Source organism: Dermacentor albipictus, unplaced genomic scaffold (genome assembly GCF_038994185.2).
Source record: "Dermacentor albipictus isolate Rhodes 1998 colony unplaced genomic scaffold, USDA_Dalb.pri_finalv2 scaffold_13, whole genome shotgun sequence".
Lineage (NCBI taxonomy): Eukaryota > Metazoa > Arthropoda > Arachnida > Ixodida > Ixodidae > Dermacentor > Dermacentor albipictus.
Window position 1 is genome coordinate 9,136,763 of NW_027225567.1, and position 288,358 is coordinate 9,425,120.

The 288,358-nt window shown below is 47.9% G+C and overlaps 1 protein-coding gene across 3 annotated transcripts; it reads right to left on the reverse strand.

The window, feature by feature from the left end:
• Positions 1-8,389: 8,389 nt before the first annotated feature.
• On the reverse strand, positions 8,390-231,785 carry LOC135915900 (peroxiredoxin-6-like). 3 transcript variants are annotated; one of them, XM_070528664.1, is made up of 8 exons: positions 231,672-231,785; positions 231,375-231,429; positions 100,184-100,340; positions 29,513-29,656; positions 23,112-23,240; positions 14,965-15,038; positions 12,596-12,668; positions 8,390-8,792 (listed from the first exon to the last, which is right to left on the reverse strand). In XM_070528664.1, exons 3-8 carry the CDS (start codon positions 100,274-100,276, stop codon positions 8,658-8,660), a joined length of 648 nt encoding a protein of 215 aa, XP_070384765.1. In that variant the 5' UTR covers positions 100,277-100,340; positions 231,375-231,429; positions 231,672-231,785; the 3' UTR covers positions 8,390-8,657. The 3 variants fall into 3 exon arrangements, with proteins under 3 accessions (XP_070384765.1, XP_065305165.1, XP_070384766.1); XM_065449093.1 differs by lacking the exon at positions 23,112-23,240; XM_070528665.1 differs by lacking the exons at positions 100,184-100,340; positions 231,375-231,429; positions 231,672-231,785 and adding an exon at positions 82,626-82,683.
• Positions 231,786-288,358: the final 56,573 nt, after the last annotated feature.

Below are 288,358 nucleotides of genomic sequence, written 5' to 3' on the forward strand. Positions count from 1 at the left end.
CACGGCAGTACTGCTACAGCGCACAGCAGGTTCACAGCCTTCTCGCATCCAGCAGCTTCTGTCCGCTGAAGAACTCGGCGACCGACGCCCTAGTCAACTTCTTCGCCGAATGAGCCAGCTTCTCGGAAACAACGCGAGATCCATCGACGACACGCTGTTGCGCGATCTTTTCTAAGATCCATCTCGTTCGCGCCTACCATCAACTACCGGTCGCTGAATAAGACATTCCCAAGACCGCCATCACCACACCCTTCGGTCTTTTCGAATTTCTCCGCATGCCTTTCGGTTTACGGAACACGGGCCAATCCTTTCAGCGTTTCATCGATTCCGTCACTCGAGGTTTTCCTTTCACTTTTGCATACATTGACGGCCTTCTCGTCGCAAGCTCTTCGGCAGAAGAACATCTTCACCACTTGCGGTTGTTGTTTTCACGCCTTGCCAGTGAAGGAATTGTCATCAACGCCGCCAAGAGTGAATTCGGGCAACTCGAACTCGAGTTCCTCGGTCATTTCGTCGACGCTAACTGCATTCGACCTCTGCCGCCCAAGATTCGCGTCATCGAAAACCTTCCCCGACCAACCACACTCACCAAGCTTCGCCAATTTCTCGGATTCGTCCATTTCTACCACCGATTCATTCCCGAGTGTGCACGACTTATAGCTCCGCTAGACGGTCTGCTGGTAAACAAACGCAAACAAGTGCTTCAGTGGACTGAAGAGGCCACCGACGCTTTCACAAGACTCAAGTCTGCCCTCGCCCACGCCACACTGCTTGAACACCCAAAGCCAGACGCGCCCACTGCCATCATGACCGACGCTTCAAACACCACCGTTGTTGCCGTTCTGCAGGAATTGATCAACAATGCATGGCATCCACTTGCTTTTTTTTCTCCAAGAAACTGAAGCCTGCGCAGTCCCACTACAGCGTGTTTGGCCGTGAATTACTCGCTGTTTACCTGGCTATCAAGCATTTTCGCAATTTCCTCGAAGGCCGTGCATTTACTGTCTTGACTGACCACAAGCCCCTTGTGCACGCATCGAATTGCTCGGCCTCCTGTTACTCGCCCCACGAGATTCGACACCTTTCCTACATTCTACTTAAATTTGAAGACGACGCAACGAGCTATGGAAAGAAGAATGATGGGTCTAACGTGAAGGGACAAGCAAAGAGCAGATTGGGTGAGGGAACAAACGCGAATTAATGACATCTTAGTTAAAATCAAGAAAAAGAAATGGGCATATAGGACATGTAATGAGGTGGGAAGATAACCGATGGTCATTAAGGGTTACGGAGTGGATTCGAAGGGAAGGGAAGCGTAGCAGGGGGCGGCAGAAAGTGGGCGGATGAGATTAAGATGTATGCAGGGACAACATGGCCAGAATTAGCACATGACCGGGGCTGTTGGAGAAGTATGGGAGAGGCCTTTGCCCTGCAGTGGGTGTAGCCAGGCTGCTGCTGCTGCTGCTGCTGCAGCTGCCCCGCCGCCGCCGCGCCGCCTGACCAGACGAAGCGGTCTGTGATAAAGCTCTGTGCCGCCCTGAAGCCTGTATGGCTTAGCCCGCGCAGTGAAACGATTATTGGCCTCCAAAACTGAAGGGGCAGGAATGGCCGAGGAGCTTGCTGCGATGTGCCGCACGTGACCAATGTTGTGTACAGAAGCGGCACTTCCACGAGCTGGAGCGACGAGCCTTTCTCCCTCAATTGGTGCAGCTTGGTGTCGTTTCGCTGGCGGAGGCTAGAGCTTGGAAATCCACAGGGCCAGCAGGCGCAGCGTCGATCCACGACAGTGTGTCAGCTGCCTGATTTTCTGTCCCTGAGATATGACGGATGTGCGTAGAAAATGCGGACACAATGGAAATTTGCTAAATTCACGTTCTGAGTACGAGGAACTGTTGTTCTGGAAAACGAAGGTTAATGGCTTGTAGTCGGTCAAAATGTAAAAGCTACAGCTTTCAAGAAAAAAAAAACGAATATGCTTGACAGCGCAATAGATGGCCTACGTCTTCCTACCGAAGGTGTTGTAGCGAGCTTCTGCAGATTTGAGGTGCTCTTAGGAGCCTAGTGGCCTCCAGTCTGTGCCATCCTGCTGCTGTAGTACTGCAGATACTGCCGTGGTCGACGCGTCTACCATAAGGCGTGTTGGCGCGTCGGGCAACATATAAATCAGCAACACTGCAATCGCCAACCGCATTTTGGCTTCCCGGAAAGAGTGTTCGTGCTTCGATGACCAGTACAAGATAGGCGTCTTTCTTTCGGGGATTGGGGGGGGGGGGTCGACGCAACAGGTCGGTAAGCAGCTGAATAACTTGCGCATAGGATGGTATGAAGCGTCTGTGAAAAATTATGAGTCCAAGAAACTCTCACAATTTTCTTAAGGAGGTTTGAAAGAGGAAGTCCTCAATAGACTTCACCCGTGATTCCAGTTGCTTGATGCCTTGGGGTGAAATGCGATGGCTGAGAAAATCCAGGGCTTCAAGTGAGAAAATGCATTTCTGGAGCCTTTAAGACAGCCGTGTTCATCCAGACGCTCAAATAGAAGGCGAAGGAGCTCTTTGTGCTCTTCGTCTGTGCGACTTGCAAAGAGAATGTCGTCAAGGTAGACGAAAATGAACTGGAGTCCGCGCGTAACCTCGTCCATGAACATTTGATTAGTTTGCGCCGCAGTCTTGAAACCGTAAGGCATACGGGCAACCTAAAATAGGCCAGGAGTAGTGATTGCTGTCTTCGGAGTGTCGCTGGGTTGGACAGAAATTTGGTGGTGCATGCTCATCAAATTGATCTTGCTGTATGTTTTGGTTCCTGCGAGACGAGCGCCGAAGTCATGTATGTGGAGAAAGTGATATTGATCAGGAGTAGTGACGCCATTGAAAGCTCGGTAATCATCAGAAGGCCGCCAGTCACCACTTTCCTGCTTTGGAAGTAGATGGAGAGGTGAAGACCAATTGTTGGAAGAAGGATGAATAATCCCGAGCTGAAGCACGTCTTCGAACTCACGGCGGACAACTCCCAACCTCCATCCAGCGAGCCTCCGAGGCCGAGGGGCGACAGGTGGGCTGTTGGTGGTGATATGATGCGTCACCCTGTGCTTCGCGGGCAGCGCATCATTTCGTGGCTTCGTGAGTTGTCGGTACTCAGCAAGTATCTTGCCGTGCGCTGAGAGCGGCCAAACGTACGGATGCCCAGTGAGGTGATGTCGGACTGCCCGCCAAGTACATCGAGGGATGTGACGTTATTCTTTAGGCGCCGATCGTGAACACTCACATGTAGATTGAAATGGCTGAGGAAATCCGCTCCCAGTATGGCAAAGCTGACGGTGGCAATCACAAACACTCATCTGTGCAAGCGCGGGAGTCCAATGGCTAGCGTTACCGAAGCCCATGCAACATGAAGGCAGTATTGGTCACTGCTTTGAGCATGGGTGTGGACTTTGCCGCGTTGGCAATCTGTGGCCGTGGCATTCCGTGGCGGGAATGACAGACAGCTCGCCTCCGATGTCGACGAGTAGGCGGGTGCCGATGATGCGGCCGACTACGAAGAATAGGCTGCTTGCGCGAGGGCCGATATCGCATGCCGCCGTTAGCGACTGGCCGGTGGGTTTCCTGTCCACGAACAGGGCTGTGTGCAGCGACTTGCTTGTTCGCGAAAACGACGGTGGTAGCAGCACAACTGCCGCGGCAAGTTTGCACGTGCCTTGCGAGACTGTGAAGGCGAGTGGTTGCGCCGAAGTTGGTCACCAGTGTTGCCACCTGTCGTCAGCGTCGACAGCTGGCAATGTCGAGGGTAGCGCGGTAATGACGTGCAGGCACTTCGCGGTCTGTGAAGGGATGCGCCGGAGTGGAAAACGGGCCTCTGCTTGTAAAAACCAAGCTCGGGTATTCTTGGGCCAAAACCTGGGAAGCTGAAGCTCTGCGGCGATGACAGGAGTCATAATCGTGAGCTGTCTCTGTCAGCAGGAGTAGGATAACGTGGTCCACGGCTAGTGTTCGAAAAAAAAAAGAAACGTAAATGTCCTGGGTCACCCTTTGTTGTGAGCTCTGTTAGGCTGAGGCAAGGAATACACGTTGTGACAGCTTGAGAAGCAGAATCGACTGCCTTTATTCAGAAGTAAAAGCAGGTTTGTCGACTAGCAAGGTGATGCCCCAGTCGGGAAGCCGCTTTCCTTCCAAGACAGAGCGGGGGGCGTTGGCCCCAATGGCGAGGCAGACGGGATTTGCGGAGAAAGGGGCAATGACCCCCACGGTGAGGACAACGAAGTGACTGAGCGTCGCTACGGAACCAATGCTGCCGTGATGTTTTCGAGCATGGTATCAGAAAGCGGAATAAGGTCTATCAGTTCTTCTTTCTTTTTTTGTACAAAAGGCCAGATGCCAGTAAAGGTCCACTTGACGTGAGAGGCGCTAAGACACGGATAGATTGATTGATATTGATTTACTTATTTTGTAAAGAAGAAGAAATACAAGCAGCACTCGGACACTGATATATATATATATATATATATATATCTGTTGCACACCAGAAAAGTCTGTCGCTCCATCAGGAATCTGTATTTTCAACTGGGTATATATATATATATATATATATATATATATATATATATATATATATATATATATATATATATATATACCCAGTTGAAGATGACAACAGAGGTTGCCTTCAGTACTACAGAAATTTATGTTGTACATCAGGACTTGTTCTGATGTACAACAGACATTTCTTATTGTGCCTACAGAAGTACACTCTGTCGTATATCTGTTGTTACAACAGAAAGTTGGAGCTCTACAACAGATTTTTGTAGCACTACAGACAAATTTGTCATCACACAGGCACCATTTTGCCCCAACAGAAATGTTCCTGAAGTAACCCGACAAACATCTGTAGTGCTACAGAGAGCTGCTGAAATACTACAGAAACCTGTTGTGGCAAGAGGCCCCCAATTGTCACAACAGAAGTGTTCCTGAAGTAATGCGACAAACTCCTGTTGTACTACACAGAACTGTTGTTGTACGACAGAAACCTATCCTCGCAACATGTACCCAATGATGACAACAGAAGTGCACTGAAATTATGCGATGCGACAAGCTTCTGTAGTGCCCAGTTGAAAAAGACAGCAGGAATTCCTGTCGCAACTACAGAAATTTCTGTTGTATGACAGAAGTTCCTAACGTTTCTGTAGATGCGACAGAAATTCTCATGTCGCAACAGAAGCATTCTGTCGCGAAGACCAAGAGTTCTGATGTCGCAATAGAAACTTTCTGTCGCGACAACAAGGGTTCTTAAGTCGGAACAACAGCTTTCTATCGTGACAGCGACTCTGACGTTACGACAGCAATTCTGACGTCGCAACAGAAACATTGGGTCGCTACAGCTAAAAGTTCTGAAGTCGCAACAGAAGCGCTTTCCATCGCGGCCCTTTAAAATGGTATGTCAGTTTCGCATCGGTGGTGTACACTGTACTTTTCTCTTGCGCGGTATTCAGTCGTGCTTCTCTGAAGCCAACAATGCTGATAGCACCAACACCGGTATTAAAGTCGACGTGGCCAATTGTTATAATTGTGCCGTGACGACGCGGCACCAGCAATGCCCTACCGGCCTCCTCAAAATCGGCCGCTGATCAAAATCATACCATCTGCGGGAATGGCTGCGTATCCATTTTGTTTTATTTGGTAAGATGTGGCACACAGGCCTGTGGACTTACACGTGGGGTTACACTGACACATTAGTTATTTTCCCAGAAATATTGTACAAGCTTATGCGAAGCGGAAAAGAAGTTTTGAGTTCTTTCACAAAGTTGCGTCAAAAGCTGTCTCGCTCGGGTCTCATTAATCTGGTACAGCGCTACCGTTAGAAACCAGTATGCTGTCAGAATGAAGACTCATCCACGAGAGTTTATGTAGTTATTTTGCATTGAACACACGAATTATATGCGAGCTTAAAAGAGTAAAGAGCGAGAGACAACTGTCGAAATTAGCAGTGACAACCCTAACAGTGTCCCCGGTCACCGTTGTCTATTTCTGAATTTCTTATTCAATATGGATCGCGTTACAGCAAAATCGGTGTTCTAGCACTCCACGATGTACCTGTCGTTGGTAACAACACTTTTGCTCTTCTAGAGATGAGGCAGTTGATGCGGTGGAGTGAAAGCGCATCTTGGCTGTTAAAATGTAAATGTAAACAGCAACACAGACAGCGATTTTTACTGTTGACAAAGCCAAAATGTGCTCTGACAGACATATTCGGTGTGGTGCACTGGGAAAATAGAGTCCACCAGTTCCGCAGAAATTGCTTTTCGACTCGCAGTGAACACGTACTCTAGGCTGAATCTAACCTTCAAGAAAAGAAATGTGTCAACAATCTCCTTGAGAAAGCCCCAAGGAGCCTGTGGGACATCTTTGGCATTTGATGACACTACTATATTAGGAACATGATGAACTAAACGAAGTTCTAACATTTCACGCAAAAACGGATGGTCACTGTCTCGAAAGAAAAACAGGCGAGAAACAATTTGCCTGAAGAAGAGGTGGACTAATCCTAGACCACCACGTTCGAGGGGGAGGAATAGATTGTCGCGCCGCATCGATTCACAACTCGAACTACAAATAAATGTTGCAAATGCGCGATGCAGTGCCTGAAGGCGAAGTCGGGAGCAGTGCAGTACTTGCAGCAGATACATGAGACGGGATGCTAGGAACATGTTGCACACTTCAGCACGAATGAACAGGGACAAATTCCGTCCTCGCCGTGAATTCACTTTACATTGAATTTTGCCAACTTCTCCCGACCAATGAGCGTTGCTATTTCTATACTGTGAGAGAGGCACACCTAAATAACGCAGATCTTCGTTCCATTGAATTCCTGCATAATGCGATGGCATTGTGGCCCATAATCCAAACCAAAAATCTGAACTTTTTTCAAGGTTAACGCTTGCACCAGAAGCTGCACAAAATTCTTCTGTAATTGCAAGAGCAGTTTTTACACTCTTTTTATCGGCCTCGTCGTCTGCATACGCAAGAACCCGAACCTCATTAGTGAGTAATTTAAACCCTTCGAAATATTGTTCATTAAGAATGCTCCTACAAAGTGGCTCTAAATACAAGCAGAACAAAAGCGGTGACAAAGGGCATCCTTGTCGTACTGATGACACAAGCCTAATGGGATCGGAGAGCGAACCATTCCCAGATCTTTTGTATCGTGTACCTCATTTAAGCCGACCTTATGAGGATGTATACTTAGGCGCGTCCGAAAAATATGTGCACCTCCTGGAGTAAAAACATTTTTCTTTAAGTTACATTCGGAAACACTACCTGTTAAAGCTTGGTTGAATTCGAGAGGTTGCTTTGTGCCGTGGTCAACAAACTGTCGACTCGGTACACGCACCGAAACCATAGATCACTGTTTCATAGACTGTAGGGACACTGTATTTTTTTTTGGGGGGGGGGGGGACATTCTCCAACGGACGCTTAAAAAAAACATTGACATTACACCATATTCAATGAGGTTTCTACCGTTTAAGGTCATGGGTGGCCCTCCCTATGACATGTTCACATTACTTGGTTTATATAGCCTATGGAGAAGTAGACTGTGTGATCGCCATGCCGAAAGCCCCCGATCTACAAAATCCTTCTTTCGCGAAAGTGCTGCTTAAAGAAGTGTGTACGCTGCGCAGGAACCTCCGCCAGACTGGATGCACTTGTTGGATGCATGTGTGTGTTTGCCTGAGCTTTAAGTGTATAGGTGTGTCCACTTTGTAATACACCTTCAGTTTTATTTTCCATGTAATAAATGAAGAAAAAGTTCGGCGTGGTGCATTGGTCAGATGCTGGGCTCGGGATCCTCAGGTCCCAAGTTCGAATCCCGGGAGGAGGTATTTCTTTTAATTTTTCTTTACTTTTGTACTAATAAATTTACATATCCTGAAAGAGTTCTCTGTCAAGTTTTAATTAAATATTGATCAGGAACTACAGAACTTTCTACTACAGGACGTCACACTACAGACAACAGAACGACAGAAACAACGTCCCAAAATATGAGACTGAAAATTTCCTGTTGTTGTTCAAGTGTAAAGATATATATATATATATATATATGTATGTATATGTGTGTGTGTGTGTGTGTGTGTGTGTGTGTGTGTGTGTGTGTGTGTGCAGAGTGTGCGCACCTCACTTCGTATCAATAAATCCCCTTTACTTGCGGTTGGTTCTCAGCGTAGCGAGGAAATCGAAGGGCCGCTAAGCTAGAGCATTTCGTTATGCAGTAGCTTTCCAGTGAAGTTCAAGAGATATCTGTCGTTTGTGATTTATTGGGAAAACTTAATTTCGCAAAACAAGCTGGTACAATGCGTCCTTAATTCTCGGCTGCTCGTTTACCTGGCAGACACTAAGTACCCGCGAACCATTTCTTTTATGTTTCGTGCTATATGCCATGTGACATTGTCTCTCGCGAGACGCGGGGACGTAATTTTCTTCCTACTTGCGTATAAGTGACGCGATACTTTTCAAGCAACCACGTGCATGTAGCTTACACGCGACGTGCAAAAACAGATAGCACCTGGTGTGCGTGAAGTTTTCTACGCATGCGTGAGTGCACTGAAATCTCGCAAGTAATGCAGGAACACGGAGTCTGCGGTGCAGCCGAAGTGCAGCCGGTCCACAGCCGCGTCAAGGGTCAGGCTGGGGTGTGACGCGGATGTACTTTCTGCCCGATGGCACATTGTAGGACGTGACGCCCTTGGGGAACAGCAGCGGGATCTCTTCGTCCTTGACGCTTGGAATCACCATGCACGCCTCACCCGGCTGTGGAGTTCGTCACCGAAAAAAAAAAGAGTGCGCTTATGATGGCAAAATAGCTCCATTTTGCCATAGTTTTACAGAATTCAGATTGTTTCGTGCAATAATACACTGACACTTTGCAAATTGCGGAATCATTTCTCTCTCTCTCTCTCTCTCGTTACTACAATGAACAAGAATTCGTTAAATATTCCAGCTTGTATAAAATGGTGGGGAGTCGGGACTGCAACGGGAAATAAGGTTGCCACTATGTCGAATAGCTTACACTTATTGAATCAAGCAAGAATAACTGCACAGACGAAGATATTTAGGCGCGAAGACTAGCAATGTTCTAAATAAACCTGCCACCTGCTCCACATGAACGAGTAACTTAATACTCGTGAACCCTCCTTATAAGTGCCCCTCGTTTATTGGGTGCCTTACGAAAATTCTTCATGGCAGGATGTTACCTTTTAAAACGGTCGGTGTGTTAAAGGGGTGCGGTAGTTTCACTGAAGGCCTATAATATAAAGTTAGAGGAACAGACATGACTGGAAATTTTATCACATATGGAGCGAACAGCGTGCGCGAAAAAGCTGGCAAACTGGACGCTGAAACTTAGCTGTCTGGCTGAGATACAGCTAGAACGGAAATTTTACAGTACAATACTCCTTCATGGTCTGCACATGCGACCTACAATTGACATATTCGCTGTAGTGCGTTTACAGGACGTATTCTGCACGTGAAATACATTTTTTTTGCTCAAACGTTTCGTGTTATTGCTCCTGCTAGCATAGATCGAAAGTTAGGAACATGACGGGGGAGGGTGATACAACCCGCCGTGGTTGCTCAGTGGCTATGGTGTTGGGCTGCTGAGCACGAGGTCGCGGGATCGAATCCAGGCCACGGCGGCTGCATTTCGATGGGGGCGAAATGCGAAAACACCCGTGTACTTAGGTGCACGTTAAGGAACCCCAGGTGGTCGAAATTTCCGGAGTCCTCCACTACGGCGTGCCTCATAATCAGAACGTGGTTTTGGCACGTAAAACCCCATAATTTATTTTTTTAGGGTCATACTAGGCTTATGCTCCTCGGACCGAACATAAGCCTAATCACACAACGCCTCTTAAAGTAAGTTATGGTTTTCAACCTCTCTGTTACAATTCTGAAAAAAAAGTACTTGCTTGATGAGATTGCACAGGGACATGGTAGCAGCAACACTTCCATGTATGTGGTGTCAGAGCAAATTTCTCTTGTTCTTTCTCACAAATGGTCTATTGTTTTCGTAAATACATAGATACAGGTTTAGCATCACAAGGCGGTTCATCGCCTTCACTTTTAATCCTGGAACGCCACGTCATCTGGTGGCATTTAAAATGTGCAACGCACTAATTTTTGGCGCCTGTAACGATGCATCAGTACGCCTCAAACAATGCATCAATGGTCTCTAAAAAAGTGCAAGAATTATTATAGTATTGACATCTCGTGACGCATGCATCTAGATTTATGTTACGCCTTATTATTTTAGCTTACTATTCTTATTTTCAATTTGGAAATGATGAAAGCTGTTGTCGACGGCGTTGGACACACGGTTCAAAAAGTTATGGTAAGGACCAATGTCGAGGCTCTCCTCTATCACAAACCTGGTCTCACCCTCCTACACCGTATTCCTAACTTCTTACTGTGGAAAAAGTGTGGAGAAGTTTTTTGGTCCCTAGTCGTGCCTAGACAAAGAAAGACGCACTTTCAGAACTCTTCGTGTCTGTCTGATAGATAGGCACTTTGCGCAGTTTTTTGATAGACCTTTCTATGTGATCTCAATATCTGACCTCATGCACGTTTATGTGAACTGGCCCTAGCATTTTTATGTATGTTTTTTATTGTTTGGGGTGCGTTATTTTTCATGTTGTGACTGTACCGATATGTGCTGTTCTGGTAGCGCATGTTGCTACGAGACATTCGCCATGTCACTGATACCGCGCGCTGAATTTACATTCCGTATAGAATGTTACGACTGAGTTAAGTGATGCTGTATTCCTCCGCTATTCTTCCTTATTGCTTTTCTTTTACGTGTACATTGATGGAGCTTACAATTGACGATTGGGATAGCCGGCCCTTCGGTGGCCTATCTTCTCCGGGTCTCATCATTTAATAAAGAACAACAAGACAAAATTTTCGAATTTGGTTCGCATATATCCTCTAGTTTGTCGCATGTACGTAGCTTAGCATTACAGGAGATCTGTCGCCTTTGAAAGTGTGTTTAAAAAAATGATAATAGGTGGTATGTACCAAAGTTGAAACGCGAGAGAGTGTTTTCGGCTTCACCTGGAATGCTCGCCATTATTACATAACGCCGAAACAAGTACAATGACACAGAAACACGTTGTGGTCTGTGGTTGTCCTCGTATTTCCGCACTGTATGTCAATGATGTATTGACACCAAGACAAATGAATTCATTGTTACCCTAAGAGGAAAATAAAGACTTAGGAACAAATGTAGGAAACGATAGGTCGAGCGCTAAACTTTAACTGTGTTTATGCTTACAGCAGAGTGGGGAGAACCAACCAATGTGCATGCGTGCATCAGTGTCGTCTAGAGCGATTACAGAGATGTTTTGAACAGCTGAATCCCTTTGTCAAACAGAAAAACAGACGTATCACTAACGCAACTCATGCGTTTCTCTTTTATGTGATATGCTTTCAAAAGTTATCTTGCTAACGTATCACCGCTCCTGCCAATTATCTTTATCTCACGCAGGATAGTGCCTGCCAAGCAAACCATGCAACGCGTAGAGTGCGCATTACCTTTGTTCATTATAGACAATTCATGCTCCCGTGCTCGGTCATTGACACATCTCCCAGTTTGGCCCAAGTAGGGCTTCCCACATTTCAGCAGTATCTCGTACGTAACGCCTGTCGCCCATTTTACGTATGGTCTGGTGCGGTTTTTCTGGCATCCTGACTTTTAGAGCGAAAGCTGTGTATGACTAACGTTCCGTAGTTTTTTCGGCGTCCGACAAAAGAACCGGAATTGGCGATTTCTAACAAACCTATACGGGTGCAGTGCGGCGGCGCGGATGTCAAAATGCGGAACCGATTAGAACGCTCGCCGTGAACAATAGCGTGACGTCAATGTGATCGCAGTTAATAAGCAGGAGAGGTATCGGCGCTAAAAACAGCTGCGTTATCGATGGGGCGGACATGTATAGTTCGTACACCTGAAGAACAACATGCGTACGAGGAGTGCTGGTGGAGGGAACAGCAATGAGAATGTAAACGGTGCCTGCGCGAAACGACCACCGGCAATGCTGAATGAGAACGACAATCGCGAGCCCGTGCACCATCGAACGATCAACGAGGCCAGCATCGCAACGCAAAAAATGACAACCATTGCACTCTGTGAAGATGCAATGGCAGCGAAAGCACTTTGCTTTTCGTTTGAGAGTTTGACTGTCACCAGCTTTCGCTGTCATTCCATCTTCACAGAGCGGAACGATTCTCATTTTTTTGTCAACGTGCCTTATGCGTGGACACAGTGCAGCCAACTTGCGTGGCATCGAGAAAACAGGCACGCCAAACCTATTTGCGACTTTCTTCAATTTGTTCATGTTCAGTTGTTCAATTGGCCATAGTGAGCTTACGATATCCTACTACCCAGAGACAAGGAATGATTAATTGCCTTTTTTAGCAGCATATTACTGTAATGAAGTACTTTTGAACATCGCGCAATAAAATTTGCATTAGCGTGATATTAAACATATTACACTTCGCCAACGATTTTGAAACATCCGGCAAGAAACACGCTCTTCATATTTCTGAATCTTCCTCACCATCCAATTGGCCGGAGTGGCCACCTTCTTCTCTTCGGTGAGCTTGAGGGATGCCACAGCTCGAAAGAGTTCTCTGTGAAAGAAATGGCATTCCTAATCATGCATTTTTACTGGCGCTATTCTTCCTTGTGTTGTGTACCCCAATCAGCCCGTGTCAGGGTGACTTGTCTAGAAAGCACTCGAACACACACTTAGCCATTCATCGGCGTGTAAAGCTGTGAAGGCGCCAAAACCCTTTATTTTTGTCCATGGTCAAGGCCCGCGTGACCACTTTTCACCACATGACAGTTTCATTGTGCGCGCATGCGTTCAGGAAATATCCCTCATTTCCACGTCCCATTTTTCTATGTGGAGTAGTCAACCACATGTTATTCCTGCTAACGGTCCTACCTTCCTGTTTTCTTAGTCCCTTTCTATGCTGAATCAAGGAAGTTACCCCATTTCCTTAAGAAAAAACGCAAAACTTATGAAAGCGAAATTTTGAAAAACGCCGACTGAAAGACAAACAAACAAAAAGCATGCAACTGTGCAAGAGAGTTTGACTTTTGTGCACGCCACTGCGTCCATTTTGAAATACGAACAGAAATATATGTTTCTGTTATAGACAGAAGTGCTAAGGTATTGTGAGAAAAATTACAACGCGTGTTCACAGTAAAGGTAGGACAAAGTGAGGCAAGAACTTGCACATGGCTGCCACATTTTTTTCTGCCTACTGGGGAATAACTCTTTATGGGGACCATTCTTTGCATTTCAATTTTGTCAACACTCAAAGGGTCAGAACTTTACTTTGTTAAACTACAAGATAGAAGTTTCTATTTTAAAGAGTACAGTGTTCAGTTTTCAAATAAGACCCGGGATAAAATGATAGAGCTAGGAGGGAGAACGAGATTTTGCGCCTAAAAATAAGCTTTTCATTATTTGCAGGTATGACACCCACATACTTCCTCCTTTTGCTCCCAGGCAGCCTGCGCGGTCCGCACGTGCCTTCCCTTGAGAAGTGAATTCTTACCTAGCTTTGCGTTGTCTACATAAAAAAAAAATCATGTCCATGGCTTAAGGACATTAACAATCATCGCCCATATAGAGACTGTGAGCTACAAACAAGCACAGTTTCTACGGGAGAAATATTTTTATATAGTTTTCGGAAATAACTAAACGCACATTGCATCATTCGTAAATGGCTCGATGAAATTGATCCTCCGCGATACCTTGCACATAGCCCATGGGCAGTACAGTATGAACCTCTTCTTTTCTTCTTGGACGAAAAAGTCTTTCAAAGTACTTTCGGTTTGAATACGAACGGTACTATATAGATTCAATTTTCCCGGTTGTGGATCGTTTACTGCATTTATGCGTTTTTCTTTCTGCGTATTTTTGTTTTTAAAAGTCGTTTTTAGCTTTTAAGTGCCCTTACAGTTTGCTTGTACTATTTTTGTTTATTTTATTGCAACTATATTTTAGTAGGCCTACACCAAAACTGTCAATGCTGACTTTGGTCTTTCACGAAAAGCGAAGTGAACATGATAGCCTTGCGCAAACAAAAGCACATTCCAGAAGATTACTCTTAAGGGTACTTAAAAAATATGAAATGATAAATTCCTGTTTCAGCCGAGTCACAAAATGGAAAGCGAGCGGATTTAAAAGATATAAACAAAAAAATTTTTGCTTATTTTAAAATGATTTTTTCATGGATCTATATTCAACTATTATTCAAATTTCATGTAGCAAAGCACCGTCACGATGTGTGTCTCTTGCTATTCAAGAGCCGCGTTCTATATGTTTCGTTGTGCACCGATGTATAATCCAGCAGATCGCATAAACGTCTTTCATTCAGAAAAGCTCTTCGGACACTTAAAGTGAAGCAATGAAAGTGGTTAGCTGAGTTGCTGCCTGCTGTCATAATTTGTCATAGCATAATTGTCATAATCACTGTTGTCATAATTTGCGTTCAGTGGAAAATTTAAGAAAAGCGGTGCTCATTGTTTCAAGTCAATTCGACGGTGTTCATGTTTTCTGGTGCTTTTCGCAATCTGCTAAATTCAAGTCGTAAGCAAAGGCATTGATAAGATAGAGTGAGAGAGAGAAGAACGTACGGGTTTTGAACGCTAAAAGTTCTGAAGAAGTGACGTAAAATATAGAAACAAAATGAAGCGCATCCCATTTGACTTTTTATCTCTATATCTGGGACTATAAAGCAGCTACATTTATTTATAATAAATTTCCAAATAAGTGTTTCCGCGAGCTTGAACGATCTCGGAGCCTGATGCATATGTTTCTTGAGTTGAACGAATGTGACTGTAATAAGCCACTACGAGCTTCTGTGCAGAAATAGAGAACTTTTGGTGCGGAACAGGAACGTATATACTCACGGAAAATTTCTCCCACTGGTGGCTGGATACAGCATAGAGAGTTTCAACTTTTTGTCGGGTCCAATAATGAATACCTTTCGGGCCAAAGGTGAAAAAAACAAACAAACACAATACGTTATAAATGGTGCAAAGAGAAAGCACGGGTTATTTGTAACATATATATTTCACCATCATCATCATCTTCTTCTATGTCCACTGCAGGATGAAGGTGTCGCCCTGCGATCGCCAATCAGCCCTGTCCTGCGCCAACCTATTCCAACTAGCGCCCGCGAATTTCTTAGTTCAATCGCTCCACCTAGTCTTCTGCCGTCCTCGACTGCGGTTCCCTTCTCTTCGTACCCATTCTGTAACACTAATTGCCCAACGGTTATCTAACCGGTGCATTACATGACCTGCTCAGATCCCATTTTTCACTTGATGTCAATTAGAATATTGTCTATACCCGTTTGCTTTCTTATCCAAACTGCTCTCTTTCTGTCTCTTAACGTTATGCCTAGCAATCTTCGTTCCATCGCTCTTTGCGCGGTCCTTAACTTGTTCTCAAGCTTCTTTGTCAGTCTCCAAGTCTGGGCCCCATATGTCAGCACTGGTAATATGCACTGATTGCACACCTTCCTTTTCAATGATAACGGTAAGCTTCCAGTCAGGAGCTGGCAATGTCTGCCGCATGCGATTCAACCCATTTTTGTTCTATAAATTTCCTTCTCATGATCAGGGCTCCCTGTGATTAATTAACCTAGGTTAACGTGCTCCTTCACAGACTCTAGAGGCTGACTGGCGATCCTAAACTCTTGTTCCCTTGCCCGGCTATTCATGTCATCGGCAAACCGAAGGTTGCTGAGGTATTCGGCGTCGATTCTTACTTCTAAGTCTTCCCAGTTTAATAGCTTGAATACTTTTCCCAAGCATGCAGTGAATAGTATTGGAGATTTTGTGTCTCCATGTCTGACCCCTTTCTTTATAGGTATCTTCCTGCTTTTCATCTATTGAATTAAGGAAGCTATAGAACCTCTGTAGATATTTTCAAAGTATTTACGTAAGCGTTCTGTACTCCCTGATTACGTTATGCCTCTATGACTGCTGGTATCTCTACTGAATCAAATGCTTTTTCGTAATCTATGAAAGCCATATAGAGAGGCTTATTGTTCTCTGCGTATTTCTCGATAACATGATTAATGACATGGATGTGATTTATTGTAAAATGTCCCTTCCTGAAGCCAGCCTGTTCCCTTGGTTGACTAAATTACAGTGTTGCCCTTATTCTTTTGGAGATTATTTTGGCAAATCTTTTGTATAATACTGGGAGTAAGCTAATGGGCCTATAATTTTTCAATTCTTTAGCGTCTCCCTTTTTGTGGATTAGTATAATGTTTGCATTCTTCCAGTTTTCTGGGACCCGTTCAGTCGATAGACACTTCGACGCCAGTTTTCCAAGCATTATGTCTCCTCCATCTTTGATTAAATAGACAGTTATTCCATCTTCTCCTGCCGCTCTTCCTCGTTGCATGCCCTGCAAGACCCTTCTGACCTCATCGCTAGTTATAGGAGGAGTTTCTGTATCCTGTTCATTACTGTTTCTAATGGAGGTATCCTGACTATTCTGGGTAGTGTACAAGTGAGTATAGAATTTTTCCGCTGCTTTTACTATATTTTCGAGATTGCTAATGATATTACCCTGGTTATCTTTCAGTGCATACATCTTGGTTTGTCTTATGCCAAGTTTCTTTCTCACTGATTTCAGGCTGCGTCCACGTTTTACGGCTTCTTCAGTCTTTATCACGTTGTAGTTTTGAATATCACTTAGTTTCGCCTTGTTGATCAGTTTCGACAGTTCCGCGAATTCTATCTTATATCTTGAGTTTCCCACTTTCATTCTTTGTCGTTTCTTTATTAGGTCCTTAGTTACTCGGGAAAGCTTGCCTACTAGTTGCCTTGGTGCCTTGCCTCCCACTGCAGTTGCTGCCTCTGAAGCCAGCGTAGTTATGGCTTCATTCATTAGCTCTATGTCATCTTCATCTCTTTGTTCTAAGGCTGCATATTTGTTTGCAAGCATCAGCGTGAATTTATCTGCGTTTACCGTTACTGTCTCTAGGTTGACCTGTTTTTCTTGAGCAATTTTACTTTCTCTATTCAAATTGAGGTTAATATTAGCCCTCACTAACCATTCATCACGGTACTTCACCCTACTTATCACTTCTACATCTTGCACTATACTGGGATCAGCAGAAAGCATGAAATCAATTTCATTTCTTGTTTCACCATTAGGGCTATTCCAGGTCCACTTTCTCTTGCTACTCTTCTCGAAAAGGTGTTCATTATTCGAAGCTTATTCCTTTCTGCGAATTCTACCTGCATCTCTCCTCTATTGTTCCTAGAATCGTCGCCGTAGTTGCCAATTGCTTGTTCCCCAGCCTGCTTTTCCCCCACTTTTGCATAGAAGTCGCCCATTACTACAGCATACTGAGTTTGCACTTTTCTCATCACTAATTCAACATCTTCATAAAATTGATCTACTTCGTCATCATCGTGAGTGGATGTTGGAGCGAAGGCTTGTACTACTTTTAATCTATACCTCTTATTAATTTTGATTACGACGGCAGCTACCCTCAAATTTATGATGTAGAATTCTTCAACGTTGCCCGCTTTGACCTTAAGGATTAGAAATCCTACCCCGTATTGCTTCTTACCTGGGAGACCTCTATAGCAGAGGACATGACTGTTATTCAGCAATCTATAAATCTCACCAGTTCTAATCTCACTAAGGCCGTTTATATCCCAAACCATGTCTGATAGTTCTTCACTCTAGAGAGTTCGATAGCCTCACTCGACAGAGTTCGGGAATTAAAGGTTGACAGGGTCAGTTTCCATTGGCGGCCTGTCCGGGCCCTGAGATTCTCAGCACCCTCTGCTGAGTTACAGATCTGACCACCATCTTGGTCAGCTGCTCCGCAGCTGCTGGGGACTGAGAGCCATTGGTTAATTGTAGATATCATCAGGGAGGTTGTGGCCGAATACTGTATCAGGGAGGCTAATTCCTGTTGTGGTGAGGGAGTGTCTTTGTTGAAGCTTAGTGGGCCTTCCTAATTTGGTTGTACCTGGATTAGTATAGCTGCACTCACTCTTGGCATCTTTTGCCGGTGTCAGGTATCACTCCAAGCCTGCAGGCGTAGTGTACTGAAGGGAGTGAATTTCAAGCTCACCCTCGTCAAATTAAAAAAAAAACTTATAGAAGGATTCGAACTACGGCAACCAAGCATTCGACATAGCTGAGTCAGATAATCCCGTAGGCGGCGATGGTACCTTATCGCCGTCTAGTACAGCCCAGAGGGAGCTACATGCCTAAAAAAACTTCTTTGATTTATCCGCGATAGATATCCGCGATAGGTTTATCGATGATATTATCGGCGAATTATAAAAGCACTGAAAAGTAGCGAGAAAAAAAAAGAAAATCAGGAAATGAAAAAAACTTTAAGCGCTTACCGCAAATTCACTATAGTCGGATACAACTTTAGAAAAAAGGGGGCGTTTGCTCCTCCGAGGCGGAGGCACACGAGCACCCACCAATGGGCGTGCACTCTGGACTAACGTCATCAGCCGGACGGCCGGTGAGCCTGCCGACAGAGAAGATGGCCGCCCGCGCTTCGAACTGGGCGAGGTCGCGTCAGCTGTGTGCTTCAGCCCATCGTCCGAGTGAATTCCAGAACTGTTTGCGATGGTCTATCATGCCGGAAATATTACTAAGAGCTTACGGTGCGGCATTTTTGCCGCGTGCGTTTATTCTGAGCCGTGATCCGGTGAAGGAACATTGCAGTGAGCATCGCTGGCGCTGCGCTACGCTTTGCCTGAAAACAGGATCCCGCGGCGACCGCTACGAACACACATCCTGCGTGTTTGTACCATGTTGTTTCATTTCGCTCCCGAGTGAAGTTACGACGAGAAAAATTTTCCAAAGACTGGTGCCTACTGTTAGCGGCGGGTGTGTTCGTGTACTGTGTCGCTGCGTTTTCCGTCGGACGGGGTGAAGTGATGGAGCAAAACCATTCTCAGGAGAAATAAGAAAAGTGTGCGCGCATCAAACAAACTTACGAGTGTCTCAACAGAAAATATTTGCAGAAGAAGCCTTCAACGCAAAGATTTGTCGCCGTCAACTTAGCGTGAACGATCGTTGTCAGCAGTGAGATAGGCGAGCGTCTAGCGACGGTGTTCGAGCGTTCTATAGCACCGTCGATTGATTGCTGTCCACCAGTGCTCACTGCACGCGCAAGCTGTAGAATGCATGCTGTGAAATTGTGAAAACACAAACCAAAAAATATAAATTTTATGCTATTTAAAACCAAGAGTATTTATTTACCACGATGAATGAAGCATTTTGTACCTTCCTGCCTCGACCCTATTCTCGCCTCAGGTTTGTAATGGTTGCGATAAATGTATTGTTTTATATAAGTACTTTTTCAATAGCAACTGATTCATTTTTAGCTTGGAAAACGAGTAGTAGATACGCCGTGTACAAGTGAACAAGCACAAAAGCCATGCAGAGCTGCTCCTACTTTTGTCACTTGCAATGAAGCTAAAGAGCAGACGACGGGCAGCGTTGTAGAAGGCACGGGGTTATTTTTCTGTCGTTATCCGGCATGTGCTGTAGCAGATGAGAGCTCTGCTAAACCAGTCATCGAAATACAAAAGTCTTTATTTATGTCGAGAATTACGCATTCCAGGAGCACGATTTTTCTAGCGGGACTATTTTAGTCGTGGAGGCAATCGGCTGTCACGCTTCGGTCATCTGGGCGGGCCTCCCCTTTTTTCTAAAGTTGTATCCGACTATAGTCGCGTATGGAGGAAGGTACACCAAATAGTTCACGGTCTCGGCTGCCTGTTTTATACGCTGGAGAAGTCCTTACGAAGGTGACGGAACTGGTACTGATACGCCGCGCAAGGCTGAGACGTCGGATGTAAGGACAGTGCATTGACTGACACTTTCGCCCAAAGGAAAATCCTCTGTGGCGAGACGGGCCGCCAAACAATAGTTCTGAGCCGCGCGTAAACGTATGCGACCTTGGCAGCGGCCTTGCTCTATGGTTGGAAAGCGTTTATACGACGCCTCCTTTAACCTACAGCGTAAGCGTCTGCGATCAGTTAGACGATAGAGTGTTTTAGTTGAGCGTGTTTACGCTCCGCTAAGCAGCTAAGCGGAGCGGAAGCGCGCATGCGCATGCGCCGTCCGCTTAGCCGTACGCAGGCTAGCGGAGAGAGGAACACGGTCCGCTTAGAAGCTGCCTGAGTGGAGCGGGCCGCGCAGCACTTTGGCTAGCATTGTCGTCAGAAAGGATTGGATTGGACGCAAAAAGCAAGCGCGCTGGCTATGACGTGGCGTTCCCCAAGACGGCGCTTTATTATATATATATATATATATATATATATATATATATATATATATATATATATATATATATATATATATATATATATATATATATATATATATATATATATATATATATGCGTTTTACTGTATAAGGGCGGGAGGTACTGTATATACGCGGAACTTCGAACGAATCGGACGGCTGCGCCACCAGTTTCTCTGCGACGCACAGCCCGTACCACTACTCGCGTTTAAAATTATAATAACGTGCACGCTGCGATCGCTTTGATCACAAAAGAAAGGGGAGGGGGGTGCATCTTAATAGGCACATATTGCAGCGCGTTTCCGAAATTTCTGTATTCCATTTCGTAAATCTTACGTGCCTAAAAACTTCTTCGACTTATGTACGATAGATGTGTTTTCTTGATCGCGATAGGTAACTCAATATAGAACGATTTCTAAACGGTTATGGCCTTGTGATTCCGGAATCTCACGTGCACAGGCGGGCGTGAACTCGGCTTGGCAAACCTTAGCCATACAGACGACCTTTCACAGTTGCAAATATATGCTCGTGATCCAGGAGTACAAACGGAAACCCGCGAAAACAAATATAAGTGTATATCCTCCTGAGACCCGGGATGCATTTGGGTGCACAGATTTTTCCCATACTTTCAGAATAAGCCACTAGGGTTATGAAGGTGAGAAGTGTTAAATATTTTTCCAATAGCCCTGATAGTTACAGCTCAGCGCGATGTCCAATATATTGGACACTGGGATTCTGCCCGGTCTTTTCTCAGCCAGCGCACACGTAATGACGTACCGCAGATATTGCGCTCAAACTCGTGTGCAAAAATATTTTAATAACTCGAAAGGCAAAGTAGTGAATAAAGTACATAAAAAGATCATTCATCTGTTAAAAAAAAATTTGCTCTTGTGTTCACTTCCTGTGGGAAACTTCAAAACACCTCTTTGTTCTTGGTGATGCAGAAGAAGAGCCGAAGAGCTGCGCGTACGCTGTTGTATTAACTTTATTATAAAATCAAAGATATGCCCTGAAAGCAGGTAGAAATACAAGAAACAGTGCTTACTTCTCCGGCAGCTGCCGTAAAACGCCGCACCACTGAATTCCGCCATTGTGGAACTGTTTCGGTGGGAATTTTAACGATGTATTTTCATCAAAGCTGCATAGATGGCGCGATTTAGTGCTAAAGAACTTTGTTTTCATGTCGCAGCCTTTGCAGCCTGCAACGGGCAGCGTTTGCACTGTCTGCCGTATTGAGCAGTGGGTAGTGCTCTTTTCTTGGGGTTCCCGAAGAGACAGTCAAGCCTGCTTTGATGGCGAGTGCCACTCGGTTTCGTTCTCACTCTCAGTTTCATCCTGCTGCTTCCCTTGAGCCACGAGAGTCTCAGCAACAGATTGGTGGAACTGCATATATTCCAGTATTTCTTTCCGCTGTTTCTTTAGGGAGCGTATGTCCCGCGTGTACTGCACCTTGGAATTGCTGAGGGCAATGTCGAAGAGGTGAAAGATGGCTCTGGTTGTCCACTTGTTGACATGTGCTTTTATCCTGTAGTAACTTATCATTCGGTCTGCGTTGTCAACACCGGCCATGTTGACGTACATGCGCACAATATCTGGTAGAGGGATATCGATGTCTTTTTCCCTTACGAGACCGCCTGCGATAGGTGTCTTGCGGGTCCTAGCCATGGATTGAAAAAAGATAAGTTATCGGCTTAATTCATCAGACACGCGTGGCCAGTCCCCTAAAGAAAAAAAAAGACGTGATTTCGTCCACAAGTCGCTAAATGCCAACAGTAGTCGCCTGCTGTTCATAACAAGGCCATCACAAAAGCGCGGTCAAAATAACCGGGTTGAGTCCTAGCGTCCAACGTAATGGACAGGCGAAATAAAAGTTAGCGTAAAAAAAGTGAGGGCGCGAACAGTTTAAATTCCGTATTCTGCGCGTACGCTGTTGCATTAACTCTAATATAAAATCAAAGATATGCCCTGAAAGCAGGTAGAAATACGAGAAACAGTGTTTACTTCTCCGGCAGCTGCCGTAGAACGCCGCACCGCTGAATGCCACCATTGTGAAACTGTTTCGCCGGGAATTTGAACGATGTATTTTCATCAAAGCTGCATAGATGGCGCAAGCAGGTGTCCAATAAGTAGGACAGCGCGGTTTTATGAGGATGAAAGCCTTGCCGCAGGAGTACTGGCTCATTCATGAATGTCCAATATATTGGACAAATCTCCATAGCCGGGTCTCAGGAGGATATATAAAGCAATAAATGGGCGCAAACAACGACCTTTAATTTTTTTAATTGTTTTTTTACTTGATGAAAATCGGTATGCTAACTTTGCAACTGTTGTCGTTACGTTATTTTTTCTTATTGTTTGCGCTATACTGCGAACCTTCTCATCAGTTTTTCTCTTGCTTTAGCGCTACACCTTTCCTTATGCGCGCAAGGGGTGGGGGGGTGGGGGGGGGGGCTTTCACTGGAAAGTCAGTGCGAGGCATGTCGGTAGAGCCAGTTTAAGTCCATTTAGTGTATCTCAAATGCCTTAAACCAAGTTTGAATTGTTCGCGGTATACGGGTTTTGATGATCACCGCAAGTGGCACGGCATAGTGTTTCTCAATGGTTCTAACACCGTGGTTTCGGAGTCTCACGTACGGAAACGGCCATGAACGCTGCTTGATACACGATATATCTTCGGCGAATTTGAACTGCAAAATAATGTGAAAAAAAAACAAAATAAGAAAATGAAAATCTTTCAGCGCTTACCGCGAATATGGTGGCTAGAGGGAGAGGTGTCGGCATCGGAGCGCTGGAGAGGCAGCATTTTTTCAGGACGATGCGGCGGCGCTGGTGTCGGCTCCGAGATGGCTCCCCTACGACGCTGGCTAAGGTATGCTGCGGTTATTTGGTTCCGCTGTGAAGTGCTTTTTCTTGGGGCGCAATACGCGCATCGAAAATCATTTTAAAGGCTAGACGGCTTTATCACTGCAGCTGGCCTAACGTACTATGTACTAAATTTTGGTCATTTTATCGCCGCGCTTTAGCTTCGCGCTCAGTGCAACACTTGTGAAACTCGTAATTGCACCAAACAGAAGGCTTTCGCAGTAGGCGGTTGTTTGCAGTTTGCCAATGCCGCTTCAACATTTTAAGGGACTATTATGGGGTGCCGTATGCAGTTCTGTCTGGCGTGACTTTATTAGTGCCTTGAGCTAGCGCTTGTCCTAATCGTCTACTGGTTGGTGCGCGCCTCATTGAAGTGCGCGCCTCAGTTAAAACGGGCCGCCGCTCGAGTGAACCATGATTATTCCAAGTTTATTCAATTTTGCAATGAAAGGTAGAACTGTAGGCACCAATGGTCAAAACTCAGCATAATGAGAGCGTTAAGGGAAATTTCGTTTCCAATATTAGAAACCTGCAAAGAACTAAGTTCGCGTATTTAGTACCGCTCAAATAATGCCAAAAATGCCTTTAAAAAAGAATATTTATTGTTAATAAACTAATACACACGGCTCTCTATATACATGGTTGTTAGCTCTCGAACAAACAATATGACATGAAATCGAGCGCAAATCCAATATATAATGGAGGTATATACCCAGAAACGGTGAACAAGGCGCAGTGCAAACAATAATTTGTCGGATGGGAAATTCTGTTCAGATATGCAGATATTTCTGGGCATACATGCGATTTGAACAATTCCTGTTTTACATCTACAAACGCTTTATGTTGGTCTTGCTGATATAAACTTTGCAGTTATGCAGTTATGTTGTGCGCCTCAACTTGAGGTACTTAATTTTTTCTCGCTTCCCTTGCTTCGATGCGTTCTCTCCTGCGACAAGGACGTGCAACCTCGTGATGACAAAAAACCGTATCACTTGGTTGGTGATTTCTACGCTATGCTGCGTACAGCCAACCATATCCAGCTTATTTATTGACAGGCAGGAAATAAGGCCCATGATGCTGTCAGCCTTCAACTTGTTAAAGCTGAAACAATGCGTGAAGGCATCTTCCATCGCAGCAACCAAGTCTGTTAGTGCCTGAGATGGGTAAAGTAGGCCACCTCTATCCATGTGGTTGGTAAGGCACGACTCTTCCGGAAGCAAGCGCGAATTTTTTGCTTGAAGCAACAGCTAGGAAACACCCTTCGTACTTTGTTCTCATTAGCATTTTCCTGGTAACATACCCGCTAACGTAGTAGGGTATGCGAGAGTCGCTATTTGATCCCACCATTTCATGATGATCTGGCATCGCATCACAATGCTTTACCATCTCGTGAACTTCATTTAGGTGGCCCACATCCAGGAGATCATCCAGCTTACTCTGCATACCGACCAAATTTTTCCACTGGCGTGGGTCAAGAAGGCTACTCAGAACTCCTTATGACAAGCAAACAAAAGCGGGGCAGGCGAAGCTAACTTCAGCACAGACTTCACGACGCATGCTTGGAGCCGGAGAGGTTGCTCAAACGCATCACGCTAGGCATCTCGGAGACGACGAGCGCGCCACCTGTCGCTGTCATGAAAAAATGCCGCACCGCCATACGCGGCGCAGCCCAGCCGATGCTGACACCTCCCCCTCTAGCCACCATACCGCGAATTCACTAGTCGCGTCCGGAGGGAGGTACACCAAACAGTTCACGGTCTCGGCTGCCTGTCTGATGCATCGGAGAAGTGTTTCCCAACGAGGTGGAACTGATATCGAATCGCCGCCCAAGGCTGAGACGTCGGATGTGAGGAGGGTGCATTGACTGAAGCTTTCGCTCAAAGCCAAATCCTCAGTGGCGAGACGGGCCACCGAAGAATAGTTCTGAGCCGCGCGTAAAATAATAATTTGTTAGCCTATTACTCTCGCCTCACTGATTCCGCAGGTAGCCTGGTCTCATGCATTGATTTGCAAGGAGTGGGCAAAAGTAGAAAAGCAGCAACCTGCATCGACGGCATCCAAATGGCCAAACGTCCTTAAAATACAGTGGATTCATATTTTCGGTCACTGAAGTATCTATGTTTGTCGAAAAAGTGTATGCTACTGCGTTTGCGAACATTTTGCATTTCTATAACAACAATGTGACGCAGCGCGACGGCTCAGTGCGTGGTTATCGTGTTCCGCTGCTGAGTTGAATCAGCCGTGTACGAAGGGCTGGGCTATACGATGCATGGGACAGACGCTCGGTGTGATGTATAGCTATCTGGTCTGCTTGCGGTGTCAAAAAAAAAATCCGATTACCGGGTTTTACGTGCCAAAACCACGGCCTGATTATGAGACACACCGCAGCGGGAATTATTTCCTAACGTGCACCTAAATATAGGTACACGGATGTACTTTTTTTTTTTTTCGCCCGCATCGATATGCAGCCGCGGTGGCCGGAATTTCATCCAGCGACTTCATGCTTAGCAGCGCAACACCAAAGCCACGAAGCAACCGCGGCGGATAGCTCGCAGCTTACAGCCTTTCCAATGGGGAAAATGACGGCATTAGTTGAAGCCAAACCTAGTGCCGGTGCCGGGGCCTACAGCTTTTGTTCTGACAACTTTTTCTGCTGGCCTCCTGCATCGTGTACGACTCAGCCTGAAGAAAACAATAATATATTTTTATTGTTATAATATATTACATTCTATTATTATTATTATTATTATTATTATTATTATTATTATTATTATTATTATTATTATTATTATTGGTGGCAGTGCTGAAGATGCTACTTAAGTTAAACCACCGGTTGAATTCAGCAAATATCTATGCGCAGTTGATATTTGTACTAAAATAGGCAAAAAGTCTGAACTGCCTGTTCAGGTGTTATTTCAATTAGGCCAGACACACCCATTTGAAAGATTTGGAGGTTATCCTAAAGTATTTGCCGACAGATCTGTACACAACGACGGTCAAGGCGCCTCTCCAGCTGTCTTTTGGCCTTTGACTGGCATCCGACGGGTGTTTAGCATACCGCGTCCAGCATCATCAACTGGGGAGCTGGCAGTGATTCATGCTTGCCTGAAATATGCGTAAGAGGAGTTGAGCACATCGAAGGTCAGCATTCCTGTTGACTCCCGCACTGCCTTTAGAAGACTGCAGAGATTTCATGTTGGTCGCACGTTGTTGGTCATGTTGGTCACGTAGCGTCACTGAGTGCGCCACCAGAATTACGTCTCATGGGGTTGGCCAGTGGATACGGTCGCGCGTGGGTATCGCCGGAAATGAAGATATTCATCGACTGGCTTTCAATTATTCTCTCAACAAAAGGGACCACCAGAAATTCTGTGTAGGCTTGACGACTCTCCTTTGTTGATTCGTTGATACCTCCTCAAGCGTTACATAAACCGGTCGGTTGCCTTGCGAAGCTGGAGCTCTATCACTCAAGGGTTGGCTCTGTCCTGGTGTAAGAACGTTTATACGGTAAGGACCTGTGGACGATTCATCGTGGGCTTCTTGTGATTCCTTGAGCACATTATATAAGGGCGTCCTGCTTTCCTTGCACAGCGCACGTCACTACTAAGGGGCTATAGTGTAGTTGCCCTGCAGTTTACGAACCTAGAGTACTGCCTGTATCCGAATGATTGTGCTTCCCGACGCGACCAGGTTGGCTCAATATGAATCCACGAATACACTCCCCCTCCCTCTACACCTCTTCCATCGTTACTGGTTGACTTTCCTACAAGAAACTAGCTTGGCTTCCCGTTTGAGAGGCACTTTGCGAAGGACGAACCTTTTTGAAATTTTCTTTAAATTTTTCACATCATTTTATTTTTAGTACTACTTTCCTGAACCTTCATGCACAAGCATGTTCTGTTCCGACTTGCGCACACTATTATTTGTCGTTGCTTTACTGTAGCCTTTGTGGCCTGTCAACTTGCTGATTATCTCTTCTTTGTTTCCCTTGCTACCTGTCTTTCACTTCTCGTTCTATTTCTCAGTCTCTATTCTATTCTTCTGTAATGTTTCTTTTTCTATTTCACTATTTCGATTTCATTTCACAGTTACCGTTTCATTTCACAGTTACCGTTTCGAATAATAATAATAATGAGCCCAACGTCGCTGATTCGATTCCCTGCCGAAGGTGGCGGAGTGCAAAAACGCTTGTGTACCATGCTTTGAGTGCGCGTTGAAGGAACCCCAGGTGGACAAAATTAAGCCGGGGTCATTCACTACGGCGTGCCTCATAGCGCACTGTGCAGTTTCTGGATGTTAAGCCCTATAATTTATATATTCTTTAAGAACATTGCACGAAACCTCAGGGACAATGCTGTACAGTGAAACAGCTCAGCGTGCTTTAAGAAGAGATGCAATGTCTGTACCCAATGGACTCAACACACTGTCACGCTCTTGTATAAATTTTGGAATATATTCAGGAAACGTAACGGGCAGTTCAGACAGCACAATAAAACTGATTTCGAACGAAAATGACATCAAGAAGCATTTTCTTTTTCAACATTTCACTAAAAGCGGCGGATGTATGTGTCTGCATGATATTTATCAATTGGTGGTACAGTGGCTCAGTGTTAGCATTTATCTGCTTAATTATTAATTATTTTATTCTTATTTGGGGGGGGGGTGGCTGAGGGGGTATGTTTAGCTATTAAACTGGAGACGAACAGGATGCTATAAATCAGATTTCAGCGAAATCATGTGCCTAGCACCAGCGCCGAGGACTGCGCCCTAAAAATGCGCGGGGGAACTTATTGTATTTCTCAGTTATCTTTTCTTCTTTAACCACCTTTTCTGTTTATTTAAAATTTGTTGTTTAATATTTTAACTGCTTCCATGATGTATTTCGTCTCACATTTAAGACATTGCTTAAAAGCGCTCCTAATCATAAGCCATTTAACGAAGACAACAGATCCTCTAATGATTTTGATCACGTTATTTAGTGAATTTTCATTATTTCATATATTTGTAACAATGCCATATATCTTGTTGTCCGTCGCTATGAATGATTTGTCCTCAAAGAATCGTACCTTCATGACAGCTGTGCTGTTTGCAAGGAACGCTTAAAGTCTTCCCTGAAATATCCGGCATAAGCAATCGGTAAATGAATCAGGCACTCCTAAAACCACTAATTTTCATCAACGCTGTTTCGAAGAAACAGGCGGAATGCTGTTGTAAATAGACGTCCGGCACTAACACTTGAGCCGGGACTGAACATACTGGTAGTGGAAAACAACATTTTATAAGAAACAGAACTGAAATATTTGTAACGCAAAAGAAAAAAAAACAATAAAAAATACGGGACACAAGCAGACGTGGGCTCGAATCATGGTCAGCTCGCTACTCAACATAGAGAGACAGAGAAACAAGCATTAATGGGATGCTAGAGATGTTAACGTGTAATATATATATATATATATATATATATATATATATATATATATATATATATATATATATATATATATATATATATATATATATATATATATATATATATATATATATATATATATATATATATATATATATATATATATATATATATATATATATATATATATAGATGCGCTATAGCGGCAATCACAAAGGTTCGTTAGAACTTGTGAATGCTCGTGGCCTGCATGAGCGTCAGCAGCGCTTTAGTGGCGCGTAAAATACGGGTCGTGCTTTGCCAGGGGCCGCGAATGTTCCCTCAGTTCCAGGCTCGAGACCCGTTGAAGGTGCACAGGCGCCTTCAAAGACTCTCTCCCTGACGCATAGTGGCAGCAGTGGCGGAAAATCTGTTGCCGGTCATAAGGGGCATATAGTATTGCAGAGTTTAATTGGATATATTATAGTAAAGCAGTCGGCAAGGAGGGGGGGGGGGGACACCTTTTCTAAGTGTATCCCTCTGTCGGTGTTCTGCCTGCTAGAACATATTGTTAGATAAGAAGGTCGGATACGTAGTGATATTTCCGGCGCCGAGACGTGACAAACGAGTAGACCAAACAAGAAAGAGTAGTGCCTCGATTGGTCTTTCAAGTCTATAGATTTGTCGCGTCATTGGCCTACAGAAGTAGCACTATGCGACGGGGAACCTCATATTTTCGTTTGCGTATTCGGCCGAAAAACACGCAGCAACTAAAGTATTCGTCTTCCGACTGCATGCGTTTCGACGCGGGCATAAATGCGAGCGTATTTCAGGTGCAGTGAGGCCATTTTTAAGTGTGCGCCCACTCGTTTAAGGCAGGCATGTGTATACGCACCGCCCGGCAGGTGAGCGGTATGCCCTCGTTGTCCTTGTCAATGGGGTCCAGCATTCCCAGCTGCACGGCCAGCTCCCGCTTTTCGTCGGATATGATTGGAAACGGCAGGTCGTTCATGCGCAGGTCGTTGAACGCGATGATGTCCTGCGCAGTAAATACCGTGCACCAAACAGAGAGCTTGCTGTATGTGAAGCACAAACGTAGGAGTAGATGGCTGATTACTTGGTTGTTGATTATGGTGTCCGAGTTCAAAATGCAACAACGCTCGTGTACTTAGATTTAGGTGCCCGCTATAGAATCCCACGTGGTCAAAATGAACCCAGTGTTTCCTCGCTACGTCATGCCTCGTAATCATATTGTGGGTTTGGCACGTAAAGCCGCAGAATTAAATATTAATAACTAATTCTCACATTTTCCTCCAAGCACCCTCTGTCAAAGCACCATGTTGATTTTGTCTGCTTCTTTTTCTTCTTTTTTTCCTTTCCTTTTTTCAGGCTGCGCTGTTGTCGAAATTCCGTCGGGTAGCCCAATGCCACCGTCTGGCTACTGCGTTGCGGTAAAGTACGCAGAGTCTCGCAGAAAAGGCAGTCACTACAGTATCCATACCAGTTCGACTTTGCATTCGTCGCGAGCCTCAATCGCTTTCATATTCTGATCAAACTGACTCTTTGATTGGGCATATCGAAAATACTTTCGCAAGAACGCTAATTACGAAACACTGTTCGCATTAACTTGCGGATCATTCAAAAAATTATGAAATTGCATTATTTATTTTGTTTTATCAATTACACGTACCGGACAGCAGAGGCAGGCATATATGAAGTATCGATCGTCCTCGAGGGTCAATCAATAGTAATTTTCAAGCGCTAACTCCCTCGTTCACAATAGCAACTCAGTTGCCACTGAAAGTTGGGGCACTCATTTTTCAGAACTACTTTGTGCGGGACGAAATTATCTAGTGACGCTTACGGAAATTTCAGTTATACGTTTTTAAAATTGTTGCTGTTCTCTGCAGTATTTGTCATGAGCGTGGTTATGAGGCCTCTCACCATGCCCCGCCGGAAAGTTTGGTTATACACTCTAAATTGTAAAGTGTCGTCCAATGCGCGTTTTACCACAAGAATTATTTGAAATTGGTTCCTTATTGGAGCAGATAGGAAGAATTGAAATGTGGTGTAGCCATGCTGCGAGGAGGCCAATTTCACTGCCCAACGTTGAGACTCTCTGCCTTTGTCTCAACTAGCTTCCGAAGGCGATGTTCATTCCCTGTCTTCTCCCATACCAGACCTGAGGGACTTCGTCATGGTAGGCTGTGCGCCCCGCGATTTCATAGTAAAAATGCGGTAGCGTCACGTCATCAGCGTATTCCTTTCTTCGCAGTCGGTATGAATGCGCGCACCGGCACTCTGGTGTTTGAGTCACATTTATATAAGGAAGAAGCTGCTTGCAGGCTTCCTTTTTAATGTTCTATCGTCTTTCTTTATCTATTCTTCCTTTTTTTGTCTCTTTCGCTTTCTCTGCTTGCAGAGTATTGTATATCGTGACAGCCTGCACCGACAATGGACGACGACACAAATTAGTTACGGAACGCAGCACTTGCCGTGTGTTCGATACTGTGTGTGGGTGGATGCGTACACAGTGACTGCATGCCAGTCATTTATCGAAGGCCTAGCTACTTATGTAGTCTGCCGGAACGCCCTGGCGATATACTTCCACGCCGCGGATTGAAACTCGAATACTGGAAAACAAACTAGAAGGCGAATTTGCCTTCTCGCATTCGCCAGTGTGGGAAACAGTGGTGTGACTCGCCCGCAATCGCTTAACTTTCGGTTTCGACCACCTACAACCTCCCTTTTACGCCACTATTGTCGTTTATTGTCGCTTATTGACGTTCGCGCCTAGTTCCGCCACGACAATATACGTCGACGGCGTTGTTGTAATTGTAATCGTGTAGTAATAGTAGTAGCAGTAGTTGTTGGTAGTCACTGTCGACATTGTTGTTGTTGTTTTTGTTTGTTATTGTTTGCGTCACTCCTATTGAAGACCAGAAGGCCAGGCACATTATTCTCACGCTAGCGCGCAGACAGACGGTTATGCATTACGACAGACGAGTGTCTGGAACGAAGCCTTGCCGAACGCTGATGCGCACCGGCGCCAGGGAACTGAATTACCGAGGATCGACGCAGTATTCCCTTACCTCACGCAGGCTCTCATCACGCTGCGGTTAATGGCGTTGTGCTTGCGCCTCTCCTGCCATCGAGACAAACAAACACGACCGTGTTTTCAGCACAATGCGCACATGACACCGCGTGGGAAATGTCTCTTGCCCCTGCCACCTTCATTGCGCTGGTCTGCAGGCGGAATGCCAGTCATCGGAGCCCGCTCACAGAGGTCCCCCATGGCCGTCATAGGCTGCTTTCCGTGCCGCATATTGCCGGTGGAAAGGTACGAGGATTACATATGCGCGGCGGCTCCCACGCCGGAGTCGTATCCTTCTAGGCGCGAAGATTGCCAGAGAAAGGTTCTGTGGGAACTCGCGTCCCGACAGCCTCCCAAGCGCAGTTGACTGCCAATACTACACGTGTACGGGGTGGCTTTGTTCTCTGAGAAATTTTTTGTTTGTCTCCACAGCCCGTCTCCTAATTTCGCTTTCCTTCCCGTGCCTCCTCAGAAATTGCTCCCATTATGCTAGATTGGGCAGCAGTGCATCACTGATTACGCTTCGAAGGAAACTTATTGCTGCGATATCCGGACAATCACAACTTACACTTATATTTACACATGCTGCAACCTCTTTTTCTTGTAGTTTTTCAACGAAATATGCAGGACATTTTGTGAAAGCCGGCCAATGAATACGCTCCATATAGGTAACATTGCGTCATTTACAGCTGGTTTAGGTACAAACAGGGCGGGGGGACACCTAAGCACGAACGTTCGAAAATCATTAATAATTAACTAGTTGGGTTATACGATATCCTATGATATATGTGGCGGAATGGAAAGGCTGGGCCAATGTTTCGGACTGCGTGGGGCAAACTGAAGGGGAGCAATGACTGGAGTCTAGCTTCGGACGCTCTCGCGTTGCCTTAAACACTTTTCCCTCCAAACGCTCGTTTCATGGTAATGATTCTGTTCTGAGGCTTAGTCTAAATCCATAGTCTATCAAGTATAGCACGTATCAATGGCCATCTCTCTCGAGCTCTGATTTAAACACTTACTTGGGCTCAGCTTTCACCATCGGTCATGGCAGTCGCCGAGTCTGACTCGGCTTTCCAAGCGCTCTTCTGTATGGCGAAGCGGTGACATGTGAAACTCTTACTGACGCTCTAAACTGACAGCTGTAAGTCTACGTGCTAGTTGGCACATTGTCAAAGCGTTATAGGGTTGATGGTAGGTAGAGAGCCAGCGATATCCCAAAAATCTCTACAGCCGCCACTAGGAAACCTCCATTCCCTCGTCTACCGCAAAGTGCAGCTTTTGCTGCAAACGAGTTTTGTTGAACACATGGTAGCTGTTCAGTGCTACGCATCCTATACATTGTCTCAGAAGCGAAAACTTGATTTGGGAGAATTGTTTCATCTTCAGTAAAACTTGAAGCAGCGCGAAAAAGAAGGCAAGAACTGAAGACACACAACAGGACGAGCGCTGTACTGCCAACCGGAAAGTTTATTGAAAGGTCACATAGCTTTTATAAGATGCTAAATAAGACCAATAACCAAAAGGTTGAAACGCATGCGTACTGCCTACAAGTATAGGCGCTTATATAAAAAAATTATCCCACATTTTTTCAGGTTGAGCGACGCTGTGCTAACGCATTTATCTCCTGCTTTGGTAATGTAGTAAGCTTCTTCAATTTCTTTTTCTTTTTTACTCTTTGCGTGCTTCAGAAACCTAGTGTCATCAACCCACGCGACAACCATTTACACAGCCATCTGCTACGAAGTGACTTCTCTAAAAACAACGCCAAATTCAATTCGAAGCAGGCGGCCGGAACCGCCGCCCTGTTTTACGTAAACTATATAAACCTTGCAAAGACGGTAACGTTGAATGTGAGAAATATCGTGCGCAGGCTAAACAGTATATGGGTCGTTTAGTGTTCTTAGAATGCACATTTCGGTCCCGCTATTCCGCTAAGCCTGCTATTATGCTAAACACGCTAAACTAAAGTTGTCTACTGACATGAAATAGATACTTTAGTTGCTTGTTGCCGTGTGTTCGTGTGCTTTTAAGACGAATAGCTTTCTTTGTCTCTTTCGCCTGTTTTCGAGGTTAGCGACAGTCGGTGGTTGATGGTAGGTGGTTGGACTTGCGATAAAAAGACGCTGGCGGACAGAGCACATCCTCCGCTCAATCGAGTTGTGGTGAGGGACGAGAATGAAGAAAGGCAGTGGGAGGACTACTGCTGCCCGCAAGCTTTCGTTTGTTCGTTAGGGCTATTCGCGCGCATTCCCAATCATTTTCGATGGCTTCTGCACCATGTTTTATTGCGTATGTTATGCGCGTGTGTGCGATGTATGAGTGGGTCCCTTCGGGCACCGCCCTTGTCAACTGGAGTAGCCTACTAGGATTACGGGAAGGCGAACATCTCTAGCACCCATTAATGAATGTTGCTACTTCTCGCCATTCCGTCGCGTTAGTTCCCACGATCGTCACAGGCATGCTAGTTTCAAGGATCTTACCGTCACCTCGCGAAAGCATAACGAAACTTTTATCTCTCTTTAGGATGGTTGGAAGATGCCACCAGGACCCAAGGGCTCGAGGCCGTCGTCTAGGTAGAGAGGCCTAGGTCTCAAACCTGCTGTCCACAAATAAAGCTTACTCCTTCTGCTCTTGACGATGCGACACAACTCATAGACAGGGAGTTCGTAAAATAATAATTAAAATAATCTGAGCAAGTGAATCCCGAAAAAATAGTCTTCGCAGTGCTTAGTTTGCCCATAAAGAAAGCAAAAAAAAAAACTCCTCATTGTAACACTATGAAGCCATTGACACATAGTTCCGTTAATTACATTCTATTGTTCTTGGCAATCTACATCGTAATCTGCCTCGCTTCGGGCATACCACCAAACAACTCCAGTGGATTCACCAACGTAATGTGTCATTGTTCAGTCGCCCTATACAGAGTGTACGCCTGTAGTACGATAGGAGTACAACGCTTCTACAGTTTGTTTCCGCTAAAGTTAATGGTGAATAGTGGGGTCTTGAGTGTTCGTGGTACCGGGTCCCGCTTGTTGCGCATCACCAGCAATTATGAACGTCAACAAGCAGTACTCCTAGCAACCGCGAGCTGGAAAAGTCGTGGTTTATAAGGGAAGAAGGGATTTGTCGAGAATAACTTAGCACAGGGGCTATTCTCTGCTTATCTGAACATACATATATACATGCTCTCCACGGCCTATAGACTCGCATACAACATGAGCGGTACTTTTTTTAAGGAAAACGCGCCCCAAATTGACTGCAAAGCTTCAAGCATGGGAGATCGTGGAAGCCGCTGAAATTTGGAGGAACTTCTGCGTAGTGAAAGGCAACTGGCGCTTAAACTAGTCATAAATTAATAAATTTATAGGGTTTAATTGAATCCTCAGGCTTACCTTACAGAAAGATCGTGGTTTTGGCACATAAAATCTCAGAATATATATACTCTATGCCTTATACCCGTTCTTGTGGCTCATTAGCGATGACGTTTATATTAAGTATGAGCACGAAGTCGTGTGTTTAAGCTCCGGCGGCGGGAGCGGCATTGTTGGGGTCAAAATGTGAAGACCCCATTAACGTTGACTGCGTGCTTGTGAGAGAATCCCAGGGGCTCAAAATTATTCCAGAAGTGCCAACTGCGACGTTTGTTTTAGCCCTTGTATCGCGTCGGGAGGTTATAGACCCAATGAATGAATGAATGAATCACTCAATCAATCGTATGCGCAGTACTACGCCTGCCTATAATACACATTTCCTTAGGGGACAATGGCGGTCAATAAGTATTCATACTTCAGAAGGAATTCCGCTGCTTTTGTTATATAGGAACCGACGATGCTGGCTTCGAATACTGTAAGAAATATTACACCCTTTGGGGCTTAGCTTGTCCAACATAAGAAGTTCGGCCATGTTACACCCCTGTGAAGGCGAAAGCCTTCTGCACACTTGGAAATGCGCCGTCTCGCATCGTTCCCTCCTTGCTTTCGCAGTTTGGCTTCTTAGGCTCGTTTTCGACGCTTAGCTGCGGCTTCGCGCGCTCGTATAGCGGAGTCAGACTCGCGCAAACGACCTTTCTCTTCGACTTTACGTTGCGTTCTATCTGCAGGGGATTGAAACATAGACTGTTTGCGTGTTGCATGGGTGATTGCAATGAATGCATGCACTGTTCGCTGCACATTGCTGAGCCTTTGTAGCCTCAGCCTTACAGTGGTATGAGGCATTGCATTTTTCCTTGCTTACGGGGGTATAAGCCAATGGTTACAGGGGTATGAGCCATTAAGAAGGTCACGTGGATTTAAGTGAGTGAAGAAACTTTATTGCAGGTCCGGCGAGGACGCGAACTCGTCGCGCATCTGGCTAGTCGCATGTCGCGGTGAGCAGGTCTAGCCCACTGGACCGGTCATGGGCGTGCCGGACAGCCAGGATTTGCTTGTCTAGAGCGGGGCTACGCAGAAGCGAGTCCCACTCCCCCTTGATGAACTTGGGGTTTGTCGCCCCGCACTCCCAGAGCATGTGTGACAGACGCGCTGTTTCAGCTTTTAGTTCCGCCGTGGAGCGTTACCAGAAAACTCAGCCCACCTGTGTGCCGCCAGCGTTTCCTAGCAACCACCTGCGAGAGCATCGAACCACGTAGCCTCCTCGCATCCCACGTGTGTAGGGCGGAGTCGTGACTTCATAGGCGAGTAAAAGCTCGGAACAGTCGGCGCGGCGACACACCTATCGCCTCCTCTGTTCCGTGTGTAGGTGCTGCGGCCATGGGAAGACCGAAGAAAGTCCGGACGTCCGAAGAAGAAGCGGCTTACCAGGAAGAGTGTGGTACTGCCAAGCGAGAAGGAATGCGTCGCAGTGGAGCTGATCCGGAACACTGCGCCGAAGCTGCGGCTGAGAAGAGGCGACGCCGAATCGAGGATCCCGAGTTTCAGTCCAGGGAACGCTAGAGTAGGCACCAGAATGCTCGACGTCACCGAGAAAGTGATTTTGGCCTGCGACTGCTCGAAAACTTTCAGCGTCAAGCCCACCGAAACAACTTAGCCAAACCTAGCATAACCTGGCAAAACCTGGAAACTATTGAGCGAAGCTTACCATAACCTCGAAAAACCTAGAAACGACTTAGCCAAGCCTGCCAACAACTTAGCAAAACCTAGCATAACCTTACAAAACTTACAAACAACTTAGGAAAGTTACGTACAAGTTAGGGGATCACAAGCTCCGCTGTTGACTCCAGCCTTGCACAGCTACTGCAGTGTGCGCACAATTTTTTTTTTATTACTCCACTAGACGCCGTGTTTCTGTAAATCGTGTGCGTGGTTCCAATAAATGTATGCACTCTACGTTTGACTTTGCTGGGTGCTTGTAGCCTTTGCAATATGCGATGGATCTTTTGCATCCTTGGGAGTATGAGCCATTGCTAAATGAAGCAATTTTTTGTACTACTGGACAGGACGACACGTTTTACATGGGAGCTGTATATCGCTAGCCGATTCATCCGTCCGCCTGTCACCTGTATGCCGAAAACTCCTCCGACGCAATCCCGCGCGCATGAGCGAAAAAAAGCGCTAGGGAGGCGCGCAATTAGCTGCGGCAGTAGTGACGTCGTTGCTCTTTATCGCAGCCGAGCGCGCGCGCAGCAGTTTCTCTCCGGCTCCGAAATGGGTAGGCGATGCGTCAGACGCACTCCTGAGTAGCAGGATGCTTTCGATCAGCAGCGCCGCGAGGAGAGCCGGGAAGAATCTCGTCTATGTCATGCCAATGCTGCAGCCCAGGCAAAAAAACACGTTTGTGCAGCCGAGCACAAGCAGCAACTGCGTACGGTAGATTCGGCAGCCTACCACGCCGTCGTTTAATGAACGATCGGGATTAACCCAGCGATAAACAGCGGGGAAGATGTGGACGTGCTCAGCAAGGCGCGCTGCAGTGACCATAGGATGGTAAAAACTCGAATTAGCCTAGACCTGAGGAGAGAACGGAAGAAACTGGTACATAAGAACCCAATCAATCAGTTAGCGGTAAGAGGGAAAATAGATGAACTCCAGATCAAGCTACAGAACAGGTATTCGGCTTTAACTCAGGAAGAGGACCTTAGTGTTGAAGCAATGAACGACAATCTTGTGGGTATCATTAAGGAGCGTGCAATAGAAGTCGGTGGTAACTCCGTTAGACAGGATTCCAGTAAGCTATCGCAGGATACGAAAGATCTGATCGAGAAACGCCAATGTATGAAAGCCTCTAACCCTACAGCTAGAATAGAACTGGCAGAACTTTCGAAGTTAATCAACAAGCGTAAGACAGCTGACATAAGGAAGTATAATATGGATAGAATTGAACATGCTCTCAGGAATGGAGGAAGCCGAAAAGCAGTGAAGGAAAAGCTAGGAATTGGCAAGAATCAGATGTATGCGTTAAGAGACAAAGTCGGAAATATCATTACTAACATGGATGAGAAAGTTCAAGTGGCTGAGGAGTTCTATAGAAATTTATATAGTATCAGTGGCACCCACGACTATAATGGAAGAGAGAATAGTCTACAGGAATTCGAAATGCCACAGGTAACGCCGGAAGAAGTAAAGAAAGCCTTGGGAGCTATGCAAAGGGGGAAGGCAGCTGGGGAGGATCAGGTAACAGCAGATTTGTTGAAGAATGGTGGGCAGATTGTTTTAGAGAAACTGGCCACCCTGTATACGCAACGCCTCATGACCTCGAGCGTACCGGAATCTTGGAAGAACGCTAACATAATCCTAATCCATAAGAAAGGGGACGCCAAAGACTTGAAAAATTATAGACCGATCAGCTTACTGTCAGTTGCCTACAAAGTATTTACTAGGTTAATCGCAAATAGAATCAGGAACACCTTAGACTTCTGTCAACCAAAGGACCAGGCAGAATTCCGTAAAGGCTACTCAACAATAGACCGCATTTACACTATCAACCAGGTGATAGAGAAATGTGCGGAATATAACCAATCCTTATATATAGCTTTCATTGATTACGAGAAAGCGTTTGATTCTGTCGAAACCTCAGCAGTCATGGAGACATTACAGAATCAAGGTGTAGACGAGCCATATGTAAAAATACTGAAAGATATCTATAGCGGCTCCACAGCCACCGCAGTCCTCCATAAAGAAAGCAACAAAATCCCAATAAAGAAAGGCGTCAGGCAGTGAGATACGATCGCTCCAATGCTCTTCACAGCGTGTTTACAGGACGTATTCAGAAACCTGGATTGGGAAGAAATGGGAATAAATGTTAATGGAGAATACCTTAGTAACTTGCGATTCGCTGATGATAGTGCCTTGCTTAGTAACTCAAGGGACCAATTGCAATGCATGCTCACTGACCTGCAGAGGCAAAGCAGAAGAGTCGGTCTAAAAATTAATCTGCAGAAAACTAAAGTAATGCTTAACAGTCTCGGAAGAGAACAGCAATTTACAATAGGTAGCGAGGCACTGGAAGTGGTAAGGGAATACTTCTACTTAGGGCAGGTAGCGACGGCGGATCCGGATCATGAGACGGAAATAATCAGAAGAATAAGAATGGTCTGGGGTGCGTTTGGCAGGCATTCTCAGATCATGAACAGCAGGTTGCGATTATCCCTCAAGAGAAAAGTGTATAGTAGCTGTGTCTTACCAGTACTCACCTACGGGGCAGAAACCTGGAGGCTTACGAAAAGGGTTCTACTCAGATTGAGGTCGACGCAATGAGCTATGGAAAGAAGAATGTTGGGTGTAACATTAAGGGATAAGAAAAGAGCAGATTGAGTGAGGGAACAAACGGGAGCTAATGACATCTTAGTTGAAATCAAGAAAAAATGGCTGTGGCTTAGGTAAGGTTAAGCCCAGGATGCGAAGCATACTAGCCTTTATTTTAGTTGTTGAACCACTGTTTAGCTTGGTGAACTGCTGTTGCTTGGCTATATTTGGTTCGGCTAGACGAAGAAACAACTCATGCGTTACTCTGCTTCGCCTTGGACGCCCCGCATTGGACGCGGTGAGCGTCGAGCAACGCAGCGTTCGTGGCGGCAACGAAATGTGCGCCTGAGCAAGCGACGCACGCCTGAGCCATAGAAACAGCTCGTTTCTAAGGCAACACCGCATTCACTAGAGGCGCTTTTGTACCGCTTTGAAGCATCGTACTCGTGGCTCAGTGGTAGCTTCTCCGTCTCACACTCCGGAGACCCTGGTTCGATTCCCACCCAGCCCATCTTGCAAGAGTTGAGCCAAAGCCACTTCTCCTCTGTCGTGACGTCACGGTGTCACGTGGTATTCAAGGCGACACCGCCGCGCCTGAGGAGCTGGGTTGAGCCCTCGTAATATGCTTCGCATAAAAGAAATGGGCATGGGCTTGTTGGACATGATCGGGGTTGTTGGAGAAGTATGGGAGAGACGTTTGCCCTGCAGAAAACCTCTCCTGGGACAATCATGTCAATAAGCTTAGCAATGATCTTAGCAAAGTAGTAGGCTGTATGCATAAAATAGGCGATCTAATACCTTTATGGCTAAGGAAAGCAATACACTACGCTCTTTTTTACACGAAGCTAACTTATTGTGTCTCGATTTGGGGAACAACTACAGCAAAAAACTATGATAAGTTATTAAGCTTGCAAAAACGACTAGCCCGAAGTTTTGAAAACTGTCATGGTAGGCCGCATGACTTAACCACACACAATCTCTTCGGCAAACATTTCCTGATCCGAGCAAATCAAGTATTTTCTTATAGATTACTCTTACATATAAAGTCTCCATGTTGTCAGCATACCCACTTCTCTTCGATTCCCATTACGTTATCAAATCAAGAAAATACCATTCACGCGTACTAACTACGGACGTCAGGATATAAACTATCAAATACCAAGGCTACTAAACATTGTTCAGCAAAAAATTAATTTCTGTGCGCCTAACTTTAAGGATTGTGTAAAAAACCATCTCATACACAATCAAATTATTTACACATAAATTGCTCTCACACTAATTTTTTTATGCACTATATATGTATTCCTTATTCTGCGCTGTAATGTGATTGCAGAAACAAAACTTGAAGCATAAATGTCTTTTTCACATAGTCATTGTATAATGTACACATTCTCTTGTTTATTTGTATTTTCTACATGGTACTTGCTTGTTTCTTGTTATATTTTGCTTTTTTCGTACATTGGATCATCATCATGTCAGCCGAACGCACTTAGGAGCAAGAGCCCCTGTCAGGCCAAATGGCCTTTAGCTCTTGTTTGCTCTTTCTGTAATGAAGAGAGGAAATAAACTTCAAACTTCATACTTCAAACATGTAATGAGGAGGGAAAATAACGGATGGTCATTAAGGGTTACGGAGTGGATTCGAAGGGAAGGGAAGCGTAGCAGGGGGCGGCAGAAACTTAGGTGGGCGGATGATATTAAGAAGTTTGCAGGGACGACATAGCCACAATTAGTACATGACCGGGGTTGTTGGAGAAGTATGGGAGAGGCCTTTGCCCTGCAGTGGGCGTAACCAGGCTGATGATGATGATGAAACAGCGGTGCCGCACAGTTCAGTTTCGCTGGTACGGAGTACTTGGGCGGTGACTTTTTTCTAAGCCATCGGGGATATGAGCCACTTAAGGCTTTCGACTTAATAATATCAATCTATCATTAGTTTCCTTTATTTACAACAGTGCACTGGCGATGTCCCTGTGAGGAACGCTATCACGCCGGGACGCACGTACCGCTCGCAATATCAGTAGCAACAGTATATCAAGTACTAACAGCGTAGATAGATGCTGATTATTGCTGGTGGACAAGATCAGTGGCGTACCAACTGTTTCTCGAGGGGGGGGGGAGGTCAAACCGCAAGCGATTTTACGCTCTCTCTCTCTCGACACGCACACACAAACACACGTCAATATATATATATATATATATATATATATATATATATATATATATATATATATATATATATATATATATATATATATATATATATTGTTACGAAAGGATGAAAGCAAAGAGAGGAAGCAGAAGATCGATGACGCTGGCTGCTGCGTGTTCTCGGTTGTCAGCCATCTTAACTACTCTGACGCATGCTGTGTATATCTTCTAAATATAGTTTTTCCATGCTCGCAACATCCCGTAACATATTGGTGAGAGGTGCGGGGCACCACGGCTGGAAACGGAGCTCCGCAGTGGACGTCGCATCACCGTTCGCACCATGAATGAAGGTGAGCACGCCGGATCAACGTCGTTGCTGCCTCCAACGTTGCTGTCACCTTCCGTTGTCGTTGCGCAAGCCAGGGATCTTGGCACTTTCTCCGGGACCGATGGCGCGGACGTTAAGGAGTGGGTGGCCATGTACGAACGCGTGAGTGGAATCAACAGATGGAACACTATGCTTATGCTAGATAACCTGTTTTTCTACCTAAGAGGCACGGCAAAGGTGTGGTACGAAAACGACGAATAGGAGCTACCCAGCTGGGGCCAATGCAAAGAGAAATTGACAGAGTTGTTTGGCAAACCAGCCGGCCGTAAAATTGCTTCAAAGCAGGAAATATCCTCCGTGCCCAATCCCCCATGGAGTCCTATGTCTCGTACATCCAGGGCGTGCTGGCACTTTGTCGTACAGCCGATCACGACATGACAGAAACTGAGGAGGTCAGTCGCGTGCTTAAGGGCATTGCTGACGACGCGTTTAATCTGCTCATGTGCAAGAGCTCCTGTACAATTGTCCCAACCATTAAAGAATGCCGACAATTCGAGCAGGCCAAAAGCCGGAGTGTCTTGCCAGTATACGCCAGACTTCCCAATACTGCCCCAACGCCGACGTATGAAGATGAACCCGCACAGCAGCATGCGTCACCATCAGAGGATGTGGTGCGAATCGTTAGACGTGAACAGGATGCAATGGCGCCCGCAGCTTTCTGTTCGCGTAACACTGATGCTACCGCATTTTCAGTTCCCCTCGTACAAGCCATCGTTCGCCAGGAAGTTGAAAACATTGGTTTACAGTCTATGTGTGCTGTCACCAATCCCAGAGCTAACAAACGCCCTTCTACTATTTTCGCTCCACCCCGACGCTTCTCTCCACGTTATCGGAAGCCGACTGAGTGGAGAACTGCGGACGACCGGCCCATATGTTTCACCTGTCGCCGCATTGGTCATATTGTTGGTCATATTGTCATTGGTCATATCATTGGTCATATTGTCATATTGCACTATCGCCCGATACTGTCGCAACTTGTGGCCCTCAACACTTCGCACGCCAACCAACCTCAGCCGTTTCGATGGAAATATCCGCAATGTTTCACCCACCGCCGAGTCTAACAGCGCGGACAACTCTGCTGGGAACACGTGGTACAGCCGCTCACCATCGCCGCGCTGACACCAGTCTCGTTCACCGCAAACACGTCGCCCATCTTTCCGTTCGCCGCAGCCACATCGCCTTTTGGCCGCACCCTTTCGGAAAACTAAGAAACTCAGCCCTCGAAGGTGGTGCTGCATTGCCGACTACTGCAGCAGAGCCTCTGTCTGTGACCACAAGGAGAAGTGTAATTGACGTTAAAAGAGACGACGTACCTGTCCAAGCACTGGTCGACACTGGCGCCCATGTTTCTTTGATGAATGCTAGCCTACGTAGATGTTTAAAGAAGGTCCCCACCCCAGCAGCTGCCCGAGTGCTACGTGTAGCCGACGGCGGCGTGCTGGGGCACTATAACGTAAAACTATTCCAAACTTTTCTATTCCAATTCTGCTATCAGCCCTCCACGATTGGTCAGAAACCTTTTTCGACCACCCCGCCTCACCTGTCTGTCACGCGATATCACGAAAACCACGATACCTCCCCATCTGATATGATGGCTACACACTGATTATGCATGATTTGACAGAAAAAAGGAAAACCCTTATTTCTGATTCGACCCCTTTTCGCCATTAGCCCTCGGCTATTGGTAAAAAGTTTTCGGGCTGCACCCACTTCACCTGCCTGTCACGTAACGTCACAAAACCGCAAGAACTCAACGCGTCAAAGTGACGTGTACGCGATAAAGATGTATTAATATGCCGAACAAAACTGAATTTTCTTCGGAATAGCCGCAGGCTGCCCCGTTCCGAAAGAAATAAAAGATGGCTGCCGCCGATCGCTCAGACGCTGGCTACTCGCACCTGCCGGAGAGCATGGATGTATTTGCGTAATAATAAAACTCCTTGCGTTGCCGTGTAACGTTTTCGAGCACTTTCGGCACGTTTACCCCCTCATTCTGCCAACTCTTCTTTGCTGAGAGTCCGTTTTAGCGTCATTCTTGAGCTTCCGTTGCATGCCGCCGCAATTTTCGACCAGCCACCGCAAGCTAAGTAACGGAAAGCCGACCAATCGTAGACGCCGGCACCACCCTCTTCATCCGGTTATCGACTTTCAGTGCAGTGGCTCGGCCCTATCGAATCTCTCTCCACTTGAGCGTTCTCCTCGCCTCTTGTCAGCCAATTAGATACGACAAGCCGCTCAGTGTAGGCAATGTTATTCGTTTTTCAAGCAACCCAAAGTAACCGCCTATGAACCAGGAGAGCGCTTGATTGGTCTGTTCAGACAACCCTGTGGGTGACCGCCCGGTGCTTGCGTTGGTGGTTACGCAAATTTGACGTCAGGAGATTGGAATAGAAACATATTGGAGTAGTTTTACGTTATAGGGCCCATGGTTGTTGTTGGAATCTGTACTGCGCGTTTAATTATAGCCGGCCGCCCTACTTTGGCTCTCTCCTCTGTGATCGACAACTGCCCTCACGACGTTATCCTTGGATTATACTTTTTATCCACTCATTCTGCTCTCATCGACTGCACGACCGGCGTTCTTCAGTCAGAACTGACTGAACTCGCCGATGCTCCGAGAACCGCCCCACCGCCCTTGTGCTCACTTCAAGATGTGCGTCTGTAACCTGATCCAGTTGCTTACGTCACTTTGACCACCTTGCCACAAGTTCCTGACGGTGATTATGCGCTTCATCGCTTCATCGACGTACTTTTGAACCGGAACGTTGCTTTCCGCATACGTTGGTCACGGTTACAAATAACGACATCGTTCTACCGCTTCTAAATTTCAGCCTGTGCCCTTAAGTGCTTCCGGCCGGCATGTTCTTGGCCAGCTTTTATAGTGGTTGCGAATTTGACATTGAGAGTCTGAATGCCGAGAGTGGCATATTAGCGCCAATTGCAGCTGACAGCTCTGGTTTCTTAACCGATGACTTCGCCAAAATGATTGCACCTGACCTCACCTCTGCACAGGCCACAGACATACGACTCCTGCGTGAACCGTACAGCGACGTCCTTGATTTCGGCGACAGGCCTTTAGGCCAAACATCTGTTGTTCACCACCGTATAAACACTGGAGATGTGTGTGTGTGTGTAGTGACTTTTGAAGGAGAGGAAGAGAGAAGTGCAGTGCCATAACTGTCTCTCAGAGGAGGACACTTCAACAGCACTGCACAGGGAAAGGGGAGTGGGGAGAAAAAGATCAGGGAGAGAAGGAAAAGAAGGCGGAAAAAAATAACAAGAAGATTGAAGAAGCAATGCGGGGCTTACAGCCGCGCTCTCAGCTGCGTGTCACAACAAAAGTCAAGTAGGACAGGAAGCACTTTCTTGACAATGGAAGGGTGGGCTGCCGGAAAGAGAAGTGCTCCCTGCGAGTCACAGTGCAGTCCCACACGACGGTATGATGCAAAGAGCGCAGTGCGCTCAACATCGAAGGCCGGGCAGCGGAGCAGAAGGTGCTCAAGCGTCTCCTTCTCGCCGCAATCCAAGCTCGCGGGGCTGTTTCTTCCGTGCAGTCTGCGCATTCTGGCCGCCGTGTTGTAGCAGCTGACGCGCAGCCGAAGGAGAAACTGGAGATACGAATCCTATTCGTCGGCGTCCCTATCGTGTATCGCATGCTGAACATCGTGTCCTCCAATCAGAAGTGGACAAAATGCTCCGCAATGGTGTCATCGAGCCATCAGGCAGCCATTGGGCTTCACCTGCCGTCCTTGTGAAAAAGATGGTACCGGGCGTTCTTGCGTCTATTTTCTCCACTTAAACAAAATCACGCGAAAAGACGTCTACCCACTACCATGCATCGATGACGCCCTGGAGTGCTTGCACGCAACTAAATACTTCTCGTCCATCGATCTCCGATCCGGCTACTGAGAGATCTCAATTGATGAAATGGACCGCGAGAAGACGGCTTTCATCATGCCGGATTGCTTATATCAGTTCAAGGTCACGCCCTTTGACCTATGCAATGCTCCTGCGGCATTTAAACTTACGATGGACCCTCTTCTGCGGGGCTACAAATGGACTACCTGTCTTTGTTATCTTGACGACGTTATTGGTTTTCTGCCACGTTCAGGACCTTACCCCACTCGCTGCAATTCTTGCGGTCTTCCGAAAAGCTGGCCTTCAACTGAACTCCACGAAGTGTCAATTGAGGCGCCGTCAGATCACCTTGTTGGGACACGTCGTTGACGCATCCGGTGTCCAACCAGATCCGGAAAAAGTCCTGGCTGGCCAGCAGCAGCAGCAGCAAAAGCAGAAGACACCCGCACGGAAGACCGGAGTCAAGGTGAGCTGGGGAGCAGGAAATCCTTGGTTTGCTCCGCTCTCGGGAGGGTAACTTAAACAGGACACAAACACAAATAACAACAACGCTCCTAAACAGCAGCAGGGTGCGAACAAAGTTATCACAGCCCTAAGACGCGAACTAGAACTGGCCCGCGTCAGACAGAGCGAGCTAGAACGCCAGGTAGCCGAGCTTACGAAGGCAGTTAGGGACCAGAGACCGAGCAGCCCTCCGCAGCCGCAACCCGACCTAACCCAACCGCCGCACTCGTTGCAGGCAAGACACGAGAACTTTAACAAATTTAAAGCCGAAATGCAGCAGATGATGCAACAGATGCAACAGATGATTCAACAAACAACACAACAAACGCATGCGCAAATAACGGAATTACGCAGCTCGATCCGCAAACAAAAATTCACCGAAAAGATCAGAGAGAAGGCATACCACCATCCCGCACTGACAGCCCTCGCCAACGCGACCACGACTAACACAGAAGCTTAACATGGCCAGAAAAACCTTAAGCAAACAAGAAAATGTAGCCATATGGCAATGGAACTGCAGAGGCTACCGAAGGAAGCAGGGCCTACTTCAACAATATATTCATACACAACAAACGCCACCCGACATTATTGCCCTTCAGGAAACGGGCATCACACCAACCCTAGGAGGATACACGTGCTATGAAACCCAGGAAAAAGGAAGGACGGCAATCTTAGTCAACAAAGCGATCATAGCCATAAACCACAATAGTATAGCCGAAACAGACATAGAGCACGTGATCGTAGAAATTATCCAAAAGAAAAAGAAGAAAGGGGGCGGCATCTTCATCGGAAATACCTACAGCCCGCCGAAACAAAAGAAAGCCAAATTCCAAGAGCTCTTCCAAGGCGCCAGCAAATTGGCAAAGGGCAACACGCTAGTCGTCTTAGGCGATTTTAATGCCAGGGACAAGAGCTGGGGATACAAGAATTTGATGTTAAAGGAAAGACACTAGCAGAAGCGGCAGAGAATGCAGGCTACATTCTCCTCACAGACCCGGAAACTCCGACCAGAATGGGCAACAGCGTCAGTGCCGACACTTGTCCGGACCTCACCTTCATCAAAGGACCATGGCAGGCGCAATGGGAGAACCTGATGGAAAATCTGGGGAGCGACCACTACGTACTCAACACTCAAGTGACTTCAGACAGACTTAAACGGCAGCTAGGAACAGTCAAAATCACTGATTGGAACGCATTTAGAGAAGCAAGTGACGAACACATCAGCGAGGGAGGGGTCCAATCGATTGAAGAATGGGGAAACATACTCAAGCAGAGTGAAGGCGAGCACACCAAAGAGGTCAAAAGAACAACGCAGACACCCGAGGTGGATGCCAGGCTTCTCAGGCTATGGGAAGCCAGACGCGGCTTAACCAAAAGGTGGAAAAGGCAGAAACACAACAGGAAGCTCAGACTTAAAATAGCAGAAATTACAACGAAAGCAGAGGAGTACGCAGCACAATTGGCGAGAACGAACTGGCAACACTTCAGCGACTCCCTGAACGGAACCCTGAGCACAGCTAAGACGTGGCATATCCTGAAAGCGCTCATCGATCCGACTAAAACCAAGGCAGAGAATAACAAATCAATATACCGGCTAATCCACCAATTCGAGGGAACCGACGAGGAACTCTTGGACAAAGTGCGTGTAAATTGCTTCGGGGACACGAACCCGGTGGCATATAGCGGCGATTACCGGGGAAGAGAAAATCCTAGCTTAGACAGACCCATCACTCGTGAAGAGGTCTATGCTGCAATCAGAAGCACAACTAGAAACACGACAACGGGTGCGGACAAAATTAAAAACGCACTCATCCGCAATCTCAGTGACGAGCTAGTCGCAGAACTAACAGACTTCCTTAATAAGCACTGTGCAGCGGAGACCGTCCCCGAGGATTGGAAACATGCAGAGGTAGTTATGATACCAAAACCGGGCAAAAAGCTACAAATCGAAAACCTAAGACCCATCTCCCTCACATCATGCCTTGGCAAGTTGTACGAGAGAGTGGTCACGATAAGGCTACAACAATACATAGAGGATCACTAATTATACCCCCACAGTATGTTCGGATTCAGGGCGAAGCTGTCGACCCAAGACGTACTATTACAGATCAAGGAAGAAGTCTTAAGCAACGTTCCCAGGAACGGAGAGAACGTGATAATGGCATTGGACATTAAAGGAACAGTTGACAACGTGAGCCACGAAGCCATCCTAGCGGGCGTGGACGATCTAAACTGCGGCAGGAGGGTTTTCGGCTACGTCAAAGCTTTCCTCTCCAACAGAACAGCTACGATAGGGCTAGGAGAACTCCGCTCGGAGACGTTCCATACCCCCAACAAAGGAACCCCCCCCCCAGGGATCGGTCATTTCACCAACGCTATTTAACATAGCAATGATCGGCCTTGCGAAACAACTCAAAGAGATCGAGGGCATACACCATGCCATGTATGCCGACGACATAACCATTTGGACCAACACGGGGTCACTTAAAGAAAAAGAAGAAAGACTACAAGAGGCTGCGACCTGCGTAGAGAACTACGTGAGGGCAAAAGGGCTAGCCTGCTCCACCGAGAAATCTGAGCTGCTCAGAGTCTGGAGAGGGAAACAGAATCGCACGGTCCCGACTAGCGACGAGCTCAAGCTTGGCGTCTACCTCGAGGGAAAACTAATACCGGAGAAAACGCTCATAAGAATTTTGGGCATGTGGATACAGTCGAATCAACGCTGCTCACACATTCTCGCTCTACTCAAGACATCAACTCTACAAGTCGCTCGCATGATAACGCGCATCTCCCACAGACGCTCAGGCATGCGAGAGGAAGACACGCTAAAGCTGGTTAGGAGTCTGGTGATCAGCCGGGTTACCTACAGTCTCCCGTACTAAAACCCAATCAAGAGCGAGGTTCAGCAGATAGACGCGATCATACGCAAGGCATACAAAACCGCGCTCCACCTACCACAATGCACATCCACGGTGAAGCTCTTGGCACTAGGACTTCATAACACTTTCGAAGAACTCAGAGAGGCACAACATGTTGCTCAGCTGCGCAAACTACAACAGACTCCGCCTGGCAGGGAGCTTCTGCAGAAGTTGGGATGCAGCGAACAGATGCAAGAAACCCAAAGAACCGCGACTATCCCGGACAAAATACGAAACACAATGAAGGTGGCTCCCATTCCCAAGAACATGGACCCCAACCTACACGAAGAACGCAGGAAGGCGAGAGCCGAATTCATCCAAAAGTCACTAGCTTCCCAGGCAACAACGGTATACGTGGACGCAGCCACATACACGAGAAGGGCGAGACAGACCAACCCCAACGCAGTAGCGGTGGTGATAAACTCGGATATGCGAGAAATCGTCAGCGCATCTCTACGGGACTGCACGGTAGTCGAGGCTGAAGAAGCGGCCGTCGCTCTAGCGGCAGCGGAGGGCTATCGGACTAGGCGGTCCTTAACAATCCTAACCGACTCCCAAACAGCATGCCGAAACTACATGTTCGGTAGAATAGGTCACAGAGCGCTCCGCATACTCCGCTCTGAAGATCCCCACACACAAAACCCAGAAAAAGAACAACCAATTAGACACACGATAATGTGGACGCCGGGTCACACGGACGTGGAAGGCAACCGTGAGGTCGACAGGGTAGCTCGAGGATACACTGCATACCGAGCACCCTCCGCCAATGACCTCGAGGAAACCGAGCCAGTCCCCAGAGAATACTCGGCTATCCTAAACCACTATAAGGGCAGCAGGAAGCGGTACCCCTCGCCGCATAGCTCTTTCACTAGAGAGGACTCCGTAGCTTGGAGGCTGCTACAGACGGGTGCATATCCGAACTTAAACACCCTCAGCAAAATACAACCCACACAGTACACTGACAAATGCCCATGGTGCCAGGAAACACTCACGCTTACCATATAACGTGGGCCTGCCAGAAAACAAATGCGGTGCCAATGATACCAAACCCGAATGCGGAGCAATGGGAAGGAATGCTCTCCAGCCACCGTCAGGACATCCAACTAGGGCTGATCCGACGGGCACAGCTGGCAGCGGCATCCAGCGGAACCCTGGACTAGGGGCAGACGGCCATTGCCAAGAAGATGGAAGGCACCATCTGACTCCGGGAAATTCATAAAACTTTCTATAGCTCAATAAACGTTTTCCCTCCCTCCCTCCCTCGCACCGTACGCAGTTTCCCTGTGTCACCTTCTGCTTCTAACGTGCGCTGCTTCGTCGGTCTGTGTTCTTGCTTATGCCGTTTCGTCAAAAACTTCGCCGACGTTGCTCGGCCTTTCACAGGTCTTCTAAAGAAGAACACGCCATTCTGACGGGGCCCGGAGCTGGCTCACGCGTTCGCCGCTTTTATGAGGTTTCTGACTACCCCTACCATACTTGCCCACTTCGATCCGTCCGCACCGACCGAAGTCCACACTGACGCAAGCGCGCATGGCATCGGCTCTGTTCTCGCCCAACACCAGAACGGTACCGAGTGCGTGATAGCTTACGCCAGCCGTCTCTTGTCACCTGCCGAGGCTAGCTGCGTGATGGCTTTGACTGACATGACCAACATGCGCGCTGAACAACAACGCGACGCATATTTACAGTCTATAACCGCTGGAGTGCAATCTGGCAGCACCGACGGCACGTGCGACATGTTCGTGCTGCATGATGGCATTCTCTACCGCCGCAATATCAACCCTGACGGCCCTGAGTTGCTCTTTGTCCTTCCTCGTCATCTGCGACCCGTCGTTCTCAAACAATTTCACGATGCACCGACGGCGGGACACCTTGGATTTTGCGCACATACGACCGCGTACGACGCCGGTTCTTCTGGCCGGGTCTCTACCGCTCTGTGCGTCGTTATGTCGAAACTTGCGAATTGTTTCAGCACCGGAAGAAATATCCCCTGGCATCTGTCCGACGACTCCATCCCATTGAAGTGCCCTCTAAACCGTTCTTTCGCTTAGGCCTTGACCTGCTTGGCCCTTTTCCAACAACGACTAAAGGGAACAAGTGCATCGCCTTCGCTACTGATTACGCGACACGCTACCCGATAACAAAGCGTTGCAGACTGGTTGCGCAACTGACGTCGCCGATTTTCTTCTCCACGACGTCATTCTCCACCACGGTGCACCTCGAACAGTCACTTACAGACTGCGGCCGCTCGTTCTTATCTCGAGTTGTCGACAACCTCCTCCGCTCTTGTGCCATTGAGCACAAGCTGTCCACCGCCTACCACCCACAAACGAACGGTCTTTTGAACATCTCAACCGAACACTCTGCTGTCGATGCTGTCGATGGAGATGCTGTCGATGTACGCTTCCAGCGATCACCGCGACTGGGACGCCACGCTCGCCTACGTGACATTCGCGCATAACTCGTCCCGACATGACACCGCAGGATATTCACCCTTTTATCTTTTGTAGGGTCAGGGCCCCACATTCCCGTTTGACACCATCCTCTCTTCTGTGCCACGTGTTGCAACTGAGTACGCTCGTGAAGCCATCGATCGCACTCACATGGCATGTCAAGTCGCCCGATCTCGGTTATTAGCCTCCCAGCATATACAAAAAGAGCGTTACGACCGCTGCCATCGCGATGTTAAGTTCGCGCCAGGTGCTTGGGTGCTGCTCTAGTCACCATGTCGTCGGGTTGGCTTCTCCCAAAAGCTTCCCACTCGCTACACCGGGTTTTATGCAGTTCTACGCCAAGATAACGACGTAAATTGCGAGATTTTGCCGCTACACTACGATGCATCCTGAAGTCAGATGCCTGTTAACGTCGTGCATGTTTCGCGGCTGAAGCCATACCTCGCTCGAAATTATTCGCCTGCCATGCGCCGGAACGGCGGTTTGTCACCCGGGGGTCCTGTTACGGAAGGATGAAAGAAGAGAGAGGAAGGAAATACCGCAGACATTGGCTGCTGCGTGTTGTTGGTGGTCAGCCATCTTAACTACTCTGACTCTTCCTGTACATATATACATATTGGAAATATAGTTTTTCTATTTTTCTATACTGTCAAGATCCCCGTAACAATATATATATATATATATATATATATATATATATATATATATATATATATATATATATATATATATATATATTGCTATGAGGCGCGGCGCGGCAGTAGCGAACGATGAACACTGACGAAGACGACGATCGCTAATAGTCGCGCGCACGGGCTCCAGCTTGTATACCTGCCTTCTGCGCGTTGTATATATCTTGTAAATATATCGTCAAGCGTCTTTTCTCTCTGTAACATTTTGGTGGAGAGTGCGGGCTTTTCACGTTTGTAGATGTATCTACGCAGCGGACGCTCCTTGGCGGTATCTACAATGCCAGCTTACGGCGGGGACGAGAATGCTTCCAGAAGGTCATCAACCATGCATCAACCATCCGCCGCCATCCGCCCCGTCATCTTCACACAACCGCGTGAACCAGGCACCTTTTCCGGCTCTGACAACATTGACATCGAAGATTGGCTTCAACTGTACGAACGGGTGAGCACTAGCAACAACTGGGACCCGACTCTGATGCTAGCGAACATCATATTTTACCTGGTGGGCACGGCACAACTGTGGTTTCTGAACCACGAACAGGCACTAACGAGCTCGGAGGTATGTAAGCAAAAGCTCAACCATCTGTTCAACAAGCCCATCGGACGCCGTCGTGATGCGCAGAAAGAACTTGCATGCCGAGCTCAGACTTATGCCGAGTCCTATGTGATGTACATCCAAGACGTCCTCGTGCTTTGTCGCAAAGTCGATGACACGATGCCGAAACGGAAAAGGTTGAGCATATCTTCAAAGGTATCGTGGACGACACGTTTATACTTCTGGTTTTTAAAAACTCCTCCACATTGCAAGACGTTATCATGAATGCCGACACTATGAAGAAGCAAAAAGTCACCGCGTTGCTCCGAACTTCACACGTCTTCCGAACACGGCTGCGGCTTCTACCTGCGAGGACCTCCGTCTCCCACCCATTCCACCTGTTCCTGGTGCATCCGAGAATATTGTGCGCATCATGCGCCGCGAGATTGAAGCGGCGCCTCCCCAGTTCCTCTTCAGGTGCGTAACCCCGACGAGTCCCATGCAAACGTTTCCCTCATCCAAACCATTGCGCGTCAAGAATTAGCAAACGCAGGATTACAGACGCTTTGCCCAGGCAACGGACCTGACTACCGGCAGCCGCCGCACCTGAGTTATAAAGACGTCCAATCGTTCGTCCTCGTTATCAGAATTCCGCAGAATGGCGCACTTCCGATGACAAGCCCATTTCCTTCTGTTCTGGACGCGTTGGACATATTTCCCGCCATTGTCGCAATGCTTGGAACTAGCAACCTTGGCCGAGCTATCGAAACATCTGACGTCCAGGTGGTAGTTCCCGATTGTCGGTACGCAATGATGACGACAGCGCTCCGCCATCACCGTCAGCACAATGAAAGCGCTCCCTTTCGCCATCCTGACACCTGCCCCGCTCACCTCTGTGTCGTCGCTCTCCTTCTCCCTCATACTCCTGCCGCGCATCGAAAAACTCACGCGCGCAGCTCCGAGAGGTGAGCCTACCACGACGACCCGACCCGAAATTCTTCTGCTCATGCTACCTGGACATCACAACCTCATCAACGTAGACGTGGATGGTGTACCTGTCATGGCACTCATTGACACCGGCGCCCACATATCGGTCATGAACTCAAGCCTCCGTTTTCGTCTGAAGAAAGTTCTTACCTCTGCTCCGATCGCTGTATTTCGCGTAGCCGATAGTGCGACTCCGGCGGTTGTTAGGTTGTGTACCGCCCATGTCACTGTTGCCGGACGCCAGATTTCTATTTTATTTTACGCCTTGGATCACTGCCCACATGCAGTCATCTTAGGACTTGACTTTCTCTCGGCACATTCAGCTCTTATTCACTGCTCTGTAGGGGTTATCCAGCTTGCCTTACCTCATGCCGTTGAGCCTTCTGATCATGCGCCGCTTCGGCTGTGTCCCGCCCATTACATTCGTCTACCACATCTAGCCGTGACGTACATCGACGTCTCTCTTGATACCCCTGTGGACGACGGCGATTACATCGTGTCGTCCAAGGCTAGCGTCCTCTGTTCGCAGAATGTCATGTTTCCACACTCGGTCATCAGTATAAAGTGCAATGCCGCATGTCTCCCTATTGTGAATTTTGGACTATGCCCTCAAGTGATACCCCAGGGTATTTCCCTTACAACCCTAGCTCCAGCACCAGCCTCTGACTATCATGTTTCCGTCTTAACTGATCCTGCTGCATCGCCTCCTCTTACTATTGATTCGAACCCCATAATGTTAGGCAACATAACGAAGATGATTGCCACTGGCCTTCCCGCCGAAAACGTACATGCGCTTTGAGGCCTGCTCATATCATACCAGGACATTTTTGATATCACTGACCGGCCACTGGTCCAAACAACAGTTAAGCACTGCATTCACACCGACGATGCCAAACCCATACAATGACGTCCCTATCGTGTCTCGTCTGCTGAGCGCCAAGTTATACAAAAGGAAGTTGGCTAAAGGTTTGCCCGTGACATAATCGAACATTATTCAAGCCCATTCTTCAAGCTTCTCCTGTCGGGCTCGTTAGAAGGAAGTACAACAGCTGGCGTTTCTGTATCGACTACCGGAGTCTTAACCAAGTAACAAAAAAAGACGTGTAACCCTTACCTCAGATAGATGACGCCCTTGACTGTCTAAGTGGTTCCAACTATTTTTCGTCGATAGACCTTCGTTCCGGGTATTGGTAGGTTGCAGTTGACGACATCGATCGTAAAAAGACGGCGTTTATTGCACCTGATGGTCTCTATCAGATTACAGATTAAGGTGATGCCATTCGGGCTAGGCAATGCTCCCACCACATTCGAATGAATGATGGACGCCCTCCTCCATGGCTTAAAGTGGCCAATCTGCGTTTGCTACCTCGATGTTGTCATCGTCTTTTCGCCGTCTTTTGACACACACCTCGAGCGTCTGTCAACTGTTCTTTCAGTGTTGCGCAAGATGAGACTTCAGCTCAATTCGACGAAATGTCACTTCGGTCGCAGGCGACTTATTGTGCTCGGACACCTCGTCGAATATTCCGGTGTTCATCCTGATCCGGAGAAAGTTTGCGCGGTCAAGTATTTGCCTGTGCGCACGTGCGCAACCGACGTTCGAAGCTTTGTAGGCCTCTGCTCATACTTCCGCAGATTCGCGCGAAATTTTGCTGACATCGCACTTCCTCTGACGGAACTTTTAAAGAAAGACGCGACTTTTGACTGGTGTCCCGACCAAGCTAGTGCCTTCGCTGAGCTGACGAGGCGACTCACTTCGCCACTAATTTGCGGCCATTTCGACGTGTCCGTCCAAACGGAGGTTCGCACCAACGCCAGCGTCCACGGTATCGGCGCTGTTTTGGCGCAAGCACAGCACGGTTGTGACCGGGTCATTGCGTACGCTAGCTGTCTTCTGTCATCAGCCCAACGCAATTACTCGATCACCGAAAGTGAATGCCTCGCCCTCGTTTGGCCATAGGTAAATTTCACCCGTACCTCTACCGACGGCCTTTCACCGTTATCACCGATCACCGCGCCCGATGCTGGCTTTCGTCTTTAAAAGATCCAGCAGGGCGTCTCGGTCGGTGGGCTCTACGGCTTCAAGAGTGCTCTTACAGAGTGGTGTATAAGACAGGCGGACTCTGTGAGGATGCCGATTGCTTGTCACGTCATCCAGTAGATCCACCAGACCAGCCTGAGACCGGTGTGTCACCTTGCGTCCTCGCGCTTACCGCGTTTGGTGACATCGCCGATGAGCAACGATGCGACCCTTACCTGAGAGACATCATTCTCAGCCTGACGGATCTGCCAACTTCACCTTCTTCGGGTATGTTTGTGCTGCAAGATGGCATATTATATCGTTAGAGCATGCACACTAATGGCCCTGAACTGCTATTGGTCGTTCCCAAGCATACGCGTGAGATAGTGCTCGCACAGTTGCGTGACGTCCCAACCGCTGGTCATCTGGGAGTCTCAAAGACATATGACCGTCTTCGGCGTCATTCCTTCTGGCCCAGTATTTACCGTTCTGTTTGCCGTTACGTCACCTCCTGTACATCTTGTCAGCAGCGCAAAAAAAGCAGCAGCCTTACCAGCTGGCCATCTTCAGCCCACTGAAATACCATCTTCGCCATTCTTTCGAGTTGGTCATCTCCTTGGCCCTTTTCCTCTATCGCTTAGTGGGAACAAGTAGATAACTGTTGCTATGGACTACACCACCCGGTACGTGACCCCGCGGGCTCTCCTGACCAGTTGTGCAACCCACGTCGCTGAGTTCCTTCTCGACGAAGTGATACTTTACCACGGCACTCCCCGACAACTCTTTACCGACCGGAGCTACTGCTTTCTCTCAAAGGTTTTCCAGGACATCTTGCACACCTGCGCTACAAAGCACAAGTTTAGGACTGCGTATCACCTTCAGACCAAAGGCCTCACGGACCGGATCCATAGAACCATCACAAAAATGCTCGTTATGCACGTCTCCACCAACCACCCTGACTGGCATGCCGCTCTGCCGTTCGTCACAGTCGCCTACGAAACGTCCCGCCATGATTCTGCTGCCTTCTCTCCATTTTTTCTCTTGTATGGACGAAACCTTATACTACCGTTTGACACGACCCTCCTTGCCATTATCGATATAACGTCAGAATATGCCTGAGAAGCCATATCTAGAGCGGCCGAGGCACGTGAGATGGCACGCCTGCGTCTGACCACTTCCAAGAAAATCAACGACGCATATACGACTCTCGTCACCACGCTGCCCACTTTAACCTTGGTGACATCTGATTCTTTGGAAACCAGCACGGCGAGTTAGTCTTTGTGAGAAGCTGATTTTACCCTCCTCAGGCCTATACCATTTCTTGCGTCATGTGATAGACGTGACTTATGAGTTACAACCTCCAGATACCTCCACACCGCGATCCTCCTCTGATGTCATTCACGTCGCTCGACTAAAGCGATATCACACAAACCTACCAAGCGCCCGGACAGCGCCTTCGCCGGCGGGTGAGTCATGCTACGAGGCGTTGCAGGAGCGAACGATGATGAGTGGGCTCAGGAAGACGACGATCGCCGATTGGCCTGTGCTCGGGCTCCATCATGTATGCCTACCTTCTGGCCGTTGTATATATCTTGCAAATGTATTCTAAAGCGTCTTTTCTCCCCGTAATACACACACACACACACACACACACACACACACACACACACACACACACACACACATATATATATATATATATATATATATATATTTATATATATATATATGTATGTATGTATGTATATATGTATGTATGCACGAAATTCAAGGAAAAGTTTTGTAGGTCCGGTTCATAGGTAGTTGAAGAAATGACGGTGCACACTTACGAAAATTGCACATTCTTAATGTTTTGAGACATTAAGAATGCAATTTTCGTAAGTATGCTCCTCCTGTTCGTCATCTATATATATAAATATATAGGTAGTGGCTACAGTGACGGGCCCCGGTACTTTAACATATACACTACAGTGACGGGGCTCGGCGCTTTAACCTCTGCCCTGCAGTTCTTTCAAACATTCTATGCAAACAACTTCGAGCACTTCACGGCAGGCAGTGAACTTTATTAAGGTCCTGAGGAGCGACTCCGAAACCCCTTTATGAGGGAGGGGGCCGCCGCGAGCCGTTCCGACGTTGGGACGGGGAGGCCGTGCCTCACCGCCTCCTCCCACTCTTCTTCCGTTGTGAGATGACCGTGGTCCCGTAACGAGGGACACCGCCAGAGCATGTGTTCTAAGTGCAGAATGGATCTCCGCAATCCGGACACCTGCCCCGCGCGGACGCGGCGTTAGGTTGCCCCTGTGATCCACCACGGCCGCCGCGCACCGGTCGAACGAACCGTATTGGGCGACGTCGACGAGCGCGACCGATCGTGGATCGTCGGCGACGGATCCAAGAAGTGCGGCAGCTCGGGCCCGGCGTGTGCCTACATTGCGTTGCGGGTGCACGTTGCGCGGGAACGGCGGGACCGTGACGGCCTCCCGCGACCACGCGTCGAGCACGCACCGCCTTTCCCTGTAGGGTTAAAGTCCAGCACCTCCAGGATCCGCCACCCCGCAGGCGAGGAAGCGAGCCTGATAACCTGGACTAACTTCTGTGACCCAACCTCATCGAAGGTGTTGTGGACCCCCAGCTGCATGAGCTTCTCTGTGCTGGCGCTTATGGGGATGCCGAGCACTTCACGGACCGCGGTATTTTATTCCAGTACTGTCCACAACACCACGTGAATTTCACGATGCAAGCAACTTCCGTGCAGTAACGGAATACATCGATTGCACACATACGGATCGAACGACCGCAATGGGTACTTGTCCACGAATGTACAATCTTTTGCGTATGCACTGTAACACCTATGATGATTATAATAAAGAAAGAAAGTTCACTCTAATGGAAGGGAAATGGTAAAAACACATTAAAAAAGGCACGGCACATGTTCCTGCTTGTGAAGCACCAGACAGTGAATATTCTACTGAATTAAGAAAAAGAAGCAGCGGGTAATTGCTCGCTTAGAAGATTGATAAACATGCAGTTCGATAAAATTTGAGAAATAATAATATTGAAGCTTCCAAGACTTTAGAGGAAAGAAAAAAAATTAAGACTGAATCATCGCGACGGAACATCACAAGTCGCTGTAGGCGTCGAAGACCATAGCTATAACAAAATTATTTTTTAACAGCTCCGATAGTGTCCATGCAACAATGGTTGCTTACGTACTGTAAAATGGTCATATGCTGCGGCATAAAGCTCACGGCACGGTGCGAAAACGTGATCGGAGCGAAAGCGAAACATTGCGCGAGGACATGCATGCAGACGCGAAGTCGGTCACCGCGAACCCGTGCGATCGCTGCATTGCAGCTTCATTCTGTTATGCTACATTTAGTTACACAGACAGCCATCCCACTATAAGAACATATTTCACATAGTTTTCTCAGCGATTGCTTACGTTTCACGCAAACCGGTTCGGTGGAATCGATCGCGGCGACCGCTCGCAGTGTCCCAGCTTACTGTACGTAGCAGGCAAAAAGATAGCGTTTGTAAACCATTCTGTGCTTTCTGTTTATCCAACATGATTATTTTAAAGGTAAAATACTGCCATTTCGAGAGTACTTGCAAAATTGTTCAGGAGGGCTGCCGCGTAGTATGTTTAACGCCGACGCATGTGAGGCGCTTCCGACAGATGCCGACTCCGTAAGTCGTCCTCGCCCCCAATACCAACATCGTTATAGTGACGGCCCCGTCGGTGTAGTGTTGTTGTTAAAGCGACGGGCCCCGTCACCGTAGTGTGGATGTTAAAGTACCGGGCTCCGTCAATGTAGTGCAGATGTTAAAGTGCCGGGCCCCGTCACTGTAGTCACTACCAAATATATATATATATATATATATATATATATATATATATATATATATATATATATATATATATATATATATAGAGAGAGAGAGAGAGAGAGAGAGAGAGAGAGAGAGAGAGAGAGACTGAGCTATAATGGATCTGACAGGTACAAAAAAAATTAAAAGAAAGACCTATTTATCAATCACACAAGGTGAACCATGGGGGGCGCGAAAATTATTTGTATTTCCATTTATTTATTTCATATATATAAAATCTCATGGTGAAGCAGGGACAAAAGGCACTGCGTGCTTGACAGACGTCCCTGATGCCACTCAGTAGGCGCCGTATAGCGCACATAAGATGGGCACATTTGCTAGTGCAACTTTTATAATAAAACAAAGAATTGCATTTGGTGCTTACGTCTACAGCACAAATGTATCACTAACTGAGGTAATAGAATTGCTACACGCGTGTGGTATTTTATTGTTTGAACCAGGCGCGTGGGCGCCACAACTCGAGGAAAGAGGAGGAAGAACGGTCTCTGGCTCTCGAGCTGTCGGCTGAACTGGCCAGCGCTGCATTATTTCTTGTAAATATATTTTGTAAATAGTCTCGAGTTTTAATCCTTCGTTCATGTAACATTTTGGTGGAGGGTGCCGTTCCCCGTCCTCGCCACGGAGCTCCGCAGCGGCTGCACCATCCTGATTTGCGCCATGGCTCCCGGTGACGGCACCTCGTCTCTTTCCACTCCTGCGATCCCAGCAACAGCGTACGTTACGGTTACCAATCCCCGAGGTCGTGGCATATTCTTCGGCCAAGATAATGTCGACGTTAAGGACTGGCTCAGCCTGTATGAGCGTGTTAGCCGAACCAACCGCTGGGACCCTGCCATTATGCTAGCGAATGTTCCATTCTATTTGGGTGGAACTCCTCGTGTCTGGTTCCGGAGAGACGAGGACGAGATTTTTTAGTGGGGATGCTTTCAAAGAGAAGCTCAGTGACCTCTTTGGAAAACCCACCGCTCGACAGCTGGCTACTAGGAAAGAGCTTGCTACCCGAGTTCAATGCTATACTGAATCGTATGTCTGTGCATACAAGACGCGCTCGGTCTTTGCCGGAAAGTTGACGAGAAAATGACCGAGGTTCACAAAGTCGGCCATGTACTCAAAGGCATCGCGGACGACGCGTTCAACTTGTTGGTCTTCAACAATGTGTCCGCCATCGATGTCATTGTCAAGAAATGCCGCCGCTTTGAGCTCTCGAAAAGCCGCCGCGTCATTCTACAGTTCTCCCGGCTCCCTAACACGGCTGCGACGTCGTCTTGCGTCGACCTTACCGCTTCACCACTATTAAACGAGCACGACACACGTATTTTTTGCCGCGAGCTCGAGGCCACAAGTCCTGTGCCATTCCATCAACGCCTCCTTGACCCCACCATTGACTAACCAGCCCCAGTGACTTCTCTAATTCAGGCAGTTGCGCGGCAACAATTTGCAAATCTAGGCTTCCCTGCTGCCTGGTCCATCTCCCGACCAGATGCGCGACCGGTGCCGACTGCTACGCCTCACCGGCAATCTGTATTCTCCTCCCAAATACCGTAACCCTCTGTTCAAGCCCATCTGCTTCCGCTGACAACGCATTCGCCACGCCGCTCGCCACTGCTGCACCTCCTGGACGTCGCCGTATTAAAGCTCCTTTTCCCCGTCTCCTCGCCCCTATGCCGAATGGCGCCGTTACTCGCCTCACCGTATGCCTCCTACCTCTGATGTATCCGTCGATTTCTGTCGTCCTCCTCGCTCACCGTCACCTCAGCGCCGTCGGTCCCCGTCGCCCCAGCCACGCCGCTATTCACCGCCGACCCATTATGGACCCTCCCGGAAGGAAAACTAGGCCATGCAGCTCTTGGGAGTAGTGCTGCATCAGGTTCATCCTGCCCAAATCCTCCGTTGACGCTCCTCACCAACACGAACCTAATTGAAGTAGACGTAGATGGTGTTCCGTTGACGGCAATTATAGATACTGGAGTCCAAGTATCCACAATGAGCGCTAACAAATGTCGTCGCCTCAAAAAAGTTCTTGCGCCTGCCATCACTCGAGCCGTACGCGTAGCCAATGGCGCCACTGTTGCCGTCAGGGGTATGTGCACTGCTCACATAGGAATTGCTTGACGCCAAGTTCCAGTCCTGTTCACCGTGCTGACCAGTTGCCCTCATGACCTAATCTTCGGGCTCGACTCTCTGATGACGCATTCTGCCCTTATCGACTGCTCCACCGGTACGCTGTGCCACGAGCTGCCTCTGCTTTCAGACGTTCGCCCCGAACAACTGAAGACCCTCTGCACTACAGCGTTTGTTCGCTTACCTCTACAAGCCCTAACCTTCGTTGAATTCGCCTCAACGGCAACTGTGCCTAATGACGACTATGTCGTCGCCTATTCAGGATGTCCTCCTGGCGCGCGACATCTCTTTGCCACACTCCCTCGTAACCCTTACCGCTAATCGGACGTGTTTCCCCTTTATCAATTTTGGCTTGACGAAGCAAGTGTTACCTTAAGGCATAGCGGTGGCCATGCTCCGGTCAGTGACAAACGACCAGTTCACTGCTTTTGCAGCCGACGCGTCTCCATATCCTCCTGATTACCCGACGCCTTGTACCCCGACGGCCCATTACGTCCCACGGTCACTCTGGACCTCGTACCTGACTAAGCAGTCACCCTATATTGCCTTTTGATTTCCTACGGCGACATATTTGAGACAGACTATCGACCTTGGTCAGACGTCACTAGTTAAGCATCGGATAAACACTGGTGATGCTGTTCCCATCCACCGCAGACCGTATCGCGTGTCCACGGCAGAGCGGCAAGTTATTCAGCAGGAAGTAAACAAGATGCCCATCAGAGGCATTGTTGAGCCCTCGTCAAATCCTTGGGCGTCGCCGGTCGTGCTCGTCAAAAAGAAAGATCGCACGTGGCATTTCTGCGCTGATTACTGCCACCTAAACCGAATTACTAAAAAGGGCGTTTGCCCTTTACCACGAATCGACGACGCTCTTGATAGTCTTCACGGTGCCAAATACTTTTCGTCCATCGACCTTCAATCTGGTTATTGGCAGATTTCCGTCGATGAGCAAGACCAAGAAAAGAGCGCTTTCAACACTCTAGATCACCTCTACCAATTCAAGGTTATGGCGTTCGGTTTATGCAAGCCCCCGCCACGTTCGAAAGGATGATTGACTCTCTGCTTCAACGTTTCAAATGGTCCACTTGCCTTTGTTAGCTCGACGACGTCCTTGTGTTCCCTCCTACATTTGAGGCGCACCTTGAGTGCGTCGCAGCTATCCTTGACGTCTTCTGCAAGGCTGGGCTCCAAATAAATTAATCGAAGTGCTACTTCGGGCGCTGTTACGAACGGCCTGCGAGGGTACCGACTTACAAAATATTTCCAGCCAGCTGCAGCGGTAGGGGTGGCGATATTCGGAGAACCAGACCTTGAAACGCGCCCGGCCCGCTGCGATGACTCGTTCTGGGAAAACAACAATACGCCGTGTCCCGAAGTGAGCGCCGCCGCTATGACTAAACGCGGTCGGCGGACCAAGTTTTGTTCGTGGATTCGCCGTGGCCACCACGGGTTGTTAGAAGCGGTGGAAATCCGGGGAGCTACTAGAAGATATTTTGCGCGGCCACCTCACGTAGCTTAGAAGTCATGGACAGACGCAGCGGCCATTGTCTGCAGAGTCAACACTGGGATTGAGAGGCGCCTGTTCGGGGAAAAGCACCATGTGTGCGAGAACCCACTCACCTCGGCGTGGTCAGTGAAACCTGTGCGGAAGTGTGTGTAACCCTTCCCCTAAAAGGAGGGTCGGCTACGATGACTTTGAACGCTCCGAGTTTGTAGCAGGCTGAACGGCCGTTTTTCTCTCACCTAGGGATCTATGGAGGACAGAGTGTTTATAAGCAGCTGTTGTGCGGCTGCGGAGGGTGCATTCCTCTTGCAGTCACGTTACACAGATGAATTGTAACGTTCCCATGTAAATACTATAAATAAACCCATATTCCTCCTCCTCGATAAGAACAAGTCTCTCCTTTCAACAACGTCCTCAGCGTGGATAAGTTGGACGACGGCATGGGCAAGCTACCATCTATTTCATGCCCGACTCCAACCATTACAGCGCCGACAGATTACTCTGCTAGGCGCCAATCAGGCGCCTAGCACTGTAAGGCGTCTCGTCAATGCTTCCGGAGTACAACCCGACCCGGAGAAGGTTCGAGCACTAACGGGTTTTCCTGTACCTCAGTCTGTCAAAGACGTCCGAAGTTCCGTGGGGCTATGTTCTTATTTCCGACGGTTCGTAAAAGATTTCGCAGCAAGCGCTCGACCCCTCACTCAACTTCTGAAGAGGGACGTACCTTTTACGTGGGGTTCCCCTCAGGCTACCGCGTTTTCACGCCTTATCACGATTGTCACCAATCCACCGGTCTTGACCCACTTTGACCCGTTCGCACATACAGGGGTCCGAACCCGTGCCAGTGGTTATGGGATCGGCGCCGTCTTATCGCAACGCCAACACGTAAACGAACGCGTTATAGCCTACGCTAGCCGGCTCCTGACAACTGCAGAGCGCAACTATTCGAATACCGAGCGCGAATGTCTTGCTCTCGCCGGGGCTGTTTCAAAGCTCCGCCCATATTTATATTGCAAGCCCTTCTCAGTAATCACAGAACATCATGTGCTTTAATTGCTTTGGTCGCTCAAGGATCCTACTGGCCGGCTCGGTCGTTGTGCCTTCCCACTACAAGCATGCCCTTAAACATTGACATACAAGTCGGGATGTCAACACCAGGACACAGATTGCCTCTCTCGCTGGCCTGTCGAAGACGCGACCTCTACGTCTGATGCTGACACCGACGCCTGTGTTCTCTCTGTTTTTCCACTGCTTCATGTCGCCGACGACCACTGCTGTGACTCGTCCTTGCGTATCATCATAGAGCGCCTGGAATCGTCAGTTGGCGACAGTTCCCTTCGCTTATTCACACTTCAAGATGGCGTACTCTACCGCCACAACAGTCACCCCGACGGCCCTAGATTACACCTTGTAATTCATAAACACCTCCGTTCGGCTGTTCTCCACGAACTTCACGACCTCCCCACTGACGATCACCTGGGTGTGTCACGTACCTACGACCGGATCCACCGACACTTCTTTTGGCCAGGCTTGCTCGATCCGTTCGAAGATACGTAGCTGCCTGCGAGAAATGACAGCGACGCAAGACACCATCGACGTTCCCTGCTGGGTACCTTCAACCACTCGACATTCCCCGCGGATCCATTCTTTTGGGTTCGTTTGGATTTACTTGACCCTTTTCCTCTTTCTGCCTCTGGGAACAAGTGGATTGCTGTGGCCACGGATTACGCCACGCGCTACGCCATCACCCGAGTGCTTCCTACAAGCTGCGCCACAGATTTCGCCGATTTTCTTCCATGCGACGTGATTTTATTACATGGAGCTCCGAGACTTCTCACTGACCGTGGCAGGACATTCCTGTCAAAAGTTATCGCGGACATCCTGCAGTCCTGTGCAACGAGGCACAAGCTATCCACCTCATACCATCCACAAACAAATGGCCTCACGGGGCGTCTCAATCGCACTCTCACAGACATGCTCTCGAAATATGTCTCTTCAGACCACACTGACTGGGACCTCGCTCATCCGTTTGTAACATCATCATCATTATCATCATCAGCCTGGTTACGCCCACTGCAGGGCAAAGGCCTCTCCCATACTTCTCCAACAACCCTGGTCATGTACTAATTGTGGCCATGTCGTCCCTGCAAACTTCTTAATCTCTTCCGCCCACCTAACTTTCTGCTGCCCCCTGCTGCGCTTCCCTTCCCTTGGAATCCAGTCCGTAACCCTTAATGGCCGTCGGTTATCTTCCCTCCTCATTACATGTCCTGCCCAAGCCCGATTTTTTTCTTGATTTCAACTAAGATGTCATTAACTCGCGTTTGTTCCCTCTCCCAATCTGCTCTTTTCTTATCCCTTACCGTTACCCCCATCATTCTTCTTTCCATAGCTCGTTGCGCCGTCCTCAATTTAACTTGAACCCTTTTCGTAAGCGTCCAGGTTTCTGCCCCGTAGGTGAGTACTGGTAAGACACAGCTATTATACACTTTTCTCTTCAGGGATAATGGCAACCTGCTGTTCATGATCTGAGAATGCCTGCCCAACGCACCCCAGCCCATTCTTACTCTTCTTATTATTTCAGTCTCATGGTCCGGACCCGCAGTCAATACCTGTCCTAAGCAGATGTATTCCCTTACAACTTCCGGTGCCTCACTACCTATCGTAAACTGCTGTTCTCTTCCGAGACTGTTAAACTTTACTTTAGTTTTCTGCAGATTAATTTTTAGACCCACCCTTCGTCTTTGCCTCTCCAGGTCAGTGAGCATGCATTGCAGTTGGTTCCCTGAGTTACTAAGCAAGGCAATATCATCAGCGAATCGCAAGTTACTAAGGTATTCTCCATTAAGTCTTATACCGAATTAAACCCAATCCAGGCCTCTGAATACCTCCTGTAAACACGCTGTGAATAGCATTGGAGAGATCGTATCTCCCTGCCTGACGCCTTTCTTTATTGGGATTTTGTTGCTTCCTTTATGGAGGACTACGGTGGCTGTGGAGCCGCTATAGATACCTTTCAGTATTTTTACATACGGCTCGTCTATACCATGATTCCGCAATGCCTCCATGACTGCTGATGTTTCGACTGAATCAAACGCTTTCTCGTAATCAATGAAACCTATATATAAGGGTTGGTTATATTCCGCACATTTCTATATCACCTGGTTGATAGTGTAAATGTGGTCTATTGTTGAGTAGCCTTTACGGAATCCTGCCTGGTCCTTTGGTTGACGGAAGTCTAAGGGGTTCCTGATTCTATTTGCAATTACCTTAGTAAATACTTTGTAGGCAACGGACAGTAAGCTGATCGGTCTACAAATTTTCAGGTCTTTGGCGGACTATGTTAGCGTTTTTCCAAGATTCCGGTACGCTCGAAGTCATGAGGCGTTGCGTATACAGGGTGGCCAGTTTCTCTAGAACAATCTGCCCACCACCCTTCAACAATTCTGCTGTTACCTGATCCTCCTCCAGCTGCCTTCCCCCTTTTCATAGCTCCCAAGGCTTTCTTTACTTCTTCCGGCGTTACTTGTGGGATTTCAATTTCCTCTAGACTATTCTCTCTTCCATTATCGTCGCGGGTGCCACTGGTACTTTATAAATCTGAAAAGAACTCCTCAGCCACTTGAACTATCTCATCCATATTAGTAATGATATTGCCGGCTTTGTCTCTTAACGCATGCATCTGATTCTTGCCATATCGTAGTTTCTTCTTCAGTGCTTTTATACTTCCTCCGTTCCTGATAGCATGTTCAATTCTATCCATACTATACTTCCTTATGTCAGCTGTCTTACGCTTGTTGATTAACTTCGATAGTTCTGCCAGTTCTATTCTAGCTGTAGGGTTAGAGGCTTTCATAGATTGGCGTTTCTTGATCAGATCTTTCGTATCCTGCAATAGCTTACTGGTATCCTGTCTAGCGGAGTTACCACCGACTTCTGTTGCACACTCCTTAATGATGCCCACAAGATTGTCGTTCATTGCTTCAACACTAAAGTCTTGTTCCTGAGTAAAAGCGGAAAACCTGTTCTGTAGCTTGATCTGGAATTCCTATATTTTCCATTTTACCGCTAACTCATTGATCGGCTTCTTATGTACCAGTTTCTTCCGTTCCCTCCTCAGGTCTAGGCTCAGGTCCAGGTTTGATTGTTGCGTTCATATAGGAGGTTGTGGCCAAGTACTGCACCAGGGTGTCCAATCCTGCTCTGGTGAGGGAGTGCGTTACCGGTTCTGGTCACCGGGATCAGGCCACATTCCAGGCCTGTTTATGCAATTTATGAGCACGCGCATTTTTCGTTCCCGTTTCTTTTGTTTTTATTCCCGTGGAAAATTGCGCGGCACCGGGATTCGAACTACGGACCTCTTGCTCGCGAGGCGGGTGTTCTACCTCTACGCCCCCGCTGAACTCCTGCACCGTTTGTAACATTTGCGTATAATTCCTCGCGCCACGACACAGCCGGTTATTCCCCATTTTTCCTTCGGTTCGGCCGAGAACCAGCACTGCCCCTCGACACAACCCTCCCTGTTCACGTGGCACCGACCAGTGAATATGCACTGGACGCCATCGCCCGCTGGTTCCACGCAAGGGAAATTGCCCGTGACCGCCTTCTGAAATCTCAAGAGATTCAATGGCGTATGTACGGCCGGCGACACCGGGACGTGCACTTCCCGCCCGGTTCTTTGGCGCTTCCCTGGTCTCCGTGGCGTCAGCTCGGCCTGTCAAAAAAATTGCTGTCTCATTACACAGGCCCATACCGAGTGCTTCGTGCCGTGACTCCCGTCACCTAACAGGTCGCCCCTGACGCCCCATCTGCTTCCCAGTCCAGTGATATCGTGCACGTTACACGACTAAATCAGTATAACCCTCCCAGTGATGACATTTAGACGCTCCGGGATGTCACTTCTGCCGGGGGGGGGGGGATTATGCTACACGCGTGTGGTACTTGATTGTTTGAACGAGGCGCGTGGGCGCCATCACTTGAGAAAAGCGGAAAAACGATCTCTGGCTCTTGAATTTTGGGCTTAAGTGGCCAGCGCTGCATTATCCCTTGGAAATATATTTTGTACATACTCTCTAGTTTTAATCATTCGTTCGCGTAACAGTATTGTCGCGGTTAAAATCAACGCAGTACAGTCAATATAAAGGACTTGCAATATTCACAAAAAAAAAGAGAGCAGATGTGTGCGACCTTGGAGAATTGTAACCCAATTACCAGCGAAGCTGTTTTTGTCGAAGATTTTGCAATAAATGTTTTAGTTTCCCGTAATTATATGGGATAATATCAAAAAGTTGCCTCTACATGGCTGTTCCGTTTGAAACATTGCTCTCATGTAATGCTTTAGAGCATTTGTTGTTCGGAATTTTTAAAGAGCCGGTAATTCGTCAACACATGTTACTTATTTCGCCATTACGTTTACGATGGTGTCCTCCCTTCAACTCCTCCCCTCAATTTCTACTATATATTATATTGGTTGAGTTCACAGTTCTCCATGGGGCACTGGGAATAATTGTGCTTTGTTCGTAAAACACATTTATAATGATCCGGATCGACTGAATGCGTAATTTACTACAAATATCATAATTAGTCCCCTGTCATTGAAGTTTACCCACATATTGCCTATGACGCGCCTTTTTTGCCCCCCAAATAAAGAAAGTATCTTGTTTAGTTCAACGAGGATATCGCTGAAACCAACTAGGAACGTCTCATGACGCATGAAAATAGGAGGGGGGGGGGGTAGTGGCGACGACTGCTGAGCAATTGATTGCAACGTTACTAAGTGCATCAGAAATGCAAACATTTTGTCACACAGTGCACCATGACCCCCCTCCCCTTTCTACGAAATATAAACCTGCTGTAATCTAGATCTACGTCTGGACATTGGGAACCATAGCTCATAACAACCATGTCACCCGCTCTAATACTTGAATAAGATATCTTTTGCAAAGGCTGTGTTTGATCCAGCCATATTTAACCTTCCAGAGAGAGTTTCCACAATGTGCAACCAATTTTCGCTAAATTTAGTGTTGGTGACAATTACAATTCTACCAGGGCAACGGGAGAATTTCGGTCCCGCTTGTTAGACACGCTCATAACAATCTAGAGGGCTTGCATACGTAATGTAGTGTGAAAGTGCCATTAACCCATCTATTTTGAACTTACCTCCACATCACCCATTACCTGATCGTTAGAGTTTGCAAACATGAAGAAGCTGCCTCCTTTAGTTCACTGAGGACACCAGGCGAACCTAATATATCACGCATGAATCAATTGAGAAATTATAAAATGAGGGTTCGATATATATATATATATTCGTAACGCTTCTAAATAAGTCAGACACGCTAAAACCTCATGACACATTGCATCTGAAATGCTGCGTATTCTTTTAAAGTATAAAATATTCGAAAAGGCGTGTTCTTTTGGTATATTGGAAAACCTAGCTAATAACAGCAGCGTGATACCTTCGAATCAGTGGTCCCCATTCAATGCCTTTTACCTTTGTATCCGAGACTTTGTCGCCTGAAATAAAGAACTGAACTGGACTGAATACTTGCTAACATTTTTTTTCGAACTGTATTTGATCAATACGCATTTACCACCGCACATAAACTTTTTGTATTGTTCCCGCTATTTTCACGTATTTTGAGCTCATTTGTATTCTCATGATGCAAGCGTAGCCGTCTAAGTTCTGCACCGCTCGTAAAACAGACGAGTAGCGCTATGGACCACTTGCATACATATTCTTCTGGAAAAGTCGCATTGAACCCACCCATTTGGAAAAGTGCCTACACATTACCCATAGCATGCTCCTAATTTACCCCAGATATGCGTATTAACAATATGCTTTGTTTAGCTCACCGATGATGCCAGATAAAGAAACTATGAATCTGGTAAGATGCACGAAAATGCGCGGTACGTGTAAAAACTATGGATCTTCTTTCATGCCCTTGTGTCTTCCTGCCAGGCGTCTGATCATCCTGCACGCGTTATCCGTTTCAAGGGTGATTTTCTTGACCTCGGTATGGTTTCCACCGTTTGCATCAATGAAAAAGCCTAGTACCCTGATCACGTTGACTCTGGGTATATTGGCACCATTTTCTGTATGTAGGTGTATATTGCTTTCCGATAGAGGTTTCCAGCCCTTAGGCCTGCCCCCTTTTTCACGTCTATAAAGTAGCAACTCCGATTTATGTGGGGAGCACCTGAGTCCAGTGGGTCTCAGAAATTCTTCCAACGTCTTGATCGCTTCAGTCAGTGCGTCCTGTATCTGTCCTTCACTGCCACCAGCACACCATACAGTGAGATCATCAGAATAAATGGTATGGTCAATGCCCTTAATGTTGCCCAGCTTTCTGGAGAGACCAATCATGCACAGGTTGAAAAGGACGGGAGAGATCACCGATCCTTGGGGGGTTCCTCGATCTCCGAGCTGAAACACTTCAGAGTTTGTGTCTCCGACCTTTATCTTCGCCGTGCGTGCTTCGAGAAAGTATTTGATGTATTTAAACATCCTCAACCCGAGTCCAATGTCTTGTATCGTTTTGAGAATGTACTCATGCTTGATGCTGTCGAACGCTTTTTCCAAGTCTAATCCCAGTATGGCCTTAATATTTCTAGAATATCCGTCGAGTATGCGGTGTTTAATTTGCTTCATGGCATCCTGCGTGGAAAGTGCGGACCTAAAACCCAGCATGTTGTGAGTGTATATATTATTGTACTCTAAGTGATCCTTTAGTCTGTTAAGGATTGCGTGTTCAGCGACCTTCCCCACGCATGACGTGATATTGGCCTTAAGTTGTCCAATCTTGGAGGTTTACCCGGTTTCGGTATTAGTATAATTTGTGAAGCTTTCCATTCTTCTGGGACTTCGCCTTAGAGCCATGCTTCATTGAGGAAGTCTGTCAGCGATTCAATTGACGGCTCATCGAGCTTGCTAAGTGATCTGTTTGTTACTCCATCAGGACCGGGGGATGACTTTCAATTTAGTTCACTTAACACCTTCCGGATTTCGGATGTGGTGAAGGGTTGGTCGAGTTTAGGTTGAGCGGCTCCCCTGTATTTTGATAGAAGTGGCTGGTCCTGCTCATTTCTAACTGGTAGGTATTTGTCAATTAGTTGTTTGGTAACTGTTTCGATGGGCTGATCCTTAAGGGCTATGTGTATAGCTCGGGCAAGGCTGTGTCTCTGGTTGGATTTAGTGCCTTTTTCATCCAGCAGATGCTTGATCAATTTCCACGCCTTGCCGTTCCTTATTTACCCATCGATTGACTCACAAAACTCGTCCCACTGATGCTGGCAAAGGGTGTTACAGTATTGTTCGATTTATTTATTAAGTTCTGCGATTCCTTTTCTCAGCCTACGATTTAGCCTTTGGGCCCGCCACCTTCGGGTTATGGCTTCCTTGGCTTCTATTAAGTGGGCAAGTTTCGAGTCCATTGCCTCTACATTAGTGTCTGTAACAATTCTTTTGGACGCTGTTTTAATGTCCCTTCTGATGCCCTCACACCAGTCTCTGAGATTGAGTTTGGTGGTTTCTTTTCCGCTTTGGGCTCTTAACTTAGGAAAAAGGCCCCAATCTACGACCTCGAATTCTCGAGTTCGGCCTTTCTCAACTTCCAGTTTGACTTCTATTAGGTAATAATCGCTGCCAAACTTCATGTTTGTGTTAGTTCATAAAACATACTCAGTGTTCTTAATGAACGTAAGGTCAGGTGGTGTCTCTGCAGGCAGAATTGCCAACCCTTGCAGGATGTGTCTTATCCGTGATTAAGACCAGGCCTAGCACATCCGCGTGGTTCCACAAATTCCTGCCCTTGGCATTCGTCGCAACGTAGCCCCATAGCTCGTGGGCTGCATTGAAGTCTCCTAATATAATAAGAGGTCTACTTCCAGCTAGATTAGTAGCTTTTTCGAATAATCCCTTGAAGTGTTGTTTCTGGTGTTTCGGATTGCTGTAGATGTTTAGTACGAATAAGCTATTGTTCCTTTGATTTTTGTGTGAAGTTGGTAGTACAACCTCAACCATGAGGTACTCTAGGTTTTTGTCTATGATGCCTAAGTCATGCGGGATGTGTGTAAGTCGCTTATTTACAAGCACGTACAGGCCCCTACCGAAGGTTTGACACTTTATGGCTCTGTATCCAGTGAGTGTGACATATCCATATCCTGTCTCTTGAAGTGCGATAGTATGCGGTTTAGACTGAAGTGACCTAAGGTATTGCTTGACGATGTTACGTTTGTTATTGTGCCCCCCGCAATTACACTGCCATGTTCGAAATTCCCTCTTATTTTGAGCCATATTGTATATTCATCTCCCCCGCCTGGGGAGTTAGCGTAGCTCTGAGGAATGACGACCCGCATTGTTCCCTTACGTTCACTGACATAGGCATCATTTCCAGGGTTTTGATTCTTTCGCCAAAAGCCTTCAGTCCCTCATTAGGGTCATTCAGTGCCGTCTGTATTTGGCCTACATTCATTGTCAACTGTGAGACACTGTCGATAAGCACCTGCATGTTGTCTTTAAAAGACGCCAGCGTTTGTTTGACTTCCTTCATCTGTGTGTCGGTGTTCTTGAGCTTACTTTCAACAGCCCTACGCTTGGCTGACATGGGTCCTTCACCAGCAGGCGCGGGGACTGGGGCTTCTTTGCGTGTATTAGTGCTATCTTTGTTTTCTGTGTGTTTTACCTCGCTTAAGAGTTTCCTTATTGCCGTCATCTCTCTAATCGTGTTCTGAATTATTTCCTTTAGTTCTGCATTCTCTTTCTTGAGCCTTTCTATTTCACGATCCTTACTTTGTTCTGGGGGTGGGTCACAAAGCATGGCACTTGCCAGATCGGTACGCGCGTCGTCGGCCCAGATAAGTCTTGTTCTATTGGTGTCCCGGTGAGGAGCCGTCTTGTCCGCTACGGCCGTTCCCTTGACTTTGTCGGTCCACGTGGATCCGTTGCTTCCTTCTTTGGGTTTCGATGCAGCCTGTTGACTCCGATCTCTTGATTCCGAGGGCGCCCTGGATTGGGATCTGGATCTGGGTAAGGATCTGGACACGCTTCTTCCCCTGGAGCGCGAGCGACTGTGGGACCTGGACCTGCCGCGGGACCGTGATCTTGGCTGCGGGTCGTCATTGTCCTTGTTGACGTTGGTTGCTAGTGCTCTTTCGTTTTTCCGTTTTCTGACCCCGTATGGAGTTGTATAGCGCTGCTTACACATTTTGTGCGCCGTTGGGTGTGGGCCACCACACCGTTCACACCTGGGTTGGCACTGATGTTTGTCAGCCGGATTCACTGCACCACAGCCTCGGCTATTCTCTCTTGCGGAGACGGGCACACATCAGCTCTGTGACCGAGCCAACCGCAAGCGTAGCATACGTCGACTTGTTTCCTGTATAGGCTACCCAAGCACCGCGAGCGGCGCCACTGCTCCTGACGGATAGCGCCATCTGTGGCAGAAAAAGTCGAAACTGGGAATATCTACTGCGCATTTCTGCTGCACCGCGCTGCAGCCGCTCGCTTTTTATGCACGGGCAGGGCCCTCTCCTCGCTTTGCACGTGCGGCGCGTCACAATGTATCGCCTTCAGTGCGGCTTCAAAAAGATCGGCCAGCTATTTTAGGAAAGCCAACTTGTTAAAAGGAGAAAAGCTCGTCAGTCACGTACACTCTGTGGAGCAGACAATCAACGGCAACGATGCACAGCTCAATGCAAAATGTATTTCCCAAGTGAGCGACAACATCGTGTACGACGTGTGCCTCGAGATGAGTGTCATTCTGTGATATGTTAAAAATACTGATTGTCTATACACACTGCGAAATGAAGCCGCGTACTCTCGATGTTCTTCCTTGTCGAATATGAAGCATATGTTTTAGTTGTTTTGATATGGCAGCCTTACAGTTGTTGTCGTCTACTGTCGGGGACGAACGTTTGCGGCGTGCGAAAAAAAAAATAATTTTACGGCCATGGCATCCCACTGAAAAGCCTGCGAAAATTCACTTTTGCTTCGCCCGTTGGAGCATCACCCACTGACTTGGCGGCGAGGCAGCTAAAATTTAAGCACTGGGAAGCCGGTTGAACTGATCACCTCGTTGATTTCGGCGGTCGCGTCATGGCTGCACTCGAGTTTTGGGAAAGTACCGGCTTTACAGGTGCATAAAACCTGCTGCGCGAAGGCGGTTCAGTGTGAGTGGTGCAGAATTAAAGGCGTGATATGGCATCGCGCGCGTGATGCGCTCGCGTAATTAGCACGCTAGTGAACGCACACTCGAAACAGTGTGCTAGTGTTTATATTAGTAAACGTAAGCATATTATGTTGCCTTTATTTTCGCTTTATAGGGCAGCCTGGAGTATTGTGGCAGAGCTGCAAACTTGGAGTTAGCTTTGGAAATGCGCACCATGCCATGTTGCTGAATATTTGTAGAGGCAAGTTTGGAAGGCAGCTGCATTTGAAAAGTAGTGGCAAATGGCTTCACTGTCTCGCCCTTATTTTCATTCTTTCATAGCTGCAGTGGTCGTGTCATGAAAAGAGGAATTCTTGCTTTCGAGAAGGAGATGCACCTGCAAAGCTGGCATCACGGCTCAGTGCAAGCACGCAGCTGCGGTGTGCATTTACGTCAACAATAAAGAAGTAAATTCATGCACCAGCCAGCCCTAGAAATGGGGCAAGCCAAGCGGAATGCCAAAGAGACGCTTAGAACAAGATGTCTCGGACCTCTTCTCAAATGAGTTAGAAAAACATTCATGCTGTAGAATGCACTGCTTCAGTGAAGTAACTGCACTAGTACTGAAGGTACGAGAATTAGGGGCTCGTTACGACACAGCAGCCCACGACACCGCAATACTTCGGACCGCGCTTTTCCCTTCGGCGGGGCTGCTTTTGCCATAGTGGTAACTCAATTTCGCGCAAGAAGCCTTTTGACAACTTTCCCAGCTGGCGACGCGACGCCCCAATGCCCCGGCTCGACTGAGTAGCGCGGGCGCGCACGTGCAGCGGCCACCTGCAAACTGGTTGCGCCTGGCTGCGCGGGCGCCGTCTATCCCCAGTTTTGCGCGGCTCGCTCGCTAGAGCAGCAGTGAGCGCTGTCGTCGCGCGCCCAAACTTGAGCTTGGGTTCCCTATAGTGAACACCTTACAAGAACCGGGCCGTATCTGACGAAATTCGGAAACTTGTGTCCATCAAAGGCGCTGATCACCGTACCGGTATTCTTGATTCTTTTAACAGCGAGAGGCAAAGGGTTTCTTGAGTTTACTATGTTCTTCTCCAGCTCCGTCGGGCCATCTGCTAAGTCAATGTTCCTTATCACTCCCTTGCACGTGTTGCGAGGTGCAGCCTCATATGCATTGATCTCGAAGCTGCATCCATCAAGGGTAATGGACCTTATTCTCACATATTTCTCAGTATTCTCTCGTTGAGGCGTACTCGCCACAATTATGTTTTGCTTGACGTTCGGGCATATGATGTCTGACGCAGTGTGGTCCGAGCTTAGACCAGCTGCTTCAACGAGGGTTTTACCTATCTTGGTGGAGCCAATCTTGCTAATATTGAGTCCCCGGCGTGGTCGGAGTATGATTTTAAAGTGATCTTTCGGCAAGTACGGCATTCAGGACACCCTGGCGACCCTGTTCTTGACTCGACTGCCGTTCTCGTATGTTCTAGGCGACGTAGCCATATGAGGCCTAGCTCCGGCTGAATTGCCGCTAACAGCGGATCTGGTCGAAATTCGTCTAGAAACTGCTGCCTGTCATCCGTACTCTTCGGTGCACTCGTCGGCAGGTAGTTCCTCCCCTTCCATCATGACTTGCATGTCTGACTCCCCTCCAGTTGCCACATTCAGGCAGCACCTGGCCTAGCGCGGCGGCGATGATGGCGGCTCAAAAAGTCTCTTAAGATGCGAATAGTCAACCCACCGTAGAAATCCTGGTGTCGCCATGATCATCTCGATGCTAAGCGTCGATTGATGTAACCGAACCAAGGATACACTCTGATCAACGGGTCAAAACCGATGTTGAAAGCATTACTTACGTGGCCGTCATTTATGGAATACAGTTTAGCTTCAGCTGTAGCTTTGTTGGACCTTCCAGCATGCAGCCGAAAGTGCCCGCTTTCAGGAGTGTGTGGCATATTTTGCCTCCTCACTATTGAAAGTGGGGGTGGTGGCAAGCGCCCCACTTGTCTGACCCCGCTAAATACGCCTATAGACAAGATAACTACCACATGGCCAGGGCAACCTTTCTTGAATTGAATGCTGGGGTTTTACGCGTCCAAACCGCGATATTGTCGCAGGTCACAAAGCTCAGGGGCGTTATTGTGGCAAGTTGTAGTACCACGTTGTACTCGAAAAGGACTTGCAGCATGCAGGCTAGCACAACAGAACGTCTTTGTCTTTCCTTTTTCGTGCTCATACTCTCGAGCGGGACCCGGTCGTCATCTTTGTCGCCTTCAGGGTGTAGTTGGCACAAATAGTGACACGGCATTACACTCCCTCCAGAGCGAGCATCATATCGATGCTCATGAAATGGTAGTGTTTAGGCTCGATAAACAGCTTGTCGGTGTCCACATCATTCAGAAAGATACGGCTTCATGCGCACGACGTGCACTATATCAGGCACCTATTGACGGCGTTTGGAGCTGCACGAACCGTCCCCCACGACCTCGTAATTCACGTCGCTAACACGGCGCAGAACATTGTATGGTCCGAAGTATAAGCGTAGAAGTTTCTCAGATAGGCCTTGGCGTCGAACCAGATACCACACCCAAACTCTTTCCCCGTGTGTATGAGCGACGAATTCTATCATTGGGCGTCACGTTTTTGCTGTGTAGTGATTCTTACGCACGCGAGCTGTCGTGCTTCCTCGGCGTGCTCAGTGAATTCTGCGGCATCTTCGTGTGAATCATTGTAGTCATGAGGCAGCATAGCATCGAGCATCGTAGTGATTTCTCGACCATGGATGAAAGCAAACGGTGTCATTTTAGATGTTTCCTGGCGTGCCGTATTTTATGCGAATGTGGTGTACGGCAATCTTTTGTGCCAATTCTTGTGCTCCACATCAACGTACATGCAAAACATGTCTGCGATAGTCTTGTTGAGGCGTTCTGTAAGCTCATTCGCTTGTGGGTGATAGGCTGTCGCCTTCCTATGCGCTGTGCCACTGAGTGTGAGCACAATGCGCAAAATCTCAGCCGTGAATGCGGTTCCTTTGTCGGTTGTGACGACCGCCGGAGCACCGTGTCTCAGGACAATGTTCTCGATAAAGAACCGTGCCGCTTCAGCTGCACTGCCGCTTGGAATCTCCTTGCTTTCCGCGTATCAGGTGACATAGTCCGTCGCGACGATTACTCGTCGGTTGCCACTGTCAGATATTGTAAAAGGGCCAAGAAGGTCTATCCCGTTTGAGCAAATGTCGTTTCCGGTACGGCAACGGGCTCCAGTAGCCCAGCGGGTTTAGTCGGTGGTACTTTGCATCACTGGCACTCGGAAAGTTCGAACGTAATGTTTCACCTCTGCTGCGAGCTTTGGCCAGTAGTATCTTTCTTTCATTCATGCCAATGTTCGCGTGTAACCAAAGTGGCCCGAGGTGGCTTCGTCATGGCAGGCTTGCAAAATTTTGTGGCGGAGATTTTCGGGAACTACCAGCAGATGGCTCTTCTCTGTTGAAGGGTCGTTCTTCCTGTAAAGAATTCCATTACGTTAACAGAATGAAGGTAGACTTCTTGAAAATAATCTCGACACATTTGTAGCTCGCCCTTTCAAGAACTCTCTGAGTGAGTTGAGCTCCCGGTCGTCTTGTTGCCGAGAGATGGCGGCCGCATCAACAGCTTCTAAGGAGCCTGCGTATTCATCCTCGTCGGCGCTCGGTGGTGCAATCGGTGATCTCGAGAGGCAGTCGCCATCTAGTAGACTATTGTCATGTCGTATTCTTGGAGCTGTAAGCTCCAGCGTGGCAAACGTCCATAAGGATCTTACATATTGGTCAACTAACAAAGAGAATGGTGGTCGCTAACGACTGGAAAAGCGAGGCCGTATAAGTACGGGCGAAACTTCGCGACTGCCCATACGACAGCCAGGCATTCCTTCTTCGTGGTTGAGTAGTTGCATTCAGCACGTGACAGTGTTCTGCTCGAATACGCAACTACTCTCTCTGCACCGTCTTGCCACTGAATGAGAATAGCGCCAAAGCCCACGTTGCTTGAATCTGTGTGGATCGCTGTTGATGCATCCGCGTCAAAGTGAGCGAGCACAGGCGGAGTTTGTAGACGTTGCCGTAAATCATCGAATGCCGCTTCTTGCTCTTCTCCCCATATGAACGCAACGTCTTTTCTAGTGTGAAGGGTGAGTGGACAGGTGAGGTGTGCAAAATACGCGATAAATCACTGGCAATAGGCGCAGAGACCCAGGAAGCGTCTGCCTGGCTTCTTATTAGTTGGCCGTGGGAACTTTCCGACGCCTATAATTTTATCCGAGTCAGGCTAACACCGTCTTGACTGACGACATGACGTAGGAACTGAAGTTCTTCAAACCCAAAGTAACATTTTTCTGGTGTCAATGTAAGCCCCGCCCACCGTATGGCTTGAAGAACTAACAGCAGCCGTTTTAGGTGTTCTTCAAAACTGGCAGAAAAAACAATTACGTCGTCGAGGTACACCAGGCAAGTATTCGATTTTAGACTAGAGAGGACAATGTCCATGAGCGTTTGAAACGTGTTTGCAGACGAGCATAAGTCGAAGGCAGAACCTTAAATTCGTAAAGCCCATCAGGCGTCACAAAAGCAGTCTTCTCTCGATCGCGCTCATCCACCTCTATTTGCCGGTATCCACTCTTAAGGTCCATCGATGAGAAGCAACGCGCATGCCGTAGCCTGTCCAAAGAGTCATCAATCCGGGGCAACGCATAAACATCTTCCTTTGTAACGTGATTCAACTTGGGATAATCAATGCAGAACCTCAAGGTACCATCTTTCTTTTTTACAAGTACTATAGGTGATGCCCTAGGGTCTTTGATGGCGGGATTACATCATCCTGTAGCATCTTCTCGACCTGCTCCTGTATTGCATCGCCTTTTTTCTTAGCCACACGATATGGGTTCTGTCGAATGGATCTTGCTGTCTCCTCCGTCATGATGTGGTGCTATGTCAGTGGCATTTGATCTACTCGCGACGTAGATAAGAAGCAGTCCTTAAACTCTTCGAGCAGATCCATAAGATGGTGTCGTTCTGTTGGCGTTAAGCCCGGACCAACATCAACAGCTGGGTTACATGGCGTTGTACGAGCCTTGGCTCCTTCGTGCGTGGCAAAACAGTCTTGGGCGCGGTCACTTTCATCTAGGTATGCGACAGCGGTGTCTTTCCTGATGTGTCGACGTTAGTTTGTGAAATTTGTCAAGAGCACCTCCGCATGCCCGTCGACTAAGCCTGATGGTGCCACGGGCGATGGCAACACCTTGGCGGAATGGAAGGGCAGTTACATGTTCCGCTACTGAGTCTTCTTTATACTGTGCGCCGCAAATGACTGAAACAAGTCTGCATGATAGCGGCGGTATGCACACGTCCTCATCGATAACACGTAAGGCTCGGCGTTGGGATTCTGTGCCATGGGTTGTGCCTTTTTCAGGGCAAACTGTTACCATTCCATCGCGTATGTTGACAGTAACACTGTATTCCCTTAAGAAGTTCATTCCTAATATGAGTGATTTGCAGAACTCCGGTAGAATTACGAATGTGGCGACAAAATCAGCGATCATGAGTCTTGCAGTACACTTTCCTGTAGGTGTCACTATCTGGCCTACAGCACTTCGAATGTAAGGGCTCGTCCATTCCATTTTGATTTTCGTGAGTTTGTGTGCCAGCGGCTCGCTCATTATAGAAAAGTCCACGCCGGTGTAAGGCCGTCACATCGTTCCCGTCAGTCGTTACAGCAAGGTCGGCAGTCACAGTTTTGTCAGCGTCGTCCTTTTTCGGCAACTTGAGGACTTGCAATCTTCCCCCCAGAGGTCACTATTTTCATTTTCCCCGCCGTAGGCAGGGAGACTGACTTCTGACGACGTCAGTAAAACTTCGGCTGCTTGGAGAGGAGAAACGCGATGGAGACGGTAAGCGGGACCGTACATGGGCTCACGTGCCGGCCAGCATGGCTGTCATCGAATGAGGCACGGTTTTCATCAAACAAGCGGCGCGTAGTTGCATGTCGGCATGACGTAGCGGCCGCGACGGGGTCCGTCGACAGTGCTGTGGTGCCGGTATGGTGGACAAGGGACGAAAAACAGCATCGGCATAACTGTATGTATTCGGCTGGTATGGCACCTCGGAAGGCGATGGACGACGAACCGCGTCTGTGTAGCTGTAGGTGGTAGGCTGCTATGACATGTCGGGACATGGCACGGAAAGGACAAATATCTGACGGAGTTCCTGGCGCAACATTTCAATGATGGAGGCAACCGTGAACACCTGCGGCGGCGGTGCATGTGCTGATGGTGCGTGCCTAGCGTTCTCCTTTGCAATTTCTTCGCGCTCAATCTGTCAGATCAGTTAGCGTATGCAGGTCTCATCGGCCATGGCGAGTGCTGCGGCTCTTGTCGGTGCCGCAGTGACTAAGCGATCGTACTGTTCGTGCCAGTGCTGAAGTGCCCGCTCGACTGCCGTGGCCTCCTTAATAAACTCGTCCATGATTGTCGGCGGATTGCGCACAAAGCGAGCGAATAGATGTTCTTTGACACCTCGCATGAGATGGCTCAGCGCCTTTGCCTCGGAGATGTTGGGATCAGCTCGGCGAAAGAAACGCGCCATATCTTCGGCAAACACGGCGACATCTTCGTTTGATTGTTGAATACGTGACTCAAGCAGGGTTGCGCGTTTTCACGTCGATTTGTGTTCCCGAAAGTATCGAGTAACCGACGGGAAAACTTGCCCCACGTCGTCAAACTTCCCTCGTGGTTTTGAAACAACCTCGTTACACTGCTTCAAGGGCGAAATAGTCGTTGAAAAGCTTTTGGTCGGAGCGCCAGTGATTAGACCTATAGTCGGATACAACCTTAGAAAAAAGGGGAGGCCCCACCCAGATGACCGAAGCGGCGAAGTCACCGGCCGTCCGGCGCATGACGTCGGCCCAGAGTGCGCGCCCATTGGTGGATGCTCGTGTGCGTCCGCCTCGGAGGAGTAAACGCCCCCTTTTTTCTAAAGTTGTATCCGACTATAGCTACCCGTTCATGCTGCTCAAGTCAGTCTTCCGCATCCTCGTGCACGTCACCATGAAAGGGGTGGGGCATCTGAAGGTTTTGGACCGTTACCTGTGTTGGGCTGCTTGAAAGTGCCATTTCTGGAGTTGGGGTGGCCGTTGACAGAGCTGATCCTCGTAAGAGACCAAATTCTGGGCTCAAACCTTGCAAGTGGTGGCTTGTTCGGTCTACGCGTGTCGACGCGTGGTTGTCTTGTAGGGCTGGATGAAGGGCTGCGCGAAGGGCTACCGATTATGAGGCGATGGTACCCCGTACCTCCAACATTGTCGCAGATCACAAAGCACAGGGACTTTATTGCGGCTAGTCACAATACCGCGTTGTACTCGAAAAAGACGTGCAGGATGCAGGCCGGCACAAATTAACGTCTTTGTCTTTCTTTTTTCGTGCTCATACTCTCGAGCGGGGCCGGTCGTCATCCTTGTCGCCGTCAGGGTGTAGTTGGCACAAGTAGTGATACGGCAATATGATTATGAGGCACGACGTAATGGGGGATCCCGGATTAATTTTGACCACGTGGGGATTTTTAACGTGCCACTACTGCATGGGTCATGGGCATTGTTGAATTTTGCCCCCATCGAAATTTAGCGATTCGTCCCTACTGCTAAGCACGAGGCCGCGAGTTGTCCCCGCGACCTCGTGCTTAGCAGTGCAACACTATAGCCGCTGCGCCATCACTGCTGGTAGCCTTCTTCTGGAGCGTAGTAGGACTGAACACGGGCGTAGAAAGACGCAACGAGTTGAGTGCTGCTCTGTACGCCCGCGGTTTTTATGATAACCTACACGTCATTCGTGTTTTAACAGTTGTAAAACGCAGCTATTCTTGTTTAGAGTGCAACGCTAAGCGCGATTCTCGCGTCATCGTTCTTGAATTCACGATGTTGTTGTCACGTAAACAACAAAAAACGTATAGCATATACCGGTGTGGCGGGAGATCCTGAAGCGCGTGACGGCGGCATTCCACGCGAACATATAAGCGGGCCAAACTCCGAGAAGGCCCTTACCGGCATAATCGACGCGTCCTTGCGGCAGACGCGAAGCCGTGTGACTCATGCGCCCTCGTCGTCTTGTGCAACCCACGGTTGCAGGCGACCATGGCGGCCCTTTCTCACCACCCCCGCTGTCGTGCCGCGCAGCGCCATGCATTCCTCGACTGCAACACGTCCTTCCATTCGCGTTGCTGTGGAGAGAGCTTCGAGCGCGTGAAAAATAAAAAGAAGCGTAAAGGTTAGCGCGCGGATTGCTGCCTAAATGTGTCGAAACATTTAGCGCCGCTTTTTTAACTCTTACTCAGTTGAGCCGTTTATGTATATGATGTAGCGGCTCCAGTGCTTTATCGAAGCCGGGCTCGTTCTGCGTTTTAAAGGGAATGAATTCGCAAGGCCTTCTCTTCCTCAAAACGACGTGGATGGCCCCATCCCATTTGCTCAAGGTACTTAGAAAGACAGCTTATTTATATGCGTTCTAGGCAACATGCGCACATATTTATCCTTGTTCTTGTATTAGACATGCTAATTACACAGTACAATTTTACCCAGTGCCATTTAGCTAGGGCTGTCAGGGTGGCATTTACACGCAAGATTCATCCTGCTCTGCAGCCTCACTGTATTGTTTATATTGACAATGCTGGCTATCGACGTGTAGCACGTACAAGTCCAAAACGGAGGGTTTGGGTTGTACGCAGTTTCTTTTCGTAGTCACGACTGCTAGTCCTCCCTGCACTTGGTCTTCGTCAAATCATTGCACATGGGTTAAGAGTCCAAATTTTTTTAGGAACAATGACGACGCGCTCCTTGAAAAACCGAATATAACTGCATTTTCCGGCATATAACACACGGCGTTTTTTCAAAAGTTTTCGTCGATGTGTTTTATACACCGGATGGTCTTATACATGCATAAAACCAAGCGTGTTATCACGACCAATATACGCGTTTTTTTTTTACGTGTTCGAGGAATCGCGTGCGGCACCATTCTACAAGAAATCGTATCTTGTTTTAATAGTGGACTTTGATTTTCCCCTTCTGGCTACCCGTTGGCTGCCAGAGCCAGCCAGAGCGCCTTCGTTTTTCTCGGGTTGCTCCGCCCAACGCGCCACCCACTTCCGCCGGGCCTTTGTTTCGCTCGTTATGGACGGTTCTTGCTACCCGCGGGCTGCCAGAACCTGCCAGAACAATTTCGGTTTGGCTGCTCTGTGGAAGTTCTCTGGCTAGCAGACGATTAAAGGAGGCGATGGGCGCTCGCCGCCATCTTTGCGGAGACTTCACAGATTGCGACTCCGGGCGCTTGAGGACTTAAATATACCTCGCGCAGCCATTTGTCTACGGTCATCGTCGGGTTTCCTTACTTCTACTGTTATTTCATTAGGTGCTACTCTCCAGTGTGCCTTAAATAGACTGGATGACAGGCCATTTACGGAAGCGAAGATCTTGGGAGCCTGGCCTCACAGTTCATTAGCCCAGAAAGCAGTTCGAGCGCTTTTTCGCTACCTGAGTGCAACAGACTTGAGTGCCCGACTATGGACATCCTACACCTAAGTTCTCTCTCTCTCGCTTTCACTCCCCATTCCCCTCCCCACGTGTAGGCTAGCAAACTGGACTCAGTCTGATTAACCTCCCAACCTTTCTGTGTTCCCTTCTCTCTCTCTCTCTCATTCGGTGCTAACGCGCCGCTCCGCATTGCGAAGCGGTGTGATACGAGCAGTGGTGAATGGAAGGTTTTGTGTGCGTATGAATGTGTGTCCCCAAGGCTTCTTCGCGGCGGTGATCAGCGCGCCGCGCTCTCATGCATGCATGTTACCTGCATCGCGTTCCACGCAAGTTGTAGACACTCATTCACACATAGTGCGGTACATTTTTAGTTCGACTTTCTCTGGTGGTGTTCCTTTTCGCATATCTCGCGTATGTATGCGGAGATATCTCCCTTTTCTGCAATTAGCGAAGACGTTGCAGCTAGCCCGTGTTATGCTTGGATGGCAGCTCGAAACCAATATGTGTCCGAACTGCAGGCCGTTGATGTAAGAATGCACTGGTTGAGTAATAGGCACACGTGCATTAGTGACCCGTACATTGGCTTATTGCTCACATGATCGCGACCAATGTTGTTTTGCGTGCGAAACTTTTCCCTGGTCACAGGCGGCGTGCATTTTCATGTGCCAGCCGCGTCCCCAGCTCCTTAGGGTCAAAATGAGAAGCACCATCAGCCACGACAAACTTTCTGAAATCGAAGCCCAAGCAGGTTGGCACGAAATTTAAGCGTATAAGACGTACCCAATATCCTGCTTGTTCATGTCTTTTGAAGTGATGACACAACGGCCGCTAACTCATCAATGTCGCCGGTGGGCGACGTGATCGCTACGACCAGGAATGCTCGAGCTATCGCTTTGTAGAATACACTCACTTATGCACGATTTCGCGTCTTGTCACTGGTCGCGTCGGAGGCCATCTGTTGCGCTGCGCAAGGCGAGGTTGGCCCAGTGAGCGTCCTGTGCCGAGTCGCGCGAAATCGCGCGAGAGTGATCGTATCTCTGAATGCAACCATATATTTTCAAGCTGGCAACGCATAAATGGGCCGGCTACGCCGCGCGTGCGCCGGCATCGCCGGACGCTGCCATGCTGGTAGCACGTTTACATTCGGCCAGTTGTCCCGGCGTTCGATTTTGCAATCTTCGGGCAGGTTCGGGTTGTCTTGGGATCCCAGCCCATGTGTCTTGCTATCAGGACCGGAACTAGCTGGCTGCCATCTGGCTGCCAGTGGGCTGCCAGAACTCCGAAAATTGAAGAGGCCCAGTGTAGCGACCATGGCGACAGATACCGGCTCCGAGGGCTCGTCGTGTAGACACCACGGCTACTGTAGCGCGGTCATTGTGGCCTCCGTGATATTGGTGCCTCCGCGATTGAAGGTCTCGCCTACTAGTTTGTTGTAAAAGCGTTTCTTTTTTTCCTATTTTTTTAAGAAGGCGTTAAACCAACGCATCAAACGCAATAAAAAAAGGCACCAGAGTTTTTCATTATTATGCTGTAGGGCCCGACAGCTGCTCGCAAAAAAAAAAGAACGCCACATGTTTATCATTATCACGTTTAGGCCTATCTACCGGTGAGAGGGGGGGGGGGGGGCTCAGGGGGGATTGGGCGAAGTTTGGAGGGGTCATAGTTTAGGGGTCAATGCACAGTTCGACTTTGGAAGTCGAACTGTGCATTGAAGGCAGCAGACACACACAAAAAATCATTGCTGTGATTAAATTTTGGAATTGTATTTAAGCATGGTTCATTCTTTTGTACACAAAGAATCTCCTGATAACATTCTCCTTAACAGCCAGTAATTAGGACTACCTAAAATTTGCGGATCAGCGGGTTGTGCGAGAGCTCCTAAGAAACCGGAGAGCGCCTAATGGCCTACCTAAGAAACACGCCAAAATACGTTGTTTGCAAAGACCACTTTGAGAACGACTTTGATAGAGTCTAGCATTCCACAGGGATCCGCGCATACGGAGCTTTTATTTTTATATTACATATGACATAGCAACAGATATTTGAATTAAAACTTTATCGAACGCCGATGACTGTGTTATTCACTCTGAGATCAAAAATGCTTCTGACCAACGCAAGCTGAACCAGGACTTCCAGAAGACTATTGAACGGTGTCGATTCTGTCAAATGCAAATCAATTTCGAAAGGCTTTTTATGACCAGTACTCTGAAATGGATACCTACAGAATATAGCCACTCTGCAAACAATCTGCTGTTCGTTGAAACAGCGCACTCTAAGTATTTAGGACATTGGATCCATAACACCCATCATTGCTCAAAGCACATTGACCTCGTTACAACTAACCCGAACCGGGAGTTGTCCTTTCTCCGAAAACCTTTAAAATTATCAACACCCGCTGCTCGGTTGCTAGCCTATAAAAGTGCTGTCTTGTGACTAATATACAATGCTTGCATAATCAGGGACCCTCCTACTAAAACTAATATTGATGAAATAGAGAGGGAAAGAGAATAAACGTTGAATAATCTCAATCAGTGAGAAAGATTTCTTCGTTCTGCACCCAAGGCGGGTGGCCTCCTGAGTCTAGGTAGCCATTGGCCTTTGCTGCTTCACTAGCCCGCTTCACCAGCTTGCGCATTAGAAATAACAAACGCGGATTGCGAGTCGCTCAGTAACACGGTATTTTCGGTGCACGTGGAGATGGCCAGGGCTATTGCCACCTCTTGGGCCGTGTCAGAATCTCTTGCGAGTATCGTGGCAACAACCTAATTTGCCTACCTTAATTGTTCCAGAGGATCCATAGTTCCTGTCTTAATTGATTTACCAGCGAAATACTTAGCACTACAACAGTGATACATCGAAAGTAATCTGCCACCAGGGAAAGGAACAGTTTAACAGTAAATCCCTTTCGAACATGTGTTAATTGCCTCAGGTACTCCTTCTTTCGGACAGTTGTTAAAGATTAGAACAAGTACAAATAATTATGTAGTTGTTCAACCAAGTGTGGATTTTCTGTTTTCGAAACTAGTGTAGTGAAATTGTGTGTTTTTGTTTTTGTATGCTGTAATTCATGTTTGCATTATTATTTGTTTCATTCTCGCTGATATTGTAATCAATTTTCTTTTACAAGCCACTCTGCAAATCTGCAAATATCCCAAGGGAAGATTGTACTATAAATAAATAAATAAATAAACGCCATCTACCCTTTAGTGGTGAATTCGCTGTTTATCAGTCACTTGAAACGAACATTATACAAATGTTAAACATCTAGGTAAATTATTTATTTCCCCTTAGCCCATAGTACACTGTCCTAAAATGCTTACGTTATTCAAAGTCAACTTGGCAGTTTTAGCGGTTATTTTAGCCACTTTTTGTCTCACTTCTACGACACATTTCAAAAAAGTTTGGCAACATTGGATTCTATAACAATGTGCACAGGTTCGGCGGACAGAAAAAGACGAAAAAAGAACGACGAGGAAAAGCCCTTCTTGTCTTCCTCGTTCCTTTATCGTCTTTGTCTGTCGGCCAAGCTCTGCACATCGTTATGGAATAAGAACCCCAGTCTCACAACTAGACTGTTGTGGTTCATTATGTGTGGCTCACTGATTCACTTTTCGATCTCTTCTAACGCAATAATCTGCGGCAAATGTCATATAGAGGGTGTGCCAGCTAACTTTAGCCAGAGTTTAAATATATGCGAATGCCACGTAGCTGAACGCAACCAAGGTAATGTTGTTTGCCGTCACTTGTAGATACTCAAATTATTTTTTTTATTCCGCCCACTTACATAATTAGTCCTAATTAAATAATCAACTTCTCAAATATTATATTTAGATTAATAGTGTCAATGAGAAAATTGTAGAGCGACATAATAAACTCCCGATACAGCTTTCTGTGGCTCAATATGTGCTACATAAAAGTATTTTGCCGAGCGTGAAGGAATCCCACGAATACACGCAAAGTGCCTGGAGTGGCCAGTCGCGCGGGAATTTTGCATGCATTTACGGGCTTCTTTCACGCTCGGGAAACACATGAACACATCTCACTCGATGACCTCGGACACTCGCTGCAAGCACACTGGCGTGATCAAGAGCAGCAGCAGCGGCGAGAAAATTCCCCTCCGAGCGGCTTCTCGCTTGAACGTGAACTAAGGCGCGCAAGAACACAGTGCACACGAAACCCCAAGACAGGGAGCGATTACCACGAAGAGATTACCTCCAAGATAGGTAGCGAGCCGCCGCGCTTAGCCACGCCATGAAATGCCGCGGCCGGAGCAGAAGAGATGTGCAAGATGTGCCCTAACCTGCACCCTTGCACCCCCTCCTCCCTGCCCTCCTTCCTAGCGCGCCGGCGTACATCTCCCCGCTTCCGCCCTTGCGCGCGCGAGAAGAGGGCGCGCATACTCTCCGGTATCCTCCCTTGCGCGCACTAGAATTTTCGAGCACGTCGCATCGAATCACCATTCGTCTCGGCTCACCCTCGCATGCTTTCCCTCGCACTTACAGTATAGGGCACGCGTAGGCGATTTTATCGTACTTGGGATTGATACAACGCCCGAGGATGGAAATTTGCTTGGAGTATTTATGTAATTGCTATCGCAATAAAAGACGCAGCGAGTTAGCATGGAGCAATAATAATCCGTCATTAGAGCTAAAGGGCCTAAATGAAACCCAAATGCTCTCCTTCAATCTTCGACGCCTATAACCGGAACCAGAATTGTGGCATTACTCATTTAACTATATGGGCCGATCCCGAAAGTAGTGAAATCTCAACCAACGTGTGGGTGGCGCAAACTAGTGGCGCTGCGGTTGCGTCTTTGATCACTTCTGCTACTTCTGTTTTTGCTTCTGCTTGCACTTCTGTATTCATTTCAGTGGTGTTGTATTGTCTGTCAGTATACTGTCGTCATGTTGTTGTTGTGTGATGTGGGGGGATTTGCCTGTTGTAAAGTTGTGAGCAGAAGTGTTCCAGCGTCTCAAACAGGAAGAAGTTACGTGTGCGGTCCTGCTTTGCCTACGGGTGCTCGGACGGCCAAATGCTTAGTGATGCTGGTGTTCACTATTTCTTTCGCACCGCGACGACGACAGAGAGACTTAGACTTGGAGACACATGCTGCAAAAGGATAGACAGTTGGGCGAGTTGGTACGGTAACATGATTTTGGCTTTAGCGCGAAGTGAAACACGGACACAGAAAGGAGCAGACAGGACGAGCGCTCGTCCTGTCTGCTCTGAGAGAAATATATCATCAACCACCTCCACTCTGTGAAGGTGGTTGACCAGCGAAGTTGTTTAGCACACCACACGGAGGCGACATGTAATTTTGAACAAAAGTACGAGCTCATTTATTGTCTTGATGGGTGGTCATCATGACGAAACTCATTTATTGTCTATATCGGTCGTTATTAGTTCACTCGCAAGTACGATCACATTCTTTGATAATGTCAAATCGATGCACGTACGCCGCTGGGTGGTCGGTTGAGCCGGATGCATGTGGCATCGCAAGTGATATGTCTGCAACACGGAACGCGTATACCACTCCCTTTTCGGCACCAACTCATCCACATTCAATTCACCGACAACAGGGGTAGTGTGATCGCAACTAATTCACGCAAAGTCAGCAGCCATGAACCTTACGGAACTATGAATCAATGCATATTTGCTTGCTTACGGAGGTAGGAGCCATTGTTCACCGAGGTTTGAGCCATTGCTCATGGGGGTATGAGTCATTGATAATGACAGTTTTCGACAGGCTATTCTATATGTTGTATGCGTCATTAGAAAGGAGTTAAGGACTGCGCGGTTCACTTTACTGAGTGTTTGTAGCATCTGCCTTAGGAGGCTATGAACCATTGCATTTTTTTGCTTTCTTACGGGAGCATGAATGCTTACGGAGGCATGAGCCACTGATGAGGATAATTTTTGTTCACGGAGAACAAAAATTCACGAAACTCTAGCACGAAACCCTTTTACAGCTTCGCTGTAAGAAGAACATTGAGTAGGGCAATACGGCGCTTCTAAATTCGAAAAGTTGGTTGGAAAGCAGAATTAACGCGCACGGCAGCTCATTTGCGCAGTACAGCTTCAGCTTCGACTCACCAGCTGCATGTGTCTTGCGTGGTAAGTACAGAGTAATTTTTAACAGCGAAGCTGTATAGGTCTAAGATTCAGCGTTTCATGGCGTCTGTATAGAAAAACTATGATCATGTGGGCCGATACTGGTGATAGTGCGCAAAGGGTCCAAGTTCAATGCCACATACCCCTGTGGATTCGAGGACCTGTAAAGTGCCCTTAAACAACCCTTTTCACACCTGGGACCCAAAGAGGTCCTAGGCACAAGGGTAACAACATATTTTACAGCGAAGCTGTATATGGCTAAGACCCGGGTTCGTGGCGTCTGTGTGCAGAAACTATCATCATGTGGGCCGATGGTGGTGATAGTGCAGAAGGGGTCCAAGTTAATGATACATACTCCCATGTGCTCGGTGACCAGTTATACACACTTGAATTACGCTTGTCACAACTGAGACCCAAAGAGGTCCCAGCACAAGGGTAACAACAGATATTTTACAGCGAAGCTGTATAGGGCTAAGGCCCGGGGTTTCGTGGCGTATGAGTGCAGAAACTATCCAGCAGAACTTTCGTTGGGCTAGTTGGTGCATGTTACTGAAGTCTATAGCGCCAAACAGTGTCAAACGGCGTCCGTGACCCTTCTTGCGTCGTCTGTTTGGCGCTATAGTACTTCAGTAGCAGAAAGTATCATGTGGGTCGATCGTGGTGATAACGCAGAAAGGGTCCAAGTTCAATGACGCATACCCTTGTGGGCTCGTGGACCTGTAAAGTGCCCTTGAACAACCCTTGTAAAACCTAGGACCACAACTATTACCATCAGCAATGGCTCGAGAGTGTCGTTGTTCATAGCTGGCTCGTTAAAGCCCCTCGGCGCCCAGCAGCTCAACCGCGCGAACGTGCTCATGCCACTGCTCACGCGTTCGTCGTCGCCGTCTTCTTCCACAGCTGGCTCTGCTGCCGCTCATCATACTAGCGTAGAATTTCACTTCTCTTCTGCCGCCGTAACGGGGAGGCCGCGTTTACGGGGGTAAGAACCATTGCTTAATTGCTTAGGGAGTATGAGCCATTCATTGTCTCACGTGACGGACAATTTATTAACAGAGGTGATACGCCAATGCGTGTGCGTGCCAATATCGTTACGATTAACGCTGATCAGGACAATACATATGTTCGTACGTTTGTTCAAAATTTTGTGTCACCTCTGTGTCGAGCGCTAAACAGCTTCCCTGGTCAACCACCTTCACATAGTGCAATGGCTCATGAATTTTTTTATTGCAATGACAATTATATGGCCACTCCAGGCGCATTTCTGCCGTCACCGTGATGGTAACTATAAAGTCCCAGGGCGATAACACCGTCGCCGCGCGTCCTATGCTGCATGTGTGTGTGAAAGCACGGGAGGTAAGCCGACGGTCGCAGTTGAATTTGGCGCGCGCGTAGGAAGGACGCGGAGAGTAAACGCGCAGTCTCCCGTCGCGTGAAAACCTGCGGGATGGTGAGAGGGGGGGAGGGAGGGGGAGGTGGTGTTGGGTGGTGGTGAAAAACTTTTTTTGATGAGAAGGCCAAAAGTAAAAAAATTAAAAAGCAGCATTGTGGGCGGCCTTCAGGCTGCCGGTTGTGGCGTCCAGGCCATGCCTAGTCGCGACGTCCTCCGCCCAGTTCACCAGCCGGAGTTGGATATCCGGCTCGGTGCTGGACAAAGCAGCCTCCCACTACTGCGGATTGCTTAGGCGGTGTTGGGCCCCGGCAACAACTGCGAATTTCGCGACCGGGCACAAGGGGAACTGACGATGATGGCTAAATCTCGCGCGCCATATATAGAGGAAAGCGAGTGACAGCACGAGAGGGAGGGGGACTGCTTCGACTCCGCCAACAAGTGCGTACTTTAAACGACTGCGCGCTGTCGTGTGTGCTGTATCTTGGAAGGGATCTGTAGACGGTCCATACCTTTGTGAGCGTTGTGATGACGCCACTCTTGTGTTTAAGCGATAGACCACACTAATGTCACTTCGCTCGTTGCTGCTGTCACGCTTGCTCACGTCAGCGTCCAGCGCTTTGCGGCGAGTGTCCACGCTCATAGAGTGTGATGTGTTCATGCTTGCTTCTGCGTGCTGACACCATGCTTGCTAATTCAGTTAGTAAGCGAATGTTTCGAAGTTTATACAGCCGGTAAAACTACTATCTTCACTTTGTTTAGCTGTCTACTAATTTGCTATCGCAATCAGTGCTTTGTCTTTCGGGCCAAACTGCTATTTTTCTTTCGTATAATCCTTGCCACAAAATTTCGAGAGGCAGCTTAACTACATTCATTGACGAGCAAGTGGTGCAGGTACAGGGTAGGGTTGGGGGGAGGGGACGATTTATTTCAGCCATCAGAGGGCAGACGGAGCACCGTGCATAAAGTCTCTGGTACATGTGTGTGGCAGGTTTGTCACAAAGTTCAGATTGCGTAGCTAAGCTAGATTTACCGACAAACAAGCAGCAGAGGCCAGTTCGTGCAAACAAAGCATCACAGCAGGACAAGACGACGTGCGGCGCGTGACGAAAGACGCGACTGCCCCGCCGGTAGTTCTAGTGACAGCCGCTGTGGCCACACCGACTATTGGGCGCGCATAGGGAGCTGTTAAAGTGAAGTATGTCTAAGAACGTTGGATTAAACAACAAATTACATAATACAATAATGTGCCCAAGGATACTGCCTTTCTTCGTAGTCAACCGCGCTGGACTCGCCTTTCTTTTCTTTTCTTATAGCGGGGAAAATTTGTCATTAGTTTGGCACACTCGCTATACGACGACAAAAACTCGGTGCCCGATTGGTGACAAAACGTAAGCAGAAACGTGGGAAAAGTTTACATCCCTAGTTAGTGTCACGATTCGATGGCTTCACCATTTGATTTTAAATTTGAAAACAAATCGAAGACTGTTGTGCTAGTTAAGTTCTGCGACAGGGAATAGAGAGCGCATTCTGTGAGAAGAAACTTGTCTTGCTCTCTAATCACGGTACCTCGCTTCCGTCGTTCTCTTCTCACCTACCGTTCCCCTTATTGTCTCACGAGTGACGAGGAGGCCTTCACACTCGAAGGGCATTTGGGATAACTTACCGGTGGCGATAGAAGTCTGTGGTAACTTCGTTACACAGGATACCGGTAAGCAATCGCAGGAGATGAAATATCTGATTAAGAAACGCCAATGCATGAACGCCTCTAACTCTACAGATAGAATAGAACTGGCAGAACTTTCCTAGTTCATCAACAAGCGTAAGATATCTGACACAAGGAAGTATAATATGGATAGAATTGAGCATGCTCTCAGGAATCGAGGAAGCATAAAAGCAGTGAAGAAGAAACTAGGAATAGGCAAGAATCAGAAGTATGCGTTAAGAGACAAAGACGGCAATATCATTACTAATATGGGTAAGATAGTTCAAGTGGCTGAGGTGTCCTGTATAGATTTATATAGTATCAGTGGCACCGACGACGATAATGAAAGAGAATTATCTAGAGGAATTTGACATCCCACAAATAACGCCGGACGAAGTAAAGAAAGCCTTGGGAGCTATGCAACGGTGGAAGGCAGCTGGGGAGGATCAGGTTACAGCAGATTTGTTGAAGGATGGCGGGAAGATTGTTCTAGACAAGCTGGCCACCCTGTATACGCAACGCCTCATGACCTCGAGCGTACCGGAAACTTGGAAGAACGCCAACATAACCTTATTCCATAAGAAAGGGGATGCCAAAGACTTGAAAAATTATAGACCGTTCAGCTTACTGTCCGTTGCCTACAAAGTATTTACTGACGTAATCGCAAATAGAATCAGGAACACCTTAGACTTCCGTCAACCAAAGGACCAGGCAGGATTTCGTGAAGGCCACTCAACAACAGACCACATTTACACTATCAATCAGGTGATATAGAAATGTGCGGAATATAACCAACCCTTATATATAGCTTTCATTGATTACGAGAAAGCGTTTAATTCAGTCGAAACCTCAGCAGTCATGGTGGCATTACGGAATCAGGGTGCAGACAAGCCGTATGTAAAAATACTGAAAGATATCAAAAGCGGCTCCACAGCCACCGTTGTCCTCGATAATGAAAGCAACAAAATCCCAAGAAAGAAAGGCGTCAGGCCGGGAGACACGATCTCTCGAATGCTATTCACAGCGTATTTACAGGAGGTATTCAGAGACTCGGGTTGGGAGGAATTGGGGATAAGCGTTAATGGAGAATACCTTAGTAACTTACGATTCGCTGATGATATTGCCTTGCTTAGTAACTCAGGGGACCAACTGCAATGCGTGCTCTTTGACCTGGAGAGGCAAAGCAGAAGGGTAGGTCTAAAAATTATTCTACAGAAAACTAAAGTAATGTTTAACAGTCTCGGAAGAGAGCAGCAGTTTACGATAGGTAATGAGGCACTGGAAGTGGTAAGGAAATACATCTTAGGGCATGTAGTGACCGCGGATCCGGATCATGAGACTCAAATAATCAGAAGGATAAGAATGGGCTAGGGTGTGTTTTGCAGGCATTCTCAAATCATGAACAGCAGGCTGCCATTATCCCTCAAGAGAAAAGTGTATAACACCTGTGTCTTACCAGTACTCTCCTACGGAGCAGAAACCTCGAGGCTTACGAAAAGGGTTTTACTCAAATTGAGGACGACGCAACGAGCTGTGGAAAGAATGATGGGTCTGACGTTAAGGGACAAGAAAAGAGCAGACTGGCCGAGGGAACAAGCGCGAGGTAATGACATCTTAGTTGAAATCAAGAAGAATGGGGCACGGGCAGGACATGTAATGAGGAGGGAATAGAACCGGTGGTCATTAAGGGTTACGGACTGGATTCCAAGGGAAGGGAAGCGTAGCAGGGGTCGGCAGAAAGTTAGGTAGGCGGATGAGATTAAGAAGTTTGCAGGGATGACATGGCCACAATTAGCACATGGCCGGGGTAGTTGCAGAAGTATGGGAGAGACCTTGGCCCTGCAGTGGGCGTAGCCAGGCTGATGGTGATAATGATGGCCGGTGGAGACAAACGTAAGCTGTGTGCTACGTAGTATTAGCCCCTTGGTAAATAAAGAAAAAAAAACAACATAAGGGCAACTGATGCCTTTACGTGTATGAGTCGGGAAATATCTGCTCACGTGTAGGAAGCTGTTGCATAACACATTCTGTCAAATACGGTAATGTTGTGGGTGTCTGCTGAGTATATACAAGGTATTTTTTTAGTCTATACAGAATTTTTTAAAACACCTATGAGCGTAGTAAACATGGTCTGTTTGCGCAGGAGTTGTAAGGTGAGGCGGACATAAGCTGGCGCTAATAACGTCACTGTCAGAAGAATAATATTCGCAAAATTCGTTAATTATTTGTATTAGAACCTTGCGGTATTTGTCTATTGAAGGCAGTCGCATTTTAACGATTTCACATTTTTTTTAATCTTCATTACGGCATATCATTTGAGATACTCTTAATAGAATTTCAACGTCAATCCATGCATCGAAACAGAGACGGCCGAAAGCGCTGTTGTGCCCGTACCACCAGCCCGGAATACGAATCTACAAGATGCAGAATTTATCGTGCGAACGCCCTTTGGACAAACCCGGGGCTGCGCCGAAAGCCATAGCGCCCTAAACTCTCCCTTGACAAGTCAAGATGCTGAGCCGTCAGGCAGCGGCATCCTGAAGAGAAGCATCGGCAAGCGACATGTCCGAACGTGCGACAAAGTTCTATACAGCCCGGCGCCGTATTTCCTTTTCCCTGGAGGTCACCACGCACGGCAATATTGAAGCGGGTGGCCAGCGCGGTCGCTGGTTGGACCTCTCGGACGACCATCGAGTGCTGGCTTTGTATTGGGCCGTTTGAGTAACAATCGTTTCTCGGGGCTTTATAAGCCCCGACGCCGCCGCCTGGAGAACCGGATCCACCAAACCACCGTGAGCCGAGTGCCGCTCTCGAGTGGAGTGAGATGTGTCACGCGTTGGAGTCTCGCCGGACGTCGCCGTGCGGGAGCAGTCGCGTTTGCTGTTAGCTCTCGGCCCCTGTGCCGATCCGATCTTGTCCTGTATAATGACCTGTATATAGTGTATAAACTCCCTTTCGTTATTCTCACCAACGCCTGACTTGGAGTCCTCGCTACCAACGCTCTGTCACGAAACGGGTGACGAGCGCTACGGGACCACTTCAGAGTCGCAACACGAGCTGGCAACGCTCTGTCACGAAACGGGTGACGAGCGCTACGGGTCTACCTCAAAGTCGTAATAGCTCACAAATGAAAAGGCAGTCCCGCTATTTCGTCAGACGCAAAGACCCAAGTAGCTAAGCCTACTTAACTCACCGGCTTCAATTCGTATATTGTGATATGAGGCGTAAAGTAAGTTGCTGAAACATGATTAGTGAGGTTTTGTTAATTAGTCAACTATGCATTGAATTTTTTGTGCAAGTAACCTGGACCTTTTCGGGCAATCAGGTTGAAGGATTACATTTATCTGGTCTACCCAGCCAACTTTTAAGAATTAAGTATAGCTTGAAAAGAAAAAACACCCGGTATAATTTTAAACTTTCTAGACGACAGCCACTCGCTTCTGGCCAAGAGTCACAGGATAAGAAAACGAAACTCAGCAGAGGTAATCCTGCAATAACCTTTCACCGCTCACGGCTACTTGAAGCGGCCCGTAGTTTCCGAAATAAATCGATCAATCAGTTATGCAGCCACATAAGTTCCGCAGAGAAGTGTCTAGGGGCCCCTTCTTTTTAACGCCTATATCAATGATGTAACTAATATTTACCTAAACGCGAAATATGCCCTGTATGCTGATGACGCCAGTATATTTGTTTCAGGAACAAACTGTACAGATATAGAGTATGAAACGAACCTCATGCTCTCTAAGCTGAGGGACTGGTCAATAATGAACCAATTAGAAATAAATACAAACAAAACCAAAGCTGTGCTCTTTAGGCCCAAAAATAAGCCAGTGAATTCAAATATTAGCATTATGTACGGGGAAAAAATGATAGAAATGGTTACTAGTATGAGAACTCTCGGCGTAACGTTTCCGAGTAATATGCTCTGGGACGAACACATTGACGCAGTCAAATTCCAGTTATCTAGGGTCATTGGCATGACGTGGAAATGTAAATCACTGTTGCCGTTTAAAGTTAAACTTCTCATTTATAACTCGCTTTTTTATTCGTACCTCTGTTATTGCTTATTGGTATGGGGTACAACTACCTTTGTTAATTTGCATAAACTACTTGTCTTGCAAAAGAAGTTTGTTCGGCTACTCATTAATGTCCCCTACAACTCCCATACTATAAACTTATTTCAGGAAGCCAACATAATTTCTGTGTTAAAGTTATACCAGTACAAGTTAACAACTGCATTTAGGCGGGAAGTAAAACTGAACTGCTCCTTTCTACGAGAACTTTCTAACCTTGAACTTAATGACAAATTTTATGTTACCCGTCATAAAGAGATATGGCGGGTGGTCACACCCAGAACAAATTATTTAAGGGAAAAGCTGTCACACACAATGCCAATGCTTCTAAATAAATATAATAATCTACGCGTTGATATCACCCAAATAACGGCCCAACAACTGAGAGACTTGTATATGCATGATTTTTAAATTACTGGTTGAGTGTACATCCTCTCGGCTAGTATGTATATAAAGTGTGTATATATGCTTCTGTATATGTGTGTGTGTGTAGGTATGCATACGAGTGTGTATGCATATACGGGTATATGAATGCATGTGTATGTATATATTGTAAGCATTTATGCGGACTTCATCTTCATCTGTACAAAGTCATCATCAATCATCGGCTCGTGTTCGTTTTTGCGTCGGCGCCATTTTTCCTTCTTGGAATAAAGCGTCGTCTCAACCGTAGTATTTCAAGTGGTGGAGGCGCTTTAAGATCCCTTCGACCTCAATCCACTTCAAGATCTCTCCTGGAGCTACGTTCGGGACGCCGCTTACGCCAAGAGGCCGCCAGTGCCATGCCAGAACCTGCCGATGCCGATGCTCTTTCACGATGCCCATTACCACCATCATCGGGGCACATCACATCACCTTGTCAAATTGGCCGCACGGAGGACGCTTCGTCTCTTACACCGATTTCTTCCTTGACTTCACCAAACCGCCTTTCAGTGCTTTCCACTCACCAGCGCGCCGATTCCTATTGCCATAGTATCATCAATCGCCTTAGCGGTGTTTCATCTCCTCCCAATGCCAGGCTACGGAAACAACTCAAACTGTTCAAGTTTGAAGACGACGTGCTCTACCGGTACATTTTTCACCCAGAAGGCCATCGATGGGTTCCCGTTCTACCGCGCTCTCTTCGCGCTGCAGTTCTGCAGGCCTCGCACGATGACCCGACGTCAGACCACTTGGGTTACAACAAAACACACGAGCGCATACGCAGCCGATTCTATTGGCCAGGCCTTTCCACGAGCATAGCTAAATATGTTGCCTCGTGCACGCTTTGCCAACACCGTAAGCGACCTACTACTGCTCCGGTCGGGACCCTACAACCACTTCCTTGTCCAGCACAACCCTTCTCTGTCGTCGGCATTGACCTTTTCGGGCCACTCCCACCTACTCCAGACGGCAACCGATGGATCGTCACTGCTGTTGACCATTTGACCCGGTACGCTGAAACAGCCTCAATACGCTCAGGAGCTGCCTCAGAAGTAGCGGCCTTCTTCTTGCAGGCTGTCTACTTACGTCACGGGGCGCCTCACGTTCTTTTGAGCGACCGAGGCAAGACATTCCTTTCAAGCACTCTTAATCAAGTTCTGCAAGCGTCCAACACCGTGCACAAGACAACGTCTCGCTACCACCCTCAGACCAACGGCCTAACAGAGCGATTTCATCGCACGCTGTGTGACATGCTATCCATGTATATTCAACCTGATCATCGTAACTGGGATGCGATTCTCCCATTTGTAACATTTGCGTACAACACGTCTGTTCCACGGACCACTGGATACTCTCCGTTTTTCTTAGTATACGGCCGCCACCCAACCTCATCACTCGACGTTTCTTTCTTCTCTGGCCCCGTCAATGCTTCACCATTCATTTGCGACCAGTTTGTGTCTCGTCTTGCCCAATGTCGTCGTCGCGCCCGTATGAACACTGCAGCCAGCCAAGACGATCGCAAACATCGGTACGATGCCTCTCATCGCGCCGTTTCCTACCGCCCTGGTGACGATGTGCTCCTATGGACCCCTGCGCGCACACCCGGTTTATGTGAGAAGCTTGAGTCTCGATATCTTGGCCCCTACAAAGTCATCGAGCAGACCTCGCCGGTGAACTATCGCGTTACACCTGTTGAGTCCCCAACCGACCGACGCTGCCGCGGAACAGAGATCGTGCACGTTTCTCGCCTGAAGCCCTTTCATATCCGTTCCACTGTCTAATGTGCGGCCAGGCTGGCCGCTTCCGTCCACGGGGGAAATTAGTGTAAGCATTTATGCGGACTTCATCTTCATCTGTACAAAGTCATCATCAATCATCGGCTCGTGTTCGTTTTTGCGTCGGGGCCATTTTTCCTTCTTGGAATAAAGCGTCGTCTCAACCGTAGTATTTCAATATATATATGTGTGTGTATATATTGTTCAGCGGCGTATTCTTGTCTCATTTGTTTCACCACGAGAACCACACAAGCTACCCTAAGTATTCTTGGTTTAGTCACCAGTGGCTCTGTATGGATATGGGTGTGCATGTGTAAATGCGAGTATGCGGGTTCATGAGAGTATATAGGAGTATGTGTATATATATGTATGTATACATATGTGTATGTGTATATATGTATGTATTATGCATATGTGCTTGCATGTATGCTGTTGCCGAATATTCTGTAGAGGGGGCTGCGGGCCTCGTCAAGCTGCCTACTGGAGCAGCTTTTACTTGCAGCCTCCTCCATCAAGTAGATGGAAATAAAGCTATTCTATTCTAAAAAAACATAAATAGATTCAGCAGATGAGGGAAACGATCCGCTAACGCGGCACACCTTGACCCAGAGCTTGTGCGACTCGAGTGAGTTGCAGGATAGGGCGATGACGCGGATATTGTTCTTCTCGAAGTCGGGGTAGATCTTCGCCATCGCACCCAGCTCGGTAGTGCACACCGGCGTGAAGTCCGATGGGTGCGAGAACAGGATGCCCCAGCTGCAAACAAAAAGAAAAAGAAAAAGAAAGACACCGAACTCGCAGACAATACATCCAGCCAAACCGTCCTTAGTGCCCAGCTTACGGTGAATGCTTCCCCGGTTACGAACAGATATTTGCTACTTCTAGCTTCGGCAACCATAGAGTCTATGCTTGCACATCTATAGTGCCTTTGCTGCGATTTACATGGCCATCTGTATCTCGAGTCTTGCAGTATGTTGCTGTTTTCTTTTTGCAGTTGCGATGGCATTAGAAAGGAGTGCACTCTAGTCGGAATACTCCATTATGAACACTATAAAAAAAAGTAAAAGTAAAAGTATTTTGGTTCTTCACAGAGTATTTCACAAATACTTTGAAATGCAGCATTTATATTACTATAACTTAAATACTCGTTGGTGGCACTTAGTACATTCTTCAGGTAGCTTTGAAGATACGTCCACCGGAGTTTAGTGCCTGCAGGTGCAGAATTGCATTGCCTGGTTTCTCGGTGATTGTACACTAAATTATTATATTTATTTCAGGTAGCCAAGCGGTGTGGCAAATGTGCTAAAAGTGATTGACGGAAACAAGGTATTCCTTGGCTGCTTGCTTCAGACTGTCAAAATCATCAACGAATACACGATGCTGCCTGCGCTCGCGTTGTGTGGGCCACTGCTGGGATTGATAGCCAACAGCTGTTCTTAAAGAAAAAATGTTCCCGGCGAACCATCCCAGACTTCACTGGCGGTAGCTACTGCTGCTGTCTTGCTGAATAGCTCTCTCTCTCTTTCACACACACACACACACACACACACACACACACACGCACAAGCACACGCACACAAAATACGACCCTGAATGCTCGGATCAAACCTATGCCTTCCAGCACAAATTCCCGATACTCTAACCATTAGGCCACAAGCAATTATTTCTTTCTTGCTTGCTTTTACACATAATACAGTAATACGTACAACTTTACGATATATTTAAAATTGCAAGCCAATCGTTGGCCGATGACGAAGCTTTCAAATTCTTTCAGGCGTATACAAGTGGCTGCAATTGGTTGTGACACTCCAGTGCAGGTTAATGATGCCTACAAAATTCAAAACGCTCTTGCGCTATATTCTTGGAAACACAGACGACTTGGGAGAATGTCAGCTCCTTGCATTAATGACAGCCAAGCGCTTCCTCCAAATACCGAGCAGTTAGCATGACAGCATCAAAGGCACAGTATTTCACATGGTACTGGCAAAAAACCTTATGTCATATGCATCCATCGGCAATTCCTTCCTTATTGTTCTTTCTAGGGCGTCCCAAAAGCACTGTCCCTCCAGTTCAGGAAGAGGTGTTCCATAGTTTCCGTGTGCGCTCGAGCGCTCTCACACGTCACCTTTGGCGGCCTCGCAGTTCTTCAGCTGGATGTCGAGAAAGCGTTCGATTGTGTTGAAGTTATTTTGTTTGCCATCTTGAGTCATCTTAATGTCGGTTCCATCATCGCTGATGGCGTGGCTTTGGCTTACTAGAATTGCACAACAATATTATTCGTTAATAACTCTCTCGAGGCCCCCATTAACCTCATACCTTCAGTGCGCCAAGGCCGCCCCCTGACGGTGGCCTCAGCGCTGGGTTGTATAAGGCATTTAAGACAGAACTGGTCGCATTGGTGGCATAGGTATTCAATGACGCGTGTGAGCAGTCATAAGATGCGGTGTGTGTTCGAGTGCTGCTACGTCACCTTGGGCGGCGTTGCAGTTCCGCAGCTTGATCTCGAGAAAGCGTTCCATTTTGTCGCTCACGTTATTTTGTTTGCCATCTTGGATCATGTTAACGTCGGTTCTATCATCACTGAAGGTGTGGCCTTGGCGTACCAGAACTGCATTACAAGGTTAATTGTTAATAAATCTCGGGGCGGGAGGCATAAACATCATGCGTCCAGAGCACGAAGGCTGCCCCCTCAGTCCGCGGTTATTAGCTATCTAGATACAAGCAATGTGTGTTGCAATTAGTGAAAATTATAGAATACGTGGATTTACATTGGCGGCGGCAGAAGTGAAGCTGCTCGCATATGCCGATAACATTGCAGTGTGCTGCACAAACAAATTACGCGAAACCGAAACAATAACTGTAGTAAAATATTTCTGTGATTGTCACGGGTAGCCGAATAAATTGTGGCAGATCCTTAGAGCTGTGGCACGGGAAGTGGTCTTCTGCACTGAACAACTTCGCGAAGGTCAACTAAGTGAAAACTCCTACAAGGTATCTGGCTGTTCCATCGACCAGTACATTAGCAGCGATGAATACTGGAGGAACCAAACCAATGAAACGAAAAAAAAGTAGACAGATGGAGAGGTACTAACCTGTCTGTTTTTGCAAAGCGACAATTTGGTATGTTTTTTACCACGAGGTTATATTACGTTATGCAAGTGTTATATTGTTCTAGAGCAAATGTGCAAAGGCTGCAAAGAGTGCGGTCTTCATCTGGGGTTCAACATGCGAAACGTGTAGGCGAACAAATTTGTTCAGAAGAGTGAAGGACGGGGCTGCCGGCTTGGCGCATGTTGTTGTTCGTCAACAGGTAAACTGATTTTTGTTCCGCGATGTGCGCGTCCATTTCTGCGCACCGTATGTCAGCTCAAGTTAACCGGAGCATTGCCAGCTCATGTTGTTAGCACGGCAAGCATGACCGGAGCACTTCGTGGCTATATTAAAGAGGTGATCGACAGTGTGCGTTTCCTTTCTGTGCATTCTTCAAATGATTACCTTTGTGAAGTGAAAACGAAAAGACTACAGAATGATGTGTGTGATATAGTTTTCCCAGTGCCATTATACAGAGCCATATACAGTGGAGGGCCAGGACATGACGTTCTTAAACGGGTAAAACGCATGCAGGTGCCACCAGGGGTAAAAACCTTTTTTTAAGCTTCACACTGGAACGCCCAGTGTGAAGACGCTCATGGAAGAACGGGTTAGTCTCGTGCCGCGGGGATCGCATTGCTTGATCTGCAAGCAGACCGAAACTACAGGTCACGTTTTCTTGCGCTGCTGGTACGGTTTTTCTTCTGGAATGTCTTAAAGCGAACACTGAAGAAAGTAGTCGGTGGACCTCCATGGGATCAGGTATCTGGCAATTAAGGACGACGAGGGGGTTCCATATGACTTTATAGTGAAGGGCCTCCACTGTTTATGGTGGGCTTGTATGGCAGGGTACCGTTGTGATCCCGACGCCCGGCCCAATCCTATAGCTTTCACAGAACGTATGTCAGGATTTATTGAATTACAGAGAGTGCAAAAGTGTATACAGTAATGGGTTTCGAGGCTCGAACCTATGGCAGCCATGGAGGAATTTTAGTTTGACAACACTAGTCTAATATGGACAGACGGATTTGTTGTGCTGTTCGTCTTTTCTTTCATTTCCGGCATTTTTTTTCTTCGAATGGCTTGCCTTTGTGATACTCGATTGTGTGCAAACTGTATGTTCTGTGTAATGTCGATGACCGGCTATTAAAAAAAACGGATGTGCCGATGGTGTAGTGGTATCATGCAAGATTCTAATTCTTGCGTCTCGGGTTTGATTCTCGGGCAGTGCAATGTGCCCTCCCCCATTTTTATTTTCGAGATGCCCTTTTTTCGCTCTTCATTATTCTTTATCATCTTCACTATCCCTATTATGAGAGATGCACGGATGCACCGCTGGTGTTGTGGCACATGCAAAAATCGATAATTCACGACCCACCCCTTGCATCTACCATCGCACTCATTTCATCCGTTTTTTTTTTTCGAGCCAGAGTGACTCGTTCGCACGATACCTATCCAAGGGCATCCCCAGGTAGGTGCTATGTGTCGTGAGCCACTGGATACCTTCAAAAATACCGGGCGTGGCAGTCCAGTGGCCATGCCAGAGATCAATACCCTTGTGCTGATGAATTTGATTGCCGTTTTTCTTGCAAAACCTTTCAGCAATTTTTAACATTGAGCTAACATATTCTCTATCTGCAGCAAATAGGGGAACGTTTTTCTCGCTGAGAAAATTATGTATCTTCTGCTGGCACTTTAGTGCCCACGTGAGCAGATTAAAAAAATTACACCGAATCTTTGCCATGGTTATCTGGTGCTCTACACGGGAGGGAACAGCGAGGACAAGTTTGTTTCATCGAGTAAAGAAAGGTGGTGTGTCGTTGTGTGACTTGTCTGTTCAGCAAGTTGTATCACGTTTCATATTTATAAGAGACGAAAGAGACCCTTTTCTGTGTTTTTTTTTCAGATCATGTTAGCAGTTTATATGACTGGTTTTTTTTGTTTCTTCAGCCATTGGGACTCGTTACGCATTCTCACGGTTCTTCCGCGAAGTTGTGATGTCCTATCGGTTCCTTAGGGCAAGATTTTCGTTTGAGTACCTCTGCAATGGAAAAAGAAAGCGTCTTATGAATTATTTTATTGAGAGTGTGTTCCCTGTACCATTGTATCGGTTAATGTTTCAAGAAGGGCCTGCGAAAGACGTACTTAAAAGGGTTAAAAATATGTGGATACCGGAGAACGTTAAAGCATTTTTCTTCAAGCTTCACACGGGAAACATGCCTGTTAAGAACGTGGTTAGAAGAAAGAGGGATTTATGTGCCATGGGGAAGCATATGCTTCCTGTGCAACAGAGCTAAAACGATCGAACATGTTTTCATTGATTGTAAGAATGTCGTATTCTCTAGGGATGTATTACAGTGAACTTTAAAGATAGACCTCCTCCTCAATCCACATGGCATTCGTTTTTTAGCACTTGAACGCGATTTTGAACAGGTTGTCATTATCTTCTTACTGCGTTGCACGCATTCAGGCGTAGTCTGTTAGCATGTCGACACTGTGATGTTCAAGGCCGATCTGTGTATGAGTATGTTACCGGGACGTTAGGAGTATAGACATACTGTATTTACTATATATATAAAAGCAGAATCAATGTAGTTAAGATGGCTGACCCGCAACAACACGCAGCAGCCAGTGTTGCGCAATATTCTTTCTTTCTCTTCTTTTGTGCTTCCATAAAAGGACCCCCGTGTGCTGAAGCGGCGTCTCGGCGCATGCTAGGTAAAGAATTGCAAGCGAAGTATGGCTTTGGCCGTGAAACGTGCACGATGTCAACAGGCGTCGGACTTCAGCAAGGATCAAACATTAACGGCAAGATCTCGTGACTGGCGTCGTTAACTTGACGTAAGATTTCGTAAGGCCCTTTGTAGCGACAGAGAAGCTTCTGGGAGAGACCGACCCGACGACATACTGATCAAAGGTGCACCCAAGCACCTGGGGCGAACTTAACATCGCGATGGCACCGGCCATAATGCGCTTTTTGTATATGCTGCGGGACTTATAAACAAGATCGGGCGAATTGACGCTCCATGTGAGCGCGATCCATGACTTCAATAGCGTACACATTTGCAACACACGGCACAGAAGGGAGGATGGTATCAAACGGCAATGTGGGGTCGCGACCATACAAAGGATAAAAGGGTGAATATCCTGTGGTGTCATGTAGGGACGAGTTAAACGGGAATGTCACGTAGGCCAACGTAGCGTCCCAGTTGCGGTGATTGTTGGAGACGTACATCGACAGCATCTCTGGGAGTGTTCGGTTGAGGCGTTCCACAAGACCTTTCGTTTGCGGGTGGTAGGCGGTGGGCAGCTTGTGCTCAGTAGCACAAGAGCGGAGGAGGTCGTCGGCAACTCGAGACACGAACGAGCGGCCGCGGTCTGTAACTTTTGAGGTGCGCCGTGGTGGAGCATGACGTCGTGGAGGAAAAAATTGGCGACGTCAGTTGCGCAACTAGTCAGCAAAGCCCTTCTTGTCGCGTAGCGTCTTGGGTAATCAGTAGCGACGGTGATCCACTTATTCCCTGTAGTCGTCGTCGGAAAAGGGCCAAGCAGGTCAAGGCCTACGTGAAAGAAAGGTGCACAGGCAACTTCAATTAGATAGAGTCGTCCGACAGGTGGCAGGGGAGGTGCTGACACTATTCGCAAGTTGGGACATAAGGGCGCACAGAGTGGTAGCGACCCAACCAGAACCGGTGTCGTACGCTGTCGTTTGTATGCAAAACTCCATAGTGTCCCGCAATCGGTGCACCATGAAGTTGTTCGAAAACGACGTATCGCAGATGTCGAGAAAGGACGAGAAGCAACTCAGGGCCGTCAGGGTTGATATTGCGGCGGTAGAGGATGTCGTCGTGCAGCCCGAACATGCGGCGCGTGCCGTCGGTGCTGCTAGATTGCACGCTAGCAATGAGGAACTGTAAGGACTCGTCGCGTTGTTGTTCATCGCGCATGTCGCTCATGTCAGTAAACGCCATTACACAAGTCACCGGATCATGCGCAACAGGATGGAAGGATGCTGCGGCTGACGAGAGAGGCAGTCAGCGTCCTTCTGCAGACAACCAAGCTTGTAGTCGACAATAACTGAGAATTCCTGGAGCCGCAATTCCCAGCGACCAAGCCGTCCTGTCGGGCCCCGAGAGAGGGCAGCCAACAGAGGGCTTGGTTGTCTGTAACGACCGAAAACGTGTACCCGTACAAATATGACCAGAACCTGGCGACAGTCCAAACGAAAGCCAAGCACTCCCGCTCGGTGATGGAGTAATTTCTCTCGGGAGGTGACAGCAGCCGGCTGGCGTAAGCTACCACGCACTCGGTACCATTCTTCTGTTGGGCGAGAACAGCGCCGATGCCGTGGCCGCTTGCGTTAGTGTGGAGGTCGGTCGGTGCAGATGGATCAAAGTGGGCAAGTATAGGAGCGTTGGTCAGAAACCCGATGAGAGCAGCGAACGCGTGAGCCTGCTTCGGGCCTCAAGAGAATAGCGTGTTTTTCTTTAGATGATCGGTCAAAGGCCGAGCAGCGTCGGCGAAGTTTTTGACGAAACGGCTAAAGTAAGAAAACAGGCTGACGAATCAGCGCATGCCAGAAGAAGAACGTGGCACTGGGAATCTGCGACGGCGCGAACTTTGTCCGAATATGGTTGTACATCGGATGCGTCAACGAGGTGTCCCAACACGGTAATCTGACGGCGCCTGAATTAACATTTCTTGGAGTTCAGTTGGAGGCCGGCTTTTCCGAAGACCGCCAGTCGGGTTGGGTGGCTGCCAAACGTGGGAGAAATAACAATGTCTTCAAGATAACAAAGAGAGGTGGTCCATGTGTTGCCTCGCAGAAGAGAGTCCGTCATACGTTGAAATGTCGCAGGAGCATTTCTCCCACGTTTTGCAGCCACCCAACCCGACTGGCGGTCTTCGGAAAAGCCGGCCTCCAACTGAACTCCACGAAATGTTAATTCAGGCACCGTCAGATTACCGTGTTGGGTCACGGTAATCTAACGGAGCGTTTGGCCAAAGGGCGTGACTTCGAACTGATATAAACCGTCAGGCGTGATGAAGGCCGTCTTCGCGCGGTCCATTTCATCAACTGAAATCTGCCAGTAGCAAAGCGAAGATCAATGGACGAGAAGTATTCAGCTCCATGCAAGAAGTCCAAAGCGTCATTGATGCGTGGTAGTGGGTAGACGTCTTTTCGCGTGATCATGTTTAAGTGGCGATAATCAACGCAAAAACACCAGGTACCATCTTTTTTTTTTTCGCAAGGATGACAGCTAGGCGAAGCTCAAGCGCTGGCTGGTTGTTCGTGACCCCTTTGCAGAGCATTTCGTCCACTTCTGATTGGATGACTCTACGTTCAGGATGCGATAGACGATAGGGACGCCAACGAATAGGATTTCATGTCTCCAGTGTTTGTACGGTGGTGAACAACAGATGTTTGGCCTAAAGGCCTGCCACCGAAATCAAAGATGTCACTGTACGACTCGAGCAATAGACGTATGTCCGTGGCCTGTGCGGAGGCGGGGTCAGCTGCAATTATCTCCACGAATTTATCCGTTAAGGAACCAGAGCTGTGAGCGGCATTTGGTGCTAATAAACCTCTCTAGGCATTCAGACTCTAAGTGTTAAATTTGGAAGTACTAGAAACGCTGGCCAAAAACATGCCGGCCGGAAGCACTTGAAGGCATGGGCTGGAATTCAGGAGCGATAGAACGACGTCGTTATTAGCAACCGTGACAAGAGTATACGGAAGAGCAACGTCCTGGTTCAAAAGCACGTCGACGATTGGGCGAAGCACATATTCGCCATCAGGAACCTGTGGCTGTGCGGTTCAAGTGACGTAAGTGACTGCAAAATAACTTCACTTTGGCCTAGTTGGTGTTTACTACATATCATATCGACCGCAAATAAAGACGGGGACAGCGGAAGAGACTCATCCCAGTCAAAGATTTTAAAATGAGGAGTAGGGATGATCTGCTTAGAAACGGCTCTCCGCAAGTCGTGTGTGCACAGGATGAATCTTGCGTTTGACAATCAGATTTAGCGTCTTAAGACGGCAGGGTTCCCTGACTAGACGGTAACGCCAGTGGTGGAAACCCTCCTGCAGAAGGTAAAAGGATCTAGGAGCAAAGCAAGGGTGAGGACGACTACTATGGCTGTAAGACCTGAAGTGGTACCTTATATTCACAGTATCAATCACAAACTAAAGCATGTGGCAACAGATTTGGAGTCCCCCTTGCCGTTTCAGCCCCTTTTAAGCTGGCGCTGCTCTGGTCTCGCACCTCCCGTGACCCTAAAGGAAGGCAAGGATTTGGCAAGAACCATACCAAGCCGTATGCAAAATGCAATGTACGAGTTGTGTATGAAATCCCCCCTGGCGTGTGGCAAGTCCTACATAGGGCAGACATGACGGTGCTTGAATGATCGAGCCGGGAGGATAAACAAAAGTTAATGAAAGATCAATTGGGGCACTTGCCTGCGCACTGCAATGCCTGCCCCTGCGCCCCACTTTTAAGGAGATGAAGATTCTAGGGAGAAGCCAGGACTAGACTGCACGCGGAGTGATGGAGGCATATCACATGAAAAAGAAAGGCCAAGACTGTTAGTGATACTTTCATTAGGTTGTTTCAAGCGGGGTTAGTTTTTTTGTTATTGGTTATCCCGCTAGGCTAATGAGGGCTTTTGTTTGCTGCGTTCTACGCATGTTCTATTTGTCTACATATGCCCACGGGCTGCCGTGAATAACCAGTTGAAGGTTACCGGCCGTGTCCTTTTCGCGTTCTCTTCCGCTGTCCCCTCTTTATTTGCGGCCAATATGATATGCAGTAAGTGACTGCCACAGGTGAAAGACGCACATCGTGAAGCGAGCACAAGTGTGGTGGGGAAGTGCTCGGAGCATCGGCGAGTTGAGGCAGTTCTAAATGAAGAACACTGGTCGCGCCGTGAGTGAGAGCAGAATGAGTGGATGAAAAGTCCAATCCAAGGATAGCGTCGTGAGGGCAGTTGTTCACAGCAAAGAGAACAGAAGTATGGTGGCCGACTGTACTTAAATGCGCAGTACGCATTCCAAGAACAACCAGCATGCTGCCGTCGGCCACACGAAGCACTCGGGCAGCTGTTGGATGAGGACCTTCGTTAAACGTCTACATAGGCTAGCACTAATAACAGAGAAGTGAGCTATAGTGTCGACGAGCGCTTGGATAGGTCATCATCATCATCATCATCAGCCTGGTTAAGCCCACTGCAGGGCAAAGGCCTCTCCCATATTTCTCCAACAACCCCGGTCATGTACTAATCGTGGCCATGCCGTCCCTGCAAATTTCTTAATCTCATCTGCCCACCTAACTTTCTGCCGTCCCCTGCTACGCTTCCCTTCCCTTGGAATCCAGTCCGTAACCCTTAATGACCATCGGTTATCTTCCCTCCTCATTACATGTCCTGCCCATGCCCATTTCTTTTTCTTGATTTCAACTAAGATGTCATTAACTCGCGTTTGTTCCCTGACCCAATCTACTCTTTTCTTATCCCTTAACGTTACACCTATCATTCTTCTTTCCATAGCTCGTTGCGTCGTCCTCAATTTGAGTAAAACCCTTTTCGTAAGCCTCCAGGTTTCTGCCCCGTAGGTGAGTACTGGTAAGACACAGCTATTATACACTTTTCTCTTGAGGGATAATGGCAACCTGCTGTTCATGATCTGAGAATGCCTGCCAAAGGCACCCCAGCCCATTCTTATTCTTCTGATTATTTCTGTCTCATGATCCGGATCCGCAGTCACTACCTGCCCTAAGTAGATGTATTCCCTTACGACTTCCAGTGCCTCGCTGCCTATTGTAAACTGCTGTTCTCTTCCGAGACTGTTAAACATTACTTTAGTTTTTTGCAGATTAATTTTTAGACCCACTCTTCTGCTTTGCCTCTCCAGGTCAGTGAGCATGCATTGCAGTTGGTCCCCTGAGTTACTAAGCAAGGCAATATCATCAGCGAATCGCAAGTTACTAAGGTATTCTCCATTAACTTTTATCCCCATTTCTTCCCAATCCAGGTCTCTAATACCTCCTGTAAACACGCTGTGAATAGCATTGGAGAGATTGTATCTCCCTGCCTGACGCCTTTCTTTATTGTGATTTTGTTGCTTGCTTTAGAGGACTACGGTGGCTGTGGAGCCGCTATAGATATTTTTCAGTATTTTTACATATGGCTCGTCTACACCCTGATTCCGTAATGCCTCCATGACTGCTGAGGTTTCGACAGAATCAAATGCTTTCTCGTAATCAATGCAAGCTATATATAAGGGTTGGTTATATTCCACACATTTCTCTATCACCTGATTGATAGTGTGAATATGATCTATTGTTGAGTAGCCTTTACGGTATGTACGGATAGGTACGGATAGGTACGCCGTCTATTTTAACGTCAATTACACTTATTGCGGGCACAGACAGAGGATTTGCTGCAGTAGTGGGCAATGCAGCACCACCTTTTTAGGTGGTGCTGCACCAATGCAGCACCGCATTTCTTAGTTTTCAGAAAAGGTGCGGCCAAAAGTCACAGGGGACGAAAGGCGACGAGGCTTAGGCGAACGGGAAAATGGGCGACGTGTTTGCAGTGAACGAGACTGGTGTCCGCGCGGCGATGGTAAGTGACTGTACCACGCGTTCGTAGAAGAGTTGTCGGCGCTGTTATACACGGCGGTGGGCGAAACACTGCGGGCATTTCCATCAAAACGGCTCAGGTTGGTCGGCTTGCGAGGTGTTGAAGGCCACCAGTTACGACAGTATCGGGTGACATGACCAATGCGGCGAGAGGTGAAATATATTGGCTCGTCGTCCACAGTTATCGACTCAGTGAGGTTGCGATAACGCGGAGACAAGCGTCGGGCTGGAGCGAAAATAGGATGGGCCATCACATCCAGTTCACGTCGAACGATTGGCGCCACATCCTCTGATGGCGACGTATGCTGCTGTGCGGGCTCACACGTCGAAGTGGCGGCACTTTTACGGCCGGCTGGTTTGCCAAACAACTTTGTCAACTCATGTTTACATAGGTCCCGGCTGGTTGGCTCCTCTTCGTGGTTTTCGTACCAGACCTTTGCCGTGCCTCTTAGGTAGAACAGAAGGTTAGCTAGCATAAACGTAGGGTCCCACCTGCTGATTCCACTCATGCATTCGTACATAGCCACCCACTCTTCAACATCGGTGCCATCGGTCCCGCAAATAGGTGCAGGGTCTTTGGGTTGCACAACCATAGCCGAAGTGGACAGTGACGTAGCTGGCCCCGGTGACGTTGGAGGTGGCAACGACGTTGATCCCGCGTGCTCACCCTCATTCATGGTGGAGACGGTGATGCGACGTCTACTTCGGAGCCTCGTTTACAGCCGTGGTACCCCACACCTCCACCAATATGTTACGGAAATTTTGGGAGTAAAGACAGATTGTACTTACAATATATATACAAGCTGAATAAGTGCGGTTAAGATGCCTGACCTGCAACAACACGCAGCAGCCAGTGTTTCGTGATCTTCTTCCTTTCTAATTGATCCTTCCATAACAACTATTTTGTGGAAATGGTTGCGAAAGCACGTGACGTGTACACGACGATTAACTGTGATGAAGATGTAGTGTCAATGTTGGATACTTTTAACACATTTAAAACAAGTGTAGTTTGTGATCACAAACTCCTTTGAAACTTGTAGCCAAACTAGAAATAAAGTTAGTGAGTGAAACAAGTCTATTCGATCCACAGTAAACGCGAGTAAACTCAACGTCAACTGGCTAGGCCCACTCGGGGACCATCCCGTGAGACCTGACGGCCCTCTCACGGCACCTCTCGACTGCCAGGATTTGAGAGGTCTGATCCTGGGCCTTAATAAGCTTAATTATTTCCTCTTGGGTGAAAGGGGGACTGGCAGAGGCGCAGCCGCACAGGACATACTCGACGTCCGCATAACCACCACACAAGGGGCACTTCAGGCTTGGGAACCGTTCGGTATGTATTGTGTGCAGTGTCGCGGGGCTCGGGTAAGTGCTAGTTTGTAGAAGTGTGAGAGTGACTGCCTGGGCCCTGCAGAACGAGGAGTGCGGCAAAGGCAGGAGTCTTCTTGAGAGATAATTATGCTTGCCGGTCGCGTTGCGCGAGCAGACAGGCTCGGGTCGCCCAGAAGAAAGGACGCGTTACCCGACCCATGGTCAGTCAAACCTCGTGCAACCGAGTGCGCCTCCTCGTTGGGGTTCCAAGGTTGGGCTCCAATGGTTCCAAGGTGGGCAGGGAACCAGGTCAATGAGTGATGTTTGAGGTCTTTAGCGTTTTGGATTATACGTAGTGCCTGGGGAGTCACCATTCTCATCTGAAAGGCTCTGATAGCGGCCTTGGAATCTGAACAAATCGTGTCATGCACACTGTCCGTCGATGCAAGAGCAATTCGAACCTGCTTGTAACGCCGGAACTAGAAGTGCAGATGGTAGCGCAGGTGACGACTTCGGAATCACAGTCGATGACCACTGAGGTCAAGGCTTATTCTTGAGCGTACGAAGCAGCGTCTACGAAGCATGTTCGATCCTTGTCAAGCGGGCACTTGCGAGCAGAGCTTTACCCCTGGCTCGTCTTCGTCCTTCGTTGTAGGTCGGATGCATATTGCGTGACATCCGCTGTATGGAAATCTTGGATTTCACGCCGTTGGGCAGCTTCACAGCGTCGGGACCGATGACCGTGGGGTTACGCCCGAGCATACCAAGTTTGGCTCGGCCCGCTGGGTTACCAGAGAATCTGACAAACTGAGAAAACTCTTGGGCTTCAACAATTTCTTCGAACGTGTTGTGGATTCCCAACTTGAGGAGGTCTTCAGTGTGCGTTCAAACGGGAAGGCCGAGGGAAGTTTGAAGACTCTTCTGGTTAGGGCATTGATCTTGTTGCGCTCCGACACGAGCCACTTGTGCATAGCCGCCGAATAAGCGAGGTGGCATAGCACGAATGCGTGGATACTCCGGATCAGATTGCCCATCCTGATTCCGCGGCACCTATTGATGATTCTTCGGATCAGGCCGAGGGTGCTTTCGGTCTTGAAACAAATGCGTTCGGGGACGACTCTATTGGCCACGTTAGAGTCGACAAACATTCCTAGGACCCTGATAGTGTCCACCCGCGGAACTGGGGAGCCGTTACCGGTAAATAAATTATACTGGCTCTCCGCTGCTGGCTTCCAGGACCGGTGAGGACCACCTCTGGGCCTCTACTTGTAGAGTAAGTGCTCGGATTTAGTGGGCGAGCCCCTTAGCTTAGTGCAGATAAGCTACCGTTGCGTCACATCGATGGCCTCTTGTAAAGCACCCTCGACCTGACCCTCACATCCGCTGGGGCACCGTATGGTGAAGTCCGCGTAGCTCGTGGGCTTAATGTTCGGCATCTTGTTTAAGGCCCTCCCTCGACCGGTTGATCATGGAAATGTTGAACAGCGTCGGGGAGATCACAGCCCCCTGAGGTGTTCCCTTTGGCCAAAGCTGAATTTCGTGAGTCAAAACCTCGTCGATCTTCAGTCTAGTGGACCTCGAGGAAAGGAAAGAGCGCACGAAATTGTACGCCCGCTTGCCGACGTGAATCTCTGTGAGGCTCTTGAGAATAAAGGCCTGCGATATGTTGTCAACAGCCTTTTCCAAATCCAAGCTGAGAATTTCCTTGGTGTCTGCGGAAGAGGAGTCAATGATAGGGTGCTTGATCAGCCTCATGGCGTCCTCAGTCGAGAGCCCCGACCGAAACCCAATCATGTTGTGAGTATAGCATTCGTTAGACTCGGGGTGGTCAGCGAGGCGTTTAAGCATGGCATGCTCGGCCATCTTCCCGGCACACGACGTCAGGGAGATGGGCCTTAGATTGTCGATGCTCGGTGCCTTACCTGGCTTGGGTATGAATACTGTGTAGGCTGCTTTCCAGCTCTTGGGAAAGAGGCCACTGCTTCAGATTTTGTTCATCTTGTGTGTAAGAAAGTGTATTAGTCGTCGTCAAGATGCTTGAGCATATTGTGGGTGACCCCATCGGGCCCAGGGGCAGATATGCCGTTGAGGACTGTGAGAACCCTGTTGACCTCCGCCACAGTAAAATCCCCATCCATCGATCGCGCGTCGCGCCCATCGTACTCGAGAAATGTGGGGGGGGGGGGCACCGGATCGTCCGTGGCCGCCAGGTACTTGTCTTTGTGCTGTTCCGTGAACGCCTCATCTGGAGTCAAGTCCGCTGCCAAATGGACAGCTTTCGCCAGAGCTCTCTTCTGAGTGGACTTGGTGTTGCCATCGTGTAGTAGGTGCATGAGGAGTCTCCACCTTTTACTGGTTTTGAGCTGGCTCTCCACCGAGTCGCACAGCTCGTCCCATTGCTGCTTGCATAACACCTTGTAATGAGCCTCTGTCGTCTTGCTGATTTCGGAAATTTTCCTGTGTAGTCTTCTGTTGTGGCGCTGAGTATTCCATCACGCGAGCAATGCCTGCTTCGCTTCCAACAGGTGCACGAGTCTACTGTCCATCATGCCCACATCCAGATCAGTTGTCACTTCCTTGGTGGCTCTAGCCACATCCTCTTTTATCTCTTAGAGTCACTTTATCACTTATACTTAGAGCCTAAGTCCGTATCCTGGGTGAGGACACGCTCGGAGCGGTTGGCTCGGAACAAGTCCCAGTCAGTGAACTTAAAGGTCCACGTCTAATTACGGGCAGCCTTGATGACCGCTTCAAGGATGCAATGAACGCTACAGAGGTCCATGGCTTTGTTGGTCCACTTGATGTTTTCGAGGTTCTTGACAAAGGTAGGATCCGGAATCGTATCTCGGCACATCGAGTTCCTTCTCCTTGTCGGCAAGTCCTTATCGCTTATCAGTGTAAGAGCTTCCTTCGTTGCTGTGTGTAATGTCTCTACCCTTCTTCGTGTTGGTGCGATAGGCCCATGTTTGATGCTGGGCATTGAAATCCCCCATAACGATTAGGGGTTGACAGCTGGCAAAATGCACGGCCTTCTTTACAATACCACCAGCCCTGGCTCTGTGAACGCTGGGTTTGCAGTAAACATTGAGTATGAAGATGCTATTTCTTCTGATGCGCCGCATAGGGGAGTCGACAAGGAGTTTGGCTATGACGTACTCGGCCCCATTGTCCGCGTGACCAAGGTCTCGCTGAATGCGCGTGAACTTGTTACTGAAGATGCTGTTTCTTCTTATGCGCCGCATAGGGGTGTCGACAAGAAGTTTGGCGATGACGTACTCGACCCCATTGTCTGCGTGACCAAGGTCTCACTGAATGCACGTGAACTTGTGAACGCTGAGCAGAGTAGCGACCCCCCATCCCCGTTCAGTGAAGCCAGCGTTAGGAAACCGGGTAGCTTGACGGACGCTGCAGGTGTAGTGGTATCATGCAAGATTCTTGTTCTTGTGTCCCAGGTTCGATTCTCGGGCGGCACAATGTTTCCTCTTTTATTCGCGATGCCATTTCTTTTGCTCTTAATTCTCCTTTACTATCAACCCTATCCTTATTATGAGAGACGCAGGGATGCGCCACTGGTGTAGTGGTTCCCATTCTTGCGTCCCGGGTTCGGTTCCCTGGTAACGCAATGTTTCTTCTTTATTTCGCGTTTCCATTTTTTTTGCTTTTCATTCGCCTTTACTATAGACCCAATTCTTATTATCAGCGATGCACGAATACACCGCTTGTGTAGTGGTGGGATTCAACTTCCAGCCACCGCAGTAAATGGACGCAGGATGCCTTCATCCATAGGGGTGGTCACAGCGGCCCTAGGCTGTGGCACCTGGTGTACGGATAAGCCGTACCCGGAATTTAAAGTTGTTTTGCCGGATTTGCCTTCAGGTACTTCGGCAATGTACGCTGTATTTTTGCCCGCTGACGTTAAAGGCAGGCCGTATCGGGTCGAGCACTTTGGAGATGCACTCGCGCGACTTGTGCAGCTGCAGGCTACTACTACGGCGCTACTGCTACGGCGCTACTGCTACGGCGCCGTCCAAATGAACCATGTGTGGGCGGTGACCTTCCGTGATGAAGCTTCGAAGAAAAAGATGCTAGTGGCAGAAGCTTTCAACGTGAAAGACCAACCCTGCGTCGTTTATGATCCGTGCAACCAAGACATCAGACTGAAGCTTCATGGGCTGTGGCATTTCGTTCACGGCGACGAAGTTCGAGCAGCCTTAGCCCCTTACGGAAAGGTAATGGATATGACCAGGAAAAGTGGTGAATGCAGGGATACGATGATAAAGGGTCCACCACCCGTTTATTGAAACTCCTGCCAAAACCTGGCATTACAGTTGAGGACTTAACTCATCAGGTGCGTGTAACGGAAAACTTGGCGCTCATGCATGCGCCAGGAAGAACCCCATTATGCTTCCGGTGCAATTGAGCCGGAGATATAAAGCGCCAGTGCCACATACCATGTTGTGAACTCTTCCACCGATTCGGCCACGAAGAACAAGAGTGTGTGCGATCCCATGCAGTGGTTAAAAAAACTTAAATTATGGGGTTTTACGTGCCAGAACTACATTCTGATTATGAGGCACGCCGTAGTGGAGGACTCCAGAAATTTCGACCACCTGGGGTTCTGAACCTTCCACCTAAATCTATGCACACGGGTGTTCTCGCCCCCATCTAACTGCGGCCGCCGTGGCCGGGATTCGATCCCGCGACCTAACACCATAGCCACTGAGCAACCACGGCGGGTGCCCATGCAGTGGTAATAAACTCAATCAAAGGCAACGAGATGACTGAACACATAATGGACCATGCTGACGCCGATTCAACGTCCCGAGCAACGACTGAAGAACAGGCGGCAGATTGCACGCCATCTGAGGCGTCTCCAATTCCGGAAAAATCCACTGGTCCCAGCAGCAGCCATGCAGTGGTAATAAACTCAGTCAAAGGCAACGAGATGACTGAACACATAATGGACCATGCTGACGCCGATTCAACGTCCCGAGCAACGACTGAAGAACAGGCGGCAGATTGCACGCCATCTGAGGCGTCTCCAATTCCGGAAAAATCCACTGGTCCCAGCAGCAGCCATTCTGGTGATGCAAGGAGCGTGCTGTTTGGGAAACCGTCTAACGAAGAAAATGTCACTGGGACAAAGGACGCGCTTTTAGTGGGCACGTAGGAGTCCACTACGAAAGACGGGACCGAAGGCATTGAGGGTGTCGAAATGAGGGTGTCGAAAGAGGCCTCGCGAGGCAACGGACCGATCTCAAGATTCACCCGAGCCATCAAGTATTGGTGAGCCGTAACCGAAGACATCTATAACGAGGCGACTTGGCATCAAACCGAAGCTGAAAGTACCGCCTTACAGGTGAACGACTTCGACATCGTCCCCGCGTTAGCGGGGAGCGATGTGTGTTCAGCCAGCCTGCGCCCAGTAGAAGACCTGCCCTAGCGGACAATTAGATTGGGACGTGCACTGTATCTTGCTCTTATTGCCTGTCCAGATGTGAGTATCATTCCGTCTGTTTGGCTAATCCAAAAATGGCTGTCAATCTGACAGTTCCACTTCGTGTAGGGACGTCGAATGTGAGGGGTTTGGAGGCAGTGCCAGTTAAGCCGTCTCTTGTTATAAATCACATCCACGTAATGGGAGTGCAGGAAACCAAAGTAGACAGCGTAGAGCAAACATACAGAATGGTCGGACCTTTCAAGGATTTGTATAATGTATGTGTGTCTTATGCCAGAGGCACTTCAGTGGCTTGCATGATACTTGTTCGGAAATGCACCGATATTGCAGCGCCACCTGTCGAGTCCAGTGATAACGGTAGGCTACTAGTCATCGACTTATACAGCTTTTGTGGCCTCCTTTGGCATGCAATATGTGTGTATGCGCCGAATAACATTAACGAACACGAAGAATAGTTAGAAAACCTGAGAACCTGCATGACATACGAAAGACACATAATGCTATTTGTAGACTTTAATTGTGTGTGCAGACCGCAAGACAGAGCTAACAGGTTGGCGTACCGCGATAAATGTGCGACACTGTTGAACGCGCTTGTAAACGAGGTTGAACTAGACGACGTTAGTTGTATTTTTGACGTTGACGAGCATGTACAGTATACGCTCTACCAAGGTGTAAGTCACGGTAGACTTGATTGCAATATATCCTTGCAGTTGTCATACCACATATTACTACATACAAAGTAAAGAATGTTTCATTTAGTGATCACTGCTTGGTGATAGCGACACTAGGAACCAAGACAAAAGTGTCCAAGTTCAGTTGGAATCCGTGGAAATTAAACGATAAATTGTTGGATGATGAAATTTTTCTTAAAATAGTAAAGGAACAGACAGACGAAATATGTTCGGTAAACTTCTAATTTCAGAGCACCTCGGCGACAATTTTAAAATGAAGTACGAGGGCCGTTTTTTTTTCAACCTCCGATAGGCTATAAATAAAAGACAAGTTCATCTAAAACAATAATTTTATTACCAAAAGATTAGTACAGTTACGCTTACTTTTCGACATAGTCACCGAAGAGATTGAGGCATTTGTCATATATGTGGACAAGCTTTGCAATACCCTCTTCAAAAAAAGTTGCCGCCAATGAATTCAAGTAGCCCTTGACGTTGGTCTGAAGGTCACCATTGGTTTGAAGGTCACCATTGGTTTGAAAGCGCTTCCCACCAAGCCACGTCTTCAGTCCAGGAAAAAGATGAAAGTCACAGGGTGCTAAGTCTGGACTGTATGGCGGATGATAAAAAATGTCCCATCCAAAATGTTCGAGAAGCCGTTGAGTTGCTCCAGCAGTGTGTGGGCGGGCATTGTCATGGATCAGAACAACTCCAGCGGTCAGCTTTCCTCTTCGTTTGTTCTGAATGGCTCTACGCAAACGTCGTAATGTTTCACAATAAACAGCTGCAGTGATTGTGGTTCCGGGCTCAATAAACTCCACAAGCAACACACCTTGTTGATCCCAAAACACAGTAGCCATGGTCTTTCTGTTGTTGAAGGTTTTTTGAATTTCTTTGGTTTGTTTGGTGAATTTGAATGCATCCATTGTTGTGATTGTCGTTTTGTTTCCGGTGTGTCGTATTGAATCCAGGTTTCATCCCCAGTAACGATTGATTTCAAAAGGTAGTCTCCTTCATCCTGATAACGCTCAAGGAACTCCAAAGCTGACGCCATTCGTCGAGCTTTGTGGCCGTCCGTCAACATTTTTGGGACCCAACGTGCACAAAGTTTTTTGTAGCGTAACCGTTCAGTAACAATAGAGTACAAAACAGACCTTGAAACTTCTGGAAATTCCGTAGATAAAGCAGTAATGGTGAATCTGCGGTTTTCTTTAACCATTCTGTCAACTCGTTGAACCAGGTCATCTGAAACGACAGATTTGCGTGCTTGGCCCCCTTCATCATGCACATCATTACGTCCATCTTTAAAATTTCGACACCATTCACGCACAACACCATCACTCATGAAGTTTTCCCCATACACTCGACTCATTCTCCGATGGATTTCTGCAGCACCATGGCCTTCAGCCTGTAGAAAACGAATAACACTTCGCAATTCACACTTGGCGGGAGCAACAATAATGGCAGCCATGTTTACGTGGCTGTAGCACAATGCCGACTGACGCCTGAATGTCAACAATGGCGGAGTGTGTAGTGCGAGAGCTGCGCAGTCGCCTACAGCGCATGTCCGCCTTCTGCTGCCCGCGTATCGTCTGCACGGAGCGATCGGAGGTTGAAAAAAAAACAGCCCTCGTAAATATAGGGTGGTTGAATGAGTTTGCGTGCAGCGTAGCAGTGAAAAACAGCAAGAGAAAGAACTCGAGAGCACGTTAGGTTACATGGCTGCTGTTGAAAGCGCTAACGCTGGACACTTCAGCAAGGAAATACGTGACGTGAAAAGTAAGCTTGAAGCGATTGATAAAAACAAATATCGTAGAGGCGATCGTCAGGCACGGGCCGAAAAACTATGGTTCGGGGAAACGCCTACTAAGCGGGCACTCAGTGATGATAAAAGGCAAGTAGTAAAAAAAGATATAAAAGAAATTAGATATAACAACAAAGTGACGCGTGACAACAAACCGATAGAGAAAGCGTTTGTTGAGTGTTATCAAAGACTGCTATACCCAAAGATAAAAGATACAGAAGCTTTTCGAAATGAATTTCTGTAGCTCATGCCAAGGTTAGGCAATGAAGTGAGAAAACGCTTGAACGGACAATTAGAGTGCATGAAGTAAAACAGGCCACTGATGAGCTAAGCGCCGGCAAAGCACCAGGGTCTGATGGACTAGAGGCTGCCATTTACAAATGCTTCAAGGAAGAACTGGTACAAGCGTTACATCGCGCGGTAAATGAGTGCTTTGATAAAAAAAATGGAGCCTTTATCGTTTAGAAAATGCCATGTAGTACCCATTCCAATATCGGATGATCCCAGGAAACCGTTTAATGTTGAGGCCTATCGACCAATAAGTGTTACGAATGTAGACTATAAATATCTACGAATGTGCTAGCCAAGAGAGTGCGGAGCGTTATCACACACCTCGTATTACCTCACCAGACATTTTGGCATCAAAGGAAGGACAATTTGCGCAAATATACATACCGCTAGAACTATCCTAGAATGCTATGACATGACTCGCGATAACGTATCTATGATACAACTGGATCTTCAGAAAGCATTTGACAGAGTTAATCATGCCATACTACAGTTAGTATTAGAGCATTGTAATGTATCTAGCGTTATCACTAAGGGCATCAAGATAGCGTATGAAGAGAATACCGTAAACCTTATAATCAACAGCTTAAGTGAAAACATTCCAGTACTGTCAGGTATAAAACAAGAGCGTGCGTGCTCGTCTCTTCTTTTTGCACTTTATTTGGAACACTTATGTTAAAACTTCCCATAAATATAAAGGTGCATGGTTATTTTTTTTAGACTACTGAAGTGAAGATAATGGCATATGCAGATGAAATAGTCATATTCTGCAAAGACAAGGACAGTATTAGAGAAGCTGTTAAGGAAGCTACAACATTCTGCAGCGCTACTGGAAGTGCCATTTGCTGGAATAAATCTCTAGGCATTTGGCGTGGAAATACGGAGGAAGCGCCGGAGGCGTATGAAAACATGCGATGGACAAGTATTCCTGCCAGCCGTTTTAGGGTGCCTCTTCAGTATTATCGAAATACTGCAGAATACTGGGCAGGAGAGACAGAAAGGCTGAAGAATCAGTCTGAAAAATGGGGAGGGCATAACTTTTCCATGCTTTCACGCGCCACAGTCTGAGCGTATTTTTTGTTGCAAAAGTGTCTTGTGTACTTCAAGTGTTCAGTATGAGCAGAACTTTTGTCCAGAAATTACGCAGAGTGTTTGCCACCTATATAAGGAATTCTACCTGGGAACGCACCAGTCGGTCAAACTTGTTCCTTTCAGTGTGAAACGGAGGACCTGGTCTGTGTCACTTATTCCTAAGGCAAATTATTTCAAAGTTTTCTTTCTGCGAGACCAAAGCGATGTTTTCTTGCGCGCTGTTATATATGTGATTCTTTGTAATCATATCCGGGAATATATTGTGTCGGAAAACGCAGATACGCGTGAAACACTGAGCTGCTTTGGCGCGAAATAGTATCCGCATATCATGTACTGAAGCCGCGATTTTCCTTAGAATACCTGAGTACAGTTTCGCGCATACGATTTTACAAACATTTAGGTGATGTTTTTTACTAATACCATTGTACCACTCTATCTATCAACTAGGACAAGAACCAGACGTTTTAAAACGGGTTCAAAAAATGCCAGTAAGAGCGTCATCAAAATCTTTATTTTTTTCAACTGCACACAGTCACGCATGCTGTAGAACCGTGGCTTCAAAGTAAAGATATCTTTGTTCCATGGGGATTGTGCTCAATAATATGTCAGAAGACCGAAACGATAGAACACACCTTTTTGGACTTTCACGAAGCTGTTTCCCTGTGGGATATTATTCAGCGGATGCTTAAGAAAGAGTTGCCAGTATCACCCTTTGGTATCTGATTCTTGCCATGTGTAGATCCAGATGAAATGTCATGCGACATGCTCATGTTGCTGCGTTTGCATAGTGCGTGGAAAACGAGAATGCCGGTCAGAAAGGCGGATATCAACGCACGATCGGCCGTTCAAAATTTCAGGCAAACTGTGTGTACATACGAGATGCTCCCAAAGGGGAGAGTGACCCACCAGACCGGATACCTGTTCTTGATAAGCTGGCTTCTCTCAAGCCATTTTAACTTCACGCTCGAGCCATGAAAAGGCTCACGCGTCTTTTATTGTACTTGTAACAGTGTCTTTATGAGTTGTGTGTTTGTAAGGGCCAAACCGCTAATAAAAAAAATATCAGTGCCTTTCCACTCCATGAACAAGGATGACCAGCGAAGCTGTGTATGTGGTCCCCTGAATGGCAAAGTGCACCTCCGCCGCGGGTCGGCCCGGCATTGCACAATCTTCGGGATCGGCCCACATATTCGGAGTGCTTAATGCCTGCTTCACCTTCGTCGCGGGTTGGCCCGGCATTGCACTATCTTCGGGATCGGCCCACGTATGGGGAGTGCTTAACGCCTGCTTCACCTCCGCCGTGGATCGGGCCGGTATTGCACTATTTTCGGGATCGGCCCACGTATGGGAAGCGCTTAACGCCTGCTTCACCTCCGCCGTGGGTCGGCCCGGCATTCAAATACATTACCAGTAAAGCTGTGGCTTCAGGAAAGAGGTATGTTTATTGCCTGGTCTGTAGAGTGCTTACTATGCCGTCAGGAAGAAACAATCTAACACATATTCATAGACGGCCGGGACGCCTTATTCTATCGGGATGTCATGCAGTGAACTACAGAAAAATCTTCCCGATAACACCCTATGGCATCCGTTTTCTCCCAACGGAAAATGAAGGAGGAATGACTTACGACGAGTTTATGTTATTAGTGTTGCACAGCCTGTGGCGTGCGTGCATGGCCGTTAGACACGTGGAAGTGTATGTTCGAAGTACTCGTGCGTATTTTATTGGAAGTGTCTGTTACATAAAAGAGGTCTGCGATGCACAAAATGAAAAGTCAGAATGGATTGGATTATTAAACGAGCTTCTCGAACGAGCTTCCTAAACCAATGACTGGTAGGCACATTTACCATTTGTAAAGTGGGTAAATTTTGTATGTGCCATGAAAACGGTGATAAGGAAAAAAGAGCCCCGCTGGTGCATTGGTGTTATGCAAGATTGCTATTTTTGCGTCCCAGGTTCGACTCCCGGGTGGCGCAATGTTTCCTTTTTTTTCGCGATTCCACTTTTTTGCTCTTCATTCTGTTTTACTATCGATCCTATCTTTACTACGAGAGAGTCACGGAGTATGTTAAAATGTAATGTAACAATATTGGCTTGACACTACTCAGAATTCCATATGGAATTCTGAGTAGCATGCATGCATGCAATAAAGAAAAAAAAGTCGCCGCTGGTGTAGTGCTATCTTGCAGGGTTCCCATTCTTGCGTCACGTGTTTGTCCTTATTACTAGAGATGCACGGATGCGCCGCTGGTGTGGTGATTCCACTTCCGGCCTTCACAGCGTACAGACGTGTCATCATATGCTCCCTCGTAGGGGCGGTTTCAGCTGCCTGTGTGGGCCGTGGTATCAGGTGTCGGCTGAAGATTATCAGGTTGTTCTGCCTCATCTGCCCACTGGTGCTTCTCTTTTAAACACGGATCGTTTTGCATTGCGATGTGAAAGCCAGTCCGTATCGAGTGGAGAATGCCCGAGATAGCCATGCGCGTCTTTCGTTGCTGCCGAAAGTGGTTGCCCTCAGGGCATACCAAATGTATCAGCTGTGGGCAGTGACGTTTAAGTACGAGAAGCACAAGAGGAAGACATTAGCAGCTGAAACATTCAACGTTAAAGACCACCGATGCATGGTCATTGACCCCCGCGACCAAGGTGTCCGACTGAAGCTGTACTTAGTGGCTGCTTCAAGGCGTGCAGGACGAAGATGTGCGAGTCGCTTTGGCGCCGTTTGGAAAAGTGACGGAAATCAGCAGAGACAAGTGGAAGGTCAAGGAGTGCATCAACAAAGGATCAACCACCTGCTTGGTAACGCTGAAATAAAACGTGGGCCTCACTGTGGACGACCTGTCATACCAACTGCGTGTTACTGAGGGTATGGCGCTCGTTTTCGTTCCTGACACAACGCCGCTCTGCCTCCGATACCGTTGCATCGGACACATCCGGCGAGAGTGCCGCGTTGCATGATGTGGAGTCTGTCGTCGCTTCGGCCACAATGCTTTCATTTTTCATTTCAAGTTTCATTTCCATTAGCTTATCGTTTCTTTATTTCATTTATTAAGCACAAGTAATTTTCCCCATGTTGCCTTGATTTCAGTGTTTGTTGGCTTCTTATGATGTGCTCCTCTTATGAAACACATCTTAGTTTTAGTGATCATAGTTTCGTCTCGATTACGATTGGCGAAAAACGAGAGACGTGAAGTTTAATTGGTTTCTGTGTAAGTTTAATGAAAAACTGCTGAAAGATGCAGTGTTTGTCACGAGAGCCGAGAAAAATCATTCAAATGCGCTGCGTACTGAAACTAACTTTGTGTTTTTGTTTCCCGATTCCTATGTTTGTTCCCGAATGTGTACTGTTGCAAATCGTGACCTTAAGAACTGAAATATTAGTGCTACGATATGGTTAATTACGTTTTTTATTATATGCCCCGACTGTGCTGCTCATGCTGTTTTTATGGTTGCACATTGTATACTTATTTTTTGAGCTTGCAGTGTATGAAATTTTTTCTCAAACTTGCCTCATGAATTCCTTTTTCACATCACCCACCCCCGACTTCTTTTTTCCTTTTCTCGTTATTCTTACGCTGTCCTGATTGCTTCGCTGGAGCGCAGATTGTACAGGGGTCAGGGCCTCAGTCAGGTGCATCCTAGCGCCTTTAGTCCTGACCCTTCTGGTTGTTACGTAAGCAAACTGGAGAATTTGTGAATAAAAAAAACAGTTTCATGTCAGTGTGGGAGCAGTTTAAATGCCATATAAAAACCTCAACGCCCTTTCCTTCTGTGGAGAAGGATGACCAGTGAAGCTGTGTACGTGGGCCCCTTAATGACGAACTGCATCTCCGCCGCGGGTCGGCCCGGCATTGCACTGTGTTCGGGATCGGCCTACGTATGGTGAGTGCTTAACGCCTGCTTCACCTCTTCAGCGGGTCAGCCCGGCATTGCAATATCTTTGGGATCGGCCCACGTATGAGGATTGCTTAACATCAGCTTCACCTCTGCCTCGGGTCGGGCCGGTATTGCCCTACCTTCGGGATTAACGTCTGCTTCACCTCCGCCGTGGGTCAGCCCGGCATTGCACTATCTTCGGGATCGACCGACGTTTGGGGAGTTTTTTGCTTACCATAACAACAACGACACGAAAATTTCCTTGGATGGTAGAGGTATACAGCTTCGCTTAGAATAGCTGCCATCAATAGACCGCGTGTATTGCGTCACAAGAAAATGCAACAAGAGAAACATTTACACAGTGAGCTGGCGTATATGTTAGGTGTAGAACATGAAGTGCCTGGCGCGATTAAAAAAGAAATAAGAGAGGTGAAAGCAAAACTCGTGTTGATCGACGAAGTACCACGGTGCAACGATAAGGGCGCGCACTGACATGTTTTGGCTGGGCGAAACGCGCCCTATGCGTATGCTTAGGAAAGAAAAGGAGCATGCAGCAAATATGGAGATAAATGAAATTCGGTATCGCAACAAAATTATACTACAATGCGAAGAGATAAAACCTGCATTCGTTGAACTTGATACCGAACTTCTTGGAGGAAGACTTTATGACCCCGAGTCCTTCAAAGCTCATTTTCTGGCAATTATGCCAAGATTAGAGGACACTTTATGAGACTCGTTTGAATCTGGAATTACCGTGGCAGAAATTGAAGCGACAATAGACGACCTAAGTAATGGCAGGTCAGCTAGGCCAGATGGACTGGGTGCAACCATATGCTAGTTTTTAAGGCAGAAATGGCAGTTGCTTTATACCGAGTGGTTACTGAATGCTGTGAAAAAGCAAGCGCCTTTCTCTTTCAGGGCAGCGCACGTAGTAATGATCCCCAAAACTGATGACCCCGCAAGGTTACTTTCAGCTGAGTCATACCGTCTCATTAGTTTGACTAATACAGATTTTAAAACATATATGAAAGTTTTATCTAGAAGGCTCCAAAACGCTATCCCGCATCAAACATGTGGCCCTAAAAGTAGCAACATTTTTACAAGCATACACAAAGCAAGAAGAATTCTGGAATGTTATGACTCAGTGCATGATCGCGTAGCTATGATTCAGCTAGTTTTACATAAAGCGTTCCATAAAGTGGTACATGAAGTTCAGTTTTTCTTGCTTGCCCACGTAAGTATTGGATCTGTAATTACTGAAAGTGTGAAAATGGTGTATCATGATTTAACAGCCAAATTAGTGATTAACAAAGAATTAAGTGTGTGAATTCCTATGCTGTCAAGCTTGAAACAAGGATGTGTGTTGTCCCCTCTTCTTTCTGCGATTTACTTGGAGCCTTTTTGTTTACGTTTGTTTGCAATACCGTGTATTCGAGGCTACAGATTTCTGAGCAGTGAAATTATGGCTTTAGCGTATGCGGACGATATATTCGTGCATTCTACTGATGCAAAAAGTGTGCAGGAAGTTGTCAGTGTAGCTACGGCGTTCTGCGCAGCAACTGGTAGCGCGATCAGTTGACCGAAATGCCTTGGATTGTGGCATGGCAACTGGCAGAGCACACCCGAAGTCTATGTTGTAATATGAATTGGACAGCCTTCCCAGGGAAGTGCCTCGGGGTCCCGCTAAATTATTACCGCAATGCTGGCGAATATTGGTCCGAGGGAAAAAGAACGCGTCAAAAGTACTACCGATAAATGGGGCCACCATAACTTTTGAACGTTTGCAAGAGCTTCCGCTTACAATATGTTTTCATTTGCCAAAGTATTCTACTTGTTGTAAATGATGGCCATGGCAAGAACTTCTGTTCAAAAAATGCACTGAGTGTTTGCGAGCTTTATTTGGGGATCGCAATGGGAGCGCTCAAGCCGGTGAAATTTGTTTCATAAGGTAAAAAATAGTGGGCTAGGGTCAGCAGTTGATCAGCAGATTCTTCTTTGTGTGCCATCAAAGTGTTTTTTTCTTTAGAACTGTGATCCAAGCATGATTGCGGGATTCTCTATCTGATTTTGTCGTATCACCTTGTGCCGAGTGATATGCTCATGTTGTTTTGCATGCATTTCGTATGGAAGACGAGAACGGAGACCAGGCATGCTCATATGTAGGCCCACGCAGCAAGTCACTATTTTGTTGAAAGTATCATATACACACGTGACTTGTTCCGAGCAGTATGAGAACCCCGGAATGGCTACCAGTACTAGAACAATGGGCTTCTGTGAAGCCCTTTTGAATCCCATACACTGGCTGAGCTGTCGCTGTTCTTAGAATATGTACACGTGATGTATTTGGTTGTTTTGTTTGCGTTTGTGAAAAGACAATAAAGAAAAAAAAGTGCCGCTGGTGTAGTGGTATCATGCAAGATTCCTATTCTTGCGAGCCTGGTTAGATTCCCGGGCGGCGCAAGGCTTCTTTTTTTTTGGGGGGGGGGGGGGCATTCCATTTTCTTGCTTTTCATTCTCCTTTACTATCGACCCTATCCTTATTATGGTACATCCACGGTACAAACTCCTGTTTAGTAGCTGTCTCATGGGGTCCCCAAACGTTTCACAAGTTTTCTCCAAATTGAGAACTGTGGAAACTTAATACACAACTATTGCGAGAGGCCCCTATGAAAATGGCCATGACCTTTATGTTTCCTGTATGTTTCCTTCTTGTGCCTTGTGTGACCTTTATGTTTCCTTGTCTTTTATGTGAACTTGAGGAAGCATACCTTGTGTTCACGGCATGTTTACTCATCCTTTCTTAGAACTTGAGGAAACGAACTATCTTTCCTGTAGCAAGTGTCCTTTGTGTTTATGGCAGGATGTTACCTATGTGTGCACTCTATGTTACCTGGCTGTGTACTCCCTCTGTGTTTACGGCAGGATGTTACCTGTGTGTGCAATCTATGTTACCTGGCTGTGTACTCCCTCGAGTGCACATCCAGATAACATATAGTGCACCCAGTGATTACCTTATAACACATCCTTGAGATAGATCATTTACTTGAAAGATGAATCATCGCTGATGGGGTAGCTCTGCCATACCGAAACTGCTCAATTAGGTTGATTATTAATAAGACACTGGGGGCCCCCAATAAAACAGAGCGTTTCGTGCGCAAGGGATGTCCTCTCAGCCCGCTTTTGTTTGCCATCTATCTAGAAAGCTTTTGTTTGGCAATAATTCAAAACAGTAGCATAAAGGGCTTCAAACTCATGAAAGCCGAAGTGAAAGTCCTAGCATATGCAGACAATGTAGCGGTGTGCTGTACAACTAAAGAAAGCATTACAGAAGTAACAACCATTGTTAAACATTTTGGAAACACAACAGGGAGCATTGCCAATTGGAGTAAGTGTCTCGGTTTTTGGCATGGTGAATGGCAGTCAATACCAGAAACGTTCGCCAACATTAGATCGATTAAATCGCCTGCTAAATACTTGGGCATTCCGCTCGAACATTAGCAACGGAATGAGGACTATACTGGCTCGAAGAGGCCAGAAGACTCAAAGAAAAAACAACAAATTGGAAAGGGGCTTATCTCTCGATGTTTACAGGAGCCACTGTATGTAACTTGTTTTTAAAGAGCAAAATATGGTACGTCATGCAAGTTTTATGTTGCTCGCGTTTAAATGTGCAAAGGATTGACAGAATTTTTGCTGTTTTCATTTGGGCATCAGAATGGGAGAGGTGCAGCGTCACGAACTTATTTAGCGAAGTCGAGGACGGGAGTCTAGGCCTGTCACATCTTTTTTGTGAAACAGCTAGTCAACCGGTTTACTTTCTTTCGAGACGTGCGTGACCCCTTCTTGCGCACAATTTGCCAGTTACGACTGAGCAAGCATCAGCCGATGTACGTGGTGTGCAATTTAACCATGCCTGGTGCTCTTCGATGGCACCTAAGGGAAGTCGTTGACAGTTTCCGTTTTCAGTCCGTACGCTTTTGTAATGATTATCTTTTTTCGGTGCCACGAAAAAAGTTATACCGGGATGTAGTTGACATGATTATGCCGGTTCCGATGTACATAGCCATAAACAGTGGAGCACCGAGAAACTACGTGTTAGAACGTGTTAAGAAAATGCAGGTGCAGCCAAGCGCTAAATCTTTTTTTTTTTTGAAGTTACATACTGGAAGTTTGCCGGTACGGGCCTTTTTACAAGAGAGGGGTTTTTATTTACCTTGGAGAGCAAACTGCCTTATGTGTAAACAACTCGAAACAATTGACCATATTTTTTTGCATTGCTGGGCAGGGGTTATCTTATCGGACGTTCTTCAAAGAACATTAGTCTACTAGGTATTAGATATTTGTCGGTAGAAAATGAGGACGAGATGCCTTCGGATCTGTTTATGGCGGGCTCGAATGGCCGGTGTTTTTTGTGAGCCCGACAGCCGGCCTGCAAGGCTGCTCTTCCGGGAAGGTATTTCCAAGTTCATTGATGTGATTAAAGATCAAGAATGTCCTCCGGATTGACTGGCGAGGATTGAGCCCCTCGCTACATTAAAGGAATTTTAAACGTGACATGGCCAGCCACAATGTTGCTTACCGCACAATATCCATGCGCACAAACTTGAAAGTGTGTTTGTGTATATTTATGTATCACTTACTCTTAAAAAATGATACCCTTTGTGTTGGCTACGTGAAAGTCCCAGCAATATAGAAAAAAAAGCGCCGCTGGTGTAGTGGTATCACGCGAGATTCCCATTTTTGCATCCGGGGTTCGATTCCCGCACGACGCAATTTTTTTTTAAGTGAGCCTATTCTTTTTGCTTTTCATTCTCCTCTACTATCGACCCTATCGTTATTATGATGGATGTAGCGATGAGCCGCTGGTGTAGTGGTATCATGCAAGATTCCCAATCTTTCATCCTTGGCTTGATTCCCGGGCGGCGCAATATGTTTCCTTTCATTTTTTTTTGCGTGATTCCATTTTTTTTGCACTTCATGCCCCTTTACTATCGACCCTAACCTTGTTGTGATATATGCACGGATGCGCCGCTGATGTAGTGGCAATGATTCCACTTCCGGCCACCCCTGTGAACGGTCGCAGAATGTTTTGCTCCCCAGGAGCGGTTACAGCGGCCTTGGCCGCGGTACCCGGTCAAGAGAAACGCCCCCCCCCCTCCCCCAATCTATTCTCCGGACTACCAGATGGTTCTACCACAACTGCCGTCAAGTGCTTGTCTTTTGAACACTATTTTTGTCCACAGTAAAGTTAAAGCGCGGCCTTACCGTGTTGAGTACTTCAGAGACGCGCTTTCAAGACTGATGCTCCTGCCGGAAGTGGTTGCCCTCGGGGCTTATCAGATGAATCATGTATGCGCCGTAACTTTTTCGAACGAGACGGCAAAAAAGAAGATACTTGACGCTGAAGCATTTCTTGTAAATGAACAACGGCGCGTGGTCATTAACCTGTGCAACCAGGGTGTCAGGCTCAATCTCTCATGGCTGCTGCACAGTGCTCCTGACGAAGACGTCCGACCAGCGCTCGCACCTTTCCGGAGAGCGGCTGAAGTGACGAGGGAGAAGTAGAAAGTACAGGGCTGCAGCGACATAGGAACCGTGACACGCTCTGTGGTCCTGAAACTCAAGCCCGGAATGACAGCGGACGACGTACCACATCAGCTTCGGGTTGCGGAAGACCTGGCTCTCGTTATTGTCCCGGACAGAGCACCCTTCTGCCTCCGGTGCCTTGGCACCGGACACATTAGGCGAGAATGCCGCGTTCCCCACTGTGAGCTGTGTCGTCGCTTCGGCCACGACGAGGACCAGTGCGTGAGAACCTACGCCAACGTGGCTCGTCCAGCCGGGAGCGAAGACACATCGGAGCTCCTTATGGATTAAGAGGATGCCGAGGATGCCGCTAAGGAAGCAGCTGAAGGGGCGGATGCTCGGTCTGCATCTCTAGAAATGAAGACTGAAAAGGTGAACTTGAATGGGATTTATAAGGGCAACGTGCCAGACTCTGCGCCTCCACCTGCCAAGGTTCAAGTTAAGGAAAGTGGTGTTGAGGCGACGTGCGCGTCTTCAGCTGTCAATCCACCTCCACCCACCACGGTTGACGAGACAGTCAGCACCTGCGAAAGCAGGGACATGACTTCCGACGCGAAGGGTGACATTAAGCATGACTCGGACGGCGCGGATACCGATGACCGGCACAGAAAACCCAGACAGGTCGACGGTCGACGTTGATAGTCAAACCCACCCTGCCGCCTGACAGACGGCCGTCACACGCGCCACCTCCACCTTAGCGGAGGTAGTGTCCAGCAAAGAACTTCCAACACCCGATCTTTGTTCGGGAATGAGCCTGTGAGGACGTGGCTTGGCAGTCGTCGCTTCGAAAGGGAGGGCTATGTTCACCGAGCATCACCGCATAACAGAGTCCGTATGTTTCCTAAAAAATATTGTGTAGGGGTGTACCCTAATTATAACTAAAACAATGGCAAACATTAATAACCTCATCAGACCGTTTCGTTTGGCGGCATCAAATGTCAGAAGGTTGTCGCAGAGGCGAACAGGGTGTCATATAAGTGGCATGTTACTAGAGAAAGACATTGATTTGATGACTGTCCAAGAAACAAAAACTGAATCTTAAGAAAGACCGGCTCGAATGGTTGAAATTTTGAAAAATAAGTACAGCGTATGCGTTTTCGACGCGAGTGGTACTTCTGGTGGCGGCCTTTTGTTCATTAGAAACAGTATTGGGATAACAAAGCAACAAGTTACTTCATGTGAGGGGGGCGGGGCGTTTGCCTACTTGTGATTTTTCTTTTTCTGGACTGCTTGATGAGCGGTTTCTGTATACGCTCCAAATAATGCTTGAAAACGTGAACAATTTTTTCACTTATCTCAGATCCTTCTTGCAGAGTGAAAGACACGTTGTAATGTTTGGCGACTTTAATTGTGTGTGCCGGCCGATAGATCGATCGAAAAGGCCACTGAGTCAAGATAAAAACGCAGCATTTCTGCACGAAATTTTGTGCGCAGTTGATCTTTATGATGTTCGGAGTGTTCTCGGTTCCTGCAGTCATGTGCAATATGTGCATTTTGAAAGAGACAGCCACTCGAGGTTAGACTGCCATCTATGTTCCTTTTCACTTAGTTCCGCTGCTTCCTGAGTACGGTGTAGTATGTATCAGTTTCAGCGATCCCTGTTTCGTAATGGTTACAATAGGCATGAAAAAGAAAGCAGAAATTTAATTGGCACTTATGGAATCTTAATGACAACCATTAAAACTGCTTTCTGGGCGACTTGGTGCATACTAGTAGTAAATATTGTAACAGCACCAGCACATGCATCCACAAAATAACAAGGACGAGACACAAGCGCTGTGTCTCGTTGTTGTTACTTTGTGAATGCATGTATTGGCACTGTTACAATTAATGCCAACATTTTGCAGGATGAAGTGTTCCTTAAAAGAATAAAATATAAATTAGACGCTGTTCTCCTTGAGGATGCAAAAAAAAAATTTGCAGAAGCTTGGGAGCTGTTCAAAACGGAAGCGAAACCAATTGCTTTAGAAAGAGCATGCGTGTTGCGGCTCTAAAAAAATACAAGAAAAGCAAGTGCGATGCACGTTAGCATGCCTTTTGAACATGGAAAGTGGCGCGGCTGGTATATTTGAAAATGATATCAAAGAACTTAAAGCAAAATGGAAGTGATTATTGACGAGAGATATCGTGGCGCAGTTTTGAGAGCACGCCGTGTATGGTTGGATGAAACGCCCACCAAACGAGCTTTAAGTGAAGAGATAGAGGCGCTATGACCAAGGAAGTAAAATGACTCCTTTATCGTGGGCAGCTTACAAATGACTGGGAAATGATAAAACGTGCCTTCATTGACTACTATAGCAGGCTGCTAAGCAAGAGGACAAGCGATATCTCGGCGTTTAAGAGTGAATATTTACCTCTGATGCCGAAAATTGATGGCGAACATAAGGAAGCTCTTGACAGGCCGATTTCTATAACAGAAACTGAAAAGGCTATAGATGATCTTAGCGCAAGGAAATCGCCTGGACCGGATGCACTCGGGCCAGTATGGTATGGTATGGTAAAACTTCAATAATTAAAGTCCTGCAGATCATGAGTCATCACGAAGCGGGCCGCTCCCACGTGGGAACCGGAAGGCCGAGCCTCTCGGCCGCATAGTGGGCCTGCTGGACAGCCCAGAGTTGGTCAGCCAGAATAGGGCTGCGGAGAACCGCCTCCCATCTGGCCGAGCTGTTAGCGATAATAGAGCGTGACCGAGCACACCGCCAGAGCATATGGTCTAACGTGGCTATATCTCCACAATCGTGGCAGGTAGCGTTGGTGTAAGTATCCGGATAGATTTTATTTAAGAGCGATGGATTCGGATAGGTATTCGTTTGTAGTAGACGGAGCGTTAATGCTTGAGCTCTATTGAGGCGCTGATGATGAACAAAGTAGGTTCTACGGCTGAGACAGTAGTGTTTAGTAATCTCGTTGTAGGTGGAGGGCGTGTCCTTGTTCTCTGGTGAGTCGGCTTTCGATTGGTCGAGGGTAGCGCGGTGGGCAAGTTCACGCGCAGCCCCGTGAGCCGACTCCTTGAGGTTGGGAGGAGCACCCTTTATCTGACCCTGATGTGCCGGAAACCAATAAATGAAGTGGTGCGTGATTGCCTTGCCCCCAATAAGTCTGAGGGCCTGTTCGAAAATGGTGCCTTCTTCAAATGCTCTGACTGCAGATCTTGAATCACTATAGATGGCATCCCGTGAGCTATCCAGCAGGGCTAGTGCAATAGCCATTTGTTCAGCTATTTCGGAGTCCCTCGTCCGAACCGAGGCAGCATTGGTGATTCCTTGCCGACCATCAACAGTGACGATGGTGAACGCCTGACGTCCCTTACAAGAAGCGGCATCCACAAAGCTGACCTGTCGCTGATCACTGTGTATTTGCCTAAGGAGGTTAGCGCCCTTGCTCTCCTTCTACCGCGATTATGATCGAGGTGCATGTTCCTAGGTATTGGCGCGACCGTAATATTCTCACGAATCGACGGAGGAACGTCAGAGAACTCCTCTGCTACTCTATCGGGGTGATATCCGAGTTTCTGCAAGATGGATCTCCCTGCCTTCGTTGTTGTGAGGCGAGTTAGCTGTGCGCGCTCCTGGGCCTCTGCAATCTCTTCAAGAGTGCTATGAATGCCAAGCTGCTATAAGTGCTCTGTACAAGTGTATACGGGTAACCCGAGAACCCGTTTGGTAATCTTCCTAAGCTATGCATTCAATTTATCCCACCCGCCGTGGTTGCTCAGTGGCTATGGTGTTGGGCTGCTGAGCACGAGGTCGCGGGATCGAATCCCGGCCACGGCGGCCGCATTTCGATGGGGGCGAAATGCGAAAACACCCGTGTACTTAGATTTAGGTGCACGTTAAAGATCCCCAGGTGGTCGAAATTTCCGGAGTCCTCCACTACGGCGTGCCTCATAATCAGGAAGTGGTTTTGGCACGTAAAACCCCATAATTTAATTTTTTTTTCAATTTATCCCGCCCGTTTCCATCGATGCATGGCTGCCACGTATCTACAGTGGCACAGGACGAAGGCATGCATTAGTCGAATGAGGTTATCCTCCTTGAGTCCATGATGCCGATTTGATACTCTCCGAACTAAACGAACAGCACTTTCAGTTTTAGCAATTAGCTTGCGTATAGTCTTGTCATTTGCACCCCCTGACCCAACGATCATGCCAAGACCTTGATTGAACCTACTTTGGGTATACGACAACCGTTTTTTGTACATAAGTTAATGTCTCTGTCTTCTAACGATGTCCATCCCTTGGGCCTTGAACCGCATTTCTTGGGACTATACAGCAAACGTTCCGACTTCAAGGGGGAGCATCTGAGACCTGTGGGTTCGAGATAGGTTTCAATAGTGTCTATTGCCTCCTGTAAGACTTCCCTAAACCTGACCGTCATTGCCTCCTGTGTACCATATAGTTATATCGTCAGCACACATAGTGTGTTTGATGCCTTCAATCTCGAGAAGCTTTCTGCTTAGGTCAACCATGGCTATATTGAAGAAACAGGGAGAAATGACCGACCACTGTGGGGTGCCCCTCTCACCAAGTTCCAGCAGTTGTGATTCGAGATCGGCCACCCGGATGGTAGCCTTCCTATCCGAGAGGAACGATCTAACATAGTTATAAAATCTCTCACCCAGATTGAGCCGAGATATCGAGGCTAGGATATGCGAATGTAGAACGCTGTCGAAGGCCTTCTCAAGATCAAGTCCCAAAATGGCTCGAGTGTCGCCAGAGTCGTTGTCTATGATTTGATTCTTAATCAGTTTCATGGTATCTTGTGTGGATAGCCCTGGTCTGAATCCTATCATACTATGGCGGTAAATGTCGTTATTCTCCAGGAACCGGGAGAGTTGAGTCAGGACCGCGTGCTCCGCTACCTTACCCACACAGGATGTAAGCGAGATGGGCCTCAAGTTGTCAACGCTAGGTGTTTTGCCAGGTTTGGGGATGAGTACTGCGAGAGCAGTCTTTCAAGTAATGGGACGGTTCCACTCCTCCAAATTTCATTAATGTCCTCTGTGAGGTATGCGATTGATTTTTCATCCAGATTTCGCAACGCCTTGTTGGAGATGCCATCCGGCCCTGGTGCGGATCCACCATTGAGTCCATGTAGAACCCTACGAATCTCCTCAACACCAAACTCTGCATCCAGGTAGGAAGTGGCCTAGCCCTGGTAATCGAGATGTACAGGAGACCGCCCTGAGCCGACTGGGAGATATTTGTTGGCAAGCGTGCGGATTAGTTCGTCCTCAGAGGTCATTCGTGCAGCCTCATGTATGGTTCTACCTATGACATGCCTCTGATTAGACTTAGTATTGGTCTCGTTAAGCAGATGCCTAAGCAAGTTCCAAGTTTTACCATTGCGCATTTGGCCGTCTATCGAATTTCAAACCTCGTCTCACTGCTGTTTAAAGAGGGATACACAATGCTCCTCAATGTGTTTGTTTAACTCAGATATCTTTTTGCGTAGCCTACGATTAAGTCTTTGACACTTCCATATGTTGAAATGGACTGTTTGGCCTCTAACAGATGGGCTAGCCTGCTGTCCATTTTCTCAACAGGAAGGTCGGTGCAGACCTTAGAGGTTGCACGCCGAACGTCATCTTGAACTTGAACCATCCATTGCTCTATAGTAGGTCGGGAATCTGAGGGAGGCCTCTCCTCCTGGAGCTTGCGGAATTTATCCCAGTCCGTGTACGAGAATTCGCGCTGTTTTTTACCCACGATAGGAAGCTGGGCCTCACAAATATAGTGGTCACTACCAAGGTTCTCAGCCAAGTTATTCCATTTGGCCTCAGTCACGTTCTTGACGAAGATGAGATCGGGGGTAGAGTCTCTACACGTGGATGTCCCGATTCGGGTTGGAAGGTTAGGGTCAGTGATCAGCGTCAGGTCCAGATCCATGGCATTCTGCCAGAGATGCTTACCCTTATTGGTATCATATTTATAACCCCAGACATGAAACGGGGCATTAAAGTTCCCTGCGACAATAAGAGGGCTTGAGCCTGCCATGTCTATGGCCTTGCGGAGCAGAGTCTTAAATCGTTGCCTTTTTTCGTTGGGACTACTATATATGTTGAGAACATATATGCTGCCTCGGTTGACCCGACCAGGTATGATCTCTACCATAATATACTCAATATTACTACCAGCCAATTTGAGATCATGTGTCACATGAGTGAGTTTCTCACTAAGGAGAGTACATACCCCCCCCCCCCGACTGCGCCGCGACCGAGCAAAACCCAGTCATCGAGATGCCAGGCGAGAGGGTTTCCTGTAGTAAGATAACCTGAGGCATCTTTTCACAATTGCGTAGATATTGCTATAGGGGAGCCTTCTTCCTAGAGAAGCCCCTACAGTTCCATTGCCAAATTCGTAATGCCTCAAGGGGCGGAGCTATCTCTTACGAGCTGAACACCGACCCTAGGTGGGGCTAGAATCGGGGCTACGTTGCTAGCTGTTGGTTCAGAAAGACGTATCGGTGGGTTCGGTGGCATTACCGGGCCCACCACAAACTCGAGAAAGGATTCCATTTTGGCCAACCGTTGGTTGGTGTTTGCTTCTAAGGTCGTCATATTGCTTTGCATCTCAGTGATTCTATCACCTAACTGTTTCAGACTTTCGCTGAAAGCGGTTAACATCTCGCGCACCTCTGATTTATCTTTATGTGACACGTTCTCCTGATCACAAGCTATTGCCCTCAGCTTCGGTGGTCGTGACCCGTCGCTACCCTCGGCCATCGGGACTTTCAGAATTTCCGCGTTGACGGTAGCGGTGGGTTGCGAGTTCCTAGCGCCCTTAATCTCTGCTATCTCAGCCATTAGCCTATTAATGTTCTCTTTCATGGCCGCGTTCTCGCGCTCTAATCTCGTGATTTTTTCCAAACTATCATCATGCTCTGGCAGCGACCTCGACATCAACTCTGATGGTCCTCCCCGGACCCAATCTGCCCAAGTGGGGAGGCCCTCCTTGTGGGCCACCTGATGGTGATGATTATGTCTCCGGGCTCTGGATCTTGACCTGGACCGGCTTCTGGGCTCGAAGCGAACCATGGAAGCAGCTCGTCCCATGGAGCGACCACGGGAATGGCTCCGGGATAAACTCCAGGAACGGCCACGACCCCTAGACCGCGATCTGGAGTGACGGCAACCTCCCTCGGGGGCTGTATGCTGGGACCGATGCTGGTCGAGCTCCGGGAACTGGAGCTCAGCACCGCGGTAATCCGGGGTAGGGCTTCTCATCCGGCTCCTTTCGGCTCTGGCTCGTTCTTTTCGGCGACGTCGAACGACGTATGGGATATTAAAGCGTTGCCTGCATTCCCTTCCTGCCATAAGATGGCCCTCACCGCACAACTTGCATTTAGGCGTGCACTGATGCTGCTCGTCTGGGTTCGAGGCTCCACATCCTCTGCATACGGCTTCGCTGGGTGTCGGACATACGTCGGCACGATGGCCAAGCCGTCCGAAAACGTAGAAGATGTCGATCTGCTTACGATATAAAGTACATCTGACCAGTGCATTTTCATTGGGGCAGTGATATATAAAATTCTCGAGGTTGAAGTGGCAGAGGCTCTTCATCGCGTCATAACCAAGTGTTACGAACAAAAATGGACGCTTCCTTCCTTCCGACAGACACATGTAGTACTGGTACCTAAATCAAGACTTCAATCAGTAGAGGCCTATCGGCCATAAGCTTAGCTAATATTGATTGTAAAGTAGTTATGAAGGCGCTCGCCCAGCGCTTTCAGGTACACATCCCTATAAGGTACGCATCAGACATGCGGTCTAAAACGTAGGACTATATTCACAAATATACATACAGCGTGAAGCATACTTAAATATTGCGATGCCAGGGGAGATCGTGTAGCTATGCTACAGCTAGATTTGTTCATAGCTTTTGACAGGGTGTCACACGAAATCCTGTTTATGCTTCTTTAATATGTGAATGTCGGATCAGTCATTTTAGACGGGGGGAAAATGATGTATGATGGTTGTACCACAAACTTCATTATTAACAACAAACTGAGCAGGCGCATTGTAGGAACGTCTAGCATAAAACAAGGCTGTCCGACCTCGGCCTTGCTTTTTGCCCTTTATTTAGAGCCTTTTTGTTTAATGTTGCTTCACAGCCATAATATTCGTGGGTACACATTTTTGGTAGAGAGAAAAAGAGAAAAAAAACATTTATTCGAACCATCGAGGTGGTTGCTCTTCAGGTCGAGTGGGTGGTGTCCTCATTCCAGGACTCCACTGGCCGTGGCTGCTCGACGTACTTGCTGGACGAGAGCTTCTTGTCCCGCCTAGGTATCGCCGGTCAGCTGTACCTCCCACCACTCAAATGACGTCCTAGGCGCCTTTAGGTGTTGAGGTTTGCCCCCGCACCCTCACCAGATGTGAAAGAGTGTAGGACGTGTGTCGCCGCACCAGGGGCAGATGCCGCGATATGTATGTGGGAACATTTTACTGTATCTGTGTAGGTTTGGAAATGTGTTTGTCTGAATAAGTCGGAGAGCTACGTCATCTTCAGTGCTGAGCTTTCTTTGAGGCGGAGGCTAAATCCTGCGGTTGAGTCGCTGGATCTCGAGTCGGTCGCAGTAATTGGACGGCAGGGGCATGAAGGTACACGGTGGGGATTGATGAGACGATTCGTCTTGCCCCGCTCGGTTGATTAGCGCTCGAGCTAGAGCGTTCGCCCTTTCGTTCCCCTGCTGACCCGCGTGGCCCGGCGTCCACGTGATTTGATGGTATTCTTGCTGCCTCGGGCCTAGAATCTGAGCCGGCAGCAGCGGTGTTCATCCGTTGGTAAAGTTATGGCAGGCCTGTTGCGAGTCGGTAATGACATGGACTTCCCTGCCTACCCTGTCTTCTTGCTTTATTACCAGCGCCGCGGCTATGGTCTCAGCCGCAGCTGGGGTCTCCGCCCTTACGGAGGCCGCGAGGGTCAAGGAGTTGTCTCTCCCGTTCACGGCGGCTACCGCGAAGAGGGCCCCTACAGGGTACGCCACCACGTCCACGTACGTTACGTACGGGTCACCCTTGAATTGTCGGTGCTGTCTGCCGACGCGAGCCTTGCGTCGTCCTTCATGGAGTTCATGGCTCATGTGCTTCGGTATCGGGTTCGCCTTGATCTTGCCTCTGACCACAGGCAGGAGTGATCATTGCCCATCGAGGACACGGAGCTCCGTTGCCGTTCCGGTCCGCTGGAGGATGGCTCTGCCCGCCGCCTTCTTGTGTAGTCTGGTCTTCTGCGAAGCCATAACCGCGTCCGACAGCTCAGCGATGGTGTTGTGGATCCCGAGGGCTGCTAACTTCTCGTTTGAGGTGGTGACAGGGAGACCCAGGGCCGTTTTGTACGCGCCTCTGATGATGGCATCGACTTGTTCTTTGTCGCGTTTGTTCAGCGAGTGATAGTGATACGGCATGCTATACGTTATTCTGCTGATCACCAGAGCCTGGACGAGGCGAAGCGTGTCCTCTTCTCGCATGCCCTTGCGGCTTCTTGTAATTCGTTTTATAATCCGCGAGATCTGGTTGGTGGCAGACCTTATGGTTTGGATGGTGTGGAAGGCTTTCAGGTTGCTCTGGATCCAAAAACCCCGAATCCTAGTCTTATTGCCTTCCGTGGTCTTCTGGCCCCCAAGATAGAGGTCGATAGGGCCAGGGGACTTGTAGATTCCTCCTCCGTGCACCCGGATAACCTCGGACTTTTCGGGCGCACAACGCATCCCGCTCGCTGCCGCAAATCTCTCCACGGCCGTCGCGGCTTCTTGAAGGGTCGCCTCTTTTCGCGCTAGGGAGCCCTTGGTGGCCCAGAGCGTGATGTCGTCTGCGTACAGGGCGTAACCTAGGTCGGGTATCTTCCGCAGCTCTTTGGTCAGCGCTAGCATCGCGACGTTGAATAGAATCGGGGAGATTATCGCCCCTTGCGGTGTTCCTTTGTTCGGCACATTGATCGTATCCGATCGAGTCTGGCCTATTCCGATGGTTGCCGTCCGGCCCGTCAAGAATGATTTAACGTAATTAAAGATGCGCTTCCCGCAGCTGATGTCGTTCAGTCCCTTGAGAATGGCCTCGTGAGAGATGTTATCGAAGGCCCCTTTTAAGTCGAGTGCGAGCAGGAGGTCTTCTTTTCCCTTCGGGATGCCCTTGATAACTTCTTCCCTTAGGATTAGGAATGCATCTTGCGCAGAAAGCCCCGGCCTGAAGCCAAGCATGGTGTGCGGGAAGAGGTCACCGTCCTCTATGTAATGTTGGAGGCGGGTTTCGATGACCCTCTCGTACAGCTTGCCGAGGCACGAAGTCAGCGAGATGGGACGCAGGGCGTTGATCGCGGGCTTCTTGCCGGGTTTGGGAATGGTCACGATTTCCGCGTGTTTCCACTCGTTCGGCACGTGGCCCTTGCTCCAGAGTTCCTCGTTTAGGTATTCGGTCAAGTCCTGCATGTGCATCGGGCTCAGGTTTCATTGGTGATTTTGTCAACTCCGGGAGCAGTGTTGCGCTGTGAGGCTCGTGCCGCGGCATACACCTCTTCCTCCGTGATGGGAGCGTCCAGTTCTGGTCTTGGTTCTCCTTCATATTTTAGGAGGCAGGGTTGTATGGGGTCGCTACCCAGGTATCTGGTTTTTAGGGTGTCAATCTGATCCTGGTCGTTTCCGGGGAACTTGTGAGCGATTTCTAGGAGCGTCCGACTGGTTGTCGATTTCGTCTTGTCGGGCACTATCAGGCAACGTAGGATGGCCCACGTCTGCTCCGTACTCAGGGTACCCTTGAGCGAGGTGCAAAACTGTACCCAATTTTGCTGCGTCAGCACGTTTGCGTTATTTCTGGCTTCGTCTGTTATTTTCTCGATTCATAGACGTAGCTTCCGGTTTACCCGCTGTCGCTTCCACCGTTTGAGGAGGCCCTCACGGGCTTCCCACAGGTGTAAGAGCCGACGGTCGACTTCGGGCGTCTCGACCGTGCGCGGGATGGTTTTAGTGGTTTGGATGTGGGCGTCCCGGAGGTGCTGCATACATTCCGCTATGTCCGTTATACTGTTTTCGAGCGGGGGGTACTGCCTGAATACCTCCCAGTCCGTAAGCCTAATTTCGCCAATTGTTCTTTTGAGTTTCGGCGTGGATATCGAGATGCTGAGGATGTAGTGATCGCTGCCCAATGTTTCGCCCAGGTGCGCCCATGAGTATTCCCTTACGTTTTTGACAAATGACAGGTCCGGAAACGTATCTCGGCTTACACTGTTGCCTACTCGGGTTGGTTGGACGAGGTTGGTTATCGATTCGAGGCCCATTTGGTCAACCGCATCGAGGAGCGACCTCCCCTTTTGCGTGTCTTGCTGGTAGCCCTAAGTCGTGTGTCTAGCGTTCATGTCCCCCACCACTACCAGCTGGTTACAGCCAGCTGCTCTCACGATCTCGTAAATGATGTTGCGGAAGTCGTCTTTCTGAGCCCTCGGTGGACTGTACAAATTCAGGATGAAAGTGCTACGTCTACCCCTCTTCTGCGGGAGGACTTCCACTAGCACATGATTAATGTCATGATGTTGATAATGTTGTCCCACGGCCGTCACCGTTTTGTGAACTAAAACCGCGACCTTCTGTGATCCCGCGTGTTTAATTACGTAGTAACCCGTAGCCTGATCGACTGGTTCCCGACCTCCTGAAGGCAGATGACGTCGGGGGGGTATAGGTGATTTTGGATGAAAAGTTGGAGTGAACTTGCCTTCTCGTTGAAAGAGCGACAATTCCACTGCCAGATCTCGAGGTGTTCGGGCGCGCTGCGTGTGGTGTTAGCCATTGCTGACGTTCATGGCACCGCCGTCGCAGCTGTCGGCGTCGCTGACGTCACCCGTGTTGTTTATGCGCCTGTACGCCTTGATGCGTGGGTTGCTGCTCTCGTCGTCGACCCGCTTGCACGAGCCAAACTCAACCTTGCGTATTCTTCTTTCAAGGTCTTCATGGCTTAGTGTGTTTTCCTTGGCTTTATTGTTTAATTCGCCCATCTGGTAAAGCATCTGTTGTATCGTAGCATAAATACCTTCGAGGGTGACTACACTTGACTGGCCTGCCGCTGCCGAGGCCGCACCGGGGAGCGATGAGGGCATGGTGGTTCTTGAGGGGGCAGGAATGGATATGGCGGGCTAGTGGCCTATCGTTCCGCTTTGCGGCCCTGCCTGCGTGTTGTTGCTTGTTTTGCTTAGCAACGCTTCTAAGCGTTGCATGCGCTGGTTTAGGTCGTTAACCTGAGCCTTGAGTTTTATATTTTCTTCCCTGATGCGCATACATCCTAGGGAGCATTTACTATTTTCACTGGTATTTTGAGCGGAGGAGGTACTAGACTGATTCCGGCTCACCTTGTTGTTGTTTGCTTGGTTCTTCTTGACTGATTTGTTCTTCTGCTTCGACGTGGATGTCGAGGTAGAAGGCTGCCGCTGCCCTTGCTTCTCTCCTAGCTTTGGCCACACGGAGCGGAATCGGGACCTGGACCTGGACTGGGACCGGGATCGGGACCTTGACCGGGACCTTGACCTGGACTGGGCCCGGGACCTTGAGCGGCTCGCCGAGGATTCCGAGCTGAACCACCGCAGGCGGCTTCGCCTTGGCCTTCCTCCATCATTGTCGTCGTCTTCCTTCCTCCTTCCGGGCGGAGGATGCTTTTTGGTGGTAGTGCTGTTCTTTAGCTTTTGCTTGCACTTGCGAGACCCCGTGGCATGGGCTTCGCCGCAGACGGCGCACTTGAGCGAGACCCCGTGGTCGTCCGTCGGGTCGTGCGTCCCGCAAGCGAGACAGAGTTTGGTGTTCGGGGTAGGACAAACGTCCGATCGGTGTCCCATGTGCTAGCACACATAGCAGATTTGTTTTTTGGGCTTGTAGGGGTGGCACTCGGTCTCCCCTCCATAGTAATAGACGTATCGTGGAACTACGTGAGAGCTTAACGTGATCACGGCCGTCTTGGTCTTTCCCAGCATGCGGGCCTGCACAATTTCCACGCCCTTGGGTCCTCACCCTTAGGTGAGTTATAAGCTCCTCGGACGGGGTATCCGGGTCGATTCCATGAATGACGCCCCGGGCAACTCCGTCCGGTGCCGCAACGTAAGAGTTGACTTCGTAAAGGTTGCCGCCCAGCACAATCCGCGTGATCTTGAGCGCCATATCAGCGGCCTCCTAATCTGGCGTGCTACAATAATTATGTTGGAACCGGGCCTCAAGCACACGATGAAATGCGAATCGTCAACTTTCCCTCCGCAGGCGGCCGAGACGGCTTTCGATATTTGGTGGTTGCTGAAACTCTTCACCTGAAGGCCTTTCTTGGGTCGAATGATGATTTTGAAGTCGCTACCTGGCAGTGGGGGGTGTTGTCGCCTCTTCTTAAAAGAAGGCTTCTTTGATGCCCCAGCGCCTGCAGCTGCGTAAGATCATGATGATAACGCGGTGGCAGAGGAGGGTGATAGCGGAGAGATCACCCTGCCTGCCACGCACACTTGCTCGCCTCTGGCGAGCTTCTTCGCTCTTCGCTTGAGGTGTAAAGACCAATTGGAATAAGGACATTCCGATGGCGTCCCTTGCGAGAGTTCCTCTCCCATAATGGCAGGGTCGTCATGGCGATCTTCCGAGATGTCTTGGAAGTCCACGGCTGTAGTTTCTTGCGACGAAGGCCCGGCGGCAGCTGGAACAATAGCACCGGAGACGGGTGGGGCTGTAGCAACAACTCCACCTCCACTCCCTCCGGTAGAAGTAGAAGCGGCCGTCTGGGATCCAGCAATGTGCGCCATAGTGAGTGTCGAGTAATCGTAGCAAGCGAGTGGCGGCAAACGCGGCGGAGCGCCTCGCCTACCTCCGCGCTGCTACGTACGGCGGCGTCAGGCTTAACACGGCTGCGCCACCCCGGAGAACTTCAAAGTCCAAGAGCGCAAAATAATATGCACTCACGGTCTTCAAACTTCTCAAGGGGGTTCCGGATGACTTCACGAAGGTCTTCCGGCAAAGACTTCGGCCCTCCGATGTGAATTCCTTAAAAGAATACTAAAAGTCGACAGAGCCCATGCGAAGCACGTCTACGCCGCTCGGCTCTTGTTCTTCTTCCCCTTTGGTAGAGAAATAAGTTTATCTTATGCGGACGACATAGCAGTGCTTTGTCGCGATAGACAGAGCATTGCAGAAGCAGTGAGAGAAGCCCCACCTTTTTGCACTGCTTCCGGTAGTGCCATAAGTTGGCCAATATGTTTAGGGTTCTGGCACAGGAATTGGCCAGCTGCACCAGATGTGTTTGTCAAGATGCAGTAGAGTGTATTACCCGGCACTTATCTTGGGGTTCTGTTAAGTAACTACCGTGAGCCAGTTGAATACTGGACGAGCGAGAGAGATAGACTGAAAAAGAAAACTAAGTAATGGGGAGGCCGCAACTTTTCGCAGTTTGCTAGGGCCAAAGCCTGTAATACCTTTCTAGTGGCTAAAGTGCTCTAGGTACTGCAGGCGCTTTGCATGAGCCAATCTTGAATTCAAGAAATACACAGAGTGTTTGCAGAATTTATTTCGGGTTCGGTGTGGTAACGCGCGAGCAGAAGTAATTTGTTTCACTCACTGTGCAACAGTGGACTTGGTTTAACGCATTTGTTTTTCAAGCAACTTGTGTCGAGATTTGTTTTCTTTCGTGACAAAAGTGATAGGTGTTTGCGCACGGTGATCCAAGTGAGATTGCGCGACGCTTTGCCCAATTTTGTTATATCGCCACACGCAATCAAACCGATGGCACTAAAGGGCTATTTGCGCAAACTTTTCATGGCGATACGTATTCTAAACGCTCGGTTTTCGAGAGACTACTTAGTTGCAATGTAATGAAAAAAATGTATAAGGATCTTGTTGAAGTTTTTGTACCTACACCAGTGTATCATTCAATGTATTACTTGGGGCCTGAACGAGATGTTTTCAAACGAGTGAAGAATATGCCTGTACGAGCTATTGCAAAATAATTCTTTTTCAAACTGCATACCGGCACACTGCCTGTTAAGCTATGGCTAAGAAGTAAGCGTTTGTTTGTCCCATGATCAGACAACTATTTTATATGTAACAAGGATGAAACTGTTGAACATATTTTTCTTGACTGCCATGATGCCCGATTTCATTGGGATATCCTGCAAATGGATGGATGGATGGATACAACTTTCTTGTACGTCCGGCAAGGTTTAACGCGACCCGGGCTCAGGTCTCCCACGGAGGAACGTCAAGGCCCTGCCTCAACGCCGCCTCATGGGCTTGCTGGACTGCCCACGTCTGGATTCCGAGGTCTGAGCTGCGCAGAGCGGCGGCCCACCTCGACGACAGGGTCTCCGGAGTAACTGCCATCCCTTCTATAACTACATTGCACTCCCACAGCATGTGTTTGAGTGTTACTGGTCCTTCCTGGCACAATTTGCACGTGTCGTCTTGATGCTTATCTGGGAAGATACGTTTGAGACGGAATGGATTAGGGAACGTGTTTGTCTGGAGGTGTCGCCAGGCGACGGCCTGCCTCCTGTTCAATTTGGGACTCGGCGCTGGGTATATCCTTCTGGCGTTCAAATATGCACTGGTGATGTCGTTGTATCTTGTGAGCCTGTCCCGTTCTGCTCGAGGAGCGTTCGCTATCGTGCGAGAGGCGTTGCCCTGTTCGGCGCGGCGGGTCATGTCTCGCGCCGTCCGGTGCGCCGTCTCGTTTAGGTTCGGGAGCGCGTCGCCTTCCGTGGTGACGTGCGCGGGGAACCATATGATCCTCGAGCTCGCGGTTTTGGATCTGCCCGCTTTGGTCAGAATGGACATGGCTTCCTTGAAAATTCGACCTTTGGCATAATTCTTTACTGCCGTTTGCGAGTCACTTAGTACGACTTCGCATTCCTGTTCTGTGAGGGCCAGCGCAATCGCTACTTCCTCCGCTATTTCCGAGTGTTTGGTGTATACACTGCACGTGGTTCTGATTTTTGATTCTGCGTCTATGACTACGGCGGCGTATGTTTGGCCGTTCGCATATTCGGCTGCGTCGACAAAGCGCACGTTTCTGTCCCTGCCGAATGAACGGAGCAGAGCCTCGGCTCTTGCCTTTCGTCTACCTCGGTTGTAATCGGGGTGCACGTTTCTTTGGATGGTTGCCACCGTAATGGTCTCTCTGATTTTGTTGGGGATTTGCATTTTCTGGCCGTGCTGGTTGTGGTACGTTATGCCGAGCGTGTTCATAATGTGTCTTCCGTCGTGGTGGTCGACAGGCGTTCGAGCTGCGAGATGCGTTGTGCTTCGGCTATTTCTTCTATGGGGTTGTATATGCCCAGCTGAGTCAGGAGCTCGGTGCTCGTCGATTCCGGTAGGCCCAGGGCTATCTTGTACGCTTTCCTTGTGAGCGTGTTAATCTTGTTCTTTTCCGCGACGTACCAGTTGTGGTAGGCGGCTACATATACGATGTGGCTGACAACGAATGAGTGGATCAGTCGAATGACGTTGTCTTCCTTCATGCCCGCGTGTCTATTGGTTATTCTCTTTATGAGTCTCGTGGCGCTGATGACTTTGCCTTCGATCTTCCTCACGGTTTCACCGTTAGCTCCGTTGGCCTCAATGATCATTCCGAGGATTTTGATCTTGTTTACTTTGGGGACTGCGTTTCCGTCTTGGGTGTACAGGCCGATTTCCTCGTACTCCCGGGGTCCTGTGTGGCTCTTTGGTGGCATGCCTCTGCGCGTGGGCCGGTAAAGGAGTAGTTCGGACTTGCTCGGGGAGCATTTGAGGCCCGTTCCTTGGAGGTACTCTTCCACTTTGTGAATGGCCGTTTGTAGTGCGTGTTCAATTTGCCCATCACTGCCGCGGTCTGCCCATATCGTTATATCGTCTGCGTATATAGCGTGGTGGATTCCTTCGATTTCGCATAGTTTGCTGGGGAGACCCAGCATGACTAAGTTGAAAAGGAGCGGAGATATAAGAACATTAAAAAAGGAGCTCCCGATCACTGCGTTCGGAATAAGGTTTTTGCCATGTGCTGAACCTGACGGTGTGCCGGTGGACATGGTAATGCTATTGTGTAAGCAAAGAGTGTGGCGAACTCGAATGGCTGTACGCAATGCTGATGTTTATGTGAGATCAACAATGTATTGTTTTGTTGAGTGTTATTTATACAAGCGAAGCGTTGAAACTGCTAAGTGATCCACCAAATTGCCTTTCAGTGTCGGACAGGTTGGCTTTGATGAAGCCATTTTAACATGACACATCAGTCCCACTAACGACTAGACGTTTTATACCCGCGTCACACGGGCGTTTGGAAGGCCTTCCAACCGATAGTCAGTTGACTCAAAGGTCAAGTTCAAGCTGCTACACGGGCGCTTTCGAAGGCCGCCGAGTCAATAGTCTATCGAGTCAACGGAGCACCCTACAACTCTATCGAAATCTCGATGGCCTTTGAGCGACGGAAGCGGAAACAGCGCGAACATGTACTCTCGTTCACAGTGCGCTCGTATTCACGGTAAGAAAGAACAAATCCAGCCAAAATGCTCTAAAAATACCATATATGAGTGTTATTAATTATTCAATAATGTATGTTTGCCACTTCATATGTGCAAACTGCACATAATCTCGACAACAGCGACGGGCTTGTGTTCGTTCCTTCCTCCACGTTGCCTAGTACACTCTCCCTCTACTCCATGAGCCTTCTTTTTAATGTATAAATAAACGTAAGAGAAATTAAAGTGCATTTAAGTGGTTTTAATGTAGTTTAACTTTTCGTAACATGAAAACGAAAATAAAGATCCGCAGCGCCACACAATTTTGCGAGACACACTAGAACCACTCAATGGACTTTGAAAAGTGCCCTGTAGCAGCGCGACAACTCCTTTGAGTCGATAGAGTTGTGGCGTTTCGAAGGCCGTCGACTGGAAGGCCTTCCAAATGTGCCCGTGTGACAGAGGTACTACACTCGTTTTTTTTTTACTATATTTGTATGTACTTGCCAAGCCGGTAATAAAGAAAAAAAAAGCGTCCCTGGTGTAGTGGTAGCATGCAACATTCCAGCTCTGACGTCGTGGGTTCGATTTCCGGGCGGCGCCATGTTTCCTCTTTTTTTTTCGTGATGCCATTTTCTCGCTCTTTGTTCTCCTTTATTATTTGCATAATCCTTATTTTACGAGAGATGCGCCGCTGATGTAGTGAGAACCGTAAGCTGTTCGCTGACTACAAGTCATCAGTATTTCGGCATGTGCAACAACATTTCCAATCTTAGAATCCACTGCGGTACATACGTCTGCACCTTCTGCATTTCACGGTTCTCGGTACTATGATCTTGATATTCTGTTCGTCTGAGCTCGTAAACTCTGCGTCGAGCGAGGCGATAAAGAAAGCGCCGCTGGTGTAGTCGTAGCATGCAACATTCCCACTCTTGTGTCCCGGGTACGATTGCCGGACGACACAATTTTTCCTTTTTTTTTCGCGATGCCATTTTCTAGCGCTTTGTTCTCCTTTATTATCGACATTATCCTTATTAGGAGAGATGCACGGATGCTCCACTGGTGTAGTATATCATGTCAGATTCCCATTCTTGCATCCCGGGTTCGATTTCTGGGCGGTGCAATTTTTTTGCTTTTTTTCACCATGCCATTTTCTCGCTCTTTGTTCTCCTTTATTATCTACAGAATCCTTATTATGTGAGATAAAGGGATGCGCCGCTGCTGTAGTGATTCCACTTCCAGCCACCGCAGTGGGCGGTCGTGGAATTTTGTACTCCGAAGGGGCGGTTCCTGCGGCTCAGCCGGGCAGTGGTATCAGGCTTACGGAAACGTCCTCACAGGATTATCAGCTTGTTTTGCCACATCTGCCATCAGGTATGACCGTGTGTAATACCGTGTTTTTGCACGGTGATGTGAAGGCCAGGCCCTATCGAGTTGAACATTTTCGCGATGCGCTTGACCATCATAAGCTGTTCCGGAGGTTGTGGCCCTCGCGGCCTACCAGATGAACCATGTGTGGGTTAAAGCATTGAAGGACGAAGTCGGAATAAGGAAGCTGCTGTCCGCAAAGGCCTTTAGCGTGAAGGAACACCGCTGCGTCGCGATTGACCTCTGCAACCAGGATATCAGAATGAAGCTGTACTGGCTGCTTCAGGCGACCCCCGACGAGGAGATCAGAGCAGCCTTGGCGCCATTAGGTACGGTGACCGAAATTTCCAGGGAGCGGTGGCGAGTACCCGGTTGCGGTGACAAATGTTCTCACACGCGGCTGGTATCGTTACGCATGAAGGCTGGTATGGCCGTGGAAGACATCCCGCTCTGCCTCCGATACTGCGGCACCGGCCATATACAGCCCGAGTGCCATGTGCCACGTTGTGGGCTCTGTCGTCGTTTTGGCCACGACGAGATCCAATTATTGAGAAGCTATGCTAACGTGACCGGGTCAGGCTGGAGCGACGTTATAGAGGAGCACCTGACGGACCAAGCGGACACGGAAGAGACTGTCGGAGTGGGCGGAGACCCACGAGACACGCAAGAGAAGCAAGTGGTCATGGCCGGCGACAAGTACGAACCTAGCAAGGGCAGTAGCGAGGCCGAGTAAGGAATGAAGTGCAAGGTCAACACGGAAGAGAGTGCCGGAGTGGGCGGAGATCCACGAGGCACGCAAGAGAAGCAAGTGGTCATGGCGGGCGGCAAGTACCAACCTGGCAAGGGCAGTAGCGAGGCGGAGGTTAGGAATGAAGTGCCAGGTCAACAGTCTGCGAAAAATTCTACCATGTGTGAAAGTTTGGCAATGCGGTGGCTACAGGGGGCGTTCTACCACAAAGCAAGCCTGGCGCATTTGTCATAAACGAATCGTGCGAGAAAAGCGACCAGGCCATTGTGGTTTCAAAGAGGCTTCGCGAAATCCCCGACGAAGATGGCAGGCTTGAGGAAGACGACGGTGGTAGTAGCGAAGGGCCGCCCAGAAAGGCTTCCTTTCTCCGGCCGTCTATGCTCAGCCCCAAGCCGAACGTTCCGCTTAACAGGAGGCCGACGCCAGCACTTCCACAGATGGGCGGCAGACACCGACCGTTCCACCAGACTGTCGGCAGGCGCTGACCATTCCACCAGATTGTCTCCAGACGGATACCGTCCCCGCAGACGGTTGACAGACGCCGACTGTTCCACCAGATAAGCGGACGACGCCGGCAGTTACCCCTTGGTAGCGGGGTACTGTTCAGTAGAAGGCTCAGTAGGAACTAGGTTTTGCGGAACCTTCTATAGGCGAGTGATGTGTAGCGCAAAGGCAGACGTCGTGCCTTCTCCGTGTGCGACGGAGCTTATGATAGTGCAGAAATTTTCTGTAACTTTCGCTGTCTTTGATTTCTGAAATGGATTGTAGTTTTCGCTCGCTCGTCTCTTTTTGTGGAAAATAATCATAGGATAGCAATAGGTATCGGCACGCTTAACGTATGCGGGTGAACGGCTACACAGCGACAAGCACAATTATGTCGCCTGATGCTGGAAAACGACATCAACATACTTGCTGTTCAAGAAACTAAAATTGAATGCGAAGAGCAAACCGAGAAGATGGCTGAGGTTTTAAATCGCGTTACAACATTTGTGTTTGTCATACCGTCGATAAAGCCGGTGGCTTTCTTTTATTTTTACGTAATTCAATTGTTATTGTTGCGCAAAGTGTAACGACGGCCAATGATGGGCGATAGGTCCTACGTGATTTCTCTTTGAATGATGTGGATTGGCGAATTATCTGTATCTACACTCCTAACAAAATTGCTAATAGGAAAGCTTTTTTGACTGTGTTGAGTCACACCTCGCGTGTGAAAGAAATGTTATTCTTCTCGGAGACTTCCATTGTGGTTCCATGCTCGAAGATAGGGTACACCAGTACAATAATGCGCGATGGAAGTGCGCATCGTCGCCGACGTCGCGCATCTGTGCAATCGTCGCCGACTATGATTTAGTAGACCTTGGAAGCATTTTAGGTGGCAACAGTGTTCTCTTAACTCATTTTCACGGGCACGGTCACGCTCGACTAGATGGTTTGCATGTGCCAGCAAACCTTGCGTGAACGGCCACTAGCTACGCAGTAAAGCACGTGAGCTTCAGTGACTACAGCCTAGGAACGTGTACATGGGCATGAAGCATTAAGGGTCTAACTTCCATTTCATTTTTTTTTTCATTTATTGAACCCTCAGGGCCAAGAGCATTAAATAGCGGAGTGGTTACAAAACAAAAATACATAAATAGATACAATGCATAGTACAGACAAGTATTATTTACCTCCTGTTATACAATGTTAGCTAGTGCAGAACGATAATGCTGGTTATTAATTATGTCGACGATATCTGCGGGAAGGCGGTTCCATTCACGTGATGTACGAGGCAAGAAAGACTGAAATGCAGCTTTAGTGTTACATGTTTCGATGCCAACGTTGTGACAATGATCAATGTGATTTGAGACGTATCTGGGGGACGAAATAAGGGAATCACGTTGCATGGGGTGATAGTATAGTTTATGAAAAAGGCTCAAACGAATTGTCTGCCGGCGGGATGCTAAAAGAGGTAAAGCAAGATTATCTTTCATGCTTGTTACACTTGCGGTATGGTTACTAAAGTTGGACAGGATAAAACGAGCAGCGTTATTTTGAACTAGCTCAAGTAAAGTTATCACTTTTTCATGATGCGTATCCCATATCGCGGCGGCATATTCTAGATTAGAACGTATTAGTGTTTTATAAAGCAATAATTTCAAAGAGGGAGTTTTGGAAAAGTTACGGCGCACGTAGCCCAACAGGCGGTTAGCTTTGTTAGTAATGTACTTAATATGGCGCGTCCAGCTTAGTTCAGCAGAAATATAAACACCCAGGTATTTATATGAAGTAACCACTTCTAACGCAACGTTATTTAGGTAGTACACAGGCGGAGAGCTGGCCCTTCTTGATATTCGCATAATTTTGAACGAAAAAAACAGTCAAAAAAACAAAGGACAAGAGGAGAGGTTCACACCACAACGACTGCCTCTCCTCTTGTCCTTTGTGTTTTTGACTGTTTTTTTTTTGTTCAAGTATGTACCAACTGGCCCAGATTTCAACCCTTCTGCGTAATTTTGCACTTATTAGTATTAAGTTCCATGAGCCATTCATTACTCCAAAGAGAAACGTTCGAGAGGTCACGCTGAAGAATGTTAGCGTCATCGGGGGATTTTAATTCGCGGTAAATAACACAGTCGTCAGCAAACAAAAGAATGTTAGATGATACAATGGAAGAGAGATCATTGATGTAAATAAGAAATAAAAGGGGTCCAAGCACTGACCCTTGTGGCACGCCCGAGTAAACTTCGCTGAAAGGTGAGTTAAAATTATTAGCGTAAACAAACTGTGATCGGTTAAGAAGAAAGTATTCCATCCATTTCAGAACATTGCAGTCGATATTCAGTTGGGTTAGCTTTAAAAATAATAAGCGGTGACATACCTTGTCGAATTCTTTCGAGTAACCTAGGAAAATGCAGTCAGCTTCTGATGCGTGATTTAAAATATGGTGAAGTTTGATAGTGAAGCTGGCAAGTTGTGTTTCGCAAGAAAATGACCTACGAAAGCCATGCTGTGCGGGTGTAAGAAATGAATTAGACTTGAGAAAGTTCACAAGGTTAGTGAAGGTGACATGTTCTAATAGTTTGCAACAAGTACTAGTGAGCGAAATGGGGTGATATTTTGTAGGGGATGTTCTATTTCCTGATTTGAATAATGAAACCTCCTTCCCGACTTTCCATTCTGTTGGCAGAATGGAACTATCGAGAGTCTGCTGAAATATCTTTGTTAGTATTAAGGAACTGTAGACAATTGTATTTTTTAAAAAATTAGCATGAATGCAGTCAAAACCGGACGATGAATGAAATTTTAGGGCATCAATAAGTTTAGTAACGCCAGATGAATCGATAAAAATTTCAGGCATAGTTGGGAAATTATACCGGAATGGAACGGGATGTTTGGTGTTTTATGTGCGTGAGAAGTTCAGAACAAAGGTTTCGTTAAGTTCTGATGCGCATACATAAGCCGGAATAGGGTCACCTGACGCGTCAGTTAAGTTAATAGAGCTTCGGTATGCGGGTTGATAACGCGCCAAAATTTTTTGATGTTGGTAGATAGCATCGATGGTAAAGTGTTGGAAAGGATGTTATCTTTTGCTTGCTTAAGCGAAGTTATATAGGAATCAGCGGCAGTCTTGTATGCGTCCCAGTGTGCGTTACATTGCGATAGCCTGGCTGTACGATATCGGCGCTTTTTTCTGTTAGATAGGCGTCTTATATGGGTAATGTACCATGGGGCTTGAGGATTAGAATTGATGGTGCGTATTGGAACATATTTTTGTGTTAGTTCGTGAACTTTGGCCGGGAACATATCCCAGTTAGATTGCACAGAGCGTTCGTCAAAGTTTCTGGAGAAGTTTTGAGTAAAAACTGATAATTCAGTGTTAATGGCATCGAAGTCTGCTCTAATATAATCTAGTAGGGTCTTTTTCTTCCATGCAGGTTTAGGACAGGCAGTGTTAAATGTTGAAAATGAGCAAAAAGTGATCACTTAGGTTAGTCAAATAGGTGATGGCTGAAGCAAAGTCGGCTCGATTGGTAAGGATCAAATCTAAAGTGTTGGCTGTGTTGACAGAGATTCTGGTAGCGTTAGTTACTAATTGGGTAAGTGAAAAAACAGAGCCTAAATCAAGAAACTCCCTGGCGTCGAGTGAAAATTGAGATGGGGTGGGAGGCTGGGTAACCCAAGAAATATTCGGAAAGTTAAAATCACCTAGTAAAAACAAGACGATGTGCAAAACGTGAACAAGGTGAATGCAGGAGCCAACGTTTCGACAAGTGAACTTGTCTTCTTCAAGGCGACGTATGCTTTCCTCGCCACAGTATATATAGGTGGGGTTCTTCTAAAGGGGAGAGGGTGTGAGGTGGGAGGATGCGGAAACGAGGGAAAATGTGTTAGCGTGTCGAATTGAGAGTAAAGGAACGCTGTGTACAAGATCAAAGCCGGGGCACAACCCCCCCCCCCCCCCGGTCTGTCAACGCACGCGCGTTAGCCGACGTGTCAAGGGCGTCTGACACGCCGGCTAACAAAAAAAAAAGAAAGGAAATGAAAGGAAGAAAGGGGGGGGGGAATACGCCAAGAAATCAAACTAATATTGAATTCCAATGGTAGATCCAGATCAAGTTTTTCTGCTCTGTATGGAGCAATCCTATTCCAATGGCAGAATCGGAGCGTTAGCTGTGTGTTCCAATGGCTGATTGGGACCAGCCGCTGATCCCGGATTGCTCCGTGGAGCAAAAATATTTGCTCCGCCGAAATCGGCAGATTTGACCGGAAGTCCTCGTGAAGTATTTCCTTCACCCGCCTCTGCTTCCTGTCACGGTCGCCTGTTTCCGGTAGCGGGCAGCTATGGACGACATGGGAAACGTAGACGCCGCTTCGCGCTTGCGATTTTGTTCGCGCTCCTAGACAGCTCCGACTCAGACAGTACAATTTCCAAGTCGAGTGATGACTCTTCTGACACGGACAAGGAGGAAAGAGAGAAGAAGAAGGCAGGGAGGTTAACCAGAATAACGTCCGGTTGGCTACCCTACACCGGGGAATGGGAAAGGGGAAAGCAAAGATCACAGGGAGAGAGAGGAGGGAAGGAAAGAAGGAAATTACGGCAAGTTCGCTGACGCGTGTGGTTTTACAAAAATTGCCTTAATAGTCACAGGTGGTCGCACAAACCCGTCGTCCTTAAGAAACACAAAAGTGCCTTCACCGCTTTATGGGCCGACGGGCGATGGGGGCGGTGTTCCAGCAGCACCTGCACAGAAAGCGGCCGATTGTCCAGTTTTTGGAAAGCTTTGGCAAGTTCTTGTCTCTCTAGGGCATATCTTGGACAGTGGCACAGCAGCTGACACGGACAATGAAATGGAGTGGTGGGTTGCGCTTCCAAGTGCTTGTTCCTCTCTCTATTCTAGCGCCCTCTCACTTGATTTTCCTCTACTAAGTGCCCCAGCGGGAGCGCACGCATTCCCTTCGCAGATACGGTGTGAGCAGATGAGAGCGATCTCAGTCGGAGCGACGCGCTCCGTTCGTGATCCGGCCGAGCGCTCGCGATCTACCGTTGGAATTCAACATAAGGGTCCTAAACAGGATGCGCCGAGTTTCTCGTTCACCCGAGATTTACCCGAGTTTGCTCGATGGCAGTCAGTGAACGGAGATAGCGTGGAACACCCAAAGGATGCAGGCAAAAAAAGATGTAGACAAAAAGCCGCGTATGACAACATGAGCGCACCCTGCGCGCCACGCTGCTTCCACGTTTCAAGCGCAGACGGCTGCACAAGGAAACGCGCCAGCGCCGCGTATTCTTATCAACGGATCATCGCAACTTAGCAATACCGTGACTGTCCCGCTGTCTGTCTGCACAGTTGCCGTGAGCCGATTGCCACGCCTTTCCCGGGCGTGCCTCCTCTTTCGGGCACTATCTTCCTAACCTCCGTCGAATGCGAACAGCGTGCATGCGGCACATTATTGCACCTACGTTTTCGCTCAAACGAATACGTTAAAATACAACAAATAAAATAACAAAGTGTCTGTTTTTCGTTTTGAATGCTAGAAATTTCTGATGACAAACGGAGATCGAGTAAATCATTAAATTTTGCACGTCTTGCCGCGAGTGGCGACTGTGAGGCGAAAGCTTAGAAGCGTACAGATTGAAGCGGGTCGCACGCACGAGGCAGTTCATACGGTGAGAAGTCGCCTAGGGGCGCTACAGTGTTATTCTCAATAAAGTCAGTCATCACCGCTCTTTCTCTATCAGGGGAATAGAAACGCAGCGCCGCGGAACGGCTGTTCATCGCAGGCGCTTTAAGGCCTCCGCTTTACCAACTAAAAACGAGACACTAGTCATAAATACTGGAGCAACGGCTGTAGCTGCAAAATGGCGGTCCGTAGTGACGCAGTTCAGTGAAAATGTACCAGTTTATCTTTGAGCGCGAAGCCTCGGCGATGCATTGTGAAAAAGTGCGTGCTTCCCAGCGACAGAATTCATCGCTTGTCATCGCTTGCCCAGTGAAAGTGCCTCTGAGCGCATGTACGCAGTATTTGAGTGTTTTGTGCACACCAAGGTGCTTGCGGACTACTTATGCTGGAGCAACGCTGGAGCCAGCTGATATATCGTATCACAGAAGGATATTTTAACGACACCGCAGCAATCGCATTTTGGCAGGTGAGGGCTCTTGTGTGCAATTATGAAATGAGACTTCGAACTGAGGAAGGTGTTGGAACTGTTGAGTGCGCAGTGCTTGTGATGAAAAAATGCCATTGCACTGGGTCTAGAAGAACGAGGGATTCTCGGACGCTGATCGTGTTTATGACGCTGTGGCTCCGATACATCACCGATGACAGAGCAGCCATCTCAAACGACTGCTGCGATACGCACTCCTCAGTATCGTCGTCCCCCTCGGCGCATCGGCGCCTTGCAAGCAGCTACAGTGACGTGCCGATGATTATTTACTGTGCGCTGCGTCGCCACAATGCAGGCAATGAAACCATGCTGTTGGGCCATCTCAACCCTAGAAAATATATGCATAAGCCAGCGACAGTCAACGCTTTGTTTTTGATAGTAGTGCGCAGTACATCACCGATGATAGGGCGTTGTGCGTGTTTTGTGTCGGTGGTGAATATTGTTGATGCCTCTCAGCTCTGCACCGCGTCGCTGTTGCCGAAAGATAAGTTGGGCGTGGCCCAACCGTGGTGGGTGCTCGCACAAGAGTTACATGCCTCGCGCGGGGCGTGACCTCTGGCTTTGATTGACAGGCGAACTCGTGCTAAACTCGTACATTGCGAAACCCCCTCCGAGTTCAACTCAGGAACATGGCGGCGGCAGCAGCCTGTGTCAATGCCTGTGTTATTGCATCCAGCGGCAGCAAGCTTCAGTATGACCGTCTGGACCCGTTCGCGTACATGACAGCCGTGGAGTTTCAGCGTCATTTTCGCCTGTCGAAGACATCAGTGCGCTGGCTGTGTGACGAGCGAGGCGAAGACTCTCGTCTGTGGAGACAGCGTGGCGGGCTTCATTCGCTCACCGTCGAAGAGCAAGTCCTCTGCGCCCTCCGTTTCTACGGGACTGGGAGTTTTCAGGGAAGCGTCGGCGCCGAGCGTTACATTGGACGTCATCAAACTACTGTGAGCCTCTGTGCCAGAGATGTGTCTGACGCCCTTATCCATGCGGCAGTGCGGAAGCGGTGGCTGGCGTTCCCGAAGACGTGCTGATGACGTGATGGCGTTCCCGAAGACGTGACGTGCCGATGATTATTTCCGTTCCTGAGCAGGCATTTATAAAATAACGCTTCTTACTTCGCGGAAACATTGCGAACGTAGTCGGATGTGTCGACGGAGCGCACGTAGGAATTAAGGCGCCTTTAATGTCAGCGTTACTCTGATTAGCATTGAAGCAATGTCTAGACACACCATATTGCCAAATTTGTCACTTCTGTGTAGCCGACTTCAATTTTGTGTTACCCACATCACACATGCGGCAGCCTATGATACTGACTTTTTCGCTGGTTGCTGACTTTTTGCCGATTGTTCTACTTGTCTGTAAGGGTGCCTTCCAAATGGCTCACTTTTTGGGAAAAGAGGTTAATGAAGTATAAATAGATAAATGGATATCACAAATTGTGTGAAGTACCCTGTGAACGCTAATCTCATAAAGAACTTGTTTTTCTTATGAGGTTACGTAGTACATAGTACAAGTTACTTAGTATGCATACCGCGGAATTTTGGTCATGCGTCATCTATCGGCCGCACTATGAAACAGCAAGGCATTGCACAATTCGTTGCAATGCGAGATGCAAATGTCACACCAAGCCGGTTGCGCCTATACATTTATGGCGAAATGAAAATGCATTGAGAATCTTAGTGCGCTGGCTTGCATGAAGAAAATACTTCAGAATGTTTGCTGTGTTCACTGTTGGTGCATGTGCCAGTGGTTCAGTGTATTTCCTTTGTGGGGGGGGGGGGGGGGGGGCAGCGTTATTCTGTATGGACAAATCCTATATTTTCGTCTCTTAATGGGGCCCTAATTCTTCAGCAGTAGAACAATGGACATCCAATGCTCTGCAGAACTTGGGGTGCGTGAAGATGTCATGAACCACCAAGGCAAAATTACATATCGGGAGAAATGTGGTGCAGATGCCAATGAAAAGTGGGTCTTTAACCTGCCATGATAAAAATAAAGATTGCAGAGCGAATAGACCTTTTGTACAGCTTTAGAGCAATCATTACACATACCGTGGCATGCTCACACGCGTAAAAGCTTGCCGCAATGCCAAAGTAGGATGAGCGATATGCAGCATATTTTGGCATTGAACATGTCTTGTAACCGCTATTTTTATTGTAAGTCTCGCTGTCGCACCTTTCCCTGCGGCACTCCCTTTACTGAAACGCAGCACTGTCTTTCCATTGGTGTCATGATGATGATGGTAACGACAGCAGTAAGGCTGCTTAATGCTTGCCCCTTTGATTCCTGCGAGTTTAGTGGTACAGAATATGGCACGTGCATACACCTGTGCAGCAAAATTTTACGCCTGTGGTCATTTGTTGGAGCTAATTCGTGTTGGGACATTTCAGAGATGTGCGCCATTGTGGCTTAATAACTAGAGCATTGGTGAGGTTGAAGACGTGTTATATTGGCATAGAAGCTTGAAGTTTAATTGCACAACAATTCGACGGGACACATAGAAGAGAAATACACACAGCAGAACGCTCTGCTATGTGTGTTACTCTTATTTGTGTGCCGTCGAATTGTTGTGCGATTCAACTTCAAATAGAGCATTGGGCTTCTTTGGTGCAGGACCGAGGAAGTGTGAGCTATTTGGCAACATGCCAGTGCCTTGCTACACAATTATGGAAGTCTTAAGGTTTGCAAACAAAGCTTTGCTTTCAAATCCACCTGCTCATGTAATACAAGCAATGCTTGAAAGAACCGTCATACAGAAATAATGCTGTAATGAAATTAATGGCCTTTGAAAAGTAATTTGTATGTTGACAGTAATGACATAATAGGCGCCACACCGAACTCCACAATTGTACTGAACAGAGAAGTTTGTTTCCTATGTGAAGCACAAGCTTCCATCACATGCTGTGCAGATAACCAAGCTCAGTTTGTTTTAACGTGGTACACAACATTCACTGTAATCTGTTTTTGATTCTAAAGAAGTGCCAAACACCACCTCTTTTTCAAGGATGTCCTGGGAATATTTGGCGAGACCTTTTTACAGCCCCTCATAATGGAAGTGTGGCCAGCCAGCGTTGCTTGGATGCCTTTATAGATTTCTGTTCCTGATCATTGTGTGCTATCAAGTTGCTAAAGTCTATGCAACCAGTGCAAGGCATTACGTTTCTCTATAGTCGGATACAACTTTAGGAGGCCGCAGAATCTGCACTTCAACGGCAGGTGAACACAAGCCTGCACCAATGGGCACACACTCTACACTGACATCGTGCCGCCGGACGCACTAATACTAGCCGCGCATTGGAGAGGGACTATTTCTTTAGACGTGGAGGCAATCGGCTGCAGCGCTTTTGTCATCTGGGCGGGGCCTCTCCTGTCTTCTTAAGTTGTATCCGACAAGAGGATGCCGCTTTTCATACAACACAAAACGACAATGTGTACAATTATTTGGCCTATGAAATGGATACGTCACAAGTGAGCTATGCATGGGCTTAAGCTGTGTGAAAATTAGCACAAGCAAATATATGACATTGTTAACATTGTTATAGAATATATGGTATCGAACATGCATGTAATGGCACGTTTAAATCGGGAAGTGATGCATTCATATCCACAGTATATAGGTGATAGCATTATTAAGCTCATGGCGTTTCCTGTCTTTTCATTGTGACATACACACACCGTTCATCTTGCGGCTAATCAACACCAACTGTATTGTTGCACATAGAAAGAACAAACAGCATAATGACGTGTATGCTGCATTAGTGCCTTTTTCATTTACATGGTCCAAGAGTGGCACAGGTTGTCTAACGTTTCTGCCCATTTTGAAGAGACATCAAGTGCATGGTACAAGTGTCCCAATATGCTCAGCACAATGTTTACTGCAATAATTTTATTCATGCTCTTGAATAATAAACAAAATAATAAACTGAAAGCTCCTTTATAAAGTGTGTTCTCGGGGCTCGACTGGAGAGTAGTGAGGGCACTCATGCTACTGTTGCAGAGCAGCCCTCTGGAACTTGCCACGCTCTCAAGAGCACGTGCCTGGCGCTCGCCTACTGCCACCGGGTGGTTGAGTGCCTCCAGCAGCAGAATGTTTTGCTGGAAAAAAAGTGGATTGTTGGAATGAATCAACCGCATACAAACCATTATTTACAAAGAGAAATGCTTGTTTCACTATTGGTACTAAATGCCCTTAACTGTGGAAGCCTTTAGTGTATGCATAATAAAACAATTTGTCGGGACAACGTTGCTTTATTTTTCATCACAGGTTGTTTTTTTTTTCAGAGCCAATTGTAATGTTTATTAGTGTGCCAGCAGCTGAGGTGTCTTCGCACCTTCACGAGTCTCTACTGTCAGCACCACAAACCTACTTTTGTTCACTTCAAAACCAATGCCGCTCCCTACAATCCCGTCTTATGCGAGCTGATTGCATCCTATGACTACAAACATCATATTTTTGTCCCATTACGCAATTTTCTGCCATCCTCGGCTGCAGTTCTCTCTCCTTAACATCCATTCTGTCACGCTTATGTAATCACCTGTTATGAATTGGCAACAAGTGATTGGAGACGTGCATGGCCTCCCCACCGATTCCATTTTTTTTCTTAATCTCAACTAGGATATCAGTTACCACGGTTTACTACGCCACTGTCTTCCTGCCTTAATGCTATCTCCAACAATTTTTGTTACTTCGCTTTCTGCACAGTCCTCGACTTCTCAAGTTTTTTTGTTAACCTCCAGGGTCATGTGCCATATTGCATAACCGGTAGAATGCAATGATTCTAAACATTTTTCAAAGATATCGGTAACATGGCGTTCACGATTCGGTAAAGCCTCCCATGTGCTGTTCAACCCACGAAATTTTTGTATAAGTTTACTGCTCTATATAAGTACCTGCTATTGATATTTCACCTGGATAAAGATACTCTTCCATAGATTCTGCGGGCTGAATGTTACTGATGAATTCCTGTTATCTCACCAAGTTAGTGAAGATTACCTTTATCTTTTTCATATTTTTGCGGGCCCACGTGCATGTAAAAGCACGAACACTCATTGGTTCTCAATGCCTTTTTTAAACTGCTGGACATTCAGTTCGTTACTACGAAAGTGACTTAATCCGTGCACTATTATTATGCTAAATATGAAACAGTAGAAATATACTTATCTGCAGCTTGTCGATGTCTCCTTCACTGTGTTGGTTGCGAGATCCATCGTCGGCACCACCTCCTTTCGCATCGTAGTTATATCGGCTGTCTTCCTTTTGCACACACTATGCAATATTCGTGACGCTCGCAGTCACGCAGAGTGGAGGAACTCAGCGCACTCACAGAAGCAGCACCGGATAAGGGTTTTGTTCAGGATTGTGCCGTCAACAGTAGGTGCGCGTTGCGATCTGTTAAATCGCCGAAGCTATAGGGGGCATGCACATGACGTCATCCGCAAGGATCGCTAGCGGCATCCGCGGATGCCGCCATAACTGCGGTCGCAAGTTCGCGCTACCTTCGCGAGCAGGCCTGCGTCGCCAAGTGGCCAACCGATACGCACGAACCGTCAAACGACCTTTTCAATGTGCCTTTCTGGCTTGGCTATCGAGTAGTACGTCTTAGGTCAACGATGGGCCTAAGCACGTACGTGCGTAAGTTGAGTGAACCAGAAACATCGCGTTATGAAAACGAAGTGCGCTCGTGCGACTGTGTCGACCAGCTCGAACTCAAAGATCATCAGCTTCGACGCGATATCGGACTACTGCCTCGCGTGGACGTCGCAGACATCAAGGATTATACTGCGAATACAACGAGCTCCGCGACCCGCGAGCAATCGAAAGCCTACAAGTCGATGGAAGACCACAATGATCTGACGAGCGGCTGGGTGCAGCAGCCGCGCGTCAAAGTGCTCGCGTAACATGATCGCCGTGATCGCCTGCATTACGGAATTTACTCCGTGTTGTCCACTTGCGTCGTCAAAGGATAGCGTTAAATTTGCTTCAATGAAAAACAAAAGAGAAGACCCCCCCCCCCCCCCCCCCCCCGAGAACTAAACACTGATTTTGCACAGCCTTCGTAATTTTTGTGTTACGTCAATTATTCTGGTGTGGCCAAAACAGTAATTTTTTTGCCCTCCCAGGTTTGTCAATCACAATCATTCGATGAAAAGCTACTCGCACCATGGCTTCTCGCAAAATAAAACGGCTACGTGCTGGCGGCACACTGCGCCTGCAAGGCAGGCCTGGCAGAGGCGTGCTCGCACATAGCTGCTGTGTTCTTTTACATTAAGGTTGCATTTAAGAAGAGAAATAACCACGTGTCGAGAGGAACCAATCTGGACAACATATTCCTATCACCGAGTTTCTTTCTTGTGTGACTGCTGCATCCGAACATAGCACAGTTCACCGCGACACCGAAGCTCAGTTGACGCATGGCCACGCCGGAGCGTAGTCTGTCCGGGTACGTAAACATTGTACGTAGACCTGTTCGTAGACGCAGAACAGATCAGATGTTCGCGCGAGTAAGACCGCTGCCATTTTTTTCGATGCTCCCCACATGCTCCCCGACCGTCAACATGGCGCGGCTGCCCCAGCGACACTGTCGCCGCCTCGCGGGTCGAGCTCAGTGCATACCTCCTATTGGCAGTCTTTCGGGGTGCACGGAAAGATTGCTCACGGAGGAATAAAACTATCCAAGAAATTGTGGTCATCGTCGAGCCATATCACTACGTCGCGCACTGCAAGCTCGTTGTACGAGTTTCTTTACACTGGGCCTCTTCGATGTTTAGCCGCCATGCTCGCCCGATGAATGTATGTGATGACGCCACCACAGCGTTCCCTCGTGGAATAATGCGAACCGTACTAAATTACAAATTAGTCGAATGTACATTCAGTGTACATCTTGTAAGCTTTCAAATGATTTTAAACCATGTTAAACTAACTAATAATAATGTACTAAATGCATTTGTTTTACAACTCGCTTGTGCATGTAATGCACTCAGTGGAACGACAAACAAGTGAAAAAAGGCACGACCATGCACCGACGGTATGATCACGTGAGCCCCACTTTGTCGACCGCCCAGAAGGCAACGCCCAAGGAATGATAGCCACCCAGAGGGAACATAGATAAACCAATGAAACTGGAGGCTTGTCGAAAGATAAACTGTGTCTCGGTGCCATTTGTGCTTTCGTCTTGGGGTGTCGCCAGAGCTCGTGAAGATCCCGAGTTTCGCCAAACTCGGCGCATCCTGCATAGCACCCTAAGTGTTGTAGCTCATAGCTTGAAGTTTAGCGCAGCGAATGTATTCTAAAGCTCCCTTTGAAACGTTTATGCCTGTTGGTTGCAATGTCTCGAACTTATGGATAAGGTATGATTCTCTGTATTTTCTTTCTCGTTCAAAACGGAAATTTGACTGCAAGATGTAGAGTTTAATTTCATCAAAGTTATGACCTGGTTGGTTGAAATGCTTGGCGACGGCTTTGGGAAGCTTTTTAGCTGTGTCCGCGCGGTGTCCGTTTAGTCTGACGTTCACTGATTGTCCTGTTTCACCGATATATTTTTCTTACAGAAGGAACATTCAAGCATATAAATCACATCCGAACTTGTACAAGCGAAGCTAGATTTGACTTCATGTGTATGACTATCTGCGATGCTTTTAATTTTAATGTCACTTCGAAGGTGCCTGCAGGTTTTGCACCTAGGGCGACAACATGCTTTTATTACGGGGGAATGCTGTTGGCTGACGTTTGCGTGCACTAACACGTCTTTAAAGCTTTTGTTTCGGCGATAGATAACCCTGGGTACATCCGGGAACGCTTTTCGCAGACACTCGTTACTTGATAATATTGGGTGGTATTTTCTTAGGATGTTGTTTATGTTTGGGGTGAGTGCATTAGAATATTTTGTTATAAAGGCCGGCGGTCTGTCAGATTCTAATGTGGCCTGTCTCTTCGCCAATCCCGACTGTCTCTCCAATCTTGACGCGGCATCATAAGCTCTATCGAGAGCAACTTGGGGATAGTTCCTTTCTGCTAGCGTTGATTTAAGGTCATTTAGGTGGTGGATATAATCGTGGTCTTCGCTGCAGATTTTCCTGATACGTTTCGCTTGTCCGACAAAAATTCCTTGCTTGCAATGTCGCGGGTGATGACTGTTGTAGTCTAAATATTGCTGGCTATCTGTAGGCTTCCGGTAAAGTGTCGTTCTCAGTTTTCCATTTTCTATGTAGACCGTCATGTCCAGGAAGTTGATCTGACTAGGAGAGTGGTGAGCAGTAAATTTAATACTCAGGTGAAAGCGATTGAAATGGCTAATTAAATCGGTTAAGGCGCTTGTGCCGTGTTCGCATATTATAAATATGTCGCCAATATAACGAATATAGGTGTGGGGTTTTAACGGGTAGGATTTCAGCAGGTCTGCTTCAAGCTGTCCCATGAAGATGTTCGCATACGTGGGAGCGAATGGCGCACCCATGCTAGTGCCGAAAATTTGCAGGTAGTGTATAGAATCGAATTCGAAATAGTTGAGCGTGAGAACTAACCTAAGGAGCGATAAGTAAACTTCAGGAGCGTGCGCTTGGGGATTGATTGCGAAGGATCTAGAAACGGCTTCAATTCCTTCACTCATGGGAATGTTGGTGTAAAGGGCAGAAACATCCAAAGTGACTAGAATAGCGCGGTCGGAAAGGATTTGGTTGGCGTTGATGCCATCGATAATTCGAAGGAAGTGCAGCGTGTCTTGAACGAAAGATGGGAGGGTGGTGGGTATGTTTGACAGGTGGTGATTTAAGAATTTAGATAGTGACTCAGTAGGTGTGTTGTTATTAGACACAATAGGCCGACCTGGGATTTCTGCTGTATATATTTCTTCGATCGCAACTTTATGCATTTTAGGAAGAAGATAAAAGCGTCCTGCTGTTTTTTTCTTGGGCATCATGAAGCGATATTCAGATTGCGTGATTACTTCCCTGGACAGAAGCTCCTCTATTGTGCTTATCGCAATATTGCAGTAATCTGAAGTTGGGTTAGAGTCGAGTTTTCTGTAATGGGTGTGGTTGCTCAGTTGTTTAGAGGCCTCATTCTTATACTTTTCTATAGGCCAGATTACGATACTGCCGCCTTTGTCTGCTGGTTTTATTACAATATCATTCCTTTTCGCAAGTTCTTTAAGGATTTGGTTTTGAACGGGGGTCAAATTTTTGCATTTCCGGCAATGCCGCGTTGACTCTAGAATTTCCTTTGATATCAATTTTAAGTATAAATCGAGGTCTGGGCACTGTTCGGTTTCCGGTGTCCACGTGCTAGGTGGTCTGAAAGAGTCTCTATCTTCTTTTCCTACATCTGGTCTACCGAAAAATAACTCCTTGATGCGCATGCGTCTTGAAAACTTTGTTATGTCTTTGTGCAGTTCGTATTCGTTTACTGCGTTGTTCGTCGGACAAAACGTTAGACCACGTTTCAGGAGATCAACTTCTTCGGAGCTTAGACTATGGGATATGTCTACTACATTGCTGCAGTGCTCTGGATGCTCGCCTGTAGGACGGTCGGTGGAGCTACGTGCTGCTGGGGTTACATTAGTTTCTTTGGGTGGATCTGCAGCTCTAATATCTTTGCGCTGATATTTATCTAGTAATTTTTCCTCCTTAGTTTGGACGAATTGTTTATGTTCTCTTCTTTCTGGTTCAGCTAGCTTTATGCTGTCGAGTTGATCAGAGATTATCATAAGTTGTTCTTTGCAGTGTTCTTCGAGAATGTCAATAAGGGAAAGCGATGCATCTTCTAGGACAGCATTCCACTTTAATAATAGCCTGGAGGGTAAAGAACCGAGGGCGCATCTAACCTTAATTCTGAGACCTTTTGGGATTTTCCTCTGTTTAATGCAGCTAGTGTAAGTTTTTAGGTGAAATCTGCAATTTGTTTGGCGACGAGTTTGCGGGACTGGAGGAAAGCGCGAGATTTGTTGTTGCGTGTGCTATCCCTAGTGCGTGGTAGTCATTTCTGTTTGGTTCGGGCAGACCTCCGGGGCGAATAATCTTCAGGTGGTGTCTTTTTACGCTTAATTTTCTTGTCGAAGCCTGCACCGATGTCTGTCTGCGTATCGGTTTGCTTGTTAGTGTATGTAGCTGTTTGCGTGAAGGCTTCGCGGGTGGTTGTGGGCTTCCGTATGCGCGGATGTTGTAAAGGTGGCGTTGGTTCCGCGTCCACCGTCTGTGTAGATGCTTCTTGGGTTCTAGCATCGGTGGAACGTGCGTGCGAACTAGTGTTGAAAACTTCAGGCGTGTGTTCCTGTGTTGAAGCTAACTGGGACGCAGGATTTATTGGTGTTCTAGGTTGCGTCGATTTAAAAGAGTTCCTGAGCCTGTACTTGATGTTGTTAGCCATTACCTTGACGCCAAAAAAATTGGAGTGAAGTCCGTCCCGGGCGAGCAGAATGCCGGGGTCCTGCTGTATTTCAGCGTGGTGGATGACATCGACGTTTTCGTGTTGGTTTCCAATGTCAAGAAGAAAATCATTGAGCTTACGTGTCCCTAGTGCGTGAGCTAGGAGTGTCGCTGATTGTTGAATAAGTGACCTGTGTTTGTTTGCGATCCTGGGAAGTACTGTTTTTTGTCAGCCGGCGTGTCAGACGCCCATGACACGTCGGCTAACGCACGTGCGTTGAGAGACCGGGGGCAGGGAGGGGGGGGGGGGGGGGGGGGGGCGGAGGGGTTGTGCCCTGGCTTTGGCCTTGTACACAGCGTTCCTCTACTCTCCATTCGCCACGCTATCACATTTTCCCTCGTTTCCGCATCCTCCCGCCTCACACCCTCTCCCCTTTAGAAGAACCCCACCTATATATACTGTGGCGAGGAAAGCATACGTCGCCTTGAAGAAGACAAGTCCACTTGTCGAAACGTTGGCTCCTGCATTCACCTTGTTCACGTTTTGCTCATCGTCTTGAATTTCCATCTCCCGCATTCCCCGTCTTTTCTCTAGTAAAAACAAGGAAGCCGATGGAAATTTTGTGTGTATTATGTTAAGTTCGTCATGAAGGTCGTTGAGGGGTTGTGCCCTGGCTTTGGCCTTGTACACAGCGTTCCTCTACTCTCAATTCGCCACGCTAACACATTTTCCCTCGTTTCCGCATCCTCCCGCCTCACACCCTCTCCCCTTTAGAAGAACCCCACCTATATATACTGTGGCGAGGAAAGCATACGTCGCCTTGAAGAAGACAAGTCCACTTGTCGAAACGTTGGCTCCTCCATTCACCTTGTTCACGTTTTGCTCATCGTCTTGAATTTCCATCTCCCGCATTCCCCGTCTTTTCTCTAGTAAAAACAAGGAAGCCGATGGAAATTTTGTGTGTATTATGTTAAGTTCGTCATGAAGGTCGTTAATAAACGAGCGTAGAGAGGAAGGAGGACGACAGCATATGCCGAATATTGTTTTCTGATGGTCGAGAGTAAGTGATGCCCAGACAGTTTCCAAGGCGCTATTAGTGTAGATGCATGATGACGGTATGTCTTTCGAAATAGCAAGGAGTACGCCGCCTCCCCGCTGGTTAGTTCGGTCATTGCAATATACTGCGGAGCGGTGTGCGCTGTGAAAGAATTCGTTATCGTGAATTTTAGATGGTAGCCAAGTTTCAGTAAGTGCGATGATATGCGCAGAGCAGGTGTCGATTGCCGATGAAAGAGAAGATTTCTTATTCAAGATACTTCTGATGTTAGTATACAGAATCATAACATCAGATGGTGATGAATGACCACTGCCCCTCTTGCGCCCCTAGGACGCCCCACATGGCGAAGCGTCTGATCCTTGGGGCGCGTGTTTACATGGCTGCTCAATTTAATCGATTGTGTCATTAGATAGATTGTACATGAAGCATTTGCCGCGTGTGTATAGCTTATTGTAGCGAAGGCGAAATTTAGGTGATCCCGGATGGCCGATTCCAAATTCGGTAAGTTTCCATCTCGCGATTTGAGTGGCGGGTGAAAAATCATCGCTTATTGAAATTTTGTGTTCTTTGAAATCATTGCGATGTGATAGGATTAATTCTATTATTTTGTAGTTCGTAAACTTGGCAATGATAGGTCTGCATTTATTAGCGGAAAATATCCCTAAACGATGAACACGATGAATTGGGTCATTTGGCAGCGAGTCAAGAACCTTCGTTAGTGCATTGGTCAGTGCGCTTTCAGGTTCTTGCCAAGTTTCAGATGAATCTGTCAGTCCATGAAAAATCAAATTATCGCGGCGTGACCTGTCCTCCATATCATCTAGACGCTTTTGTAAAAAGTTATTTTGTGAAGTTAGGCTTTCACTAGATTCTTGCATGCCTGCAAACTCATAATTAAAGGTGTCAAGAACTTTCCCTTTCTCTTCTAGTTCATCCAAGCGCTTCTGGACGTTAGTTATTTTTTTCGATGCTTTTCTGCCCAGCCTTAATGGATTTAATATCAGCGCTCAGCTCATGTTTTGCCTTCGAACTTTGTAATGAGCGGGAGTGAAAATCTTTGAGAAGTTGAAAAATTACTGTCATCTGTTCTGCAGGGTCGTCAGGGAGCGATTAAATTTCTGATAGGAGTTCGGTTCGAGTGGTGGGGCTGGGGTTCATTTCTATGTCGCCGGAGCACAAGAGTAGGAAAGCCATAGAAAAGCAATCATACACAATTTCACACAGCACCCCTGGGCACGGGAACAACAGCAAGCAGATGTCACCGTTCTTTTTAACGTACAAGGAAAACGTGCACACCTGCATCGGAGCAAAGCGGAAATCAGGGGCCGAATCTTATAACGGTTCGGAATACGAACCGTTCGCTTCGCCACTTACGTCACTTCATGTGCCACTCCCAAGCCGGCGGTGCAAGAAGGGGAGGACGCGACCAATAGATGAGAGGGTGCCACCTCTGAAGTATACGTCACTATATGACGAGGTAATCGAGGAATTGCAGAATGTTTCTGCTTGCTAAACAAATGTAAAATATAAATTAAATATTATACGCCAAGTATTGAAGTATAAACTTGTGGTGCCGGGCGTTTACACAATGCAGAAGTAATTTATTAATGCCATTCTTTTTCATTCTCAGCCCACAGGCGGTATCGTAAGCGTAGATGAGTTGGCCACGGAGTTGGCAGAGCGCAGCGCTATGTCGTCTGCTACCAGGAGCTCGCACGATGCATGCAACAGGAACGCACTGCCAGCACTTCTCAAGTAGCTAGCGCGACAAAACCGTGAACTGGTTCTTAGGGACACCTTTAGTAGCCGACTATATCAATTTTCCTTCTTTTTTCGCCCTTCGTCATCGGCTCGGACATGACTCGCTCGCCGCCGCGCTGCCGCTATCCCTGCTATCTGCCTCACGGCGCGTCCCGTGATAGAAGCAGTGGAACTTAAATCGAACATTATGGTATACGGGCCCTGCATTGTCTGCGCGAAGTCAAATCGAAGAGTGTGGTGCTGACGGTGCGCGCTGTGCCGTGAAATTGAGAGACAAAGTATGGCACTACCGAAATAGAGAAAAAAGGGCAGCCAAATAAGAGAGCTCCACAATACCTTCCCGTTCTGACTGTATAGTTTTATCAGCCGAACGAAGGAAGCGCTGAACCAGCCTAGGTTGAACCCTTCTGATTGCTGAACGGCGATTTGTGAGCTATTCACACTGGCGATAGCACTGGGAATTCGATTTCACCATGCAAATATCTCCTTAGCATTGACTTTGAAACTGCGGTCACGGCAAAGCTGACCCAGCCCTTCAACCGGCCAACACAGTAATTGCGAGAGCAACTTTGTGGACAATGCCGGCAGCAGAGATCTGGGCAATTCCGATGAATGCTTCGCGTCCGACTGAGCTCCTGGAGCTGCAGGCCGGTGGCGATGAACCGCAGCGCGCAATATTCCTTCCTCTGCGTGGAATGGCCACTCGTACGCTTGCAGCCGAGTCTCCTCCATTTGATAGCGTAGCCTGCTAAAGGTCTACTTAGAAAGCCAGCAAGGGCGATGCAACTCATTATCCGTCACTTCTTCGATAGCGTATCGCATTTCCAGCCGTGGTCGACACCGAAAGAGCAACGCCAAGCAGACGACGAAGGCAAGTAATAGCCTCCGAAGCAACCAACGCACGCGCGCGCGACGCCCGCGTGTCTCCGGGGACGCGCGACCGGCGCCCGCGGCCAGGGTCACAAGCCAACAGCTAAGCCACAGCAACGGAACCCAAAGCGGACTACCCCTTCGCCGGTTCCTACGACCGGTTGGCTTTGAAGATGATTGACAGATGCGTGACGTATTCGAAAATTGCGATACCGCCCCGCTGCCTCTGATGACCTGTGACGTAATCGAAATTTTGGCCAATCAGGTGAGGCCAAAGGAACGGTTCCCCAACCGAACCGTTATAAGATTCGGCCCCAGGAGCCATGCTTCTTGCAATGTTTCCGTGCCCACTGAATCCGACGACGGAGTGGCCACAGCTTAAATTCCTTGCGGGCGATGATGCAGTTGTCGATGGGGTTGAACGGCCGAAGGCGAACGATTCCATCGGGTGCACAGGGATGAAAGATATGTTGAAGGGGCCACAGTCAGGCAGTGGCGGTGGTAGCACCTGAGCTGATGGGCATGAGGAAGATAGCGATTCCGGTATCAGCCAGTTGAAGAAGAGCGTCAGCGTAACCTGCATCGGAACAAAGCGGAAATCATGAGCCATGTTTTTTGCAATGTTCCCGTGCCCACTGAAACCGAGGACGGAGAGGCCACAGCTTAAATTCCTTGCGGGCGATGATGCAGTTGTCGATGGGGTTGAATGGCCGAAGGCGAGCGATTCCATCGGCTGCACCGGGATGAAATATATGTTGAAGGGGCCACAGTCAGGCAGTGGCGGTGGTAGCACCTGAGCTGATGGGCATAAGGAAGATAGCGATTCTGGTATCAGCCAAGTGAAGGAGAGCGTCAGCGTAACCTGCATCGGAGCAAAGCGGAAATCAGGAGCCATGCTCCTTGCAATGTTCCCGTGCCCGCAGACTTTAACTGGGACTGTGGAAAATGAGTGAAACGATCTTAAGTGAGGAATGGTTTGTAAAAACTGTAAAGGGGAAAATTGGCGGAATGCTAATAGATGCTATATGAAACTGGGCTGAGCCACGGGAGCAGTTAAAGATTGAAGTGAAAATGGATACGATTGAGAGGACTTGTGTGATACGTCATAAAGTTAAACGAAGAGAGAAGGAACTACAGAGCATGCTCGATTATTTTCTAAACGCGGAGTGCACAATACCGGAAATCTTTCCTAAACAGATTAAAGAAATTAAGCGCGAACTTGAAAGGGCGGACACTCAAATTTATCGAGGAGCTGCGAGCCGAGAGACTGGCTTGGGAAGCGTGAACTAAGCATGCGCTCAGTGACGAAAGGAGTTATGCCTACAAGAACATAATTAAAGAAATTCGTTTTAACAACACAATGTCAAAAGACCAAGAAGTAATTGAAAAAGCTTTCATTGAATACTACCGAGCATTGCTAGGTAGGCAGATGCGCGTAACATACGAGTTTGTAAACACCTTTCTAACGCTTCTGCCAAAACTAGAAGATGAAATAAAAGAGGTACTCGAGAGACCAATCTCTGCGAAAGAAATTAAAGAAGCCATAGAAGACTTGAGCAAAAAGAAAGGCGCCTGGACCAGACAGCCTAGGAGCATCTTTCAAAAAACTTGCAAGACAGATATAAGCGAGACACTCTACTGTATCACAGTATAATAATAATAATACAATGAAAGCTCGTTAATTCGAACTTCAATAATTCGAATTTATGGATAATTCGAACTGTGCGATTTGGTCCGGCCAAGCTCCACAGAAGTCTATGTATAAAAAAGTCCGTTAATTCGAACGCGAGCAGGTTCCCTCACGGATAATTCGAACTACGCTCGCCTGGCACACGGCCAGAGAAACGCGCCTACTGCCTACATACAAGGCTGTATTGCCTCCGAAACGGAGAGAACGGCGAGAGAAGGCAAAATCGGAAAAAAATCTAACCGACGCGGGGTCAGCCAGAAGGCAGCGGCGGCTGCCGCCTCTCCGTTCTACGTAACCTCCGAGACTTCTTGCCCGTTGCGAATCTCGGAGGCATTGCAAATCTTGTACAGCTGCTAATGTTGTGCGGAGATGGCACGGCAAGCTCCGAAACACAGCGAATCAAGTACGTCGCAGCTGCGCTTGCAATCAAGAACCAACGAATCAGGGCCTAAGCCACCTTCACATGTTCAGCGTCTTTGTCTCGGCAGTCTTCATCGGTTGTGCACCTCTGTTTTCAGCTTAGGAGGTATCAGCCGTCGCGATTCATTGTGATGGTGTTAAGCCTCGGCTCACGTTCGTTTCGGTGGACATCGGTGGTGTGGCACAGTCGGACCCAGAGCTTCGACTTGAAGATGGCGTGTGCCCGCGGCACACGCCATCACTTTCTGACACGCCAAATTCCTGACATGCCCTACTGCTTCCAAATCGCAGTGTACTGTTGCCCTCCTTCCCTTTCGTTAGTTCGAACTTTCGTTAATTCGAACTGAAGCGGCTTCCCCTTGCGGTTCGAATTAACGAGCTTTTACTGTATAATATAATAATATCAGAAGCTCACGAAACTAAACACTTGCCGCCATCATTCAGGAAAGGTCATGTCATGCTTATACCGAAAACCAGTGATACGGTAAAGCTGAAATCTGTCACTGGATACAGGCCCATAAGTTTCACGAACGTGGATTATAAAATCTACATGAAGGTGCTCGGAAAAGGCTGCAGTAAGTTATTAAGTCCATAGTAGGCCCCCACCAAACATGCGGTATCAGGAAAAGAACAATATTGTCGAATATACACGTCACTAAAATATATTGGAATTCTGTGACTAGAACCTCAAATGTGTAGCAATTGTTCAGTTAGACCTAGAAAAAGCTTTTGACAGGATTGCTCACAGCATACTTCTTGCCCTGTTAAAACACATTAATGCAGGCAAAGTGATTCAGGACGGAGTTGCCATGGCTTATGAAAACTCTTCTGCTCACCTTACAATCAAGAAAAACTTAGTGAAAATATACCAGCGTTATCCAGTGTACGCCCGGGGTGCCCTTTGTTGCCCGCACTTTTTGCGATTTTTCTTGATTGACGTTTGAAGATACGGAAAAACAAAACCATTTGCGGCTACCGTCTTTTAACTCAGGAAGTAAATATACTAGCTTACGCAGGTGTCCTAGCACTTTTTTGCATTGACTAAGAGAGCATTCGGGAGGCACTCAAGAATGAAAGAAGGTTTGCAATCTAACTGGGAGTGCCATCAGTTGGCAAAAAAGCTTGGGCTTCTGGCACGGTTAATGGTACAGTCGGCCAGCAGTGTTCAAAACCGCACCGTTAATTGATATGCCAACTAGCTATCTTGGTGTTCCTTTAGAATACTATCGCGATATGACAACGTAATGAAAAGAGCAGACTGAGCCCGTTAAGGGAAGAGGAGGAGGTGTATATTTTAATGAAGAGAAAGGAGGAGGGGTCGGCTTGGCGTGCGCGTCACTAGCCTGCTACTCCTCAGAGGGGAAAGGGGAGCGGGAAATACAGGGAAAGGTAGGCGGCGAGTGATTTTGTTATGGTACAATGAGCTACTATATACACGTTGTCCAGTATGCGTATGCGCACTGTAGACGCAATACACGCAAGAGTAATCTGGTATGGTATGGTATGAAGAACTTTATTTAGGTCCTGAGGGATCAGTCTGGGACTGATGCGGGCCGCTCCTACGTCGGTACAAAGAGGCCGAGCCCCTCTGCCGTCACACGGGCCCTCTGGACAGCCCTGAGTTGGCCCGCCAGCACTTCACTGTGCAGCATCCGCTTCCACCACAGTTCACCTCGAGAACCATCACCGGCCAACGCCAAACAGCGCCAAAGCATGTGTTCTAAATCGAGCAAACCCCCACACTTATTACAATAGATTGAAACCCCGCAGTCCGGCTTAATTTTATTCGTGATGACCGGGTTAGCGTACGTTCGTGTCTGCAGAAGCTTTAATGCAACCGCCTGTGGCCTACTTAATTTATGTGGCAGGGGGAATGCCCTGCGCCCTAAGTAATTCTGCTTGGTGATTTCGTTGTAGTTTAACAGTTTGTCCCTGTACTCAGGAGCGGGAGATCTAGCCTCTTCAGGGAGTACACGGCATACTAATCATCGTGCCTCCCTGTGCGCCACCTCGTTGAGGTTACGCGGGGCTCCCTTCACTGTCCCCATATGCGCCGGGAACCAAGTAACTGTGTGTGAAGTGATATCCCTACCCTGCAGCAGTCTCTCGAGTCCTCTCGAGAAGGCTTTAATCGCAGATCGCAAGTCACTAAACACCAAAACTCTTCTTGAATCAATTTATGCTAGAGCAATAGCCACCTGTTCGGCAGCCACCGGATCTTTGGTTTAAATGGAAGCGGCATTTCTAACGCTCCCTTCGCCAGCTACCACCACCACCGAATAAGCATTTTTACCATTAATCCATGCGGCGTCAAGAAACTCAGACTCCTCCTCCTGATCCTTTGCCTCTCGCAACAAAGCCCTAGCTCTCGCGACCCGCCTCCCTACATTGTGCACCGGGTGCACATTCCGCGGAAGCGGACGAACCATGATATTTGTCCTAAGGTTCACGTTCAACTCGTGTAGGGGCACGCTATCGTGCGACACAGCCACCGATTCTTCAATTGACTCTAAAATATACCTACCCGCTTGTGTACCTAGCAACCGCTCCCTCTGTGCAGTACGCTGAGCCTCAGCAATTTCATCTAAAGTATTACGCAAACCTAGTCGTAACAACATATCGTCTAACACAGTCATAGGCAGACCAAGAGCAGCCTTGAAGGCTTTTCTGATTAATGCTTCCAATTTATTTTTCTGGTCCCCACAAAAAGTTATCGCGCAAACACATTTGCACTGACTGCACGTCTCACAGGTTCTAGAGGCGATAGTCTAAACCAGTCTCACGTAGAAAGTTCAAAAGTGACTTTATGACACGTTGGGCACAGTACACTCTTCTCCACGCACCGAAAAGCTTTTCTTCCGAAAGGGGGCGGGAGTCCAAGCAGCCAGCAGCAGAATTGAGTGTCCCTCGTTCCGCTACATACTGAGGGCTGTCAGGGGCTCGATCCCATCGCTCGAAATCCGTTGTCAAGATTGGAGTCGGGCATGAATTAGAAGGTAGCTGGCCCATGCCGTCGTCCAACTTATCCACGCTGAGGATGTTGATGAAGGAAGGGACTGCTTCTCATCGAGAACGAGGAATATGGGTTGATATACAGTATTTATATCAGTCTAACATGACTGTTTGAGAAAGTACATCAGTCTAACATGACTGCTTGAGAGAGAGTGTCAGTCCAACGTGACTGCTTAAGAGAAGTGTGTAGAGCATCCGCACAACAGCAGTTTTTAAACACTCGGTCCTCCCGCGATACAAGGCGGCGCGAACGTTCGTATGGTGATCGCAAACTAGCCGCCTCTCCGCAAGACGGTCTACACGCACAAAAGCACACACGTTCGAAGGTCCGGAACCGACGTTAGAGGGGCCCCGTAGAACTCGGAGCCGTTCCGGGTAGCGCGTTGGGGAGTTGGGGACAATAGTTGGCCCACCGAATTCATTCCGTCACAAAGTCGATTTATTCACGCTGTGGCTAGAAGTTGGCGGCGATGCTCCCGGGATGTTGCCGTCTTAGTCGTAAGTGGGTGGCAATCTTGCACTGCAGCTGGCCATTCTTAACAGCACCTCCATGGCCCAAAAAATCTCGACTGTCTAGCGCTGACAACCGCTGGGCAGGAAGAGAACGGCTGGTGGTCAGGGGGTGATTGATGCCTTGGCTCGCAGCGACCACTTGTGCATTGATGTCACCGCCCCAAAACATCCAACAAGGACAGGCAACTGCAAAATGAACCCCGCAACACGGCTCTACGCCGAGATGACGTACATTGGCTGTCACTTTAGACCCGCTAGGCTTCAAAAAAAAACATAAGTGCAGAAACCAAAAAAAATGCTGCATTTCTTTAGGCCAATTTCTGAAGCAATTTCGTGCTGACAAATCCAGCAATCATGGAGGGAATCCTGCTAAATGAGAGGAGATCTTCTTGGCTTAAAAAAATTAACACTAGTAACCCTAAAATTTAGGCGGGACCCTCAAACGCAGAATTTAAATTAGCCTGCTCAAGCCATCCGCATTGCTATGCAACTTTCCCTTATAATATCTAACGGAGAAGTTGTACTCTTGGAGAGTGAGGCTCCATCGGAGCAAGCGGCCATTTTTGTGTGACATTTGATTGAGCCACGTCAGAGGACAGTGGTCGATCTCGAAGATGAACTTCGCTCCGAACAAGTAACACGACAACTTCTGGGTGGCCCAAACTAAACAAGCGCATTCCTTCTCTGAAGCGCTGTAGGCTTCCTCTCTTACGTTTAGTTTACGGCTGGTATAGAGGATAGGATGCTCCTAGTTATTGTCGCCGACCTGACCAAGTACCACGTCCATACCTCTGTGGCTTACGTCGCATTGAACTATAAATTCCTTTGTGTAGTCTGGCGCCGAAGCACAGGACGAGAAGCCAATAGCGTTTTCAAACTTTGGAAAGCGTTCTCTTTGTCTTTATCCCAGTGTACGTTACTCGGTGCTCCCTTTCGGAGGGCATCCGTTAATGGACTTGCCAGTTGCGAGTAATTAGGAATGTACCGTTGATAGTACCCCACAAGTCCCAAAAATGAACGAAGGTCTGTTTCCGTGCGCGGCTGAGAAAATTGTCCAATCGTAGCTATTTTCAGCTCGGCCAGCCGTCTCATGCCTTGGCCGACAACATGGCCCAGATAAGTAACCTGTGAAAAACCAAACCTACACTTTTCCGCTTTCATCGTTAAGCCGGCTTCCCTCAACCGTGAGAACACCTGTTTGAGGTGCGATACGTGTTGTTCCCAGCTGTCCGAAAAAATTGCTACATCATCAAGATAGGGCAGGGCGAACTCCTGCAAGTCTCTAAGGACAATATCCATTAACTTAGAGAAGCTAAACGGCGCGTTCTTCAGCCCGAAGCTGAGTGCGAGAGGGCGAAAAGTGCCTACAGGCGAGATGAATGCGGCATAGCGGCTGGCACTTTCTGAAAGGGGAACTTGCCCGTACCCCCGCACGATATCTATAGTTGAAATGTATTTAGCAGCGCTAACTCTTTCAATTCGTTCCTCAATGTTGGGTATCGGGTACAGCTGATCCCTAGTGATGGCAACCCGCCGTGGTTGCTCAGTGGCTATGGTGTTGGGCTGCTGAGCACGAGGTCGCGGGATCGAATCCCGGCCACGGCGGCCGCATTTCGATGGGGGCGAAATGCGAAAACACCCGTGTGCTTAGATTTAGGTGCACGTTAAAGAACCCCAGGTGGTCAAAATTTCCGGAGTCCTCCACTACGGCGTGCCTCATAATCAGAAAGTGGTTTTGGCACGTAAAACCCCAAATATTATTATTATTAGTGATGGCATTAAACTTCCTGTAGTCAACACACGGACGAGAGTCCTTGTTAGGGGTTTCTACGAGTATTAGCGGTGACGTGTAGTCACTCTCAGCGGGCTCAATAACTCCCAACTCTAACATGCGCTGTATCTCTGCCTCCATACTTTCTCTCTGTCTTGGAGACACCCTGTAAAGCTTTGATCTTACTGGTTCGGTTGATGTGAGCTCAATTTCATGCGTTATTAGTTCGGTTCTACCCGGCCGATCGCCGAATCTGTCGAGATATTCCCCTAACACCTCTTTTAGCTCATCTAGCTGCTCGGGTCTTAGAGCGTGCGAGCTTACCGAGTGTTCTACTACTTCTTCTAGGCCGATTTCAGAGTTGGAGGCCGCCCATTACTCCTTAAACTCGGTACTAGTGCCATCCTGCTCTTCGATGGTGTAGTTAACGACTCCGTTCCGCTCTATATACGGCTCCATCAAATTGGAGTGATATATCCTCACCTCCTTCCTGCGACCGGGCATTTTCAGAGCATAGTAGGTATCTGAGAGTTTGTGCAACACTTTAACGGGCCCGTCCCAGTGAACTTCAAGCTTGTTCTTTCTTGAAGGTTTGAGGATCATTACTTCGCAGGAGACGAAAGATCTGATAAAGAAACGCCAATGTATGAAAGCCTCTAACCCTACAGCTAGAATAGAACTGGCAGAACTTTCTAAGTTAATCAACAAGCGTAAGACAGCGGACATCAGGAACTATAATATGGATAGAATTGAACAGGCTCGCAGGAACGGAGGAAGCCTAAAAACAGTGAAGAAGAAACTAGGAATAGGCAAGAATCAGATGTGTGCGTTAAGAGACAAAGCCGGCAATATCGTTACTAATATGGATGAGATAGTTCAAGTGGCTGAGGAGTACTATAGAGATTTATACAGTACCAGTGGCACCCACGACGATAGTGGAAGAGAGAATAACCTAGAGGAATTCGGAATCCCACAGGTAACGCCAGAAGACGTAAAGAAAGCCTTAGGAGCTATGCAAAGGGGGAAGGCAGCTGGGGAGAATCAGGTAACAGCAGATTTGTTGAAGGATGGTGGTCAGATTGTTCTAGAGAAACTGGCCACCCTGTATACGCAATGCCTCATAACCTCGAGCGTACCGGAATCTTGGAAGAACGCAAACATAATCCTAATCCATAAGAAAGGGGACACCAAAGACTTGAAAAATTATAGACCGATCAGCTTACTGTCCGTTGCCTACAAAGTATTTACTAAGGAAATCGCAAAGAGAATCAGGAACACCTTAGACTTCTGTCAACCAAAGGACCAGGCAGGATTCCGTAAAGGCTACTCAACAATAGACCATATTCACACTATCAATCAAGTGATAGAGAAATGTGCAGAATATAACCAACCCTTATATATAGCTTTCATTGATTACGAGAAAACGGTTGATTCAGTCGAAACCTCAGCAGTCATGGAGACATTACGGAATCAGGGTGTAGATGAGCCATATGTAAAAATACTGGAAGATATCTATAGCGGCTCCACAGCCCCCTTGTCCTCCACAAAGAAAGCAACAAAATCCGTATAAAGAAAGGCGTCAGACAGGGAGATACGATACCTATAATGCTATTCACAGCATGTTTACAGCAGGCATTCAGAGGCCTGGAGTGGGAAGAATTGGGGATAAAAGTTGACGGAGAATACCTTAGCAACTTGCGATTCGCTGATGATATTGCCTTGCTTAGTAACTCAGGAGACCAATTGCAATGCATGCTCACTGACCTCGAGAGGCAAAGCAGAAGGGTGGGTCTGAAAATTATTCTGCAGAAAACTAAAGTATTGTTTAACAGTCTCGAAAGAGAACAGCAGTTTACGATAGGTAGCGAAGCACTGGAAGTGGTAAGGGAATACATCTACTTAGGACAGGTAGTGACCACGGATCCGGATCATGAGACTGAAATAGCCAGAAGAATAAGAATGGGCTGGGGTGCGTTTGGCAGGCGTTCTCAAATCATGAACAGCATGTTGCCACTATCCCTGAAAAGGAAAGTGTATAACCGCTGTGTGTTACCAGTACTCACATATGGGGCAGAAACCTGGAGGCTTACGAAAAGGGTTCTGCTGAAATTGAGGATGACGCAACGAGCTATGGAAAGAAGAATGATGGGTGCAACGTTAAGGGATAAGAAAAGAGCAGATTGGGTGAGGCAACAAACGCGGGTAAACGACATCTTAGTTGAAATCAAGAAAAAGAAATGGGCATGGGCCGGACATGTAATGAGGAGGGAAGATAACCGATGGTCACTAAGGGTTACGGACTGGATTCCAAGGGAAGGGATGCGTAGCAGGGGGCGGCAGAAAGTTAGGTTGGCGGATGACATTAAGACGTTTGCAGGGACAACATGGCCACAATTAGTACATGACCGGGGTAGTTGGAGAAGTATGGGAGAGGCCTTTGCCTTGCAGTGGGCGTAACTAGGCTGATAATGATGATGACCTGGTCTCCGGCGTTAAACGTACGAAGCCTCGCATTCTTGTCGTAATAGAATTTGGCGTTCTTTTGAGCTATGCCCCTGTTCTTTCCGACTAGTTCTAGAGTTGCGCTTAGCCGTTCCAGCAATTTTAGCACGTATTCAACCATTGTTGGGCTCTCCCCTCTTTCCTCCCACATCTCTATTACCATCCTTAGTGGAGAACGGAGTGTCCTCCCATACACTAGTTCTGCTGGCGAGAACCCTGTCGCTTCATGTGGAACCGTTCGCAAAGCGAACAAAGTTGCCGGCAGACAGTTCTCCCAGTCCTGCTTGTGCTCGTAACAGAGCGCACGCAAAACTCGCTTAAGCACCGAATGCCACCTCTCTACACTGTTTGACTGAGGGTGATAGACAGAACTGCGTATTAACTTTACCACGCACTTCTGCAAGAATGTAGAAGTCAGTGCGCTCGTGAATACTGACCCTTGATGTGCCTGAATTTCGGCTGGAAACCCAACTCGTGCAAACACTGTCAAAAGCGCGTCTACTACTTCGGTGTAGCTGAGCTCTTTCAAAGGGATTGCTTCTGGAAACTTGGTAGCCGGACACAGCATGGTAAATAAGTACCTGTAGCCCGATTTTGTTCTTGGAAGAGGCCCTACCGTGTCTATTATAAGTCGTCTGAAAGGCTCTGTTATTAAGGGCACTACCTTCAGTGGAGCTTTCCAAGTCTCTCCTGGTTTACCAGAACGCTGGCACACGTCGCATGATCTTACAAAGTTTTCTACGTCTTTGAAACAGCCAGGCCAGTAGTATTCCATAAGCAATCTTTCCTTTGATTTGTTTATACCTAGGTGGCCGGACCACCCATTTCCATGACAGACTCAAAAGGTCCTCCCTGTACTTAGTAGGTACGAATAACTGATCTAAAATCCTACCCTTTCGATCTCTGTAGTTCCGATACAACAATCCTCCTCTCTCATGTATCGTCACGTTGTGCCTAGCAATGCCTTCTTTAGCTGTGTCATATAATTTAGCTAAGCTCTCATCATTCTTTTGCTCGGCTGCCAGTGACTCTCTATCCACACGTAAGAGCTGATCAAAGTTCTTTGAGGCTGGTGATAATAACGACCCTGTCTCGCTTGTGAGTGCGTCAGCATGCTCTTCCTTCAGGCTAGAACTTTGACACTCTAGTGCTACGCTCTCATTGAGCTGGTCGGCTGGCAGGCTCTCCTCAACTGTTCTTTTGTCCCTCGGGCCTAGCTCGGATTCGGGTATTGAAGTTATCCCCTTTTCTGCTTCTGCTGGAGGAGCTTGTGCATTTTCACCTGAAAGCACCGCGATCTTACGAGCTTGGTCTCTGGTCAATGCCTGTACAATGCCCTCTCCCACTTTGAGCCCTTTGTCACGCAGTAACTGATTCGAACGATTCGAAAAGATGTAAGGGTACTGCAGTGACAAAAATTTGGAAACTGCAGCCTCAGTCTCTTGCTCCCCGAATGGTCCACTGATTTTGACTTTGGCCATGGGCAGACCCACACTGTGTTCTTCTACAACCTGTTTTATCCATGCTACATCTCCGGTGAAGTCATCTACCATCACGTAAGACGGATGGACAATGTCCATCGTGGCGGCACTGTCTCTTAGCACGCGGCATGGTTTGCCTTTAACTTGCAGGTCGTGAAGATATAAACTTGAAGGTTCCGTATTCTCGTCTTTTCCCTCCACGTAGGAGAAAACTACGCTAGGCTTCCCGCAGTTTACAGCTATATGTCCCAGTTTGTGGCATTTGTAACAGAGAATTGGTCTAAAAGATTTGAATTTTCTTTTCTGTTCTTTTTGTGCGGTTTCTTCGTTAAGTTTCTTCTCGCTCTATTCTGCGGGCTTTTCCGCCATGTCTACAGGCTCCAATCGTCTAGTCTGCGAACCCCTTTTGAACGGAAATGGTTTCCGCGGTCCATTACGACCGTCCAAGTTTCCGTCCTCGGCGTTCAACTTTCTACGGGTTGCGTACTCTTCGGCTAATTCAGCCGCCCTTTCCACATTGTTTACATTCCCTCTGTCTTGCACCCACAGTTTCACAGCTTGGGGGATGGTTTTGTAAAACTTCTCTAGACACATGCATTCAATGATCATGTCTCTGCTGTCGTACGCTTCGGCGCTCTTAAGCCACTCGACTAGGTTGGCCTTTAAACTATATGCAAACTCCGGATATCCCTCGCTATCTTTCTTGCCTATGCTCCTAAACCTTTGCCGAAAAGCTTCGGCTGAAAGGCGGTATTTCTTCAGGAGACTAGCCTTAACTTTTGCATAATCATATGCATCCTGTGCACTCAATCTGGCGAGTACTTCCGCCGCCTCACACGGCAACATAGACAGCACCCGCTGTGGCCATGTACTCGGGCCGAAGTTCATCTTTTCGCAAGTCCTTTCAAAATTGCTTAGGAACAAGCCTATGTCGGTCCCGACCTCAAATGGCTTTAATAGCCTGTCCATGCGCTACGCTTCTGCGTCACTTGATCGTCCCAGAGCGCCTTAACTTCCTTGAGACCACTCCAAACGTTTGCTTTCAAGTTCCAGTTGCATTTTTCTTAACTCGCGATCTTGATCCCGTTCCTCTCTCTCTCGTTTTTCTCTGTCCCGTTCTTCTCTTTCTCTTTCCCGTTTTTCTGTTTCCCGTTTTTCTCTCTTTTTTAGAAGTTCCAATCCCATTTCAATTTCTTCCTCGCTGGCCTGATCGGAAATTAGCTCCAATAATTCCGATTTTAGCATTTCCTTGCGTACATCTAGGCCAAGTTCCTCACCAACAGTCAACAATTCGTCTCTCGGCAGCGTCCTTAACTCCATGATTGCTGCATTACTGCCTTGATCCTGCTCTCTAAATCTAGCTAGGAAAACACAACCTAGCTAACACTCAACAATCTAGATTCCCTACTGTTCTAAACAGAACAACCACAAAATGAAGCCTAGAGAGTCAAAGCAAGAACCATGCACTCACCGCAGTCACAGCACCATATCGCCAAGTCCATCGCACCGCTGTCAGTCAGTTCTCAGGATTGGGGGCTCAATCCCATCGCTCGAGATCCGCTGTCAAGATTGGAGTCGGGCATGAATTAGAAGGTAGCTGGCCCATGCCGTCGTCCAACTTATCCACGCTGAGGACGTTGATGAAGGGAGGGACTGCTTCTCATCGAGAACGAGGAATATGGGTTTATTTACAGTATTTATATCAGTCTAACATCACTGTTTGAGAAAGTACATCAGTGTAACATGACTGCTTGAGACAGAGTGTCATTAACATGACTGCTTAAGAGAAGTGTGTCGAGCATCCGCACAGCAGCAGTTTTTAAACACTCGGTCCTCCCGCGATACAAGGCGGCGCGAACGTTCGTTTGGTGCTCGCAAACTAGCCGCCTCTCCGTAGGAGGGTCTAAACGCACAAAAGCAGACACATTCGAAGGTCCGGAACCGACGTTAGAGATGCCCCGTAGAACTCGGAGCCGTTCCGGGTAGCGCGTTGGGGAGTTTGGGAACAATAGTTGGCCCGCCGAACTCATTCCGTCACAAAGTCGATTTAGTCACGCTGTGGCTAGAAGTTGGCGGCGATGCTCCCGGGATGTTGCCGTCAAAGTCGTAAGTGGGTGGCAATCTTGCACTGCAGCTGGCCATTCTTAACAGGGCACAAGCGAAGTATGTGAGCTATTGTCTCGGGAATGTGACAGACGCTACAGTCAGGGCCCCGTACTTGTCCAATCTTGTGAAGGTATTGGTGAGTGTACGCCACACGCAGCCGTAATCGATGGACGAGTGTTTCCTGGCCACTTCGCAACCTAAGTGGAAACCGGAACCGTAAACCAGCGTCAAGATTATGGAGGCGCTCTTGCTGATGTTCGGGGCTGTCCCAATGTCGCACCATAGAAGTTTTGATAGAGTTATGGAGGAAAGCGTTGATGTCATACCGGTAAAAACGAATTTTTATGTTTCCGTAAGTGAGCGCCGTTTTTTCTTCCGCGTCAGACTGTTCATTTCCAGCTATTCCGCAAATGCTAGTAATCCACTGCAGCACGATGGTATGGCTGGATTGAGACACCTCAGCAAACAGAGACATGATATCATGAACTAGAGGACTACATACGGTTCTGTGATTCATATAATTGTTGATGAGTTGCAGTGCTAGTTTTGAGTCAGAGATCCCTGTCCCCTTCTCGAGGCTTTGTTGCAGTATGCAGCGAATTCCTTCTCGAACTCCGGTAAAATCAGCTTCTGTAGACTACGTTTTGTGTCCTATCTTGAACCGTTGTGCGATATCCATTCCAGGTACCGTGTGAACCGTCGCGTATGAGGTCTGTGTCGCAGAGCCATCTGCAAAAACATCTTTGGTATATCCATACATGTAAGCAATGTACGATAACGCGATATGCTTGAGCCCAGCAAGCGGCATTTTCGACTTCTTCGTTATTCCGAGGATTGAAAGTTTCACCGTTGGCTTTGCCATCGTCCAGAGCGTAACTTCGGTTATGCCATGCGGCTTGAAGTCCGACGTATTAGATTCGTCGGGTGACCCTACCGCTGTCAAGCAGATGTAAGAGTCGTCGGACTATCTCGCCGCTGCCACCATTTGAAGGAGTTGAAGGTCGTAGAGAGGAATTTGATGAACAGGATTTATTTACATATTAAGCATTTTAAGACAAGCTACATTGGCAGTCTAGCGCGACTCCAATATGGAGCCCGCCAAACTAGCATACAGCAAACAGTTTTCGAGCACACAGCTCACTACTACATTTTGAGCATAACAACGAGCACTCAGCTCCCAACGACGAGCACGACACGAGCACCCTCTAGCAGCCGGCAAACGCTGCTTGTAAGCTCTCCGCTTGACGTCATCGTTCGGCGTGGACGGAGCACGAGTGGTCGGGAATGTTCATCCAATCATTGTAAACTTGCCGCCGCCCTGCAGTATGGCCCACACACACTAATGCAAACAAGTTCGAGCCCACACACAAAGGCTCCAGAGTCAACGACCGAGGGCTTCGTAGAACTGTGCTCCGTCCCAGGTGGTGCGGCGGAGTACCACATTCCTGAGCTGACCGCGCGCCACGTGGCTGCCGGTCATCCGCAGTTCTCGGAAGGCGCCTCGTCTGGGGGACTTGGAACACGTGCAGCGGGCTGAAAGCTGGCACGTTGCCACCCCCGTACGGCCATTCCTAACAGCTCCTCCATGGCCCGGAAAATCTCGCTTGGCCAGTGCTGGCAACCGCTGGGCAGGAAGAGAATGGCTGGCGAGCAAGATGACGGCTTTGCTCTCTGCAACCCCTGCGTACTCGGAATGCCTTCAACCATCTTACAACAACTGGCACAGAAGAGTCGACTCGGCAACACAATACCGCTCAGCGTTCAAACGCCCGGAATTAGCTGCCAACCCACCAGGCCTCCTATCACAATTTCCGTGCCAGTCACTCAACTGGGAATCCCAAATTTTGCCCCAAAATTTTGTGCCACCAAAGCGAGCGTTCACGTTCCTCCTGAGTTCGACCAAACCCGACCGTCGCGCTGCACAAGAGTAAAGGTTTACGCAGAATTAAATCGAAGGCTTTCAAACACCAATACCCAAACATAACTTAAGCAGCTTAACTTCACGAACAGCCTGTTCTTACCCTATCGCAGTGGCGTACTTATTTCATGTACTGCTGCCACTGAACCGTCTGGCCAACTCCACAGGTACGTCATCACAAACGCGCTAAGTTTGTGGTCCCTATTCCGAACACGTGCTTGCATCATACAAAGTTTTCATCATGCTGACTCGCATTTGTTCCTTTAATCCACACAGGACACGTTCCTTAAACAAACAACCACACTTGCGTAACTTACGCAACACAGAGGAACCTTTGAACAAATGTGTCTTTTACTAACTAGCTCTTCGCACGCGTACTAGAGAAGTCAGAATACGGCTGCCCTCGACACACACGAGCAACCCAGTCAAAAACCTTCTGCTTCCTTCAGTCCGCACAGGACACGCGCTAATAGACCTAAGAGCTTTTCTCAGTGCAAATCCCACACTTACTGAATACCTACGCGCTTAACCTTAGACAATAAGAAACCACATAAAAGAGCAGGTTAAATAACACACACGCGCGTTACGATAGGCCTCTCAACGATAACCTTGACGTTCGGGTTACTCACGTACACAAAAAAGAAAGCCTATATACTTATTAATGAACACCTCGCGAGACTACAGGTTTACATAAAACGCATCTTTCAAATCTCGAGCTTCTCAAACAAATCATAAACAGAGCTCATACCTTACATATTGAAAAAAATCCTAGTCTCAAATTCCGAAAATTTGCAAATGTTCAAAAATAAAACAAAACACATTTCACTTCTACGGAAGCTCTCTTGGCTTCCCGTTCCCGATTGCTTACGACTGACGCATACTTTCAGCCGGACCCGAGGTGGTCGCGGTTTACAAGCTACTGTGGCTACGGAGGAACAACAAAAGGGCTGACTCACTATCAGCTCCCCCAAGACGTTACGGTCTCCTGCCAATTTGCGTCCTCGCGCGCCGCTTTCAACATGACCTCGACTGACCGCGTCGCTACTCCCCACCTGGTCTCGTCTTGCCACCTCGCGCTTCTTTGTACTGCACGCTGAGCTTCGAAGAGAACGACGGAACGACGAGGAATTTGACTGCCCCGTGCCCTTTGTCCGCGTCCGTGCAGAACAGGCTTCTCGGTCCCCCTTTGACCGGTGGATCGAACGTGTTTGATGCGTCAACATCGTCCGGGACGACCGTACCTGTCTTTTCTCCGCGCCCTGCCCTTCTGGGTCTCTCGCCGTCTTTGGCGGTGCTACATTAGTCACCGCATTCCGATCTTTTCGGCACTTCTTTCTGCGGCGCTTTCTCTTTGACTTCTCTTTCATGCCGTCATCTCGCGCCTCGCGCTGGCCGTTACACATCTCGTCGGCCCAGATCGGTCTCTTACCCGCACAGTCTGATTGATTTTCATTTAAATCAACATTCTCTCTGCCTCGACTGGCGGACAGCTCAACCGACTCTGGCACAATGCAGCAGGCTTTACTCGAGTTAGACAACTCGCACTCTTGCGAACTGCCCTCTACTACATTGCCCAGCTCACGCTGTGTATCGACACACAGTCCGTCGGTATCGATCGCTGTCTCACGCGCACAGCCCGAATGATTAATAACTGAACCATCCCTATCTAGGCTATCTAGACTGGCGGAGAGCCGCACCGATCCCTGGACAATGCAGTTGTTCTCTCGTGAACTACGGAGCTCGCCATCCCGAGAACTACTCTCAACTGCATCGTCCAGCTGGCACATTACTTCTGCACGCAGATCTGACTCGACATGGGTGCTCGCGTCTGTCAAGTCCGTAGTATTCTGTACCTCGCTAACGACCTCGATACCATGAGATGCGACGCACACACGCGGCAACTGTGCCAATTTGTTCGCAGCTGGCCTAGCTGTCTCTACAGTCCTCTGTTGGCACAGAACCTCGTCGCTCTCACTCTGGCCTTTAACGGCCTCTGCTGCCACTAAGGCATCGTTAGCTGCTAGCACTTCGAGTTCACTTATGAACGTGTTGCTATTCTCACAGGTACTACTACTCTTGGCTTTCGACTGAAATCTGCTGTCGACATCCTGCCACTTTCGCTGCGTCCAGCCTACAGATTTTTCAAGCCGCTGTTGACTTTGTTCGATTAACTGCTCGAAACCTTCAATCTCTTTGTTCAATGCCTCAATGTACTGCCTCGTTACTTCTGTTAGGCCTTCTTCCTGTGAAATGCTTTTCAGTTCCTGCCTAGCTTTTTCCTGTTCTTGCTTAAATTCTTCCTGGTCCTGGCTACTTGCTTCCTCTTCCCGCTTTTTGCTTAGAATTCGTTTGCCCATTTGTTCTATGAATTTTGAGTCATTGTTACTTTCTAGAATTTCCTTACGAATTTCTGTTTCCGTCAAGCCCTCCTCTACGTTTACCTCGATCTCCTCACACAACCACAACAGGTCAGCTCTCGTCAAACACATTAGGACCATGGTCGCTACTTTATGCTTTGGCTCTGCTGTCACACAATACTTGCTGCGATACCCACGCAAATCAAAATACAAGTAAAAGATCCCCAGCGAATCAAATCCAAAAACACAGTGACATTGAAGCCTGGTAAATCTTACAGCCAAAACCAAATGCTTACGCACTGAAGCAGCACCATATCACCAGTCCTTCCCCGCCGTATCCAGTCAGTTCCAAGAGGTGGTCAATCTCAAGTCGCCTCCAACTTGATCAGGATGCCGGTCGGTCACCAAGTGCCAACGTCCATCAGATGCCGTTGCTGTCTCCGAGTCGTAGGCCGATCTAGGAGCCGTAGTCGGATCCCTCCGCTGCCAACCAGATATTAGATTCGTCGGACGATCCTACCGCTGTCAAGCAGATGTAGGAGTCGTCGGACTATCTCGCCGCTGCCACCATTTGAAGGAGTTGAAGGTCGTAGAGAGGAATTCGATGAACAGGATTTATTTACATATTTAGCATTTTAAGAAAAGGTACATTGGCAGTCTAGCGCGACTCCCATATGGAGCCCGCAAAACTAGCATACAGCAGACAGTTTTCGAGCACACAGCTCACTACTACATTTTGAGCATAACAACGAACACTCAGCTCCCAACGACGAGCACGACACGAACACCCTCTAGCAGCCGGCAAACGCTGCTTGTAAGCTCTCCGCTTGACGTCATCGTTCGGCGTGGACGGAGCACGAGTGGTCGGGAATGTTCGTCCAATCATTGTAAACTTGCCGCCGCCCCGCAGTATGGCCCACACACACTAATGCAAACAAGTTCGAGCCCACACACAAAGGCTCCGGAGTCGACGACCGAGGGCTTCGTAGAACTGCGCTCCGTCCCGGGTGGCGCGGAGGAGTACCACATTCCTGAGCTGACCGCGCGCCACGTGGCTGCCGGTCATCCGCAGTTCTCGGAAGGCGTCTCGTCTGGGGGGCTTGGAACACGTGCAGCGGGCTGAAAGCTGGCACGTTGCCACCCCGTACGGCCATTCCTAACAGACGGCAATGAGTCTTGCTGCGAGAACATGGCTTCTGAGTAGGTGGTGCCAGGCAGTATGCTTGTGACGTTCGTCAGTGGATGATTCCTGTGTCTAGTCAGTAGCCTTAGATGCACTCGCAATGGCTCATGTTGCAGACAAACTCGAGCTGGGCACGCACGTGCTTCTGGAATAATGCCCCAAGTAGACGCACATTGGGGTAGTCCTAGACAAATTCACAGTACGCGAGCCTGAGCACTTTCAAGTGTGTGCACAGCAGTGGCGCTAAGCCGAGAAAGTATGGGCGCACTGTATGGACGGGTTAAAGCACAAACAACGAAGTGGGGGGGGGTGCAAAAATCTCTCAATATTCGCGAGAGCCACGGTGCACAATTTGTTTCTTGTCGCCATAGGGATTTATATGGTACACTTTTTGTGTATGTCCTGAATGTGTGTAGAGAAGTTGCGCAGGGATTTTGCTATGTTCGTGTGGAAATGAAGACAGGAGCACACGAGCCGTCTGAATCTGTGTCGTGCTGTGCGGAAAGGAGGGTTGGGTTTATTGCATTCGTTTTTTAAACAGATGGTGTCGCGTTTCATGTTCCTGTGGGACGAAAGCGATTGCTTTGTGGTGCGTTATCCAGACGCGATTAGGTGACGCACTGCCAGAATATGTAGTGACGTCATATGGTATACCTAAAGTAGTTATCAGGGGTTTTTGTTAGAAGTAATACATTCTTTCCATCTTGCAAAAGCACACTTTTCTTTGGAGCACCAGAGTACTGTCGCAAGAAAGAGATTATACCAAGATTTAATTGCATCAGGTGTCCTGTACCGGTATACCGTGCAATATACACACTCGGGCGTGGGCAGAGTCTGCTAAGCGAGTAAAAAAAATGCCAGTAAGAGCAACAACTAAAACGTTTTTCTTCATGCGGCACACCGGAACGCTTCCTGTCAAGACATGGCTGCAGAAGAATGGGATCTTTGTACCCTGGAGTGGTAATTGCTGCATCTGTAAGAAACCGGAGTCAAATGAGCACATATTTCTGGAGTGCAGGGACTCAGTCTTCTTTTGGTGCATTCTACAAATGCCTATGAAGAAAGAATTCCCATTAACACCCTTTCGAATCCGGCTTTTAGCTTTCGCAGACAGAAGGTGGGTCATGTGACATGGTGATGTTATTCTGCATGCAGAGCGTGTGGAAAACATGAATGGTGGTGCGTAATGAAGATGTGAACGGAAAAACGGCCAGAGAATATTTTGTAGAAAATGCATTGGTCATTCATGAAGCGTGTAAAGGGCTCAGCGAACCACCAGAGGCGTTACCAAACTTTGAACAACTTGAAAACATTAAGCATTTTCAAATAAAATTTATAGACAAAGTACACCCGCACGTTGAAATGTTCTGTGTTTCTTTTTTTTTTGTTCTGAAATCGCGGGGGAGAATTGCTGGGAATTGTGTATCTGTTATGAGACAGGCAATAAAGAAAAAAGAACTAGCAGTATCACGGAAGATTCCCATTCCTGCATCCCGAGTTCGACTCCATGGCGGCGGAAAGTTTACTCTACTTTTTCGCGATGCCATGCTCTTGCTCTTTGTTCTCCCTTATTATTGACGCTTTCCTTACTATGAGAAACCCACGAATGCGCACTGGCTTAGTGGTATCATGACAGATTCCCATTCTCGTGTCCAAGATTCGATTCCCGGGTGGCGCAATTTTTTCTCTTTTCTTCCGTTTGCAATATATTTTTTTAATTGCCAAAGTGCAATACGCGTTGCAAGGGGTGGCCATGGCCAGATCTGTTCAAAACATGCGCTGAGTGTTTGCGACCTTTGTATGAGGATCGCAGGGGGACGCACGGGCTGGTACAATTTGTTTTGTTGCGAACCAAGGGGCTGCAGTGGAGCGCCAGACGAGAGGACTAGAGTGTCCTGGTGGGCTAGTTGGCGAAGCATCTTAAAGGGCTAACAGCGCACACAGACGGGGACAGAATGAGGAACAACAGGACCCAGCACTTTGTCCTGTTTTTCCTCACTTTGTCGCCGTCTGTGTGTACTTTTTTAACCTGTTAATATGACCAGCCTAACAGGCTCTTAGAGCGGTGTAACAGAGAGGGTGTTGCGTTCTCCAGGGTAGCAAATCCCACCGTTGCCGGCCTGTTGTTGCGACGCCTGTTTCTCGAAGCTCGACCGATGTTACTATTGGGTAGCGTGGCTTTGTCGGCGGGCTGGAGGCATCCGGTAGACCATGACGACCAGGCTAGGACGAGACAATTTCCAGCGCGAAACTTGCACTGTTTATTCAATGGTTGGTGAAGGATAAGATGAAGAGAATGAATGAACTGAAAAGGTACATTGCGGGGACCCTTAACTAGGCCCACTAAAATCTTAGGCGCGATCTTGCTCACGTCAACGTCCCGTGACAAGCACTGCATCTGGTTGTGGATGGGCGGCTGAGTCCTTCTCCTAGGTGACGATCGCACGTGCTTCTCTTCGCTGGCGGCTACACGTGCGTCGGGAATCGCAGGCGGCTGAGCCCTTCTCGCAGATGGCGTTCGCACGTGCATCTCTCCGTTGGCGGCTGTACGTGCGTCGGAGATCGTAGACGGCTGAACCCTGTTCCCAAGTGACTTTCGCACGTGCTTCCCTCCGCTGGCGGCTACACGTGCGTCAAGGATCGTAGGCGGCGTTGGTTCGCGGAAAGCGTTCTTCCTTTGGTCGAACACACAAAGGGGCATGTCAGCACTGCGGGCTGCCTGCCAGGCCGGCATCCCGACGAGACAACCTTAGAAAATTAGGAATCCATCTTCCGTTTCGGTTGTGGAGGGCCTTTCGAGCATCCTTTTTGCCCGGGGTGGTACACGCCAACCGTAACAAGAGGCGGGCTAGTTTTTGGTCGATATTGGAATGCATTATGTAACCACGCAAACGACAACGGACGAAGAAGGCAACTCACAGGACAAGCGCGTGCCGTGCTTGCGCCGTGAGCACGCGTTGACGAACTTTATTTTCATCGTAATTCACAGGGCCGACCGAGAGCGCCGACCTTTACCGTCTACGCGTAGCGGCGTCGGTGGGCGTTACAGAGACCCTTGCCAAGACGGAATGGCGAAATGTACTCATCGACGAAGTAGAGACGGTGCTGTTTTGGTTACATGCACATCCGCGGATACACCGACGACATCCGCAGGGAGCTCCGTGGGAGGCGTCTGGAGGTAAGCCGGTGTGAAGTGGTCTAATGAAACTACCTTTTCGCGACCATTGAGCAGGTTGAGGGCGGACTTCGGCTTCTTGTGGAAGAAATGCTGTGGCCCGTCGTTGGAGGCTGTAAGAGGTGCCCTTGCATAGTCTGATCTGAGAAAAAACGTGGGTCGAAAACGCAAGGTACAGACGAACAAATATGTTGTGGCACTAAGATCGAGGTGGGACGGGCCGCAGTTGCTGAATGCAGACCTGTATTCATTGAAGGTACTGCAGTGGCGGAGGCGAGGAGTCAGAAGGAACAACCAAGTCTCCAGGAAGCCGCAGGGGTGCACCGTGCACCATAGGCGAGTTCGGCTGGAGAAAATGGCTGTGGCTTAGGTAAGGTTAAGCCCAGGATGCGAAGCATACTAGCCTTTATTTTAGTTGTTGAACCACTGTTTAGCCTGGTGAACTGCTGTTGCTTGGCTATATTTGGTTCGGCTAGACGAAGAAACAACTCATGCGTTACTGCTTCGCCTTCAAGAGTGGAACGCGACAGCGTTCCCGTCGACCCGCCAAGGGGTGTAAGACAATGGGCTACAGGGCAGCGACTACGCGCCCCGCATTGGACGCGGTGAGCGTCGAGCAAAGCAGCGTTCGGCGCGGCAACGAAATGTGCGCCTGAGCAAGAGACGCACGCCTTAGAAACAGCTCGTTTCTAAGGCAACACCGCATTCACTAGAGGCGCTTTTGTACCGCTTTGAAGCATCGTACTCGTGGCTCAGTGGTAGCGTCTCCGTCCCACACTCCGGAGACCCTGGTTCGATTCCCACCCAGCCCGTCTTGCAAGAGTTGAGCCAAAGCCACTTCTCCTCTGTCGTGACGTCACGGTGTCACGTGGTTTCATGGCGACACCGCCGCGCCTGAGGAGCTGGGTTGAGCTCTCGTAATATGCTTCGCATAAAATCCAAGGTCACGACGAAGGACCACGCGTAGGCCGAGACGCACCATAGGAAGGTGGTCAACCCAGTGCTCTCTGTCCAGGCGTGCAGTCGGGACAGCCTTGAACTGGCGGTGCAGCCGCTCAAACATGCCGTTTACACTGGAATGATAGGCATTAATAGGGCAGTGCTTAGCACCAAGCAGGCGGTTGAGGCAAGTGAAGAGAGTATAGTCATATTGGCGGCCGCGATCAGCGGTCACGACGCTAGGCAGCCGAGGCGGAAAACGCATGCTGAAACGAAGGTTTCGGCGACCGTTTCCGACGTGATGTTCGGAATGGGCACGGCTTCGGGCCCATTCATCGTTAGAGCGTACCGAAAGTCGTCAGAGAGAGGGAATGGTCCAACCAAATCAACATGGATGTGGTCAAAATGACAGCCAGGTCACAAGAAAGACTGCGTGGGAGTATTCCTGTCGCGGTTCGCTTTGGAGGTCTGGCATGCGAGGCATGAACATACCCACTGGCGAACATCGGTGCTAATGCTTGGCCAGACGTAGCACTGTGTGATGAGGCGCTGCGTTGATCGCATACTGGGATGGCAGATGTTGTGAAAGTATTGGAACCATGCACGAAGGAAGGCAGTGGAATGAAGGGGAGAGGTGCAGCCGTTAACATTTTACACCAGAGCGAGCCAGGCACAAACGGGTGACGAACGAGTTGGAGACGAAAGGAACGGGGATGGTAACACAGCGCTTGCAGCTCAAGGTCTTCGATCTGCGCCGGAGCTAGACCTTCTCAGTGCACAGTAGACGTAGAAGAGCCGAGGTAATGCTTGAGAGTGCACCAATTGCCTCGTTTTCGGTGTCATTGATGTGCCGGATATGCGTAGTGAACTCCGATAAATAGGCCAGTGGACGAAGTTCACGTGCGATGTAATTGGAAAAGTTTGCACGGAAGACATATACCATAGGCTTACGATTCTTTTACACATAAAATGGCTGGCCCTCCAAGAAGTACTGGAAATGCTGGATGGTGGAGTAGATGGCGACCAGCTCGCGGCCAAGAACGCTGTAGTGAGTCTCGGCCGGTTGGAGCTTCCGAGAGAAAAAGCCCCGGGGACATCATTCGGAGTCGACCAGCTGCTGGAGAACAGCACCGATGGGCACACTGGAAGCATCCACCATGATGCGAGAAGGTATGTTAGTTCTCGGGTGGATGAGAAGCACCGAATCAGCGATTGCTTGTTTCGAAGCCCTGAAAGCAGCTTATGCTTCAGGAGACCAGGAAATCGCGCATGAGGAGCCTTTGGTCGTGCGAAGAAGGTCAGCCACTGGGTGCAGAAGCTAAGCGCAGTGCAGAATAAAGCGTTGGGAGAAATTCACTAGGCCTAGGAACTGACGCAGGTGGCATAGGGTAGTGGGTGCTTGGAGTCTTGCACGGACTCGACGTGGAAGGACAACGAACGAAATCCCAGTGTCGAGATGTGGTGACCGAGGAACTCGAGCTCGGAAGACCCACAAACGCATTTCTGGGGGTTGACAACCAGGTCAAAGACAAGAGGACCAGAGTAGCAGGCTCTGCGAGCGGAGCATAGCGTGCCGTGCTTGAGTCGCGAGGCCGCGACGCCCAACTTTAGTTCGTTATATTTCACTGTGCCGACCGAGAGCGTCTGCGTGTGGCGGCGTCGGTGAGCGTTACAGTTTCATAAGGTGAGAAATGGGGTATGGGGCCCACACCTGTTCTTCAAGAAGCTGGTGAACAGATTCTTCTTTGTGCGCAATCAAACTAATGTATTTTTGAGAACTGTGATCCAAGCACGGATTGCGGGATTCTGTATCTGATTTTGTTGTGTCATCCTTTTCCTCAAAAGATGGACGGATAAGTTCTTATTTGCGTGAATTTGTTACGTTTGTACGCCTGCTCAAGGCAAGAGTTTCATATTAATAGTTGTCGGATGCCTCGAAAAACGTTTGTATTGTGCTATCCTTTATGTGTTACTACCCATATCTGTCTATCGCGCTGCCTACAGGCTATAGGTCCTGATCGTGATGTGCTCAAGTATGTTAAATATGAGTAACCCTTCCCCTACCGCAAAATGGGGTCAGCGAAGCTTGTCCTGCACTTACATGACCTTCGTCACGGTTAAGTAACCGACAGGTAACAGTACCGGATTGCTTGCGCCTCCTTTTCACGGAGCTTGGGATCTTTTCGTTGCTGTCGGATTGTCTGGGCTCGGGTGGTTCTGACGACGGAATTGGCGCACCGACGGCGAGTCTTTTCAAGGCTGAGTTCTCACCGGCACTCGTCGAAGTCTGCGTTTTCTCGGGAGAACGCACAACGCGTGGCCGTCCCACCCGTTTTCCGAGGCTGAACTGAACGGAAACGAAGCTGGCGCAGAGCGCGCGAAAGGGCTCTAACGGCTGGATCTGCGCGCCGGCGGCGAGCCCTTTCACGGGCGAGTTCCCGACGCCGCTCGTCGAAGGCTGCTTGTTCTTCGGGGGAACGCACAATGCGCGGCCATCTCATTTGTTTTCCGAGACAGAACTGAACGGGAAGCAAGCCGGTTCAGTGCAAACTACACCCTTTCCTGTACTTTCCTTCCCCGGCGGAATCGAAGCGGCCCTGATTGGTTGCGCGTAGCGTGATCGCTCACCTATGCAGCTGCAATCCTTGCTAATGACTCGCGTGCTGGCGCCGGCACAGCTGTCAACTCGTCAAACCGCCCTTTCCCGCAGCTGTTCTGCTCTGGGAACAACCGTTCTGTCTGTGTGTGTGTGTGTGTGTGTGTGCGTGCGTGTGTGTGCGCGGGCGCGCGCGCGTGTGTGTGTGTGTGTGCGTGCGTGCGTGTGTGCGTGCGTGTGTGCGTGCGTCTGTGTGTGTGTGTGTGTGTGTGTGCGTGTGCGTGTGTGTGTGTGTGTGTGAGCCAATGCAAGCTTCGCTTGAAGAAATGCCGGTCAGGCCCTCAGTTAAAACGTTCTTCTTACAGCGAAGTGGTGTATGGCTAGGGCAAACAATTTGTTATCGAGCAGAAGCCCCTTCTCCACAAGTCGAGCAAGTGAGCGCAAAACTGAGAGTGAGTGCGCGAAATAAAAAAAAAGACAAGGTAAAGAGAACGTCTTTTTGTTTTGCACCAAAGAGTGGTTTTAACGGCCACCTGTGTCTGAAACCACGTCTCTGTTGCGTAGTTGGCTCCGACGTGGAACCACAAAGGGAAAGAGAATGCTCTCGCATCGAAGCGGGGTTGTAGCGGCCACCTGTGTCTGAAACCACGTGTCTCTGACGTAGTGATGGTACGATAAGGGAATAGAGGCTCATTTTCACTCCGATGTTGCTATGAGACGGCCGCGAGTGGTTCGTACGCCCGAGGTACAGCGAATGTACGAGGAACGACGCCGAGAGCAGCGGTGGGAATGTGACCATGATGTGACCGTAGACGTCGTGCCACCAACCCGGCGTTGAGGGAACAAGTACGCGCCCGCGCCGCCGAATGTAACCGTCAACAATCCGGCTGCCCGGGAAGGAGAGCGTGTGCGCAACGCAGAGCGCAAGAGACGACGCCAAGACGGCGACGACGCCGGCGATTACCGTAACAACGATTGCGCCGATGCCAACGCGAGATTTCGGAGAGGCTTACTAGACCGTGTCACTTTGGATTGAGCTGCCGGGTGTGGGACTTGCGGCTAAACAAAACGTTCAAAGCAGCAACGTGTCGTGTTTTATTCGTATGGATTCTCTGTAGGGGGAGAGGGGGGTGCGCTGAAAAGGGAATCGCAACCACCAGGGTGCTTTCACTCGTCATAAAGGGGGCGCCGAAACGACACGCTGTGATTCCTGTCGTAGCACATGTGCGTGTGCTGGTGCAAAGCATTTCTGTGTAACTCTATGTTGTACGCACATTCGCACAGCCGTACCGCCCAACACAACTTCGTTCGTCAACTACCTTCACAGAGTGGAATGGAGTTTCAATTTCTTTTCAGATACATGCCGATACTCTTCCTGTAAAGCCATGGTTACAAGGATAGGATAGGAATAAACTTTATTTGTCCGACGGGTATCGATGTTGGTGCCCGGGGCTAGGCTGCCAGGGGTCCATCGCCCGAGGAAAATCTTTCGAGATCCTCGGCAACGGCCCTGGCCCGCTGGACGGCCCACTCCTGGTCTTCGGGTGCCTCGCTCAGGAGGGCCGCTTGCCATCTCGCACTGACGTGCCCCACTTCAGAGTGTCCTGATGTTGTCTTCTTCCTCTTCCCTTGTCCTTCTTCCTCATGGCGTAGGCATTCCCGAAGCACATGGGCCATATCGGCCCGTTCGTGCTCGCACCATGGGCAGCCGGGCGACGGGTGCAGCGCGGGCCACAGGCGGTGCAGGTGGTAGGGGTTGGTGAAAGTGCCCGTCTGCAACCGTCTCAGATCGACCGCCTCGGACTTGTCTAGGCACCCGTGGGGTTGTGGATATTTTCTTCGTTATTTCCTATAGTGGCCAAGCACCTCTCTGTACGTTGCCGGAAACTCCTTGACATCGCAGTCGGCGTCCGCGTGATCCCCAGCTCCGTCCGTCGCGATTTGTGTTGTGTTGGCAACTACAGCGGCCGCGCCAGACGGGGTGGCCGCCGCCATCACCGTCACTCCTCTGCTGGGGTCCCGCACAACAACGGCAGCACTTCCCTCTGGGGGACCGCGTCGCGGCGGGTAAGCTGCCTCGCGACGAGGTGGGCGCGCTCGTTGTGGTTGGGTGGAGTGTCGGTGCGTCTTCGGCCGTTAACATTGTTGTCATTATTGTAGCGGCTGTTGTTGTTATTTCCAAGCTCCCCGACGTGCGCCGGGAACCACTTGAGGGACTTGTTTGTAATCGTGCCGGATCCGAAGTCCCCGGCACGGGCGTTGAGCATGCGTGCCACATCCGCAGACACCCAACCTTTGGTGTAGTTCCGGATCGCTGATTTGGAGTCGCTGATAATCAGGTTATCCTCCGCACTTCCATGGAGTACCGCGAGGGCTATGGGCGAGGGCGATGGACTGCCATGGAGAAGGCGGACGTCGCCGCCGTCGGCCGGCCGTGTCGATGTTGCCGCTGTTGCTGCTGCAGTTTTTGTCGTAATAGTAGTAGTGATGGTGGTGCTGGTAACTGCGGTTCATCTCGCACATTCCCTTGTATCGGCGGTGGTGGTCGACATCCCTCGTCGCCATCAGAGACACCGAATGGCCGCGGGTACCTGGCTGCATCGACCAAGAGGACGCCTTCTCGTCTTCCATGCTTCTCGAGGATTGCTACCGCCCTGCGTATACGTCTTTGCACGTCATGCACCGGGTGCATATTCTTCGGCATGTTTTCCGTCTGTATGGCGTCCTTGACTTCCGGTAGCAGTGATCCCTTCAGTCCACGCGCCTTGTGATATCGAATCCAGAGCAAGTCTAGGATTCGTCTTCCCGTTACGGTGGTCGACAGCCTCTGCAGCAGCGCGATTCTCTGCGCCTCGGCGATCTCCTCGAGCGTGTTCTGTACACCCAACTCGAGGAGCCTGTGGGTTGGCGCGTACTGGGGTACTCCCAGGGCGGTCTTGAAGGCCCTGCGGATGGCCACGTTCAGCTTGTCGGTTTCGCTCCTGTTCCAGTCGGCGTACGCGGTGACGTACGCTATGTGGCTCAGCGCGTACGCCTGTATCAGCCTCGTAACGTTGTGTTCCTTCATTCCTTTCCTACTGTTCGCGACCCGCCGCACGAGGTGTGTGGTGGCGGCCACTTTCTTCTGCAGTCGGGCAACCAGCTCGCGGTTGGCACCGTTCTCTTCCAGCCACAGGCCGAGCACTCGCAACTTGGACACCGTCGGTATTCGGGTCCCCTCCCTCGTCGTGACGCGGACTCCCAAACGACGGGCGTCTAGCACGCCCTGCGGAAGGGGTCCTTTCTTGCGCGGCCTGTGGAGCAGGATCTCCGACTTGTCGGGTGAGCAGACGAGTCCCGTGTTCTCGAGGTGCCGCTCCACTTCCCGGACGGCCCGCTGCAGTCGGTCTTGCATTTCGCCGACGCTCGTGTTCTCCGTGGTCCACACCGTCGCGTCATCTGCGTATATCGTATGATTGATGCCCTCTATCGCGTCGAGACGCTCCGGCAGGCCGATCATGACGAGGTTGAAAAGCATGGGGGAGAGTACGGAGCCCTGCGGCGTTCCCGCACCACCCATTCGGACCGTTCGTGGCAGGGCCCCGTCTATCTTGACTGTCGCCTCGCGCCCATTCAGGAAGCTGCTGACATATCGGTGGAACCTCACCCCGAGATTGAGTCGGCTGATCTTGTCCAGTATGGCCACGTGCTTCACAGTGTCGAAAGCGCTCTTGAGGTCTAGCCCGAACAGGGCGCGCACGTGCGTGGTCGGAGCGTTCACGACCTGTTCCTTGATCTGCAGCATGGCATCCTACGTGGAAAGTCTCTTCCGGAAACTGATGATGTGGGTGCCGAAGGCGTCCTGCTTCTCTAGCAGCGTCGTCACCCTGTTAAGGCAGGCATGCTCCTTCACTTTCTCGACGCAGGACGGGAGGGAGATCGGCCTCATGTTTCTGACCTCCAGCGGTTTGCCCGGCTTTGGTATCAGTATAACGTCCGCAGTCTTCCACTCTTGCGGAATTCGGCCCTCCGTCCAGCACGCGTCGATGTACTCGCAAAGCTTCTCGATGGCGTCGTCGTTCAGGTTCCTCAGGATTTTGTTGGTGATCCTGTCAGGACCGGGCGCCGAGTTGGGCTTCAGTAGCTGGAGGACCGTTCTAAGTTCCTGCACGGAAAAGTCCGCGTCCAGCTTCTGGTTGGGAGCCCCGCGGTACTCTGGGTGACTCTGCCCTTCCGGGCGTTCGAGGTGCGTCTGCACGATCTCTTCCGCGAAGGCCTGAGGTTCGTCCCTGTACTTGTGTCACAGCTTGGCCATCTCTGTACGGGTCGCCGTTCTGGTGCTTGCCGGGTCGAGCAGATGCCTGAGAATCTTCCAGGTGCGTCCAGCGCTCATGTTCCCGTTCATCGTGTCGCACAGCTCCTGCCATTCTTGCTTGCACAGGTGGGCGCAATGCGTCTCAATCTCCCAGTTGATTTCGGCGATCTTGCGTATCTTCCTGTTGAGTTTTCGGCTACTCGCTCTCCATAGCATGGATTTCTTGGTCGCAACGAGATGAGCCAGCGGCTGTCCACTCTGGACGGTTGGGGAGCGCCGTCGTCCACGGCTCCGCGGTATCTGTCTGCCTCTGCTTTGGTTGGTTCTTGTCGCCAGTCCATCCATTCAATCTCATCGGTGGCTTTCTCTACGACCGCGAGTAGTACTCTGCACCATTCGCTGATGTCTGCGATCGGGCCCTCCTTCTTGTCTTGTTCTCTATTTTTCCGGAATCTGTCCCATTCTACGATTATGCCTTTCGGCAGACGTCCTCTTCGCTTTCATTCTCTCCCACGGTCACGCACAGGATTCTGTGGTCACTCCCCAGGTCCTTGAAGGAGTTCGACCAAGTGACCACGCCCGCACCTGACCAGACGGAGAGGTCGGGGGATGTGTCGCGGCCCACTCCCTGTCCGATCCTAGTGAGCGAAGCCGGTTCGCTGAGTACACTCAGGCCGAGGTCGTCCATCAGTCCGGCTAGCCTCTTCCCTTTCGGCGAGTCGGCTCCGTATCCCCATTGCGTGTGCGGCGCATTGAAGTCTCCACATATCAGCAAGGGACTGGAGGCGGCCTTGGCCAACGCTTCGCGAAAGAGGGCGTCGAAAGTGTGAGTGCGGTATCATTGCGAGGGGGAGCTATATACGTTGAGCACGAAAAGGCCGGTTTACCTACTTCCAATTCTTGGCACGACTTCGATCAGTACGTGGTCTATGTCCGACTCTTCGTGGAGCACAAGTTCGTGTTCGATGAAGCACAAGTTCGTGTTCGTGTTCGCTTAACCGGGGTGCACACCCTGACGTCCCTCCCCATGCATTCGTAGGGGGGACCGCACGTCACATAGCCCGGGAGCTGGGCCCGGTCGAAAGCTTCTTGCAAGGCAATCACGACAGAAAGTTTGTTATTGGCAAGCGTTTTCATGTATTGCACCATCGTTGCTTTCTTGTTTTTGAAGCCCCTGCAATTCCACTGCCACACTATGCGTCTGTTGTCGGACTTGTGGGAAACAGCCATGATTGTTATGCAGAGGTGTTGGGGGGATACAACTGTCTGTGCGTCCCTCCTGCCCCGGTGCGGGTGGTGTTGGCGTTGTTGTCGCTGGCGAGGATGGCCGGTGCGTTTACCGCTTGTGATGATGGTACCCCGGCCCTTCCAGGTAGGTGGTGGTGATGTTGCTGTTGCTTCAGCTGCATCGTCCCGCGTTCCAGATCTTCGATTCGCTTATTCATGGCCGTGAGTTGGGTGTTAACCGCTGCGTACTGCGCGTTCCGTCCCGCGTCGGATTCATTCAGCCTTGTCAGGAGTATATCAAACATTCGCTCCGTCTTGTCCATCAGTTTGTTCACCATCTCTTCAATCGCGTCTATCTTTCTGGCTCCTGACCTGGGTCTCTTCAGTGCTTGTGCGTGGTCCAAAGCGTCTTCCGTAGGTGGCACATCGCTTGTGCCCTTGCGCATGGAGCCCGCCGTCACCGGCGCTTTTTCTTCACCGCAACACATGTCCATCTGCCCTACTTCGCTTCCTGTCGCGGTCGCATCGCCTCGCTCGGCGGCCTCGCGGGAGGTGAAGGAGGCGATCCTCTCATGAGGGGATTCTCTCATGCCCTTCAAGATTTCAATGTCTTTTTGTACCTTGGTCAGTAAACTGTTTAGTTTGTAACAAACCGCAAATAGTAAAGCGTATTTTTCTCGAGTGCCACGGTGCAGTATTTCTGTGGGACGTCCAACAAAAAACTCTTAAACAAGAATTATCGATGGGCCCTCGTGCAGATACAGGAGAAGTGCGGAGTGATATGCTATTGTTCATTTACATGCACAACGTATCAAATATGAACAAAGGTGTCAGGCGTGCTCATTACAGGCTCCCTCAACAAGACACATTGTTTTAGAGTAACACAAGACTTGTTCAGAACAAAAAGTGAATCCCACGGGGGGCTACCTGTACTAGAGCAATTGGCTTCTGCGAAGCCCCTTTAAACAATATACGCTGGCAGAGTTGTGGATGGTGTTTTTGGAATATGTACATGTCGTGTATTTGATAATGTTGTTGGTGTTTATAAAAAGGTAATAAAAAAGAAAAAAAGTGCCCCTAGTGCAGTGGTATCACACAAGACTCCCATTCTTGCGTCCTGAGTTTGATTACCGGGCCGAAAGAATTAGCTTTCTTTTTATTTTTTCACAACGCCATGTCATTGGCCCTTTTCCGTCCTTTACTTGTCCTTCAGGAGCACTTGCACAAAGACTTGCCCGTTACGCCGTACGGCATCAATTCTCTGCCAGTCAAAAACATACGATGTGTGCCTACGATACGTTCATGGCACTCGTATTGCACAGCATGTGCACGACGCGGGTGGCGGTACGCAACGATGACTTGAATCCCCGATTCGCCCGAGAGTACTTCAGTATTTTTTTTAAAAAGCCGGAATGGTACGCCCTCGCGAAGGAATTTTTTACGAGGAAGCGATTGCGTTTATAACACCCTACGTGCTAGAGGTCATGTGACAGCACGTTTATACGTGACAGTGGACTCTATTCAATTGCGTTGTATGCTAAGTATGCAATAAAGAAGAAGAAAAACGCCACTGGCCGTAGTGGTATCACGCAAGATTCCCATTCTTGCCTACCGGGTTCGATTTCCAGGCGGCGCAATGTTTCTTCGTTCTCTTCGCGATGCACTTTTATTGCTAACTCTTTCTACTTTATTATCGATGCTTTCATTATTGTAAGCTATGTTCCGAGGTTCTTATGCTGTAGTGAGATTCAGCTTTTGGCAGCCGAGCCAAGCCCGGGACACTGAGTCTAGTTTTGTGTCTTTGTAAATGGTGATGCCGCACTCATCAATTGCATTTCACGCCCACCACCTTTGTTAATATATGCGCTACTAAAACCTATGTCGAGCCTAATGAATTTATTTTGCCCAAGCTTTAATAAAATATGAAGTAAAATGAACTAGAAATGAACGCTTTATAACTTTGCGAACCTCCCTTTCCTGACTTCTTTCTGTCACAGGAACCCAGCCCCTTAGGAGCCTCCATGAATTAAGGAAGTGCCCCAAGGGCCTCAAAGCAGCCGGAATGTGGCCTAGCCATGCGACCCACCACAGCCCACCTCTTTTGGAAGCGCGAGCGCCATGCTCAGCCCTGGGACCACCAACTGAGAGTACTGTGACTGTCGTCGAACGAGATTGGATTAGGTCGTCTCCTAGATCGGCGAATTCCGACGAACTCATCCTGGACTCGCCCTTGGACGCGCAGCTCCAGCAACGGCTCTGAGTACGCGCCTCCCCTTTCTAGTCCACCTGATCCGCCCCGAGACAACCTTTCGTAAGCACATTTTTATCAGCATAATATTAATAATATTAGAAAAAGGGGAGTACATCCGACATTCTTTAGAATCCCTTACCTTTTTTCCACCCTCATTAATGCTCTGGCCTGTCTACATTACGTATGTATATACTTCTGTCCTTCTGCCACATAAAGTTATTTTTCAAATGGCTTCGATTCATTTTAATCATGCTCCTCGTTGCCGGTACTCCCTGACACACACAAATGACCACCTTCAAAAAAGATTGTCACTATCATCACTCCACCAGTTATAAGCTTTACTGTACGCCATTTATTGTCATTCCAATACACTCACACCACCACGCGTTATCCTGTGTTCGCATAGATGGCGCCGACGGGAAATGCAAGCACGCTTGCGCACCGCGCTTCGGGTGCTTGATATTCTCTTTCCGTGATGACGTTTCACTGTTGAGCACTGCCTCATGCACATGGAGCATTTGAGTCCGTGAACGATATCACGCATTGAAAACTGTCACTAAAGATCTTTGAAGTAAACCAAATCCATCGTTACACCGGGTAGTGAAAAAGGGGAGTACGGACTTGATGGAACTTTCACTGTGGGTCAACATGATCCACGTGGAGGCGAAATGTGACTTACGCATTTTTTGCATACTAACGCATATTTTGTTGAGTTCCTGGAACAAGCTGCAACCGAACCCGCCAACTGCTTTGGATTCCACCATTGAGTGCTTCAGGTTGCTTTAAGCCATGGGCGAGCGATGCTTTCGATTACGGCACTCGCTACCCTGGTCCGACTTGTCCCTCGAAACCATAAAGACGTATACTTTGTTAGAAGCCACAAGTGGACGTTTGAGATTTTGAGGTTGCTGCCGTTGCTACCTCTTTCGGATTGTTCTTTCCGTCTCACTCGCCAATCCCAATTAGGTTGGGGCCAAAATTTTTCACAGCGCACCAGTGAGTAAAAAGCTTTCGCAAGTTTAAAGCCTCAAGGAAGTGACGAGAACAGAGAAAATGATGTGATTGGCTTTCGTATTCCTCGCACGTACCTTTTCTTTCCGGATTCTCACCTGTTCTTAAAGAACTTGTGGAGGTCTAAAGGGCCCATGGTAGTCTCGACGGTAAAGTTTGGAAACGTGTCCCCGAGGTTCACCATCTCGTCAAAGCCAAACTTCGGCGGGAAACTCAACGCCAGCCAAGAAGCGGTCTCACCGTGAACAGGACTTCACGCTTGGGAGGGAAACTTGCAGAGTGGTGGCTGTACTTTCTTGAGCCACGTTCGATTAGTCGTTGGAAGGAATTGACCAATCGCACGCCACCTCATAATGTCGTCACGGCTCCCTGAACGCCAACAGCCATTTACTCGACCGATCGATCGCGGCTTTCCAATTGTTCAGAGCGTGACTTTGAAACAAAACACAACAGCGTCCTAAAACCACATCGTATATTCCCAAAGCTTAATTTTAATGTTGTTGTTGCTATTGTCATTGTGATTGTTTCACGGCTGGGCGGCGCCCATATGGGAAGAAAGATGGCTGACCTTATTTTTTGTTGGGCAGGTTGTCTTGTGATAAAATTGAGCAAGGCCCACTATAGAAAAGTGGGGTGACCGTAACAAACAGAATGGTTATAAAGCCACATTACACCACCAATTTGAAATATTTTGCGAATTAGTAGTGTGTCATGTGGACGGAACTTATAGAGAAGTTATAGAAATAGCCACGGAAACTAGACAGGCATTCTATGTTACCAGACGTAATGTGAACATTATAATACCACAGGATAGGGAGTGCCGTCAAGCCGCAGCAATTCGGCTTATCACTTTTCAATGTCAGTCCAATTTTACTGTCTTGCGCGGTGCATGGAGCTCGCAAGTGGAGCTCGAAGTCACCTTTTTCCTGAAACGCTCTCTTTTCAACAGAAGCCTTCTCCTCCCCTTTTAGGGCTGCTTTATTTGGTAATAAATCAGACTCTCATACGCGGCGGCTATTGGCTAATAGATGACATCAATGAAGTAGGACGTTTAAATCAGTGCGCTTCTTCCTACTGTTACTGTGTATAGTTTTTATGCAGTTCAACAAAAAGGCTGAAGTAAGCGAAAATCTGCTTTAGAGTTTCGATAAGAACTACACAGTTCCGCAAAACGTACGCAGCTTGCACTAGTGGTGCAAGGCTGGAGTCAAAAGCAGAGCTTGTGATCACGTAGCTTTTACGTGGCTAGCCTAAGTTTGTGGTTTTTGTGCGGTTATGTTAGGCTTTTCTAAGTTGTTGATAGGCTTGGCTAAGTTGTTTCTAGGTTTTGTGCGGTTATGTTAGGCGTTGCTAAGTTGTTGATAGGCTTGGCTAAGTCGTTTCTAGGTTTTGCGAGGTTATGGTAGGCGCGGCCAGTGGCGTAGCAATAGGGGGGGGGGTGGGGTAGTGGGCCCCGGGTGCAGGGGCCAGAGGGAGGGGGGGGGGGGGGTGTCATACGCCTGAAGACACCCCTTTTTCCGCCGGCTTGACTGGGCGCAAATGGCAAAGAATGCTCCGGTATCCAGTAGCCCCAGCTCATGTACCCGATGCGTTGCGCCGCAGAATTGTCGGCTGCAGCTCTATCAACACCCCATGAAATAATTGCACGAATGTGCGGGCTCAGAAATTTAATTCCCAATATGGTCGCTAAACTATTCGCCTTAGCGGAATGTTTCATGTGGGGTGTGCCGTGCGTTCATGCTGGCAGCAGGAGTCGCTAAACATATAGTAAGGCGTTGAGGCTCTTGGGCCCCTCTTCCGTTCAGAACGCGCAGCGAAGGCGAACAGACAGCAGTAAGAGGGCGTTCCACCAGCGCGCCCGGCGCTCTCGTTTACGGCGAAGCGTTCGCTGAGAGCGACGTTGCATAAGTGCGGCCGTCAAACGTCGCGAATGGGATTCTCTGGATCGTCTTCAGACTCGGTGCGGCCGAAGAGTTCGGCGGCGTATGACTCGACAGGTTGTATATAGTCGCTGGCGGCGCGATGTTCAGCTCGGTTTTACTTCCCCTCTCCCGCTCACTCCGAGAAGCCGCTGCGAAACCTGCCGTTATGTTTCACGCTTTCCTTCTTACCCTCGAAAGTTTAAGAAAACTGTTGTTATTGTGTGACTTCATGTCAAGTACAATGTCTGTGTCAGCTGCACAGAATTAAAAAAAAACGTGAATTTTGTAAGGATATTTCCGGATATTCTATGAAGTTATGTGTCTGTGATTACTAAAAACTCGGTAGCGTGGAAAATATGTCAGGTAAGTAATAACCAAATCCTTAATATTCCCCTAATTAGTGCTTATAGAGGAAGTACTTCAATTCCAGAATTGAGGATTCAGTCATATTATTAACTCAACAATAACTTCTTAAACAAGATCGTTTTGGGTGCAACAACCTACAGTACTTTGGCACTGCGGGTGGCGCCTAGTATGGCAGTAGCGAAAGAAATATGAAATAGCTGACCAATGAGGTTGATCCCTCAACCCTCTCCATTGCGAGTGCAGACCAACAGGTTTCGCTGGCACGGGCTTCATCAAGGTCCTTTTTTTTTTTTATGGTGACGCCAAGAATCGACGCGAAGCGTGCTCTATTCTGTTCCCAATCTTTTGCTGGTACCGCCGCTAGGATAATCACGTTTGTCCGTATAGCAGCAAATAAAAACAAGACTTTATTGATCACAATAAAGAGAACTCGTAATCGTCATAACATTGGCGCCCGCGCAGCAGGGAGGCAGGTGGCGTTTTCCGTTTTTCTAATATGGTGGGGAGATCAGCGCCACTGAGACATAATTTAATTTTCGTTTTCGTTCAGGGCTGCCCACAGCCAAAATACTGCGGGCCATAGTACCTACGACGATTTTTGTGAAGTTGTTCTTGGGCAAGATATGAATGTCGGCCTTCAATTTTGCAAATGCAATGTTGCCGCTAAAATTGGTAATTAAAACTTTGTAAATTCTTTTTTTTTACTTGTGACGTGAGCCGTATTTGCCACGATGCCGCATTTTTATTGGTTGCCAAGCCTTACAGTCTGACAGAAGATGTGCACATGCGCTTATCACAAGTTATCAGTGCAGCACACTGTGTTATTTGGCGCAGAAAAAAAACAGCGTATATTGGCTTCGAGCTCCACTACGGTATAGCTCCACCACTGGCAAAGCTGGCGCCACCGTCGGCGTGACGTGCTATTAGGGATCACGTGGACATAGCGGCCGCATCGGCTGCTTCGGGAGCGCCGAAGCGAGCTGAAAAAGAAAGTTTAAGTTCCCTCGTACGCTGCGGTCCTCATTTATTGACGGGATTTTCCCGCTTCGAGTGTCTCCTTTACAACAATTGAAAGCACTAGAATAGGTAGTGGCTGCCTTTGAAGGTGCGCAACATGGTAGGCTGCTGCTCGGTGCCGCAGTGCCGGACGTACGCAACGGAGCCCGGTACAGTGGCGTAGCTAGGTCGTCTGGCACCCGGGGCCCTTAGCTCTTCTGTCACCCCCCCCCCCCCCGTTTGTATTGGAGGAAGGCGAGGATATCGACAATTTTCGGGTGTCTTCAGACGTATATGACCCCCTCCCCCCCCCCCCCTCTACTGGCCCCGTGCACCCGGGGCCCACGGCCCCCCGGCCCCCCTGTTGCTACGCCACTGGCCCGGTATCAGCCTTATTCATACGTAGCCGCAGGACAAGAAGCTGGGTGAAGCTTGGCTCGCGAAACAAAACCGGCAAACAGTCATCGGCTACAACTCGGGTATGCAGCAAGCACAGACGCGAGGAAGATTTCTTCTTCGGCGCCGGGTCTGCAATGTTCGAACAACGCGCACTGAGACGCTCGCCCGAGTCCGCTGCCCGACTAATGTCATGACAGTTTGGTCTATGAACATGTCGATGCTAAATATACTGGCAAGTTCACTGAAGTGGATAGGGAGCGGTAAGAAGAACAAAAAAAAACGCATGGCATATGGTCATGTTTGTGTTATGAATTAATGCACTGGATTACAAAAAAAAGAAGCAGCGGGAAATCGCACGCTGAGAACACCGATAAACATATAGTGCGACGCAACTCGAAAAATAATATTGAAACGTCCAAGAATTTAGAAAAAAAAGAAGATTGAATCGTCGCGACGTCCGGCACATCAGTCCCCGTAGGCGTCGAAGTCTCTACAATTAAATTATTTTTGAACAGCTCTGATAGCGCCCACGCAACATTGGTTGCTTGTATACTGTCAAATGCTCATATTCTGCGGCCTAAAGCTCATGGCTCACGATCGACTGCGCACGCGACGAAAGCGAAACAGTGCGCGGACAAGCATGCAGACGCGCGCAGTCGGTCGCTGCGAAGCTGTGCGATCGCTGCATTGAGCCTTCATTCTATTACGCTCTATTTAGATATGCAAACACTATAAGAACATATTTCACATAGTTTGGTCTCGGCGTTTGCCTACCTTTCACGCAAGAAGCCGGTTCGGGAGACTAAATCGCGGCGACCGCGCACAGTGGCGTTCACTGTACGTATTCGGTAAAGAGATAGCGTCTGTAAACGATTCTGTGCTTTCACTTTGCCCAAGATTATTATTTAGACAGTAAAAAATTCTCTCGTTTCGAAAGTACTTACAGAAATTTCTAGGAGAGCTCCTGCGTGGTGTTTTCAGTGAGCGCTGACAGCAAAACCTATGAGGAGCGCGCCGCGTGATCCCTCATACTACGCCAGCGAGGCGCTTCCTATAGATGGCGACTCCGTAACTCCTCGCCGCCAATACCTGCTGCATTGGCGAGCTCTGGGAAAGAAAGCGAAGGAGAGGGGGACCCGGGGGACGAGCGCGGTGTCCAAGGCGGCTGTATTGGTGCTGAAACCCGGAAATTGTCGATATCGTCGCCGCCTTCCTCGAGTACACCCGGGGGGGTGACAAAAGACCTGTGGGCCCCGGGTGCCAGACGACCTAGCTACCTAGCGCCTAGCTACGCCACTAGGCGCGGCTAAGTTCTTTCTAGGTTTTGGGAGGCTATGCTAGGTTTTGCTAAGTTGTTGAATTAAAAGCTTAAACAGCTCCGCCTGTAAAAAATCCGATTGTCGTCTGCTCATGATTGCCCGCTCTCGGCCTAATAGGAATTGTAGAGCTTTGGTCACCCCGCTTATCGGTGTTGTAGCCCTTGAGACTTGCCGATGTCTATTAGTTTTGAACACTCAACTAGTCTCAAACCATGCGAAACCGCACGCTTGCAAAAAAAAAACATGCCCGCTTCCCAGCGTGCACTCACTCGTGGCTGCTATGTTGCTCTCATCATCCATGCCCCCTATTGGCCTAGGCGAGGTCGACGCGGTCCCAACTGCAACACCGTACGGTGGTACTCTCGTCGACGACATCGGTACGCGCAGTACGCGTGATCACTGCGACGGACGCCTCGCTGCGTTTGTGTCGCAGCCATCTAAACGTGGATGGTGACTCCAAGCGTCTCGATTCATAAAAGTAAACGTAAATCGGCATTTTGATGCATCGAGTCCTGTAAATGTGACCCATGAAGAAGACAGAAGCTGGTAGAAATCAGTTGAAGTAAACAGAAATAAAAACTCCGAAAAGTGGCGCATTGGTATTGGTATCTATATGTTCTCGACGGTGCCAGAAGAGGTCATCACCATCGGAATATTCCATTACAGTGCAGGACAGAGGCATCACAATGAGATTTCGAAATTATCTGGCCTTGCATGAGCCAAATCAACCTCCCCCCTCCCCCCTCTAACCAGAAATTTCCTATCTCATCGCTTTATCCTTCTGAGATTGAGAATACAGCTATGAGACATTATCGCTCCTCAAGTGGGTTTTTATTTTCTGCTAGTGTCTTACCAATTGAAAAACATAAACAAAAAATTTACCATGGTTAGGTGCTTCGAATATACTTCGAAATATGCAGCATGAGTATTTTCAGTAATCGTTTACCAGTGAAATAAAGAAAGATGAAGGGAATATGCTACATATTGTCGCAACGTCAAAAACGGGTCCTATTGCCCTATGCACGAGGCACAATGGCAGGTCGCCTTTTTAATAATGAGCGCAACCGCGACTTCTTCTTCACTGAGCCTTGATAAAAACGCTCATGCATACTCGCGTGGTCCTCTTCTGTATCGGAGTACAGGCGCGGCATTTGCGTCCCTCCCAAGGAAGCATCGTCCCGATGTGCAATTTAAGCGTATGAGGGCAGTGTACAACGGCACAGAGTAACACACGCACAAAAGAAAAACAAAAAAGCAAAAGTTATTTCGACAGGTATGACTTCACCCGTACCGCACGCATCACTTCAGGTAAGTGCTTGCGGTGACTGGACCTATTGTCACTGCCAGGAACGACCTCGTAATTCACGTTGCTTAGGCGGCGGATCACTCTGTATGGCCTAAAGTACCGTCTTAGGAGTTTGTCGGAAAGTGCACGACGGCGTATGGATATCCAGACCCATACTTTGTCACCGGGAGTGTAGAAAACGGACCTGTGTCGAAAATCGTATCGTTTTGCACCTTGGTCTTACTGGATGAAAATACGTACGCGGGCAAGCTGTCTGGCTTCTTCGGCGTGCTGAGTAAATTTGTTCAACGTGAGTAGTTGTGCTTTCAAACTCGTGCGGCAGCATGACCTACCGCATTATTGTTGCTTCGCGACCATGGACCAAGCTGAATGGTGTCATTTCTGTAGTTTCTTGTAGAGTGGTATTGTACGTGAAGGTTATGTAAGGCAAAATCTGATCCCAGCTCTGATTTCCCACGTCGACATACATGCATAGCATGTCTGCGAAGGTCTTATTAAGACGCTCGGTTAGTCTGTTCCTATGGGGATGGTGTGCAGTTGTTTCCCGGTGGCTTGTATCACTGAGTCCGATAACCGAGTCAAGGAGTTGGGCAGTGAAAGCAGTTCCCCTGTCTGTGATAACTGCTATTGGGGCGCTGTGCCTAACGGCGACGTTTTCGATGAAAAAATGAGCTGCTTCGGTTGCTGAGCCCCGCTGTGTATCTTTCGTCTACACGTAGTGCGTCATGTTATCGGTAGCCACAATGGTCCATTTGTTGGCAGCTGTAGAAGTTGGAAATAGGCCCAGGAAATTAATTCCAACTTGGACGAATAGCTGGCCTGGTACCTCGACCGGATGTAAGATACCGGCAGGTCGGCCGGGAAGTACCTTGCGCCTTTGGTAGTCGGCACATGTTTGTACGTGGTCTTTTACAGCAGCGGGTAGTTTTGACCGGTAGTACTTGCATAGAAGTTGGGACAATGTCCTCGTGTAGCCTAGATGACTTGTGGTCGTTTCATCGTGGCATGCTTTTAGTATTTCCTTCCGAACTGATGCCGGTACGACAAGGAGGTATGTGCTGCCACTGGCACAAAAGTTCTTATAGAGAACATCGTTCCGGAGACAAAACGACGGCAGTCCCTTGCCATAGGGTGGCAGAACGTCTTTACTCCGGCCTTCCAAGAAATTAATGAGTGGGAGCAGCTCTGTGTCATGGCGCTGCTCCGTGAAATGGTGAGTGCGTCGACAATGCCCAAAAATACAGTCCACGTCCACGTCATCGATACCTGCGGAATCAACGGTTAACCGCGAGAGGCAGTCGGAATCTGTGTGCCTCTTCCGTGATTCTTAAATTATGGTCATGTGGGAGTCCTGAAGCCTAAGATTTCGGCACGCCAGATGGCCAGATGGTTCTTTCAAGTTAGCCAACAAAGACAATGATGATCGCGGACAACCTTGAATAAACAGCCGTACAAATACGGGCGAAATTTGATAACCGCCCACACAACGGCGAGGCATTCCTTCTCGGTAGTCGAGTAGTTTTCCTCCGTACGAGAGAGAGTTCGGCTAGCGTAGGCGATTACTTTTTCGGAGCCGTCTTGCCACTACACCAGTACAGTACCCAGAGCACCATTGCTCGCACCAGTGTGAAGTGCTGTAGGGGCATCCTGGTCGAAGCGCACAAGAACCGGAGGCGTTTGCAGGCGTTGGAGTAGTTCGCTAAATGCTACTTGCTCATTTTTCTCTCACAGAAAGGGAACATCGTCTTTTGTCAGGCATGTTAACGGCACAGCAATACATGAAAACTTCGCAATAAAGCGTCTGTAATAGGCGCACAGACCCAAGAAGTGCCTCACTGCCTTTTCGTCGGACGGTGTGGGGAATGTTGCCGCAGCGTCTATTTTGTCTGGGTCAGGTCCTACACCCACGTGACTGACGACGTGGACAAAGAAGCCCAGTTCACTGAAACCGAAATGACATTTCTCGGGCTTTAACGTCAGGCCAGCTCAGCGTACAGCTTGCAGAACAGTGAGTAACCGGCTTAGGTGCTCCTGAAATGTAGCTGAGAAAACTATGACGCCGTCTAGATAGACCAAGCACGCTTCCCACTTCAGGCCTGATAGTACGGTGTCCACTAGAGGCTGAAAAGTGGCAGGCGCTGAGCACAAACCGAAAGGAAGGACCTTCAATTCATAAAGACCGTCGGGGGTCAAAAAGGCAGTTTTCTCACGATCTTTCTCATCGACCTCGATCTGCCAATACCCGCTTCGTGGGTCCATTCATGGAAAATAACGTGCATGCCGCAGCCTGTCCAGCGAATCATCGATGCGTGGCACCTCGTAGGCGTCTTTCTTCGTGACCTGGTTTAATTTGCGGTAATTGATGCATAATCGCAAATTGCCATCTTTCTTTTTGACTAAGACCACGGGTGACGCCCAGGGACTTTTCGAAGGCTATATCACGTCATCCTTGAGCATCATCTTCACTTGCTTTTGAATTTCTTCCCGTTCCTTTGGAGCTACACGGTAGGAATTTTGTCAAATCGGCCGCATAGTATCATACGTGGTGATACGGTGCTTGGTCAGTGGTGATTGTTTGATCTTTGACGTACTGGAAAAGCAATCTTCGAACTGGTGTATAACCTCCAATAGGAGTTGTGCTCTGAAGGCGACAGAGTGGAGCTGACGTCGACAGACAAAGGTGTCAAGGGCGGGACGGTCGTTTCTTGTACAGCGAAACAATCCTCTACTTCGGTGATGTCGCCTGAGTAGGCAATTGTAGTACCCTTCTGGATGTGACGGCGTTCGTTGCTGGAATTCGTTAGGACTTCCGCAAGCCTACGAGTCATGTCAAGTAAGCCTCCAGCAATGGAAACGCCTTGCGTGAGCAATAGTGCAACGATTTCCTCCACGATCACATCCCCGTGGTAGGGCTTCTTGCATGGTACAGATACAAGAAGCCAGGATCACTGCTGAGTGGTCACACCGTCGAATCGCAAACCCTCATGTTGCCCGTCATTCATGGTGTCGGTATATAGTCAGGCAGAAAACGGTACCATGCGTTCAGGAAAGTTTATGACAGCGATTTCAGCACTCTGGTGGATGGATATCACGTCACCGCACTTGTTGACAATGGCGTAGACCTCTCGATTATGCAGCAAAAGCTGGCCGACCGCATTAGGAAAGTGAAGACACCGTGAACAGGGCCCCACATAAGAAGTGCCGGGTGTGACACCAATGAGATGACACCAACGGGAGCATGCATCGCCCGAATCCACATCGGTAATTCCAGTTTCGTTGCCACTTCTGTCATTCTCCCCGACTGTTGCAATGACGTCATCTTGGGGATGGATTTTCTGCCAGAATATATATAGTGTATAAGAGTGCTAGGAGGTTATTGCACTCGCAGACTTTTCCCTAGGCACCGTTCCTATTACCCTAACAGGTAGCTGGGCATTTCACATGACCCGCAAAGATACGCCTGCCTCTTTATCTCAACGCGGAATTAACTGGCTCCAAATTTTGTCTTTACTTAACAGGTACGTACAGGTCCGTAAACTGAACACAGCGAAATCATGCTGCTGGGATGCTATGAACCTGATGAAATTCTAGTAAGTGATTTTTTTCCCTTTTTTTGCTTGGTATACTTATGTAGAAGCATCAGCGCCCGTCACAGGTATCAAAACAACCAGGACTCGTTCTTAAAAGCAATGAATTTTTCTCAAATGAAGAACAACATCGACTTTTTTAGAACTTTAATTCTGGGGTTTTACGTGCCATAACAACGATTTGGCTATATCCGCAAAACAAAATTTCGGCAGAACGATCTCAAGATAAATATTGACAGTCATGCGGTTAGCATTGAAGGAACGAAGCTACTTATCATATTGCCACCGCCGAAAGGCGTCATATATGAAGCGAGTGCTGCAGCCGGGCTCCTATCTCGCGGTTCCCTCTAGACACCTTGCGCCATCCAGAGGCGGAAGCGCAAAGTCGCGCGTATGTGAATATATATATATATATATATATATATATATATATATATATATATATATATATATATATATATATATATATATATATTTCTGATACGGGTTCGATTCCGCCCAGCACCGGATCAACATTAAAAAATTTGTTTTTGTCATTCAAGAGTGGCACATGCCTAGTGACCGAAGTTAACGTCAAAGTTGTTCACTGAAGAACGACACACGCCGAGTCCTGGTGTTAACAGCGCAAAATGTAAACGAGAGACGACGAGAAGACGACAAGACAAACAAGAGACGACGATGCAGACGAGAAGACGACAACAAGCCCAAGCTGCTATTCTAGCGACATACCGAGTGGCACATACCGATTAACGAAAGTTGTCGTGAAAGAGTTTAATTGAAGAGCGGATGCTTAGTGGCGTGTACCCAGTGAACGAACGAAGTTGGTGTGAAAGAGCTGCATTGAAGAGTGGCGCAGTTGGCGTGAAAGACGTGCATTGAAGAGTGACAGATAACCCAGTGGCCCATATCCAGTAACTCAAGAAGCCATTACATAGATTCGTTGGAGAGGTGGCAGCAGATACCCAGCGCCACATACGCTGTGACCCAAGTCGGTTCCACGGTTGGTTTCGATTCAGGTTCCCTCAATGAAGCCGTAATATGCTCGACCCATTCGGCCATGGACTGCCCACAGACACAAGTTGATTTGAAAGAAGTTAGATACAGACAAACAGACAGGCAAACATGCGGCAAACTGGGTGAAGTTCTAAAAGAATGATAACCGCAATAATGCTATAAACCGTTAGCCTGCTGATTTCAAAGAAATCAGTGGCTTGAAGGACAAAAATCGCCAAAGTTATTATTCCCAATTCTGATTCCCTCTTCTCAGGAAAAATGCTCCAATATCGATAAGAACCTAACTTCGGCATCTCGAAAGCGCTAGTAACGGAAATAACTCCTACTTTTTCTTCCGGACAGAAGCTGTCGCTGAGCGCATAGCGTTTTTCGTTGGCAAAATGAACACTTTCATTTGTCAGTGCTTTGAAAAAGAGTGCACAGCAGATCAAGGAGCAAATAAAGCGAGAAACAGGTGCAGCAACTATGTTCAATATTTATATTCGAATGTGGCACGTTACACGCCATTTGCGCACCCATGGAAAAGCCCGGTCCAGCTGACTTAATAACCCGTGACTTCATCTATGAGGAGCCGCAATCTTCATTGATGGTCTCCTAATGCCTAAAAGTTCCTTCTTTGTTCAATATTATTGTATTTAGATTAGGGCGCTTAGAAATGACGTAGTCGGGGAATCGAATGTCTGAGTTTCTCTACGTGACTTGCACCAGTTGGATTGAGGAATAGAAGAACAAGAAAAACAAGATCAATGACGAATACAAGGCATGCACGTGATGTTTAGATAGGAGCTGAGGAGGCATATGCTTGGGCACAATGAGTCTTCCGTTTGTATAGTCTCTTTCTTTCTCACTAGAAGTATACCAAATCATAGATTGATGCCTTAGATCAAGCGAGACGTGGCTCTGCAGCACTCAGTTACGACATTGCAAGCTGGCGGCGCAATTCTGCATATCATAATTTGGTGTCGGTCTGGCTTTCCTTACAGGCTGACTGAGCGATTAGAGCCACCGTGCAAAGCTCCATCTTTCAATATGATCGCAGCCTCTGCAATGGTGGCATGGGAAGCCACCATGTAGAAAGATTTTTTAAAGTTTAAATGGTTACACGCAGACGACATAGCAGCATACAGTAATATAGTGTACGTAAAGAGTGGACACTCTCGTAGGCACCTGTGGTCGGATGACCCGCCATGGTTGCTCAGTGGCTATGGTATTGGGCTGCTGAGCACGAGGTCGCGGCATCGAACCCCAGCCACGGCGGCCGCATTTCGATGGGGGTGAAATGCGAAACCGCCCGTGTACTTGAATTTAGGTGCACGTTAAAGAACCCCAGGTGGTCGAAATTTCCGGAGTCCTCCACTACGGCGTGCCTCATAATCAGAAAGTGGTTTTGGCACGTTAAATCCCATAATTTAATAATTTAATTTTGCGGTCGGGTGGATGGATGGATATTATGAGCGTCCACTTCGGAACGGGGCGGTGGGTTGCGCCACCAAGCTCTTGCTACTATACTGCCTAATGTCCTACCTAGGTTAATCAATAAAAAAACAATATGAACTCCCACAGCCAAATTTTCTGATCCCCTATTGCGCAGAAAAGCCCGCTAGGGGGCCAAGCAGTGCTGACGCACTTCGCATGGGCTCCTGCATTTTTCGGCAATTTTCCGGACACCTGCTTTTATTCATCGACACTGTGGCATCGACGGAAGCGGCACGGGAAGCGGTACCGGAGGATATCAAGTTTATGAGCGGTACGTGGAATTCTCGTCATTTTTTGCCGTTTGAAGGTTTCACGCCACGCTAACGGAGCTAACCCTACAAGGGCAAGCGGCCAGCCGAACGCGCGTGACCCGTGACCCGCGGAGCGTATCCCGTGGCTCGTGAGCGCTCGTGAGCCGCCGCTCGCTCTCTTCGAGAGCGACTCGGCGCTGCTGCTGTGTACCAATGACTGACGCATCCGACGCAGCAAGTGCACGAGAACTGAGCCAGGAAAACAACAGCACTGAAATGCAGGTGGAGACGATACAAGGGCAGCAACAACTGGAAGCGGGGTGGACGTATGACGTGAACAGCGGAAAGGCGATAAACATCCAGGAAAAATGGCACACATGGGAGAGGAGAGGCAAGAAGACCCAGGTGCATACAAAACCCACAGCCGAGGAAGCAGACCAACTACGAACGCAGCAAGCGGGACCAACAACACCTATTGCGGGAAACATGCCACATTATAGAAAACCGAGACTTCCGCCTTTGCCAGTGGACGACACGAAGATAATCTACAGACCTAAGGCGGGATTACAACTCTCCAAATGGACATTGGTGGCAGTGACACATGCCATCGGCCGAGCTAGCAAGTTGTCCCAGAAAGACTTCTACGACAACATCCGGATTCAAGTGCAACATGCCGAGAATATAATCATCGCAAGTACACCAAACAAAGACATAGCGTACGACATGCTCCTCAAGATCACCAGCATCCAGCTTGGAGGGTCCATTTACGAAGTCAAAGCACATGTCAGGACCCCAGAGGGCATCAGCAAAGGCGTAATCTACAACATCCCGCCAGGCACGAGCGAAGAAGAACTACTACAAGGACTACGAGTATCCGCAAGATACACGGTTCTCGCAGCACGCATGCTGGGAAGATCGTCAACAGCACTCATCTACTTCGACGGACCGCACGTCCCATACAACATCATATATAAATGCTGTGACTACCGCTGCAAACCATACAGGAAATCTGTGCAGTACTGCAGAACCTGCGGAGAACTAGGGCACCGGCAGGATATCTGCCCGAAACCACTTATCAACTTCTGCTACATGTGCGGGATGGAAAATCAACCGGAAGAACATGACTGCCAACCCAGCTGTAAGATCTGTCAACAACCCCATGAGACAGCAGGGAAGGGGTGCCGACATAAACTGAAGCCAAATCCACCACCGTACAAGATCAGACTGCAATGGGAAAACAAGATCCAAGAGCAGCAACGCAGATGGAACTCAAATTCAGACTCAGACTTTCCGGCACTATCCGAATCGAGCAGTACCTCACTACGGAGTCCACGCAGATCCAGAAGTGACTCCAAATCATCAAGTGGTCAAGCAAACGATGGACCCCGGTCAAGATCACGATCTGGATCCCGTACACGCAACCCACAAAAGCGAGTCACGTATGCAGACGCTGCAGGAGGAAACACACGAGCACAAGAACCCACGGAAACCGAACGAGACCTGCGAGCACAACTCCAAAATCAGCAAGTCCTCATTGACAAGCTCATACAAAGGTGCAAAGAACAAAACACCGCCAATCAAGCCTCGAAACCTCAAGGAATGCCAAACATCCCACCGCCCCTTACGGAAGAAAGAATCAAGGAAATCGTAACAATGGAGGTAAGGAAGCAGATACAGGAGGCCATGGCCACTTTTGCCAAGGAGATAACACAACAGCTCCTGGAACACATCACCGCTCAGCTGGCCCCTATCCATGCTACCCTCCAAGACCTCAGCAACTTCATGTCCTATGCCAAGCAGAACCACGTAACGAAAGCCACAGTAGAAAAGCTACTCAACAACACCGACACGGCTCGCAAGAAAGCGCGTAAAGACCTCCACAATGCAGCCAGACCGGAATCCATGGCCCGGGGCGAAGAGAACGATATCGAACAAGATGGCGAGTAATACTAAGAAGAGATTACCACAACTCCCAATGAAGCTGTGGCAATGGAACTGTCGCTCTATTCGAACCAAAAGAACAAACCTCCAAGAACTGACCAAACTGGAACAACCAGATATCATCGCTATCCAAGAAACTTATTACACCAATCTGCGCATACAGGGATATGATACACACACCGGATCTCAGAGAACAGCCATCCTGACGAAGAAAAATCTCACCACGCAGGATCACGCAATTCAGGGAACAACCGTGGAACACACCCTAGTGGAAGTGCTACCTGAGAAGAAGACACACCAAAGACTATTCGTACTATGCATATATAGCCCACCCAGGGATCCGTTATCCGACTTTGTAAACATCATCATGCAAGCCAGAAAACTATCTAAAGGACATAAACTCGTAATAATGGGGGATTTTAATGCCCCCCACGCAGCATGGGGTTACCAGCACACTACCAAGAAAGGAGCGCGAGTGCACGATTCGGCGCAACAAAATCACCTCACCCTCTGGAATGATCCTAAACTACCGACTCGAATAGGCAACAGTGTGTCCAGGGATACAAATCCCGACCTCACCTTTACAGTAGGAATATCCAAGGCGGAATGGACCCGACTGGAAGAAAATCTCGGCAGCGACCACCACATCCTTCAGCTTGAAATCCTGCACCATAAGAAGCCGAGTAGAACAGGAACGGCGAAGCTGACGGATTGGAAGGCCTTCCGAGAACATGACATAGAAGAAAACATCGAAAACATTGACGAGTGGCTCACCGAAGTGGTCAAGACGGCGGAGAAGCACACTAAAGTCATCCAACTCACGATGGACACGCCGGCCGTAGACTCTCACCTTCTACATCTTTGGGATGCCAGAAGGGGACTACTGAGGCGGTGGAAAAAGATGAAACTTAACCGCAAACTGCAGAGACGGATCGCTCACATAACAAAGCAAGCGGAAGAATACGGAGATCAACTCAACAGGCAGAATTGGCATAAACTGTGCGACCAACTTCAAGGCACACTAAGCACGAAGAAGACCTGGCATATACTGCGAGCCCTTCTAGCTACCACCAGAACCAAGACCCAGCAAAGACATGATCTCAAGAAAATCATTAACTCCCATCCAGGAACAGACAAACAAATCCTGGAAGAAATCAAGCGTAAACTTGTCGGAGACAATGCCCCCAAGGTTACCGATCCCCGACCGTACAAAGGCGAACCAAATCTCACCCTCGACAGCCCTTTCACGCTTCCTGAACTCCATGCCGCCCTTGCCAAATTGACCCGTAACACATCGCCAGGAAATGACAAGGTGACCAACAAGATACTACGAAACCTCCCAGACAAGGCCCTAAATGGACTCCTCGACTACATGAATAACTGCTGGGAAAAAGGTGTGCTCCCAGCAGAATGGAAGCACGCAAATGTAATTATGATCCCAAAACACAACAAGCCACTACAAATCAGCAACCTAAGGCCCATCTCCCTTACTTCCTGCGCTGGAAAGCTGCTCGAACACATGGTTCACAATCGCCTCACCACATACCTCGAAGACTCGGGACTCATGCCCGACACAATGTTTGGCTTCCGACAGCTCCTCTCAGCACAAGATATACTACTACAGCTCAAGGAAGACCTCTTGGACCACCTAGAACGCCACAAAAAGTTCTCTATTTTGACAATAGACGTAAAAGGAGCCTTCGATAATGTGAAGCATGAAGCAATCCTCCAAAATCTCCAAGATACAAACTGCGGAATCCCGACCTACCAATACGTACACGACTTTCTCAAAGATCGCACGGCTACGGTGGGTATAGGCAACATCCGAAGCGACAAGTTCGAAATGCCCAACAAAGGAACTCCACAAGGGTCAGTCATTTCACCTTTGCTGTTCAATCTCGCACTGATTAAGCTCCCACAACAACTCGATGGCATCGAAGATTTAAGCCATGCAATATATGCCGACGATATAACGTTATGGACAAAAGCGTCCACAACCGGCCAACAGCAAACTACCCTCCAAGAGGGAATCGATCAGATAGAACAGTACGTCTCAAAATGCGGTCTCCAGTGCGCCCCCGAAAAATCGGAGCTACTTATACTCAAGGCAAGGACCCGGGGAAGACCACCAGGCTACGTCGCTCCAGATCCCAACGTCAGACTCAATGGAATCGATATCCCTCAAGTTGGCTCCCTCCGCGTCCTTGGCCTCACAATACATAAAGACGGTTCTGGGGCAGCTACACTTCCGAAGCTTCAAAAGACCCTAACACAAGTAACCCATCTCATTCGGCGTATAACCACCCAAAGAAGAGGACTTAAAGAGCAAGAAACCGTCCAATTAATCCAAGCACTCCTTATAAGCCGGATCACATATGGCACCCCGTATCTACTCCTCAAGAAAGCTGAAATTGAAAAACTCAACATCATCATCAGAAAAGCAATCAAGAGCGCACTAGGACTCCCCAGTACGACCTCAACCACGACACTCCTCAAACTTGGCCTCCATAACACCTGGGAAGAAATGAGCGAAGCGCACAGAGCCAGCCAGCTGGAACGCCTTAAGCTGACTCAAACAGGCAGAGCAGTACTTCGCAAGCTCGCATACAGCGAAAACTTCATAGCAGACTCAGACGCGAAAGCCCGATTGCCGCCACTTCTTCGTGACTCTATCTCAGTCGCTCCAATACCTCGCAACATGCATGCAACATACCACAAAGACAGAAGACAAGCAAGAGTGAGAGCGCTGAGCAAGAAATACTCAAAGAACCCGAACACGAGATATACAGATGCGGCAAAATACCCAGGTAGAAGAGCTTACGCAATCACCGTGACCAACAATCAAGGGAAGGAGCTAATCGCTGCTACCATACCGGCCAGAAATCCAGAAACGGCGGAGGAAGTGGCCATCGTCCTCGGCATCGCCACATGCAAAGATACAGCAATCATCTTGAGCGACTCGCAAACGGCATGTAGAAACCTACGAAAAGGCCGCATTTCTGCCGCAGCAGTGAAGATTCTAAAAGAAATAACAAGACGCCAAGAACTACCCGACACCTACGTCGCATGGACCCCAGGCCACGAACACCTGGCAGGAAACGAAGCAGCACATGCTGCTGCCCGAGAGCATACCAGCCGGGATTTCCTGCCGCATGGTCTCCGGAAAGCGACGAGGGTGGAGGACATTCCCATCAACTACGCCGTAATATTGCAACATTACCGACTGGAAAGAAGACAATATCCTCCACCTGATCCAAAATTAAGCAAGGAAGAAGCCACCGCCCTCCGCAGACTACAAACAAATACGTATGTACACGGAATTATCATGCACCGAATGCACCCCACCAAATTCTCATACCTATGCCGGTATTGTGACGTTCCAGACACGCTCCCACACATGGTGTTGGTGTGCCCGCACCGCGAGAAAAACAGTGATGATGATGCCTCAGAACCGCTACAAGCGATCGAAGAAACGTGGGAGGCAATGTTAAAGGCACAGAGCCTGGACGATCAGCGAAGTCTGGTGGACCGGGCCCGGGCTGCAGCATTAGCCAACGGCTTTCTGGACTGAGAGAGCCGCCCACCTAGGGCGAAGAAAGGACACTTTCTCGCTGTTTCTTAAAATAAACGTTCATTCCTCCTCCTCCCTATTGCGCACTGTGCTTTGGTACGTCTCCGTTTTTTGCGTTTCCCTACTTTTATTCTACCAATCCTCCAATCGTTTCTTACTAATGCCTATTACGGACATGTTTACTTTTCCACTGCTCTCGCTGAACCCAAGGGCTTCAAGGAGGCCAGTGGTGCCTAAATCGGCCTCTGGGCAGACGTCTTCAGGTTCTAATAAAACATGCTCCATAGTTTCCCTATCGATTTGGCTCTCAGCGCACCTAGCAGAATCAGCGAAACGAACCAGAGTCCGAGATGGCCGCCGCACGCCGCCGAATCACTGAGGCCATAATTTCATTCTCGTTTCCTTTATTTCTTATTATGACCGATAACGTTGGTCTCTGCCGGATGGCAAAGCCGCATGACCGGATAACTGCCGGATAACTGCCAGATAACTGCCAGATGGCAAAACCGGTGATAAAATTTAATTCTTGACTTGCTCAGAGTCATTTGATTACACAATTTTGATTCTAGTGCGGCGTAATCGTGAGCGGCATGCTTTTTTTTTTCGAGCATGGCAGAAGGTGACAGCCACGCCTCCTTTCGCTACAACATACACACATTAGTTCGCAAAAAGGTGCGTCAGAAATCACATCGCCGGAGCGCGAAAATTTAAACTAATTATGAAAGTTCAGTGCCTGTACTAGGTACTGGATTCCCTTAAGTTGATAGGAAACGGCTCCAACATGTCGAAAAAGGTGGTCTACCGCGTTGATCACCGGTGAATGATTTGAATAGGCGGGGTAATGGAAGAGTTAAATTCATATCCGTTGTGTTTCATGCGGTAACTTAGCGCGCAACTACCATGCCAACTCTTAATGAGGAAGTAGAGCTTTATCATTTGTGATATTGTACTTCCAAGAACTCCCACCAAAAGCTGCATCATAAATAAATGTGCCATGGTCCTCTTGTATCAATCAGCTTGATGGACAGCCAAGAACACGAAAATAGCAGACAACAATTTACCGCAGCAAGACTGTGAGAAAACTGGCAGATACATAAAAACGGGAAGAAACTGCGAAATGCAAGTTACGTATACTCATTCATTCACAAAACTTTATTGGTGTCCTGAAGCCCGGTCTTTTCAGACCGAGGCGGGCCGCGTCCACGTCGGCACCACCAGGCCGAGCCTTATGGCGTCATCGTGGACCCTCTGGACAGCCCGTAGCTGATCTTGATATAAAGAGCTTGTTATCAACTTGTGCCAGTAAATCCATTTTTCTTCGGGCTCGGCGAGAGTCGCGGGACAGCCCGCCAGCATGTGTCTGATGTCAATGATGCCATCGCACACGTTACATTCTTTCCTAATTTCTCTTTCTGGGTAAATTTTATTTATGAAATACGGAGTGGGGTACGTCCCGGTTTGAAGTAAACGTAGCGTCACTGCCTGAGCCCTGTTAAATTTTACGTGTGGCAGAGGGAATTGCCTACGCCCCAAGTAGTAATATTTAGTGATGTCGCTGTAAGTTAGTAACTGATCTTTATGCTCCCCGGAATGGTAGTGGGCGTCGGTTCGGTTCTGACCGGCACGGCAAGCAAGTCCTCGTGCCAGGTCGTTCGTCACCTCGTTGAGGTTGGGCCGAGTCTCGTCCACTTGTCCCATATGTGCAGGAAACCATCGGATTTCAGTTGTGATAGTTTCGACCTTGCCGATAATTTTAGCCGCAGTCCCAGCTACATAGCCTTTGTCAAAACTCTTAATTGCTGCTTTGGAATCGCTATAGATGAAAGACCATTTACGGTTCCTGATGGCTAGAGCAATCGCGGCTTGCTCCGCCACCGTGGAATCCTTAGTGAAGATGGTGATGGCGTCCCGTACCTCGCCCCGGCTGTCGACCACCACGGCGGTGTAGGCCTCTTTGCCTTTGACCCAGGCAGCGTCTACAAGGGCCGCCTGTTGTCCTAGCTGTTCAATTTCTTTCAACAAAGCTTTCGCTCTCGCTTTTCTCCTGCTAACATTGTGTTCCGGGTGCATATTTCTCGGGAGGGGGGTGGTTTTGATCGCGTCTCTAAGTTTCGCGCTCAATTCTACCTCGGATTCCTTCGGGTTCATTGATCTATTTGGGTCTGTCCCTATCGCTTTGAGTATAAGCCTGCCCGCTCGCGTTTTCGTCAGTCTTTCCTGCTGCGCCATCTGTTGCGCTTCCGCCATCTCTTCTATCGTATTGTGCACGCCTAGGTTCATGAGCTTCACGTTCGAGGTGCTGATGGGTATACCTAGGGTAGCCTTCATTAACTTTCTGATCAGAGTGTTTAGCTTGTTCACATCGGCCTGCGACCATTTAAATAGACCTGCCACGTAGGTGAAGTGACATAGAGCGAAGGCATGTACTAGCCTTAGAGCGCTGTCCTCACCCAGGCCTCTGTGTCTGTTGCTGATTCTCCTTAGTAATCTGATGACTTGGTCCGTCTTGTTGGAAATGTGCTGAATGGAATTCAGGTTGGTACCTCCCGCTGCTATGTGGAAGCCTAAAACTTTAATATTTTCCACCTGCCTGATCGCGGATCCGTCGTAACAGCGTAACATAATCTTGGGTTCCTCCCCGGGGACGTAGCCCCTGGGTCTTCGACCCCTGCGTCGATGTTTTAGGACCAAAAGCTCCGACTTTGCCGCCGAACAGTTGAGTCCCATCTCGCCTAGCGTGCTTTCCACGGCGTGTATGCTCTCTTGCAGTCTGGTCTCCGTTTGGCCTACGTTACCGTTGGCGCTCCATATGGTTATATCATCGGCGTATATTGCAAAGTGTATACCTTCTATACTCTCCAGTTTCCTCGCGACTCTGGTCATTGCTAGATTAAATAGCATGGGCGAAAGTACGGCCCCTTGCGGGGTGCCCCTGTTTCCCAGGTTCATCACCTTTGATTTTAGTTCACCTAGCGTGAGGCTCGCTTGCCTACCGCCCAGAAACGCCTTGACTACACTGTATAGCCTCTCGCCCAACCCCAGCTCGGACAGGACCTCGAGGATGGCCTTGTGCTCTATGCGATCAAAAGCTTTTTCGACGTCTAGTCCCAGAATCGCTCTCGCGTGCACAGGGCTAACGTGTATGAGCTGGTGTTTGATCAGGAGCATGGCGTCCTGAGTCGATAGTCCGGGGCGGAAACCGATCATGTTATACGGGAGTATGTCATTTTGCTCGACGTATCTAGTGAGTCTGTTAAGGATAACGTGTTCCATAGCTTTACCTATGCACGATGTAAGCGATATTGCACGTAGGTTATCCAGATGGAGTGGTTTGCCTGGTTTTGGTATGAGGATGGTGTTAGCTATCTTCCATTCCTCCGGATAGTCTCCCTTTCTCCACAACTCGGTGAAATGATCCGTCAGGAAAGTGATCGACTCATCGTCGAGATTCATTAAGAGTTTATTGGTAATACCGTCGGGTCCGGCTGCCGATCTACTAGAGAGACCATGGAGGGCGGCCCGTACCTCACCCTCGGTGAAATCGCGGTCCATTTCCTCGCACGGTCCTCCCATGTACTCTACGCGTTCGTCGCTATCGCCCGGTTGTTCGAGCGGGAGATATTTGTCCGCGAGCTGTCTCATGACTACCTCCTGAGTCGTGCACTGGCTGACTTGATGTACCAGTTTTGTAATTGCTGTTCTCTTGTTTGACTTAGTGTCGCTCTCGTTCAATAGGTGTTTGAGGATGTTCCAACTGCCTCCATGTTTGATTCTGCCGTCTGCCAAGTGGCAAACTTCGTCCCACTGCTGTTTCACGAGCGTTCTCGAATGCTCCTCGATCTGTCTGTTTAGCAACGCTATCTTTTTCCTGAGCTTTCGGTTCAGTCTTTGCGTTTTCCATCTTTGCAAAATGGATTGTTTGGCCTCGATCAGATGCGCGAGCCTACTGTCTATGCTCTCTATGTTTTCTTCGGTCTTAATTTCTTTAGTGGCCTCCCTGAGGTCCTCTTCGAGCTGGTTGATCCAGGTCTGGAAGGACTGTCTGCCCGCTTCTATCGGTTCCCATTCTAGTCTCTTCGCTCTAACTTTCCTAAAAAGGTCCCAGTCCGTGCACCGAAAGGTTCTAGTCTCTTGTTTCGGCATACCTATACCTATGTGTATGATATAGTGGTCGCTGCCTAGATCGGTGCCCGAGTTTTCCCAACTAGCTTGTTTCGAGTTGTTGACAAAAGTTAGGTCGGGCGTAGAGTCCCTGCACGTGGACGTGCCACAGCGGGTGGGGAAAGTCGGATCTGTGATCAGGCACAGTCCCAAGTCCGTGGCAAGGTCGGAGATTAATGGCATGATGACAACAAACTTTGCACAAGGATAACAACACTCAAAAGACGTGTTGCAACTATCTAGAGAATGAAAAAAGAAACTACACAGAAGCCAGCAATTACCTTACTCAAAATGGTATTGCTCTAGAAGGAATAAATATGACACTTCTTGTACTTTTACGAAGGAGGGTGAATTAAGGCAGCGAAATTCTGTGAATGATTGTGCGCCAAATAAAATGGACACAAAAATAATTGGGCACACAACAACAACCTCATCTCTAATGTGTAATCCAATGAGTCCCTGATTGAACCGTTGCAAGATACTGGCATCTCAGTCAATTAAGCACTTCAACTGTGCTGGAGGTCTTCACCCTCTGTCTTCGATGCCTTGCAATCGTCTTCTGGCCCTTCGATATTCGCCCTTGAATATGCATGATGTCCTCTGGCTGCAAAGCGTATATAGAGGAAGGAACAGTGGAGATTCCTGCAATAAGTAGAATGAAAGGCGTAGTGAGTGAGTGAGTGAGTGAGTGAGTGAGTGAGTGAGTGAGTGAGTGAGTGAGTGAGTGAGTGAGTGAGTGAGTGAGTGAGTGAGTGAGTGAGAGTGAGTGAGTGAGTGAGTGAGTGAGTGAGTGAGTGAGTGAGTGAGTGAGTGAGTGAGTGAGTGAGTGAGTGAGTGAGTGAGTGAGTGAGTGAGTGAGTGAGTGAGTGAGTGAGTGAGTGAGTGAGTGAGTGAGTGAGTGAGTGAGTGAGTGAGTGAGTGAGTGAGTGAGTGAGTGTCAACTTTATTATTAGAAGGGGTAAGGGATAAGGGAGGCTGAGCTACGTAAGCTGCCAGGCTGTGCTTCACGATGGCGTCTGTAGCTCGTGCTTGGACCCGTGTTGAGATTTATCGGTCGCTGCTTCCCTTTGTTCGTCGGTGGGCGGTGGCGAGACGAGGTCGGTGGGCGGGGTATCTTCCGGGCAGCCCCAGACGATGTGTTTCAACGAGGCAACGTCGCCGTACAGGCAACAGCGTGCATCGATGAAACCAGGGTGGATGTGCGAATACACTAGGGGGCTGAAAGTAAGCAATACTGCAGGCTTCAAAGCTATTGTATGTAGATGCTACGTTCCTTCGTATAACGCATATTTTTCTCATCTAAGGTCAAGGAAGCAGTGTAACAAATGCTAAGAAACAAAGTTTCTACGGTAAGGATTCCATACTCAATTAAAGCGTGAAAACACATATCTTTAGCCCAATAAAAAACCGCCAACAACGCTTGAGCGCACATAAGACTGCTACAGAGATTGTGAGAGCGTGCATTATTGCCATACTACAAATATTGCACGTGTAACTTTTTAGAATGGCTGCATTTCTTTTGAAGAACTGGCGCACCATGCTTTCTCAGAAGCCGCTGCGCGTAACCTTCATGAATAAATCAACGTAATGCTCTCTGCACCGAACGGCATGTGTTCATAGGCAGCATTTTTTTAAAGAACCGTCTTATTTTCTACTCTAACTTCGTAATTGCTTCGAACGTGTCTCGCAACTCGGATGCTGCCGCGTTGCCGTTATCACTGGTATCACCACTGATTGCTGAGCATGATAAAAAAAGAGTGCAAAATGAAATTTGACGTTGGAAATGGGCAGCAGATGTTTATGGCTTCAAGGCCACCATGCCCGCCTCCATCAATCATTCATGCGGCTAACAGTAACATAACGAAATGTAAAGAGAATATAAGCATTTAACAGCGTGCAAAAGAACTCCCCGTGGCCTTACCATAAAACAGTGACGAAGCAGTATTGTCAGATGCTGGCAGAAGAACCAAACAACGATCCTCAGACGCATTTTACAGTACAACGACGCTGCGAGCCTGGCGACGGGGCCTGAATGCGCTTCGCAAATGTTGGGTCATGCCGCCAGTCAAGGTGCTAGCCACGGGCGCAGCCGCAGCCACATTTTTCTTGATGTGCTCTGCCACCTGGCTGAATCAGCGAATCTCAAAATCTCGGACGCGAAAGGGCCCGAGTGTCCACTCTTGTCATTTACTATGTTACTCTATGATAGCAGCACAGTTCCGCCATGATTGCGTATCCCGTGCATAGGTATATGATTGTGGTATATAAACTATGCTCTAGTATAACATTTTGCAAACTTATTACCTTCCTCGACAAACGCAACCTAAAGGGACAGTAATACAGCCTAATTCGAGCTGCATTATTACGTTACCTTTTCAGCTATGATTTATGGGACCTGCTTCTTTATATTCATGCACGCATGTACGATCTCTTTATGAATCTAATTGACTGACACTGAAACGTCAAAGGATAATAATTCACAGGCTTGTATGGCTCATGCCATTCGAGACGTTTAATGTCTTACTTGCCTCACTGTTTATGCATTGTAGTGCCTTTTTTTGTGTGAGTTACCGTGTCGCATGATACATGCATGAAAATGTGAAATGAAAATCAGTCCAAACAAGCAGGATTTTGGGGGAATACTTCCTGTGTATCTTACATTCCGTTTACGAGCAGCTCATATGTCTTGAACTATACTGAAACAACACGGCCCCCTAGTCCATAACCGACACAATGTTTCGCTTGTTGGTCTGCCTGATCGGTATTCACGCTACTGCGTAACTGGGTTACCCACGCAACAAATTTTTAAATTGTCCTACAGAGCGCAAACGAACAGCCTTTCACATAGCGATATACACTTACCATTATCGCTACCGTAAATTAAATTGCGGGCTGTCACGTCCCGAAAGTACATTGTGGGATGTGACACTGTATATAAAGTGGAGTTCTGCGGACTAATAAAAGGGAAGCCATACCTCCGACCTTAGGCTCAGCAGGAGAATTTCATGGCCCCTTCGCCAGTGCGGTGGGCTATAAAGAACACAGTAAAACATTTTGCATCTAAAAAGCTCTAAATATGCATGTCACACCGAAAACACGGTATAAAATAGAAGCACCCTTATTCGACCACCATCGATGAGGAAGGGTTCGGTCGAAGTGAAATCTAAACGAAAATAAAACGTCTTCTTTAACGTGCCCCTATTTTGTACCATGCGTACGGGATCTCAGTAGAGAGAAGATTCCTTCGTGAATAGGTAGCGAGAGAAACGTACGAAGATAGCGTTGCCAACAGCCCTCAATTGAGCTGGACAGCCCCACGTTTGAGTGAAGACCCCGAGTATCGACATAATCAGTCGGGACGTCCAAATGGTATGGTATGGTATTCCTTGAGCGATGGCGCACACCCACTGTGGGGGATTGGCCAAGATTTGGATGAAATTAGGCTATCTTTATTAAAAAACTGAAAATGGTAAAGCTAACTGGAGGAAAAGAACAAAAATAAAATGTTTAAGAATTCAAGACAACCTCTTCGTAGCAATTATAAAATCCTCCACGGTTGAGCAAATATCCCTGTGGCACTGTCCAAGAGAGGAGGCTCCTAGAGAAAGGATATTTATAATTGAAAAGCTCAAACCAAGCTGTGTAAATCTTGATTCTAGATTTTTTCTTAAAGAAGTGAAACGGCGGCAGAATATGAAAAAATGATCGATTGTCCCGGCTTCCTTTTTCTCCTCTGAATACTGACGCGAAGTAATATGCCCACTAGTACGCGTCCTCATCGTCAGAAATCATCTGCCCACTACAGGCACTAATCGCAAGAGAGAAGACGACGAAAGGCGCAGTTGTGCGCCTGGTTTTTTGGGTAAAAATTACTTGATTCTTTGGACGTGTGCATATGCGATGTACTTTCTACTCCGGACAGAGAGAGTGAGAGAGTAAACTTTATAGAAAAGAGCACATGGGCATAGGTAGCTCTGCAGTGGTGGTACCCTCAGTACAGGAGTTGTGGGGATGCGCGACTCTCACGCGTCCTCTGATATGTTGTTTTCTCGCATAACTCCCGTCTCCTGTAACTCGGCTTCGCCGCGCAGTGAGCGTGGATTTTGATCGCTAGCGTCGGCGGCGTGCTTTCTTGAGCGAGGCGACGGTGACTGTAGTGTGTTTGAACTTTTCGACATTCTAAGCCTTTTCGCAAATGATTTTTTAATGAGATTTGTCGGTACAAGAGCCACATGGTCTACATCCGGGGAGAGCGAGGCTTAGCGCACGCGGAGCATTGGCATGCCTGAAGCGAGTGAATACGGAAGCCACAAGGGTGGTCCGAATTTCTTATGTAAACATCTGCCTCCACTTCTGACTATGATGAAGCCGCGGCTCTGGGAGCCGGGTGGCCGCTGGCCACGAGTGCCGCTGCGGGCTGAGTCGCACTGCGGCGTGGCACCGGGCACTCCGACATCGTCTGGGACGGTGGGCACCGTAAACTCGGATGCTGTGTGCACCTAGCGGCGTAAGACCGCCTAACAGAGCTGACGCTTCCTCAAGCTGCCTGTTGTGCGCCCATTTTTGGTGTTTTTTTTTTTGATGCCGGTTGTTGTCAGGGTAGCGACGCTTTAGGCCTAAGGCTTTACGAAGCTGCCTGTCACACGAGGAGGGACACAACCTGGTGGACCGTGGCATCGAGGTGTTGCACTTTGGTTCCCTCTTTCTAGTTAGTCTCGGAGGATTTGAAATTATCTTTCGACTCAAGGAAGCGAGCTTCGTTCACGTGAACTTAGCATCTGAGTAGCCGCACGACCTTTTGCTAGCCGAGTTGACCATCATACCACGTGGGTGATGCGCATGCAGAATTCCTCTCCCTTGCCCTACTTTAGCGTTTGCCGAGTGCGTAGAGTGTACGCAGCGTGAGGGGAGTCACCCCTGGTATTCTGTCACCTGCACATCGTCTGCGCTGTTGCTCCGGACAACGATCGAGCCACACCGGGCAATGGTGATGCTGTCGTTGATTCGGCGGCCGCTTGTATCCATCTCGCAACTCTCGGCGGCAGAGAAAAGAGCCGGCGGTCACCAACAGCTACTGCGACTCTCGCCAGCAGGGCGCGTCGGTGCGAGCGATACTTGCTCGTACCAAATACTGCGTCGCCGGTACCGGAGTACTGGCCTCGAATCGTGCCGCCGAATCTGCAGAGCTGCTGCTATGACCAGCGCACTCTAGTGGTGTACCAAAGGACAATGTCGGCTCGCATGTTATGGACAGCGTGTGGACGTTTCCTCGGTGCGGCCACTGTTGCATGTACTACTTTGTTCGTGAAGCACGCGTTGATGTTAGACCGTGTGACATGTTTCGCGGGAATATGTAGTGATTTAAGGTTGGGGGGATGTGGGGATGCGCGACTCTCACGCGTCGCTTGACATGTTGTTTTCTCGCATAGCACCAGTATCCTGTAACCCGGCTTCGCCGCTTGGCTTTACTGCGGTGGTCGGTATGCTTGCAGGGTAGTACATGAGATGGCGCGAGTGTTGTTCTGCTAACGCCGCCTAACGGCGGGGTTACTTAGGCGCAGAAAGGAGAAGGCTCTTCCTCTTTGGCTCGGGATCAGCAAGCGGCGTGGACGTTATGCGTGGGCGCCATTCCATGCTTCTGCGAGGCCGTCTCACGAGGCCTACCCCGGAATGGACGAACACGATCGTTCGAACGCGCCACCGTTCGCGTGACCGCACGCACGAACGAACGACCAGGCGTTGGTGTCCAGCATGGGGCGAACATAATCACTCGTTATCCGGTCGCGGTGAATCGGACTTCCAAGATTTGTCGCGCGCCCATCGGCATCTTTTGTGAATAGCAACTCGGCTATCCGACTTGCACTCGGCAACTCGGCTATGTTTTCGTTCCTTTGTCCCAAGAGCACGGGTGAGAACCCCACAAAGTCCAGCGACCTTGGCTGCCTTTCTCGCGCGGCTGAACAGGTTGAGCTAGTCCGTCAAGTCTGAGCTGGACAGCGCTGCCTCCCATTGCAGTGTGGTGGGGTGTATTATGGGAGTGAGCTGTGGTGTGCTTGCGCAAGCCCATACCATGTGGTAAAGCGTTGCGCATTGATCTCAGTGTGGGATTCTATAGGAATATAGCGCAGGGTGCATGTATGGTAGAGACTCAAGTGAGTATATGTGTTTGTTTGGAGTTTTCACCATATTACGGCTTCCTCTCGCGTCAGAGCATGCTACGGTAGTGTTCTTCGTGAAACGCGATAGTGTTGTAGTATGTGCGCTGAGGTTAATAGTATATAGTAATTTATTCTGGACAGAGCTGTTACTCCAGATATTCAATTCGATAACATTTTTTCCTGATGCAAAATTACTTCCACATCGTATTCTAGACTGTATATTACAAGAACATCTGAAGAACCTTCAAACAAGCATTGTAATGCTACAGATGCTTCACAATGTGAAGAAAAGTCAGGTGTAGAAATATTTTCCCCGATTCTTTATGGGACATTTTCTCTTCGGTTGCCAGATTTCATACCGATCTTTTTAGCCGAATTCATGGCAGTGGTGCTGGTATTCCGCAAATTAGGACTGTCAATTACGTGAGCCATGATAATCACTGAGTCGCTATCATTGTGCTGATCCCTTAGTGCTTCTCGGGTAATGAGGACGTTTCCTTCCTTGGTACTTGGGCACGTGAGAAGCGTGCGTTTGATTTGTGTGCCTGGCCATAAAGGACTAATTATAAATGAAACTGCAGATTCTCTAGCCAAGGCACCAATAAGTGGCGCGATTCTCCCTTTTTGCCCTTTGAAACTGCTCATGTTACTGCTGCTAGATTTCGCAGTATTGTCATTATGCAGGCAGCACCAAGCGCTGCAATTACGAACTTCGTGGATTACCCACATCTTATATACCCTTGACATAGAGTTTTTTGTCAAACACGATAAACTGAAGTGTCCATCACGAGGCTGCGCTGCAGTATACCACCGTTGAACTTCTATCTACACTGGTCTGGTCTGGTCCCCTCACCATTATGCTCATTCTGTGGCGAAGCAGCGGCAATAGAACATTTCTTGTTATCTTGCAAGCGTTCGTCTGTTATAAGAAAACGATTACTGGAAACCCCGCTTCGCAATATTGACCTAAATTTATTGGTGCCTGTGATCATATCTTTTGGAGCCTCTATTATTGGGTTCACTCACAGAAATGTTTCCTTGGCAATCCAAAATTACCTAATTGAAACCAATCGATTACCATGTTAGACTGATCGTTCTCCTTCCCCACCTTAGCTTTCTTTTATTTATTATCTATTATGAGATCTTTTTATACACGCTTTTCGTCTGATTATTTTTTTTCCACACAGAAAAAGTTTACCTTTTAAGTTCCAACGTTCAAATTGTTAACTCCCTTGTTTTTTTTATACACCTAATTTAAAAACCTGACTCATGGCCAATCCCCCACAGTGGTTATATGCCACAGCCGCTCAGGGCAAGAACAAAAAGTTTTGGGCGTCGGCCATCGTTAGAGAAGGCTGTCTTGTTTTGGCGAGCTCGTCTTAGTTACCTTCGTGACATTTTACTGTGGAAAGTGCTGGGTACATGATACCAACAAGCATCAGGTTAACTGAACCTTCTTTATTCATTCTACATTAAAAAGCAGAAAGCTTACTGCACGCACTGAGCCCAACTTTTATTCCTGATTTCCTTCGTATCTTCTTTTTTTTTAATTCTGTGATACCTCATGCACGTAGCGAGTAATTGCCGAAGTAGAATGCGGATTCTTTTAACAATTTCTATCATGTATTTCTCCATATTTCTCGTCCGAGTCATAGGTCCTAATAGCTGTTCCGGCCGCTATTGTTTATTTACTATTGCAAGCGAGGTCAAATTTTTCGAACATAGGGAGAGCACTACGCCACGTTGTGTGCAATGTTAACTTGGTGTTGATCAAATACAGCTTTTCCATAATTTATTTTTTTCTGTCAGATCAAAGAAATTCTTAGAAAGTGTCAAGCTGTCGTTATCAGCTACGTTCCCCACATTTTCAAGAGAACTGCGCATTTGACAAACTTTACACTTAAAGGAAATGGGCGCAGATTACATGCAATGCTTGGCGATGTTTTCACGTTTCTGGCTTATTTAGAAGCGTTACAAGTATTCATGAACCACAGTCTCCTAGGGTCTTCTTTTACTGCGTGATACGTAGTACTATCATGAGCAATATGAAAGGGAACACAGGAACGCGTGGCAAGCAGCCTCGGAGCGCTACGCGGATGGCGCTGTGAAAAACAAAGGGGGAAAGGAGGGCGCTCTTCCACGAACTGTTGGCACTTCCACCACGCTGGCATTTCTACAAAGGAGCAGCTTACGTCATGGATCGTCCGACAGCCGATAAGACGGTAATCGTCGCCAGTGACTTACACCGATTCACTTTCTTTTCTTTCATTCTCTTTTTTTCTTCGCGCAACCGCTTGATAGTACTCCGAGACCAAGTTTGCCTTGTATTTCAAATCGATTCTTTATTTGAATCGACGCACCCGGTTGTCAGTTGCACCTTGAACAGCAGCGACGATTGAACCAATGACGACAGCGGAATAGAATAAAGAAAAATTTTTCAAAAGAACATTGATAAACTGTCTCTCGTGCGACTTTGTTGCACCAAGTTCGTTCAGAAACATTCACGTAGCACACTGCAGTGGCCCACGCAGAGCAGTCAACTGTGATTTTGTAGCCTCAAGATGCCTCGAGTACCTCTTAATGAGCGGGAAGATATAATAGAAATGTCTAAAAGAGGTTATACGTAGCGCAATATTGCTCTCGTGACAGGCCGCCCATTGAAAACAGTCAACCGGATTATCCAGGCTTACCGAGACGAAGAGCGCATAAACGATGCGCAGCACCCCTTCCCGTTGCAGCTCGGCCGTCCCCTTATAGAATTTGTCGAGGGACCAAAGGCGTGAATAATAACTGCATTGCAACTGCCAAAGATGCTACAAACGTATTTTTGAACCTATGCACTATCAAGAAAAGTAAAATGTGTATTTTTTAATAAAAGAATATACTCGTATGTCAAAAAAGTTGTGCCTAAAGTAATTGATATCAATGCTTCCAAGTTCTTTGTCTATTTAATAAGTAAAGAAAATATCACACGAACTTTAGAACTACATCAGTTCGAAACCAGCAAAGCAGTGCATGCCGCTGATATGAAAAATGTAAAGGCCATGAAATGAACAAGTTGAGGACAAATACGATAATGAAACTTTGGGCCAGACAATGAAATCTTCCTTACCTCAGTAAGGAAGCCTTCATTGCAGTGAGGCTACCTTATGTCACTCTGAAAGCTTCCTTACTGAGGCGCCCTCGGTGAAGGCTTCCTTGGTACTTCCTCAGCATAAGGAGCCAAACAATGAAATCTTCCTTACCTCACTAAGGAAGCCTTCATTGCGGTGAGGCTACCTTATGTCACTCTGAAAGGTTCCTTACTGAGGGGCCCTCGGTGACGGCTTCCTTAGTGCTTCCTCAGCATAAGGTAGCTCCAAAGCTACCTTCATGCGTCCTTACGCCGCTCCTGGCCCTGAACGAGCGCTTCGCCTCACTGCTTAACCACGTGACGTTTGCTTGCGCATGCGCGCTGTCGCCCACCTTCGGAGAAGCGCGAGCACGGTACGTTTTGCCACGCACGTTCGTTTCAGTCACGCGTGCGGCATGGAAGCGTTGCTAGGCGTTGCTAGGCGTTGCACGACGCCGGCGTGCCAACGTTGATGGAGCACATCAAGTTTTGCACTGTAATGCGCTACTTCTTTAAATTTAGTAAACAAAACTAGAAAAAAGCGTCCACGCTTCTCTATATTAGCTCATCAACTTAAAGATTGTGCGACGATACAACCTTTTTTATTGAATAGTCGTGTTCTGGTGTTCGCATAAAGCTTTTAAAAGATAATCTCGAACCCAGGCATGGCGGCAACCGCTCCTTACGTGAGAGCGGGTGAAGGGAGCTGTCAGAGTATGCTTGCTTCCTCCATCGGTCCTTCGCTGTAAGGAGGCCTCACGTAAGGTTAGGAATCGCTCGAAGGAAAGGAACGTTTCATTGTTTGGGCCTTTGTCATTCAAGAACCGTGTTTACATTCATCTACGTATGCAACGGCCAGTGCAAAATATGAATGACGCTGGCATTTGTTCCAATGTATTACGCAGGAACAGCTGTGACCGGTCGTGTATCGTGAGTAATTGCACCTAAATAATAGTCGCAACAGAGAGCACGTATAAAAAGCAGGAGTTCTGCAAAATATACGAGGGCGAGTCAAATGAAAGTGAGCCAATGCGAATATATAACAAGCGGGGCACATGATTTAAAAGTAGTCTCCATGAGAATTGAGGCATTTGTCTCACTGGCTAACGAGGCGCGTGATTCCCGTCTGATAAAACTCTTTGGGTTGCTGCTTCAAAAAGTATGTAACTTACTTCTTCACGTCATCGTCCGACACGAATCTGGTGTCCTTTAGCAGTTTTTTGAATTGCCCCAAATTGTGCAAGTAGCGAGGCGACAAGTCCGGGCTGTATGGCGGGTGTTGCAGCGTTTCCCACTTAAACTTTGCAGTTTTGTTTTGACCACATCAGCGACGTGAGGACGGGCATTGTCGTAAAGCAAGGTGACTCTATTCGTCAATTGTCCAAGTCGTTCGTTCTTTATTGCGACACGCAGCTGATCCGGCGTTTCACAATATCGGAAACGATTGATAGTCTCTCCAGGATTAGAAAATTCGATCAGTAATGGCCCCTGAAGATCGAACCTTTTCAATTGTGTTGGGGGTGATTGCACGGTTACCTTGGCCCGGTCTTGGATCGTCTTTGCAACTTTCAGGTCCTTTTTTTAACCGTTTGCTCCAACGCTTCACAGTGGCCGATGAAATGCAATGTTGAGCGCACACGACAGCCATACGGCGACTAATTTCTCTTTGGGAAACGCCTTCAGCTGTCAAAAACCTCACGACATCATAAATTTAACTTTCGGAGTGTCCATTATGTCACGCGACCATGTTCAACCCAGTTTATGAGAGCTTTAAAGAACCTTTATCCTCACATCTGCGTGTCACTTTTGTAAATGAGAGATGCCTGTGTGCTACGCGCATGCCTGGCAGATAATGAACCCAGCCATTACTACGCGGGGTCGGTTCGCTCACAATTATCTGACTCACCCTCGTACATTAGAACTTCGAAGATACAATGGAATATAGAAATGCGAAGACACAGCTTGATAAAGGGCAAAAAAGCGTCACTGAAAACTATGATCACTGCGCGTATACTCAGAACCTCGCAACAAGATATTTAAATATACGTATGAGTCTCCAATAAATCTAAGTATCTAAGAAAAAGTCACTCTATATAACGCGTCATACAAAGCAAATAAACATGTTGCGCAACCACAGATTCACAGGTCACTGCACCCCCTCCCTCCACTCCCCCTGATGTATCACGCGCGATAAGAGCCTGCACGCTTCCTCACCGCTTTTCTCCTTTGCGCACACAATACTGAGCAACCATCGTCGGCTCACCCAAGCCACCTTCTCCTCACCCCCCCCCCCCCTACGCTTTAACTCAGCATGCGGCGCGCGGTCACGATGTTATCACCCGTGGACTTTATACGGAACATAAGGGCCACAGCGATGGCAGGAATGCACCTGGAGTGTTCATATAATTGCTATAGCAATAATATAATAGAGTATCCGGCAACTAATGCGTCCCGTGGCCCATGTAAGATTTGTAGGACAATCGTAACAGCTCCTCCTGGCCCGGAAAATCTCGACTGGCCACTGCTGATAACCGCTGGGCTGGAAAAGAATGGCTGGCGAGCAAGAATATGCTTTTGCTCTCTGCAACCACTGCGCACTTGAAATGCCCTAAACAATCTCACAACAGCCGGTACAGATGAGTCGATCCCGGCAATACAATGCCACTCAGCGTGCAAACGCCCGGAATCGGCTGTTAACCAACCAGGCTTCCTATCAAAATTTCTATGTAAGCCACTCAGCTGGGAACCCCAAATTTTGACCCCAAAATTTTGTGTCGCCAAAGCAAGCGTTCACGTTCCCCCAGACCTGACCGTCGCGCTGCAGCAGAGTAAAGGTTTAAGCAGAACTAAACCGAAGGCTCTCAACCACCAATACCCGAACATAACTTAAGTAGCCTAACTTCACGAAGAGCCTGTTCTTACTCTATCGCAGTGGCGTACTTATCGCACGTACTGGTGGCACTGGACAGTCTGGTCAACTTCACAGGTACGTTATCACAATCGCGCTAGCTTTGTGGTCTCTATTCTGAACGCGTATTTGCATCGTACGCAAACGTTTCATCCCGCTTACTCACGTTTCTTCCGCTAGTCTATACAGGACACGTATCTTAAACGAACAACTAAACTTGCGTAACTCACGCACTCCGCAGAACCCTTAAAAATGCGTCTTCTAATAACTAGTTGCATGCACGCTTACTGGAGAAGTCAGAACGCGGGCGCCCTCAACACATAGGAGCGACGCAGTCAAACATTTTGCTTCCTTCCGTCCGCACAGGACACGAGCTAATGGAACTAAGAACGCTTCTCAGTGCAAATTATGCACTAACTGACAATCTACGCGCTTAACCTTAGAAACTTCGAAAACACTTATAAACAAATAAGGGTTATAAAGAAAGAAGGTTAACTAATACACACGCGCGTTACCATGGGCCTCTCACCGATAACCTTGACGCTTCAGTTTACTGACAAAAAAAAGCCAATCTACTTAATAATTAACACTTCGCGAAAATAAACGTTTACATACAACGCATCTTTCAAATCTCGGAGCTTCTCAAACAAAAACATAAACAAAGATCATACCTTACATATTGAAAGGAACGCTAGTCTCAAATCGCGAAAATTTTAAAATGATAAAAAAATAAAACAACCCAACTTGTTCCAACTCTACGGACGCTGTCTTGGTCTCCCGTTCCAAACGTTCACGACGAACTCATACTTTTGAGCCGTACTCGAGGTGGTCGTGGTTCGAAAGCTATTCTGGCTACCCAGGAACAACAAAAGGACCAACACCCTGTCAGCCCCTTCAAGACGTTACAATCTGTGGCCAACTTGCGTCCTGGTGCAAGGCTTTCATCATGAACTCGACTGATCGCTTCGCGACTCCCTACCACCACGTCTCGTCTTTCTACCTTGCGCTCCTTCGCACTACATGCTGCACCCCGAAAAGAACGGCGGAACGACGAGAAACAACTGTCCCGTGCCCTTTGTCCGCGTAGGACATGCTTCTCGGTCTCTTTTTGACCGGTGACTCGAACGTGCTTGATGCGCGAACAGCACCTTTCTTCGCGCCCTGGATTTTTGCGTCTCTCGCCGTCTTTGTCTGTGCTACATTAGTTACCGCATTACGATTTTTACCGCGCTTCTTTCTACGGCACTCTTTCTTTGAACTCCCTTTCATGCCGCCTTCTCGCGCCTCAAGCTGGCCGGTAGACATCTCGTTGGCCCGGATCGCTTTCCAACCCGCACAGTCTGAGTGATTTTTATTTACATCAACTCGCTCTATGCCTTGACTGGTGCACAGCTCAACCGACTCTGGAAGAATGCAACAGTCTTTACTCGAACTATGCAACTCGCACTCGTGCGAACTGCCCTCTACTGCATTGCCCAGTTCACGCTGTGCATCGGCACACAGCTCGTCGGTCTCGATCGCTGTCTCACCCACACAGTCCGAATGATTCATAAGGAGATCATCCCACCGCTACTACCAGTTGTAAGATTTGGAGGACAATCCCACCTCTGGCAACCAGTTGTAATATTTGTAGTCGGGTATGAAATAGGTGATAGCTGGCCCATGCCGTCGTCAAACTCACCCACGCTTGGGACGTGGTTGTAGGGAGGATCTTGCTCTCATCTAGAACTAGGAATACGGGATTTAATTGCAATATTTACATTACGCCATGAGATACATCTCAACAGTCTAGTATGACTCCCAAATGGAGCACGCAAAACGAAGCACACAGTACATGAAACAACGCACACTAGCATGACTAGCAGCCGACAAAACGGCTGCTTAAGTAACCCTCTGACCTCTCTAGATACCTAGGTGAGGTAAAACTGCTGTCCAACCTTCGTCCAATCGGACCGTCCACAGTTGTTGGAGGCGTAGTCGACCCGGCTTTGAGGGGGAGGGCTCACACATTCACATATGTACTCTTTGGTTTCACAGAACACACGGAGGTGAGGTGGTCCTCGTACACACGGGTTGTCACGCTTGACTCCAGCAGCGCCTCTTGATTCCGGAGCCGACTTCTCAGGTAGCCGCCACGACTGCCAGCAGACTGTGACGAATTCTGGGGCCCGTGAAAAGGCACCGCTAAACATCCTTTTCCAGCAGCTCTCTTGCTGTAAGTAGAACGTGAAGGCGACAGCGAATCAAGCAACAATACTCGGTCCGCCGAACGTGGCTAGCCTTGCTGCCGTCGCCGACTCTGCATGGTTGATTAACTTTGCGGTGGTCTCCAATTCTCCGAAGGCAGTGCATGGTCAGTTAACTTTGTTGGCGTTGCTAGTTCTCCGAAGACGCGCACTGTTGGCTCGCCAAAGCCACTTGTAGCAGTGGCCGGGAAGGGTTCGAAGGTCGCCTCCCCCGCCGGCCGATCCGTAACACGCATTACTTTCCGCAAAAGAAGTTACAAAATCGAACTTTCGCCATGCCATAATTTGCGGCACCGCAAAAATATCTTTTCTTCTTTTGTGGGGCGGGGGCACGGAAATAAAAGAGCAAAGGAAAGCATGTTGGCCACAGTCGTATGTCTACTTTGGACACCTAATGTGGCTACCAAAGGAATATCGAAGAAAAGATGACACGCTTGCTCCACAGAGAAGCATACGCATACTGCTCGGTATCCTACAACGGCGAGACAAGACTTCCTGGAGAGGTTGTGCTCAAGTGAACGCGTTGCAATCCGTCGAGTCCCCATAGCAATGGCGGCGAGTGACCGTTGTTTTTTTTTTCTCGTGTGCTGGCCAGAGAGCGACCAAAACTCTGCCAGGCGAAAATCCACTCGGCTGGAAACAAACTAACGCACACCGAAGTGTGCCGCGCGGTGGTCGGGCAACAAGAGAAAAAGGCATGCGCTCTGGTTGGCTCTGGCAGCCCGCGGGTAGCCAGAACAAGAAAACTGAAGATGCTCAAATAAATAAAAACGTAGATTGCTGGCTTTACTGGCTTTAGTGTCTTGACATGGATGCTTTAGCACAGGTTTTAAAAAATGCTGATAATCTTTTCTGTGACATGACAGCACAAATGAACCACCACAACGCTTCGTCTCGCCGTACTTCGCTGCGTGCTTCGTCAACTTGTCTGGTAATGTTTTGATTCGGCTTGTCTCGTTGTATGGTCCGATGTATAACTTTGAAAAATGTAATGTACCTTTGGCGTCAAATGATTATGGCCTCATCCAACCCACAACGTTCCGGAATTGAAAATCTGAAGCACGGCTTTGGAAATGTCAATGCACCTTTCGCATCAAACGTTTATGAGAACTTTATACCCATAAAGCTTGGGAATTGAAATCCATGCGCTCCATAGATTCCGTGACCTCTGCGAGATGCCGCGACGAGCCCGCTCGCTATCAAAATGCCCTTGAAACTTTAAAAATTAAATTATTGGGCTTTACGTGCCAAAAGCACTTTCAAATTATGAGGCACGCCGTAGTGGAGGACTCCGGAAATTTCGACCACCTGGGGTTCTTTAACCTACACCTAAGTTAAGTACACGGGTGTTTTCGCCCTCATCGAAATGCGGCCGCTGTGGCCAGGATTTGATCCCGCGACCTCGTGCTCAGTAGCCCAACACCACAGCCACTGAGCAACCACGGCGGGTCCGCCCTTGAAACTGACTCTGACTCCCGGTGCATGGGCATTGCAGCGAAATCCAGCCCGAGTTTGCAATGTTAGCGCTGAAATATATTTTCGAGCGTGAAAAAGACATTCTAGACAACCAGAATGATTTCCCGCGCCAGGGGCTGTTCTGGTCGGCGATGCATGATAGCACAGAAAAGAATGTGGGGGGGGGGGGGCAAAGACCCATAAGCCCCCCCCCCTGGCCACGCCCCTGATACCCACCGAAATCAAATTTAGCAAAAATGGGTAGAACGGTATGAAAAATCCTTCTGCAAAGGTATATGAGTTGAATCAAACACAGTTTTTGTTAATGAGAAGTTTCCTAATAATGTTTTAGAAGATGTGATACCACCTCTAGGAGCTGCTTGACATTCTCCCGAAATAGCTGTAGGTTACAACATGGAAGTGGGAGGAGTGATCATGGTGAATATGATGTCTGAGAAAACTTTTACGTTCCTGCCACAGTTAGGAACATTTCAAAGAATTACTGAGCCCTCGATTGTTTCCCCCCTCGCCCCTGCCCCGCATATTTTCATGCGTCATAAGATGTTCGTAGTTGCTTTCTTCGAGATCCTCCGTGAACTAATCAAGGCACTTTGGGCATATTTGGCGAAAATACGAGCCGTGTTATTAGTGATGTGTTGGCTAATTTTAAAGCGAGGGGACAAGCTATGACATTTGTCGTAAACTTCGCGTGTATGTAATCTGGAACGTTATGAATTTGTTTTACGAAGGAAGCAGAATTTACCTCGCTCCTTTGGGAGAACTGGGAATTAAACGGGGACCAAAACTAGGAAGCATATCGGGGCCGGGGGGCTATGGTTTAATGTTCTGGCGTACTAATATGTACGATGACGTATTACTGGGTTATGCAAATTCCTAACAATGAATGCTCGACAATAATAAATTATGGGGGTTTACGTGCCAGAACCACTTTCTGATTATGAGGCACGCCGTAATGGAGGACTCCGGAAATTTCGACCACCTGGGGTTCTTTAGCGTGCACCTAAATCTAAGTACACAGGTGTTTTCGGATTTCGCCCCCATCGAAATGCGGCCGCCATGGCCGGGATTCCATCCCGCAACTTCGAGCTCAGCAGCCCAACACCATTGCCACTGAGCAACCACGGCGGGTATGAATGCTCGAAAGCCTTACATAAAGGTAAAGTTTCAAACGGAAGCAACGTGCATTGGCAACTTTTCAAAGTGTAATTAGAGGAAACTAAAAGTTTTATTTGAACTGCTCAAAGAAACAACTTTACTGGAATGGTTTCGTAATTCTGCGAGGTCGCACGCATCTGCTGACGTTTACTTTTTTTCTTTCATGTGACCATTCTAAGCAATCTTTGTTTACTGTGCTTTGTTGCGTTAACCTTGACAATGTTATTGTGTGCTGTAGACCTATGCATCGGGTAGTATCACTCTTTGAATTATTAAAATTGGACAAAATGTTTAGTCTTACATGCACTGCACTGCTGCTACTGTGCAGGGTCAGGGACTTCTGTCAGGCATTCATTGCCTTTTGTCCCTGTATCACCTTGAGATTTTATATAATTTCAGGGAATATACGAAGAAAATTTTTTGATTCACAATGATTCATTTGGTGTGATTGAAAATCGCTTATAAATGTGCTAATAACAAAATTACCTGACAGACGCATATATATACATAGCCAGAGACAGAGAGAGAGAGGGTTGGATTAGAGATTATTGTTATTGTGTAGGCTCCATTTACGCAGGGAGAGTGGCGGCACTGTTTTGCGCGTGACAACTCCAGCGATTCTAGCATGGATGGATGGATGGATGTTATGAGCGTCCCCTTTCGAACGAGGCGGTCGGTTGCGCCACCAAGCTCTGCTATTATACTGCCTAATGTCCTACCTAGGTTAAAAAAAAAACTACTATGAACTCCCACAACCACATTTTCTGGCCGCCTATTGCGAACTTTGCTTTTGTACGTCTCCGTTTTTTGTCGTTTCCCTACTTTTCTTCCACCAATCATCCAATCATCTTTTACTAATCTCTAATGCAAACATGTTTACGTTTCCACTACTCTCGCTGAACCCAAGGGCTTCAGGGAGGCCAGTGGTGCCTAAATCGACCGCTGGGCAGATATATTCGCATTCTAATAAAACACGCTCCCTCGTTTCCCTAGCTTTACCGCAGCAAGCACATGCTTCTTCTTCCTTCTTATATCTCGCTGTATAAGTGCGTGTCCTAAGGCATCCCGATCTTGCTTCGAAAAGTAATGAGCTTATCTTTGAGTTCTTATCAATTGTTTCTTTCCTGATTTCGTATTTTTCTTCTTAAGTAATTACTCATGGCACCGTCATTCGTAGAGCGCCCTCACATGGCCAAAACGGGCTCCACTGCGCTGTGGAAAAGCCAACACTTCGCGGACACGCCAACACACCACAGAAACCGGCGGCACTGTTATTATTCTTGACGCTTGTATCTTGATGCTGCTGGCCGAAAGATATGTTTGAAGGTTCTTTTTATCGGTCTGGAATGCAATGAGGTATCACTGTCACATGACTCACTGAGCTCTTGCACTATGAGGGAAAGTAATAAGAAAAGTGCGTTTTATTATTTCTTTTTTCCTAAGCGCGGCGTCGCAGCAGTGGCGCAAGTGCGCGACGTGGAATATGCGATGTGCAGGAACCGTTAGAATTAACACAATCGCGCAATGATGGGAAGGGGGTGGGAGAGGGGAGCGGTTGAGTGGTGCAATACAATGTAGAAGCGTATGCTATTCTTCGTGTGATACGCCGGGATCCTATCGTCACTTAGTAAGACGATGAAGAATGATGTAGTGAGAAAACTGTGACTGACGAATAAAACTGTTCATTGGGCGAACCTGGCCAAGCAGGACTGCTAGCACTTATGCACAATGATAAAGGATAGCAAAGTCGGCGATCGCCGCATATATATGTTCTCGGGCTCAAGCGCGGCAGTTTTTGCAGGATGACTCGTCGAAATTTACAGCCTAATCGCTGGTGTTTACGTACAGTCGCGGTCAAAAATACGCGGCCCACGGCTCCAGTCGGCGGAGCGGCCGCGAGCCGCACCGCGGCGCTCGCGTCGGCGCTGCGAGAGTTTGCGCTCTGACGACAGGTATCTCCCTCGCTATCTCGAAACAGCTGAACGATGTACTTGAACTTTATCAACCGTGTTACGTATCCGCCCGAGAGCGAGGGAGATACCTGTCGTCAGAGCGCAAACTCTCGCAGCGCCGACGCGAGCGCCGCGGTGCGGCTCGCGGCCGCTCCGCCGACTGGAGCCGTGGGCCGCGTATTTTTGACCGCGACTGTACTTTCCGGAAAGTCCTGCTTAAGTCTCATCGCGCATAGGATGAAATTACGGAGGGCTCGTGATGACAAACAACGGATAGAATATATGCGCATTCGAGAAACATGTGACACCGAAAGGTGTGTCTTGCGTTTAGCACTAACAATTAACGTTTGTTAGCCGGTCAAAGATGATCACCGGAAAACGTAATAAGTACACGTGGCAGGGTTAAGCTTACCTATTTTACCCACAACGAATGTCGGACGTGAAAGGAGTATTTGCCGAATACGCGCCTTGAAGTCTGTAAACTGTAGCGAGCCGCGATCACATGCATGTCCTATAAGAATAATAGGTGATCTATGAAAGCATAGCATTTTTTTTCACGTGATGAATATAAATTGATTGGCTCGCAGGTGTTGCCACCATGCTGCGGTTCGCGTTCGCTACCCGCCGTGTTTGCAATGTGTCCATGGTGTTGGGCTGCTATGCACGGGGTCGCGGGACCGAATCCCGGCCATTGCGTCTGCATTTCGATGGACGCAAAAACACCAGTGTACTTAGATTTAAGTGAATGTTGCAGAACCCCAGTTGGTCCAAATTTCCGGAGTCCCCCACTACGGCATGCCTCATATCAGATTTTGGTTTTGGTAAGTAAAATCTCGCATTTTTTTTTTTTTTTGCTACGCGCTGCTTTTCAGTTATCATTAGATGATAAGGCATCCAAGCGTAAAAAGCACGGCTAGTAATCATAAGGTGAGCGATAGATTTGTATCTGTAATACGATAACGTATGAAAGAAAGGGAAAAAAGCAAAAGAAAAAAGCGCTGCTGTATTGACGCGCGAGCGCAGCTCCTACGCATACACCATGTGGCCGTACCCCAAACTTTTGAGCCCAAGGTGGCGTACCTTGGCCCTACTCTGGCTCCCTTAAGCACGCCTATACAGTAACTTCTTCGGTGTTCTTATTGAGCGCCGTAAGCGAAACCTATGAAGAGCGCGCCGCGTGATCCGTCATACTACGCAAGGGAGGCGCTTCCGACAGGTGACTCCGTAACTCCTCGCCCCCAATAGTGAGAGAAAGCCTCCCAAGCGTATAGTCTTGCCTGGGCCTGGTCACTTGACAGTAAAGTAGTGAAAGGGCTTTTATAAAAAGAGTACCGCAGTGTGAAAATTACGCTGTCTCGTTATCATCAAAGCTGCGAAAGAAATTAAATTCGCTGAACACTTAAGATTGCTTACCTGTGGCAAATGCGAAAGCATTATGCCGTTTGTAGATCTTGGAACGTCATCAGCGACTCATTTCATACACTCATGACATGGCGCCACCTCCTCCATGGCGTCACTTGCGCCACCCAATCGCGCACGCGCCAGTGAGCGAGATGGCAGCGACGTGACGTCTGCAGTCAGGCACACACCAGACAAACCTTTAGGAAGCAAGAACCGTGGAGCAGCTGTGGCTTCCCAATAAACAAAAAAGGCAGCTGTGTCTTCAGGGAAGCGTGCTCGTTTCGCATCCCGGTGGCCCGGGATTGATTCCCACGCAGGCAGAAATGTACTGAATTGTCTATTCAAAGCCAGTAATTTACTTTGTTTACAGGAGCCTCCCTGAGAAATGGGACATCCGAGCATTTTTTGACGAGTTCTTACTCTTTGCTACGTCGGCCATTATTGTCGCCGTGCTGTTACGCCGAGGGAACCGCCAACATGATACCTAAGGCTTTCGCCTTATTGGTGTCATTCACCCGATTGTAGCAAGAAGCTACATTGGTTGGCAAAAAGAAAGCTTCGTAGTTCAAGAAATATTCATTCTGGTAACCATCTGAGGTAACCAGGGGGCTATAGTGGAAGGCGCCAAGGGCAAACTAACAGACAACTCGAAGCACATAGACACGGAATGTGGTAAATCACTTCTGCGGAAGCACTCAAGCTGGAGGAAGGTTCGTGAAAGGAACAATGCTTAATGCGCTTATAATCGCTGAAGAAAGCCATGTGCCAAGCCGGGGGATGCTTGTGCACGCGGCGGCGAACTGGCGGAGGACAGTTGGCGGCGAGATGCCAACCCGCGACTTCCAGCAATAGATGCGGGCACTTTACCCCTAGGCCACGACTCCGGTCTAATTCGCCCACATGCTTCTATTTGACAGCCTTCAGGTTAACGCCGTTGTTAGAGCGACCACCCCAAACAGGCGTCGGTGCCGTGGTCGAATCCTAGGCCAGCATGAATGCTCCCTCCACTACGAAGTCTTCTTTCTTAGAAACCCGCAGGGATTTTCTTTTTGGTTTTCCGTTAAATTCGAATGGATGTTAATTTTTCCTTTCGAGTAGCTTCCTTCACCTTGCGTGTGCTCGCAGAACTGATTCGCAATGCCCTCAAAACTCTGCAAGAATTAAGACCTTCCGTTGCAAATGCGTTACGACTCGTGGAAAGCATTATGCACATTGCTTTACTCCACCACGCGTGGCTTGGCGTGAGATTGTTCGAAGCTCAAACTACAACTGTATAGGTACTCAGTGATATTCGCGTACGCTGCTGTTGTACATTGCAAGTCGCGTCTCTTCTTCTACATTTACATTGTCCCGGGCTTCTTCAGCTCTTCACTGCTCCTTTGTCGAAATTCGTAGAAAAACCTTAGGATAATATACGGTTAATTTGCAGTATATTCGTTGTAAAGATATGGAAAGAATGAAGGTCATTAGGAAGTGCATTCGGTTAACTGCGTTGAAGCACATCATTAGCAGCTTCAGACAAGCCCGGACCCCCAACATGTTGATCGCTGTCATCTAATGCGTTGGATATTCAGTAAGCAAGTATATACTTACTTTGTGGGTCAAAGGTAACACATGAAGTTCGTGCCACTGATTCTCTTCGTCGCTCAGCCACACACAATCGGATCATTCTTCCTCCTTTGTCAGGTTGCCTTCACCCAGAGTAGGCGGCGGTACGGCGGTGTACGTGCAGAACGGGGCTCAATGACGACAGGACGCGCCCGTCGTCTCGTGCAGCGTCGCACTTGTACCAGCCGTCTTCTCCTCAGCACCTTGTCCAGGCTGTTGCGGCAGAACAGAGCCCCAGTATCTGCAGGCAAGCTTACTGTCCTCTCTACTGCGTTTTTCCAAGCTGAGGACGATCCTCCGAACTAGCGCCACCGGGCCCATCACTGACGACAGCTGCGGAACCATTGGTGCCGGCAACCGCGCAGCCGTCGTCAACTACACCGTCAGAATGGCACTCGCCGTCGACGTTAGCCGCTACGGCGGATGCGTCCGCGGACGCGATGCAGGATGAGTGCGTTATATACCTGCAGGAGCTGTGGTCGACCATCCCCGGAGCAAGAGCCCGCTACTGGGAGCCCCGCTCGTCCACGATGAGCGCACCACAGGCATTTCCTCCGTCGCAGTCGTAGGCACTTGGCCACTCGGCGACACGAATAGCATGCACGTTAGATCGCTTTCATTTTCATCCTGTAGTCCTCGTCTCGTTCCATCTCACAATATCTCAGCGAATAAATGTGTGTGTCGCGCGCGTTTTCTTGTCAGTGTCGGAGCCTTCCTGCGATACTGAGCCGTTCGTCGCGCTTCGCATATCCGGGGCAGACATGACTGAAACGTAAGAAAGACTGCGTAGTAGATTTCGCTCTCCTTGAGCTGCCGGGGTCTTGGCTTAATGTATTTCTTGCGCAGTTTAAGTGTCGGTAGGTAATTTAAGAAATACTAGCAAAGAGAAAATAGTGCCACAATTTGAAATGCACCTTATTATACCTACATGCTTGCTGCATGACGGAACGACCGACCGTATACGTAGGACGTCGTGCGGTCTGGCGGAAGCTAGTATATGCACGATGCGACTGCACCAGGTTAGGTTAGGTTAGGTTAGGTTCCCAACACGTGGCCCTTAAAAGAACGCATTCTCCAACTACATCTGCGCGTCTGCATGCGCTATCTGCGTTGCCGTAGCTTTGCCTGCACTGAACGCGCGCTTTGGTAAGGATTACGTCTTGGGCCGCCATTCGTTCTTTTTTTTTTCTTGCTTGAGCCACGTTGCGCGACGCTCCCTCCTAATGTTTTTTCTCCATGGTAGTGAATGCCTTAAAGGGACCTTGAAACGATTTTCACCATTTTCTACAAACGTACTGAGTCGTTAGAGTAATCCTTCTGATTATTAATTGACGCATCTAAGTGCTCCGCGTCAAGCGTGTAATTTATTATAAGGTGATAAAAATGCACATCACTGCCGATCGCAGCACACTGCGCGGCGGAATTTTAAGCCGCCCCTACCCATATGACATAAATCACCCAATTGACGTCAGTAGGGTGAGCCACCCCATTGGCTGTCCAGGACGCATCATGGATAATTTTTCCACCTTTATGAGAAACAAATGACGTTAGTAATAGTTGGAATGTTAGTTAATTTGTTTCCATAAAAAGAAACTGACAGAAATAGAATGCACAAGATCAATTTCTCGCTACACTTAAGCACTTCCGGCACACAGCAAGCGTCGTGTGCTTGGGTTACAACGTGCTCCATTTTAACGAGAGCTCCGCGGTCAGAGTCGGTCTCAGTCTTTTCACGAGCACTATGATTCGACGTTGTTGCATTGTGGACTGCAGACGTAGCGACTGGCAATATGTCATGCTGCGACACCATGTCTCTCTGCGAGGCAGCAGACGAGTGGACTGACTGCAGCGCATTGGACTGCCGCTATCCCATCGGCGCCAGGATTTGCGCGTTTGCGGCCGTCACTTTACACCTGAAGATTGCTAACTCAATAGCGTTTCGCGAGTCTGGTATTAGCGTAAACGCAAGCGCAAGGGGACAGGGCCTGGACGTTTAACCGTGTCGTATCATGGGATGAGCAGGACCACAAATGTGAATGGTCTGCACGGTGCAACCACCTGTTGGCACAGAGGTCAGCCACACACAGTAGCAGTAATTAAATGTATTTTTCTTTGCTGCTGGTGTACATTTTTCACAGGAGTGTGATCGTTAACACGTTGTTTGTAAATGTTTAAAATGTTTCACACTTAATTAGAGTAATATTAGCTCTTTGTTTGGCTGGTTAGGTTCTGCGCCATCGGGTGGCTCTACCGTGGAGACCGATCAAGCAGCTCACGTACGTCTACGCTAAAGTTCCTTCATCAGCTTGGGTTTATGCCTCCACCGTTCCGTCAAAACGGCAAGCTCGCCTGTGGTTACCGGAATATCATACACGTTCGGCGCTGCAACAGAATGCTCGCAACGCACGCTGCTTCGACAGCTCTCGCTTGGGGTGGACTGCCAAGCAGCTGGCGGTGACTTTGGAGAGGCTTCGTGCGCTCGCTCCTAGAGAACCGGAAGTCGACGACACGACGTGCCATCATGACGCAGAGCCAGTGAAGGCGGAGCTTGTCCCCGATCACTCGGCGAACGAGTTGAGGAGAAAATGCGTGACTATGGAGGAGAGTAACTTGTTATCGTCCGTAGCACTCTTAATACAAGACGTTTCACACAAATTGTGGTGCGAATGATTAACTTTAGCTGTAGCCTACGCGTCTACAAAATTTGTCTGAACCGTTGCAGGGGCCCTTTAAATATTAGTGCGGCCACATTGGCTGTTTATACGGATAAACTTCATCGATCGCAATCTGCAAGTGACGAGCAACCGCATTCACAGCTTACGACACCGGTTGGTAAAGCGATTGTTCACGCGAAATTAATAAAATACGAACATCAGGTCAACGTCATTCAGAACTAAACAACTTCACCAAACAAAACAAGGTACTTTCAGAGTTTTCTGCAAATGCAGCGTGCCGATGCAGTCGCGTCGTGCGTATGATCGCTTCCGCCCGACCCCACAATGTCGTGCGCATACAACCGGCAGCAAGGCACTTGAGAGCTTGCTTTACCAATAAAGTCCACATACGATGCTAAGAAACTTGAGCGGGAAGAAATGCTTCTGGCAGAAATAATATGCGCTGTGGTTTTCGATAACGTAAATTGCAGAAAATTGCGAATCGTGCGCTACCCGCCGCGTTAGCTTGGTGGCTATGGCGTTGCGCTGCTGAGCTCAAGGTCCCAGGTTCGATCCCGACTATGGCAGCTGCATTTTGAAGGCGGTGGTTCTCAGAAACGCACGTGTACTTACGTTTATTTAGGTGAACAATAAAGAACCTGAGGCGGTCAAAATTAATCTGCAGTACCCCACTGCAGTGTGCCTCATAATCAGATCGTAGTTATGGCGCGTAAACCATCCACAATCTAACATTTTGTTTAAGGTTATACGTGTGATTTCGACTGCGGTTAGCGAGAGTGCACTGGAAATGCGTTTGTGTGGTGGGCTTTAAAGTTTGGCCTTGTAACGCTTGTGTATAATTACTGCTTCTGATAACAGTGAGGTGTATGGCTACTGTCGGCAAATGGAAGAGTAAACACCCGTCTTTTGTTTCATTTTTGTTTGTTTTTTCATTCCCGGCTTCAAGGCTTGAAAAAAACTTTTGGTGTGCTTCTTTGTTGCGTTTTAGACTGAGCTTGGCGATTGAGTCATACATAACAATAGCGAGACAGCATCATACCTTTCGAGTGCAAGGTCCGTTATATGCTATGAACAGCGAAGCTGTTCCCACACGCTGGCCATGCAATGTAACAAGGATCGTTGGTATCAAGTACCATGGCGTTTTACTTTAACGCTGACAGAATATTTGAACATTACCTGTGGATGATGCAGTCGACACCACCATAGAAAGAATACCTTCGTAGCACAAAACGTGTTTGCTATGAAAAGATTGTTAATTGATGAAATGAACAAGGCGTAGAAGACACTATATTGCCAAAAACGACAGGCACTGCGCTTACTGGCAGAAATAACTGAATTAACTAGGTTCTAAGCTCCGTAAACTCGATGATTGGGTTCTGGGAGTTCGCAAAGATGTTGACGTGATCTGAGATGAAGCCCCTAACCATTAGAGCGGGAGGGGGAGAGGCGGCTGGAAGGTTGCATGTTTCTTGCTCATCCTCACCACCGGAGGCCTCCATTTCCGGAAGTCGTCGCACCTCTACAGCAGTTGTTTTATTTTCATAGGTGGTCTTCTAAGCCCCGTGAATGCCGAAGCCATCACAGCGCCGGCAAAACCAGTAGCCGACACTCGGTGAAGACGCACGGCGCCACGTCACGACACGCTCCCATCACCCTCCTAGTGCCTGCGCGGCGTGGTGGAGTGGCTTTGGAAAGAAATAAGAGGGGGGTAAGGAAACCTGGCTGTGGAGAGCGACGCATTCGATGCCATGCGAGTGGAGTATGCCGTGTAAGCTTTTGCTTTCAGCTTTGTGACCAAGGCCTGACATGACCAAACCATACGGTTACCACACAGTTACCGCTCCTATTGAGCGCTCGCCCGAGCCTTCCTTTCTCGTGTGTGTCGTTAACGCGCACGCTGCCTGGACTGAGCGACGGTGCTTCTTGCTTTCACGCGGACGCGGTGCTACCGTTCAGCGCGAGTGGCAGCAAATGTCAATGTCACGACTGTGATTTGGCCGTGTTACGCATCTATACTTGCGGCAATTTGCACCATGATCGGTAGTCCTGTTGTATCTGCGAAGCAACTGGAACATTCGAAATGCTCACAGTCCAGAGCTATCTTCGAGAACGACGAGGTATGCCTGAGTTTCAGCAGTGCTCTCCGGGTATCGTAGTTTGGTTAGGCCTCAAGTTACTTGAGGATTTTCATGTATAGTTCACGATGTATCTCATTTCGCTCACGAACTATGTTTGTGAGCATGCTGCACAGCGTCAGCGACTGCCCTGACACTGACACTTGCTGCCACTTTTTGTATGCTTTCAGACAAATTTTATTGTTCTGCGAGGTACTTTTAGTTGTGCTTCATGATCCCGTCGCATGATCTATGTATACTCATTTTTATAGTTTTGTTTGTGCATATTCTGATGAATAAATATTAAGGTGCTTTTCGGCAAATAATTTGTAAATAATAATAATAATAATAATTATTATTATTATTATTATTATTATTATTATTATTATTATTATTATTATTATTATTATTATTATTATTATTATTATTATTATTATTATTATTATTATTATTATTATTATTTTATTTTACGTAACTTCAGTTCACCATTGCCTCTTGTCATACATATGAATGTGATATATTATATTAGACTTAATAGTGTTTTTTAATTCATTGCGTTTAGCATTGTTTCGAAACTAACCATGATTTCCTTTTACTGACTAACCGCTTTCGTGGGCCGATCCCTAAAATCGCGAAAGTCTAACAATGCGGCAAAAGGAAAAAACGGTGGTAGGGGACCACCGTGCGGTAAGACTGGTGGTACGGTGGTAAGGAGGGGTGTTATCGCATTCTGCCCTCGTGATAGCTAGCGTTTTGACACGATGTCGTTGATGTGCTGTGCGGCTGGTCGAAGACGCAAACGTGGTCGTTTGGGACGTTGCGCCACTGGTCACAGCATTTGCGACTAGAGGTGGTCGCAGCTGCTGCACGGGGTTCGGAATTGCTCCCTGAGGAAGCGCCGACCGAAGTACCGGTAGGCTACCCGCGTACGGGAAAGGCGCGGTGGTAAGGGGAGCGGGCGTCGCCCATAACGCATAGAGCAACGTATTCGCACAAGGACCACCTCTGAAAGCATGCTAAACGAATTTCTTGATAGCAGCAAAGTTGGTTTCTCATAGAATTTTTTTTATATATATTCATGGCACCATTTCTTTTTCAAAATGTCTGCGAAGATATGTCGCTAGATTGCGATGCGCCCCATTTAGGGTGAAAGAATCCTACAGTGATTGGGTTGTGACTGTGAGATGTTGCGCTAACAAATACCGAAATTTGCGCCCCTCTATACATCTCCCAAGACCATTTTCTACCAGGGGTGTGTGAATAATTGAAATTTTGAATACTAGTCGAAGTCTGCTGTTTCATTCCTCCACAATTGGAGAATTCACGATTAGAATTTGTCGAACTTTCGTTTCGTTCGAGTGCCTATGTAGGACAACAACAGTTCTTGCCGTCTGCAGGGAGAAAATTGATGACAATATAGAGACTCGTCTGAATCATTCTTGTTTAGAAAAACCGCAGTTGTTGAGCTGATGATCGAGGTTTTGAACAAACACACGGATCAGGCCACAAAATCGTTGAATAAGCATGTTTCGCTTTAGGCAAACTATGAATTCGTCGTCTCGATTTAAACGTAGCAATTTATTATTCGACCAATCTCACCATGCTTGGATTCTTTCAAAATGATGAGCGGTGCCATGGTACGGTCTTTAGCTTTTTTAATGAGCACAGTACTTGCTACTTGCCTATAGGACGTGTTGGTACTTTTTTTTATCATTACCTTCATTGAAATCATGCAAACGATGAGATTTGACTATGCTTTTGTTTCTCCCTTGCAAGCTTCTTAGTCGACCTGACATCCAGTTTTTAAATGCATCCCACGTATCAAATAATGTAAACACGTATTTTGCTGAACAGACTCCACTTCTTTTATCTCACTGATTTAGGAATCGCGAATAATGAATATTCGATTTGATTTTCGAAGGTCACTTTGACTGGGATGTTCGCATTCGATTCGATTGACAAACTTCGCTATTCGAACACCCTTATGAGTTTATGCACGTGCTCAGCATGGCTGACGATAAAGGGAAACGCAGAAAAGAGAAATCGCACGGATGACACGTCGAGGGACCGCACTTTTGGGACGCCTCTAACCAAGATGGCTGCCTGTATGAGTGTGCCTGCTGGTTGCTGCACAACGTTAATCTTCATTGATGTTCGCGTGAAAACGTCGATCGCGTTCTCCCATGTGCCAGGGAGCTAATTTCTTCTACCTTATACAGAAAAAAATGCACATGCGCTATGTAGACAAGTCCATAGACTGTGCAGGGCTTTGTTATGGGGAACTATAAAGTTTGCTTTGCACAACCGGTTAGTGCTGCAAACCGGTTGGCGAACCATTATAAATTTTTATTTATATAACTTAGAAAAATTTGACAATTTGAGAATTTAATAAAAGCAACTAACGGAGCTGAACCTGCACTCAATCTGAGCGTGTCGATCTCGAAACTAACCGGCATTTCTTTTGGTTCGACACCCTGCTTTAAGCTACACCCAGACACTTGTCAAAATCAGGACCCTCTACTATGGCATGCCATCAGATTGTGGTTGTAGCACGTGAAACCCCAGAATCGAATTAAATTTGTTTAAAGGGCGTGCAGACGGCATTCATGTTTTCAATCCTGAAGTGATTTACCAGATTCTAAACCAGTAGCACTGACAGTGCCTGTAACTGCAAATGTCAAAGGACAAGCTAAACTCCTGCCATGGATTATGAGAAATATTGTCATTACATAGTCTGCATCATTGTACAAGTCATGTGCACAATTTCCTGCAGTTATGTTGCCACATGCTTCAATATATGCTACTGCTGCTGGGGATTCGTTTATATCGGCAAACTCTTTTATTCTGAATTTATCATGTGCTTAAAATGGACAAGAAGCAGAAAAGTTTGTTTTGTAAGACACTAACATTTATGCTTGTGTTCTAGATCTTGAATGAATGCAGCCGTCTGACGTCCATTTCACCTGACGAGTCCCTTCTACAAGCACTTCGGAAGCATGCCGATGGAATTCTTCAAGCAGTGCAATATAAGCGACCTGCGTTGCCTACCTACACCACGGTGACAACTGCAATAAACGTGGTACAAGGGATCTCCAAGAGCTGTACGTACTGGAGCAACAATATTTGTACACTTGAATCAGGGGAAGTGTGTGTGCAGTGTGGTTTGCTCAAGTTCGTTTAAAACTAGACCTTCAAGTGAACCCTTCAGACACTTGCATTTCATGGAGATATCCATTAATCTTCAAGACACGCCAACCAATGTTTTTATGCAGAGTTGCGTAATAGGCCGTGAACCACACTTAAGATCTTTGTTATGCTTGAATATTTTTTCTGGTTGCTATGTCAAGAACAATGCATAAGCATATTGGTTAGAGTTTTCATACTCTAATTTGTCCTGCATTTTGTGTACTTTTTAATGATACCGTATTTACCCGCATAATTTGCGCACCCCTAATATTTAGCCAGCTTTACAAAAAATTTACCGCATATTTTGTGCTCCCCGTCCCGCCCGAGCTAGCTTGCCAGCGCGCGCGCGCGGAGGCTTTGGACGGCCGCGCCCATCGCCGAAAAGGCGAGCTCAGTGATACAAAAGACGGGCTGCGAGCGCGAAGTCCCTTCTTCCTAGGACCTCGTTGTTTTCTCCGGAAGCCCCCGAACTACGGTCGCTAGAATATTACGTTCTAGGGACCGTACTCGAGCACGTGAACCTGTTCACGGGTTGCCGGAACTGCTCGAGCGTTTGCCTGTCTCTATCTCCCCTTCTCTCCCACCATGAGAATAACCTAACCTAACCTAACGCAACAGTGAGTGAGAAAGGCGCCTCGTCCGTTCCTGTAAGGACAACAGGCTGTGAAAAGCAATGCTACACGGTTATGCTTGCCGTGACAGCTGATGGCCGAAAACTACCGTCGTTCGTAATCTTCAAGCAGGAGACATTACCCAAATTGAAGGTTGAAGGCCATATTCACATCCGCGTCCAAGAAAAAGGCTGGATGAATGAAGAACTGATGAACGACTGGCTCGACACTGTCTGGGGTAATCGACCAGGGGCCTTACTGTGACTGCCATCGCTGCTGGTGTGCTCGACAGTTTCAAAGGCCATTTCGGGGACAGCATATAGGAGAAGTTGCAGGACATGAGGACCAACATGGCTATTATCCCCGGCGGACTACAGTCTGTTCTGCAGCCCTTGGATGTCTCCGTAAATAAACCCTTCAAGGACTACGTGTGCAAGATGTACGTGGAATGGATGGCCAGCGGAGAGCATGGGCTCACTCCCATTGGCAGAATAAAGAAACCGTCACTAGAAACGGTCTGCGAGTGGATACTCGCAGCGTGGGACCTCGTTTCTCCCAGTATCATCGAGAAGAGCTTCAAGAAGACGCGACTGTCGAACGCGCTCGACGGAAACGAGGAAGATGCACTTTGGGAGGGCGGTGACAGCGGCCGCGACGATGATTCCCAGTCGGACCTCTTGACCAGTGCTTCCGACTAGACCGTGCATGACCGGATCTGGCTTGTTAAAGTATGCACTAATTCTGTTTAATAAACAAGTACCCTTCGTTTGTGCTATAATTTTTCTTTTTAATGCATATGCCGCGCGCGTTACTATATATTGCACATTATTTTGAATGCGTTCGCGAAATCTCCGCGTAATTTGCGCACCCCCTATTCGGAGCTCTAAAATCGCGAAAAAAAGTGCGCAAATTATGTGAGTAGATACGGTAGTGGTCTGCTCAGTGTACATAAATTACTTTTTGTTGTTAGGCCACAAGTGGCCTTCAGTGTACAACAGCAAATGGTGCACATGGCAACCAGTAAATATTTTGCATGATGGAGGCAATGGTTGTCTCTCTGATGATAGCTGTATCACTGCAACATTAGAAATAGATTAACACCTTGTGGTTGTAACACATTTCTTCCACTTCTAGTTTCACTTTATATTGTGTGTGTACAGCATGCATGTATACATGCATCTTGCAACTATGGTATCACACTCTAGTGAATAGACGTACAGAGCAGTTTATTTATCAGGTCAAGTTGTAGAATTAGATCCACGAACTTTAACTTGTTCAAGCTTAGTGTATAAGATATAATTTCTTCCAGAGTGTGATGTTATAATGCCAAATGCAGCCAAATTTTATTACCAAACTGTTGCTCGGTTTGCGTGTACGTGATTCTTGGGTGCTGGATTATGTAGTTTGTATGATCATGCTGGAGGAGCCGCAATGGTAATAAGCTTTCCCAAAGAACATTCCCTACCTAGCTGAATGCTGCTTTTTGTTAAAGCTATAGGACATGCTGTTCAGCACGCACTGGAGAAGCATATTTTTAACATACTCACCCTTAATGTGTATAGAATAATTAGAGAAGCTGTCCTAGATGCTAACCATCAATGTAGTACCAGTAAGTACATACACCTGTCATCACTATTGCCTCTACAAGCATATTGCATCACCTTTATTTTCGACTTTGCTATGTGCACGGCTCGCACTATGCATTTCCCAGATTTGATGTTTGCATTTTAGCATGGCGTGTAAACATTGTAATGCATAAATGTACAAATTGCACGAGTTGCTACCTTTATAGCCGATAAACATAGAGATTGTATGCAGTCGCATGTTGCATATGATAAAAGTAAAAAGTTGCATGGATTGCGTTAGTTGCTTAAGGTTTAATTAACACTGGTTGGCTAAAGCTACACCTCTCATAGTTTCCGACATTTGCATTGGATCTGCACAGTCTTTTGCATTCATATAAGGGTCACTGTATCAGTAACCTAAATGTTTACGAACTACACACAGCTCAGCTAAGCTGTGAGATGGTTCCTATTACGAACGAAATCTGCCTAAGCCTTGCATTTTCTATGTTTTAGATGCCAGAGGAGTTGGCGCTCTCATTCTGTTGCCATTCCTCTTGAATGAACGTGGGGATGACATCTTTGCCCCATTCGTATAACCTCATATGTTGTAAGCATTCTTTCAGACAAACACAAAAAGAACAGTCACGATGGTATCCTATTTGTGAGTCGTTTGGACATTGGTCCCTGAGGTTAAAAAAAATTGAGAAAAGAAGTTTGGAAAAAGTTATTTTTTAGTTTGATGAAACAAGGCTGTAGAGCTCTCATGAATCACCAGTACAGTCTTTGGTGCCACTCATACAAGCTGAATTTTCACTAAAATTTTTCTTTTGTCGAAGCTCAGTCAGTTTGTGATTCAGGAAAGAGATAGGTTAGATCTAGCACATCTACTGTTATAGTAGTGTTTGCCACGTTAAGTTATGCATATAAAGCATACATTGCTGGGAGCAGATTATTTATTGCTGAAATTCTTTTTTTTTTCTTCAGAAGACTTGCTGCAAGCAGTGGGCTTTCATTGGAAGCTGAATCACTATTAATGGTTTATTTGGCGACTGTTTCTAGTTTGCACTCGTTCCATTGTGGTTCTATAACCGTGAACTACAATAGAAGATTATCCTTGTAGTGCAAAATATCAGTAAAGCAAAACCAGCGAAAGGAGAGCAGACAGGTTATCTTTCTGCACATTGCAGATCTTGCTTCCGCGAACTATGTTTCGTTACATTAGGATTATAGGTAGAAATACAGAGAAAACTGCATGCCAACTGTGAGTAGCACATCGTATTCAAATAAGTGGTGCAGCCTGTGTTATCCAAAGCTCAGTTTACTTATATGATGTGGAATTGAGATTGGCAGGTTCTATGCTGGCAACTTTTCTTCTTTTTGTTGCGCCTTGTTAATGTGTGTCGGCACCATAATATGTAGCACACCTTGCTTCTGAATTAAGTCTTGTAAGTGTAAAGCCTGTCTATCTCCCTTTCTGTTTCACTGGCTTTTCTTTCCCAATTATTAGTGCTACAAAGATATGTCCTATAGCAAAGATCAACTCATCAAAAAGGTTATTGCGTTGGCAACTTGCTTGCAGCATAGCCTTTTCTTTTGTGGCTCTTACCACTAATAATAGATATAAAATTTTAGTATTTTTCAAAGCTAATTAACTCATAGTAAGGTTCGTTACAGCGCCATCGTCGTTTTATACCTTCTTTTGTCCTCGTCTTGTGTTGCGCTGCAACGAACCTTACTATGAATCCCAACCAACTGGCCCAACTTGCCGTCTTGATGCTAATTAACTCACCAGGCATTCTTACTTTAAGTGAGAAGCTGATTAAGACTCAAATTAGGTTTAGTGATAAAAACGTTGCTGTAAGGTCCATGTCTACTCATATGGATGAGATTTATTTCTGTTTCAGTTATCAGAAATGCTTTGCTTGAGATGCTTACACTTTGTAAAACTTCTGAAACCATATATACACTTGCCACTAGCTACCTAAAGAGCAGAATTTTCTCATTCTTGCACATAATGAACATAATGAGACTTTACAGTTTTTAAACATTTAAGGCACCTTGTCCTGTTTCATACAATTTTTATCATATAGTAAATTTGCTTCTCAAAATTTTTATTTTGTCAACATTGCCAAACTTCATTTGTCTGCTCCAGCAAAATAGAGAACATTTACCCAGTCTAGAGACTGCATATGAATGCAACCAATCAGAATTTTGACATTTGATTTCAAGGTTTCCACGGGCTAAAAGACAATGTACTCCCAAAATTACTTTCATGACATTGTTTCCAAATTAATGCACTTCATTAAAGGCAAGTCATGGACAGGCACGCTGCAGCAGCATATGCAGCAGGAGTTATTAGTTTGTTCCGTTCGTGTGTCTGACTTTTTATCTTCACCTTAGTGTTAATTATTTTCATTCAAAGGCTGTAATCAGTGTGCAAGGTCTATATAAAGAGCACATATTTCAATTTGTCTGTGGTTGCCTAAATGCATGCCTTATTTTTTTTCTTTTAAGGTTGATGGACGGGCACGCCCATACCCAACATTAATTTTCACCGGCGATAGTGTGATGTCCTCGGAAGGGCTGAGTGTCAAATTCTAAAATGTGCAAATTGATGTGCTTGATGTGACGGCTGGTATGGCTCTTCTGTTTTACATGTACTGGGCGTATAACATTGAGTATGTAAAATCTGCCAAACAAACCTTTGCATTGCTCGAGCACCTAATGGGCCTAAAAAGGACCAAGCTTTCAACTAGGGCTATTAAAGTGCTCACCAAGCTTAATGCATGTGCAGCTGAAAAACAGCAGTAAAGGGCCTTCAAGGCGGTTAAATTTTTTTGCGAAATTGTTTATTTTTAGAGCACGCAGTTTCTTTTTTCACGTGAAATAATTATTGGGCAGTTGTAGAAGGAGAGAAAGTGCACAGTTGCTACTTTCGCTTAGTGCGACAGCATGAGGGCAAAGTAATGAAGTGAAAAAAACATGCGTGGTTCTTGCAATTGATTTTTTTGTTGATGGCCAAAAATTTAAGTAGAGCAAAGACTGTGAGAAGCAATACCTTCACCGTAGTCGGCGCCTGTAGGTCCACTTATTTGTCATTTCGCACAGCCAAGCTGACTGCGCGTCGCTAATGTCTCTGGAGCACGGGATCGTTGAAAAACGCGAAATCAAAGCAGTTAACTACAGCGCCGACCTGAGCATGTGAAATGTACATGTGAAAACTCAGGGGAGCTCCGCCAAAAGGCAGCTCGTGCACAGTCGAGCTGGCCGAACCGTGTATTCCGCGCTCGTTTAAATCACGTGAGCGTGCTTTCCGAAACAAACGAGGCGCATCGAACTCGGCGTGTGTGGCGCAAGTGTGAAACGCCTCATCTCTGCCATCGGCGATCCTTCGGACTCGTACTTAGGGCGTGGCTATTGACCGAATCTTAACGTAACGTCTCTGGGGTACGATCGGAGATTGTTGCTCGGCGCGTTCTTTCGGTTACCGGCGCGCGCGATTCGCCTACTCCGCGCCGACGTCGCCAGCCGCGGGGCGCGGCCACGTTTTTGGTGACGTCAAAATGACGACACGCTCCTGTCAATCATCTTGCCACCGAGCACGTCGTTTACTAGGCGCCGAACCCGACGGGAGTTGGGAAGTTTGGAGCGATGATACGTTCGTTACGAGACCGGCTTCACATGGGGCGTTTGGTGGATAGGATTGGATCCAATTGGCGCCTGCGGAATTGCACGTTCGGATCCAATGCAATGCATTCGAGAAAATGGCGCTTGCATTGGGAACTTAGCTTGTTGCGCTGGCGTTGCTCGAGGAGGAAGGAGAGCGGATGGCAGTGCGAAACCCGTTTCAAAAAATGGCAGAAAGCGAATTCCGGCGTCGCTTTCGTTTCTCGAAACAAATAGCGAGTTGGTTGTACAACGAAATCGACCTCATCATCAGTGCCAGCGAGCCATTGGAATGTTGTTGCTGCCTCTTGAAAAGTACTCCACTGTTCCTGTCGTTTCTTTTCTCTTCTCGCTGTGCGCGGCACCACCTAGGGACGACGCAGAGAAACTAATAGTTATAAATTGCAGTAGTCAAGCGTACAACTTTTTGAAGATGTGTTTGAGCTTGAGAAGAAAAAATTCGTTTTTTGATAAACATTTTATTCATTCGGAAAACGAGAAACATTTCGGTTTGTAGTATACCGTCTCCAAGCAGACGACAAACTAGGGAAGTAAACTTCCGGGGAGTTCACCGCTTGCCGATTGGCTGCTCTCTCCGTCCCGTTCTCAGAAATGTTGCATACTGCCACTTTGTGACGTTGCAGCAACCGAACAGGGGCGTTATAACGTAAAACTATTCCAAACTTTTCTATTCTAATTCTGCTATAAGCCCTCCACGATTGGTCAAAAACTTTTTTCGACCACACCCACTTCACCTGTCTGTCATGCGACGTCACGAAAACCGCGATACCTCCCCATCTGATATGACGTGTACACACTGATTATGCATGATTTGAAAGAAAAAAGAAAAACAGTTATTTCTGATTCGACCCCTTTTCGCCATTAGCCCTCGGCTATTGGTAAAATGTTTTCGGGCTGCACCCACTTCACCTGCCTGTAACGCGACGTCACAAAACCGCACAAACTCACCGCGTCAAAGTGAGGTGTACGCGATAAAGATGCATTATTATGCCGAACAAAACTGAATTTTCTTCGGAATAGCCGCAGGCTGCCCCGTTCCGAAAGGAATAAACGATGGCTGCCGCTGATCGCTGAGACGCGGGCTACTCGCACCTGCCGGAGAGCATGGGTGTATTTGCGTGCAATAAAACTTCTTGCGTGGCCGTGTAACGTTTTCTATCCCTTTCGGCACGTTTACCACCTAATTCTGCCAACTCTTCTTTGCTGAGGGTCAGCTTTAGCGTCATTCTTAAGCTTCCGTTGCATGCCGCCGTGATTTTCGACCAGCCACCACAAGCTAAGTAAGGGAAAGCCGACCAATCGCAGACGCCGGAACCACCCTCTTCATCCGGTTATCGATTTTCAGTGCACTGGCTCTGCCCCAGTTAATCCCTCTCCACTTGAGCGTTCTCCTCGCCTCTTGTCAGCCAATTAGATACGACAAGCCGCTCAGTGTAGGCAATGTTATTCGTTTTTCAAGCAAACAAAAGTGACCTCCTATGAACGAGGAGAGCGTTTGATTGGTCTGTTCAGACAACCGTGCAGGTGACCGCCGGGTGCTTGCGTCGGCGGTTACGCAAATTTAACGTCAGGAGATTGGAATAGAAACATATTGAAATAGTTTTACGTTATAGGGCCCCAGAACGCGTATCGAACAATGATCTCCGATCGCGCCCCTGGTGTCAGAAATGTGTGACCCCATGATGTCAGAAATTAGCGGCATGTTTGGCGTGATCCGAAGTTGGAAAATAAAAAGAGGCGTGCAAACGCGATGAAGCCTAATTTCTCTTATGAAGCTAGGCCTCAATCATTACAGACCGTTTTTTTTTAAACTATGGTTTTGAAGAAGCTTAGGTAGTGTCTTTGCTTTGTCTCCTCGCTTTTTTTCGACGTAAGGAGAGAGGGACTTGGGAAGAGGGGACCCCAGTTGAGGCTGTCGCTACAAATTGGCATTTTTTAGAGGTTATTTTGATAGCAAGGACTGAATATATTTTGCGTCCCATCAAGCATTCGTTACTTCTATCCCGCGAAGCAGGAATGTGTTTCTTGAGGTTATTTGGCAGGAAAGAGAATGAAATCTGGGTAGTAATAATTTATGAATTGGTCGGTCCAGTCCTGTTACACGAGTAATTATCTAGAGTTCACATCGTGTTTGTGTGTTTGACATAAGGTCCCCTGAACAGTGAGAACTATATTGAGCGGGCATGTGCTCTACCACGTAAACGTTCGCGCAAAGCTTATTTTTGGGGCTCATGATCATTTTGATAGCACATAAGCACACAGATTTCTGTCGAAACCATAATTGCCAAAAATCATTTTTTTTCTTTTTTTGAAAAGAATAGATTAAGTTGATTGCAGGCAACAAGGCGCTGCAGCGATAACAGGCCATAAAGCATGCTTTTCAACTAAGAAAGATTGTGCTTAACAATATCTGAAACGTTGTGAAGGCTTCCTAAATACGTCTTTAGTTACGAGACACGCAAACGCAATCAGCAATCAATTATAGAGAAACCGCTTCATTTGCTGTAATTATAGAAATGGAATGGCTCAGCTCACCGATCCCGGGAGTGTGTATAGTCCAGCTCTCACCATTCCGACAAGTTAAAAAGGAGTGAAATTATGGAGGTTTCCCCCCTACGCTACGGATTTGGAATAGAATTGAAGGCCCTGCTCCACAGCTCTGCAGTTACAACGGGTCAACCACTCCCGAGAACAGCATGCAAGATCTTCGGACGCCACAAGTAAAGCGTCACTTCAAACGTCATGGGAGAAATGACATACGCAAACGGACGACTTACGCAGCCCTTGTGATTTTTTCTCCTTTGTCGTCGGTGACCTGGTTTTCTGGCCTCGTCGACCTTGGCTATCTTGGAACGGGGCCCTTGATGGCCGAAGGATCCAGAAGGAGACGGGGAACAAGCAGCGTCCACCTACCTCCGGGGTGGCCTTATCGTTGCCCTTTCAGCCGCTAGCGCTGCCGACGAGACTTCTTCACTTCATTTCCCCATCCGTGAGCACACGGAGACATCAGAAGGTTAGAAAACAGAAAAGAAAAGAAAAAAAAGGCGGGAGAAAGTAGGTTACTAGAGATGTTAGCGGAAAAGGGCCCCATAACGATCTAGTTCGCACACACCGTAAAGCTCCAAACTTCAGAATAAAACGCCTTACGAACGATCGTGTTTTTATGTCATCAGTTACAGCTCGGCTAATGAGATACGCTGTCGGCTAACTGAGAGAGTTCGGCTGAAACCAGCATTGTATAGCACGTAGATTCGTGACTGACTGATTGGATTGATTGAATGTATTAACGACACGGTCTGCGAGATACGCGGCTCTGGAAGGCTCGAGATTCTTTAACGTTCGCCATCGCAATGTGCTGCACCCGCTGCCCAGAATCGACTCAACGACCTCTTGCACAGGAGCGAAAACTGCAAAAAAATGCCTAGGGGACCACTGGTAAAGATGAGCGAAGGGACTGTGCTGCACCTTTCTGCTTTTTCTTTTATGTTTAGTTTTGAGCATCGTGCTACATTCAGAGGGATGGCAGCTCTCCCTTTCGAGAGTCGTCAAGGATGCCGGGTTAATTGTGACTAAAAATCGAGCCAGCGGTTCCATGTGGTCATGCATTAGCAGCAGGACTCTAGGTAAAGTTTACCCGTTTGGTTCGCACAACGCAACGCAACAAGTGTTTGTTCGCACAAACATTAGTGCGAACACCATGAGTGCACTACAAAAGAGCGTGTTTAGCGCGTTATGTGAACGTCTGGACAATATTCCTTTTTTTTTTTTTGGAGGGTAATAATGTGGTCTATACCTTTCCGTGTGACTGAACGTCAGAAATTCGCACGCAGTGCTTTCAGTTACAGGCGAGGTAAAAGCCACTTACGAATCAGTGCTGACTAGCAGTAATCCAAGACTTATAATTGGACATTAACTATACTTTCCTAAACTCTGCAGCCACCACCGTCATCATCTTACTAATGTAAACTGCAGGATCAAGGCATCTCTCATCTAACTTCAATTAGCCCTGCCTGAAGCATGAAGCGAGCGAGATTGCGGCTAGATAATGATACCGGCTTCATGTTCGACCGATGGTGAGACACAGACAGTGACGTCACTGATGGCCGTCTGCTAACATTCGCGCTCTTCGGCCGTTTCGGTTTTCTAGGTAAAGTTGGTCGGAATTTCAGATCGCTGTAGAAATCAGGCAGCGTGAGCTTTTTGGATGTCAGGAAACGATTATGAACATTCTCTGACGACTGGCTTCAAATCTTGGGTTAGGCCCAATCATCTGACTCTTTCGGATAAAATGTTGATATAATTTACATAGTTACTTGTCTAATTACGGCTTCGAATCATTTTAGCATGTACTCCTTTGCGGTGAAAGCACTCCTGAGTAAATTGTTTCGTTATTGCATCTTCCCTATCTTTAAGTAACTTGGAACGCATTTCTAAAATGCCCTGTTGTAGGGTACCATGCGAACATATTTAGTTAATTAGCACGGTCCATGGTGATAAGGCAAAAGTTTATTATATGGTTGTTTATTGCAATAGCCAACCGCATTCCACTTTTTTGCGAAAGGAAATAAATGCATCGATGGCGGCATACTTTTCGTGAAAATATTTTTGTATTTTCTTTTTCGAAGAGAATGACAGTGAAGAACAAGGAACTTTATATAGCATGACCATGGCTAAGTACAGCCTCCTAACCTTACAATTAACCAGTGCTACTGCCCTCTGAAATGTTGTTGTCTGACCGGCAACACGTGTTCAGACTATGATTTCAAAACATTGCTAGTTATTGTCGCGGGCCGATCTTGGGTCGACCTAACTTTAATTGGATCCTCTCTCGGCATTTGTCTTGAGAAAAATTAACGCTGCCCACCGTCCCGGAAGTAGATAGCCAGCTGTCTTGACAAGGCTTGCGGTTTACCTGAACGAATTATCAAGAGGGTGGTCGTGACGGACGGAAGTCACGCAAGGCGACAGTTCTTGCAATGCAGGAAACGTGCCCCAACGCTCAAGGCGATCATAATTTTTCCGAATTCAACCTTTCAATGTGGTTTCTGTCTCTGTACTTGACAGTGCGCTGCTTGTGATTTCTCGTTTGCGTCGTAGTCATACTGTATATTGGTGAGGACAAGGAGATGTCTGTCCCACGTACAACTTATCATAAATCATACTACAGGTGGGTTGGATAAACCTGCTTCTTTATTGCACAACTGGATTTTTTTTTTTGCAGTGGAAGTAATTCACTAGCGTCGATTGTAACTATGCTGCACTTAGCGCACCGTTGTTGCAGTCGGCACTTAGTGGTCCATCAGTCTCACAACACCAGAGACGATTAAATACCGCCTATTTAAAAAATTGTACGTCACTGTCCAGTCACGCGAGAAGTGGACTCAGATGGTCTTGTAGCAGCGGCACTCTATAGTTCTATTGGCACTACTTTCAAGCTGTAGAAACATTACAAAACATAAAAGCTTCTATATATAGCCTCAAAGCAGCCCAGTGTGCTAGCCACCGCGCGGAACACCGCGGAAGTTCGTAACACCGGCGCAGCTATAGGTCTCGGTTGTGCGCGGCGATGGGGTGCCCTTTTTTGTGGCCCAGGTGGGTCCAATTGCTTACCTGAGTCACCCCATGAAACGGTTACGGGATCGAAACTGCGCGCTTCGTCGTCAACAGCTCCGGCTGGGGGCGACCTGTTCGTGGACCCCTGCGCAGGCTCCGAACGAACCGTGACGTCTGCAGCATTTCACTTCGTCGGGTCCTCGTGTGGCTCGAAAGACGCCGGCGCCTCGCACGGCATGCCCGCGTCCGCCACAGCGGAGTAGACGTCCCCGACATTCGCGTGGCCCTTGGACATCTCGACTGAGGCGAGCGCTTTCGGCTCGCCGCTTTTGCTGCTCAGGAAGGAGATGCCTGGGGACGACTTGGCCGATTTGCGAACCTTGCGGCTTTTAGCTCACCTCAGATCAAGTCTCGATGGTTCCATTTCCTTTTATGCGAAGCATATTAACGTAGGTTTCGGGCCTTCGCGCGACGCCCGGCGGTGGCCACCATTGACCTTGAAGTGGGGTCACGTGACATGACGTCACGTGATGACGTCACACAGGCTGCAGAAGGGGCCACATATCGAGTCGTCGGTCGCCTCCCGGTGGTGGCCACCATTGACCTTCAAGTGACCTTCAAGTAGGTCACGTGACATAATGTCACGTGATGACGTCACACCGGCTGCAGATGGGGCCTCATATCGCGCCGTCGGACGTCGCCCGGCGTAGGCCTCCGCGCTTCGGTTCGCGCCGTCGCGCGCGACGCGGCGGCGGCGCCACCATCGCTGCATCACGTGATATGTGAAGTCATGCCAGGGATGAAGCGGCGCGCGCCCGCCGTCGCGTCAGTCTCTGTGCCCGCAACCGCGCCAGCGTCTTTGCGCCGGGCGTGTATGCGGTCAAGATGCCTCCAAACGCTAAAGATACGCTAATGTTAAGCCCAGTGGATGCCAAGCATCCACTGGGCTTAACCTTGATAGGTCTCATATTTTTGGGGGGTGGGGGAGGGTTATTGTTGATGGCGATGTTAACTGCTCAACACATGGCACTTACCTATGAGAAGTATTGGCTACACGTCGACAAAAATAAATTACTAGCCGCAAATATCGAAATTTCAAATAAACTAGACAAAAACGTCAACGCGGAATCACCGCAAAAGTTTAGAAAATCTGTCTGGAGTTCCACGGAGACAAGAAGCGAAAGCGAAACAACGCACGGGGTAGGGTGAAAAGAAGGAAGAAGAGGGAGTTGTAGATAATCAGGCCAATTTCATCGTTAAATTCTTCAAATTTGTCTGAATTCATTTCTTTAGCCATTCAAAATTTCTCAGTAGTGATTATTTTCAGACTCGGGCAATCTTTTGCTTAAATCTCCCTATCCTTTGCGAATCCCCCATAGTGGGTGACAGCCACTCTCGGAACAAAGCAAAGCAACGCATAAAAATTGAGGTACGGGCGTAGTCTAAAGAACATGTCCCAAAACGAAATTGCAGCAGGGACGACAACGCAACCTGCTGGATACGCCGATGAAGTGGCGCAATGCTGGGCGAGTTTTCACGTGGCTTAAGTGAACACTATACTGCTCCAAGTGATAATAAATTACAACAGCCATTTTTATTCGCCGCTCCACTTACTCTGCTTCATCTACTTCTGCATAACGGGTCAGATTAACGGATATTTTTGGCCACTGCGGGCTTCTGATATCTATTCTCGAGGAAAGGGAATGACTAAATTTGCTGTAATATTCGCTGTAAAGAAATTAGCTTCCATCTAAATGAGCCTGTTTGTGTTTCATTGCGTTAGAGCGAAGCGGTAGCTACTGCATGACAGGGCGTTGCGCGCACATTTAGGCACGGTGTTTGTGCAAAACCGGTATCGAGTGCTGCTGCAAGAAAGGCTCATCGGACATGGCTTGTGGAACTACTGAGCCGGTGCTTTCAGCTGGCAAACTCACATTGACTACAAAGGAAGGAATGAAGAAACGAAGGAAGGGCAAATCGGGTAATTTAAGGCCAGCACTAAGGCCCAGTAAAGGAGCGCGCTGGCTCCGTTAAGGCCCCGTTGTTGGTCCGCATCGATTTTACTTTTGTGCACCTTAACCGGGCTACAAGAATGCGCGCCTAAAAGCTAATAAATGAGCCGTTCAATGCGCGAACGCTTGCGCGAGCTTTTGCCACTCTTGAAGTGATAGATGCACGCTTTCTGCTTTGACAAATCGGCAGCCCACCTTAATGGAAAACAGAGCGGCACTTTCAGTGACTGGATTTCGCGTCCCACAGGTTGTACCAACATGCACTTCAAATTAAATTTAATTGTCAATTTCAAACCTACCGGAGCAGCCTAATGGGATGTGAGGAACGCAGTTTTGGACGGCTTCGGATAAATTTTCTCCACGAGGGGTTCCTTAACCTGGGCCTAAAGCAGAGATATTCACCCAGTGGGACCCGTAGGTAACGTACACCTTCTAGAAGTGCTTCTGGAAGTGGACGGAAGCATCAAGCGGTAAGCAGTCGAGATAAAAATGACAATGTTAGAGCATGGGTGGAAAAAAATTGGAGGACGCTTAAGCTTCGCCTTCAAGAGTGGGACGCGACAGCGTTCCCGTCGACCCGCCAAGGGGTCGACAATGCGCTACGGCACAGCGATCACTTACGATGCGCCCCGCATCGGACTTAGCGCCCACCTATCACGCGGTGAGCGTCGAGCAACGCAGCGTTCGGCGCGGCAACGAAACGTGCGCCTGAGCGAACGGAACGAACCAAAGAACTCGGTGTCTCGGAGGGGAAACGATCTACGCCAGCCAAACGTCGTGATCGGCACGGGCAGAGAGATAGATAGTGATCTAAACCGGGAGCACGGCGAAGCGTCGTCAGGGGAGAGGGAGTCCCGCGACGCGCCTGGCAGCGGTCCCAATGCGCGCGCGGCGCGCCTCCTGTCGGGGCAGCGCCGTACATTGAGAGGAGGGGGTCTTCTGTGTTTGCCGCAAGATGGCTCTGCGTGTGCGGAAAGCGCAGAAGAAATTCAGCGGAAACGCACTTCGCAACTCGTGTAATTGTGACTTCTGTACGTTACATGTTCATAATTACCGATATACACCGCAGTATAACTTTCCACGGCTCGTTTCGAAGGCAACACCGCATTCACTAGAGGCGCGTTTGCACCGCTTGGAAGCATCGAACTCGTGGCTGAGTGGTAGCGTCTCCGTCTCACACTCCGGAGACCCTGGTTCGATTCCCGCCGGGCCAATCTTGGAAGTTGCTTTTTATTTATGAAGCGCCTGCCGTGATTTATCGCTCACGGTCAACGCCGCAAACGCCGACACCCGACACCGACGCCGACGACACTGGCTTTTCTGCGACACGAGCTCCTTAACGCTATCGCGTTAAAAAGCAAGGGAGAGATTGATACGACCGGATCCGTTACAGGCGTAGGTGACTGTAGTTAGAGTAGTTTTGAGGAAGAGAAAAAAGAATAAAGAGAGGTACACCAAAGAAGCTGTCCTCCCGGCCCTGCGAAAGTGGATGTCCAGCGGCGCTGTTGTGGAACCACCTCCACAACTGCTGAGGGGGGTATGCAACGCTTTATTGATGGTGAGGATGCTTGTTTTGAGCTTGTTCTTTATTGAAACGTATGCTGTTTGTTGTATGGGCGATTTCGATTAATGCACGCACTGTTTGGTTCACTTTTCTGAGCGCTGGTATAGACTCTGCCTTACGGGGGTAAGAGCCATTGCATTTCTGCTTGCTTATACCGGGGCTTGAGTCATTGATGATGATGATCATAGAGGGTTGTTCTGAGCTTGTCCTTTATTGAAACGTACACTCTTGTTAACGTTGCACACGAGATCTTGCTATCGAGGAATACAGATAATATCGTCGAATAAGTGCCATCGATGTCGCCTAAGGAAGAGTAATTACGAATATGTTAGAACAAATGCCTACTCTAGTCGAAGAATTCACCAAGCACACGGGTGAACAAAAGTGCGAGTTATCACTGTACCGCCGACGTAATTCCGCTGCATAGGTCGGCGAAATGCCTGCTTGGAAAATAGCTGCTCGGAAATATACAAAACTAAAGTCGGACCACCTTCTGAGTATTTTTTTCGATTCTTGCGGAAGAGTAGAACCACGCAATATAGCTAGACGCGGGGCAGCGCCGGCCAATTAAGGTAGATGCATGCGCTGGCGGCAAGGGTGGGCTTAGTCCCTTGGGGTGTATGTAATTGTACTATTACATGGGAAAGATTAGAAGAAATCATTCAGTTCAAAACCAAATGCACACGCAAAACGGCATTGTGCGTGGTAAATGTGGTCAGACAGCATCAACGTGTAATGACTCCCCAAATATGATGCGAATTTTTTCTGCGAAAATCGAACAGCAATATCATATGCAGTAGCTGCAAGCAATCCTCGCTCTGAGCCACCTCTTTTCTTACAGATTTCCCAAGCAACCGCAATATCAAAGATGACCTCGGGCGAAACAAATAAATCTGGTAAAGTAGCGCTCGCATGTCATCATTGCGATAAGACAAGGCGTGATTTCAGCCACTTTCAAACGAGTCCGGGCAAAAACCTGGTATTAAAAAAGAAATATTACCAACAGTGTTACATGAAGAAACTAGTGACAGTACAACATGTCCGAAAGCACGCATAAAATAGGTACAAAAACTGCGTGAAACCTGGTCAGATTATTTATGGGGCCGCATAAAGCATTCAGTCACTGCAAGCCTCAGGAGCTCAGAAACACAAAACGATGCACTCTTACAGTCGTGCACCCAAATAACAGCAGCCAGGAAAAGAAACGGTAAATGGTAAAGGCGGCAAGTGGTGTTCACAACCTAAGCGAAATGCCACACTGCGGACAAAGGGAACCAAAACATGGGTATATGCTGTGATCGACTTCATCGCTTACCCGTGTAAACATTATCGAGTGCAACAAAGATCGACAGAACAAAACAAATACATTCCTGCCATTGATCCCGCTAATGATGCCTCGCGCGATTGATTATAATCATGTAACCGGCAAGTTTTTGCAGGTTTCTGAGCATCCCACTTCGCAATAATTGTTCTTCCACATGCCTTGAATCTTTGGCCACAAGCAAATGCGATGGGTATAACCATTTCTTGCATTGCGAGTATGGCGTCGTTGCTCGTTCGAAGGTGCCCGGGCTCGCGATTGTCGTTTTCCTTCAGCATCGCGCGAACCTTTTTCGTCAGCGGTCATTTCGCGGTGGTGCCGTTAACATCCTCGTTGCTTTTCCCTCCGGCGCTCCACGTACGCACGTTGTTCTTCGGGTGTACGAGCTATACGTGTCCGCTTTATCGATAACGCTGCTGTTTTTAGCGTCGATGTCTCTCCTGCTCATATACTGCGATAACATTGACGTCACGCTATTGTTGTAACCTGTTACGCATTTGGACATCTGCGCCGTCGCACTGCATCCGTGTGGGTTTGTTAGAAACTGCCAAGTCCGTTTCCGTTGCCTTCCAGCTGTGGTTGCTCAGTGGCTATCGTGTTACGTTGCTGAGCACGAGGTCGCGGGGTCGAATCCCGGACACGGCGTCCGTATTTCGATGTGGGCGAATAGCACCCGTGTTCTTAGATTTAGGTACAGGTTAAAGATCCCCAGGTAGTCAAAATTTCCGGAGTCCCCCACTACGGCGTGCCTCATAATCAGAAAGTGGTTTTGGCACGTGAAACACGATAAATTATATTTTTCTGTTGCCGGACACCATAAAAAAAAATTGCGGAAGGTTAATCATACACAGCTTTCGCTGTAATTTGGCACCTGGATGATGAGGACTTTTTTTTTCTCTTTGTATCGGGAGGACGAATAAGCTACATCCTAGCCTCTTCTTGAAGTCAATGCGCCCCGGCCGGGGGGATGCAAAACGATTTCCTCCAGTCGCGTGAGTTCACCGCTGATCCTTGACACAATCAGTAGTCTCACGCAGCACGAATTCTGCCGCTAATTGCCGTAAATACATAAGTCTGTGGAAGGGTATCGTTTCTCGACGACGTTAGTTGAAATTTGTTGAAATTGAGCAGATATTTGAAATATCAATTCTCAATAACTTTACCGATTCAGTTACGCTAGTGTATTGTGAAGTTCCGCAGAGCGCCCAAGGGGCAATGTCCAAAATTGCTGGACAGGGTGGTGTCAGATTAAAGACGAAATTGCGGCACTCCCTGAACATGTGCAGAAGGTGCAGCAAAAACAAGGAGCCCCAACGTCCGATGGATGATTCGTAACTGTGGCTACATTCCCTGTGTTGCTATGTGCACGAAGGCTTCAGGATGTGCCTCAGCTGACGGAATATAAACAACCGTATGTTTCCTTCTCCAAGTAACTGAGTGTCATCGTACAAAACGAACGAGCAAATTGGTCTTGATTCATATTCAAGGAACTGTTCAATCAGGCGAAACCAACGAGAAGGATGACATAGAAGTACACGTGGTCCGGGCGCGCTTCTTTGCGGTCCTTTTCGTTTCATGAACGATCGCCCCTTAATAATGCGATTAGCAGACTTTGTCTACTTCAGCGAGATTGAGCCTTCCTGCCTGCCTGCCTGCCGGCCAGCCTATCTATCTATCTATCTATCTATCTATCTATCTATCTATCTATCTATCTATCTATCTATCTATCTATCTATCTATCTATCTATCTGTCTGTCAGTGTCTGTCTGTGTCTGTCTGTCAGTGTCTGTCTGTGTCTGTATGTCAGTGTCTGTCTGTGTCTGTCTGTCAGTGTCTGTCTGTCTGTCTGTCTGTCTGTCTGTCTGTCTGTCTGTCTGTCTGTCTGTCTGTCTGTCTGTCTGTCTGTCTGTCTGTCTGTCTGTCTGTCTGTCTGTCTGTCTGTCTGTCTGTCTGTCTGTCTGTCTGTCTGTCTGTCTGTCTGTCTGTCTGTCTGTCTGTCTGTCTGTCTGTCTGTCTGTCTGTCTGTCTGTCTGTCTGTCTGTCTGTCTGTCTGTCTGTCTGTCTGTCTGTCTGTCTGTCTGTCTGTCTGTCTGTCTGTCTGTCTGTCTGTCTGTCTGTCTGTCTGTCTGTCTGTCTGTCTGTCTGTCTGTCTGTCTGTCTGTCTGTCTGTCTGTCTGTCTGTCTGTCTGTCTGTCTGTCTGTCTGTCTGTCTGTCTGTCTGTCTGTCTGTCTGTCTGTCTGTCTGTCTGTCTGTCTGTCTGTCTGTCTGTCTGTCTGTCTGTCTGTCTGTCTGTCTGTCTGTCTGTCTGTCTGTCTGTCTGTCTGTCTGTGAATCTATCTCGTTGCTTACGTCTACCCACTGCTTCGGGCTGTCTAATAACTTAAAACACGTTACAAGAAGCCTGCCGCCAGTAGCACACATCACAATCTAGGCCGATAACATCGACATCAGGGGCGCATCAAGTTCGCGCTATATTACTCAACAACGACTTCAAAAAGCATTACTGAAGCTATCTATGCATTTGTTTCTTCACCTCTCGCCAGAAAAAAAGCACCGATATGACTTTCACAAGAAATAAAATGACCAAATGTCCGCTCTTACTCGGTGGATGAGCACTGCCGTACGTACGGTCTAAGCGATTCCTTGGAATTGCGATAGACAGAAATCTCTCTTGGTCCCCTCAGGTAAAAAAAAAAAACTACGTGCGAGGATTGCTGCAGCATCGCAAGTTTTCAAATTTATGGCGGGAACACGATGGGGCAGCAACTGCCGCTCAATAGAACTACTTGAAAAAGCCTATATTTAAGGTACATTGCGCTATTGCCCACCGGTGCTTCAGAGATCGCCAGCCGACAAGAGGTCTCTGGAAATCGCGCGAAACAGCCTGCGGATTTGCCAGGGCCTCTCGAAGGGCTCTTCAACCTCGTGAACAGTAGCGGAAGCAGTGTCTACCGCTACAATACATGTCATCCCTTCATAAACACCAATGTGTTCCCATCTACGGCATGTGCTCCAAGGGAAGAAGTACTTCATGTACCGCGTCCACGTAATCCACACTAAGTGTGGCTTCGGCCAAGCTTTGCAGATCTTGCACCGTCCTCCGATTATTCAGCCACAGAAATTACTGCCTCCGACATTTCCTCCATGGACACTTTCATCTCTAGATATAAACCAGTTTGTACCCGGTGTAAATGGGAAAAAGAGTCGCATGCTACAGGCTGCGGTGCTGCAGACCGCTCTGCTCTACTTAGTCGAGAAATATACTCAGCACAGCCACATCTACACTGATGCCTCAACCACTGGGGGGGCTTCCTACTGTGGTCTTAATGGGCCCTGAAGAAGACATATGCTTTCTTATCGGCTGCAACGGAAGACATCCTCAACGAAAGGGGAGCTTCACGGCATCAAAGATGTCCTCTATACAATGCGCCGAGCGCCTAATCAATGGACGATTTTCACTGACTCTGAAGGAGCGCTACAAACACTGTATCAGTCTGTTAACAAAACAATCGTCAGCGTGTTTCTTTCGAGATAGCGTACTTACGTCAATCGGCCATTGCATGAGGCCACTGTATCAAATTTCAGGGGATACCTGCTCATTGTGGTATTCTGGCCAAAGAAAAAGCAGATGAAGTGGCACGCAAAGATCTTCAACACCAAAACTATAAGCGTATTTATTTCACTAGAACTGATGGTTCCCAACTAGCTAAAAGACCTGCTTCTGAAGAAAAGGACCGGTTGGGGAGCTTGCCAACCCAACATTACATTTTCCTTTGCTCAATCGACCCAAATCTCAAATCTAGACTCTCATCCAACCTTGCTCGCTCTTTGGAAACTCTATATCACCATCTTCGCCTGAACACCGCCTATCGAAACGGCTTACGGTACCACTTCGCTCAAGTGAGAAGCCCGCACAGCAACAATTGTGGCTCAATTGATATCGTGGAGCATATACTGTGTGAGTGTCGAGTGTATGCCGACACGCGTGCGTTCTATGAACATAGCGTGCATTCGCTTACACAGAGACCTTTGTCATTTGACTGTGTCTTAGGCCCTTTAGCCTGCCTCACACAAAAGAGGCGAGTGATTAACTATTTATTCACATACTTAGAAAACATTGATCAACTCGACAAACTGTAGTTCTACTGTGTCACCCTCCTTTACCTTTCACGCAGCGGATTCTGTAACCTCATGCTAGGACGGTGCATTCACTGAAGGACTTCACCATAACACGCTATTGCCCATGAGTAAAAAAACTCAGTATACCCACAATTTTTTTAAATATTCCTTTTTCTTGCGCCTCTCTCCTTCTCTATCATTCTCCCCAATTGCCTTCCCCACGAAGAGTAGCATGTCACCGATGTCTATACGCCCGCTAATAATAATAATAGAAACTTTATTGCAATGGAAAATATTTGAAGGAGGGGTGGTCGGAGCTTCTCAGTCCAGGGCCCCACTGGCCTCTGCCGCCTGCCTGACCTGCCTAATTAAGGACTTTTGTCCTGCCAGGTCGGAGCGGGCGAGCTGTGCCTCCCGCTGCTCCATTGTGTTACTGGTATTTCGCCTATGAGGGTGCTTAGTGCACTCCCAGGTTATGTGTATTAGGCTAGGTATGCCACCGCACCATGGATAGTTGGCCCTATAACGAGTGGGATACATGGCGTTTAGCAATATTAAATGGGGGAATACCCCGGTCTCTATTTTACGCCAATCGGCGGCCTCTTCCCCGCTAAGTTGTGGGTGAGGCGGCGGGTATTTTCTGCGGACTCCGCGCTGATGAGCAAGGATGTCTTTCGCATTTAAATTTGTGGAATTTTGTGAGGATAGTGCGAGTTGTTGGGGTTAGAAGAGGACGCCGTCGCTCGGTTAGTGAACCCTCGAGCTAACGCGTTAGCCTTTTTGTTCCCCTGTATCTCCGCGTGGCCCGGGCACCAGAGTAGGCGATCAATCAATCAATCAATCAATCAATCAATATTTTATTTCAGTATCAAAGACCTTATGCGTATCCTTTTGCAATGATGGTGGTTGAAGGATTTGGGGATTATTGCGAGGCTAGCCGCACTCATGTGCCCCTTGAAAAACATGCGACATGTCTCCTGGGAGTCCGTGACCACGACCGACTCCTTTTGCGAACGCTCCGCGTGAGCGAGTGCGATCGCCACTGCTAATATTTCAGCCGAGGTGGGGTATCCCGCCGTGGCCGACGCGGTAATTTGCTGTTGGCTGATCGCGTTCAGGACTGCCAGGGCGTACCTCGTTTGTTAGCGCTGGCCGGTCGCCTCTGCATACACAGCTGCGTCCGTGTAGTACGTGTTGTAGCTATGATTATTAGAGTACGCTGATTGAATGTGTTGTGCACGTGCATTGCGCCTTTCTTTGTTGTACTCGGGATACATATTCCTTGCAATTGGGGCTACTGTAATTTTGGATCTCATCGAAGGAGGGGGAGGTATGGCCTGCTCTGTGAGATAAATAGGGTATGTTGGGATATTGAGTGTGGCCAATATTTCCCTACCAGTCTTTGTGAAGCTAAGGCGCTCCCTCTGTCGCATCAGGGTGGCCTGCCTCAGTTCGTCGAAAGTATTGTGCACTCCCTAAGCTAACATGCGCTCCGTTGAAGTACACTTAGGCAGGCCCAGAGCAGCGTTGAAAGCGGTTCCGATTATTGTGTTAGCCTGCTTTTCCTTGTCGCCGTTCAGGATTTGGTACGGTAAGCCATACGTGATTCGACTAACCACTAAGGCCTGTACGTGCTCTAGGGTATCGTCTTCTCGCATTCCCACTTTTCGATACGTCACGCGACGTATCATTTGGGCTATGCTGTAGGCTGTGGATTTGAGGGGCTTGAGCGTCTGTAGTGCTCACCCGCGTCTCTGAAGCCACAAACCCAGGACTCGCATCGTGGGTACCTCTCGGACTGATTGGCCCTCAACCAGGATGTTAATCGATCATCTGGATTTGTAGCCTGTCGCGCGTATCCGGATGACCTCAGATTTTTCGAATGCGCACTTCAGGCCACTCCCCGTAGAAAATTTCTCCACCGCTAATATTGCGCTTTGGAGCGTATATTCCTTATCCCCTAGTGAACGTCTGCTCGACCACAGCGTGATGTCGTCCGCATAGAGCGTGTAACCTAGGTCGGGTATCCGATCCAGATCGCACGTGAGGCGACACATCGCCATGTTGAAGAGAAGAGGAGATAATACAGCTCCTTGAGGTATTCCTTTGTCAGGCATTTTATATAAATCCGAAGTGATTTGGCCAATACTGATGCTCGCCTCGCGGTTGGAAAGAAACGCTCATAAGTAATTGCATGTGCGCTCACCACAACCTGCGAGTTCTAGTTCCTCTAATATTGCGGCGTGAGAGACGTTGTCGAAAGCTCCTTTGAGGTCTAGTGCTAGGACTAGTCTCTCGTGGCCGTACGGTATATTAGTTAGAATTTCTTCTCTAAGTAGGAGGAACGCGTCCTGGCAAGATAAACCCGTGTGAAATCCTATCATGGTTGTCCGGGAACCAGCTCCGCTCTTCCAGGTATATCGCTGCAATATGCTATGGATAACCCTTTCATAGAGCTTACCCAGGCAGGACATGAGCGACACCGGCCGTAGTACCGTTCTTAGACATACTTCAGTTTCGCAGCTCCCTATGCGAGCCCATTGGCCGACGTGGCCGCAACGGGTGTCACTGAAACTACCGGCGCTGCAGTCGCGTCTTTCGTCATGCGCCGCGCGTCGTCTGCTCCTGCTGCGCCGCGTCGTTTGCACCAACTGGCCTGTAGGCGCTTATCCGTCGGTAAATGTAGTTTAGATACGCAGTCTGAGTTTTCTGACAAACCTGCCACGCGTAAGTAACGGGTACTTCACGGTGTCTGTGCACTATCGGCGCTGCAGTGACGTATCTCTCCCGCAGCGCGCATCATCTACACCTGCGATGTCATCTCTGCGGTCGGTCGTTTTCCCCGACTGGCCTGTGCCGTTCGCTCTTTGACGACTGTGCTTTGGCTGCCCGCACAATATTTTATGCCAAGGACCCTTGAATGACATGTCTAGCTAGTCTTTAGAGGCTGCAACTACACCGCAAATGAGCGGTCGTGCACTGCGATTCCGCTTTTCAACCAACTTTTTCCCTATAAAAGCGCCACGGTGCTCCCTTCAGTGGGGGCTTTATTTTTTGCTGCTTATTCTTAAGATGTGCCGTAATTAAAGACGGCGAGCGCCTGTGCAGAGGTAGGGACGTTAACGCATCACGCGCAGCAGTTGCTTGATACAACGCTGTGGTGAATTGATCCACCCCCGTCAACGCTTCTTCGCCTAATAAATCTAATTGACACACGTATTTTTATAGTTGTCCGCGGATGGAACGTGCAAATGAGTTGGAAGTGATCTCTGAGCAGTGACAAAGACGAAGTTAAATACTATAAACATATTTAGGTCAAAGCTTAATTATTCATTTTCTTTTTGACGAACAAAACAAACAACAAACACAGTGGCACTTTTTATTTACTTTGTACACAAAAAAGTAATTTTGAGCTACTTTTGTCAAAGCAATTTTGCCCTCTTTCTGGTTGTTTGCACCTGCTCTGTCAGCGAGTTATCGACGCCAATCAGCACAGGTTATATATGAAATAAATTACGTTAGCTCACCTGTCCATACTTGTGCTTGAGCAAATGGTTGCGTACACACTTTAGGGCATGTGGCACATCACACAGGAAATGAAGGTACGTGCGCTCAGGCAGGCATGGATGTGGAATCTTGTGAGAAGGTGAAGTTACGCTGCCGCTGATTCCCATCTGCTGCCACATCGAGCGATCGTTCCCAGCTCCGTTACTGACTACGGCGATCACCATAGCACCATGTTTATGCAATTGCATTACTGCTTGCAACACCAGCTCTGCCAAAATCTTGCCAGGCGCAGCACCTTTCTTGGCAAAGGTGGCAATCGGTTTCAGCCAGCTCGCCAGAAGTGGTACGAACATCAGCACGAACGCATGATCTGCAGGTGGGTCAGTTCCTTCTTTGAAATACCACCGTAGTCCACAAAACCATCAAGTTTGAAGGTTGATTTGTTGAAATTGTGCGCCTGGCGTAACTTAATTTCATCCAAAATTAGTGTGCCGAATTTCTTCCCATCTGCTCTGTTGCCCAGCTGTTTCCCAATAGCTTCCATACAGAGAGGATCGAACCCATACTTGCATATGGTATTCCTTTCAGAATTTGTGTGAAGGCTGTTTCACATGCTGCGACTGCAACGACGAAAATCGGTGCTGTCGCACGCGTCGCAATGCGATTTTTAGAGGGCTCATTTCACATGATTGCGATTTCAACAATGCGACTGGTGCGACGCCCAGGGTTGCTTAGTGCCAGGTTTCGTGGCACACGCTGCATAATTCTTTTATTGAAGTGAATAAAACGTTTACACTATAATATTATTGACTTCTCTTGATTATAAGCAAATAATATGTACGTTTACTCATTTAAAAACGTTAGTTAAGATTTGTCTTGGGGTGCGCGACGGCGGTTACTGTAGTTCAGTGCGACATCGCGCACGTAAACAGCTGTTCGCAGGTGGTTCAGCGATGTGCGTTGTCTTATCTACCTTCTATGACCGTTTCGTTCTGTCTGTGCTACAACAATCTGCAAGATGACCTATCGACAAGTTCATATAGCTACCCTCACCGTATATGCAGTATTCGAAATTCGGCTGCCACGAAGTTGTCGTGTCAGCCCAACAAGATCCTCGCGCTACCCGTGCTCGGCGTCAGCGTCTAGAGAAATGATGCGTGTATATTGCCTGTCATTGCGCATATGTGGTGCCTGCTCCTAGCCATATTCTTACGCCAAACGCAACAAGAAGCACCAACCCGAACGCCCGCGTGTGCCCCTGAACGAAGCCTCAAACGATCTGTGTGATTACGACGTGGAATGAAAATTGTGTTGTGAAATTCAACCTTAGCGCTAGCCTGGTTCGTCCATCGCCGTGCTTGCGCTGCGAATATATATATGGGAGCCCCCTCTCAATATTTCTAAAGGCGCAAAAGCCGACGCATCAAATGTTTCGAGCAGTTACCGTCACTTTTGTAGAAACCTGTACGTTGTAACATAGCATTCTAAAAGACACGCTTCTCGTCCACTTTGTTGTCCCGTGTCTCGCGCTGGTAGTATACTCGGAACTTCTAACAAGAAGACCATATCAATACGCGCTATTCATAATGCAGGATCCTAGGCCCACGGCAGGCGCACTTGCCGTAGAATTTTTCAGCTTTCTGCTCAGCCTCGCACGCCTCTCACGGTTAACCTGTTTTGTGGAAATAAATATTATTATTATATTATTAATGTTATTAGATATTATAGTTTCTTCACTGTAATTTATAGCAATCATCCAGATTTCTTAAGCTAGTCATGCATTTAACCTGTATTAGATCAACATTGTTACGACATGCTTATAGGAGTCATTTCAAACTACATTGCTCAGTCAGAGAAAGTACAAATGCAAGCCTCAATGTTTATTCCAATTTGGTATTCCTAAACATTATATTGACAGAATTTTATGCCTGCTTGCATTTCCCGCAATTCAATGTTCAGAGCTGGAAAAACTGATTCCTTTTCTTGCTGTTGAATGGCTGCTTCAATGTCGATAGCAAGCTATAATTATTCATTTCGAAAGTGTTAAGCAATGACTATATGTCTAAGCTTATCAATGCGTTTTTGTTCCACGAACACAATTAAGTTTTCTCTCTCCCTCTCATTGACAGCCATGGAATGAAACCGTTCACTTTCATAAGTATCAGGATGCAAACATTCTGAAATTTGTCCTGAACATTTGTCTGCGTCCTATAGAGTGCATGTTTGTATTAAGTTCTGGGGTTACAATCGCAGTGATCTACACATATTGTTATACTGCAACAAACAAATTTATTTCACTTTGTTTTCAAATCTACAATGTGGCCATGCAGTAACGACTGCATTAATAAGCAAAAAAGAAAACTGCAGATTCAGTGTACGTGTTGGAATCTATGCGAAGTGAAGTTTTTGTCAAGTGGCCAGTTAAATGCTGTTAAAGTAACTGCGATATAAACAATTTGTCTTATTTTCAACAATCCAACTTGTCATCTTTTGCAAGGTTTGCTTATGCACCGCATAGGTCACAACCTTAATGTCATGTAATCTTTATGCATTACACTGTTCACAAACCATACCGAAACGCAAACGGCAGTTAATGTAGATGCACGCTGCGAGACATCAACACAGTGACGTTTGTTGAGCAAGGAATGGTGCGAGGTGTATGCAGATGAATGAATGACGTGCTTATGTACTTATTTATTTATATACCTCGCAGGCTGCAAGGTTGGAGTATTATGCAAGGGGGAATAAAAAAGTTGTTACAAAAGGAAGAAGGACACAACATTAAGAAAAAAACCAGCAAAAAAAGCAGTACCACTACATTGCACCAACTAGCCCAACGTGTTTTACTGGCTCAACATTAAACAATACTTAAAAAACAATAACAGAAAAAGTTACTGCCCATGCACCCTGTACAGACGGTAAACAAGCGAAGCCGAAATGTGCGGCCCCGGTGTTTATCACTGGGTTAATTCCAATGGCTTATTCAAGTCTTTCTATATTATTGGTTATGTCTGTGTTTCTTAATGAGGTTATGCACATGTTTGGCTTGGGTTTATCACGTTGTTTATTTGTAATGCCACACATCGCACTTTGCAAGATCACCATCTTCGAAAGTGCAATGAGCAGCGGTTCGTTGTGTTAATCCAGGTGGTCCATCGAAGTCTTTCTTAATTATGTTACGCATTTGTGTTTTGTAATGCGTTAATCATAATGCTTATGACTCAGTTATGCACTGTAGTTACCAAGTGACACACCGGGGCTGCACATTTCATTTAAATAAATACAGGGACACATTTTTGAACCTATAGGGAAGTCTGAGAGAGACTTCTGCACGCGCGCTCTGCTGCTAGAGAGAAACAACGTCACTATCGGTGTAGCCAATGGCCCGCCACACCTTTGCTGCAAGATAATTATGACATCATGATCTTGTCTTAACCCAGTCCCACTCTGTGTCCCTTCCTTGCAATAATGCGTAGATAAATGTTTATGTGTTAAATGCATAAGCATTTCTATGTCTACCCAACAAGAAATGTCTCCGTCCCTCATGTAAGACGAACAATGGCTCATACCCCTACGCTAGGGTTCTTGTGATCGGACCATCTAGGCATATACAGCTTCACTCTGAAAAGAATGAACACCTTTCTACTAGATACCAAGATAATCTCATGAGGTGTACTAACAAATGAAAGTTTATTGACCATGCCGAGTAAATGCTGGTCGACAAGCAATAAATCGAATTTACACAAAAAGCAGAAGCAAGATCTGATGCGTGTCCATACAAATCCCAACAGCAAACGCATCCATCTCTGAAAGTGTAACAGCGGCCATGCTGACACAAGATTCTCCCAGTATATTTGCATCTACAGCATCCATAATTTATCTAGGCAGCCGATCTCCACAGAATGCTAGCTTCTTCCTCTACAATGCACTCTCCACATCTGAGCGTGCATTGTAGAGGAAGAAGCTAGCATTCTGTGCAGATCGGCTGCCTAGAGAAGTTACGGAAGCTGTAGATCTAAAAATTCTGGGTTAATCTTGTCATCACGACCTCCGTTAGAAATGGATGCATTTCCTGTCAGGAAATGCACATGAATTTTTGCTTCTCCTTTTTGTGTATGTTCAGTCTATTGCTTGTCAGCGAGCATTTACTCAGTGTGTACATTAAACTTTTGATTGTTAGATCATCACGGTTTTCTTGTTTGTCCTATGTGTTCTTTGGTGCCATTTGCAGCCAGGCTATTCGTTCTTTTTTTTTTAAACTGCAGCAAGTCACTTTAATGGCCCTCATGATACCTTATAAAATCTTTTATTTCGCCAACGTAGCAAGAATGTACAGTGTGAAGCAGTAAGAACAGGGTATGCTAACTTCTATTTAAAAGGTTTATTGTGAAAATGCAGTGATCTATAAAGGTTACCACAAAGTAGTACAGCAATAAAACCTGATAAGGACTAGTGCTTGATGAAACCAAACATAAAAGCAGGAAAGGGGGAAAATATATATAGATATACAAGTCCAGGGAAAAAAAACAGTGATCACTAAGTGTGCAAGTGGCTACCTTCCAGGAAACTCATTTTTTTCCCAATGGCATGGAACTGGAAGAATGTGCTTGCATTGCATAAGCAAGCTGTCAGTCTGTCTACTGGAATAACAACAGTGTTTCTTTAAAGGTGCTCGCATGCAGGATTGGCAATTGTAATTATTTTTTCCTGCACTTGGAATTTTTCTCTACTTTCTTTCTGTAGCATTCTTATTTATGTTTGGCTGCATCAAGCACCAATTTTTATCTATCCTTCAAAGATGTCTTTCTTTTTCTGGGGAAAACTCGGGAAAGGCAGGAGATGGAAATTCAAGACGATGAGCAACATGAGAAAAAGGTGAAAGTAGGAGCCAACGTTTCCACACGTGGACCTTGAAGAAGACAAGTCCACTTGTCGAAACGTTGGCTCCTGCTTTCACCTTGTTCTCGTTTTGCTCATCGCCCTTTTACAACTCGCCACATTTTTACAAATGAACCTCAGTTGAAAGTTAGTCCTCATCCATATCTAGTGTCATCCTGTTGATACTGCTTCATGCTATGCACTCTTGCAACATTTGTGCGTGCGTGCGTGTGTGTGTGTGTGTGTGTGTGTGTGTGTGTGTGTGTGTGTGTGTGTGTGTGTGTGTGTGTGTGTGTGTGTGTGTGTGTGTGTGTGTGTGTGTGTGTGCACGCGTGGATTTGGATGCGAGATCGGGCCCTTGGGCAGAGGTATCATTCATCTCCTGTGCAGCCTTATGAATTCATTAACTATACTGCAACAGAAATGCGATGGACAGGAACGAAGTGAACACACAGAGCGCTTCGTTCTTGTGTGTTGTCTATCTGTTGCACTTTAGTTAATAATGAATACACACAAACTCATCTAGTTTTCAGTTATTACGTCAGGCTTATAAGCCCGCTTGTGTCCTGGAATATCTGCATGGCTATGTATCCTGTAATTCAATTTCTGGCCATGTGCTGGCAAGTCGCATGTTAATCTCCTGATTTTCCTGTCAATCTTGTGTGATGTGCAGGCCCAGACAGTTTCTGGTGAATCCATGCAGGGTGTTGTGCAGGGTGTAATCTGCATTACAAGTGCTGCTTGGATTGCTTTCCGTTCAGCTTTTCTAGGTGTAGGTTGACCTGGAATGGTACTCACTTATATGGGGTTTAGTTTTATGTAGTGTCATACTACTGTTACACTGCTATTGCCAGATCAGTGTACTATATGTGCCTTATGTTTGCTTGTATCTTCATGACTAGCAACCTCCTCTGTGTGTTTGGCAGTTGCATATAGTCTCCTGGCCTAATTGTTTGCCCCCATATTCCATGGTATGGGCCTGTTGTGTTTCAAGTTCAGGTACTCCCGAGGTTGTGTTTCTGAAGGGAGGGGTAGTCGTCTTTGCATCTCATATGCTAGCTGGCATAGTATCTTGGGATGAGGTTCTGAGCTCTTGAGACAAAGAATTTGTGCTGCAGGCTGCAACTCTACTCTGTCTAGGTGCTTGTTC

Excerpts from the sequence above, each read along its gene's own strand:
- LOC135915900 (XM_070528664.1), bottom strand. The coding sequence starts at position 100,276 with ATGGCGAAGATCTACCCCGACTTCGAGAAGAACAATATCCGCGTCATC. Across the intron at positions 15,039-23,111 it reads CTCTAGCCACCATATTCGCG|GTATTCATTATTGGACCCGA; the intron begins GTAAGCGCTGAA and ends TTGGCCCGAAAG. Across the intron at positions 8,793-12,595 it reads CCACTCCGGCCAATTGGATG|CCGGGTGAGGCGTGCATGGT; the intron begins GTGAGGAAGATT and ends CGAACTCCACAG.